Source organism: Dermacentor silvarum, chromosome 6 (genome assembly GCF_013339745.2).
Source record: "Dermacentor silvarum isolate Dsil-2018 chromosome 6, BIME_Dsil_1.4, whole genome shotgun sequence".
Classification (NCBI taxonomy): domain Eukaryota; kingdom Metazoa; phylum Arthropoda; class Arachnida; order Ixodida; family Ixodidae; genus Dermacentor; species Dermacentor silvarum.
In genome coordinates this window covers 98,168,865-98,457,222 of record NC_051159.1, presented here as the reverse complement: position 1 = coordinate 98,457,222, position 288,358 = coordinate 98,168,865, and the positions used below count along the sequence as shown (strand labels likewise).

General features: G+C 48.5%; 6 protein-coding genes and 1 long non-coding RNA gene across 9 annotated transcripts; 3 read left to right on the top strand and 4 right to left on the bottom strand.

Moving 5' to 3' along the window:
- Positions 1-25,050: 25,050 nt before the first annotated feature.
- LOC119456798 (rhomboid-related protein 4) lies at positions 25,051-26,344 on the top strand. The gene has a single exon (XM_037716595.2). The coding sequence runs from the start codon at positions 25,067-25,069 to the stop codon at positions 25,745-25,747; it is 681 nt and encodes a 226-aa protein (XP_037572523.1). The 5' UTR covers positions 25,051-25,066; the 3' UTR covers positions 25,748-26,344.
- Positions 25,837-26,400, top strand: LOC125939627 (uncharacterized). Its single transcript, XM_037718617.1, has one exon. It carries the CDS (start codon positions 25,837-25,839, stop codon positions 26,398-26,400), a length of 564 nt encoding a protein of 187 aa, XP_037574545.1.
- Positions 26,401-50,280: 23,880 nt separating this feature from the next.
- LOC119455741 (protein turtle homolog B-like) lies at positions 50,281-194,306 on the bottom strand. Its single transcript, XM_037717172.2, is given in 16 exon segments — positions 50,281-54,307; positions 54,851-55,075; positions 56,896-57,059; positions 58,386-58,419; positions 59,343-59,501; positions 60,715-60,987; positions 62,479-62,586; positions 63,288-63,473; positions 63,990-64,286; positions 64,818-64,854; positions 64,856-65,142; positions 65,568-65,834; positions 66,403-66,684; positions 67,377-67,631; positions 68,316-68,975; positions 193,952-194,306. Coding segments are annotated over 16 exon segments (3,450 nt in total). The 5' UTR covers positions 194,004-194,306; the 3' UTR covers positions 50,281-54,143.
- On the top strand, positions 138,867-141,920 carry LOC125946379 (uncharacterized). The gene is made up of 3 exons (XR_007467528.1): positions 138,867-139,859; positions 140,820-140,929; positions 141,462-141,920. It is a non-coding gene; the product is annotated as an uncharacterized LOC125946379 (long non-coding RNA).
- A 13,634-nt stretch (positions 194,307-207,940) lies between the features above and the next one.
- Positions 207,941-251,911, bottom strand: LOC119455740 (homeobox protein PKNOX2-like). 3 transcript variants are annotated; one of them, XM_037717169.2, is made up of 11 exons: positions 251,382-251,911; positions 250,359-250,488; positions 246,147-246,409; positions 242,558-242,729; positions 238,495-238,773; positions 231,163-231,270; positions 227,871-227,985; positions 225,729-225,862; positions 222,623-222,699; positions 219,774-219,985; positions 207,941-213,420 (listed from the first exon to the last, which is right to left on the bottom strand). In XM_037717169.2, the coding sequence occupies exons 3-11, from the start codon at positions 246,368-246,370 to the stop codon at positions 213,305-213,307; spliced, it is 1,437 nt and encodes a 478-aa protein (XP_037573097.1). In that variant the 5' UTR covers positions 246,371-246,409; positions 250,359-250,488; positions 251,382-251,911; the 3' UTR covers positions 207,941-213,304. The 3 variants fall into 3 exon arrangements, with proteins under 3 accessions (XP_037573097.1, XP_049525188.1, XP_037573099.1); XM_049669231.1 differs by lacking the exon at positions 251,382-251,911 and adding an exon at positions 250,858-251,303; XM_037717171.2 differs by lacking the exons at positions 231,163-231,270; positions 251,382-251,911 and having other exon boundaries at positions 250,359-251,301.
- A 4,858-nt stretch (positions 251,912-256,769) lies between these two features.
- LOC119455738 (nucleoporin SEH1-like) lies at positions 256,770-272,930 on the bottom strand. Its single transcript, XM_037717167.2, has 8 exons — positions 272,591-272,930; positions 271,224-271,274; positions 270,986-271,091; positions 270,201-270,483; positions 265,286-265,522; positions 263,665-263,755; positions 260,190-260,268; positions 256,770-257,057 (listed from the first exon to the last, which is right to left on the bottom strand). The coding sequence occupies exons 1-8, from the start codon at positions 272,699-272,701 to the stop codon at positions 256,882-256,884; spliced, it is 1,134 nt and encodes a 377-aa protein (XP_037573095.1). The 5' UTR covers positions 272,702-272,930; the 3' UTR covers positions 256,770-256,881.
- On the bottom strand, positions 271,594-272,592 carry LOC119455739 (U6 snRNA phosphodiesterase 1-like). The gene has a single exon (XM_037717168.2). It carries the CDS (start codon positions 272,521-272,523, stop codon positions 271,684-271,686), a length of 840 nt encoding a protein of 279 aa, XP_037573096.1. The 5' UTR covers positions 272,524-272,592; the 3' UTR covers positions 271,594-271,683.
- Positions 272,931-288,358: the final 15,428 nt, after the last annotated feature.

Here is a 288,358-nt window from a genome sequence, read left to right as displayed (position 1 = left end):
AAATATTGTGTCTTCTCTGTGAACCTGCATTCCCGTAAAAGCGAGAACCTGCTGAAACACCGTTAGTGCTTGCTGGAGTTCGCGGACGCCTTGATAGTTGGTGCGGTGGTCTTTCGCTTCTATACCCAGATTGATACGTACATACGGGGTCGACCACATCTAAGGTGAACACTTCATTAGTATTCAAGGACATCATAGAAGCTGATGTTCAGTACGATTCGAAAAATCATTGTGTTTATCGACACCATGATTACACATCGTATAACGAACATTTCACTCGTGAAGTAGAATAAACGCCGTAGTTTTACCGGCTTGAATACTAATGAGGTGTTCACCTTAGATGTGGTCGACCCTGTACATCGTCGGCGTATAGGTGTGAAATGGATGCTTCTAACGACTGGTCCTAATCTTATTTAGCAACCGAGGGTCTGCCTCGGTGCCAGGAAGAAACAAAACCAACTGAAACTAAACACCCACAAGAACCACACTTTATATTAACAAAAATCAAACAGTACTGAGTAGTATGACTGCTGTAAGTGGGCATTTCAATGGCGTTAAAAGTGTAACAAACTCAAGTGCGAACAGAGTGCGCGCCACAAACTATGAACTCAAAGCGCCAATGACAACGTCGGAATCGTTTTCAACAAAACTTGGGGAGAAGTCCCCTGGTCTTAGGTTTTTCTCCGGATGCGAGGTCCGTATACGGTGAAAGCAGAACAGTGGCGTTCGCAGACGCTCTAGAATGGCCAAGCCCCGCAGTGATGTGGTCGTTGGGACGTTGCGTCTGTGTGGAGGACCATGTTAGTCCGGGCCCAGGCACCCGTCAATCCAGCACCTCCGCTCCCAACAGCCTTCCTCGAACAGTTCCTGATGATGATGATGATGATGATGATGATGATGATGATGATGATGATGATGATGATGATGATGATGATGATGATGATGATGATGATTCCTTGTTTCATGGCGCAAAGCCACGGTAGGGGAGAGGCCACGAAACGGGTGGTAACATAATAAAAAAAAACAAGGGAAAATAAATAAATAATCGGAGATTAGAAAGAAACCGATCATAAATGAAATAATTTAGTATTGCGTAATAAGCCTTGCATAAACAGCCAGGGTAACATGAATCTAATATTAAAAATACCTAGTGTAAAGGGTGACGTGAATAATAAGTTAAATTTCTGAATAATAATAATATTATTATTATTACTGTGAATTTGCCTTTTTGCGACTTGAATATTCTATTTTGATAATTTATTGAAGGAGAAATAAATCAATTATGGAAAATGAGGAATATTAATAAGGTAAGATTTTTGTGTCGCAATGGCTCGGCAAACGCTGTATTCTAATACCGTTGCTCCAACTGAGAGTAGAACAGTATTGCATAAAGGGGACCCTAGATTACTAAGCGGACTTTCCAAACATCGTTTTCGTTGAGTAGAAAACCGCCGGCACAATAGTAAAAAGTGATCGATGGATTCCGGCTCATTGCAGAGGCAGCATAAAGGGAATACTGCCAAACCACATCGGTTCAAGTAACAATTAAGTGCTGGAATACGGCAACGCAGCCTTGTAAATTATACTTCGAATTGTCGGTTAGGACACCATTGTCAGCTCCAAGAATAATTTAGGTGCATGAAGTCCGTAGACTTTTCTAATGAGATGCTTTTTCTGTCTTCGGTCAAAGGCCACGTATCGCCGTACCACTTAAAGAAGCTCGTACTAGATAATCGGCTATTTCAATAAGATGAATGTCTCGGTAGCCAGGAACCCATACTAAATAAACTGCCGTTGTTGTTGGTGTATCCTATCAAGTGTGTCTCCTACCCACTATGGGAGATTGGCCAAGAAATTGATGGATTATTCCAATTTATAATGCGGAATAAATTTCCGAATATTATGGACATAGCGCTGTAGAACGTAAAATTATCTGTTAAAATAAAATCACTAAAGCCAGATCTCATAATAATAATTAATTTAAAATGCATAAAAAAAGAAAAGATAGAATTTAGCTGTTGTTGTTGGTGTCGTCGTCGTCCTCGTTGTCTTTCGAACATATGGTTCCTACCAACTATGCGGGATTGGCCATGAAATGGTTGGTTCATTCCAAGTTATAATGAAAAATAAAATTTCAGAATTGCTATGGACGAAGTGCTGTATAAGGTGAAATTAACTGTTAAAATAAAAGCAGTAATTGCAGGAAGAATTAATAATCATTATACGAACACTACACAACAAACAAAATATAATATACAACTTCAACAGGTCACTTGGCTAGATTCTACGCGAAATTCTTGGACAGCGGAGCAAACAATCCCTGTTGCTGAATCCCAGAGTGGAGGCCCCAAACGAAAGAATAGTGCAGGTTCTGGTAAGTCCAGGACAAGTCCTCGAAGAGGTATAGCCTAGATTACGTGAGACGACAGCTGACGCGGCCCTGTGGCTCGCTAAACCCGAAAACGTGGTGGTCGGTATTCCTGTAAGGTACCAGACCCCCGCAAGCTCCAAATACTCTTTTTCTTGCCGCAGTAAAGCGGCGACAAGACAGAAGGAAGCAGAGCGGCGGAATGAAGCCCTCCACTCTATTCTATTTTCACTCCATTCTGGAGAGTGGAGTTTCCCCGTAATTCCACTTTGAACTCCTCAGAATGGCGAGAGTTGGACCATTCCCACTCCAGGAGTAGCTAAACTGATGCCATCAATCCTTCCAATTCTGTTAAATTAAACGCTTTCTCCATAATGTTTTAGTGCTTGTGCTTGCGTGCCTAGTGACAACAAAAACATTTCCAAGTCTTAACAACATAAAAAATATTGTTTTACATAGTATTTTTCGTGAATACTACTGTTACAAGCCATTCCCGTATATTGGAGAAGGCGCCAGCAACGGGATTAAGACGACGATCGGAGAAACGCTCATGTGGTTGTTGTTCCGCCATCTCGGCTTCTCTCTGTATATATTACGTAAATACACTTTCCCTTTTGTTTTGTGTGCTCTTATCCTCGTCACATTTTTTGTGTAGGTGCGGGGTACCAACTCGACCCAACGGAGCACTGCATCGGCCGACACCTGACTCTTTCCACAAAGACAGAAGAGACGGTTTCCACCACAACAGTGGCAACGTCAACGGTTGTCGTTGCCCATGCAGCCAAGAGACCCACGCACGTTTCGTGGGACTGATGATGTCGACATCGAAGAGTGGTTGGCGATCTACGAGCACGCAAGATCAACCGATGGGATGATACGGTCATGTTGGCCAACATTCCATTTTATCTTCAAGGGACAGCAAGGGTGCGGTTCCAGAATCACGAAGAGGAAATGGGAAGCTGGGATACCTGCAAGGAAAATGTGCGTGCTCTGTTTGGCAAGTCTCTTTGTCGAAAGATCGCGGCGAAAAAGAAGCTAGCACCACGTGTCCAAACATGGACGGAATCCTACCTCTCTTACATACAGGATGTGCATGCTGACCCTGTGCCGCAAGCGGATGATGGTATGGCCGAGTCTGAAAAACTAAAAGAGATATCAGATGATGCGTTCAATGTGCTCATCTGCAAGGACTGCGACACACTGGATGCTATGATTCAGGATTGCAAGCGTTTTGAAAACGCCAAACGTCGTCGTATTGCCCATCAGTTCGCTCGACTTCTCCACAGGGCAGCAACATCGTCGTGCGAAGATTGACCTGCACCACAGCTGCCTCGAACAGCGGAACGCGTGATGAAGATTATACGGCGTGAACTCGAGGCTATGTCTCCTATTGCTTCCCCGTGATACTGTGCCTTGTGAGTCCAGCTATACCATGATGCAACTTGTCCAAGTCATCGTTCGTCAGGAGCTATCCAATTCTGGCCAGGACTCTTTGTGCGCCATCGCTCCCACCCACCAGACTAACCGTTTCCCACGTTCGTATATATTGCCAAGGCCAGAGGCTACATCCCCGCAATCGAACGGAGTGGAGGACTGCTGACGACCGGCCCATCTGCTTTAATAGCCGTCGGATTGGTCATGTCGCCCGCTATTGCAGTAACCGGTGGTCTTGGCCGCGTGCGCCTTATGCTCATAACCGCCGTCCCGAGACCGATCCTGGCCGCTCAAAGCCTTACCGCGAGTCACATAAGCTCAACGGTGATGACGCTCCTGCCATGTCATACCGTCGTTCACCATCTCCGAGTGGTCACCAGTTCCGTTCGCCGTTGTCTCGTCACCCATCATCTTGCTCCCCAAAATTCGGCCACCCTCCATCGCCGATTGGACGTCTACCTCCGGAAAACTAGATGATGCAGCTCCCGGAGGTGAAGTTTGTGGGGTTTCGGACTGCTCGCAGGGGTTGTGCGACGCCGTTCTATTGCGTTGCGTTTCCGAGGATTCCATGTCCCTCGCCTCTTTGCCTGGACGGTGTGGCAGCGGGTCATAAAACACTGTCACTCGGCTGTCTTCCCGCCCACGGCAAGGTCAACGGGCTTCCCCCATTGGCCGACTCTTTGGTGGGTTTTGGGCCCTGCTTGCGTGCAGGCCTTCAGTTTAACTCATCAAAATGCAGTGTTGGCCATCGGGAGATCATTGTACTTATAGCCACCTTGTCAGTGCTCGTGGTGTACAGCCTGATCCTGACAAACTTGTGTCGTGAAACATTTTTCAGTACCACGTTCGGCCAAAGGCATCCGGAGCTTAATCGGCCGGTGTTCTTATTTTCGACGCTTCGTCAAGAATTTCGCCGACATTGCCCGTCCCCTAACGCAATTTCCTGAAGAAGGACGTATCATTTTCGTGGGGTCCTGAACAAGCTATAATGCCTTTCACACAATTACTAGATTACTTATCACCCCACCCATCTTGGCCCATTTTGAGTCATCCACGGCCACTGAAGTTTGCACTGACGCCAGCGGACACGGCATCAGCGCTGTCCTCGCCCAGCAGCAACAAGAACAAGACCGCGTCATCGCCTATGCCAGCCGACTCCTGACCCCTTCAGTGCGCAAGTTTTCGTTCACTGAACGGAAATGCATCGATCTAGTTTGGGCGGTCGCAAACTTTCAACCATACTTATTTGGCCCCACGTTTTCTGTCATCACAGACCACCATGCCCTATGCTGGTTGTCCTCCCTTAAAGACCCTACTGAACGACTTGGTCGCAGGGCATTGAACCTTCAGGAGTATACCTTTCATGTAATTTACAAGTCCGCCCGAATGCACCAGGATGCAGACTGCCTCTCCCGTCATCCCGTGAATCCTCCCGACTCCGCTGGCCATGATGCCGACGCGTGCGTCCTCGCCATCTCTCTATTTAGCGATATCCAGGAGGTACAGCTCAATGGTGCAGACTTGCGCTCCATAATCCACTGTCTACGCTCTCACCACTCCGACCCATCTCTCCACCTGTTTGTGCTCCGTGATGGCATTCTCTACCGTCGCAATACCGATGGCTCCGACGTTCTGCTTGTACTTCCTACAACTCTCCGTTCCAGTGTTCTCCAAAAGCTACCCGACGCCCCAACCGCTGGACATCTCGGAGTGTCCCGCACATACGACCGGGTGCGGCGTCGGTTTTTCTGGCCATGCTTTTACCGTTCTGTACGTCGGTATGTTGCTGCTTGTGAGTCCTGCCAGTGCCGCAAGCGCCCGTCCTTGTTGCCCGCCGGTCCGCTTCAGCCTATCGAGATCCGAACTGTCCAGTTCTACCGCGTGGGCCTCGATCTGGTTGGACTATTTCCGACTTCTTTTATGGGGAACAAGTGGACTGCCGTAGCTATATACTGACTACACAACACGCTTTGCCATCATCCGGGCACTGCCGACAAGCTGTGCCACTGACGTCGCGCACTTTCTGCTTCATGATGTCATTCTCCACCATGGCGCGCCCAGACAGTTGCCGACCGGTTGACGACATCCTTCGCACACGTTCCACACGTCACAAGCTAACCACAGCCTACCATTCGCAAGCAAATGGATTTACCGAGCGTCTTAAATGCAAGCTGACCATGCTGCTCTCCTTGTACGTTTCCGCAGATCATCGTGATCGGGACAACACTTTGCCTTTTGTGACATTCGTGTACAACTCGTCCCGCCACGACACCGCCGGCTTTCTTTCCCTTCTACCCGTTGTTTGGCCACCACCCAACGCTGCCTTTTGAGACTATCTTGCCCGTAGCTACCTATACGTTTCTACAGAGTACGCCCGCGATGCTCCTGCTCGGACTCAAACAGCTCGCCAGATTGCACGGGATCGACTCTCTGCCTCGCAGATATCCCAGAAGGCCCGCTATGGCAGCCACCACAGCAGACCCGGTCACTTCTCTCCAGGCTCTTTGATCCTTCCTTGGACGCCGTCCCGCCACGTGGGCCTGTCTTCGAAGGTTCTGTCTCGCTACTCGGGCCGCTATAAGGTTCTCCGCCAGCTCAATGAAGGCACATACGAGATCGCCCGGGTGGACGGTAGCTCGTCATCGTCCGTACCACCTAGTGATGTCGTACACGCCGCCCTTCCCTTCCCTAAGTGCCGAGACAGCGCTCCCACCGGCGGGGATTACATGTTACAAGCCGTTCCCGTATATTGGAGAAGGTGCCAGCAACGGGATGGGGATGACGATGGGAGAAGCGCTTGTGTGGTCGTTGTTCCACCATCTCGGCTTCTCTCTGTATATATACGTAAATACATTTTCCCTTTTGTTTTTGCCTTTTTTATCCCAGTCACACTATTATTGTCACGTATACTGTTTGTTCGCCTCTTATCTCTTGACGGCGTTGTTGCCAGTAATCCCTCTAACATTATTTGAGTAAATCAAAGTACAAAATAATCTTACATTGTGCCCCCGGTAGAGAGTGAGCGCCTTTATTTGAAGAAAGAGCAGGCAAGCAACATCGAGATGCTAGTCTTCCCTGTAGGAGAATACATCTATAGATATATACTGCTGTCGAAATGAGTTCAAAGCCGAAGGAATCGCTGAAGTCAGTAGCGTCCTTTTTTTTCACATTTAGTAGTATATTAACGTGCACCATATCTCAGCCCACCTCTGGGACATCATGCTATCGTGTCTTTTGGATACTCGTCAATGTACGAAAAGAACGAGGCATGCGTTCCAAATCGCTGTAGATTCGCACAGGGTGTACCCGTTCGCGACGTCGCTGTTTTTCGACCTGCTTCCTTTGTTGTAGGTCAAGCATGACCTTGCTAAATAAATATTTGTTCACAACCTAAACACTCACATAAATGTTAACGAGTTAACTAAACCTGAAGAGTTAACTTATCCCCTTATCAATATTAAAGGAGTTATCTTTTGCTAAAAATTGCTGTCTTTAAGTACACTTCAACATTGTAACCAGGAAGGTTTCCGGGTCTTCAGAAGTGTAAAATGTGTGGAACACCCTGTTGTTTATAATTACCATGGCAGAGGTAGTCATTTATATGTGCATATTGAAAGAGCCGTATCGAGTAAAATTTGAGAAATGTAATAAATTGGCTAGGTATAATATAGTCTAATCAACAATTTTACCGGTTCTGCAGTCTCGCTTAAAATCAATATTTAGCGCTCCGAGACTATGTGGTCATTCTATTTCAACTCCATTCCAGAACGAGACGTCGAACCACTCGGGCCATCACGACTTGCTTAGCAGCGGTGAGAGTACCACCACGTCAGGGCACTTATATTCGATTGTGATATAGATCCTCGAGTTCAGACGTCCCCAACGGATCTGAAAGGCGCACCAGAAAGCTTCCGAGGAATATCACAAAGCCGTTTTCCGGGTACGCCTCTTGTACGCCTCGATGTGAGCTTGGTGACACACTGTTGTTAAAGGCGTTTCTTTAGGTCAATGACAACTTGGCGTGTCTTGGCTTCAGCATTCGTCTCAACGTCTCGACAAACTGTCACGAGTACCTGCAGGCTGGGAAGGAATACCGGCTGTCGGATGAGGATAGAAAAGTGCGTTCTCGCGTCCTCTATATAGGTGGTGCATGGAGACGAGTGGCTGGCATTTAATTGCTCGATCAATTTACACACTGTCAGGTATATCGGCCGAAGGTTTGGCGTCACGCTAGGTCGCCAGGTCTTGCAGGCTTCAGGGTGGGCACTATACGACGACATACTTCAGTTCCTCTGGCACCACACGAAATTTTGTTCACATAGGTGGGAAGTTCCTCCCTCTGCAGTTGTGCAAGGTGACACAGCATGACCCAGTTATATATAGGTGACACCATCCTTCCCTGGGCCATCGGCGGCTCGGATTTGTTCCTATGCGGCTTTCATATTTGTCACAGTGAAGGGTGTCTCGATATAAGCGTAGGCTGGCTTGCCCTGGTAGATGTTTGTATACTTGTAGATGGATCTTGTTGCAGATGAGGGGAAGAAGGCCCTGACGGCCTCGATTTCAAACCCCTCACGAGTGAGGCCTTGTTTCAGGGGGGATTTATACCGTGCCACGAAGCTAGTGCTGCCCTTTCAGGACTTGGAAGGTCCTGCAGAGTTTGTGAAGGCCTGTGTTATTTGAAAAATAGGCGTGATGCTCGTCCGAGCGCTGTCATGTAGGGAGTTTGGCGGGCCACCTAATATGGCCGTCTTGTTCAGGACACGTATATACGAGGTCAGCGTACATGCCCCCCCCCCCCCCCCCCTGTAATGTAACGGGCTTGCCACCTCTCACGGGTCGTCCACATGTAGGTTGATCAGGTGGCGGTAGGGCGGGCGCACGCGCGCCTCTACCTTCCGCCGCACCGGTCGCTTTTGTGAACGCGCCGCCGTGATAGGATCGGGATTGACGCTGCCACATCCTACGTGTGTCGGGAGCAGCTCCCGGAAGCCCGCTTCTAGTCGATAAATAAAAACACACGCAGAGCCAACGCAATGTTGTAATAGATGACGCGAACCGTGATTGAATTAGCGAGGTATAGCAGCCGCATCAGATGGCACTAGCACAGCCTCGTCGCCAGCATACGGGATGATCACGTTTAGGTTTTACGGAATTTCTAAAAATCACCCGTTGCAGATAACATAATTCTAGTCCTCGAGCTGAATTACGCAGAGCGGCCGACATTACTTGCACGAGAAATCGAAACACATATTCAACTAATTAACAAAATTCACTAATTAACCTGGTTATTCCTTTAGGGCACAAATGGCAACTTACGGATTGTATGCGGTGCGTTTGGAAGGCGCATCCACTTGGAATGAATTTCCAGAATGATACCAGTTTGGAGATATGCACCATAAAACACGCCGTAAAATTGCCCCGTTGTTCCACTTACTTTAACAAAACGCTCTTTTATGCATTGAAGCACAAAAGTAACTGGAACGCCCACGTATTTCGTCCCACACTTTGGGAAATATTATTTCGGAACTGGTATCATCCTGGGAATTCATTTCAAGTGTACGTCTTGCAAGCTCACCGCCTACAATGAATTACAATATGTGCCGTAAACTAATTATAGGAATTTAATTAGTGAATATTGTTCATTAGTTGAATTATGTGTCTCAATTGTGCTAGCAATGTCCGCCTCTTCCAATAATACAGCTCAAGGACAAGAATTATGACATCTGCCACCAGCGACCTTTAAAAATTCCGTAAAACTTAAAAATGATCACCCCGTATGCAGATGTTAGGTGCCTAGCTGCACCCAGAGGACGAAGGCGACGTATGATGCTTGTCGAGAAAAGAAGGTTGGTGAGAGGTGTATGCACGTAGAAGTACACTTACGCATATCTAAATACATTAAAAAATGTTATACCCCTGCTGTCACAGTATATACACATCGATTCTGGGTGATTGACCAAAGATGGGGGGCGCACACCAAGTGGCACATACCCATGCAGTGACCCAGGTCGCCAACTAGGCCAGACAGTATCCAGCAGCAAGTTGTCTATTCGGGCACATCCCCAGTGGCTCAAGTTATCCACTCGACAAGACAGCAGCCAGCACATACTCATTGACCTAAGTTGTCTACCAATACTTTATTTGCATTCGTATTTAGGTGGGTTTGTTCCAGGCACACAGAGGCACAAAAGGCAACAAATACTGTCCGTGCCACAGGGGCTTACGGTCCCAACCTGGGTTCCAGGGTTACACATAGGAAGGAATAGGAACAGAGAGAGAGGCACACGGAGGTTAGCCAGTCACGTGATATGCCCTTGAGGTGTATCCGAATGGAATGGTCGCTGCCCCATTGGTTGTGCCCTCGCGTTGCATGCACTTGCCGATTGTGCTCTCTGTGGCACATGCGAGGTCCGAGGATGCTCCGTGGTGTCCGTTCGCGCAGCCCAAGCCTCGTCAACTGAGAGACATCATTGGCCGAGAGAAAGGTCTACGTGCTGTGTGCTTCTTCCGCGAGGTGTCTGTTGCTGTCTGTCAGTGCGGGGGTATCACCGCATCATGTTAACGCATTGAATCATCCACACATTACCATTTCGTCGGGTGGTTGTAATGCTCGTACGTGGCGTATCGGCGGAAAATTAGCTCCTCGTCTTCGTGTCACCTGGAGTTGCACTTATACCGACGCCGAAATTATTGTTCACAAGTTGTTGAGACGCATCCGTATACACTGCCACAGCATCTTGTGTTCTATCTACAAAATATTTTGTTGGTGTTTGACAATACGATGTTCTGCGGAGAATGTAGATCGGTGCATGTGCTTGGATTGCAGTGATTTTATCGGGCCCATTCGTGTGGAATGCTTGGAAATAAGTATCCCTATAGCAGCTTCGCAACCCGGGGCCTGCAGTGCCGTGCGAACCCTGAAGAAGGATCGCAATGGGCTTGCGGTCCAGCCCCTCGAGACTCGTTGAGCTTGACTAAGGTGTCTTCGAGGCTCTTCGACAATTTCTTTATAAAGTGGTTAATTGGATTTTTAAATTTTTCAATCCTTAGACATAGTATAAGAGGAGTCCGATAGAAAAGGCGAGCTCGCAATGTCTGACGGGGTCTCGGCCCCCCTTTACATAAATGCACAACAATTTGGCAATAATTATTTGGGCAGACAGGCTTGGAAACAAATGTAAGTACATAGCTTGGTACAGCTAGTTAACAACTGTTCAGTTCCAACCAACAAGTAAAACTGTGAGAGCAAGATTAAGAAAATGCAAATGATTTATTTATTTCATTTATTTTTTATACTCTCAGGGCCCGAAGTCATTACAGAGAGGATTGGAGGTATTCGGTGACAGCTTTGAATTTAGTGGCGTCGGAGATGGCTAGTGGCTGTCGCTTGGCACATTTTACAAAAAAGGTAATAATAATAATAATAATAATAATAATAATAATAATAATAATAATAATAATAATAATAATAATAATAATAATAATAATAATAATAATAATAATAATACACAGCTAGTGGAATGAAATTTATATATATTCGTAGATACATATTTGTTGCAATAAACTCAGTAGAACACAAGCAAAATTGATGCATAAACATAGGGTCACGCTGTTACGCGAGGAACACTATACAGGTCACGAATACGGCAAAATGATTGTGATGTTCGAGAACATTAGAAAAGTGAAAATGCCAACATATCTGTTACCAAGTAGCTCCTACATTCACTTTTGAATGAAATGAAGTATTTTGCATAATCAAACTTTGCAAGCATTATGCTTAATTTTTTTGTTGTGTTATAAGAGGTATTCGGTGACATTCTGACTATGGCGGCCATAGTCCGTTCTGATAGCAGGCATCTTACGCTTAGGATTGCGAATTACATATAAAGCCGGTGTATTAGTTGTTTGAGAAAACACAATCATGGACAATTGAAATACGAACGAGCTAGGGCTAGCTAGAGTGCGTTCTTTTTTTTTTTTTTTGGAAGTATGCGTAATATCACGATTACAGTTTCTACGCCTATTCTGGGGAGTGTACGATCTTTGGCAACCGTATAAGTAGCGGTGTGAAATCACGCTCTCGAGTTAATACCTGCGAAAGGTGTTCTACTTTGAAATTTCTTGGTTCGGTTTCATTTGTCCATGACTGTACCTGCTTTTTATATATGTACTGCAGTACATATATAAAGCTGGTCAGCTTTTAGCAAGTTGTACTTTATAAATAATTGCTGTGTCCTTAAATATCGTCTATTTTCACGGTAACGTTCAAATATGCGTAAGTTCTTTTTTTATGCAAGATGTTGTACTTTGTCAGAGTTGTCGTACCTCAGACAAGTATGCAGTAACTTTGTTTAGAGTATACAAGAGTGCAATATAGGTTCTTTTTTAACCCTGTTGAAATGATCTCTTGTAACGCATTAGAATCAGCAGCCATGTTAGGGTGGCTTAGCCATGTCTGAATCGGCAGATTGGTGTTTTATAACCCGATTCTGGTGTTTCTCTATTTTCTACCATTAAAAGTTCGTTTGACTTGTGTCTCTTGCGGTTCAGCTGAGCGGCGAATTCTGGCACCCTGCTCTTTTTAAGAGCCTCGCAACCATATCTTCAATAAGGACTCCAGTAACTCAGGTCGCAAGACGCCACCTCACGGAGTTTCAACGCCAGGACAAAACCAGTCCTTATGGGAAAAGAAGGACTGAAGATGTCTGGGTAACCATGCACTCTTACTCTTCTGACCATTTAAAAGTTTTTCATTCATTCATATCCCGCAGAGTTTATTGGGGGTGCTGTTAATTATGGTCTCAGCAATCTTGACCTCGGCCGTGGTGAACTCGAGGTCACGAGTTCGATCCTGGACGCGGCGGGCGAATTCCGATGGAGGAGTATATGGAAAAACGGTCGTGTACCGTGCGTTGTGCGCACTTCATAAAGAACCCCAGGTGGTCTACATTTTCCCGGAGCCCCGCTACGTCGGACCTCAATCTGATCGGGATTTTGGCATGTAAAGCTCCTCAAATAATTTAATTTTGACCTCGGCCATGCATGTATGCATCGCTTGGTTAATGCCGACAGTGTGTATATCTCCAATTATGTTATTCATTTGTCGCCTGCCGTAGGCGTCAAGGTTTTTTTTTCTAAGCGACGCTGTAACGCAGCGACTCAGCCATTTGGTACTGCAGGTCTGTCATCTGAGATGGGAGATCTTCTGGAAAGTGCGCCTTTGACTCGGCGCTGCAAAGTATCTTCTTCGGGGGTGATGGAGTGTTGTGCTTTGGCGCTGCCGGTCTGGACCGCACATATAGAGCGGAGGTGTCTTCTCTTTTTGCTCACGCACGCACGCACACGCGCACGCACGCACTCACGCACGCACGCAGGTAAGCAGTAGATAGTTGCTCACATGTCGTTCGCGCACGATTCTGCCCCAAACACGCCACTACTACGTTCCTGTATCTTTCTTTGCCAATCTACAGGCCAGTTACGACGCGTTAACATCGTACGTGTCATATGTGTACTGCTATTGTGACTGCCAAGCTTGACTCAATCAGAGAGGTGAAAACCTCAGCAGGTATTTGAACGAGTTGCCACCTTCAAAGCACATGCAGCTGTGTCGACGTTCTATAGTGCCCTGTGTGGATCGCCATGCAGGATACCCCCCTCGTTTTCCGCAAGAAAGCAGACGCAGCCACTCACGATCCTATATTCACTTGTTCTATTCTGTTCCCACAACACCAAGCACCTCACGTGGCTTTCAAAAAAAGGGGATCCTTCGTCGCTCCACACGCGAATCGACAATTCCATGTGGATCAAACCTGTTACTGGACTCTCCCGCGTGCGATGAGTTGTATTTGCATACAACTCATAGTGTCACTGAAACTGCCGGCTACTCACCTTTCTATCTTATCTTTGGACGCCATCCCTCCTTACCCTTTGACACCTTACTCCCTTCTGATCCGGCCTCCGCGTCCACGACTTCCTATACGCAAGATGCCATCACGCGTGCGCTCGTCGCGCGCACAGTAGTCCGCGCTCCGCTCTCGTCATCGCAGACCACACAGATGTCCATTTACGATCGTCGACACCGGGTACTGATTTTCCACAGGGCTATCTCGTCCTTGTCTGGCTCCCATCTCGTCGTGTCTGCCTCTGTGAAAAGTTAATGTCGCGGTACGTCGGGCCCTACCGCGTGCTGCGCCAGGTGACTCTTGTCACCCATGAGATAACTCCCATGGCATCCACCTCATCGACTGCCACACCACGAAGTGACATCGTACATGTTTCCCGCCTTAAGTGTTACAACTGTGATAACCCATTTTGACCACAACAAGCACCGGGACGGTGCTTCACCGGCCGGGGATAATATCACGAGCAATGACGTAAGCAAAGACGTTGTAGTGGGGCTGGGTCAGAGGCTCTCCTGTCGGAGTGAAAACCTGCTGAAACTTGTGCGCCCTGCGCAGTCCTGACTAGACAAGTGCTAGCCGTTTACTGTTGAGTAAATACTCCCCCTAACAATATGCACACTCCAGGCGCATTTCTGTCGTCGCCTCCGGTGTCGCCGTCGGCATCGCCGTGAGGTTCCGTTATAAAGTCCAAGGGCGATAAAATCGTCGCCGCGCGCTGTATGCTGTATGGGCGAGTAAAAGCGAGTGAGGGTGAGCCGGCGATCGCGGCTGTATCTCGCGCACGCAAGCGGAGAGAAAGCGCGCCGTCTTCCGTCGCAGGCAAGGCTCCGGGGCCGATCGGGCTGCTGTATCTTGAAAGCCATCTGCGACAGGGACAGAGTCCGCCGCACGCTGTGCTTTCGTGGCCTTAGTTCGCGTTGATGCGAGCGGCAGCCCGAAGGTCAATTGCGCTCGCTGCTGCTGCCTCGCTAGCTCACTACAGCGTTTTGACAGCGAGTTTCCGCGGTCATCGAGTGAGATGCGTTCATGTTTGCTTGTGCGCGCGTGACACCGTGATTGTTAATTTACTTAGTATGCCTATGTTTACCAGTTTATACGGCCGATAAAACTGAAATCCTTACTTGTATTGCTGTCCCCTAATCTGTTATCGCAATCGATGCTTCGCCTTTCTGGCGAAACTGCGTCTTTCTTACGAAAACGCTGTTTTATGCATTGAAGCACAATAGTAACTGGAACGCCAATACATTTCGTCGAACACTTTGAAAATTAATATCTCGAAACTGGTGCAGTCCCGAGAATTCATTCTAAGTGGGTACGCCCAAGTTTTTTTAAACATCCTTGGGTACGCCTTGCGAACTCACCGGCTATAATTTGTAGGTTTAAATATGTGCCGTAATGTAATTAATTAAAATTAGTGTAATTATGTTCTATACTCAATTAATCATTTTGATTTCTCGTAGATCGAGGTAAAGGCCGCCTCATCGTTAAATGTAGTTAAAGGGTTAGAATTGTGCTATCTGCCACAGGCAACTTTTTAAAATTTGGTGCAGCTTAAAAAAAATGTCCGACGATTACCATACTCCCTAATGCGAAATTTGAGCGAAGCTGTATACGTGTTTTCATTTCGCGATATATTGAGGCAAAAAAATCAACGGGCACTTAGTTATCCCTACGTAGATGAATGCGAAAGCAATGCGGCCACTTCAGCAGAAGCGCGGCGACGTCACGTGACCAACGGTGTTCGTCACAAGATGCGCACAAGGCAAGGTCGTGGGTTCGACTACCATCAAAGGTCGAGCTATAGTTCGACTCCGAACAAAGGCCATGGGTTCCAGTGCCTTAATTAACTCTACCTATAATTAACTGTGTTTTAATTACCTTAACCTCAATTAAGAACAAAAGTCATGGGTTAGACTCCCAAAGGTCGAGGGTTCGTAGACTTTTTGTACCATCGTGTAGTCATGCCAACGCCGGATTTCCCACCTCATGAGCCATATGGATGGATAGAAACAACTAAAGAGAGGCTTAAAATGTTATATTTAATTCATCAGGAGCATGTAAAACTAGATAAAAAAGTCGCCGTTTCGCCCGAAAGGCGAAGCACCAATTGCGATAGCAAATTGGTAGAGAGCTATTCGGAGTAGGGATAGTACTTTTATCGGCTGCATAAACTTGGACACATTCGCTTTCTAACTGAATTGACAAGCGTGGTGTGATCGCGCACAAGCAAACATGAATAGATCACACTGAATGGCCGCAGACAACGACTGTCAAAACGCTGGCGCAGCCGATGCAGCGGGCGAAGAATCGTGCGGTCTACCGCTTCAACGGAAACTGAGCGGCGAATGCACAGCGCTTACAAAGGTCAGAGCCGTGTGGAGATAAGAGACGGTGCGGGCCACCGTCACCACAGCCAATGCAAGCGTATTTGTTGGCAGAGTAGAAGCTGCTCCACCCCCCCCCCTCCCTGCCGCGCTGCCTACCGCTTTTTTTTTTTTTTTTGCTTTTGCGTGAGAGATTGCGTCGCCACTTCCCCTTGCGCTCGGTTGCAAGATACGCATTTGGTGCCCTAGCACAGCGTCGCCCCCCCCCCCCCCCCCCCCCCCCCCCCCCCATAACCCCAGGGTATTTCGCGCGACGGTCGTGTTTGCTGTTCGCCGTGCGTTGGCTCTCCGTGATAGCGCGCGGGACTCGCGCATACGGCGCGCGGCGACGATTTTATCGCCCTTGGAATCTATACGGAACCTCACGGCGACGGCGACGCCGACGGCAGAAATCCGGTTGAAGTGTCCATATAATTGCTATCGCAATAAAATGTATATTAAGCCTTGTACACGTCGTCCAACGCGTTCATCACGTTCATTCAGGTTAGACGAGTAGCCGCACCATACCAGTTTATTTCGTTTTTCCCCGAATCATTCATGATAGCAACGCCCTGCCTGAAAACGTTCTTCAAAGCTCAACCTTATCATCTTTTGTGCACGCTCTTGTCAATCTATGACCCGAAAACGCTTCCCAAGATCTCTGTTGTTAAGAGTGCCCTTAACATATAATGTTAAGGGCAGTCTTATTTTTGTCTGTATAAGCTCCATTGTGTAAACATGTCCTGTATTGCAGAATCCCTTGACGTCTTTCCTTCTTTCTTTCCTTCTTTCTTTCCTTCCTTCTTTCTTTCCTTCCTTCTTTCTTTCCTTCCTTCTTTCTTTCCTTCCTTCTTTCCTTCCTTCCTTCTTTCCTTCCTTCCTTCCTTCTTTCCTTCCTTCCTTCTTTCCTTCCTTCCTTCTTTCCTTCCTTCCTTCTTTCTTTCCTTCTTTCTTTCCTTCTTTCCTTCTTTCTTTCCTTCTTTCCTTCTTTCTTTCCTTCTTTCCTTCTTTCTTTCCTTCTTTCCTTCCTTCTTTCCTTCTTTCCTTCCTTCTTTCCTTCTTTCCTTCCTTCTTTCCTTCTTTCCTTCTTTCCTTCTTTCCTTCCTTCCTTCTTTCCTTCCTTCCTTCTTTCCTTCCTTCCTTCCTTCTTTCCTTCTTTCCTTCCTTCCTTCTTTCCTTCCTTCTTTCTTTCTTTCTTTCTTTCTTTCTTTCTTTATTGTTGCATCTTCCTCTTCTTTTCTGCAATGTAATGAGATGACGCTTTGATTGTTTCCACCTTTGAGGTGCATTACGACGACGCTTATGCCTAAGTGTTGTTTTACAGTGTAAGCTGTTATGGGCTCATTCCAGTAGCCGTTTCGGTTCGCGTCGTTGTTCGCCGTGGCCGCCGCCCCCGCGCCGTTGGACGACCCGACCCTCCGCCAGTATGGTGGCGCCATCTAGTTGGTATGCTGGCGCCAATGCAGCGTGCGCGCAGACGACGAGATGCGATTCAGACGAGGCGCCTCTTTCATCTTTACCTCCTACTCCCCCTCCCCCCTACGACGCTGCGCCGTGTTCCCTGATAAGCGTCTCTTTCCTCCTTCATAATCACTTTATATAATCAACGCGCTTCCGATGTGAGATGTGCGCCACGTATTCTGGATACCTCTTCCAGCGGCCGTGCCTCTTCGGCACACGTTATCGCGTCTTCTCGCAAGGTACGAACCGCTGCTGAGGAAGCAAATCGTGGAGCTACGTGCGCGGCTACAACCAGGCATCATCGGGCTCAGCAGACTGCTGTACAGAGAGCATTAAAGCCGCAGCTTGCCGTCGACGCCGGGCGGACAGTTCAGATCGTTCTCGTCAAAACGAGGCGAAGAGACTTTGTCGCGAAGACCCTGGTGTGCGTGGTGCCGAAATTGGAGCTACTCTTGAGCCGCTCCACCAGCTTACGCTATGACTGTGCTGCGTGTGCTGCGCATGCCTGCGACTTTTTGCGTACGCTGTGACTTGTACGCTGTGACTTGTGCTGCGTGTGCTGCGCATGCCTGTGAGCCGCTGCGCTTCTGACTGGCGTTTGCCAGTGTGGTGAACTGCCAAACGTAGCGGTGCCTAAGGGTGAAGCCTGTGCCGTTCAGCTTGACAAAAGTGGTGTGATAATCGAAGCCGTGTATGTGCCACCGAACAATTCCGTTAAAGACACTATAGACGTAGTGGCTACGTGTATACCTAGTCGGGCGGCAAGTGAACTGTGTGTGGTGGCTGGTGACTTCAATCGTGCTCCAGACTCTCTTTGTGTTCCTTTGAAGGGCAAGTTTAACCTCGACTTAGCCAGTCTTCCAACTGCACAGACGACCCAATGGGGAAGCACCATTGATCTTGTCTATCAGAGACAGACAGACAACTCCAAATACTGTGTTGGGGCCATAAAGACGGCAGCGTGTTACTTCACTGATCACCGAGCCGTCTTTGTGGCAATAGAGAAGCAACGTGACGTTGAGCAAAAATAAATATACATGTGCCACATAATACGTATACCGCGTGTGTGTCATTGGAGCAGCAGTAAGCATGACAATCAAGCTAATCCTTGACAATCTAGACAACCAGGAACGCTAAGAATAATCAGCTGAACCTTTGCTAACGCTACGTCACAACATGCTCAGACGACCTGGCATAGCCGAGCTAAGCCACTGCAACTTTTTTCTTTTCTGATTACTGTTGTTATTAATCCTTTATTCACCAAGTCCTTTATTCGCCAAGAAATGCTTCGCATTTCTTGGCGAACATTTGCTACTTTGACAGTATCTATCTATCTATCTATCTATCTATCTATCTATCTATCTATCTATCTATCTATCTATCTATCTATCTATCTATCTATCTATCTGCCTACGTCTTTGTGCTCTCATGGTCGTTTCGTTAACTTGGTATGGACCAAAATTAGCATACTATGACAAGAGCATATGACGAACATAAATGATATGTCATGACATGCGTGTCATGTAGGTCATGAAACATCCGCCGACGTCTTGGTGCTCTCATGGTCGTTTCGTTAGTTTGGTAGGTACACAAATTGGCATAGTATGACAGGAGTGTATGACGAACATAAGTGATAGGTCATGACATAAATGTCATAACATGCGTGTCATGTAGGCCATGACAATGGCCCAGCGAAAAAGATTAACACTCAAAAATCACTGAAATGGGTTCGGACGTGGGTACTAAGTGAAGGAAACACTAATGGATGCTGATAGAAGTCATAGTCATGACCATGACTGAGCAAAAATGACAATGACTCAGCGAAAAAATATTAACTCTGAAAAACCACTGAAATGCACGTGAGCACTAAGTGAAGGAAACACTAAAGGATGCGGGTAGAACTCATAGTCATGAGCATGACTCAGCAAAAATGACAATAACTCAGCGAAAAAAGATTAACCCTCAAAAACCAATGGAATGGGTTCGGATGTGGTACTAAGTGACGGAAAACGCTAAAGGTTGATGGTCGAAGTCATAGTCATGGGAATGGCTAAGACTTTCGCCTTAAGGTCTCTTAGGTGTAGCTAAAGGGACTCCTGAGGACTCATGACATGAATGCCATGACATGCGTGTCATGTAGGTCATGAAAGAGCCGCCTACGTCTTAGTGCTCTCATGGTCGTTTCGTTAACCTGATAGGCACTGCTTCGCATAACATCGATTCCCATAGGGCGTGGGATCTGCCGCCTTTTTTTGTTTTTGTGATTTTTGTATTTCACAGTCAATACCTTTTCTTACAGTATTCGTTTTTTTTGTTTTTGTTTTTTTTTTTTTGGGGGGGGGGGGGGTAACATTCTTTTTTTGTGTGTGTTTCATATGTTGTCAAACCTTTTACGTACATCTCACTCCTGCCTAGGGCCTGTATAACAGGCTGGCAGTACAAAATAAATAAATAAATAAATAAATAAATAAATAAATAAATAAATAAATAAATAAATAAATAAATAAATAAATAAATAAATAAATAAATAAATAAATAATGCTTTCGCGTTAATGATTTTAGACCGAAATCACCGCACGAACTGGCAATGGGCCAGTGCCGTCAGCGCCTTCGCAGAGGGAGGTGCAATATGGGAACGCTGGTGTGATGAGCGGCATCGGAGCCAGTTGTGGAACACGACGACGACGAACAGGCCAGCCGTGGCACGAGCACGTTCGCGCGGTTACGCCGAGGGACGCCAAGGGACGCCGGAAGCTGGCTTTGTAAATGGCCTCCGAGCTCGCTCACATTGGGCGTCGTGCCGTCTCGGAGACCATAGTTTGTTTGCCTCTTGCGTCTACCGCCACTTCCGCCGTCGGCGCTGCAGTCTGGCATGCTCGGTCTTGCGGCGCCGAGCGAGCGTGAAACCGTGGCGCATTGTTCTCCATGCCGCCGGCCGCCGCCGTGTGCCGCCGGTTGGCGCCGACGCCTAAAATCCGTCGAAGATTTCTCCCTTGTGGTTGCGCCTTAAGAGCTGCGCCGAATCTCCGGCAGAAAGCGCCATATTGAAGCATGCAGTCGGTGACGCAAGCTTGCTAGTTTTTACGAAGTTATGCAGTCGATAAGGCGGATTTTAAAGCAATACACTTCATATACCATTATTTTCACCGCTCGTTATGGGTTCGGACGCCGACGCCCCACAATTATCGCATGACGGATAAAAAAAAGAAAGATTGGTAAATGAAATGAATTGTTGCAAAATATAGTCACAGAGTCGCCAAAGGCTCAAACAAGCGCTCAATATATAATTTCCTGGCCCACAGTACCCACTATAACTAGATATAAGACCACGGAGATAAGAGAAGACGCAAGAAGATGCTGTACGCTTGGATGTACAGTCGGCGTCAAAAGATGTACGGAACACGGGATCTGAGAAAACAATAAATTTCTGAGCATGTTGTGACCGTATAGCCAGTAACACTATACAACACTATGCCGTTCGCATGCGCTAATTAGTGCAGGTTGTAAATTTGGATAACAGGCTTCAAATATTCAACTTTCTCTCAGACCTCGTGGTCAGTAGACTTATCCCGCCGATTATATGCACGGTTCTGTTCCTTATAAGCACCCTGGGATTAATTTTTCACTGTTAAGCGACTAGGGGTATCGCAAGCGAGACTGAAAGCCTTATTTGCTCGCGATAGCCATTTCCTGCTGTAAATAGTCTCCTCTAAAGCAGGCTCCTCTTACAGGCAAATACTAGGCTTTATTGTTCTGTGGGCGTGCATAAACCTCTTTGTGGCGCATTTGCACATCACGCTTTCAGCGCTTTCTAAGCACCGAGATATGAACAACAGCTGCCGGTTAATTTTTTTAGATAACTGTGTCGGTTCAAGAATTGTAAGCGGGCCCTTATACATAAAAAAGCATCGTCGTATCAATGTTCCCTCAGCGCATGGATTTCATGGCCGTGCCCACACTGGATGATTATTTGCCAGTGCACGCGAATGCTGCACGCAAATTAAAGAATAAAAACCAACATTTATAAGATAATATAGCAAGAAACATCGACAACCAGTTTTCGCATCTATCAAAAAAAAATGTGGTTGATCCCTCTTATATAGGAATCGGTATAGAACACGAAAGTGAAACGTGTCTTCACAGAAGTAGTGTAATGTTTATTGCACATTGATATATAATGTCTATTGGTGTTTTGTGGCTAAAGCGCCCTTAGGCGTTGATGCACCCACGCTGACGCCTGGTGGCACGTCTCCTCCATCACGACTACCAACGTCGATGACCATGAGCAACCGTCGTGCATATGGAAGCTGCACTACGCTGCACACGCTAGCACAACGCGAAAGACGAAGCACGTAACTGACACACTAATACAACGCGCAAGACAAAGCACGTAACTGAATCGTCACCGAGTCAAATCAGCGCGTACAGCGCGTCGTAATTGCAGCCTCCGCGATCAACTTCAGAAACATTTTCAGAGCTAATTGCGGAGGCCACGCTCCGCTGTGCTGAGTACGGTGAACGCCACCTAGGTGGCGTTGGTAGTGCTTCTTGATGCCAGCGTCCCTTCGAATGCTGGCATCGAGGCGTCGTAGTACTGAGACCACCGAAGCGTTCACTGTCGGTGCGCGTTAAGGCCGGAATACATGGAGCGAATAACCGGCGTCCGAGCGAAGAACTTCGTCGGGCGGCGAACGTCCGACGGCCGGCGTCAAGAAATTTGCCGTCCGCAGCCGATCTGCCTGTCCAAACATTTTCGTCGGGCGAACGCCGCCGCCGGAAGCGTCTAGCGCGCAGCGGTGGACGACAGCCAATCAGGAGGCACTAGTTCCGGTCGCAATGCATGCTGGTGTTTCGCGCGCGCGCGCCTTTTCGCGTCGTCTGCAATCGCGTTGGTGTTGCCGTGTCTGCATGTCTCTGCACCGATTGAGTAGTTCCTAGTATGATCTCTCAGGAATCGCGTTGTATTTGTACATCCCATATCCGCTGATCTGCGAGGAAACAGACAAGCAGTGCAAGCTCTCTACAACAACCTTCAACAGAAATCTTCTGATCTCAGAGGCCACATGCTGTCGTCATGCCTATCTCCCGACTTCCCCGATAGATGGCGTTGGCATCGGATATTTCTTTCGCTAGGCTTAGACGCGTTCGAAACGAGAAGCGATCTCGAAAACTACTCAAGGTTATCCATAATACTCTGTCGTCGAAGCGGCCTGAGACTAAGCGAAAGCCGTTTACGCAGTCATTTGCTTCCAACTAAGTGAATTCTACAAGGACAACGCCAAATTCAGTTCGAAGCGGGCGGCCGGGACCGCCGCCAACACGGCGGCCAACGCGCGGCGGCGTTCGCCGCATGTATTGCAACACAGCAAACATCCTGCGTCGTGTCGCCGCGTCGTTACTTGACGCGTGAAGTTCGTCGAGAAAGTTCGCTCCATGTATCCCGGCCTTTAGTGTCATAATGCAGTACTTCTCTTTTCTACTCATAGGCGGCGGCACCGCCCCGAGCAAGAGCGCGGGTACACGGAGGAGTGTTAGATATATAAGGCGCGTCTGTGTAGCTCCCTGCGAATGCGTTTGTGGCGCAATGGGTTAAACGCTCGGCGATCTATCGTCGCGGACCGATAGGTCGTGGGTTCGATTCCCAAATTTTGCATGTTTGTGGAACTTTTTCTTCTGGTTTCTTTCTTTGTATTATGTTCTATGACGTATTTCCGTGACGGAAATACGTCAGTGAAGTCTTGGTGGACCCCGGAATAAAACACTTTCGTGTTAAAAAAAAAAAACGTGGGCAGCTTGCACTAGTGGTGCAAGACTGGAGTAAACAGCGGAGCTTGTGATAGACCTAGCTTTTCTTCCAGGTTTTACTAGGCTTGGCTAAGTTTTGCTAGGAAAAGCTAAGTGCTGCTAGGCACATTATTCCGAATCGGCTCGCCGCCGACGCGTAGATTATCGCTTGGCCGCGCGGCGCGCTTCAAGATGAGCGCGGCTTCCTCTTCGAGTGTCCGGATCTTTTTTGGTCGTCCCATGTCAAGGGTACACGTACTCGCCACATAGTCAACGAGAGTTCTGCCGCCCTCGCGGCGGCTCCGAGCTTTATCTCCCCAGTGACCTCACGGCCAAGCTGCGCCTCCTCACTTGCCGGGGCGTGGCTGGTCGAAACTTGCCGGGCCGCCGCCAGAGGCGCCAGCGGCAGTCACGGACGCGCGATCGGAGCGAACGCGGGGAAACGCGGACGGCGTCAGCAGCAGCGCTGCGCGTTGCCTCGTTGGTGTTGCTGCAATTTCTTTCTCTCTCGCTCTAATTTTCTATTTCTCTCTCCCGAGCATAGCGCGCGCCGCGCACATGCTCTTCTTCTCTTTGCTTAACGTCCCATGTCAAGGCAACATGTGCATGGCACGGAGATAAGGCGAAGCACACGCCGCTCCGCGAGGGGGTTGCTAGGCAACCCAGGTGACTCTTCGTTCGGCGAGCTTTCTTTTATTGCGATAGCAATTATATGGACACTCCAAAGCAGATTTCTGCCGTCGGCGTCGCCGTCGTCGTCGCCGTCGCCGTGAGGTTCCGTATGACGTCAATGGAGATGAAATCGTCGCCGCGCGCCGCCGAACGCTGTATGTGCGAGTGAAAAGGCGCGAGGGACGCGCGCTTTCACGGGGAGTGAACCCACGTTGGAGAACAAACGCGCGTTCTGCGCCGTAGTAGTAGTGATTTTATTGAAGAAGAAAGTGACGCTTCTTAAGGGCTGCAGAAGTAGACGTCTCTTTCCTCCTTTACAATCACCATATATGTAGAGCAAACGCGCCTTCTTCTGACGCACGAAAGGCCGTGAGGGGGGGGGGGGGGAGGGAAGAGAGGGGACGTTTAGCTGCGGCACCAAGTGCCTATTTATATCAGAGGCTCCGGCAACAGTCACCAACGCCGCACGCATTTTGTGCGAACGCGGGCAAAACGCCGACGGCGTCGACAACACTTCTGCGTGTTGCCGGTGCTGCTGCATGTCCAAGTTTATACAGCTGATAAAGCTACTATCATTACTCCGTATAGCTCTCTACAAATTTGCTATCGCAATTGATGCTTCGCCTTTCAGGTGAAACTGCGACAACTTTTTCACCAGGCACATTACACCCGGCTTAAACGGCTCCGCTGTTAACATGTGTATGTGCACAACAAGCGCTCGCAATCGTCAATAGGACGGGCAAAGCACTCACAAGGTCGCCGATAGTTGCACACTCAACACGTACACTCCTATACAGCACGAGACGGGGAAAAACATGAATAAAATACGGAATTAGTTAGTGTCACCCTGTTTAGAGCGCCCTTAACGTCTTCCGACCTCGATTTGCCGCGCTGCGTACAGGTGGCGCAGCGGTCGCGAATTTCCCGCATATTGGGAAGAAGGAGACGAAGAAGAAGAAGGAGCTGTCATAGGCACAACAGGCATTTATTTATCAAGGGCTCATCAACAGCAGCAGCGACAGTAAATCTACAGTGCATGGTGGGCACCATATTTCGAAGAATCCCTTAAACTTGCTGGGATGCAACAGAAGCGTACCAGGGAGGCGTCCGGAGCGTTCCTGCTTCTATTTCATGCACTGGTCAGCGTGGGCCTAGATGCCATACCACCTGCTACGTTCTTGATCACCTTCTCGCAGGTGTGCGTGTATCTGCGGCTCTTCAGCCTGCCCTGGTCCGATGTTGAAGACGTCTGCATCGGTGTCGATGGCGTCCTGTTCAAGGGGGAATGGTGGCGCATCTTCTACGGCGCGATTGAGCACATGGACAGCATGCACCTCTACTACAACATGGTGAGCTTCGTCTGGAAGGGCATGATTCTCGAAGACATCGTCGGCACTGTGCAGTTCGTCTGGATCATCTTCCAGCTGACCACACTCACTGGCGTCCTCATCGTCGGCCTCTATTATCTGCTGGGCATCTATGCCGACCCCATATTTTACAAGCACTGTGGCATCGGATTCTCTGGTGTCATTTTCGCGCTCAAGGTACTCAACAACGTCAAGTATCCGGGACAGAGTCGAAATATCTTGGGCGTCCAGGTCACCCTGCCTTCAGGATTTATCGTCTGGTTCGAGCCCCTCCTAGTCCAGCTTATCACGGGCAACGGCTCGTTCGTCGGCCACTTCGCAGGGGTCCTTGCGGGCTTGGTTTACGTCGGCTTGATCAGACCAATATTCGACCTGCTGTGGCTAGTCTGGTAGTGGCACCCAAGAGCGCGATCAAATACCTCTGTCCTTGTTTGAGGCTGGTGCCGTACGGTGCCGTCCTGCTCTCAGTCGCGTCACTAGCCATGCATGCGGACTTCGTGCTGACGTCGGAGTTGAAGCCGCAGGCTACAGATAGCCCTAGTTGGACCTCATCTCTCGTGATCGACAAGGGGCAGTGGCATCTCTTGCTCCTGCCGGTGCTTCGCTGTTCGGGACACCTGCATCTTGCCTATACGATGGCTACCCTGCTTGGTCTCGGCTACCGACTGGAGCGAAAAGTGGGAACTATTCGCTTCCTGCTCGACGCGGCGATTTTGGCGATCGCCACGAACGTCGCCTTCTGTCTGACCACCCACTACGTGCTGCCCAACTACGACGAGATCGCTGGTGTGCGGCCAGCCGAGATGCAGCACAAGTGTTTCGCAGGGCCGACGGCGATCCTGCTCGCCCTGAAGGCGCTCTACGGCGAAGGCCACTGGCTGAAAAAGTACCCGTTGCTGCTTTTCTCCTTGCCGCTGCCGAGCCTCGTGGGCGCCATACTCGAAGTCGATCTTCTCTACTTCCTGCTCCCTGACTTGTGGATAGTGTGCCACGCGCTAGGCTTTCTTGTCGGATTGTTCATGTCCCTTGTGCTACCAGAGCCATAATTACGAGCACTCTGTGCTTCGACGTATGTTCTGCGTGAAACTCCTATTCGCGACACGCACATAACTGCATATAGATCTTCGCAATGGCCAAACTGCTTTTTCTTTTATATATTTCGATGACACTGAATGTTTCCTCTTTCGATGCACCAATTAAGATTATTGTGAAACGTTATGTCAATATTTCGCCGCCTGAACATTCGAATCTATTACTTGTGCCGGTTGTCGCACCCCTGTTTGAAACGGAAGTTCCTTTGTGCATATATGCACAGTAGACACGTCATTTTCTCTGCCATGTTGCGCTCGTACACGTAACGGGCCTAGTGATTTGATAACGGTAACGGAACGGTTTCCTCGCAATTTCTGTCCCCGCTGTAGCTAGGTAACGTGCCCGGTGTGCCATGCGGTTTAATCGCCAGTGAAATAAAAATAATTCCCAGAAGCGGGCTTCTCTGCGCACTTTGTCTTATTGTGGAGAAGCGAGATTTGACGAAAAGTGTCTCGGTAACGGAAATTGAATCAAGCCAGTGCTAGCGAAATGGAAATGGAAGTGCAGTGGAATCTAGTTCAAATGCTGGATCTAGGATGCTAGACAATGAAGTTAGAGATGAATGGGGCAAGTTTATTTGCGTTGTTATTTGAAATGTAGACATATTAAGGTAAAGGGAAATGAAAGTGCACGAAAACATAACTTGGTGTGGACCAAACACACATTTTCCACAATACGCGTGCGGGTTTAGATTTAACAACAGGTGCAGTTTACAGAGTTCTGATACTATTATTTATTACTGAGTTACAGAGAACAATTTTATACTCGTTATTTTCTCTTTCTTTTTTCTCTTAGCTTTCAATTTCCAACCATTTCTGTCAGAAACTAGGCGGCTCAAATGAAAAACCTGCTCCCTGCAGTAACTAGGTTTGAACGTTTTTTTTTATTATTCTTTTTTATTTATTTTTTTAGTGCAACGAACCTGATCAAAATCAATGCAGTGGTCGATCCTCCGCCGGGGAGCTAGCTTTCAGTGTTTTGATAAATATTCACAGGGTCGCGATCTCTTATATATGTATGCATGTATGTGTGTATTTATTTATTTATTACAGAATACCTGAATCGCTTCGAAGGCATTATGGCAGGGGGGACAGTTAAGGAAAGATGTGTTAAATCATTCACAGAAATAAACAATAAATACACAAAGCAAAATAACATCAAGGTGGAACATACAATGAGTTAACATTTTCAAGCGTAATGTAAAATTGAAACAAAAAAAATAAGACAGTAATGCATTGTCACGAACACAGGTGGGAAAAAAAATCGTGATTTTCAGACACTGAAACCACATTCTTCCGGCAACAACTTCCAGTCTTTCACGGTTTGTGGAAAGAAGCATTCAGCAAAACGGTTCGTAACGCACCTTCTCTTAGTGGTCGAGTCGACTCGAGACATACGTTGGCTCCGATAGGTAGTTGCGGCTATCAATGCCTGCTTGATTATAGAAGGTAAGGTGGAAGAACTTGAGTCTCAATTTTTTTTTCTTCTGGTGATTAACGTTTCCCAGCCCACCAATGCTTTTATTTCAGTCACACTTTCGAACGGGTTGTAACTATTGGAGACGAAGCGTGCAGCCTGATTTTGAAGTTTTTCTATTACGTTAATCAAATAGTCCTGATATGGGTCCCAAATCATTGAGGCGTATTCGAGGATAGATCTTACATGCAAAAAATAGTCTTAAATAATTTAACATCTTTGGACACTGATTTGAAATTTCTACAAATAAATAACAACATTTTACTTCCCTTATAGATATTGAATGCTGAATGTGTACGTTCCATTTAAGTTTCGGCGTTAAGTAAACGCCAAGGTACTTGCACTCTGAGACGCTTTTTATTGTGTTTTCAACATTGTACTGTGTTTGAGGTTCGAATTCTTATTTGAAAAACGGACGTGATTATATTGATTAATATTCAGACTCTTTTGCCAGTGTAGACACAAATTCGCTGTTTTATCAAGGTCAATCTGCAAGATTGTTACATCTCATGGTGAATTTATTTCTCTGTAAAGAACACACTCATCTGCAGAGAGTTTCATGGGGGACTGTATGTCATCTACAATGTCATTAATATATGCAGGGTGCTTTTTTTTTTTTTAGCTGCACCAAATCTTTAAAATTAGAAAAATATAAATCTTGGTCACGTTATATGTTTAGCATTCGAGTGTACGGATTGGCGGCCTCTAGATACAGAGCAACTTCCGCACTTACGTGCGTAATTAGCGAAGTTACGGTAATTAGCTTTCGAATTATCAACAATAGGTGGCTACAGCAAATGAGTACTCTGAGGCCCGTCCTCGACACTACCTATCTCAACGAACAAATTTTGAATAGCGGAGCTCATGTGGGAGCTACGCGAACAATTAGTTGCCCTTGGCAGGCTCCTTGAAACCGAAACTGGTCGCAATGATCCGCCGAGCTCAGTGCTCTCTTAGCCTCTGGAGCACCTCGCGATGCGCTTGAACATTACTTCTTGAAACAGTCTTAAACAGCGCAAAGGACAAGACCAGAAACAAACACACTACAGCGCTGTTTCTCGTCCTGGTCTTTGCGCTTTTTAATACCGTTATAATGCACCAGCTATCCCGAGCAACACTCTTAGTGCTTCTTAATGTGGCACTAACCAGGGTATAAAACCAGAACTGAACCCTTCCAGCCGAAATAAGAAGAAATAAAAACGTAATTTATGCACGAATCGCAACTGAACCGGAGCGTTGCTGTTTTTTTTTTTCTGTTTTCTTTTTTCACTCCGGAACCAAACTTATAAAAGAAAATGTACCACTTAAAAAAAAATGACAGTGGGACATCAACCCTAATCCGCCGCGTCACCGCGCCGGACACTCAACTGTGGTCGATCAGCTGGGCTATAGGTTGCAGCCGAGCCGCACTCGGATTTTGCTTGCAAGCACGTCTGGCCAACGACAGCGCACCTGGATCTCGGTCACTCATGAGGCCGAGGACGCACACCGTCATCCCACCGGGTAGCGGATTGAAATTCAAGCCACGGCCTTGTGGGTGCGCTGATATCACACACCCCCTACACCCTAATCTAGCTCTATAATTCAGACCCACCACCTAGCCAGAGCCGAGCACAGTGCTTCGAGTCACAAGGTCGCGGCTCTGGTTGTTCTGTACGAAGAGTTTAGACTATAAATTTATGTGGAACCCGCGAGCTGTGGGAATCGGTTTAAACAAAGAATTCGATCATCTGTTTTTTTTTTTTTTTTTTTCGATGAATGCGGTTTTTGGTTAGCGACCATTTGTAAGTATAGAGGGCACACGGCCAAGTTGGACACATTTTTATATGGAAACGCGTCGCTCAACGAAAACCTGTCGCTTTCGAACATGCGAATTCCAACGCATGACGACGATGACGGACCGACGCCGGGCGGACAGTCAGTGTGCTGAACTAACTCGTAAATTAATGTTGGCTGACAGCCAAAAGCGTTCGTTTCAGGAACACTAAAAAAATACTTTATCGATTTTATAGGTATTTAGAAGAGCTGTGTTTGCGCTCCCCTGTGTCACTTCATGCCCGCTTAATATCCAGCGTTCATTTCGTCCCTGTTGCGTCCTACAGTACTTGGCTCAAGAAAAATGAATGGATTTTATAGGTGTAAAATATACTGACTTCTAAACTCTTACACTTATTCGCTTAGCGGGCAAATGCTGATTATTAGTTGAGAAAGTGTCGCCTCGATCGTTGTCCCGTGACAGTTTTCGAAGTGTCTTCCCGTATTAGAGTGGTTGTGGCGTCTCGAAGCTCGCTAAGTTTTTCTCGGCAATCGCTACACCGAACTTTTTGAGGTTTGTTGCATTTAAAAGGAAGATTTAAAATCTAGTGACTGTTGGAAGCGGGACTTTGATTTAGACCAGTCAACTTTCTTTATAAATATTGTTGAAGATCACAATATTTTAAAAACTGAAGCTATCACCTTTGTAAAGCTAACTCAGTAACGAAAAAGGATATCACAATTCTATAAACTGCACCTAATAATAAAACTGAAACTGCCAAAATTTATTTATTACACCGCTATGAAATATACCAATATTATGTGAATTGAACTTTTGCGAAACGCCAGTAAACATTGTAATAAATTCACGTATACTGTAAATGTATGTATAAAATGTGTCCAATTGAGGCGTCCTAACAAATGCAGTTTACAGAACAGTGGTATCTTATTTTTTAGGCAGGTTGTAAACGTTGTGCTGTTATTTTTTTAAACATACCTATTTGGGGCAATCTTTCTAAAAGCTTTCGGGCCCCAAATTGTTGCATCGCCAGCTACTGAGCCGCGGGCAAGCAGATGCAGACACGGCTGGCGAGGAATGCAAGTCTTATTCTGGCAGCTCAGGCCAAATGTATAGCTTAAGGTGGGGAGAGGGTAGAGGGGGAAGAGGACCAGAAACGGCTATCGCCTGAGCCATCAACAGAAACAAGAAGGGGGAAATGGAGAATCATCTAAGTGGCAGATGCCCTGTTTGCAGCACAAATAAAAAAAAAGTCTGCCTCCAAAATTCGCTTGAATTCAGCATGCATATCTATGAAAGGCAACAAATTTCATTCAAATTGCCCCAGGGGTTGTTTCATAAAAGCGTTTCTGCGTACTTTGGACTCCGTGACGTAACACTGACGCCTGGCGCCGGTGTTTCGGCGCGAAATTAAAAAAAAATGATACCGATTTGAATTTTCTCTTTTGATAATAAATCTACTACCGCGAAATTCACAATACTGGAGTTTTGAAAGAGTAATTTTTTTTTTAGTTTAAGTAATACGTGTGTGGAAATATCCCGATATTAAAAGGATTCCTCCGTTCTTATGTATATATATAAGAACTCAAGAGGTAAAGCATCCCGCCCATTTATTTTCATTAACTGTGTCTTGGCTCGCCAGTTCATCTATTTATAATACTAAAACAATGAAAATCAATATCAAACTAAAAAGAAGAAGCACGGTGACAGACATAGCAACACAGGCAGCACATTATTGTGTACAGTAATTAAGAGACAGAATATATGTACAGCAAAGAGATAGATATGAAAAAAAAAGAAAATATATATTCACAGTTAGAACAAGTACAAATTTTAATCGCAACTCTTACAATTCATCGCGAAAGGCCGAGTTTGATGTCTGGGAAGCGGTGTCCACGGGCAAACCATTCCACTCATTGATGGTAAGGGAAAAAAAAGGAATACCTAAAGAAATTAGTTCTCGTTTTCATTTATCTTAATTTCAGCCTGTGTTCCCACCGATGTGATATGTGACGTGGAATAAGCAACTATTTCGACGTGTTAATGCCTGTGTTGTGATAAAAGACGTTATGAAAAACTTTTCAGACGCAAGCAACGCTAGCGTTCAGATAATGTCGGAAAGCGTCAAGTTTCTTTTCATTTCTGTCCCGCTAGAACACCTGCAATATAGGGGGTGATAATTCTTTAATTTTCCGTTTTTTTTTTATATCGCCTGTGGCATATAGCATAATTCTTGCCCTTGAGTTGGATTATTTGAAGAGGCGGACAATACTAGCACGAGAGACCAAACCCACATTCAACGTATTAACAAACAAAATCACTAATTAACTTATAATTTTATTACTTTACGGCACATATTGTTATTTACGAATTGTAGCCGGTGAGTTTGCAAGAAGCATCCACTTGATTTGAATTTCAGGATGACACCAGTTTCGAGGTATTATTTCCTAAAGTGTGGGACGAAATACATTTGCGTTCCATTTACTTTCGCGTTTCAATGCCTAAAAGAGCGTTTTGTTAAAAAAGGTAAGAGGGTACAGCAGTGCATTTTTACGGCGAGTTTGATGGCGCATATCTCCAAACTGGTGTCATCCTCGAAATTCATTCCAAGTGGAATGAATTCCTAACAAACACAGCGACAGATGTCCATGGTGTGACTCCACCCCGACACTAGAACACATCGCATGACGTAATAGTTCAGAGGAAATCCGCTAGGTGGAGATAAGTAATTAAAGGAAAACTGAGACATCCACCCAAATGTAGCAATTTGCTACAATGGAAACCCAACCGGGTTCTTCGAAAGAAAGCCTCGCAGTTGAAGAAAAATTCGTCCTGGTCCGGGACTCGAACCCGGGACCACCGCCTTTCCGGGGCAGTCGCTCTACCATCTGAGCTAACCAGGCGGCTAGCAGATGGCAGGGCGAAGTCGAATTTGTCGACAACTCGAAGCAAAGGCAAGTGTATGACGTAATAGTTCAGCGGAAATCCGCCAGATGGAGATAAGTAATTAAAGGAAAACTGAGACATCCACCCAAATGTAGCAATTTGCTACAATGAAAACCCAACCGGGTTCTTCGAAAGAAAGCCTCGCAGTTGAAGAAAAATTCGTCCTGGTCCGGGACTCGAACCCGGGACCACCGCCTTTCCGGGGCAGCCGCTCTACCATCTGAGCTAACCAGGTGGCTAGCAGATGGCAGGGCGAAGTCGAATTTGTCGACAACTCGAAGCAAAGGCAAGTGTATGACGTAATAGTTCAGCGGAAATCCGCTAGGTGGAGATAAGTAATTAAAGGAAAACTGAGACATCCACCCAAATGTAGCAATTTGCAACAATGGAAACCCAACCGGGTTCCTCGAAAGAAAGCCTCGCAGTTGAAGAAAAATTCGTCCTGGTCCGGGACTCGAACCCGGGACCACCGCCTTTCCGGGGCAGCCGCTCTACCATCTGAGCTAACCAGGCGGCTAGCAGATGGCAGGGCGAAGTCAATTTGTCTACAACAAATTGTCTACAACAGTCAATTTGTCTACAACAAATTGACTTCGCCCATCAATTGTGGCAATACTGGCACGCGTATAAATTGTTTGTGATTTGGGTGAACGTTTTTCACAAGCCAATCTGTGTTACAATGTCATCGCTCAGCGCAAGAAACGTCTTTCTGTATCTTAAGATTCCCGAACGTCATCGCTGGCTCTATCCGTTGTCTGTTGTCACTGCACCTGGGCCGGCATTTTGTAGCGATTTTTTGGAAACTTTTTTTTTAGAGTGCGCTCTAAAAAAGAAAAAAGAAAAAACGTTTACACCCTTTGGGTCGTATCTTGTCCCCAAAGAATAATCGTCATCTATCTTGTCCACATTTCCTTTCTTTAACGCTGCGATCCCGGTATTTCCTAGTCACAAAAGGCTTGCGCGTTATCAGCGTGAGCATTCTCAGCAGGAAAGTAGCGAGCGCAGAGTTTTCAAGAAAGGAAACGCAAGCAAGGCAGGTGACCATTATTGTTTGGGGACAAGATACGACCCAAAGGGTGTAAACTTTTTTTAGATAACGCTTTTGACAGTGTCTTATTCTAAGCCGTCATGACAGCGCGACAGTTTGATGCTGCTAACTGAGAGGGCTCGAAAAAGAAACACCAAGATAGCGTACCTTTGTTAGCAACGGAATAATCGTGTTGATGAGATTGAAGGCGTGGGAAGAATCAGTTCTTTTCCTAGAAAAATGTACACATAGTTGCACTCTGATTAACTTAACAGCATACACCAGGTGGCACACCATTCCGAAATCTTAAGGTCTTGTTGCAAAATGTCGCTGCCGTTCGGTTTGTTCATTGAGCGATAAACAACGCAGTCATCCGCATATAATCGCAGATTCTATTGTGCGTATTTAGTGACATTATTGATTAAAATAAGAAAAAACTAAAGCGCCTAAAACAAAGCCCTGTGGCACCCCATACGCAACTCCAGCGTCCCATAACCACAGTGACCTGCCTACAATTTGTCAAGTAGTGATTCAACCAGTTCATTAGGTTTTATGAGATATTTAGATACTGAAGTTTGTGCACTATACAATCATGAAGAACCTGTTAAAATGTATTTTTCTTTCTTTTTTAAATCTAAGAACAAGCAATCACCCTGACCTAATGCACAAAGTAAGTCAAAAATAAGTTCTGTTAGCTGAATGTCGAAAAAAAAAATCCCCCACGAAAATCACGCTGTTCCGAGTAAAAAACAAATATGCTGGTTTAAATGTTTTAATTAAGCTACTATGTACACTATGCGTTCCGTTATTTTCGAAGCACAACATACGCAACATACTGTTACAAGGTGTTTCGACGAACACTTTCAAAAATGTTTAATGGTTGCCTGGTCTACTCGAATAGGCGGACGTTATTGTGAATTGGTGGAAAAAAGCGGACCTGAAATAGTCATTTCAATGGCTTTAGACCGTGCAGCGGGAACTTCTGCTTAGTTTTGAAGGATGAAAACGCAACTACGACGCTTGTGTTCATTGTGACGTCCCACCCATGTGTGCACGTTTTATATCACTGCGACAGTGGGACTAATGTTCACGCCAAGTGCTTTCTTAATTACATTTACGGATGACATTCTTTTGCGGTTGGTCGAAAGTTTCTTTCTCTGTATCCGGTTGTCATGAAGTTCAACGTTACATCGCCTATACGTCAATTTCCTAAGCCATAATTTCTTTCTTTTTCGGACAAATCATGTACCTGTTTTGTAAGAAACTCAATCGTCAAATGAAAGTTGACAATTGTCTTCAGGTGTGCCATTGAGGCACGTGAGCTCTTTTTTTAAGTCAGATAACATTTGTTGCGAAAGAATCTAATTTCTCGACAAATTATCCGTTTGGTTTGCACCACTGGGACCTCCTTGTTTTGGAGCATTTGTTGGTTTTCGTGAGTTAAGTGGAACAGCTTCGATAGCCTTCATAAGCTTTGCAGTCTGATCTTCAGTCAGAGGCCCAGAGTTTAGCTCGACGTCTCCACACGGAAGTACTACAAGCAGATGCCCTAAATAAACTTTGAATGCCAAACAAAGTGAAAGACTCAACTCCGAAAATGCGAGCAGCAAGAAACAAGGGGCACGGTGCCGACAGCGAACGGCGGTTCCGAAATTTAGGAGTAGCATGATAGGTATCACCAACCTGCATTAGAACGGCGTACACAAGCGCACGTAATGCTTTCGTCGTCATCGGGCCCCGCCGTGACGGGGAGGGGCTGCTGCTTTACTAGTTGAGGAACAGTTCAAGGTCGGACAGTTCATGACACCCATTGTTCGTTGACGGTGATGCGTGCTGGAACAGTCGGTGAGACTGGTGAATCCAATCCGAGAGGTGGCTCCGGTGATGAGTCCATCGTTTGTACTAGAATATTAGTATAGGTGACGGGGATGGTACAGGGGATACAGCGGCTGCTGCGATCTGCATTAGAACGGCACGTAAGCGCACGGTGATGCTTTCGTTGACACCGCGCCTCTTTAATATTCCATGCCAAGAATGTGAAGAGCTTTTTCGTTGTCCGCCATTGAAGCGCGTTACTATAGCAATGCCGCGATATCGGTATTTTCAGGCACCGACATAACGAGAAATTGCAAGCGCTTTGAATATCGAATCAACCAGAATGCTGTTACTTATAGCAATAGCGAGATCGTCTACGGAACGAGACAGCAGGAATAGGAGCCGACGCAGACAGTTCGAAACTTACTCCGATGCGCATTCTTGAGTTGCAAGTCATGCTGCGAAAAGGCGCTTATCGAACACTGTAGACGCTTCTGGAACATTCCGAGCGCCGTGACTATAGGTTGTACGGGCCGCTTTTCGCTAACGATCTTTTTCATTCATGTTTCTTTTTTTGTTCATCCTGCCGCGCTGAACTCGGCGATGAGACAGCGGCGCGCGAGCCAGTTACTGAAAATCGCAGCAACGCATGCGCAAATATCAGCGCATGCATCGTGGTTAAGCGAACATCCGAGACACTCTAATCCGGGTGGCGGGACCGCCATTTTGCGTTTGTCGGCTTCGTTGCGCGCATTGTACGCAATCTGAAGTGCTCTGCGCAGGACCATGCGTCAGAAACAGCTCCCAAGGCCTGCCAGTACAGTTATTAGACGTTTCGGTGTCGGACCGCGCTTACTATGCCTGGTTGCGGTCTGATGTACAGGTCGCGCATTGTGAGCAAAACAAGGGCTTAAATCGCCAAAGCCACGTCTTATACAACTCCGAAGGCTTTCCAGCGCACTGATGTGTGTCTCGGTGCTCGTGCTGTGACCGGAGACGGCGCATGTGCGCATGTATTTATTTATTTCACAATACTGCCGGCTTCCATTTGGAAGCCCAGGCAGGAGTGGTACAAACATCGTGATTTCAAACTCTTTTTCCTCAAGGAAACAAGCAAAAAAAAAGGGAAAAAAAAGAAAAGAGAGCCCAATAGGCAAGGCAAACATATTCTAATACACAGTACAAAGCAATACGATGACGCCATCACATTTGTTGCCAATAGGAAAGGCGTAATAAAAGACACATCAGAATATCCAACACTTGCAAAAAAGAAACGATGAGCGCATGACATTACAAGTACGTCTGTACTGCAGATAAGAAGGAATCGGGAGTGGTTGAATTGACCACACTTTGTGGAAGGGCGTTCCATTCGCGAATTGTTTTGGGTAGGAAAGAAGAACTATATGCGTTTGTTCTAGCATGCGGCACTAAGATTGTTTGATTGTGCTTACCTCTGGTCAGGCGCGATGTATTAAATTTCATGTAGTTGTCAAACCTAATTTTAGTGTGGTTGTTAACTATGTTATACATTGTTTGTAGACGGTGCATTTTACGACGAGTTTCTAGTGTCTGGAGCCCAGATCGTAATCTTAAATCGGTGACTGAAATGCGCCAATCATAAGCATTGTATATAAATCGAAGAGCTTTTTTTTTAACGCTTTCGATAATGTCTATGCCAGTCTTTGTGTGAGGGTCCCAGACAATATCTGCATACTCGAGTATTGGCCTAATAACTGTCTTATATGCGGTTAGTTTGGTGGCACTGGTGCAGTTTTTTAAACGGTGCTTTAATAACCATAACTTTTTCGTTGCTGCCGAGGAAACATACCGAACATGAGCGTTATAGCTCATCTTAGAGTCAATTGTAATTCCAAGATATGTGAATTCCTCTACTTGTTTAATATCCATATGATTTATTTGGTAGGTGCACATTAGCGGATTTTTTTTACGTGTTATAACCATGTGCGCGCATTTCGAAATGTTTAGAGTCATGTGCCACTGGATACACCAGTCTTGTATTGATATTAAATAGTCAGTTAAGCGTGATTGGTCATCCACAGATTGGATGCTCGAGTAAACAATACAGTCGTCCGCAAAAAAGCGGCACCGTACGGCAAATTTGCAAGCCAGGTCATTTAGGTAAGTAAGAAAAAGAAGTGGCCCTAATACCGAGCCCTGTGGAACCCCCGAAAGTACAGAGGCAAGCGATGAATTCGAAGGACCTATGCTGACAAATTGTTTTCGATGCGTCAAGTACGAATCAAGCCAACGCAAAGTTTGTTCGCTGCGTATGATGCTTTTTAGCTGCATCATCATTTTTTTTGTGTGGGACTCGATCGAACGCTTTCTCGAAATCTAAAAAGATAATGTCTACCTGCCCACCTCGGTCCATGATTGCCAGTATTTCGTTAGTCATATGAAGTAACTGCGTAGTGGTCGAAAAGCCACGCCTGAATCCGTGCTGACTCTCACTAAAGAAGTCGTTATTTTCTAAAAAGGAACTAATGTGCTTAGAAATAAAATGTTCCATTACCTTAGAAGAGGTGCAGAGTAGAGAGATAGGTCTGTAATTTTCTACATTAAGCTTGTCTCCCTTTTTGTGGACTGGGACTACTTTGGCAACTTTCCAGTCGTTAGGTAGATCCCCTTCGTTTAAGCTTGCGTTAAATATTATGAACAGGTATTTCGCGGACCATTCGGCGAATCGATTAAGAAAAGCATTAGGTATGTCGTCGGGACCTGCAGATTTTTTTGGGTCTAAGTTTAGGAGTGAGGAAAATATGCCTTCCTCAGATATGACAAGATCTGGAAGCTCGAGACCAACGCAGTGAGCATCATCTTCCTGGGTGGGTTCACGTAAAAATACCGATGAAAAAAACGTGTTAAAAGCTTCCGCAATGCGCTGAGTGTCTGTAACTTCAACGTCATTCAATTTTATCTTGTCTACAAGGCTGTTCCGCTTCGATATATGCATCCAAAACTTCCTTGGGTTGTTTTTTATAAAACTGTGCATTCTGACATTAAAGAAATTGTATTTACTTGATTTTAACTCGGTTCTAAGATTTTCTCTGAGTGACGCCAGGACAGAATGGCTTGACCGATGGCATGATAATCGTTTTAATTCACGCTTTAAGTGCAAGATTTTACGAATAATCCACGGGCTTTTCCGGTTGATCTTTTTTCGCTTTTTAGGAACGCATTTTTTGATGCATTCGTGCACGGCGCTCTTAAAGTGCAGCCACAGCTCATTGACGCCTAGGAAACCTTGTCTTTGTTTTTGACAGAAAATGTCAAAATCTTGTTCTAAGTAGTCGAGAATGCTTTCGTCTTCGGCGTTATTGAAGTCTAAGAATTCTTTCATTGGTTCACGCGATCTTGCTATCGTAAAGTTGCATTTGAAGAGAATTATCTTGTGATCGGATATTCCCGGTAAAACATCCACAGAAGGGCCCGTTTCATGGATGGCTTGAGAAACAAAAGCAAGGTCAAGTGTGGTGCTGGAACTGGAAGTGACACGTGTTGGTATCTGCACAAGCTGTGTGAGATTAAAGCAGAACGCAATTTCAAGCAACATTTCAGACTGCGCACAAGGCGGTAGTGAGCAAAGTTGTTCCCAGTTTATTGTAGGTAGATTAAAGTCGCCGCACATGATAAGCTTGTTGTAGCGTTTGGTGTTTATTTGAAGAAATTCATGCAGTGACTGAAGCATCGAAACGTCAGCGCTGGGAGGCCTATAGACCACACCGACTAGTAGGCTGCAATCACACAAATGAACAAGAATCCAGACCATTTCGACACTCGTCTCGTGAGGAATAATAGTGAAGTCAATTCCCTTTTTTAAGATAATTGCTACACCACCCCCTCTTGAGCCACGATCCCTCCTGACCATTATGTGAGAGCTTGGTATACTATGTCTGCATCCGAGATGTTTTCGCTTAGCCACGTTTCAGTTAGGAGTGTTACATCCGGACGAAAGCCCAAGAGTAAACTTTCTAGTTCTACAGTTTTATTCGTTACACTCCTAGCATTAGCACATAGCATAGTGAGCTCTCGTGGAGGCAGGAGCATACCCGATGATTTCTTGTTCTGTTTTCGCTTTGATATGTTGCTCGTTGTGATTACGGCGCCTGGTCACTTGCCATTCAAGGGGACTGCCTTGTTGAGTGTGTCATCCCACCTGAGTAGCTTGCCGTTAATTTTTACCTTATCATAAGTTAACACCACTTTGTCGTGATTGTTCCTGTTTTGTTTTGTGTATTCCCACAACTTTTTTCTCAATGACTGGACACGAGGCGAAAAATCCTCAGAAATACTGAAAGGGGTCCCTTTCAGACTGCCGCAGTTACTGAGAATCTTTATCTTGTCCCTCCCATCAACTAATTTAAATATGACTGGGCGGCACTTGTTTTCGCATGGCCTCCCAAGCCTATGTATACGCTCTATATTAACATTTGGAACTTTTAGTACATCCTCAAGGATCTTCTTAGAAACTTCCTGTTCTAGAGCCTGGTGTTGTTCACCCTTCTTTTCTTGTAGCCCATAAAGAATTAAATTGTTCCGTCTGCTTCTGTTTTCTAATTCGTCCACTTTAAGACTCAGATGATCAAGGGTTGTTTGTAATTTATCAACTTTACACGTGTATTCGGCGACAGTGACTGCGATATCGTCCACTTTCTTATCAATAGAATTCAATTTATCTTCGAGCCGCTGGCTTGAAGAGCTCATGGTTACCTTGATCTCGCGTATTTCATGCATTATGTTCTTAAGCATTTCATCCGTAGACGGCCCCGGATTGGATTCAATATCCCCGCAACATGAGATAAGATCTACAAAACATAAATACACATTTGTCAACACTGCGAGCAGCGGCCGTGGGCACGGCAAAATTAACAGACATGGGTTGTTACTACGGTAGCTGTGAATCTGGCGATAGTCGCTCACCTGGATGAAAAATAAGAACGGATTGTCCAGATGCATTGTCCTGGTGCTTTCGCCATGCCCACTGAACGGTTGCCGCCTCTTGGCTGCTTTTATGTAGCCCAGCAGAGGTGATGTTGCCGATAGGGGCGCTTCCTGTCCTTCGAACCACGTCGTCGTTGTGCGCAGGCCCGAAGTGTCGATAGCCAGAGATTGTACCGAGATGTTGCGATGGTGCCCGTGCTGCAATGTCGTCCCTTGAAGAGCAGCAAGTTGATAGTAAGCCACGGACAATTCTTGACCGGCACTCATCAGAAGCACCGCCTGGATGAAAAATAAGAACGGATTGTTCAGATGCATTGTCCTGGTGCTTTCGCCATGCCCACATGAATAAATCTATTATTTCTAGGACGGCTATTGGCCTAATACGAGGAAGGGAAAAGTGTGTCGGGAGTGCATGGAAGGCGCGATGCGAGAAGCAGTATCTGTTGAGACATTTGTACTCACTGGTGTTCTTTTGTTGTGTTTGTATGGTTGTTTTGTTTGTATCATGAATTGAGATACTCCAGACGCTCTGCCGTAAGTACGGGACGGCGCTTCCCTCCGCCGACGGCTTCCCCGTACCCCGAGACTCTCCTCAAATTTACGACTTCGGTGGGGCTTGCCGGGAGGGACGTCTCGGGGTGGAGGCGGGGGCTGTGGGAAGCGGGGAGAACGGACGGAGGCAGAACGACTCGGAGGAGCTGGTGCGGAAGCATCTTATCACGACCGCTCTGACGAGATCTTAAGAAGTTTGAGGAAGTGTTTATTTGTATGACTGTAACTTGAAGAATAAACCACAGTATATACATCAAACGGCAGTGCCTTCCTCAACGATCATCAATGACAACAACGATTAAGTATTACTACAGTATCAATTTCCTGGCAAAAGCCAGGAGAAACTCCAAGTGTTCGCGACGGTCCTCTCGGCCGCCCACCGGTCATATCCACTCCTCGTAGCCTGGTATCTCTTCCTGGCGCATGTGTTTTCTACACACCTTTTCGTGTGCCAGACATTCCCGCATCAGGTGCTTGGCGGTGGGTCACACGGACTGTTTGCAGTCGCACAGGTGTCGTCTCAGTGGGAGGCTCCATGTGCGTCGCCGTCAGCGTAATCATCTAGCCGACTTGCCTCGGCCTGACGTCTTGCGTAAGCGTACCACTTTTATAGCATATATGTCCTGAATTCAAAGCGTGTATAATTAAAGAACGCGTAGTAGACCTTGACAGTGCCTCCATCCCATTCTTAGTACGCTTCACTGCAAGACAAATATGCTTCCCTGCATTACACTGTTATGTTCCATCGCATAACATAACTGTACTGCGGCGAAGCTAGAAAAGAAACTATAAAATACACATATAAGACCCTTGCCACCCTCACCAGCTGGACTCCACCTTATACATGGTGTTCAGCAGACTCACCACCCCCCAAAGGGTGTGGGCGACAGCGGCAGCCATTTTGAACTATTCACTTATTTTTGCGCGTGAGCCAAGCTCATCGCTGACATATCAAGGTATAAACATATTATATGTTTTATTGCTATGGCAATTATATGGACACTCCAGGTGCATTTCTGCCGTCGGCTTCGCCGCGAGGTTCCGTATAAAGTCCAGGGCGATAAAATCGTCGCCGCGCGCCATATGCTCTATTTGCGAGTGAAAGCTTACGAGGGTGAGCCGGCGATCGCGGCTCAATCTTGCCCACGTAAGGGCGGGAAGCGGGAAGGAAGCGCGCCGTCTTGCAGTCGCGCGCAACGCTCCGAAAAGAGGGTAGGGAAGGGGGGCGCGAGCGACCGCGGGCGCCCGCCTGGCTGCAAGGCTCCGCAAGGCTCTGAGGGGAGGTACTACGCGCTTCCGCCCGGGCGGTTGTATCTTGAAAGCCATCTGCGGCGGGGGCAGAGTCCTTCATCCCTGTGCTGTGTTTTCGCGGCTCCGCGTTGATGCGAGCGGCGGGACGAAGGTCAACTCGCTCGCTGCTGCTTACTCACTCCAGCGTTTTGACAGCGAGTTTCCGCGGTCATCAAGTGAGATGTGTTCATGTTTGCTTGGCGCGCATGACAGCATGCTTGTTAATTTAGTTAGTAAGCGAGTGTTTACAAGTTTCTACAGTCGTTAAAACTACTATCCTTACTTCGTCTACTAATTTGCTATGTTTGCTATCGCAATCGATGCTTCGCCGTACGGGCGAAATTGCGACTTTCTTTAAATCGTCCTTTTTTCTTTCGTTGAACAGCTTGGCAAAGTTAGCTGGGACACCCTACATATCCAAGTTGTGCTAAACAGTATATCACCACAGCAACACGTTCGGGTGGTGTCTACAACCCCATAACCCTCCTCCGCTCTGCTCACAACTAGCCATACCATCAGTGCGCCAAGTCCCGTCTGGTCGCTATTGCTCATAGTCAAAGGTAAAACGGACGCCAACCAAAAATATAAAAAAAGAAAAGGAAAAATTTGGAGGGCGCTTAAGTATTTAAGAGTGGAACGCGATAGCATTTAAAGATCCCCGACTGTTTGTCAGGCTTCCCGGGAACTGCAGCTTTCTTTTTTTCTCCAACTTCGCCTCCGCATGCGGCTGCCGAGGAGGCGAACGCTAACTTGATAATATTTTTTGCAAGGTACCGGGCCGGGCCGCTGTATGAGTGGTATAAATGAAGGAAAAGGGGTTTGTGTTTGATGTTCCGCCTAACAGAATTATGTTTTCTCGTATATTAAAATTACAATCCGACGCTATGATACCTGTAGGTTGTGGTTAAGTCGTACTTTACGATTTTTATGACGCATTTTACTTTGAGAAATTCTATTATTTCACCAGCGCCTCTGCGCCACACGGAGGACCTGTGTGGTTGGGGTGGTTCGGGATGATTTTTTTTTTTTTTTTGGCCGCGGACGCCGCACGCCGATGCCGACGCCGACGCCGGGTTTTCTGCGACACGGGGCCCTTCCACTACTGTGAAGATGGAAGCCAGCGAAGCTGTGACTATAGTGGGTTTGCTGTAGTGAATATTGCTGTAATAAATTTATACATCATCGTTTCATTATTGACTATATTGAGCAATGACACCGGCGTCTTGTTTTTTGCCCGGCGCGATGGTCAAGTAGTGCATTCGCTGCGCCAAGTCCGATCTTCTGCCGAGGCGTTGGCGCGACGCCGACGAGATCTCTCCCGCTCCTGGTGTCGGCGGCGCATACCCACATATCCGACGCGGGTATGAGCCACACGTGATTTCTTTCGTACCTTCTTTCTTTCTTTTTATTGCGATAGCAATTATATGGACACTCCAAAGCAGATTTCTGCCGTCGGCGTCGCCGTCGCCGTTGCCGTTGCCGTCGCCGTCGCCGTGAGGTTCCGTATGACGTCAATGGAGATGAAATCGTCGCCGCGCGCCGCCGAACGCTGTATGTGCGAGTGAAAGGGCGCGAGGGACGCGCGCTTTCACGGGGAGTGAACCCACGGCGGAGAACAAACGCGCGGTTTGCACCGTGCTCCCTTAAGGGCTGCCGAAGTAGGCGTCTCTTTCCTCCTTTACAATCACCATATATGTAGAGCAAACACGCCTTATTCCGACGCGCGAAGGGGCGCGGGGGGGGGGGGGGGAGGGGGAGGGAAGGGAGGCGACGTTTACCTGCAGAACCAAGTGCCTATTTATATCAGAGGCTCCGGCAACAGTCACCAACACCGCACGCGTTTCGTGCGAACGCGGGCAAAACGCCGACGGCGTCGACAACAGTTCTGCGTGTTGCCGGTGCTGCTGCATGTCCAAGTTTGCATGTACAGCTGATAAAGCTACTATCATTACTCCGTATAGATCTCTACAAATTTGCTATCGCAATTGATGCTTCGCCTTTCAGGTGAAACTGCGACAACTTTTTTCATTTCTTCCCTTCCTTCTTTCTCGTCCCTGGCTCATATCCGCGCATATCCAATGCGGGTATGCGCCACACGTGATTTTATTATCGTTAATCCTGACGTAAGACATCCATGTGATGTTATTGACGTTATGACCTATCAGTCATGTTAGTCATACATTCGTAATCTTCCATGCCAATTTTGCAATATACCAAGTGAACGAGACGCCACAAAATTGTTGCCTCCTTCCTGTGTACACGGACGCGATCTCCTGGAACCTAGACTATACAGCTTCGCTGTAAAAACAGGACGTTTCGGCTTCCATACGGGGGCCACGCTTCTCCGTACTGCGGAAGGCGACGCTGACATCGAGGCACCCTAGTGGCTTTGGCGTTGCGCTGCTATGCCCAAGGGCGCGGGATCAAATCTCGGCCGCGGCGGTCGCATTTCGATGCGGGCGAAATGTAATAACGCCATTGTACCGTGCGTTGGGGGCACGTTCAAGATCCCCAGGTGATTGAAATTAATCCGGAGTCCCCCCCTACGGCGTGCCTGAATAATCATATCGTGGTTTTAGCACGTAAAACCCCAGAATTAAAATCACTGCCATTCTGTCATAGTCATTTCATAAACGTCATCACAACGTCGTCGTCATATCGCCTTCACGCGCCGTTCCATCGACGTCATTTCATCGGACTGCGATCAGGTTGTTATCATTCAATCGTGATTATGGCACCGTTTTCCTGCCATTGACGTCATATATTGCGTCGTCGATCGTCAATACACTCGTCGTCATGCATTCGTTATCATACCGTCGTCGTGATGCTGTTGTTGTCATACATCGCCTTCCTTGATTCATCGAAGTCGTTCCTTCTTCGTCATACAGTCACCGTTATGCTGTCGTGGCGAGTGAGTGTCATAGCAAGGTGCGCATAAAGCCCCTCCACGCACGTCTTCGCCGAACATGGGGCGCGTGGATTGAGGGGCTTTAGGTGCGCCCATCCCATAGACTGTGTATGTCTATGATTTAATCCTACCAGGGGCGTAGCCAGAAATTTTTTTCGGGGGGGGGGGGGGGGGGGGTTCATCGGCCCGACCGGGGGGCGGGGGGGGGGGGGGGTAAGCGTCTGCTTTCCTCTACGTGACGTGATCGATAATAAATATCGGTAGTTTAAGCACACTCTCTGCATGTATACCCCCCCCCCCCCCCCTCGCGTGTGTGTGTGCCTGTGTGCTTGTGAAGAAATTAAGGAAAAAGTAATGTAAGCTCAGTAGAATACAGTAAGTACGACAGGTACAGTGGGCGTTTGGAGCAACCGTCTCTGATCGCGCCACTGAATGGACCAGTCTTCGAAAACGCATCATTGAGACGACCCGCCCGATCGGAGACGGCATCATTAATTGTTAATCTCCGTTAAGCGTAGATGGCGTCGTCCTCGTCGGGGCTAAGTGCGTTTCACAGGTCAAGGACGGCTATACATGTGAAAATGCACGTGTTACCAGGCTATACCTACTCCCATAGCAATAGCTTGTTCGCTGCGTCTTTGCGCTAGAAAACTTAAATACGCGCAAAAACGAGTAATGCTTTTTTTTACGAAGCTTTCGTCGCCTTGCATTTCCTGCGGCAAGTGCATGGGCCGCTGTGTCTTCCGCTGTGTGCGAGCGTGCAGCCGTCATTTGCCTTTACGTCAACAGATTCAGAATTGTACAGAATATTTCACCGCACTGCATAGTTACGGCATGTGTACGCATTTTAAGTAGTGCGTGCGAGTCATTTCTGCTTCACTTAGGCCGGTGCAAACAGGAAGCGGCCTTGTACCTCACAGAATCTCGACTCATTGGTGTACTAGTGATGCAGGAATGAACTCCGGTCTTGTTCAGTGCATAGTGCACATAATCAATTTCTCAGGACGCGTGAACTCCGACGAGAACTGTCAGCGCCTGCAACAAGAGTTTACTTACGCTGTACTGCGCACAGCAGTAATCCATGCTTGTCGGCTGTCTGTTTCGTGCATTCTGTTGCGAGTCGGTGGAATTTCACTGCTGGCATCAACCCTTTCGTGTGTACATTGCTGGTTTGGGATTCCACAACACAACAGCAACTACCAGCCTTTCGTAATTGCTGGTTTGGGATTCAGCAACACAACAGTAACTACCAGCCTTCCGTAGGGGCGCAATCGCAAACGAGAGACGTTTTGCGCTGCAGACTATGGCTACGTTCACACTTGGGAAGCGGCAAGCGGGTGGAGAGGCCAAAGCGGCCGGAAAATCTTTTCCGCGCATGTCCAAGTTCACATTTGTTTTGCTACCACCGCGGCCACCGCTGCCGCTTTCGTCCACATCCATCTATAGTCTGCGTACGTTTGTCGGCGGGGTGGCGCTCATTATCGCATTATTTCGAGCGGTATGTTCATTCACTGACCCACCCGGCCGTCATCAAAAGTGATCATCTTGCGCAATTTCGCGTGTCATCTGCGACCTTCAGTAAGTTCCTCGTTGGCGTTCTGTAATTCTCCTCAGACGGGCGCGGTAGCGCTGTGTCACAGGTTGCTGCATAGGCGTGATTATATTTCTTTAATAGCTTTTATTTACAAGTTGTAATAACATTTCATCATTTCGTATTATTTTCGGCGCCTCCAGGACACGAAAGCGGCAACGGGAACACCAAAGCTAAAACCCGGGCTGGCCCTTGTGTTGGGGCTCGCCGAAGCCTGCGCGTCCTACGTGAGACCTACGCTCCCAATCTATCGTCGCGACGAGAAAAGCACCCCGCGACTTCTGCAACATACCGTGCACGAGCGAGGAGAATTATGGAGCGCCAACGAGGAATCTGCCTAACTATTGTCTGTCATGGAAGTGGAAGAAGAAATGGCTTTTATACTTCTACCTACTTGTTTTCTAGAAATGGACAATGAATAAACGGAAGACAAGAAAACCTCGGAAACGGCAGTGGTGGGTTCGCCTGGCTTTGGTAAAGTGTAAGAAGTTGGGTCACGCCAAGGGTTCGTTGCCGCACCTCCGGTCGCGCGACGTTGAATACTATCGCGAGTATTGCTGACAGTACGTTTTAGTACTTCTCTTGTCGTAGAGCAAGGGGTGGTTCTTGATCGCGTCGATCAGCATTGCAGCCTACACTTTTGGTGCCATGTTCAATGTTACGACCGGAAGTTTACATGCTAGTGTAGCTTCCGGTCGAGCAGAACGACTTTCCGCCACGTTTCCGCTTCGCCATGGCGAAAAAATCGGTCCGAGACCAATTTGGCTCGCCGCCTGTTTTTCTGCCTGTTTTGCCGCCTAGGCGGGCGGATTTTTGCAAGATTTTGCCGCTTCCGCCAGCTTCGAGACCAAGTTCCTACGCGAACGCGGCCTAACCGGCACCTGAAGGGAAGCGGCGGAAATGTATACCGGAAATTTCGACCACCTGGGGACTTTAACGTGCACCTAAATCTAAGTAAACGGGCCTCGAGCATTTTCGCCTTCATCTAAAATGCGGCTGCCGCATTTGTTGCTTCATTTGTTGCGCATTGGTTGTTTCAGAATGCGGCCGCCACATTCGCGCCCAAAACCTCACAGAGTGTCAAGGCCTTGACAAACACCGTGACAGTTTTTTTTTTTTTTTTTCTCATATGCAGACATGATTCGCTGTAAATTACCAACCCAAACGGAAGCGCCCAGGAATGAAAGTGTGAAAGTAGCACCGGTTTCTTGAAATATGTCAGCGCGAAGCGACGAGAGCAAAGGGTGGGTTAGTGGGGGGGGGGGGGGGGCAAAAAATTTCGGGGGGGGTTTGAACCCCCCCAACCCCCCCCCCCCCCCTTGGCTACGCCACTGCATCCTACAGATTCTAAATAAACGTGTCTTCAGAAATACAGTGTGTCGTTGTAATGCTTCAATCCTAATCGCATTAACGACAACAGTCATCGTGAGATGGCCCTACTACCGGAATTTTTTTTCGAAATCCAGGCATATTTGTTTTGTTTGTTTTATGTACTCCTTAATTTTTTATCGATATGTGCTCTTCACTTTTCTGTTTCTTTTGGTTTTTGTGCCCTGTCATTACTATTCTGCAGTGCATGCCAACATAAACCGGTTACAACCAGTATGTGGCGTTATTTATGCTCAAGTTTACTGGGACTGCACAATTTTCCCTGAGCCAAGACGAAAAGTGGCACCTAGGGCTTAGAAGCATTTTCACGCCATAAGCATAATAAAATGTTAGTTGAGTACCCTTGTAAAACGGACACATTTAAATACTCTTTTTTCCCTACTGCTGTTAGGGAGTGGAACAACCTCGACTCAGCAACAGCTGACATAGAATTATCAATTTTTAGTAACATGATAGAAAAGATTAAGGAATAACTGCTAGGACAGCTTTCGTCTTATGCAATTTTTTTTTACAATGTTTAGATCAATCTCTTATGTTAGATTGTATTAAGTTACACACTGTTAGGTTGTAAATAGTTGTGTTGCATTTATACTTCATGAGATTGTATTGTATCACAATTTAAATAGTTGTGTTGCGTTTATGTTTCATGAGATTGTATTGTATCACAATTTATTGTATTTATCACATTTTCTTTCCTCTTAGCGTCAGAGTTGACTTCACTAATTAAATGCATGAAACGATGTCTTTTTTTTTCTGCATCTTTATTTTTCCAGACTGTACTGTGTAGCTACATGTAGCGTATTTAACTTTTTGTACTTTGTATACACGTGTCCTGTGAAAAAATGCTGTATTAACGCTTACATTGTAACAAATGCCCACCTGCTATGGTCTCGATAAAGAGACTGGCAGTATTGAAAATAAATTCTACTGATGAACAATTTAGTGCGACCGACATAAGTGCCATTGTGCCAACTGACTGTTTTTACTACGTCCTCAAGCACATAGCCTTCACTAATTTGCAGAGTAGCAAAGATTGGATTACCGCGCTTCATTTTCCGACTACATTTGTACTTGCATGAAGTATACACCTACCAGCACAGGGCCCATTTCACCCTGCCCCAACCCTTAAATAAATTGATAGCAATGCTCCAACAGTAAGTGCATGACTCAACGGATAATTATCTGAAAAGAATGCGGAATTCAATGTATTAAAAAATCTAGTTCATTCTGCAACAATCACCTATCGTGTACAAATGCACGCTGAAACCATCCAAACATGTTATTCTGCCCTGCACATGCATTCACATGTACACGTAATGGTCACTGCCCTGCCTTGTTCTCGGCATTCCACAAAGAAAATACTATGCGAAAACGCTGCGACCTGCTGCTGATTTGAGGCAACTCAAAATAAGGAGAACAATTAACCAGGGAAACGCGAAGGTTGACTGCATTTCCCCCTCCCCTCCTTAAAGTGAAAGGAAAATATATAAAAAAGAAAAAAAAGCATCAAAGAAGTGCTGAAATAAATTTTTGATTTTGTAGAAACTCTACGACTTCCTTTTTGCACTCAAAAGGATCACACTTAGGAAGTATGAAGGTTGGGAAACACTTCTGTTTTAATCTGATACTAAAGTTGTTATCGAAACACCGGACTTGGCTTCGTCGACATTATTGTGATGTCGTTACATGGGGCAAAATGTGCTGACGCCATGTAGCAATAAGGCTAGGTATGACTACACTGCTCACAAAATAAATTAGTTCTGTACCTGTTTCTTCTGGCTACGACTGCTGCAGCTGTCACATGCGAGCGCTGCCAGAATAAACGTATACAGCACTTGTCTTATGAGCAATGTCGCCATACCAAATGAGCCAGTGTATAGATGACATCCTGATGCATCAAGCTTCTGGTTACCGGAACCGAAACTGGTTGGTACAAACAGGTACTATTATTGTAATTTATTTAAGGAAGATGTCATGACAGTAGTTATAAGTGCCTGCCAAGCGATTGCCAGAATTCTTCTTCGGGTAAATTGAGCTACTGGATTTACAAGAAGAATTCTGGCGAGTCTGACGGCACTCTGTCAGTACAAGTGAACTGGCCCAGTTGAGCTTCACAAAGCATGACATGTTTATTTACAGTGAAATACATTGTGTTGTGGAAACTTCACAACTGCGGCGAGGAACAAAGGCACTCTAGTACAGACTGCTCCGCTTGTCCATGCATTCACAAAAACGGGAAGAGATGCACAGCTTAAATATTATAAGGCACTGCAGAGTCCCCACATTCGGGTTTGGAAGCAACAAGTTCGTGCACCTCATTTGGTGGCAAGAAATGCATTACATTACAAAATTATACATGAAAGATAATGGTTGAAAAGAGTGAAAACTTACTTTAGTTGTCCTGCTGCCACATGTATATGAAAGAGTATCTGTACTGCGAGCTTGAAAACTCAAAATATGAGCTTTTTCAAGATTTTTTATGGCTTCACAAGTCAATATATTCTAAATTTCAATCAAATGTCTGAGTATCTAGAGAATTACTGCAAGCCTTTCAGAAGTACACCATGAACAAGTTAGGTGTATCATTCACTGTGAAAGTGCTATAATCTATGCTTTAAGATAGACCTTAACACAATATCTTTCTGCATAAATCACATGGCAAAAAGTGTTCATTACTGCCGATATTTGGCACTAATTGGCAAGAATAAAACCAATGCAACACCATGCAGGGGCATAAACTGAATTCTTTCAGTGTACTCGTGACATAGATTTTCACAAATGTTCATGAAAGCTTTCTCAAATTTCTAAATGTATGCCCAGAGAACGCCTAGCAAATAAAGTATAACTGTGCAAATTGTATAAGGCAGGGAGGGACAAAGGGAACATGCCTCACTATGTAAGCCGTCTATAAAGTAAAACAGGTGGATATAATTATATCACCATTTCTCAAAGTCTCATTATGTCCTTTTTACAATGAACGGTACTGGTTCTGTTTAAGTAGTTCATCATGGTCTGTGGGTGGGGCAGATGATCACGAAAATACATGGCTTTGCACTTTTTTTTCAGGAAGTGCTTTTCTTCTGAAACGCTCCCCAATATACCCATTTTGTACCTTACACACGGGCAATGATGAGAGACAAGAGTAAAGATAAAAAATGTAAACGTTGACACACATAAAAACAGCGACGCTCCCCCCTCGAGTTGGTTAAAACGACCCCAAAAAATATTATTAATAATAAAAAAAGAATGATTATGTACAAAAGTACACACAGAAAAAGAAAAGGTCGAAGCAATAGCAGAGCCTTTCAAATGGCTAGTGCCATCGTGATGTACAGCTGACAAGGATTTGAACACTACCAAGAAACCGAATAGCACCAGAGAAAATGAGCATTACCACATTGCAACAGCATCAGAGCATGAAACATCGTAACAGTACTAGGTGTACTGCTGAAGCTCTGTACACCAATATTAGATGAGTACTGAAATACTCTGACAGCATTTGTTGAACATGCAACAGCTTTGAAATAAAGCCCACATTAGAATGAGATGAACAAGACTGTCACTGTTACCTTGGTGCTGTCCATATTGTGACCAGTAGTACCTATATGTGACTCAACGTTATTGAAGACAGGCCATCAAAAGGAACAAATTGAAATGAACACAGTCTTAATTGCAACAGGATGTTAAGTAGTTTACCATTTCTAGTGCATGTTTTCAATCAATATTGTGAGGAAATAACAAGAACACACTGATAAATTAGGTACCTAGAAGGGCCACAGAACAAGGTATAAACATTTTATATACTAATGATGCAATTTTATGTCAGTAACAGAGACAGCATGAGCAGGCATGTTTTGTCATGTGCAGTACGAAGGATCTTTCTTGTGCAAAACAAGGTGTTGGGCAAGATTTATAGGCAAGTCTGGCAAGTTCATAAAAATTCACTTAGAACCTTGTGCACTAGACAATCATGTGCACTTTGAGATCTTTTCCCCTGGAGTTTTGCTGCAGTCCTCTGCAACAGGTAATTAACTTGTACCAACCACTATGAGCTCAATATGCCTGCGTAGTCATTATGGTACTGCGAATTGCGATGCAATGCTTATGATAAAGGAGCAGCTGTTTGAATAAGGCAGAATGTGGCGTTATTTCATGCAGAAGGGTACTTGTGATGGCAAGCACAGATTTTTATCACCTAACATTTTCATCTCAGAGAAGAAAACTAACCAAGTCCAACTTGGCACACCATTTAGTACTAGAGACTAATGTCATTTGCAGTGAAAACAGTCGCCTCTGTCATCAGTAATTTATCACTTAAATTTGAGTAGTTAGTAAGTTAAGACCACATTGCTTACCAAATGATGCAGCTGGTGAAGGTGCAACTACTGAAAACTATTTATTGCTAATTAGACCCTCATAATTAAAGCTAGTTGGTTTCATAGGCAAGATGACATCATGCGTAGACAGTGTGCCGTGGTCGAGAATGACAATAAATGACAGCCCAACCTGTACACTGCACACACGCCATTCTGTTACTCATGATTTTTTAATAAATGTAAGCAATCTAGCCATGTGGCACACTTCGAAAGACTTGAAAACTGATGCTGGTATTAGTCCTCTGATGATGACCGAATAAATGAACCAGATGAAGCAAGATTCCAACTGCTTGCCTGCTATGAATGAACATGAACACAACAGACAAAAGCGTTCCAGTAGCAAGCAAGTGAGCACCACTTAAAGCTTTAATACTACTGTAAACAATCGTTCGTGGAGCAGTTCGGCAAGTATAATGAAGTAGCAGCCTTAACATCAGGCTCACTTCTTTTTACAATAGCAAACAATGGGTAAATATGTTTTTGCTGTATCGGTTAGAAAACAACTGCAGAATGAAGATGGCTAGAGTAAGCAAGATGATGCCAGATCATGGCCCTTCAGTGATTACTTTCAAGTTACAATAAAAAATGTTAACAGCTTGAGCTACTCAAGAGTTTCGCGTGCTTCCACTGAGCATGAGTGTAGTAACAATCTTTCTACCTTAGTTTAAAAAAAAGCATCCAGCACAAGCCAACAAGAGCCAAGTGGCAAGAAGTTTGGCCCCCATAAAAATGTCTTACACAAGCACTGTGGTGGCATATCTCTCCTAATGCAGCACCCTAAATATCATAATAAAAACCTGTCAATGAAGAGCAAGCAACTAGAAAACAAAATTGACACCCAAGGCACGAATAACACTCACTTTGAGCAAAAACACAAGGAGCAAAAGAGGCACTGCCAGAGCTTTAACATCAGTTTCTTGCAGCCACTGTGCGGTGCACATTGCCACTTGTGCCAAAAATGGGTTCGCGACAGCACAGATGTGGCTGTTCTGTCAGACTCAACAATTGCGAACATGCTGTGAATGGGCAAAGCCCATCACGAGTTGCCGCCAAATGTTCTTGCACTTGTGTTTCTGTCCCTAGCGCTACACATTTGAAGTGTTGAAGTATGATTCTCACGGGCCGATTTCTACATTCATCGAAGACGCTAGATGTGGCCGCTCTCTCAAACTCAACAATTGCGAACTTGCTGCGAGTGGGCAAAGCCCATCACGAGCCGCCGCCGATTGTTCTTGCACTTGTGTTTCCGTTGCTAGCACTGCACACTTGGAGGCGTTGAAGCTTGAAGGCTGATCCTTAGGAGCTGGTTTCTAGATGTACTGAAGACGCTAACACCACTAGGTTGCCTCAGCACAGTTGGCTCCATTCTTTCTGCTTTGACTCTCGAAGCACACCTGCTGCCGACGGCCAGTTTCTTTCATCGTGCAGCAACATGCACACACACACACGCACACACACTGTATTGTTTTCCAGGCACATTGTGGTCAGAGTCTGTCAGATGCTAACAGCCACACAGCCAACTCTGCAGGCACTCCTGTGTGTCCACAGCTGTTCAAATGCAACAGAACAATCCTCCAAGTTGCGTGGATGCTCACACGATTATTTCCCGCACAATGCGTCGGTTCCTAGAGTTCGGAGTGGAGTAGCCGGATTCGAGGCTTTCATCAAAGGACAATGAGATCTGTGGGTTCTTGTCTTCGTCGCCCATGGTGGCATAGGGATCTGGAAGTCCGCTAACGTCATAGTAGGGGGAGTCTGAAAGGTGAAGCCAACAGGTAGGCGGAAATTAGAAGCAGCTTCCATAATCTTTGTCCGACCACAACCAGAAGTTTTGTATACCTCTGTTTGTAACAATTCCAGACTGTACTATCAGCACCATTCACTATTTTATTCCAACAGATTCCCACTGCTCCCAAAAATAATTCTTCAAAAGTCAAAATGTGTTTGCTGAGCAGTGCAATCTTCTTGCACCAACATTTAAAAGTCCCACGAAGATCTTCACCATAACTGTTACAGACTAGCTGTATCAGGGTTGACAGTGTGCATGTTGAATATATCATCTAGTAGAGAAAACCTTTTGACAACTATTAATGACAACCATTTGTCATTAAAGCAGACAGCACTGCATCTGATAGGTGACAGATATTCACATTGTTACACATATATATTTTCTGCAAAGGTAGTGCGAAAGTCAGTAGCACTAGACTGTCTCTTAAATAGAGCAACATATTTTGGTACTACGCCATTAATTTCACACATGGCTATGAAAGAGATGTCTGAGAGAATCTGGACACTCACGCAAATGTTCCCTGTTCTTGAGGTTCATGACGTCCTCGTTAAGGCCTTGGTAATCATCTGGGTAGTAGTACCCAGATGGCATGCGGGCATCGTAGGGCTGGTACGATGTTTCCGGAGGAGTAGACATCTCTCCCTGGCCTCCCTTTACCCAGAGATCGCCGGCACCATCACTACCATTGCCACTGTGCACTCCATCCAACATGTCTGCTGATCCGTAAAGCATACCTGCGATGCACAAACATGCTTATTAAATAATAACGAATTTAGAGCCAAAAACACAAACACAGAAAGGGAAGGACATAAAGACAGGAGGGGCGATTTAAGCACAAGGCTTCATAAGGCTGAAGTAGAGGGGCAAGACAGTGAGCAGCACTAAAGTAGGAGCCACATGGTACGACCTGGCGTGCAATGTAGCATTTGGTGTGCCTAACTGGAAGCCAATTTTGAAGCATTTTGTTGTCCTCTAGAGCTGGATAAGATGCTCTCCATGTGACAAACTTGGCATATTTTCGTCATTCGAGTCGTCCGGCAACCGCACTGTCATTTGGCCACAGCCAATGACGGCACGACTGACACTAGTTTGCTGTACCACCGCTCATGTCATCACAAAAATCGGGTGCAATTTGATTTTGGCATGAAATAGTTACTATTTGAATAAAGTTATCTCGAAAGTGCGCCTGTTCTGCAAAGCAGTGCCTTGTACTGAGCCACTGGCAAGATCGGGAGCCCTGATGCGAGGGCATTTCACAAGTGGACAGCACACACCAACCATATCAGCGAGGCTGCTCTCTTGACTTCCATGTGTGCTCTTCACATCGATGGCATCAAGAAAACCACTTGTATTTAACTACGTGCAACATGAGTCTACAAATTTTAATCGTGTTGGCAAAAATAATTACTCTTTGACAAGCTCGGGCTGGATAGCAAGGGCCGTTGGCTACGGTGTCCGGCGAGCTAGGCCTACCAGCCCTATGAATGGCTGTCAGCAGAACCGTCAGTGGACAGCGCACCGTTGTGTAGCGTTTTTCGCTTTCGCAATGATGCTTGTATTGACAATGTACACGTAAAACAAAGCAGCATGGTGCAAAGTTGATTGTCTTGCACTTCTTAATGAGGATATGAAATCTTCCGAGCGTATGTCTTCCGAGCCGGGGCATTAGATCTGGGCTGAGCCTACACACCGCTTGCTCGTTTGGACGCTCGTCCCATGTGTCTTGAATTGTCGTATGCCACACGCCCAGAAGCATACAGAGCAGCATGTCGGATTGAAAACCGAATCATACCATGTATTCAGTGCTTAAGACAGCAACTACGGCTTTATTTCATTCATTTCGTATCTGTTCACTATATTTCCAAAAAGTGGCACTCATTTTCACGGTTTCAATTAGCATTACGCAAGCAGTCCTCCTAAAATCCAAAAATGTTGTCTTCTTGCAGACCCATTGGTTGCCTTCTTCATTAATAGCCCATGTAGATTTCAACAGCCCATACATTTGCTAATGCTAATCTTGCATTCACAAGTCTCAGCTGCTAAAGGCTTGTGTTCCTGCAATACCAGGTTATGCTACAGATATCCCATCCCTTGGTTCTGCACCGCTATGCCAATTTCGACATCAATATACAGTAGCACATTGTGTCGCAAAGTACACAAATCACATCCCTGTTAACGGGATGTGTACAGATACTCCCTGATGCCGAAAACAATGCCTCAGGCAGTCACTCAAGGCAGCTGTCACTAATATAGTATAGTACAGTATAGCAAACCCAAGCTGATGCAACTGGCATGCAAATTAGAAGGTGCATGTATTATACAATAATGCTTAGGTAAAGTAGCAAAATAACCATTCACAGGTCAAATGTTGAGGAAACATTGAGATAATAGGAAATTGCGAAATTTTCCCGTTTCACAAGGACAATTAAGTAAGTGAACTAGCAGCTTCAAAGCCAAACAAAGGTTCTGAACCAATTGCCACACTGTGAACTACAAGAATGTGACGGACAATTCGAAAGAACGAAAACGTGCAAGCTTTTGTGTGCTCTCTTACCATTGGACGTTATCTGGTTTCCAGCATGTCCATTGGTCATGTGTGGGGAGCTACCAATGCTGCCAGCATAGATGGTGTGCTTGCTCATGTCGTCAACATTGGTGTCCAGCCCCTTGCCCGCATCTTCATGATAATAAGGTCCGCTGATAACCTTTGGTCTCGCACTGTAATGCATCAAAGACAACTCGTATGAACAAAAGCAACTCCCTGGCAACTAGAATTAACAGTGACACAGGCAAAGTTTTTCAAATGACACCTGCTAGCTTGAGTGACTTTTCATCCTATTTCGATAATTGCCATAAGCAGTTGGGACTGCTACAACTCAGCAAAAAGTCATCTGCAAGCCATTAGAAATGGGCTATAATCTTTATTAATAGTAATAATGACCAGCTATCTTTGCTAACCATACTGCTCCGGTGGCAATTAAGACAGTCTCAAAAATAAAAAAATAATAAAAAAATTGCAGGCCTGCATTAAAACAAAAATAATATCCAATAAGCATATAAAATAAGACTAAAATATGAAAATGCCATATTTCCCAGTGTATAAGACATGCTTTTTTCAAAAATGTTTGGCAGTGTGTCATATATATAAAATGTTTGTCTTCGACAGCACGTCAGAAGATGGCTTCTCCTAGACAACATTCACTCCACGTAAATAAAGCACTTTCATTTTTATCATACAGAAAATGGTGTGACATCTTTTTCTTGGGTTGCCTAAATCTCTGGTAATCAGCGGCGCGTAGGAGGTGAGTGCGTCAGAATCGGGTAAGTATGGCTTCTTGCAACAAAGTTACATGCACGCGAACCCGTTAGTATCTCATTGCATAGTATGTACCTTTGTATAAGATGTGCATGTTATATATCAACTTGTTCGTAAAAATGGCAGTTTAGTGGGCGGGAGGGTAGTGCGTCTGATACAAGGGTGTGACTTATACACTAGAAAATATGGCACATCAAGGCATATTTCACCAAGTACGTAACATGCCAGTTTGACTGCTGATAAAATCATGCTCTCATTTTAAAATACAAAGTATTATGTATTAGCCACCTATCAGATGGGGACATCAAAATGAGAATGCCACACAATTTTGGGAAATATTGCACCATCAAAGGTCATCACAATGAGTTCATGCTGATGTTTACATCACAATGGCCAAAATGCAAAAACCCCCGTGTACTTAGATTTAGGTGCACCCCAGGTGGTCCAAATTTCCGGAGTCCCCCACTACGGCGTGCCTCATAATCAGATCGTGGTTTTGGCACGTAAAACCCCAGAATTTAATTTTTTTTAACATCACAATGGCATGTCAGAGTTCCACAGAAGGCCAGGAAAATCAATGATTTAATATGTGTATGGAAGCATATCAAAGTACTATAATAAAATAACAAAGAGAACAAATTACAGTATTTTGCATAGCCGTTATAAAATTGTGACCATTTTGGAACCACCATGAATAAGAAAGCATGCAAAGTAAATAGCAAACTTACTTTTGGACTTCTGATTCATAATCCTTCTTGTTTACTGCAATGTAACAAAGGAAACGACATTAATGAACTGCGATATATACAGTACAAACAAACTAAAAGGAAATTTGCCCACATCAGAAGCTGGTCACCTTTCGAGTGCCTTAAAAAAAGTTTCGTAACAGCTACACAGCAAAGTGCACCATATTTGTTATTTTTTTCAGTTTATTCCTAATCATAATGAACTACCAATTCGCTATTGTTCACAAAACGTATTTCAATGCTTATCTCTATGGTACTGATTAAATATATGCCCAGCATGCAGTCAGTTAAGGTGGGTCATACCAGTACTATTGCCCAAATCCACCTCCCTTTCCTCTTATCCACCAACACACTGTAACAGATCAGAGATGCATCGTTCACCAAATTACGCTAGCTTTCACGTGTTGAAGATGTTCATGGTGTCATAGGTAACTAGAGGCTCATTACAAGTAATTCTGCATGTGGCATAAAATGGGCAACCATTTGGGGTGACCAAATAGAAACCTCCAAATAGATAGAAATGGGGTGACCGAAGCGTGAACACAAAGAAATACGAGATGTCTAGTTGATCGATTTTCATATAAAGTTGTAATTATTCTCCTTCTGTGATGAATAGTAAATGGATATTTTAAAGTTTTGATTAACCATGATTTTCAATTTTGTTCTCATTTCACTTTCTTTTTCAGATTCCAAATGTCCATGACAATGCAGGTCTTTCCTGTAGAGTGGAAGCTATATCATTTTGCAAAGTTAACAGGCCCGCAAACATTATTGTACAATATATTTGCAACAGACACGAGGAATGTCTTTCGGTGTACTGCAGACCACTAGTAACACTCCAGGGAGTCAATGGAGCATATTTGAAGAAAGAGCTCCTATGGTGAACATGTTATGAGCTTTCCCCCTCTCTCTCTCATGTAATACACATCATTGACTCACCTTTGCTGGCTTTTCTCTTCCAGCAGCAGCACACAAACACAACCACAAGGAGGAAGAACAGTCCCGCAGCCACAGCAACGATGATAACAACATTCATGGTCTTTATGGTCACAGGGGCACCCACTGGATGTAGACTGCCCTCCGTAGTCATGGAAAACTCTGCAAGGGCCGAAAAACAAAGTGAATTTGCAACAGCGTGTTTGGTTCAAACAAATCAGTTCATTCCACCATTCATTATCAGCAACACGTTTTTGTCTACAATATGGAACAGTCAAAGTGCAGGGTGAGAAAGTCAAGTGCAAATATGACAAACACGTGCAATGTGTTCATTGATTAAACAGTGCTATGTTCAATCAGTTCATTCCACCACTCATTATCAGCAATACATTTTGATGCACAATATGGGATACTCAAAATACAGGGTGAAAGAAAGCCAAGTGCAAGTATGAGCAATTGCAAATCCAGATTTAGTGTGCCTGTCATGAAATTATGTGAAAATGCGTATTTCGAGTGTTTGAAATGTTAAAATGGAGGCCTCTGAAGGGTGCCACGATCAAGCCACATGGGACAGCTCTTGAGGATAAGCGTGCACAGATTTATAGTGACTTTGCACCTAAACTAGCACCAGCCCCGTTTTTCGTACTCACATTACAATTACATTCACAATGATTCTGCCTTCACATTCTGCATGGTTTCTTGAACTGATCGGATCTGCTAATGATAACACTACAAAACACATTTCTTATCCTTTGTGTCTGTTTTCTGGGCAATGTGCATAAGCAATATACAGACTGAACCTTGATATAACAAACTAAATGTAATATAATTTATATAAATGTTTCTCGCCAATATTGGTATGCCATGAATATATACTTATAACAAATATTGGATATATATTAAATGTATTTTCATGTTAGATGTGACTTCATTATAGCAATGTTCAACTGTACCAATATCCGTGCCAAAAGCTTACGATAGTGTGGTCACCACAACAATCTGGAATTGTTGCCTAATCTGGCCGTGCAACCTCTTGCTGTGCTTGCTCTAAAACGTTTCTTGCCGATATTGGCATGTAACAAATATATGCTTAAAACAAATGTTGGATATCTAATGAAGGCATTTTTGTGTGTCAGATATGACTTCACTATAACAGATTGCAGCAACAGTACCAAATATAATCAGTGGCAAAAGTTCACAGGGGTGTGGCCACTGCAAAAATGTGGGATTGTTGCCCCAGTCTGGCCACACAACTTCTCAGAGAGAAGGTTCTGCTCTGCTTGCTTCGCCCAGAAATACAGTTTACGACTCTGAATTCGAGGTTGTAAGGCCAAGCTTTATGGATATATAAACTTTATCGCAAGCTCCCACTCACCGTCAAATGGTTCAGCCAGACGCTCATCTCCACACCATGAAGCATTGCTCTGAAGGCAGAGCAGCACACGGATGTCCACGAGGGCGGCGGCATTGGCAACTTCCAGAGAAATCTGGGGACGGTCTACTTCCACCTCAGCCAGGGGCATCCACTGCTCCTGGCCACGGGCGCGACCTTCGACCCTCGCCAAAAGCCGCTCTGTGTTGAGTTCGACGGTGAAGTACACGCGGCCCGTCTCTTGGTCGTATTGGGCAGACATTGGTCGCGGCATGTCTGAAAAAGCGTGGGAAAATTTACATGATTAGCCCAAGCAGGGACACAGAAAGAGTGACCAAATGACTCAACTCAATATGACACACAAAACAGTTTTAATGAGACAAACGTGTCTTGAATTGTAAAATATGCATATGAATTGTAAATCTGCAACACCAATAGATCCTTTTCTCAGTAGAAGTGGAAAGAATTTCGACAGTGAGCTGAACTGCACTGGCAGTCATGGAAACTAAATAAATACTATGGAAATGAATTGTGCTGTGAACAAGACGCATCACAGTGCGAGTTTTTCCGAGCTTCAGCTTTTCTGTTACACGAAGTTTCAAGATAATGACCATGCATGAGTGCAGCTACATGTTTGTTTTTTTTTCATGTTTTTTTAAAATAAGAAACTGCATAAAAAGTAGTACAGTAGATTTCTGTTAATTCGACACCAGTTAACTCGGTTTTTTGGTTAATCCGATCTCGGCCGAAGATCCTTGCCTGCGCCCATGCATTTCTATGAGCTCAAACTTTAATTATTTCGATCCTAAATTTAACTTTTGCCAGATGATTCTAAGTTTACAAGTCAGCACACACGCACCTGACCCCGACAGCGACCCCTTTAGTGGCAGTGTCTGTTTCGGCAAAGCTTAGAGGGCAGTGAATGCTTTGAACACACTTCATCGATCATCGAAAACGCCCATTTTCGGAAGGATTTCAAGAAAGGATTTTCCCTACGAAGATTTTCAAGCAATAACCGTAGCTCACAATGTCTTATTACGGTACTTACCCGATTTTAACACATCCATTTCTTTTTTTAAAGAAAATTTGGGCCGGAAATTGATAATGCAATGCAATCAGACAAGAACGCAAAACCGCCTTCGCAACGTTCGTACGCTTTACCTCACAACATGCACGTATTGCGGCAAAGCTAACTGAAACAGTGTGGCAAAGCTGACTTTAGAAAACCGGTCGCTATCGTGCAACAATATATCTTGCTAAAAAATGGGTGCACATTAGACTTCTACTTTGTTTAGGAGCCTTAATGTCATTTCTGCGTTAGGGTTCTACTTTGGACACATGTAAAGTAGGTGCGCGTTTGATGCGGGGGCGTGTTAGAATCGGGCAACTACTGCCAAATGAATCAGCGGTGTGTTTTGGCATCTTTTCTGCATCGTGCTCAATTCGACCCGCCGGTCCCTTCAGGGTCAAATTAACGGAAATCAACTGTAGCGGGTAAAGAACACCAATGTGGCTAGTTATAACTCGGTCTTGTCAGTCTATCTTCAGATTTCAGATTGTACAAGCTAAACATGGCAACAAGACACAAGTTCCCATCAGCATACACAAGCACAACTTGTCTATTTAATAAGTTGCAGAAAAGAAGCACCTGCAACAAACACTCACTAAACTAACACACAAAACATGAACAGTACAAACTGTTTAGTCAGTGAATGACCTTGCAATGTGCAAGTACAGTGAGAGATGACAAATGCCTCTGACACTTACCCTTGAGGTTAACCTTTGTTTGCACTGTAATCTCTTCAGAGTATGAGCTGAATCCCCTTGCATTAACAGCCACAACCTTCATTACATACTCTGACTTGGGCTCCAAACCTGGAAGACATAATGCAATTACAAAATTAGAAAAATTTACAGCATATATGGAAGATTTCAAGTGTACTACAAGATAGGTATTGTTGTAAGAGAGACACAATACAGGGAAGAAATATAGTAAATGCGCAAAATTAAACATGGATAATTTATAACTCCAACTGGATATCCAAGCAAATCTTAAAATTTAACCGACCAGCTAGGTTTTATAATGCATTGCAAAACTGCTTCGTTCATGCTACACTTTCTGTTTATTCAAACTTGGTGCCTCCTCAGGCAAAAAAGCACTCAAGTGATATGGAATCCACAGCCAAAGATATCCAATGTAAATACATCCATAAAGTAATGAGAAATAGAACTATGGCTCAAATAGAGGATTTCATACTGTAATCTTGTGCACTCACTGGGCAATCAGCCAGAGATCACTTTATAGCAGGATGTGCTGACTTCAGAATGACAAACTTGCTTGAAAAAATTTTTGTTAGCTTTGTGCATGTGTACTCGAGGTGACTAAACTTCTGTAGAAAAAAGCTTAAATGTACTTCACTTGTAAATTTGACTTGACATTATAAATTGCTGCGCTGTTCTGGACATAATTTTCTGCTTCAACTTTCTACCACTCAAACGTGAAATAATTCAAGCAAAAATTAGAGTTTGACATATTATAAACTTAACTATACAAGTGTGAAACTTTTCTTCCTCACCAGTTATAGTGCAAGGGTTGTGAGATCGGCAGGACTCATTCTTTGTCTGTCCACTGGCAACATTGGAGTAAGTGACGACAAATTCTGTGTTGCTGAAACCACCATTGAACCCTTCAGTCCACTGCAATGTGACCTTGTCAGAATCGCTGCTCACAGCCACAAGACGTCCCGGTTGGTCAGGTGCACCTGCAACAGGCAGAATACGCACACTGCATCAGAACAAGAGCTATCTGTATACACTATGCAAAGAAAAATTGAGGGACAAGTTAAGTGCAAAATACCATTCCACGGTGAACTATATTGTGTATGAGAGAACACAAATTATCATTTAATGAAGAGTAGCACAAATATCACGAAATTACTCAAAGTAGTCTTTCTTTGCATATGATGCATATGATTCACATGCAAAACTGCCTATTTCAGCAAAAGCTAGCGCAATGTTGCACACATTTAAATAGTAACAGATAGTGACTGGTTCAATGAGTTGTCAGCCACCAGCCACAAGGCAGACCAGAGAGGAGTCATGTGTGGTTTGCAAGGAACAGTTTACCCTCCCTGGCTGCAGAGTACATTCCTCGCAGAATCACACGTGCTTGCACGCAAAAATCTAAGCAGCGCAATGCACGTATTCAAACTTTTGGGATGCAATGTAGCTCATCGAATCTATCGAACGCCAACTGAAAGCCAACACAATCTACTCACTCTTCTTGACGAGCTTGAGTATTGTTCGCTGAACATCCCCGACCTGGTTCCAGGCACGGCAGGTGTAGTCGCCGTAGTCACTTTCTTTGACGTCTGCCACTGACAAGGCACCGGTGTAGAGGTCATCTCCATCATCAGTCACGTTAGTGGCATAGTTGGCGTAGCGTTCGAGGATGCGACCCTTGAAGACCCATTCAAAAGTTGGCTCGGGGTAGGCCTGCATCTGGCAACGCAGCACAGCCATGTCGCCGGGGTCGAAGGCTACTCGATTGTAGGTGTGCCTCACTTGAGGAGGGTCTGCGGGACACAAAATCCGTGAGTCTTTCATGCGCAATGGTAAAAAAATGCTTTCTGTTATCTTAGAATAACACCTCTACATTTTAAATCCCTTGCACAAAAATACCACAGGCCTGCGCGACACATGTAGCACAGTCACAGTGCAAGTTGGAGGAGTGTCTCGATAGGAGTCCCTAAATATGAGTGAAGATGGTAACTAAGTATATGAATAGTAGTAATTTAATTATTTAAATGTTGTACATAGTTATCAAAAAACGCTCAGGTGTTGTTTATGATCGGAGAAGTAGGTCGCGAACGACATGCAGTGGGCCAGTACGCATACATTGTTGTTAGTGAATACAAAGTCCAAACATGACCCGGTTCGAGATGAGCTGCGTTGTGTGTTTGCAGCATGTATTAAATGAGAGTTAACCATGTTATAAGCAAAACCAACAAGAACTGAATTATCATACTAATCAAGTGGGCTGACCGGTAATGCTAATTACACATGACCACTAACATAGAACACCACTAGTCAAGAGAAGAACTCACGTTCAATCCTAAGCATCATCTCTGATTTGGCAGCAGCCACCAAAGCCATTGTCGAATAGGCAGGCATATTTTCCTCGGTCTTCGGGGGTGAGAGGTCGCTGAAATGTCAGTGTGCTTTGAACTGAGAAGACCTCATTGTCCTCAATGTTCTCGATAGTCTTGATTTCAAAGCCAGACTCGGGGCTCATCTGTAGTTCCTTGTCTCGGTGAGTCCAATGCACTTGCGGCTTGGGCTTTCCACGGGCACGGCAAGTGACTGACTGGCTCTGGTCTCCCGCTTTGCGGATGATTTGGGGCCTCAGAGGCACCACAATAGTAGCCGCTTCTGCAAATTTTCAAAAGAGAGGAAAAATGTCAGTTTGCATACTGTTCGTTTCAACAAAGCCAATTGAAATTTAAAAATGCCTCTAATCAGTGATGCCAATTTAGTACATACTTCAATTACAGCCATCACAGCAACCAGAATTTCGAGACAATATGATACAACGAAAATCTTCATAACTGTTACTATTACGCACTGCAACGATAAAGTGCTACCTTGAAACTTGACAGTGATGAGGTTAACAGAAAGACATCTTATGTATCATAAAATGCACTAAACATAAAAGCCTGTATATCTGCTGATGCTAAAAGGGCTAGTTTAACAGTTTGGGAAAAAGAAAAGAAACCCACATCCATCTCTACCCAGCTAGCTGGAAGAGCGGAAATACAGCCTAAAGAAAGAAGAAAGGCCTGAAAAGTAGTTCTCACCATTGACTGCCAAGTAGACTGACGCAATGGATCCCTTTCCCAGTGCATTGTGTGGCTGGCAAAAGTACCGTCCCTCATGGCTGCTATGCACTGAGAGGAAGCTGTGGTTGGACCGGTGGCCGAGGTCAATGTGCTCCTGTCCCTCACGCCACCAGCGGTACTCCGGACGTGGCCAGCCGGGAGGGCGGGCACCACACGTTAGCACAAAAGGGCGGCCGGCCACAGCTGTGGGGCCCTGAGGAGTGATCTCTGCCTCTCCAGGTTTGTCTGCAAAGTAAACAATACAACACATCTGAGTGATTTGTTTTTATATTTTACTTGAACAGACAAAAGCACAGTGATTTAGAAATCCTGCAGTTTGTTCAAGCTTTATATGCTAGTCTCAAATTGATGCCACATGGAGGCGGTGCTAAGGTTACCTAAAAGGGGGATTAGTTTGCGACACTTCTGAATGTTTGTGCAGTGTGTCACCTGTGTTGACAACGGCATTTCACTGTCCAGCAGCAATGTATATAGTGTATTGGTGAGATGAAAATCAAGCTTGCCACCAACGTATGCCTGAAAAAAACTTTGCTTTCTAGAAAGCAAAGCATAGAGCATATCAATAGGGACATCGCTGCTAATCTCGCAAATGTCCTGCGAGATAACTTTTTAAAATTACGGCTTAATATTAAAATGTCAACCAGGCAACCTGAGAAATAAAAAAGGGTGATTTAAAATATTTTCTCTTTATGACATTACGTGTCAGAATGAGAACTGTATTCTTCAATATACTCAAAATGAGAACTGCATTCATGATTTCAAAATGAAAAATCTGTTGTTAGTTTTCACTTACGTCGCACGTGCAACACAACCGAGTCGTTGCCGACCACCTCTGTATGGATGGCAGTAGCAGAAGGTCGCATGATGACCGTGGCCTGGCATATGTAGGTGCCGGCGTCCTCAGCAGTGACTCGGTCCAAACGTAGTGTGTCTCCCTGGAGTGCGAACTGGCCATCTCCTTGCTTGGTCCACAAGATGGAGTGTGGTTCGGGGTTAGAGGCAACATTACACTTGATGGCCACGTTTTCTCCTTGTGCAGCTTCCTGCTCCGGTAGCACATTCACGCGGGGTCCATCTGTGGGAATAAAGAAAAGAGGCAGTGTATCAAAGACATGTCGTACAACAAGGTAATGGAATGCAGGAGTGCGTAAAGTATGACAAATTCCGGTAAAAAAGAATTGTCACACAGCTATTCAGTTGAACAACTGACCATAATGAACTTTACCACTACCAGGCCCAACTAAATCAAAGAAGTGAAATACAAAGAACAGTCACATTTCTTCTCAATGTACGCAAAGGCTCCGCACTTTTGCTGAAGTTCGACACCTTCATGAATAATCTATCAGCTCCTACATTAACATCTGTAAATATTGGATGAAGATGATAGAAAATCTATGCAATAAACAGATACTACTCGAAGGTCACAAGGATGTATCCAAACAATCTACATAAGAAAATAGACTAAAATGTTACAAAGAGGAATCAGGTGTATTTAAAATGCATTTATGGTGGCAGATGCTACAGACAAGGTGAGAAATAGCTAGCACATGAATCAGCAGCAATTTCTTCAAATATTATTACCTTGCTCCTGTATATTTATTGATCACAACAACATGTCTGAAACTGACTATACAGTAACAACTGCAGGGGTACACAGTGCAGCATCCTTATTCACGACCTAGTGCCAGGTAGTTTTCCATACATAAGAAACTTCCTCTGTGCCATGTTTCTGCATAAATATGCTGAGAAAGTGGCACAAATACTCACACAGCACACTAAGATGCAACTCTGCTTGTGAAGGTTGCAGGATTCCATTGTCAGCGACACAGGCATAGTCACCACTGTCTTCAGGAGTCACAGATGGAATTGTGTGATTGTACGTATTTGACAGCAGCTGGCCTCGCTTCATCCACCGCACAGACCGCACAGGAGGATTGGCCAGCACAGAGCAAGTCAACGTGGCATCAGAGCCCACCATGACGTTCAATGGGTTGTAAGGGCCAACCGTGATCTTGGGTGCATCTGTGCAAAAGAAGACAATTTTTATTATTATAATGTGCAAATGCATAAAAGCACCTAACAAGTACAACAGTGCCAAGTGAACAAAAAACAGGTGGGCATTCTTTCTACACATTTGAATGTGCATTAACTAAATAAAGTCTGACATGCTAAGTACTTCCTGTGTTGCAGTGTAATCTGATTTACTTGGGGTAATCACTGCAACTGTCTGTGAAACCACTGTTACAGACGTTATAAGAATGTCCTGTGCTTGGTGATTTACATACATGTGGCACATGGTGCAATTGTGCAGGTGTGTGCATACAGATAACAGCATGAAAGGATCAAAAACGAACTTGATTAAATGAAGGTAATAACGCACACTGCCTTCAATAAAAAGAGACAGCCTGATTTGTAAACCGTTTTTTTTTTTTCTTTTTTTAGTGTTTACGGACTCAGTGCAGTATGTTCACTCTGCTTGTGCCCAAGTACAGCTAAACCCAACCCCATCCGCGAGTACGCAAAATGGACTAGAAAGGAGTTGACTACTGGACGAGCACGTATACTCCCACAAAGGGAGTTTGCAGGGTGTTCTCAGCGCCTGCAAATGTTGGGGCATTTCTTGCATGCAGTCCCCAAGAAAGAGAGAGAGAGAGGGGGGGGGAAGACTTTCGTGCAGAGCAGAGTAGCCAGCGACCAGCGACTCACAGTGGACGCGGATGGTGGTGCGCGCCTCGTAGGCGCTTCCCTGCGGCATGGCGCGGTTGGTGACGCGGCAGCGGAACTCGGCGCCGTCGTCCTCGCGTCCGGGAGTCAGCGTCAGCACCGCGGCCGTCGGCCGGTCCCGGGCGCCGCCCCGGGTCAGCGCCGATGGCAGCCGTTCGTCGCCGCGGAACCACTCGACATCGGGGTCCGGGCTGCCACCCTCGCTCGCGCACGTCAGCGCCAGGGGCTCGGCCTCACGCGCCGTCGGGCTCGACGGCGTGATGCGCGGCTCGCCCGGCGCGATGAGCACGGTCACCTCGTACGCAGCGTTGTGCACGTCGGCGCCGCTGCCGCCTTCCTTGAGCTTGCACTCGAAGTGGCCGTTGTCCTTGTCGTACTGGGCGCGCGAGATGAGCAGGTCGTAGCGGCCCTCGGCCGGGTAGTACTCGACGCTGTAATGCGAGTCCAGCGCGCTACCGCTGATGGCCGCGTTGTCCTTGCCATGCCGGTTGGTGCGGAACCAGTAGTAGAGCAGGTTGCGGCTCGCCAGCGCCGGGTTGAAGTGGCACGAGAGCCGCAGGCTCTCACCCTCGACTACGTCCCGCCCTTCGGGTTCCAGGGGCGTGCTCCTGCTCGACCGCGCCGCCAGCAGCACGGCCAGAACTGCGAGAGAGACAGAACATACGAGCGGTGAGCAGAACATACGGGCGGTGAGGCTAGAGGCAAATGTGATGTACGCACAGTTCGCGGCGGTGTTCAAGACGGTCAGGTCAGTACATGTCCATTTAAAAGCAAACGTGAGTCTATCACTAGTTTTCCCTCCCCAAAATCACCGACGAAGTGCATTGCTGTTCTCCACAGATTTTCCCAGCCGACCTTAAGATAGGCTTTTGTGAGAAAATGTTGCACGGAACGTCAATGCATTTCGCCTCAAGCACGTGCGACGCAATCAGGCATTCTCTGTTATATCTTCCTGCCGCTAAAGATCTCGCTCTCTGTCCCTCGATGACTTCGTAAGAACGTTGGACAGCCACAGCGTGAAATCGAAGGCTTGTCCGTGGTTCAAATTACAAAATAGTGCCAGACTGGCGGTGTATCACAAGAGAAGCTTGTTGACGGTATGACACGCCCTGCTGGCATTTGCATATTCCAACTCGCTCCAGGAAATAGATGAATAGAAAAAAAAAGGCACAGCGGACGGCATAATGGCGCACTTAAGTATGGCATCACCTTGATTGCCAGCTTGGCTATAATAAAGGAAACGTTCTCCTGTATAAACACTCGTGCACTCGGCAGACCCGGTGGGTGGTCCTGGCTTCGAGGGTCACAGACGCCGCGGGCTGAATAAGAAGCCAGCCTGAGACGACAAGCAGACCTGCTCGGCAAGACACCTCGGCGAGTTCATGTCGTACCGACACCAATCCCAGTGTGCGCCTTTTCAATCAGAAGACGTGTCAAAACGCAATTCCCGGTCGCTACTCGGGCGCGCACTGAGACGGAGAAGACAAAAGCGGCGCGCGTCGAATTATAAATGGCGGGAACGGTAGAAACGCGCGAAAATAAGACAAAAAAACGCGCCTGCCCGCGATGAGGGATGCACCTGCCAGGACGCCGATCAACACCCTCGAGCCGAGCATTTAATTTCGCCCCAAGGGTATAGGAGAGGAGGAAGAATTCGCAGCCAAGCCGGTAGGCATTGTTTCAGGCAACGGCTGTGCCCCTTGGAGGTGGGGAAGGGGAGAGTGAAGCACCTTCACTACCTCCGAGATCACAGCAGCCAAGTAGAGGGGGTGGGGGGGCAACGTGCTTCATCAAGGTCGCTCCTGGAAGCCCGCAGCACACCGAGAGTGGGGGTCCGAGAAAGCCCGCGCTCGTGAGGTGGGTAAAAAGTAATCACGGTGGAACACGGCGGGATCCGCCCGTTCCACCACCACCGGGGGAGCGCGCGGGCATCAGGAGAGCGACGACGTCTCTTCGACTAGTCTAGAGCGCGCCCGCAGCCAGCTGCCGCCGCCTCAAGATCGGTGGTGCCTGTCCCCTCCTCCCCTCAGCAGCGGGGTAGATCGCGGGGCATGTGCGCGGGGGGTAGGCCGGGGCAGGGTAGGCCGAGGCCTCCTCCCGACGCTGACTATACCCCCACCACCACCACTAAATTCTGCCAGCTTTCTTGCGCGCAGGTCGCCCTCTAATGACATACGCTCCGGGAAAAAAAGCACGAGATTGAAGCCCATGCATGGGAGGTGCGGTGATGTTGGGGAGGGAGGGAGGAGGGGGGTGGCAGAATCCATTTGGATGAGAGGGGGAAATGTAAGGGCAAGGCCGAACGGCCGTCGTTAGAGGAGAAGAAGAAGGAGCGCTGCTGCCATCGTCTCGAATGAGACGTCTCTATCAGCGAGGTCCTCCAACATCTGCCCCAGAGAAGGACGCCCCCTCCTGAACGCACCTCCACCACCGAGTGCCAATTTCGGGGGCACGCAGCGGCGCTTCTGCTTGCTCCCTTGCTTCTCTTTCCTTTTCCCGAGTTGCCCTCCAGTTTACTGTTATTATTGTTTCTTATCATTTTTTCTGACGTTTATGCCCTCAATGTCGAGGGCACACGCGTCACAGCCTCAGGCCACGTTCCAGAGGGAAACAGGGCAAGATTCTGTTTACCATTTCTTTGTTTAGTTCCCTCAATACGCCAGCTCTTACACAGGATAGCAAATTTAGGAACCCGTGCAGGGAGCCAGGTATGTTCGGACAATTATATGTTGCGCATAAGAACTAATTAATCAGTTGAGTACCAACAAGCCCAATCCTCTACACTTTGCGCCCGTGGTGTCCGGCCTACAGCGGGGGGAGATGGGGTATTCTGTAAATGCCCATCTAGCGGACATGTCCAATTCGTCTGCTGCTGAAGTTCTGCTTGACTGGGCTGGGGTAGGCGTCAGAAGGAGACAGGAGCCTTCAGCCAATTAGCACTTGAGCAGCAGAGGAAAAGAAAATGTCGACTAGGTGGACACTTACAGAATAGCCCCCTCCGCTCTCTTATCTACACGCTGTAGCTATTAGCAAACGTTGGGAAAAAACATTGGTGTTTCTCTAAAATTGGTTGCAAAACATCTTGAAACAGGAGCTCCGGTGAGCTATCGGCGGTAACGAGCGCGGATATTTGGAAAGACGGAAATATTTCCACTGAAAAGTGTTGAGGAAGGACAAGTGCATGGCCACTCTGTCTGTTAATTGCCGATTACTGCGTATACGCGCTGAAGATGGCTTCTAGCGAAGCGCAGTGGCGGACAGGTGCACGTACATGTACTCTGCTGAACAGTATTAACCGCTGTAGCCTATACACATGGTATAAGCATTTTATTCTTGCTACAACGTCGGCCTGTTGTCGTGTCGTGTTGCGAAGTCGCGCAAAGTTGATGCAGAAACTTCGCGATGTCATGCATAACACAAGCCTTTTGTTCACCCAAGTAGAGTCAGGTTTCTGCCGTGACCCCAGCCCCCGTGGAAACGCTTTTAAAAGACAAACTGGCGAATTTACTCATTTACATTTGGCTTCGGAAAGCCCTACAAGAGGTCATTATGCATTTCGAAATTAAGACTACAAATTCCTCAGTCATTCGAGTGCTGTTGCATACCAGCCGATTCCAGGTCCACTGTGCTCCTTCCGCAAGTAGTCATCATTCAACGCGAGCTAAGAGAAACGCTTAAATAAAACTCCGTTTAAGGTTGTTGTGATTCCGCTTGCGAACTACACACGCAAACAATGATTACGCATCCCATGCAAAGCGTACAGTATGTTGACAGTGGTGAAGTTTCAAAGGAATAAACCAGCGCAGGAGGCGCAGACAATTGTCCACTGCATGGCAAATCAGTTGGTAGAGCGAACGCCCCGGAAAGTAGTAGGTCCGGGGTTCGATCCCTGGACCGGCACACATTTTTCGTCAAATGCGAAGCTTTCTTTCAGAGAAACCCGCATGGGTTCCGTTCCCTTTTAGGCTTCGTGCTACTCTCGTGATTATGATTTTTCCTTTCACGCAGTGTTCACTGCGTTTGTCCCTGTATCGAGCCGTATTTATGTATTTGCTTATTTCGCAGTTTTATTTTGCCATACCGTACGTAGGTTTACACTACGGAAACACCGCTGAACCAGAGGCACAGGGCAAGATGGACACTGGCATCGTCGTCAGTACCACTGCTGACATACGAGTGCAGGCTACGGCCAGCAGACGGCACTGCCTTCCCGACAAGTTCCGAAGCCCCCTTGCGTTCACCGCCTGGCGCAATCGCGGCCCTCGCTGTCGCACTGCATCGGCGTCAGCTCCTCCTCCTCCTCCCTCGATCGGCCGGTGCAGCAGCAGCAACCAGCCTCCCCTCCTGTGTCCCCATTGCGCATGCAGAGCACGGCCGCGTCCCTCGTTCGCTTGCTCGCGCCCGGTCGCTCGCGCGCGCGCACTGCTTGCTGCTGCAGTGACGCGCTACGCCGCCCTCGGAAAGGAGAAGAGAACCGGAAAATGGAACCCGTCGGACAGGTGCCCCGGCGAGGTCGACCGCGCGCCTCGGGGCTGACGGCGCCCCCTTCGGCTTGCTCCAAGCGCGAGGCACACCTCCTCCTATACCTACCTACCGGGGGGCTGCTCAGCACGTGCTGCTGCTACTTCACAGACACAAACTGCGTCATGTTTCTCCATCTTCTTGATCTCTCTCTCTCTCTCTTTATCTCTAACCGGCAGCGATACGTTCTGCACTGACTGCCTCCTCTTCTTGCTGTTTTGCATAGCGCCCTCACACTTGTTGCATTGCAGCTGCATTATGCAGGCTTCGCCTTCTTGGTCTGTTCCAGCAGCTATATATATGGCGCTCCGTTCACTTCAGTCGCTTCTTCTTCTTCGTTCGCCGCGCCTTCAGCATGGCGCTTCAGACAGTTTCACTGTACAGGCGCGTGCCTTTTACGTTTAATTTTTCTTCCGTCTATAACTCGACGACTGCAGAAGCAGTCGCGTTTTAGCCCCGGTCAATTACGGCGCGTGCGCCCGTCTGGTTAAGCATACGGTTACGTTAATGCGGATACCTTTTCAGTATGCAAGTGCTAGCCATTACTGGGTTCTCGCAAAACGCGCCGGCTCGGTGTGCAGAGAAGCCACCACGTTTTTGGTATTCCTTTAATTCCTCGGAAACGGCCGCGGTGCGTGCCCGCCGATTTCGCAACCTATGTTGCTTTGGTTAAAACGCGAAAATCGGTTTGGTATGCGAGTACGTGTTTTGCTATTTCTCATCTACGCGGAAGCGCCGCGCGCGACAACAGAAGGCTTCTGCTTGGCGAGAATAAAAATCTATCTATCTATCTATCTATCTATCTATCTATCTATCTATCTATCTATCTATCTATCTATCTATCTATCTACAAAAACAATCCAAAACAGAAAATTAGCTCCGCTGAAAAAGAAAAAAAAAAGCTGAGGAAATTAACCATGGATTACATTTCACCGGAGTCCGCAGCTGAAACCGGACCAAACAACCCCTGAAACTTGCATCGCAGCCGCTTTCAACCTGGTACGGTATGATGCATCTTGTTATGCTGATATTTTAATGCAAAACAAACAAGTTTAATCAGTGCAAGAGAGAATATTGTCCGCCTATAATCACAGAATGGTAATGAGGTCAATTACAGCTTCACCAAAATCAATTTCCTTCGACTAGAAATACTTCTCCAGGTGCAGAAAGTAAACCGAAGCAAGTTTACTGATGCGACTCGGATGAGAAGTGATGTAATGATGATCAGCGCAATAATGCCAGGTATACTAGATTTTGCCAGTTTACGAAAGCTCAAGACGCCTGCCCGAAGAAACGTCATTTTCTGGCACGAAAATGTTTCGACCAGATCTTCATGAATAATACAGCCGCCCACTAATATCAAGGTTTCATATCCGAAGTAAGAGACGCGAACAAGTGATTATCACACTGTCACGTCGTGTGTAATGAATGCGCTGTACCTTTTAAAAGCACTTTCCGCGTTCTCCTCCGCCAGTTAGGTGGCAGCTTTCGTGTATTTACGGCGTCGGTCCGTGCATCGTGGCCGAAGTGCCAGCTTTCAAGTCTGACGTCAGCTGTAGGACAGGAAGGACGGGCAGGTCTGAAATTCCGGGTTGGAGGATACCACTCGTCTAAAGCGAAGACTGGTTTGCGTCAACAACTGAGCCTACGCGTGCACCAACGGACCACCGAATATGGACAAAGAGGGGTGGAATGAGGAGGGCGAATAGGAAAGAGCGCGAGCTTACTACAGGGAGAATCAAACTACGCATTTCGATAGAGGGCTTCGGTGTCGCATCGCATGTACATGATGCAGCAAGCGCATGAAACAGGCCGAAGCGAAGCCACGTCGCTGAGTTGTACTGCCGTGACATCACCGCCAAAGGCTGACATCAGCGCTGACTACTGCGTTGCCTATACCATTACAATCAACAAGTTTACACCGAGTCACGTTTGAAGTCGCTCGCGGACTGCTTCCAGACGAATGGGTCTCCTGTTTCGGCGGCAGAATCGTCAGTTGCACAACTCGGAGGCAAGCGGACGCCTGACTATACGCAGTCATCTGAGATCGGAATAGAAGACGCTACTATACGCTACACTAACCCGATTTACAAAAGAAAAAAAAAAAGTCTAACGACGACGCCACGCATTCCGGCTCGAAGGAGAAGAGCCAGAATGCAAATCGGAGCGAGCGAACTCGGAGAAAGAAGGAAGGAAGTCGGGCAAACGAAATAAATAGGCGATAAAAAGACCGATGAGTGAAAAAACACAGCCACGCGTTGCCGCTGTCCTTGAAGCGCCGGAAGCGCATACAGAAACTCGTGGGCGCTCGTGGTATTTCTCGGCGACTTCGGCGACGTGCAGCGTGGCGGACAGGCGCGAGCCAAAAATGCAGACGCGCGAGCCAAGACCAACGCCATATGGCGAAGGAGGCACGCAGAGGAATGTAATGTTCTATACATACACGAGCCAAGCAGCGTTGAATCAGACGCGCGTTCGCTGCGCGAGGAGCTCGCTTGTCCGTTGTATACGCGCCGCGTTTGCCGTAAGCGATAAGCACCTACGCGTCCATTCGCTTTAATTGCACTCGCGCACACGTTGCCAGAGGCACGTCTCCTGCCAGTCATCTCTCGTTGCTCGCGGCTTCAGAGAAGATTTGTATTATTATTTTCCCTTTCCTCGTATACGTCTACGAGCATAATGACAGCAACTTGGCAGCAATATAACACCGCAGCCCCTCTAACGCCTTAACCCCCCTCCCATCATGCAGCGTAGGATAAACGCGAGCGCTGCGACAAAGAAGATAGCCGTTTGAGTTATCACAACCATGAACACTATAACAACTATAGTTCGTAATAGTAAGACGAGCTCAAGGCGAAGACTACACGTTCAGATCCAGGCGTGGTATGTATAGGTACCGTGGAACTTCGGCAAGTGAGCCATATACCTCCTCCCCATTCAGGCAGGCCAAGTTGAATATATTCTCCCTCACTCCATCTGTGCCAATACGAAGGCAAAAAGGTTGCACCAACCATAACAGAAACTCATCCGCATTTACCCTTTTATATTGCTCCGTTTTCTAAGCTCAAGCTATGTTTTTTTTTTTTTTTTAATGAGCTTTGCCACAACGTTTGTTGGTTTGCGGCGAAGCATCTCACGTATCCTCAGTTGCCCGCAATAATGTAAATATCGCCAGGTACTCGATCTTCGCCGATCCAAATGTCATTTTCGTAGGGCTCAGCAACAATTTCTTACAACGTCGGTGACGCTCACGCGTCTATTAAACCAGAAAAACAACAATTAGCTCGAAGGTCAAGAAGCATACTGGTGAGGCTAGGCGGTGCACGGCGATTTTGTAAACCTATAATGGAGTTCCTTTTTGCCAGTGTCCGTCCGTGTTGCAGTTACAGGTTTCCAAAAGCGTCTCGGACGCTGCATGCCTTTCGAACGTGCCTCCGAGATCAGGGGATGTGCTCAGGCCCGTGCGCGCTGCCCGATCTCGGAGACCAAGCTTCTACATAAATGCGGAGAAGAGGACGGAGTGAAATAAAGCGGAACAAACCTCGACTAAATCAAGATAAACGACAGGAAAAGACAGTAGGACCGCTTGTGCGAGGTCTTTGCAAACCATTTAGTATTTAAGTTAGTTAGCATGACGAACTAACAAAACCAGCAAAGCGCGTTACCACTGAAAGAACGCATAGAGTAGAACTGGGAGCTCTGCATTTAACCCGGAAAACAATCAGTCATCTAAAAAAAGAAAAAAAAAAGAAGACGCGCTAAATGTCACCCAACACGTTTCAGCACAGCTTCCGCCGACGAAGCAAAGGCTGAGCGTCTGGGACAAGTCTCGACGGACGGCCGGACGGCCGGAAGGCAGTGAGCCAAACTGAACGCCTTTTCTTTCCGCCAAACAGCTCGTCCGCCAGGGTCGAGCTCAACCACCATTTCGGCCGCTGTTTCATGGCAGCGAGAATCCGAAACGCGTGGGTGACCATCAGCTACGTCGCGGGCCGTACGATCGAGAGAGAGAGAGAGACCGACGCATATGTGTCCGATCGCCGCTGCACCTTTCTCGCTCGCTGGCCTCCTTCGGCCACACCGCAAGACGGACGGGCGCCGATTCGCGCACGGCCCCCGTCCTTGGCTCGGCTACGCACTACACACAGCGTCGGCCACGCCAGAACGCGCGCAGCTCGCAATAGCAGCTCTGACCGCTTCCAGGAGGCCGGGCAGTGGGGGAAAGGAATAAATATACCGCTGACACCAACGGGCCGACGCGCGACTGGATATACATAACTGGAGAAGCTGAGGAACAGCACAGACGCCCGGCTGCGCGTGCGGTACATATCGAGGGCAGCAGTCCGCATCCTTATGCAGGCTGTGGCCGCCGCGCGAACGCCGATCTACACTTCGAGTGCCTGAGGCGGCAGCGGCGTATACCATGCTGGCGCGTATAGTACGTATATAGGCGCTGCGCGAGTATACACGGGCAAGCGCCTTGAGGGAACGAGGTTTAGAAGCCGCAAATGGGGTCGGGGAGAGCTGCGGTGTCTACAAGCGGCGTGTTCGTCGGCGATAAAGACACAGCCCCGTGCCTTATGGTGGTCCGCTCGGCGAAGACGACGGTCGCTGAGAAAGGTATACGGGTGGGCTTCGCCGATGAAAAGTAAAAGCGCCCCCTACAGCGTCCTTTCATCTGATTACAATCGCCGCTCTGTATTCGAAGACGAGACTGCTTCACTCGCGGTGTAATACGACGACCTAGAAGTAGAGAATGATAAAGGCTACAGACACGATTTTGTTCGAATCCATGGTATATATAAATAGTCGCAGCCAGTAGTCGCCTGCTGCGAAGCGCGAAGTTACGGATTCCTATAGTTTCTGCATTCCTGACGGCGACGGACTGCAAGGACGTTCCTGTCACTGAGATTCCTGGCCCTCCAGTAAAACGTGCGGATTTCGGGCGTTAAGCGCCACAATTTCTTTCATACACAATTGATTGATTGATTGATTGATTGATTGATTGATTGATTTCTTTTTCAATAGAATATCAAGTTTGTCTGACGCGTGGCTATCCACGGTATACCTGAAATCTCACCGCGAGGAAGTACTCAGTTTCACCAACACCGGCCGATGGAGACGGAGGTACGTTCGCGACAGAACGTTTACCTTCAAACGCGAAGAAATCGCGCATACCTATGTTTCTATGTTTCTTTTCCGGCCCCTATTCACTGAAATGAGCGTCACGGGCGGACTTTGAAGCATGCGTAATGCGGCCTTGGCCGATGTCCCAAGGCATCAATAAACAGTGGACCGTGCGAGACGAAACGCTTTGTAGTATACGCGCGTCAGACGCACGGACCGGCAACCACGTGCACATCGGTGCCGGCCCAATGCCGACGAAACAAGCAAGCAGCGAACGAGGCCCAAGGAAACATCAAGGCACGTACGACATTCGAGGCGAACCGCAGGCCTTTTACGCACACAAGTGGCCGACAATGGAGCACCGCCCATCCCAAGCCGAGAGACGACGGGTCCACGGGAAGAGAACAGAGAGCGCCCCCAATTGACGGCTCGCGCCCGCCTTGCGGTCCGTGTTAACTTCTCCGTCACGCCCCGTTGCTGCAGTAAAAGGAGGCGGCGGGCTCACACAACAAGCCATATGCGCGTGTATAATAGCGCCTTTATTGAGGCCGGCCCGTGTTAACCGCCGTTTTTTTTCTCGGCGCTTTCCGCCATTTTGTTCGCTGCGTCGAACACTCCCGTGGGGTTCCTTGCCAGGCCGCTCGGACACTAACATCGTGCGCTTACGGTGTCTTATACAAGAGCCAATACAATTTGCGCGTTGCTGCAGCGGCAAACGCCTACTGACATTACAGCTGTTTACGAAGTTCCGAAAATTGTGATCTCGAACTGACTTTCGTTGCATAAGTCCTAATATGTATCGCGCGTAATGATACGATAAAACAGTGCATGGCAATGACACTGTATAGGTAATCGGGGCATAAGGAACGCAATGCCCCATGCACATAGGGTTTGTCGGGATAATGCAACGCTTCTATTCCAAACCTGTTCCTTTACTCGCTTCGTCAGGGGTCCTATAGCGGCGCTTCGTTATCGCGAGGATATTTGTCAGTCGTGAGGAAGTGAGTCAAGCGAAAGGAATCGCTACATTGTACCGGCTCTGTGACGTAGAGGAAAGCGACGCTTTGAATTCAAAAGGAAGGGCACGAACCAACCGACTATAAAGCCCGGGGTGCGATAACTTGCAGCGACCGTATGCGTACAAACATATAGACAGCAAAGCGTCATTGGGACACAATTGAGACGGCGCCAGCGTGAGGAAGAACTGAGGGAACGAAGAACGCGCGCCTTTCCGCCAACGTCACGACAGAAAGCGGCGATGTACGCTATAGCAGTATCACTACACACACACGAACTGATCGCGAACGCTCGATAGTTGTTGTTATTAATGCTCCGCACGTAAGAGGTCACGCGTGCAAACTTAAGAAAGAAAGGAAACATGTCTCGCTGCCGGCGTTTCTCCGATATTCGAGAGGATGGAAAGAGATGCGCGCGACATTAGCGAGGATGCCCTGATATAAAGATTTTCGAGGGGACGCAAGCATTATATATAATACAAAGGGAACTTAAGAGACAGGGAGAGGGAGAAAATTCACAAGCAAAGAAAAAAAGCATGGCGCTTCAATTAAACACCGGGTTGTAGGGAAAGGAGGAGAATGCGATCGTTAAGAGGGCACGAGGTGGACACAAGAGCAAAAAAGGGAGAGATACGGGGGAGAGGGTGTGGTAGTTTAGGCTTAGAGGCCTCTGGGGTTGGTGGTCCACGCCCCGCGAAACTGCTCCCGGGCGATCCGCGGCCGGAGTGGCACGGCGACCTCGCCGCTGCTGCAGTCGACCGCACAGGGCGGCCGGACGAATCAGGGTCTCTGCAACCCCCCCCCCCCCCTCCCCCCCTCGGGCCCACCCGTCCGCTGCCGCGTTAATTTTCTTGCCTCCTTCATCAACCCACGTGCGCAGAGAAGAGGCCTCCGCTTTTGCATTCAGCTGCGGGCACACACTCCTAGTGACCCTTATCAAGATTACGACACGAGATGCGCGCACCGTCACGTGCACGTGTGTGTTCCGTCCTCGTCCATCCGCGGTCAACTCGCGCCGACTAGCGTTTTATGGTAACCGATTACAGCAAAATTGGCTCTGATGTGCGCAACGGAACGAGATTCTCGTTTCTCCTCGCCAGCTCTCGTTACACTTATCGACTCGATTAGGCCGAATTTCGTGCAAGTGCTTGCTGAAACAAGATATGCGTGTGTCTGTGGTATACTTAGACATGTACTATGTGCTATAAAAGGTACGCACGTTCCACGGTCCGTCCTCCACTTTTTCCCCTTATCCTTTTTAGAACAGATGTATAACGATAATGAATAACAAAATCCGCAAAACGAATGCTACCTTGTACCCACCACTAGTAAAACATTACTGCAACTAAGGAAAAACTATATATATTGTGGGCTTTATTGTGCACTTCATCGTCTGTACATAATCATCCTCATGCGTGTGCCCCTCATCTTCATCGCGCGTGCAGGCGCATCATCAGCGTGGACTGTGCCGAAGGCTGTTCATGCCGGTTGTGGACGCCGCCCTCCTTCGCTGTGTCGTCTCTCGGGCTCACTAAAGGTCAGCCATTACTGAGACGTCACAAGTGGTGGAGGTGCTGGGTATATATATATATATATATATATATATATATATATATATATATATATATATATATATATAGAGAGAGAGAGAGAGAGAGAGAGAGAGAGCACGCTTGCGCCGTCCTTTAATTTCTTAAGCGTGCAACGATTGTCACATGTTTGCCTTTCGTAGCTACACATTTCCCTTGTCTCAGCAATCAAGCACCTCGTTATAGATCAAAGAGCGCCGCCTTCGTATTTTCCATGAGTGTGTGTCGGTCGCGCTTGCCCTATAGTTTCAGGAAAATAAATTTCCGCTACAATACCCCCGATTCCTTCGCACTTCCTTGCAGCACCCACGGCGCCTTATATACGCATATGCGTCACCACATAATCGGACCCATGCACAGTGCGACCTCCGTTATACCCTATACAAATACGCACAAAACCACCAGCTCGGAAGAGAGAGGTCACGGGGGCGAACGGCGCAGGCGTGCGAAGACGGGTAACAGGTCTCGCACGCGCGGGGCCACATCTTCGACGACCGCCAAAAATGACGCTCGCGCCGGCGAAGAAACGTTCGTGCATCTCTCGCGCGCGCGCGTGCGCACAAAGACACAGTGACACACCACCACGTCTGCGTGGCGCCCCCGGGGTCTCTGGGTGCTCTGCCCCGCACGACGACCACATCGTTGCGCCCCCCTCGAAATGGCTTCTTCGTCTCTCGTAACACTATAGCCTGTAGCGGGGAGGTCAACGCGTGTGTATATGTGTGTATGTAAGGATTATGAAGGCTGTATGTAAGGCCAGCAGTGTGCGTCCGTTAAGGGGACCTGCAGCGATGACGTGCGGTCTCTGTGCTCTCGAAGCCAGCTGGCGCGTTTGTTGCGCTCGGCGCGCGATGTTGACGGAACGCAGGCGTTCAGGGTCAGTTCCAGATGAATGGTGAGCGGAAGACGAAGATGACGGCTCTTTCCACCACCGCCGTCCGGTTATGGGAAGCGAAGTGCGGAGTAAGGGCTAGAGGAGTTGCCTCTGCTCGCAGGGAAAGGACACTGACGCTGGGAACTTGCCCGGCAGTGTGTTCAGAGATAAGGTTACATATATGAGAAGGGTGCCAAGACTTCGTGGAAAAACTTGCAGAACTGGAAAGTTGCCCTGTCTGAATTTTCCTATCCCGTCCCTTCCACTTAAGAGGAATCATATACTATCTAGCTCGCGAGAGTCTGCAAGGTTATAAGAATAGCAAGTGTCTGGTCAGCAGTTCCTAAGTAGCTGTAACGGAATATATGAGCAAGGGAAATGTTGGCATATCTTACTGCATTCCCAGCCTAACCAACGGCACTCGATTGAAGTCGACACTGCGGATCAAAACAAAGTGACCTGTCTTCATGCCCTTTCATTGGTTCTTCAAGGTTGTCAAAAAAAATAATAGGATAGAATAAAGAGCACCCTGATCAGTAATTTCTAGTCAACAAGAAAAAAAAAAGTGGATGAGCTGCGGATTCAAATTTATAAGGGAAGCCAACAGTTAGCGAATTACGATACGTGGCACACAGTGTCACAATGTGAGCTCTCAGCCGACAGTCAGAGCAGGAGTGGGCGCCCCAGACAAGCCTTCGGAAACGCAGTCTCCACCAAGAGAATAATGCGCTCCGTCTGTTCCCGCCAGAGACCCATGGAGCAGTTATCGGTAACTGAGAAGGCCGGCAGTGGCCTTTCCGTAGTGTGCGGACGCCTCTGTTTCAAACATCCATGACCAGCGCTTCCGGCACCGAGTCGGTTACAAAACAGACGCTTTTTTGCCCCCCCCCCCCCCCCTTTCCCCTCTCCTTTCGAACCCATCTCGGCATGAGCTGGTCTGTTGGCGGGATCTGTGTTTCGTCCTCACACGATGGCCAGCCGTAGAGAACCATGGTGGACAAGAGAGACAGAGAGAGAGGAGGGGAGGGGAGGGGGGGGGGGGCACATTGCGGCGACCCGGTGGCCCCGAGCGAGCCATTCGGTCAGCAGCCTCCTCGCAATGGCAGGAATATTACACGACTGAGGCATGCATCAGAGTTGCGCTGACGAGGCGCTCGGAAAAGAGCAAAGCCCGCTGGCCGCCCACAGATCTGCCGAATTTGACAGCTGCTCTCCCCGCGCCGGAACGAGCCAGCGCCGTCGCCCACTTAAAAAACTCGCGCGGCGGCGGCGCACTTTGTTCGCGTCGCTGCAATCGACGCGGAAAGCCTCGACGCTGAAGCGCTCCACGCCGTTGTCTGTAGTGAACAATCGTAACCTGCAAGGCTGCTCTGCGCTGTCGCTTGACTGAGCGGAACGTTTTTCATCAGAATGTTGCGTAATTTGCCGTCCATATCACCATCATCATCATGATTCCCTGGCAGAAGTTTTAATCGCCGGGAAAGAAATGGTTCAATTTCGGGCACGTAACATTTAAATTAGCCGTCTTGCCAACGTCGTCGTCGTCGATGTATAAGGCCAGCTACGCTGTCTTAAGTGGCACTCGAGTCCTTTCCTTTAAGTGACTCTTTATTATGTATTAGTACTTTCTTTTGCGTAACACACATTCGTCAACTGCGCATTGCACCATTCCACGTGTACTGCTCGAGGTATCGTTTTGTTGCATGCCCGCCATCAGCAAGTAAAACGGGACCCGGTGAAAGTGAGCGCGCCATAAGGAGGGCGGAGCGGATGCGTGGGCGGATGAAGCGGCACCAGCTGCTAGACTCTTGCCATCTTTGTCGCCCTCACTTTCCTAAAAACACACGATCACTCTTTCGAACAGTTAGAAGCAGAAGTGCGAGGACATCAACTTGTAATAATACAGAACCTGAGATTTAAAAAAAAGAAAAATAGAAGAAAAAGAAGGAGAAATGGTCTGCAGAGGTGAACTGGAAGAAGACCGACTGCAAGTCTCACAGGCGGGGAGGCGTGCCTGCATACGGGACACGAAACAAAGGACGCGTACAAGTCGTTTAGTACGTCGTACTACGACACAAAACGATTCCTAACGTCTCCGAAAGGACGTCCCCCCTCCCTCCCGGGACGAAAACGAAAGCAAGCCTTTGGGAGCGCTTCAGGAAATCGACAGCTGCGGCGCGGTTCACACACAACTACCACGTATACCGCTTCTCACGTCAACTCAACCGCACACACATACATGCGCAAACGTACGTCTACGAGACACGTACACGCACCGAGCGGGAGAACGATGAACCGAACAAAACGCGGGCAGGCTGGAAGTCAAGTCTCTCTTCTTTTTTCAGAGACAATAGGTCGCCAAAGGAGGAGCGGGGTGGGGGTAGACGCGGCGGTAATGGCCCTCGAGACCAACGGGGACGAGCTGCTTCTACTATACCACTACTATAAAGGCGCCCCCGACGACAAAAGAGCGTCCAGCGGTCGAGCTTATAATTGCGCCGTCATTCGCCACGCTTGGCTGACCGACGGACCTCAGCGGAGAGCGCACAGGTGTATGCGACGCGCAGGAGGACCTCTCTCACATATGCGGAGAGAGTCTGCACACAAAACGCGCTGTACAAGTGCACGACGAGGCGTTTTGGCTCTTCGTGTTCGTACTTACGAGCGTGGGAAACAAAGAAACTGAGGCTGGCTTCGAGCGCTCGTCGGGCGCGCAAGAAGATGGCCGCGTCTCGCGAGGGGGGGGGGGGGGGGGGGGGCGAAAATTTTGAATCTACGCTAAACGGCCGTTAAGAAGCACCGATGAAATATAAAAGGCGCGGGGACCGGCGTGAACGTCCTTGTAACCTTCGGTGTCAGTGGCACTTTCAGGCTTTTAGATGGCACACAACACACGCACCGCCGTTTATATGCTCGGGCGCGATTCGCGAGTCTCGGCGTAGACTGAGGCGTTATACTTGGGGAGCCGCGTACAGTCCCACGCCGTGACCCTTCTTGAACGTGCGCACAGAATCACGCTGAAAGAATGGCCCCGATGAAAGGCTTGTTTGAAAACCACTCCACAATTAATGCTTTCGAGCTCACTAAGGCAGAGCAGGCGACCAGAATTGTGATTGTGCCCACGGCGACCGTGGGTGTACATGTCAATAAGTATTATGTGTAGCCAGTCACGGAGGCTTTCGGAACACAGGAAACATAATTAAGCGAAAAAATAGACATAAAGAAGAGGACATTTGCGGGCAATGATTCACGAAGCTTTTTTGTTCTTACAGATCGAAACTGCCTGCCACCGATTCTGCACAACACTGGCGTCAAATATCTGTCATTAACCCGACCTCAAATCTGCGTCAAGCGCGCTGATGGTGCCAACCTATAGATGGAACAGAAAATAAAGCTCGGAGGGACACTTAAAAGAAAGAAACAGCGGAATTTGCCCCCACAAGCGACAACAGTGACAACAGCGACAGCTCACACGAAGCGGACCCTATGTACAACGTCGACTGCAAAACGACGGTCCACGTGCCACAGGCGCATGATCGAATCCCGGATGGGGGACAAATTATTTTTTCCGGTGACTTTTTTTTCTGCCTTGACAGGACAATGATATATTTTTTTTTTTTGACAGGTCATGAGCGAACGCCATCCGACAGTCAAAAGAATCCGTAAACAGCTAGCTACCGCTGCCAAAAGGCTAAACGGGCCCTTAGTTGCCTCTCGTTAAATACGATCTCTTGGAAGCCGCCTAAGTGCGCGCTCTCGACCGTCCCGGGACGTCCGGGCATTCGCCGCCCAATCGTCATCCAGGGCACGGACACAAACGCCGGGGCGCGATATCGACGCCCCCGAGCCATACGGCAGCAGCGGTGGTTGGTGGCGGCAGCGCTTTTCTTCGTCGCCGTCAAAAGCGAGCGCGACACAGCGGCGCGACTCATTGTCAAAAAGCTCGGGGCTGCTTTTTCAACAAAGCGACGTCGCGACGGGCGGAATAAAGAAGCCAAACGTCGGCGTTAAAAGGGAAGTCGCCCCGATCCACCCGTCTGTTTGCTGGCAGCAGCGGCGCCTATCGCCCACTTCCTATTTCTTCTTCGACTATTTTCTTTTTCTCTTTGTTTTTCGTTCTCTTTTCATGCGTGCTTTCTCCCGCTGTCCTCCGGGACCTCTTTAAAATTTCACGTCCCCTGCATCGCCACAATAGGGCTCGAATGGCGACAGATTCGGGCCACCCAAACGGCAAGCCCGCGCGGAGATAAAGCGAATTTCTTAAGAGAGCGAAAGAGACAAATAAACGGCGGAGCTCCGCGCCACCGAAGCTCACTTTTCGAAGAAGACAGAAGCGCAAAAGGCCGTTTAGACACAGGCCGCGCGAGCGGGTCATGCCCGCCGGGAGTGCACGGCATACGTTGTTTTTGTCGTTGAAACGTGAAACGCCGAGCGTATGAGGAAACGGTGAAAAGGAACGATCTTGAAGACAAGAAACGGCCACACGCCACGTATAGGTCCTGGCCAGGAAGCATCTACAGCGGTGCATACAGTAAATAAACTTTACGTAAACTCGCCGCCCCTTAATGCTTCATTTCCGGCGTCGCACGGCGTATATGGAATACACGGCAGCGTGACCCCCCCCACCCCCTTTCGGACCACGAGGCCTGTTGGGTGCGTGGCGCGGGGGGCGTGAGAGATGAAGAAAACGTGCGCAAACACAAGAGCAGCGTAGTCGCCACGGGTCTTGCCGCCACCTTCGCGAGCCAGCGAGCGCTCGTGTGTGTATGTTTGTTTTACGTCTGCGACGTACCGGGCCAGGAAGGGCAACGCGCGAATCAAAAGCCAACGGAAGCGGCGACGCGCCCTCCGACGTAACGGGCAACAACGCACTCGTGGCCGCTCAGGGAAGAGAATCACGGCTGCATTCCACTGGGCCGCCCCACGCCGAGGTAGGAAGGAAAGTGTATGTGTGTTTGTGTTCTCAGGGCGAGTGCTTATGGAGCTCTCACATTTTGCGTAATCGCTCTCCGGCTAAAAGAAGAGTGGGGAAAACGTAGACTGAAAGAAAAATGCCGAGGAGCGTCGTGGGAGCACGCTGAAATTCCTCCGCCTCTTTCCGCGCGGCGGGCCTCTGTTAGTACACGCTCTCTCGCTCTTGATTGCCGAGTTCCCTTGTTTTCGCCCTTGTTCCACGCGCTTCGACGGTGGAGAGGGCGAGGGGCACATGCGTTCGCAAGGGTACTGCATTTGAACGGCGCAATCCAAGCGCGGCCAATCACGAAGAAATTCCGGAACAACATTGTTTGACGCGCCGAACGTTCACGTCGCCTAAGCGCGTAGACGGGCTAAGAGAGAAAGCAAAACGCTGGTTCCCTTTCTAAGCGCGAAGTTGTTCGTGGGCTTATTAAAACAGTTAAAGCATTTCGAGCTGAAGATGGATTAGTGGGCGGGGAGTGGCGAGGTGACGTAAGCTCGAGGCAAGCCTGACCATCCCAACGCGGTGTGGCTCGCTTCTCGGAACGGCTCCAGGAGCACGCCGTCATCCTTGCCAAATCCCCACGCCTCCCCTCGCCCTCTTCTATACCGCGAGTAGCACAACTTGTTCATCGAGGAATGCCGATTCCCGGTAGCACGACCGCCAATCTAGGCTAATCCACGACGGCCCCTTGTCCCCTCCGACGTTGCATCCCCGTGAGACACGCGCTGGGGCCGGACCGGACATATGTAAGACAGGAAGCGACGTTCCCCTTCTTTCGTTTCTTCTCTTAGCTATTCCTTTCTCTCTTTCTTTCTTTTTTCTTTCGCAGCACCGTTGGGAAGTCTTCACCGATGCCACGATCCGGGTCCTTCGGCCGAATGCTGTTACGCAACGGCGTCCAGCCTGTTTCCGCTTCGCGCCCTGTATCCTGTTGCATGCACGCACGCCGCCTATACCGTACGCGCCCTGCAGTTCTGGTTTGCGGAACTCCGGCCTCGCACGCGAACGGGCACTTTGACCATTCAACGTTTCCGAATAGCTGCGCTCTCTGACTGTTTTCTAACCAGTACCGCACACTATATAGTATATACTTAACGTCCAAAAACGCCCGTGTGCTTGCGTTGTAGTGCACGTTAAAGAACCCCAGGTGGTCAAAATGAATCCGGAGCTCTCCACTACGGCGTGTCTCATAATCAGAACTGGTTTTAGCACGTAAAACCCCAGAAAAAAAAAAAGAAGATATACTTAACGTACCCGGACGCAACGCGATATACTATTACAGGCGCCGTAACAAATGAGTATACTGTACGCTCCAAGGTGTCAATTTCTTCCCGACTCTCTTCCAAAGAGCGCCATGCACGCGAGGATACCGAAATTCTCGCCGTTCAATTCAGTATTCACAGACAATTTGCGAACAAACTTGACTAACGCGCGCACGCAAATGCGCGATTTAAAGCGAAGCGGCAATATAGAAACACTGATAAGAGAGAGAGAGTAAGAATCTAGAGTCCCGAGACGAAAGCAGACACGCACTCCTGGTGACAAAGATATATATGCTATATACCACGTTGGCACGCTCATTCGGCACGCAAGGCACGAAACGCCCTTTCTGCTCGACTGATCGCGCTAACTCTCGGCCTCCCGGGTTTAGAGACACAACCCTCGTTTCGGCCACAGGACGAGCTGAGCTGAGCGCAGTGGACAACGCGATATGCCGTCGTGGGCGCCGGCGCCCGCCCACAACAGCCGGCCAACGGCCGGCATTGCTTCCGCCGGAGACCCGCCATTTTCGGCGTCACGGTCACGCCATACAGTTTCGACGGCGCAACCAAATCCTACGAGCCCAGCTGTGTGCCACCCCTCCCTCTTCTTCCGAGCTTATTTCGCCCTCTTCCTACGTACAGTGCACGGGACAGTCAGTCCATAGCGGTCAACGGCAGCGCAAGACTCCAGGCTTGACAATCCGCCTGGAATCGTGCGCGGCACGCACTCGGTCACGGTTCTCTGTCTCTTGCTCCCTCCGAACTGGATAGGCGGACCGCTGACAAGATAACCATGGGGCAACGCTCCAATTTGTCAGCGGAAGACGCGTAATACACTCGTGGAGGGCCATATACGTATACGCTTATATATTATAAGCGTGTATAAGGTATACCTCGAGCCCGGGCGAGATATATCGGACACTCGAGAACTCCACGTGCATTAAGTGTGAGTTTCAGGTTCGAGACAGAATGAACGCGTGGCTTCGCGAAAGGGGAGGACACCACAATGGAACACAAAAGAAATGAACCGAACAAAAAAAGGAATGACCTTATCGGCGTCTGCAGTGTCATTCAAGAGGACGAGGTGCACGGGAAGGTCAGTGGGTCGCATGGGGCTTCCGTGTTTGCGATAGCGCTGCGCTGCACGGACGGTAATTGCACCCGACCGGGGAGCTCTTCAATCTTCTTCGATGACGCTAGACCGCGTAATGATGGAAATAGCAGATTTCAAGAAAGGGCAATCCGCATGGAAATTCAGCAGTTCATGGACGACGGACGGATCGAGGTTGAAGCCGCGACATTCGGAACAAACAAGAAAGCAAGCCTCGTGCGCCAGACGGGCACTAATTTTGAAGAAAAAAAAAAAAAAAAAAACGTCTTTTCTAAGCGTAAGAGAATCGCGCAACGTGAACTTGGTGAGACCCCTTTGTTTCTTGCACGACAACGGTTCCGGGAAAAAGAAAAGTAGCTAAACGTATGTGCAACATCTCGATGTAACATTGATTGATTTCCCTTACTGAAACAGATGGCACTATAGCCACGGTGTGTAAATCAAATTTTAAATGCTTAAGAGAGAGAGAGAGAGATAGCAACGACGCATCCCGTGCATTTCAATTCAATCACTGTGTATCTAACGGCGACGACTAAAAAGGAACAATACAATTCCGCAGGTCAGCCAATATTCCGAACCGTATTCATCGGTCACTTGCGTGCAGTGTTTACGAGGGCAAGCTACTAATTCAGCTGACCGGTGCAAAACAGTGTAGACGGTATATGTATACACTACACCGCTTTCAATACAAAGAGCACTGAGACGATCAAGGTTCGTGCCGAGTTGCTCGAGTGTCAGCGATAGGCTACATTTACGCTACATTTAATATTACGAATGGACAGGCTGTAGAAGATTCTGGTCTTCCTTCAGACTGGGCACAATTTCACTTCGTAAGGACATTCGCGCTTAATTCTCGCCTCTCTGGGTTACGAGCGCTGAGTCATATGCGCTCGCAACCCATAATCTATTGCTGCCATGGCCACTATAACACCGAGACAACCAAGAACGAGAACCAGTGAAAATCCCAAACAAGCACACGAAGCTACAAATGCTACCTGTTAACCAGGCCACGCGCATATCCAACGTATTATTACAGATAGCGAGTAACTATTACCTGTAGCCATGTAATTATACCTGGTGATAACCTAAGAATTAAGCACAAGCTCCGCCCACAAAACCGCACTGTCAACTGTGCTTCCGCGCTCGAACAAATAGCTCATATTGAGTGAAGTTCGGCTCATCCGCGAGGTCATAGAAATGAGCGAACGCAATTGGCTGGCGCTTCTATACAAATACTCCTTTGAGTTGGACAGCGGTGTACTTGCCACTGCACTATTTAGTTGTTACCGGCAGAGTAACCCCGTTAGGACGTACCAGCTTAAGCTGCACCGAGGCTTTGTACACGTATCCTGAGAACGCACCCATGTGAACCCCAATACGAACTGACACGGTTCATCTGTTTCGAGCACGACAGAAGGCGCTCCAACCGCGAGCGCAGAGTCCTTGCACCTGCCTGGGTGGCGCACCCCTTCCCGAGGCGACCAAGCGTGCGGCATCCGATAAGGTGCACGGCGCAGCCGGAGTCGACGACCAATCGTGAGAAAGGGTGCACAGATGGCGAGCCCATAGCCAAACGACGGAAGCCCAGAAATGGTAGACACGCACTTTGCTCTCTTTGGTACAATCGCTCGGCACCTGTAAAGTCGGTCTCCCCTACTGTTAGGGCGCGCGCTCCACCCCTTCTCCCCACGATACAGGTTACTCTATACGCCGCTTCGTTCTCAAAAGACGTCCCGTAACCCCCCCCCTCCCCCTCCCCTCCTCCATATTCACCCTTCCCACCAAGAAATGAACAAAGTGGAAAGTCGAGCTTCAATGGAACCGTCAATAAACAAAATGTTATCCATCTCTGTGGTGGAGCTAAGAGGAGAGGGATGGTGAACATTTTGTTTATTGACGGTTCCATTAAAGCTCGACTTTCCACTTTGTACATCTCATGGTGCTCGATGCTGCCCGTTTCACAAAGTTTTTGTACGAGTGGGTGGGTCCGCGTTCTTTCTTTTTTTCTCTGGCACTTTGATCTAGTGTTATATATTAAACCTGCAGCAGCATACGAAACCGTTTGCTCGTCTAACCTCCTCACCCATCATTACAATTTCTCTCATCAGCGCGCACATATTTTCGCTACTGGTTCATACGTGTGTGCGTGTGCACAACTGCACGCACACGCACACACTCGGATGCCACAGACAAATGAAGGAAAGGCGCCCTATTTTGAGAGTATTACTCCTTGCCCATGAGCACCGTTGCGTTTTCGCCTTCGACCGTCGCACGCATGGCGTGCGCATCCTAAAGAAGTAAACAAACGAATTGATGCACAGCGCATCCACAATATGTACAGGGCTGGCTCTAGAAGGGCGGCCCATTCAATCGACGCAATTTCAAATGTATTCACAGAAATGCCACTCGGTTGCGTGCACACTGACGGCAGGAAGCACGCGAGAAGTAACCAAAAGCGAGGCAAGTAAAACCCCAAGGGTTCAGCGTCCGGATGCATGCGCGGTTTGATAAACAGCGCTGTTTCTTTTCTTTTTTTCCTCGTCTTCCTCCATATGCGCATCAAGACGCAAGAAACGACGGGGTTGAGCCAAAGGCTTGTTCCCCCTTCGCCCCCCCCCCCCCCCACCTTTTTTTTTTTTTTTTTTTGTATATACGAGTGTACGTCTCGGAATAAGAATAAAGGCACAAAGAACGCGCCCTCTCGTTTTCAACGGAAACAAGGCTCTACCTCTCTCTCCCTCTGCTATGAATGCATTAAACAGTTCTTAGGACAGGAAGAAAGAAAAAAAAGCGAACGCACGCAGGGGGGCAGCAACCCGTAACAGTAGCGGGGACAGACCAGGTGCTGCCAATGAGAAGCGAAGAAAGCTTAAAGGAACGAGTGCATTTTCTTGGTCCCCGAATTTTCTTTTCCCCTTATTACTTATCTCTATCTTTTCAGCTCCTCCATATATTTTTTTTCTCCCCCTCCTTACACCACACGCAAGTTGCGTAAGCCAAACAAACGTGCAAACAAGAAAATAAGGATTTAATAAGAAAAAGGAAGAAGCAGACCGGAGGAAAAGCTGGGGGGGGGGGGGGGGGGGGGGTGACGCGACCGTGAGCGGATGTGCTTCTTCCTCCTCTCCTTTCCGGCCATGCCTGTAGCCAAGCCGATCCAAGTGCAGCGCGCGGCGGCGCCATCGACACGGTGGTTCCCAGGCGTGGCGGCGAAGCCTACCTCTCCCTCCCTGCGCGGACGACGGGCCAGCAGGGGCTCCAAGAAGCAGCGGTAGCAGTGAAGCCCGCCTGCCTTTCCCTTCCCAGCGGACACGCTCCCTCGCAGTCAGCGAGTCGCGCCGTGGGGGTTGCAGTCTCACTGGCCCAGTGAGCACAGACCGCTGGTCGACTCTCGGCTGGCCCCCGGCGCGCGCGCCGGTCGACGGAGCTGCCGGAGAAAGCGAGCGCGCCGCGCCACTGAACTTGGGCCGGTGTACGCGCGTGTTTGTGTGCCGTCGTTGGCGAAGCGCTTGAGGGACGCGCTCAGGCAGCGGAACAGAACAGCCCTCCTCCTCCGTCTTTCATCTTGCCCCTCAAACGTCGAGTCTTTTGCGGAGTCAGCGAAGCGGTCACGATGAGTCTCGAAATTGCGTGAAGCACGGAGAAAGATGCAACCGAAAGAGAAGCGCAGAAAGAAGCAGAAGAAAGGAAACGGCAGTAAAAGTAGAAGAGAAGAACAGTGGAAGGCAAGGAGGCAGGTAGAGAAAGGGGCGAACAGCCTCTTGAGGAGAAAGTGCAATTACGCCGAGGAAGGCTTTGCGCGAGTGACGTTGATTGTCGTCGAGTGGTTTCGAAAGGAAACGAGAGCTGAGGAAAAGAATATATACGCACTTGAAGCACTGCACGCATGCTGATGTGGGAGGGGGGGACACAACCACCGCGCCACGCTCCCCTCGTTTTCTATTTCGTGGTGGGCAGCCAGGCGCCAAACGAAGGCGGCTCGGACGCCGCCAGGTCAAAGACACCGCCGCTACGAGCGGACGCGGCTGCTGCTGGATCCGTATTGCGACGAGAGAGACAAGACGAGACGAACGGCGCGCGACGCGCAGCCGACGAGGCTCCCCTATTCACGGTTGACAATGAGCCCCCCGAGGCTACAAAACGGGACGGGCGTTTAAGTGATGGCAGTCTCTTGTCGCGGTGACAAAACGTGGCTCTTTTATCTCCTCGTGCTTGGCGGGAGGAAAACGACACATCAGTGCGTCAACATTCGCCCGCGGGCCTGAGGCGGGCATTGAGTCGCTCTCGTTTATTCTCCTTTAATTGTATTTTGTAGCTATTCGAAAATTTTACCCCCCCCCCCCCCCCCCCCCCCGTCTGTCGGAAGGCTGAACGCACTATAAGGTGGGAGACGACGATAGCACACGACGAGTGTCCGCAAAAAGTATACCGCGCGGAACGACGTGAAACGCAGGCCTGACACGCTAAATAGTGTAATTTATGCCGTACGCCAGGTCTCAATACACGCCAGCGCTAGACGCAATAAGGTTAGTACTGATGGAGCTTACAGCAACGAGAAGAGTACGCAGTTATCAGCCAAGCAAGGCTCACACGAACGCTGGTTGCATCCGCTTCGTGAGGGGATGGAGAACTCCTTGACTATATATCGGCGAGTCAAATCTCGTTTAGTCTCGTCCGCCAACAGGCCGGGTCCTGGTGTTACAGGTAACAGAGGTCCTGACGCCTTATAGTTAACTAAACGCTCGATCAAACGCTATCGCTGTCAGAAATATCTACGATCTACCGTACAGTACAGAGGCCTCTGACGCCCCTAACTATACACGTGTCCCACATCAAACTCGCCCATTCTTCGTCCCAACCAACCAATTTAGTGCTCGCATTTAAGAAGCAAACGTTGACAGGGTTGCCGCCCAGATGCACGATTGCCATTTACAGAAGGACACAGAACAATGGACCGAGTGTGGCGACGGGACTCAACTCCCAAAAAGTTCGGTCCTAAATCGTCGGCGCCCTGGACAAAGAAGCGGGGGAAAAAAACGAACAGCTTCGGTGTATAGCTAATGCCACTGCCTCCATTTCAGCACGCGCGGCTCGTACGTATTTTGGTCAACGCCCGCCAACCGGCCGCCAGAAGATGCGGCGCTAACGGCTTTTCTGTTGAACTAGTCCTTTCAAGACGTCGTACGCTCCCGTATAGGTTCGCGAGCAATAACCGTTGATTTACGCAGCCACCGCGACCGAGTAGCGGGAAGGTAGAAGGAAAAACTGCAATACAATGCGAATAGAGTGCCATCCACAAATCGAATGGGCCTGGCCCATCGGTCGACGAACGAGAGAGAGCTTGCTTGCATACACACAGTAGCACGTGAAGAGGAAGAAAAATAAGCACAAGGAAAATGCGCTAAAAGAGAGGGGAAAAAATAATAAGAAACTGAAAAAGTCGCGGTGGTGCGCATGCGAAGAGTGGAGCGGCCGATCAACCCCATTGCCTAGAGACCCAGTTTGGAGAGCGCGGCTCGCGGAGAAAACGCCAGGGCGGAGACACAGAACAGCGACGTTTCGGCATGCTGCCGTCCCTTTCCTCCTTGGAATGGGGTTGGCTCATTCGATCCGAAATATTGTTCTACACTCACCCGAGCTGTTGACAACTGAAAGGGACGAGCATACCTTGTAGCGAAACTTTTGAAAAAAAAAAAAAAATCTTGGCCATGCAAGCAGCGGCGAAGCCCGCGTTTCTGGGTGTGAACAATGCCATGACATGGCGAACAGCGCAGACGAAGGAACAAGTGCTACGAACAGGATACATGTGCTGATTGTAGAGGACACAGGAAAAGAAAGGTGGGGGGGGGGGGGGGGGGAGAGGACCTGATGTAGAAGACGTTCGTCCACACACACACACACACACACACACACACACACACACACACACACACACACACACACACACACACACATATATATATATATATATGAGCTAAATGCAGGGTTTGCCATGTTGAACGTAAAGCAACAATTACTCGATCGCTCGTTCACTTAGACAGGCCCAGAGCCGATGTGCTGACGAGCGTATTCATGTAATATTCGTTTTCGCGCTTCGTCACTGGTCAACTGCATGGTGTGCACTACGCCGGCGTGATAACCATGATCAGTCATGACAAGCACATGTCAGAGGAGGAGGCCAGGACTTAGGGACATGATTGCGCTGCTCAGGGGCCGCATTAACGAAGGTTTACGTTCTTAAGTGATGTCTCCTATTGGGGGGCGACCGCCTTCACTAATGATATGTCCGTCATCCCGATTGGTCAGCAGCTGCTATTATACGAACAGTTCTGGTGTAAGTACTTATTGGCAAATGCGGGACCAGGCTCACGCACGCACTTGGTGACCGAATTCAGGCAGAAGTACGGACGTTGTCCGAATATAAATGCAGAGACCAAATACAGGGAGAGAAAGCTACAACATAACTAGAATAGCTTGTTCCCTAACACAAATAATCTACACAAAGGGTGCCGAGAAAGTAACGCGAGCGAACAGCACAAAAACTACGATGGCGGTATAACGTTCTCTAAAAGCCGATGCTTTCAAACGTTTTCGGTGTTCCACGAGCTCGCTTTGATCGAGCGGTATGTATACATGCCGGTCACACTTGCTCATGATGACGCAAGCTTAGCGAAACATCAGTTATGTCAAGTGGCCATGCCAAACGTCAGTTAGAGCACATACGACGCACACGTCGTCGTACGTTTGCCTCTGGTCTCGTGAACTCGCTGAACGCTACCAGCGAACGCCAAGTGGCGCGGAATCAAACCTAACGACGACGCCCGTTTAGCCTATAACAACGCCTGCATCCGCCCCTGCACAACGTATACAGCACACGAATCATTGAGATGGAGAACGAGCAGGAAGGCCGTTGTTTATGCGAGACTCCAAGACTCTCCTCGTGACAGCCGTCACACGATCAAGCGACATCCTGCTCTCGCGAGCAAAAAATCAGGCCGTGTGCGCGCGGCGACTGCACCATGCCTGCCACCGAGTCCGTTGAGCAAGAATCGACGGCACGCACTCCGCAGCCAATTGTATCCATCCTCGATTTCGGGAGCAGACAGACACACGCTGCGCTGCTGCGTGCCTCTACATATTATGCTATGCTTCGCAACGAGTCTCGCCTTCAGCTCGTGTAATCGCAATGATCCATGACTGGATTGGGTTGGTGGGAGAGAAGAAGAAGAGAAAGAGAGAGAGGGGGGGTGCAAATCGGCGCCGACAGTTCAAGGCCTGCCTTGTGCTTTCGCTGATGGCAGTCGGTCGGCGTGCGGCGCCATCGCGCTAAAAAGTTTCGCGCGTGCTGGGGCGAGCAGCGAAAAGGCGAGCGGATCGAGGTGACAGAGCGCGGTTGACCCGGGCGCGTATGCGCGCGACGACCTTGCAAGCCCGGACCTGGCAGGGCGTTTCGTGGGCACGCCCCGTTTCGAACACACCGCCACACCTGGAGCACTTCGCGGGAAGCCGCGCCTAGGGGGCTCGATCTTTCCGGTCACAGTGCCCCAGTGCGGTATGCCGTCGCTATATAAGAGCACTACACCCACCCTCAGAGGCTCTCAAACGCCGTCAGATGGCCTCAAACGCCGTCAGATGGCCTCAAACGCCTCCAAAAAAACGAGAAGCCCGTAACTGCAGGAACGGGTTTCTAGTTCTGCTTAGAGTGTTTAAGTGTATTCTAATGGTGATTTTAGCATGTAATACTTGTTGCACGAACAAATGACAGAGGTTCCCAAAAATATGGATGCTTGAAACAGTGGTCGAACAAGAGATGTCGTTGGAGCCAACGCTTGAGTTGCTACCCCCGACGAAGCCATGAGTCGCCCAAATGAGTGAGCAGAAGTGAGTCCGCGCGTGGCACACGTCACATGCACGTGCAGCGAGCGAAGCAAAGACGACGAAGAATCAAAACTGCTTCGAGATGCATAAAGCAAAATGATGTTCTGCCAAAAATGGCAGCGAGCTTGCTATTGCTAGTAGTTAATACTACTGGAAAAGTCCGCGCTCTCGTTTCTTCCAACGAGCATATCAACTTATCTCTTTCCAACTCGTCTCATGCAAGTTTATAGGGCGCGCGACGAAGCAGCAACTGAGCTAACTTAAGCCGACACTCCATTCAACGAAGGCTTGATCGCGAGCAGCAATCGCGAACGAGCCTCGCAGTAGCAATCGCGAACAAGCTCGGCGACCCGTTCACACCGAGGCGTGTAATACGCGTGCGAAGCACACAGAGGAGCCGTGAGCTATGCGTTCTATTTCCGGTTGCTCGCCACCGGTATCGCTGTAATGACCACTGACCGGAAGAACGGGCGGCGGCCCAAGGTAGCAAGCAGCAACAGTAGCAGCTCGTATAAAAGGGTCGAACCTCGCGGGGGCTTGTGCGCAGCACGCAGTACGTTGCGGCCTCTCTTGGGAAAGCGTCTCCATATGTACGCAACCACGCTAATAGCGTGCAGTGTAGTGAAAACCTGAACAGCTGGTGGCAGCCTTTTAGAGCGGCAATAAATGCCTGCCCAAACAGGGCTCGCAAGGAGCTTAATAGAAAGTGTGACAGATTTCAGCAAATCGTGCTGCATCACCCGGCTTCCCCTATAAAGTCCAGTGTGGACAGCGCGCAGTATTGCAGACAGTTCTGAGCTTTAGTCACACCCTACTCCTCATTTGCCTATATACTTTCGGAGAGAATCGCCCTGTAATCGACTGCCACGACAGCCGGAGATATAACGCCAGCGAAAACGCTGAAGAAATCAAGAACCGCGAATAAAGCAACGGCTCGAAAACAACTCAAGGACCAGGACGAGGTGACGCCACCTCTCACGCTGCTGCACGGTATTAATGAGAGCAGGGGCAGGCTGACGGCGTCCTGCGAGACCCTCCTCCACTCGTCCTACACTTATAATGGTTCGGCCGCTCGGCTACACGGCGGTAACAGCAAGCTCGCGCTCGAAAGCCGGGCCAATTGCTACCGAGCCTTATTTTCGAAACTGTATACTAAACGGTCCCGGCAGAGTGCAGCGCGAGAGAATCGAAAGGAGAGGAACCTGCTGCAGCCGGCCTCGCAAGCTATCGGGGTATGGGCGTATAATTACGTCGTGGCTAAGCGATTGGGTCGTGCAGTAATTGGCCTCGCTCGCTGATTGGCGCGCTAGAGTGCCGAAATGTGAAAAAGGGCGTTTGCAAAAGAACAGCGGTTGTTTCTTTGTTCTTTCTATTTTGCTTCTTCGGTATCTCGGCCCAGCAAGCTCGAGTACAAGTGTTAAGTATACATCTATGCAGCTCTCGGAAGTATGTGGCCGCGTACTTGTCTTTGACACGCTGCACGCCGAGCTGCGAACAGCCAGTGAATTCGCAAACTCAAGGAAATAAATCGTGAAGCACGTCCCCGCAAGCTAAACGCCTGCGGAAAGCTACAGGTCGAACCGGCCCGTCAGAGTCAGAACGCCTCAATTTCACTCTATTTCGAGGTATACACAAAGATGAGAGAGGGTGATGTTGCTGCCGCGTGCACAGTCGAATTTGCTGCACAGAATTTGCTGCCGCACAGTCGTGCTTCGTATACACGTCACTGTCATTGCTTCGTAGTAGCGCTAATACTCTGAAGGGGTGCCATCACGAACACCTCCACCGCGAATTCGATACATGGTGCCCGCGGGCTTCAAGCTCCGAGACCGTCCACGCTCTCACACACACGTTCTGCCATCAAATCGCGCTAAACGAGAAACATCGATACCGAAAAAGGGCATGCAGGAAACGACGCCAGTGGAAACGAACCCGCGTAGGAACATCGCGGTGGGTCGACGGGGTTCAGCCATCAGCTCCTCGTCACGGGGGCGCCCAGCTCCGTTCGGGGCGCGCTATATCTGAGGGTCGTATACAGGGCCTAGCTGTCTCTCGGACAGCAACGGTCGGCTGGCTGCCGAAGACAGCCGGGGTGGACGATGCTCTCGTTGGAGGAGCGAGGAGGCAAGATGGAGGCTGGATACGGAGCCCCGATCCATCCGCGCCTTGACGTCTTGGGAAGCATGGCGGCGGTCGAATCCCACTTTGTCCGCGCGTAACGTCTCTCTCGCCGCAGCGGTGACAGCGCGCGGGCCATTTTTCTTCGCCGCCATCCGTCACGCGGCCGCAAGGGCTACGGCAGGCTCCTTGTTTCCGCTGGCTATGCTTCGACGGGCGTGTAGCTACACCGGCGCTGCTCACGCCTTCCCTGTTATATCGGGTGCCACGAAACCTCGGTGCACGGGTTGACGTCGCGAGCCGCCGCCTGCCCTCCGCTGATCAACGCGGTGCCCGATGGGGCGATGCCCCTCCCAGAAAAGGACGGCGACCGTGACGGCGAGAGTATAGTTCTTATTTTGGCTCCTTTTGTCGCGTTTTGGCATTGGCAAAGAGTATGGCGAAGCGCATTTGTGTCGACGGCTCTTCGTTACATGGCCGAGGCAAGCGGGCTGCAACGAAAAGCAAGAGGGGACAGGGAAATTAAATATGGGGTTTTACGTGCCAAAACCACGATCTGATTATCAAGCACGCCATAGTGGAGGACTCCAGAATAATTTGGACCACCTGGGGTTCTTTAACGTCCACCTAAATCTAAGTAAACCGCTGTTTTCGCATGGGTGTTACGAATTTCACGCGCTTGGTATCCAGGCAGGGTCGATGAGGTAGCATGGCATATTAAGGAACACGAAGGAACTGCGTTCAACGCACATGCTGTAAGCGCCAGTGGATATGCGCACTCTGCTCACACACTGGTGATATTTACTTCCTGTACACTCTTGAAATATATATATATATATATATATATATATATATATAATTGGCGCAAGGGGAGATATATTCGAGAGAAATAACGCTTACATATGTGGGAAATTGATAGGGAGTGAGAGAATTGCCATCTTGAAACAGCGGTCGCCAAGATGCGTCGATGCCCCGGTTTCTCTTGTCCGGAAAAATCAATCCGTCACAACGATGAAACGGTATACATGCCAGTGTGGCACTGTGGTTTCACTTTTAAAAGTGCAAACAATGGCAATCAAATATACGGGTATAGCCGAATAACGGTTAGACATTATAAACCACTGCAATTTGGTTCACCATAACCTATCTGACACCAAAACACGTTTACGGGACAGTGCAAGTCGCTTTCAAGAGACCCAGCATGAAATGAGCCGCGTATCAGATGAAAGAGTCTTTAAAGGAAAATAAGAAAAACGACGGATATACAGATACTTGCCACCGTTGACGGGGCCGAGTTTGGATAGAAAACCTGCAGCGTTCTAAAATCCAGCGCCAGTTGCAAAAACAACGCCCTTTCAAGGCGACTATCAGCAGATTTATCTATTACGCGAGCAGAACCACAGTCACGACGCTGGACAAGAACATAAACAAAAATTAACTGCCTCTATATAACCGCCCCGCACCTGCAGAGCGACACCCAAGCGTCGACCTTAATTCTGCCACTGCCCGCCAAGGTCGAAGTCCGCTTCTGTCCCCGCCTTGCAGCAAACAGGGACAGCTAGCTAGTCCTCTCGGTATAGGGACTACTAACCGACCTCTGGCCGGTCTCGACGCGATCCGTACACCAACAGAGAGACGCCTTTTTTTCTCGGCACTCCTGCAACTCCTATAGGCGGCCGCCGTGGCTCAATGTCAACAGAGTGAGCGCCGACACACAGCGCTTGCGAAGCCGTTGGCAAATAGCGAACGGCCGGCAATCCTTTCGAGGTTTATTTGCAAGCAGACTGAACCTCGTTAAGAGGGAGGCAAACAGAACGGTAAGAGAACAGAGACTGCTATATAGCGCGCCGCGGTCGACTCGCAGGCTGTGAATACACCGACGGTCGCGCAGCCAGACAGCGCAAACGGACTGTCGCTGTCGGTTGCGCCAGAGGCCCGACCCCTTCGCCAAAGGCAGCCTGTCATCATGAGGCAACTAAGCGATCCCCCTCCCCCCCTCCACTTCCTCCGACTGCCCTCCACTATTCCGACGCCCAGGCTCTCGGCTGCAGCCAGCGCTCCATGGCAACTGCATCCAAGGCGAGAACAATGACTCGATCCGCGGCCACTTCCTAGCCGCAAAGTGTCCCATGCGGAGACCACAATGGGTTCTGCGCCCGCACTGAGAACCGCGTGCAGCAGACACCGCACCGCGCCGCCGTTGCCAATGCTTCCGATAGCAGCAAGTGAGTGGGTGGGAGGTTACGTATCGAGGTAGGGAGAAAGAAATGCGGCGCACGGTCGTCCACCCACCTTTGTCACGTCTTACTCAACCCTACACAGTATACATCTTTCGCTTTCGCAGAATCTGGACCGCGCAGCGCGGGGCGAAAGGAGCGCGGGCCTCCTTCCTGTGTGTTTGTCTCCCAGTAGCGCCTACGGTGCTCCACGCAACGCGGCTACGGATGGAAAGCCACGTGGCTTTTCTTTCATCACACGCGCGGCCAGTAGATCGGAGCCTGCTCGAAGATTACAGGGGACACCCGGCCCTGACAGCACCCGCGGGACACACTGTTCTACACACGGGGTCGCCCAATCCACGTGAGAACGGGGCGCGCCACGGTGTTCTGCGGCGAACGCGTTTCGCTACGCTGGTTGGACGGAGGTGCGCGCGCTGCTATACCCGCAGGGCGTCTCGCTCATCCACGAAAGACATGTGCGACAAGAACGTGCTTGGCAAATTTCCGCATGAGCGAAAGCGACGTCTGAAATGAAAGGGCCCGACAGGGCGACACATGCATATCGAGGTGTCTGCATATAGCACATATATAGTTCGGGATCGAAACGAGAGAGCTAGAGAGCAAAATTCGAAGGGCGTCGCCCGGAACACAACGCCTGCGGTCACAGCGTAAAGAAGAAGAAAACGATGCAACAGATGTATAGTTCTCGGAAGCCGTCGTGTGTGCACGACGGCAGCCGGTGTCGTGAGAATCGACGACGTTATACAGACACGCCGTGAGCGCTAATTTCCGGTCGAGTGCGCTCTGCGCATTTTCATTGCTCTAAGCGAATCAGGGGATGCGGTAATGAGGCAAACGCGGGGCCTCCGATTGCGTCAACCTATGAAACAATAGAATATGGGCGCCAATAAAGAAGAGGAAGGAGAATCAGGATACGACGGCAACGCGACAGAGTCTGTACACAGAAAGCTTCGTGTGAGCACCCGCGGGCCCTTCACCTCACCGCGATATGAACGTCGCTGACTACGGGACGCTGGGAGTTCGCCTCCGGCAATGCCTCGATCCAGGAAACCGACCACAAACCGAGCGGGTTACTCCCACCTTTCCCTTCGCCTATTCGTGAACTCTTTTGTATATTATACGCCAGCAGCGAGTACGCTCGCATGACGGAACTGCATGCGGTCCCATTTCTCGAAGCCCCGTTCCTGCTAATTGCTGTATACCTCGGCCGTTCGCCTCTCGACGAGTGGCGTAACGAAGCGGTTGAACACGCAAACGCAGAGGGCTATAACGTGAGTGTTTATTTACGCTGATAACGCCGTCACAGCCAGTGGCTAAACGCATTACCAGGTAGTTTAGGGGCTATTTGGCAGATGAGTAAAGGAAGGGACTTTCTGCAAATATGGTTCGCGGTCGATTACGCGGGCTCAAATCGACAAGCGGGTAAAGCCCGGCAGTCGGGAGTGCGTACGCGTCGGCCAGTTCGCGACCGCGATCTGATTTGAGCGTGTGTGCGCGCCGAAGAAGGGAGCGTGAGAAAAGCTAGCACTGTTCTTTCGCTTGTGAGCCGCCTGAGGACTTTGTGCGTGTGTCAAACGTTTCTACCGCGGTACGTTGATCTGCCTCGAGCGGGAAAAACGCAGAGCGGTCACGGCGTTGTCCGTGTGCTTGTACATATCGTCGCGTGCATGAATCGGCGCGACTATATAGCGTGTCTTTTCCTGGCCGGCACACAAAGCGCCGCCGATCGACCCACTTCACTTATACGTACTGCTATACAGAGCTTCTGGCGAATGCGTGCCGCGCCTATAGTATACGACTGACCTAAGGACCAATACCAGGCGATTAAGAACAGAGGAGGAAGACAATCTGTCACTCTACGGCGGCTGAAGCATGAGTTCCTAATGATTTACGTGTTTCAGAGGTACAAGAGCCGTTCGCTGTTGTGTCTTAGAGCGCACGAGCGGTCTGCTCCGACGTAACGAAGGCGCTGATCAAGCGTCGCCGATTGCAGAGAGCAACGCGCGCAGCCGCCGCCAGGTGTCCACCGGAGCTGGCTTCTCGTAGCTTCTTGTACAAGCGTTCTAAAGACACAGAAGTGAATGGGCCCGTACGCAATGTCTAAAGCAGGACCGCTGAAATTATGGCGCTCCAGCGGAGTCCTTGAAACCACAGAAAGACTAACGTGTCTATGCGCTACCGACTTTGCAGACAGCAGACTTATTGGGACAGCCGATTTATTAGCCAACCTGCGACGTCAAGAGCTTCGATGATCAGATATAATGCACCTGTAGCAGCGCGCACATCGGGGGAGTGACGTGCTTCCGTTCGGCAAGTTCTTCGCTAATCCTGAAACTGGTCGTGATGCACGTATACGCTGGCCATCAGCAGATACGAACACTGGATAATAACGGTAATCTTCGTAACCGGCGCACGCTTCAAGCGACGCGGCTTCCGGACGTGCACTTAACCGTACACCACTTGGTTTCAATCACAGCCATCTCTAATAGCGTCGCAAATACCCTCGCGCTCTCGTCAAACTGCGCATGCGCCCGCGTGCTTATACAGACTCGAGTGCTCGCTAATCACAGTGGCGTTCGGCACGTAACCATGCAGGTTCGGTATTCTGTAAGAGTCTACCTAGTGGACTGTCCATTTCGGCTGTCGCTGATTGGCTGGTGCTTGATGTGCAGGAAGGTGACTGGCACCTTCCTGCACATCAAGCGCCAGCCAATCAGCGACTGGCACCTTCCTGCACATCAAGCACCAGCCAATCAGCGACAGCCGAAATGGACAGTCCACTAGGTAGACTCTTACAGAATACCGCCCCAGCTTTCAAAGTGGCTTCTCAACCAACGCTACACACAGACAGCGTGTGTTGCAAAGCGGCGCGTTTCGCAATGCGGCAAAACCGAGCCGACGTCGTTGCGAAACGCACTGGCGCCTATGCGAGCGCGGCAGGTATTAATGGACGTAGCTAAGCAATCCCACAGAGCCGTTGGTGTAGACGGGACAAGCCTGCTTGAATATACGCGCTCAAGGACACCGACACGTCCCAGTCGGCTGTGCTTTGCAACATGTACGCGCAGCAGCACAAATGCAGCGGCGAAAACAGGTCCCTTTCATACACAAGTGCGAGCGAGTGCTTTTCAAAGAGCCCTTCGCGGCTCCGCAGAGCGTGTTATGTATGCAGAAGCGTGGGCGTACAGAGGTGGAAAGGTTACGGCTGCTCTTTCGGCTATACGCGCGTTTACCGAAACAGGCTGGTTAGAAGGTGCAGCTCGATTAACACACTGTCTTCGTTAATTAATGTAAGCAGAACCACGTTCCGAGTAACGTACCATGCAAATGGAATAATTATATGTGCTGTTAGCTCGGCGCAGAACTATAGGACGTGCGACTAGCAGTCACACCTACTTTGTAAAAAGACGGGGAAATGTGTTTTTTCAGTCATTAATTTTTTTTCCCCACACACAAACGCATCTCCATATCCTGAAAATGATGTGGATAGGCAATATTTTGGTATACACTACCGTTTCAAAATCGTTCCTCAAACGGTGGACATGCGATGACATTCAGAAACGTGAATAACCTTGCAAGTTCATCGGGAAAGTTGCACTTGTAACTTAATGGTTACCATCATAATAGTGCGACGCAGCCCGAATTCGGGGGGTGCTAACTTTAAGCCAGTGCTTTTAATTTGCGGCGGTGTGCCGCGGTCGTCATGGCAACGTTCAGCAGCAGACGATCGTGACGCAGCGCTCGCGGTGTAGGACCATCTAATGATATGCACTTAATTACCTGTAAAAAGAACGAAAAAAAAAATAGAGACACAACAACAAGAAACGCAACGTATTCGCCGGACATTAATCAAGTATATCGCGCGGGTACGGGTTATTTAAATATGAAGATAGTCCTTCGATCGTACAGGGCGATTTAACGGTTATGTCGTGTTTATTTTTTACAGCTCCGTCGCTATTCACCTTCGTTTCGGCAGGCCGCCCCAGCAGGTTAGACGGTTGTTATATACAGGTTTTAGGACTTTATTATCGTCTTCTTTTTACGGGCACTCTCGGCACGTTTCGGACACCTCTAACTAACCGCTCTTGGCCGACCGAAAAGGCGGAAGCCGACGGCGTCCGGCGAACGTTACCAGCGATACCCCGTGATTACGCGTTCAAGGTAGCCAAACCCGCGACCAGCCACGCGACCGGTCGCTCTAACCTGTTACACCACCGCTCGGGATCCGGTCCAGCGGCGTTATCGCGCCGAGACGGTGATCGTTAAAAAGAAAAGAAAATGTAGACAAACACTGGAGAGACGGACAGACAGGAGGAATCACTGCACGCGCCCCGAGTGAAGCAAGACGCGTGTTCCTCGGACAAAATTACGCGCGCGCTCGTCGGAAAACTTGTTTCGCCGAGAGAGCGCGCAACGCGCAGCAGACGCGGGATGAAAGGTGTCTCCCCTGTATCAGTTCCGCCGTATAACTTCATTCGCGCCGAACATAAAGTTAAAGGTCTTGCGCGACAAGCGCGGTCGGGGAGAGCACGAGAGAAGCCGAAACGTCGCCTCCGAGGGCCGTCCGATTTCCGCGTCGCCCGCCGTCTTATCAACCCGTTTTTCACGGGCCTCGGGCAAAAGCCGGCTCAGAGAAGTAACCCTCTGGATAAGAAGTAAGACGGGCGACACACGCTAGCACGCACACACACACACACACACACGCACGCACGCACACAGCGATGGGGCACGCTAACCTCGAGCGTCTTTCTTATTCCGCGATATAAAGTGCGGGTCGCCGTCGAGCGAGTGTTCTGACCTCGGCCGCGCCACTCCGATACCGAAAACGGCCGCGGCGGAACACCATTCGAGGGCGCGCTCGCCGGATCGCTATTTAAAATTCGAATCAGAGCGCCGAGCCCCGCACGCAGCAGACAAGCTTCGTCCACCACTCTCGCCTTCTTTCATCTCGATCTTCCGCACCAGCTTTCTGCTGTTTGTTGTAGCTGCTGCCGCTGTTGGTCTCTCTACAGCGCCCGCGCAGGTTTCGGTGTATCGTCGACAGTTGGAGAAGAGAGAGAGCTGCTTCTGCAACAGGCGAGCGAGGCACATAAACAAAGCAAGGAAGCGGGGCAGAACCCTCCTCTCGGAGACGGGGCATCTATCAGCCTGCCGCCGCGGCTGTTGAGAAGGCAGAGATGAGGGGGCAAGAGGAGCGAGGAGAGGGGGGGGGGGGCACTCTCCAAGGAGGCGTAGCCGGTGGGGGCTCGCGCCCGGAGCACTGCTTTCGAACGGAGTGGACGTATGGCGCCTGGGGGCAATCGAGCGCTTCTGCAAAGCCGATTCGCTTCTCCACAGTCGCGAGGTCATCGCTCACAAAGCAGTTATAAGGAATAACTCTAGCCTGTCATGAATAGTGACCGAGAGAAGACGGGAGAGGAGCGAGACTGTATGAGAAACATCGAGAAAAGGCAGTCCGGTGTCTCGAACTAAGAGCTCTGCAATCCACTAAAAAACACGTGGTGGCACGTTATGTCAGTAGCGTACTTTTTTGCTGCATGCAAAGAGTACCACTTCGTCCTACTGTTCACGGCCACACAGGTTCCACTATGTCGTTAATCAGGAAGCACACTGTCCTGGCCTCTAGCTACCTTATTATCGTGCCACAGCCAAGTAGAGGGAAGCCACGCGTACTACTTGAAGGCACAACTTCAGCCCAAAGCAGTGCTGCCAACCTTGGAAGCTAGGTTTCCCCTAAATCAAATAATGAAATTCTCGAGATTTTTGGGGGTAAAACTGTTCACTTTGTCAATATGGCTTTTGTATAATAAAGCTGTGTATAATCACCGAAATCAAAACTCGCCGTCACATCAGTATTTCCACGTATCAGTCACCACGGCATCGCAGAAGTGGTTTCTCACGTTTTCGTTCCTCCATAAATTTTCCCTGATTAATATTTATTTTCCCGAGCAAGGCATGGAATCCCTAGATACAGGAATATTTTTCTAGAGTTGCAGGAATGGCCCAATGTCACATCCATTCTGCAATCTACGTTTATATGCAAATTGCACAGGTTGAACAGACGCGACAGACAGGGACAGCACGCGTATCCGGCCACGCAAGCTGGAAACAACTTGATACGACGTCGCGTACCGACACGACGTGCCGTGCGCCGAACACAAGCTGCTTGCCGTGGGCAGGCTGCTAATAGTATCACCATTAACACGATTGGCTGAAACTTGTTCTTACAAACATTTCTAGCGAAATAATGTGTTTGTGAATAGGGGCACTGCTTCCGTATCCTTAACTACGGCTAGTCATCTCTTACGGGAACATTTACCATATAGGCGGCTGCGGACTCCCAAGTCAATAAGGAATCATACACACTACACACCAGCAGCGCCGGAGGTTAGGGCCATACGCCCGCACCTCGCAAGCGCTTGCATCCCGCGCGCGATCGTCGTCGCCAGGCAGCGGACGTCCGCGAGTTTCTTGAACCGAAGTGGCCACAAACAGGTTTCCGTAGCGCCGGAGAACGACCGGTACCCCTGCGCCTTCCCCCCCCCCCCCCCCTTTCCTCCTCGGCGACGTTGCCGCTTCGGCTGCTTGCTCACAGCGGAGGGAGAGGAGGAGGAAGATGCGGCGTCCCGCCCAGCTCGCTCCCCCGAAGCACAGCACGGCTGCGGCGGCCGAAGAAGCGGTGACGACGGCCACTGTACCGAGGGTCGCTCGACGTCAAAAGGCTACGCAGAGGGAGGCACTGCGCGACCACGGTCTCTGTGCCGTTTACGAGGGAATAGTTCTCCATTCACGTCAGCCCGTGCAAGGAAGTCAACCGAGTTTTGAGATCTAAAGAAAGTGCGCGGAAGAAGAAGGGGGCAACGAGGCACAGATGCGACGCGAACGCATGTCGCTGTTCCTTGGTGGCCAGTCCTCTCTGCGCTGATGCTTTTAATCAGAAGTCAATATCAACAGCCCCGATGTATACCTTTCGATAGTTCGAGAGATCTGCGCATGCTATTTTTCTTTTTCGACACGGTACCGCTGGTGTGCAGATTTTTGGAGGTGCATATGGCGTCGGACAAGCGACAACCCGTCGTTAATTGACGAGACTAGACAAAATCGTTACGTGAAAAGAAGGTTCGAAATGTTTGCAGTGCACACACGAGCCATATCGATCACTAACTAATACAGTTAAGTATGGGTCACGGAATTTTCGCGTAGATACAACAGTGACCTCCTTTTAAGAAAAGAACAGAAAAACAAAAAAGAGATGAAAAAGGAACCTCGTCATTCTTTCTCGACTGATTAATGCACGCTTCACGTAAGTGCACTTTCTTCGGAGCAGTTAAAGCGTTTCATCCGACGCCCTTCTCGGCGGGGATTCCCCACACCCCCAGTATTCAGGGCGACCTCGCTTATCCTCGTCCCACGCAGGGAGAGCTCCTCTAAAGCCAGTTAAAACTCACTGCGTTCCCGAACCAAATGCCTATGGAGTCCACCTTTCCGTCTCTTTCCTTCTCTCTCGTTGCACTTGGCACTGCAATGCGGCCACCAGACTAAGCAATGCAAAGCACGCCACTCGCTGTATATAGGGACCGGAAGGGCGAGCAGGGAATCGGAGAAGACGGTCCCGATAGCGCCCACCCGTGCGGTGCCGGTTGCAATGCACGAAGTGTGGGTGGGCCTAAAGATCGCCGCCTAGGAAAAGAAGGGGTTTCTCGCCCACTCTAAAATGACTCGCTCATATCTCTTTTACGGTCTCCGTAAGTACCATAAGCTTTAAAAGAGCGTGGCGCACAAACACGAGCGCATCCTACGCTCCGCGAATACGTTATCAAGAGACGAGTGAGACGACCTGCGTGTGGTATGACCCGAGGCTGCTTCGGGGTGCCTATCGATGTATAGGCGAAGCTACGGAGAAACGTTACGGGAAACGAATGAATAAAGAGCTTACGCACGGTATGCGTCGAAACGAAACGAATATAGTTTTTCTTTCATTTTGCTATCCAGGAACTTGCGCCAATCTACGAGAGAGCCGGTAAGTGATGAGTTTATTGCAAGCTTCGACGACGATAATCGGGTGCTGACAGGACGTCATGGATAGCGGACGGAATATAGGGGACGTGGGGAGGGGTAATTGTCGAGCGATGTGCGCTGTTTCACGACCCAGTCTTCTTTTACCTCTGTTCATCACACGTGATGAAGAAATCGAAGAAAAAGAAAAAAGATGGAGATAAATAAGTGCGACGGATGGTGCTTAGTATACAGCAACACTCGATGTGGAAAACCACGTGGGAAGGAAAAACAGAAAAAGAAAAAGAAAGAAAGCGAGTGGAGCACAAGCGGAGATGCATATATGAAGCCCTGATCACACGGTGAGCCCTCAATCCCCTCCCATTCACCGTCCTGTGCGGGCCCATTTAAACGGAAAGTAAAAACGGAAGCTTCAGTTTCATTACAGGCGCAGCTCAGACAGCAACGGCAGCGCCGAGAGGCGCTATCAAATATAGCTTCGCGGCCACCAACCAAGTCGCCTATATTACCTTCGCTACTACGAGACAGGCAGGACGCGGCTTCTTGCTTTCATTCTTTTTTTTTTTTTTTCGAGTTTCGGGAGAGCCTGGACTGCTCGTCATCATCATTATCGTCATCGCGTCAGGTAAGAACAGCAGCAGCAGTAATAGAGGAGCAATATAGCAAACATCCACAAAACAAATCGCTCAGAACTCGCGCGATCGGGCGCGTCCGAATCAAGCAAGACGGAGCGCCGCGATTAGGGTCATCCGGACGGGTGGAGTCGCGCCGCATCCACCGCGAATAGCCTGTCCGTATATATGCAGTGGGCAATTTATTTCTACCTTGATCATAGTATTCCGCTGGCGTATACGAACCCCCGATTTCAACGGCAGTCAGTGGCCAGCCGGACAAAAAGAAGATAACGATAATAACAAAAAAAGTAAAGAGAAATAAAACACCGGTGCAAGTATGCCGTCGTGCGTAAACCACGAAAGCGCGGTCGTTTTCACGTCTTGAAGAGAAGGTCGCACACTCCGACGCGAGGACATGTGGAGAAATATAACCAGGATATTATCACTATATATAACGTACTATCTCTTGATTTTCGCTGCAGCACCAATTAAATGATGCATCTTAATACAAGGCGCAGCCTCTTTTATAAAACGGCCCATCGATCTGCAAGGTTTTTTTTAAAAAAGCACATACAGGCTAGCGGTATTCATGGTACTTTATTCTTGTTGCCTTCTTTGGTGGTTTTCATACCGTCACAACGGCTGCAGAGATCACAGGGAGAAATGTTAGCTATAGACGTGAGCCTGGTCACGACGTTAATTGAGCGGTCAATTTGTGCAACGCTCAGTTTGCACGGCCGCCTGTGCAATAAGGCTACGTTGCATAACTTTATAATACGGAGTTTCCGAAATAGCCGGCGTGCACGACTAACGTACGTCAAGAAATATATATATATATATATATATATATATATATATATATATATATATACTTTAGCGGCACTGTGGCACTGTGCATGCGTTATTGTGAGCCTGTTATGTCTAAATCTCCCTAATGTCGCATGAGGAAATCAATCCCATATTGAGGCAGCCTATAGATATTGGGACAGCCTATCAAGACACCCCCCCATCCGATTTGCCGATCACACCGTACCGACCGAGAGGGGTTTCATTTCAAGAAAATACATCCACCTCCGCACTTTAAAACTGCAGCTGACAAATAGAAAGAGAAGAGAGATCCCTGCTCTGGCTCTCCCCACAATTTCAGAAAAACGCGGCGATAAAGCATACACTATATAGCGTATATGCGTACAGCCGTGAGTCGCTCGTCCCAGTTGCCTCAAACCGCGAATATTATTTGCTCTTCCATTGTGCCTCCCTCTCCCCCCCCTGTGTCTGAGATGCGACGTACGCTCGGCGCGCTCACGCCCGTCTGCGAGAGCGGGCGAGCTTTTTCCCGGAACCGCGTGTCTTCTTCCTTTGTTGTGCTGCTGCTCGTGCCGCCAGCACGATCTCGTTTTTCTTTTTTTTTTTCCCTCCCCTGTCTTTTCGTACTGTTTTCTTTTAGCTTTCCGTCCATTATTGCGCCTGCGCGGCCCATTCCGCGCGCACGATTGGACGGTCCCTCCGGCGCGAGCTCGTGATGTGCCGTCGCCCTATCCAGTCCGTGTAGCGGAACCAGAGGCTACCGCCTCTATCGTCTCAATACTGCGGCGGTTGCTCGCATGCCTGCACAAAGCGCGTCGGCGCGCGTTCAATGCGATTGGCGTCGCCCGTGTACAACTACGTCGGCGAGCGGGGGAAGCGAAGCGCACTAGAGGAAGGCTCGGATCCTGAGAAAAAGGGAAAGAAAAACGAAATAAAGTGCACCGAAACTGGGCCAGTGGGGTTGCGACGGCGGCAAAATCGAAAAGCGTGCATTCTATGCCCGAAGATCGATTAGTATACAAACGCCGAGCGAGCAATTTGTTGATTTCCGCTGTCCTCCGCTGCGGGGTCCCCTGCGGAGCGACCGCGCACTGCTTCGTTACGTATAGTTAAAACTCGGAGGACGGAAGAAAAGATATAAATCTCTATAGCCTTATCCCATCTTTCAAGAAACCTGCGATGACGCGAATATGAAACCGCGCATTCTGCGAAGCCGTATTGACAGATTCGGTGCCCAATCAGGAATAGATGACCGTAGAGCTTTCCTATTTTTTGTTTTATTATAATCATTTTTGTACACCTCGCGTGAACTGCAGCACCGTGCCTCGAATCCGCAAATACAATCGCCCACGTAGCTGACATTTCGCGTGGATGAAAAGAGCGAGTCTGCACCAAACTCACAGAGAGGATTTAGAGATACTCAACATAATAAAAGAAGACGAAGCAGAAAGGAATATAACAGCCACATGGAAGAAATGTAAAGAAGACACTAGCACACGACTGCAAACACACGACAGACGTCTTTTCGAAATACCTAAGAAACAGAGAAACCGAAAAAAAAAAATACCGAGTTGTGTAAAGCAAGATCGGGGGAGAACGAAACGTTTCTCGGCCAAACAGCGCGTGCATGCGGCTGCAAAACGGTGAGGCGCGCGAGTCACGGAATTTCGGTAGCTGCTGTGGCGAGATGACCCCGTTGTGCAACGGCCATCTCACCACCACGACTTAGTAGCGTCGCCAATGCTTGGGGGAGGAACGAAAAAAAAAAAAAAAGAACCATGCAAAGGAGCGAGCGAGAGAGAGAGAATAACTTAAGAAACACACAGAAACCGAAACGCACGCCGCAGCCGACCGCGCACCGCCCACATTTCACGCCGCGCGTGATCGCGATCCCCAATTCCAACTGCGCGCCACACGCACAATGAAGTTTCGCCGGCAGAACGGATAACACCAGCCAACCAACCAACTCCGCGCGCCACCACATTCGCATCTTCTCGCGTCTCCGCCTACTCCTATACTATGCTTATACCCTGATACTGACAACAGTCGTCGTACAGATTCCGTTGTCTTTCTGTTGACTTTTCCTCGTTTCATACAACGGACTTGTTTTGTCGAGATGCACCTGAATATCATGTACGAATTCTTGCGATGGATGCATACACACACACACACTGTGATTTTCCTTGCCAAGGAATCGATTCGTAGGACTTGGCTCGCCCGCGGCCGCATTGCAAGCTGTACCCGACGTGTATATGTTAGAGAGGATACCCGCCCGAAAACAGCACCAGCGCGAATTGGGGACCTGACTGCACGACGACCCCGTTGCTGTCTCCTGTCGTTTCGCCGGCTTATTTCATCGCTCGAGTGACCCCGTAGCGCTCTGGTGCAGAACGAGTGCGGCCGATGCCGGTGGCGGCTCATAACGACCACGCGTGTATATTACGATCGCGACCACCACAGCCAATACGTGTGTACCAAGTCTCGGGAGTGTACATATACGAGTATATACCTCGATGGTTGTTCCGCCCCATTTTGTTTTGCTTATTGTTTTCTGAGCTCGTATGCAGAGAGTCGTTAGCCGGCGACGAGGCCGCAGGGCGAAGAGCAGCCGCTTATATATATATTATACACACGGTTAATGGCTTCATCTTCGCTGTGTACTACATCGCGTGCAATTAGGGAGGGCTGTATATATACTTCGGTTCCCACGTTAGCGCACACGTGCCGGACGATCAGTCAGACGTGCACCCTTTGTCAAAAGTCCAGAGGCCACACCGCGTGCGACCGCGCTGATGTTGCGCGCTGCTGGGTCATGACGGCGAGGGGGGTATACGTATATATATACACACGAGAGCATCGGAGGGTTAACGGTAGGGAATTCTTCACGCGCTTCAGAAAGAAGATAGCCACTGAACGTCAACAATGTCCCAAGGTTTCTCCGCTTGTGTGTGCATTTTTTTTTTTTTTTTATGCCACAATGCAGCAGACCAGGCGGAGACGCGGGGTGAGCTCCGGATTAAAGAGAGAAACGAAGAGGGAAAGGTAGGGAGGTTAACCAAGGGCGTGCCCGGTTGGCTACCCGGATTAAATTTGAACATATACCTGGGGGGTTCGTTAACGTGCACTTAAAACCTAAGTGCGCGAGCGCTCTTGCATTCGGTCTCCGGAAGAATGGCAGTCGGGAATCGAACCCGCGAACCTATAGTGCTCGGTAGCATAGCGGCACTCGTCCGCCAGGCCACTGCGGCGGGTCATACAAGGCACAGCATGCAGCATGCACGAGATGTGCAATAGGAGCGCGCCATATTTTTTTTAATATGATCAAGTAACAGATAAATAACGTTTTGGTTACACGCAATAAGGCCAGCATATATATTTTCTGGCAATGTTGTGCGCGTAGAAATGATGCTTCTTCCAGCCCTCTGGTAGAAAAGGAGCGGTCGTTAAACGGCATCTTCGCGGTACAAAGGCGACGCTTCAAAGAATGCGGGTCAACCGAGTTAAACAGTAAACAAAAAGCCCAGCTGAACGTCAAATTTCGGCGGCGATCGCAAGGAAACTTCCGTTTTCAACGTACAATATACGTACACATTATCAGAGTGATCACTTCTTTTACACTGCACACACATGCATAAGCCAAGCCTGAATAGCCGCAGGAAACGCGACGGGGGGACACAGCGGAGACCGCGATGAGGATCCAAATAAAAAAAAAAAAAAGAAGGAAGGTATATATATTTAAGCAAGCACTTCCGGCCGGCGCAGTGCGACTCCCGATGGGTAAAGGCGCCGGTTAAATACACCCCGAGAGCCCGGTTCGCGCAGGTCAGGGCGGAAGTTGACACTCTCGAACCCACAAAAGGCATATATACTATAAGCTGAAAGCAGTCACGTTGCGGCGAGGCTGGCACAGGGCACAATGAACGGCACGAAAGAGTGACAAAGAAGAAGGTTTAAAAAGAAAAAGAAAAAGGACGATGCCTCCCTCCCCGTAGAGATCTCCAGAAGCAAACGGGGAAAGAATAACAATTAACGTCTGAAACTGCTAAGCGCCGCCTATATGTATGCTAATGTCACAACGAGCACCGCCAGTGACAGAGGTTTGGTGGCCGTATCGAACGTGGTAGACACGAAGCAAGTGCGTGGCAAGGTAAAAGAAAAAAAAAAAAAAAACACAGCGAGAAGGCAAGTGCAGAAGGCTCAGTGAGGTATAAAATCGTGACAGATGCTACACAGAATTAGATGTATACGTTCCCGGCACACCTTAGAAGACACTCAGTCAAGCCGTTTCCGTCAGCCTTACGTGCGCTTCCGCAGTCGTACATCCTCGACAAACCGCACGCATCCTTATTCGATACATCATTAGCTAATCGATGCCCTAGACGTGAGAGCTACGCCCAGTAAGGCCGCACGCACTCCCTCACACACACACACACACACACACACACACACACACACACACACACACACACACACACACACACACACACACACACACACACACACACACACACACACACACACACACACACACACACACACACACACACACACACACACACACACACACACACACACACACACACACACACACACACACACACTATACTGGAGGCCAAGGCTCGAGCGACGGAGGCGCACGGAAGGTCCCTGTCGCCGGTCGCTGCAACAGAGAGGCAGCCAGACGAACGCCTCTGCACAAGCAAGGCTAGGCCACAGCTATGGCTATGCTACAGCTACAAGAGCCGAGCCAAGCCGACGCACGGCGGCGACGTGACTCGCGCGCAACCAGCAGCCGTTTCATAAATATGCATCGACGGCGCCGGTAAAACGCCCCGGCCAGAAGAAGGGGTGGTGGCGGCCGTCGTCCACACCGGCCGAGCCAGCCTGACGCTGCAGCGGTGGGCAGGCGGGTTTGGCCGCCGGAAAAGCAAAGGCCAAAAGCAAACAGCGGCCGACCGGCGCGCGCGGAAGTCAATGCGCGTAATGACCGATGGCGACTGGCGGCGCGAGCTCGCAGCATCTGAACGCACGCTTGCGTAACGCGCCGTATTATTCCGCCATCCCTTCTTCTTCTTTCTCCTATCCTTATATGCCTCCTTCCTCCCTCCACCCCTCATCAGCAATCTTCGCAACTTCGCCGGACACGGAATATACGTGTAGCCATTCCCGAACTCCTCGTCTCTGCATACGATCTTCTTTTCCCCGTGACGCGTGCATGAACCAGCCGAGGAACAAGTTTTCTTCGTCTACCCTTCCGCTGCATATATTTCTCGTTTGCTATATAGCCCCCGCTCCTCCCTTCGTGGGTCGCCTACGTCAGCCGCCCGAATAATACACGTATCCCCTTACCCAAACTCCTCGCAGCTGCGCATATTACACGTATATATACATTTTCATCGACTTTCTTAGTCTACATTCGTCAGTCTATATGCTGCTGCCCTGATTCGAGACACCCTAACAACTTCGCCAACGGAAAAAGCCCGACACGTGATGAAGAAGGACACTGTCCCGAGCAAGAGCAAGACAATGTCCCAACTGCCAACAATACTTTCGATCTGTACAAACGCGGCTAGCTCGCGGGTCGGCTTTATAGCCCGCAACCGTCCGGAGACAACAACGCAAGACAAAACCGCGCATCACGCGACGGCTTGCATGCTCTTGTTGCGGTATTATTAACCAGCAGGACGTCCGATAGGACAAGGCCGACGAAACGAAGGCTCGAATAACCAGTTGCCGGCCGACGATTCAGACGGGCTGCGCCGCATACATGTACATGCAGAGAATGCATGATGGGCCCCCCTGAGTATGTAATGCAGTATATATAAAATGCTGCGCGAGCGCGCGTCTACCAACAATGGCGCCATTCAGGGATCCAGTTCCTACAGATCAATTCTTCTCCTTTTAGGCGAACGATTACGGCGCGATTACAGGGGGATGGGGGGGCAAGCCAAACACGGCGCAGCGGACAGGAAGTGAAGGAAAGCCAATCGCCCATGAAGAGACGCGGAGCGCGCGGCTATGCAAAGCGTTCTAAAACTGATGCAATGATGATGATCGCGGAGGATGCACGTCGAGGCGGCATCGAGTGGTCAGGCCGGCGGCCGTGGTTGTTCCGTCTTTCTCTCGGCGGGATGCAATTTCAGAGAAGAGGGGCTTACGTCACTCCCCTCTTGTAGAGCGTTCGATAGAACAACCCACAAAGCACGATCAGTGATTTTCTTTTTCTCTACTATAGATCCGTGGATCAATTTAAATGTATACTATAATAGCAGTGCATCGCCTCCGACGAGTTCATGCTCTTGAAATGATACCCGTCGCCGAAATCAAGGGTCGATGAGGTCGGCCTGTCAAGCCGCTTTCGGTCGCCACAGTAACACAAAACGAGCTTTGCAAGTGGCATTTCAGATGAAATGCTGCTATAGTGACATCCTTTACTTTAAGTCCCTTAGACATTTACTTTCTGCGCCTCAATCCCTGTGTTGTGTTTTCATGGGGGCGAGATGGGGCTCGTGAGTACAAAGCGCACATGTTGCCACGCTGTTATAGTGCTTATGAGCAGATGATCACGTAGGGCTCACAACAGTACATGGGCTTTGTGGCAACGCCCAGTGAGCTCTCGTCGGAAAGGCGCCCAAACACCTCGAGGGAACTCAATCAAACTCCCGTCTCCCACCTATTCGAGTTTTTGCAACCACCTTCGTTATAGCTTTCAGTTGCTTTCTCGCAATTCGCCGATGTCACTCAATAATTACATGCCCCCTGATTGGCTTTTTCGCGTAAGTAAAGAACACAACGGAGGGAAGATGGTTCCCTTCGCGACCATGGACCGGCGTGTCCTTGATTTCACTATTGAGACGCCGCAGGCATGCAGCGTCGAAACAACTCGCCGCTTCGCGCGGTCGCCCTCGAAGGAGGCCGCCCGTGACCCGCGATGCTTCAGAACTTCGTGGACTGAAGTCCGTTCCTCGAGTGAACAGCACGCGAAAGCGTTTGCGTCACGGCGTGCGGTGGCGTAGCCACGCACGGTGACGGTGTTGTGGTCGCAGGAGGGGGTCTCGCCTGCAGTCGTCCACAGACCAGACACACACGGCCCTGTCTTCTTCCGGACGGCGCTCCCGATCGGCCCCGAGGCGTGTCGGTCTCGGCGCCGCGGGCACAATGGCACCACCACCCCGACACGGGACGACGCCTCCGACCCCTCAACCTCCACTGCCACCCCCCCCCCCTCCGAATCCCGCGGCCTCCTCGCTAATGGGCCACCTAATTAATTCCGAAGATGTCGTCGCGAGCGCACCAGCCTTCCTCTTTTCTGTCCACCGCTTCCTCCAATGGTTCGCGAAGCCAACAGCGTAGGTATTAACGACAAAAAATCCTCCTCTCCCCCCAAGCATTCACTCGACCTCGACATATCGCTCAATATACCGTCAATCTTCTCCGGAGCCGAAGATGAGCACGTCCGTTATTATACATACACGCGAGGTGGCGGCGGCGCAGCGCCATCAATCAAGCGCTGCTCTCTGCCGCCAAATGATGTTTTTGATGTTTCATTCTTTTTTTCTACTTCGGTCTTTCCTGTTCGAAACAGGCCCTTCTTCCTCGCGTCCCGGATTTATGGCCGCTCACAGACTGCTTCGGCACAGGCAGCACTCGTTGTGTGTGTGCGTGTGTGTGTTCTCAGAGCTGCAGCTGCTGGTTAAGTTGCGAAACGGCGGGTGGTCGACGTCCAACTAAACCACACTGCACTCCATCACTATGCGACTCGAAGGCTCAAGGAATCGCACGCGCTATGCACGTCCAGAGCTATACCGAGTATGCGTACCACTTGTACGAGCTTTGCGATGTGTCTGTCTCCTTGCGCAGCATACAGCTTTGCCGGGGCCTGAGAGACGACGATTAAAAACGTTCTTGTGTCTCGGGAGGTGAAATGTTCTACAGGACGAATAAATCATTGCAAAAACGACGAACTGCTTACACTCTGCACCTCGCTCTGCATGCATATCTCCCCCCTTCTCCCCCTATCCCCTCTAGGCAATGTCACGGAATTATACCGCTGACAAGTTTACAACATCTCCAATGACCTACCTTCCTCGCAATAACGTTCACCGCTATATACTAGCGCTAATAGGTGAGGCGTTTTCAGTAGAACTGTCCGGTTCTTCTCGCATTCGAACTTCGCTTTAGAAACCGCTATTCCGATACTCCTGGGGGAAGTTTGGGGGGGGGGGGGGGGGGCGAATTCGTTTAGCTGGACTGGCATCACTAGAGGCTGGGGACGTTGACCGCAGCTGCCGACAACGAGAGAAAACGCAGGATTGAGAAGGGGGGAGGGGGAGGCAGTGTGCGGCGCCCTTTCGCCGCATCATTGGACGCCGAGGAGGAGGGGACGCGTAGTTCAATCGGGAGTCCTCCTCTCCAGTCGCTATTGTGAAGACCGTGCGGGGAGCAGCGCGCCACTGATTCGGAGACAATCGGAGTTCCCCGGCAGCTCATCAACGCCGCCGAACTCTCCCACCATCACACGCCAGCGCTGGCGCCGCGTGCGACAGATTGCAGCACGCGCTCTCCGACGGCGACCCAGAGAAGCGGGAAGAGAGGACTCCGCCGTACGACACGCGGAAGTGCCGCAATGAAAGTGGCTGCCACCCTCCCATGAGGACACTCCTCTCTCTCAATCCCTCCTTGATGCGGCGGTGATCTGCACCGGATGCGAGAGACAACGGTCCATTCCGAGTGGACATGTTATATAACGTCGCACGGGTCATAGCGGCAAAGTAACGACGTCCTCTGTACCCGCTGTGTACGTGCCCCGTGTCTTGCAGGAAAGAACGAGCGCATGGTCAATAGCGGGGCGAGGCGAAATGCAAGCGACGGAGGGGGGGCTCGTTGCACGCTCGTCCGCACGGGGCCGTGCGACTGTCGGCAAACTAACACGCAACGGCGAATTCTGTAGCGATCTCTAACCTGACCGCAGTCGCGTTCGCACGGTTCGAAATTACAGCTTGTTACAACTGCACTCGGAAACAGCGCCAAACTGTCCATTTAGCCTTTCTTTACGATCTTTTTTCTTAAGTCTGCGGTTTGCATGCCACTCTGTGTTGCGAATGACGACGAAGAACGGGATATTTGCATTCACACATTCTGTAACGCGAACTGTATGTGTATACATATGTCAAGTTGCTAGGAGCGCTGCTCGTGCGACGTAATTGGATTGGGAATCGGCGCACGGATCTACGGCTGCTCTGCTTCCTAAGGCGAGCGGAGTCTCCCCCATTAGTGTCCTCCGCTCGCTTCTCGGGGCTTCAATGGGTCGCGGCACGCAACACCTATGCGCTGAGCGGGTCCCTCGAGCAACACCGTCACGCACCGCTGCGTGCGAGTGAACTAAGCCAGCGACAGACTAGTCTGGAGCGCGCGACAACGCCATTCACACCAGTTACCTGCTTGTATCGCCCGTTAAGATGACGTAAGAGCCGGCCAGCTCTACAATGCGAAGACAACCGAGAGACACGGCGGCGAGTCGGTGTATACGGGCGAAACAAAAGGAGCAGCGCGAGCAATGCAAGTTGCGAAGCCGAGCCGGTCGGACAACGCACGCGGCATAACTATAGCGGTACAGTTTCGCAACGGCGCGCCGGACCGGCGTTGGTTGGAACGACGAATTCGTAATCAAGCGAGGATGCTCCGCGGAGAAGTGCTCCCCGCGCTTACGGGGAAAGGCGTTAGCACGCGATGGACAACGCCGAGGAGAAGAGCGGTCGGCTAGCCGGACTGCTCACAGTACTGCTACAGCAACATAAAAGAGCAGGCCGCGAACGGTGGTGTCAAGATAGAACAAAGAAGGAACTCGCGACAGTGGCAACGATGTCTTAGGCAGGCTTGCCGCGACGTATAGAGTGCATCTGTATAGGCGTGTCGACTGCATGTCGGTCAGACTGGTCACGTTCGAAGCAGCCCCCTGCGCGGGACAGATCAGAAACGAGCTCGGCCGGCGGACGAGGAAGAAAATAATAAAGCCGGCTGCTCCTCTTCACGCCGCAGGAAACAAAGCGCATCCGGTGAGTATGACGTACAGCACACACACACACGCACGCTGTCGTGGTGCCCTCTCCCCCACACATCGAAGCCGTCCCTCTCACACTATACACGCCTACAACGAACTGTACCGCTAGCACAGACGACGACGAAAACCGCGTGGCGCTGGTGCTGCCAGCGTTGTTGATGATCGCGACAACTCAGGCGAGACCAACGGCGGCGCGGGCGGTTGTTGCGAGGTCATCAGCGAGACGGCGGAGTGAAGGGGGAAAGAGTGGCTCAAAAGGTGCTCGCTACGAGATACGCGTATGCTTCGTTTCTCTGAGCCCCTCTCGAGAAGACCTGCCTGAAAAATGGCTTCGAAGACGAATATGAAAGCTCGGATAACGAATGGACGTGCGTATACGGCGCGAGCGGCGCCCCCCCCCCCCCCCCCTCCCCCCTGCGCGCTCGAAACTGTGTAGGTCCTGCGGCGGGTTCGTGTGACTCGCAAGCTCGGTCTCAGTGTGCGCATAATGAAAGTCGGCGCTAAACGAGGGACGAGCGTACTCTGTAGACACAAAGAGAGAAAATCATTAGGGGAACGGTCGACGCGAAAGGAACAAAAAAAAAGAGCGCGAGTCGTTTGTATGCGCACGCAAAACAATCGCGGTGCCGGTTGTCTTGAAAGTCCAATCACGCGCTTGCAGCAGCAGAGGCAGCAGCTCTCGGCGCGCGCTCGCACACTTCGCTGCCGCAGGCGCGCCACGAGCATCGCTACATCAATTCACTGCACTGGTGACAACGTTCACTGAAGATTGCACGGAGACAGCAAAATTCACGACAGCAACCATATACCGCCTAATGAAGTCGACGCTTAATATAGGGAAGATTGGTACCTTTCCGGTACCTGTCCAGAAGGGACGCCTCTTCAGTACGACAGGAGCAGGCGAGAGTGCCCCTCTGCAATTTTGTGGAGAGCGAGATTCTCAAGTACCGGTCGAACGCTCTGAGGAAGCAGGCAGGTATCACGGCCATGATTGACATTTATGAACGATGCGAGCTTACTTTCTTACTTAGAGCCTGCCTCATACTTGGGACGTATACGGGCAGAGCGATGCCGGCGTAAAGTCAGTTTGAGTAACACGACAGGCAAGGATGGGTGTAAAAAACAAGTCGACTCCACGACCGCTGGCAGTGTTTTCGTTGTCCGCTTGTGGTTTCGTTTCTTCCGTCCTTGTCGCGTCATCCTTCAGCATGCCAGCACACGTTTCGTAATAATTTCATTCAATCACTCAGTTACGCAACAAAATATAGCGCCATGACATAAAGAAGGAGGGGATGGGACGGGACAGCGCCTTCATCCACGACTCCGCTACTTTTCGCAACTTTGTCAACGGGACGCCTTCGCAAGAATGCGGCGGCGTGCCAGATTCGCTGCGACAAAACGCGTCATCCTCAGTTGTCACCGCCGCGTGTCCGCAGTGATGCCAAGCGAGAGCTCACGGCTTTCGTTCCATCCCCATCCGCGGAAACAGCACCTCGGGCGTACTTTCGCTGTCCCGCTTTCCTTCGCCCTTCAGACTTCGTGAAAGGAAGTCCCGTCGCACGCCTGCCTCTCTCTCTCTCTTTCTTTCTTTTTGCAAGCGAAAGCGGTAATTTACGCCGGAATGAAAGAATCCCAAGAGGATAAGCTTCGTAAAAGGAGGGGGAGGGGAGGTCTTTTTTGTACGCATTGCGAGAAAAACACACGCTGACTCGAAAGGAGCTGTACGTCCTTTTGTTCGCGAGGCACAAAATAAGCGCGTCGCTTCGCGCGAGTCGCACGTGAAGGTCGCGTTTGCGACAACGACGTCGAGGAGGAACCGAGGCCTTCGCCGGCACGACGCGCGACACGGCAAGAAAAAAGCGCGGTGTAATCGTGCCGTGGAGTTGGAACACACACGGACTCCGCCCATCACACCTTTCTCTTTCATAACACGCACGTATGTATGCACTGAATCGACGGATCTGTCTGCGTGTTTCCGGCGACATGTTGCCGTAAGCTTAAAGGAAATCCTTGGAACGTAATCGCTCTGATAATCTACACGATTTTGTGACCGCATAATTAAGACAGCAGAAGAAAGCGATAGATATTTCGGTAATGGGTCAAACAGAGCTTTATCATTTTTTTTTCTCTCTAAAGCATACCCTTGTCGTTTCGTCATGACTTTTGTTTCGCTAGTACTATTATTTCGTCTCTCGCGCGCGTTCTTTTTTCCACTTTGACTTCCTGTCGTGCTTCGACAGTGGTTAAAGCAGCGGGCTCGTGAATACGATATTGTATAGCACGCAATCTCAAAGCGTGCAGTTGTAGGGTGACTACGCAGGCTGCAGACGACGCTGACCATAAAGGAAAGGTGTACCAAACAAGCCTTAAGCTCGTACTTTAATGGCTCTCTTTTTGACGCCCAAGGAGTATACGAGTCCAGACCGTAAAATCAATGCTCCCAGCAGCTAGGCCTGCAAAACAACTCGTGCAGTAGAACAAAACGTACTATCTCTCGACAAAGCGTATTCTGGACAAAACGTACTGTCGGATCAGAGGATTTTTTTTTTTTTTTTTTTTGTCATGGCCCACAGACGCCGCTGCAAGCAACACTCGCAAGCAAGACGAAGCGATAAGGCGCCTTTCTCAGCCCTGCCTACGTTGATTCCCTCATCACTACATGTTGCAAACCGGACAAACCGAACAAGGTACACCTCGCTTTTAACGCATGTTCGAGGGACGCCGTGGATATATAGCTGTACGCTTTCCACACGACCTCCCACATCGGTGAGTCATGACATCCGAGCAAATGTATTAAAGCCTCGTTCGGTCTCTTCAAAGATGGAACAATAAATTACGAACGCTTAGAAAAGTCCCGTTTGCTGCGAGTCCCACATCTCCGCCGCTTGGAAAAGAAACGGTACACACGCGCTGTGCCCCTCTGGCCAACACGCACGAGCGCACCTCGATGACCCCGCGAGATACACAGCACGAAAAACGCCGCTGCTGGTTTGGTCGTGGGGAGGGAGCAAAGCACCGCTGGCCAGTATCAACCCCCTTGGCGGCGGTGGCGCCACCTTTCTGCGCTGGCGAGCATTATGCAGATATATAGGGGGGGGGGGGGGGGGGGAGGAGCCTCCCACGCAGGTCACGGCTTGCGCCCCCCCACCACACCGTTGGACAATGGAAAAAAAAAAAAAAAAAAAAAACAGCAGCGCGGACCCGACTGACGGGCGCGGTGCGAAAACGTAAAGAGAAAAGAAGCGAGTCCGTCCGAGACAAAGGGTGCCTCCTTAGCGGCTCAGCCCTAATGACTTCCTGCACATCCCCAATTGACAAAGGGTGTAATTAACCACTCGCTTACAGCACCGCCGCACTGGCTACATGATGCCGGCCGGTATATACGGCGTACGAAGCGTATTTTTAGGCTTACGCGTGCGTATGTTGCCCCGTTGACCGCGTTGATGGTTGATACGTGCTCCCACGTGCAGCAGCGCACCTGTCGTCGCTGCATTTGTTCGCGGCAGTAAAGTTTGGAGGCCGCAGACGCCGCAGCCTATGGCGTGTACAATTTACGCAATCGATACAGCGCGCGTGTGCGCGTTCGACCAATGCAGTGCATCGACATAATTGCACATTGGACGGATGTGCTAGAAGAAATCTCATTTTTTCTGATGTCAATTACCTTTAATCTTTAGCTGCCGAGGGTACATACAGTGACAATCTAATCGCACGACGCACTGCCTTTTCGTCAAGTTTGACGTACAGGTCATTACTGCAGTGACCACAGCCGTTGATGGATTGTGCAATGGGGATTTTGGTTCGGTGTCACTTCTGGCTATGAAATCAATCTTTTGGGGATGAAAGTAAAACAGCTTTCCTTTTGCCTCGAGCATAAAGGCACTCCAAGATGCAACAAAATCAACAGTGCACAGCTAGGATTCACACAATTCTCCCGCCCGAAACAGTGGCCCTTCTACTTTTTATCGAGGGTTCACCTTAGATTAGATTAGACTATGGGGTTTTACGTGCGAAAACCACGATCTGATTATGAGGCACGCCGTAGCCCCATGGGGGACTCCGGGACATTTGGACCACCTGGGGTTCTTTAACGTGCACCTATATCTAAGCACACGGGTGTTTTCGCATTCCGCCCCCATCGAAATGCGGCCGCCGTGGCCGGGATTCGATCCCGCGACCTTTTGCTCAGCAGCCCAACACCTGTCTCGAATGTATACGACTGGAGGAACTTGTACAGAGGTAAAATGTAGAAAAGGCTGGAGAGAGAGAGAGACAAGCTCTCGTGGTATGTTTTTTCTTGCTTGCGCCTGTGTCAGGCTCACTACCCTTCTCCATGAAATTGTCATCGTGAGGAAGACGCGCATGAAAAGAGATTAAAAAAAAAAGATTTTGATGTTCGCAAGAAGAAAAGCCAAGAAAGGTAAAAGAAAAAGAAACTTCCAATTTTCGGTCCCGAGATTGAGAACCGAGAGAGAGAGAGAGAACCGAGAAGCAGGCGACTACGCCGTGGCGGGCGTGACGTAACCTTGAAATGATGTATACTCGACTGTTTGAATAAAGAAACAAGCATTCAACGCTCGCTGTTGCAACACTTTCGCACGACACGGTGACCTGGGGTCGTAAACTTCGACAGGGTCGGACCATGTGTGTATACCCTTCGAAATGCAAACAGAACTTTCCTACACTCGTAAACAATTGCGAAGCGCGGACAGCTCGCGGATAACATGCCGCATCACTTCTCCCTCTCCGCTACTTTGCTTCAGGCTAGCTGCGCGCCATGCTCCGTGATCATTAACGGCCGTCTGTTTATAACGACGTCGCTGACCGCTGGAGCGCGCATACATTACGCATTCGCTGGCGTGTGTACCAACATCGCGAAGCGCAGCAAATGTTTAAAGCCAAAGCCGAGAGAGGCGCGAACCAACAATGGAGATACGCACGGATGACGAGACCGTGCGCCAGCCCCCGCCCAGGAACGAGAAAAAAAAAAGAAAAAAAAAAACCTAGAGATGAAGAAAGAAACCGCACAGCCCAGCACGACGCCGGACCGTATATATAGGAGACCTGCAGGTCTTGCCACGCGATAGCCCGCGGAGTGAAGTCTCTGACCCGCACGGCCTCAGCTAACAGGCGGGCAACCATGAGCCACGACGTCACGAAGACGCAGAAAGAAGGCTCAAACGAGCGCTAGGCACGCAACACCTCGCCAGGATCACATGCTCTCGACGAGCGTGCATCATGCCCTTCGCACGCGACATCTTTCCGGACCGCGGCGCAACGGGCCCCAATCAAATTACGCAGCAAAAACCAAGACAGCTCGCCGAGATCGCACCGAATGATAGGTGCAAGCGGGCCACGCGAGCGCTCCGAGGCGTGAAAAAGATGGTGCACCGGCTCGCCCACCCCTACGAACTCAGTCCCGAGTCCAAAGTTCATCGTGGAGCTTGCCCTTCGACGCGCCTTTGTTTTGGGGCCTTATCCATCGTCGGTCGCCGAGTCCAAGCTGTCTGGCTTCGTGAAACACACAGAGGAAATGTATCATAAAGAACGAGCCAAGAAATGCGCAGCGCCGTCGCTTAGGCAGATCCCTTCGTTCGTGAGCGCAGTACAGGCGATAAAGTGCAAAGTAGAGAATACAGAGAAAAAGGACCGCTTGAGAGCGGACAGCGTATGAGAAAAGACGGGTCACTCGGCAAGAACGACGTCCCACGAACACGACAGATGAAGTCAGCGGAACGAAACGGGCGGCAGAGCGACGTGCTATGTTGTATTCGGGTTATGGAGGTTAGTCACGCTATATATGCTCTCGCAACCAATAGGGAGAGCACAAGTGCAGCGAACGAAAGAAAGCAACAAATAGGAGGTTGAGGCAAAGAACGCAATTGAGTCATGAGATCGACAATTGATGGCGATAACATCTGGCTCGACGTTTACGGCTCTATACAAGAAAGAACCGTCGCCGTTATATCCGGATTTCATCTCCCCACGCAAACTTCCTCCATGCCAACGAAGACCACACCGAGGCAGACTTCTCGATTTTCTCCATAAGTTGCTCGCGCAGCAACGTCGAACAGAAAACGAAAGTCACGGCGATCAAACAGCCAGGTCCGGGAAAAAGGAAGTTAGCACGAAAGTAGAGTTCGGCAACTGGCCGGGCAGACTTCACACGGAACGGAGGGGGCGGGCCATCGCCGAGTCATCGGTCAGTCGCCTCGGTCAGCGCTCAACCCGGCGAAAACGACCAGCGAACTTGTTCTTCTTCTTCTGTCTCTCACTAACGAAGTGCTTCGCACTGCCTAGCAAAAAGACGAGGCGCCAAGTCGCATATACACACTCAAGAGAGAGCGCGCGCGCGCGCGAAAAACGCCTGCGCGGAATGACGGTTCTTCTTCATATTCTCCTCGCTCCTCCTTCCTGCCTTTGTTTCCGCGCGCCGCGTCGCGACCCGCGCGGGGGTAGGGTCAGGAGACAAAGGTCTCGGCTGTGCGCGTCGGCCGGTGGCGCGGCGGGACAATCACCCCTCGGAGAGGTCTTCTCCACCAGCCTTCCTTCCGCAGGGAGGCTGCAAGGGGCCCCGGCCGGGCACAGCGAGCAGTAGTGGCTCGGCGGCCACTGGAAGAGTGGCGACCGTGTTCTCGGGCAATTAGCAACGGCTCTCGGGACGCCGGTTGTCGAATTACGCTGCCCGCCGAGCCACCTCCACGCTGCCGCTGTTGCCGCTGCTGGGCCGCGTTGTTCATGGGAAAAGAACTCGCGGCTTTTGCACGGACAGGAGGGAGGCTCTAGCCTGAGACGGGGCTGTGCGCGGCCTGAAGGCTTGCGCCTGTACTTCGCTCGCGCCACATATAAGGACGTATACATATATATACATATACATGCGCACAAGGCGGCGCGTAGTAATCGGGGCGCCGCATGCGCCTAATTTGTTATATCAGATTGCCTCCGTCGCGTTATGTGCGTGCGCGCGCTTTAAACGGAAACCCTCCCGAAAGGGGCCACGGTTCATAATTGGCCGCCGAATACATGCAGCAGGGCTGCATGCGCACGGGTCGAGCGGCGCCCCCTGATTACAGCGTTTCACTGGCGGCGGCCCCGTTTCTCATCAGACGCGACAGCTGTCCCTGCCCTGCCTTCGAGGCAAGTCACCAAAGATGTCCTCAGAAACTGGAGCACGCTCACGAGTCATTATTTCGCTCCGAATGTCAAGAACAGTGCTGGAAAATGTATTTCAGAAAGCCGTATACTATAGAACTCGGCCTCCGGACCTAGCCCCGACGCACACAGAGGCATAATTTATCAGAAAGGCAGAGAGGTCAGAAAAATGGACGCCCAATCGCAGAGATTCCACGTGGAATAGTGGGTGACGGGAGTTTTAGAGGGATCGCAGTTTCGAGTCACGTTCCACACTTTAATGCGTGCATGCAGCGTGTTCGGAAGAGGCAGTGTAATCCAGTTTGCCGCCAGACCACCTCTACAAGGCGTTGCTTGCCTGCAACCCACCGCCACCCAGCCAGGCTTCCTCGTCCCACTTCCTCGATCCGCGCCCGCGAGTTCCGCAAGACTGGCGTCTAGCTGTCCGGAAGGTATATACATCGTGGTCGTGCCGCGGCGCGAAACAGGTGGGAAAGTTGCGAGCGCGCGCGCACTTGCAGCTCGTTAATTAGCGGCTGCCCGACGCGCACAATTAGGCGCTCGACTTGGGAGAGGGAGAACGAGATCCTCCGGCATTTCCTCCGCGCCCGTGCTCCGAATAACGCAGGAGAGCGCGCCTCTTTGTTCGACGATTTCCAGTCACTTATCGACCCCGGCGAGAGTCACACTCGGGAAACTTAACTGGAGCAATCTTCGCCTGCGTTGCCCTCCTACTGTCTTTCTGCTATACCGCTGAACCCCGCCCAGGGGCCCCGACGTAATGCGCTACGAAGTTCTAACGATTTCATGCTGAAGGATTGCCCAACGCGCGCGTCGTGATCGCCATTATAAGAGCGGTTGCATATAACGCTAGAGGCCGCTGTGTATGTAGTTGAGAATTCAAAAATATAGCGCGTACGTGGACGGAAAGCGATAACCGAACCGGAAGTTGGTTTCCGACTAGGAAACGCTGCCGGTATGTGAACACACCCCGACGTTCCGCATATTCAGTTCTGGAGAAACATGACCGCTGCTTTGTACAAAACGCCAGGCAAAATTATAGATGCCGACGGTCGTGAAACTTCCCCACCTCCCCAAGGCGGGCCCCATGCGGCGAGCCACACACCAGAGACAGACGTCGCCGTTCCGAGTTTCGACTCTTTCGCGGGCCTCGCACGTGTCTGGCGCGATTGTGCGAGGTCCAGGAATGCTCCACAAAAGATAGCCAGTCTCGGCGGCAACGCTCGCTCCTTGCCACTTCCGCCGATTCTGCGCAACTAAAGGTTCAAAACATCCTGCAGCAACTCTGCGGTGGTCATAGGAGAGACATCACCCACGTAGAAGGTGATATGCCCTGCGCCGCTAGCTCAACACCGGAGGCCGCCCAACGCTTCGACGCCCGCGGCCGACGTCGACACCGCGGAGTCCTCCGGGTGGTCTAGCCGCGGTGTCCGCGGCACCGCTCGAGGGGGCTCGCACGAGCCCACCTACCGCCGAGCTCAAATCGTGTCGTCGGCCCGCGTGCAACCACCGCCAGGGAAGCTTCGGCCGGCGGTGTGCAGCGGCTACAAGCTAGAGCGACTACAGCGAGGCAGTGAGCCCGAGGGCTCTCATTAGACCGTCATCCGAAATCCTCGCCCCGGTAGGACAGTCACGGCTAGTCGTAGACGCCGGCGGGAAAAATCGCCGCGCCACACACGAGCCCACGGTGCCCCCCACCCCATCTTTCTCTCTCGCGCGCGTACACGCGTACACACACACACACACACACACACACACACACACACACACACACACACACACACACACACACACACACACACACACACACACACACACACACACACACACACACCTCTCTCACTGGTCTCCGCGAGGAGGAAAGAAAAAGAGAGTAAGTGTGTGTATACAGGGCTTGGTACAGGGAGTGTACGCTAGACGACGAGGTATAGCATCATAGTAATCATGGCGTTCCACGGAGATCGCAGCTCACCACCACGGCAGCAGCGGGGCGCGCGCGGACTAGGCTGTGCTCTTCTGCAAACATGTACGGTTAAAAAATAAAGAGAGAGGGAGTAAAAATGCGGGGAATGAGAAAGGGGAGGGATTGCAGGAAGACGGGGAGAGAAGCAACGGAGCCGCCAAAGCAATTTGCCCTTCGACTTTTTTCTTTTTTTCTCCTGCCTGCCAAGCGTTCGGTGCCACTATTTTCTTTGCTTTCGCCTCTTCCTGGCACAGAGATGGGTTGGGCTCGGCCTCGCGGCAGCCACCTCGCGAGCCGCGGATCCAAGAAAAGCGGCGATCAGGCGGCGGAAGAGGAGGTGGTCGAGCGAGGGGAGAGGATGCTCTAGGGGATCTCGGAGGAGCAACCATGAGAGATTTGGACATAAAGAAAAAAAAAAGAAGAACAGAGACCGAGCAAAAGAAAGAGGTGAAACAAAAGAGGGCAATCAAGAAGAAGCGTGATACACGACTAGCTATAGGGGAGAGAGAGAAAGGGGGGGGGGTGCAGCACGTCTTACACGGGAGAGAGGAATGGTGGAGAAGAGGAGAGGCGACGACGCCCCGGCGCACTTAGATATTAAAGGACGCAAAACGATCGGGGGAGGAGGCAGGCAGAGACGAGAGCGAGAGGGCCGCTGGTATGAAGAAGCAATAAAACGGGGACGGAATTCGCAAATGAAAATGACGAGGAGGAGAGAAGGAAGGGCGAGGAAGAACGGATGAGGCAGGCGAATCCTCAGGAAGAAGTCCTCAAAAAAAGAAGAAAGAAAGAAAGAAAGAAAGAGAAAAGAACATAAACGTATGTATAAAAGGACGGAAGAAAACAACTGGAAGGGAGCGATGAAGCCGTCCGATCGGAACGAGGCTCCGCGTAATACCATACGAGGGACACATCGAAGCATTTTGGGAGAACCTTGACCACGGCAACGCGCGTTTCTGCTCTCACCTCCCTCCTTTTTCGGTTCCCCTCTCACCTCTTATCTATTCTTCGGTCTGAGCGGGGGGGCTTTGTTTTCTGCGCGGTTCCCCGGCTCCTCCACCTCCCTTCTTTTTCCTTTACATGTTATCTCTAATCTCGGCGCCATACGAGAGAGAGAGAGAGAGAGAATCAGCTGCTGCATACACCCTCCTCACAAGACCTCTGATCAGACGCACGATAAAGAAAAAAATATATATGAGATGCACGCACCGTGGCGCGTTCATAAATGCGTGATGCGCAATCCCGATGCGGCTGTCAAGCACGAGAGAAAGCTTCCGAGCGAGTTGCGGCGGCGCGCCTGTGTATAGCTCCGCTCCACGGGAAAGCCGCAAAAACAGCATTAGCGCGAACGAAGGAAGCAGAAGCAACAACAAAAGCTACGCGACGAGCGGCACTGATGCTAATGCATCAAAGAAACAAGAAACGAACGAAACAGCAGTAGCTTCATAAACGCCGCTCACCGTATATGGTCGATGCACGGGCCTGCGTGGTGTGTACGACACAGGGGCTGTGAAACCGGTAGGTCGTGAACGCACTTTCGCCGATGCATTATGGCGTTCGAAGAGCCCGATAAGATCTCTTATTGCGTCAGACACGAGATAAACGTGCGAGAGAAGATGCGCCCTTTATAAGTACATAAAACGTGTAGTGTTAGAAAGCCATATGATCGCGCGCATGACCTAAATAAACGAGGCAAAGATGACGCCAAGATAAAGAAGTTCGCAGTAAATTTTAATGCACGAGAATGTACTAGAGATTTTGTCGTACATTCACAGCATGATGCAGTAATAACGTTGACTCGGGCGGATATTCTAGGCTATTATGTCCATACAAAACTGCGCCCGGCGACAAATATCGCATACTCTCCCTTAAGGCTTTATACGTCGTATAGAGCGTTTCGTCATGAGTCCCTTTAAACTGCAACCACTTGCGCCACGTTGCATGCATATGCACCAATGTCCACTTTATCAACTGCAACAAGCTGCTCACGCAGACGTCACGATAAAAAAGAAAAACAATGAAGTGCGTGCACAATCGTAACTCTTGGGAGTCGCAACGCCCATAACCGTACGCAATTGCGTTCAAACCACCGCAGGAACATAATCCAATTATATGGCCCGCATATTCTTTACTAAATGTCGGCGCGGCTCACACGATTGGATTAAGCGAGCGCCTGGCCTGCCGCGCCACGTGCATTTTCCTACTTTCCTTTTCGAGACTGCATGATCGTACTTAATCTCGCGCATGCGTGCCAGATGCTATGCGGGCGCGCTGTCCGGCTGTTCCCATGCAAGCCCGCGTGCCTCTTCCTCGGCCGCCGGCCACTCCGCTGCCCCCGCCCACCGGTTCGCATCGTATAAAAAAAACAAAGGTACAAATAAAAACAGAGCGAAGGCAAGGAACGTCATCGTTAATTGAAGCCTGCCGCCTCGCCGAGCGCCTGTGTATACGAACGAAGCGTGTTTCCCCTATACACGGCACAGATCGATTGCGGCAGCCGTTGGGGAAGTCGACCGTATGTCGTGCTCTAAAGCGCGCGTGTTAAGAACACTTCCCTAGTGCAAAAGTCTTATTCGAGGAAAGCTAATAGAGGTATACAGTCGAACCCGGAAATAACGAATTATCGTGTATAACGAACAACTGTAAAATCCCCTTGAAAATGTATATTTTTTATTTTACATCTCGAATTATTGATATATAGAACTATTTCGCTTTCCCCTTCGAGTTCGATATAACCGGGCTCGACTGTATCCGGTTGAAACATTGTGTATAGTGAGGAGGGACTGTGATTCGTGCAACGATTCTTTTCGGCCTGTTCTTTTCGTTTCTCATGGGTGGCCGCGATCTCAGCAATGTAGCGGGGGCGAGGTTTCGTGCGAGATTTTCTTTCTTGTTTCCGCCGATAGGGTTTATAGCTGGAGCTCAGGCACAATTGGCAGTACAGGGTTATGTGCTCGGAACTACACGGTACACGAGTTCATACGCCACACATTTGGGCCCCCACAACGCAAGACCCCCTTAGTGGGGGTGGTCGTCGATATCACGAGCGCGCACGGTCACGCGGTCGAAATGGCGGGCGCTGGGACGCCACCACGTTCGTTTGCCGCCGCCGCCGCCGGCTTCGTCGCGACGATGAGAAGGCAGAGCCGCGTCTTGTGCACGACAGCGCGCGGGCGCTGGCGTGAGAACGGTGCGGCCCTTGCGCGCAGGTTGGTTAGACGGCCGCGCGCGGTTTAATGACGACTGTTTGTCTTGTGAGCGACCCGCGCTCGCGGTGCCATATAGCGTGCGTGACACGAACTGGGCAGTCTAAACAGAGAGACTGAGATCGCATTTTATTTAATAATCATGCTGCGTTGGCCTGCGAACGCGCGATCGAAGGTTTAACAGCCGCCATTGTGTGATCGGAACACAACGAAGAACAATCCAGAAAAAAAAAACAATTACAATAAAGAATTCCGATTGTAGACTAGCTCATTACTGTAACTACAGTTTGAGAGACGTACTTGGGAAGCACATACAGTCCGCCTAGTACTTATTACTCGGCAACAATTACTGTGCGGCAGCTTACAGTCGCTTCGATTGTTGCTTTAAAAAAAATGGTCAAATTAAGCCACGGGTAAAGCGCTTCATTCGAGCGGTTCCGTTACAGACGTCTACCGGGTTTAAGAAGATATGTACGCATATCAACTTACGGGATTTAACGTCACAAAGTAAATAAATCACAGGCTAATGAGAGATGCTGTGACGGGAGGCTTCGGAATAACCTCGACCCCCTGGTGCTTCTTTAACGTAACTAATAACAGCGCTAGACACGGCCTGGTTGTAGAACGCGTGTTGTTCGCGCAAAAGATCACACGTGTGCCTCTCCCCCCCCCCCCCCCTTTTTCTTTTTGTTTTTCCTTCTCTTCGCGACAGTCACTGCAGGCGGACAGACTTCTTGTGACGCGAATCATGCTTGAAAGGCGGACAGTTTACCTTGGAGCTGCAAAGGAACACGCCTCGCCGAAGCGGGAAGCCTTGATAGTGCTTACCTGCAAAGACAGAAACGAAAGAAAAAAAAAAAACAAGGTAAGCAAACCGTTAATACCGGGCAACGGCAGCGAAGCAGCAGTAGACGTTCGTACGAACGCGATACATAATTACGCCGCCGCCGTCTTGCAAACACGGCGCAAAGAGCTGCTATACAGCTGCGACAAGCGTGTCAGCACTGAACCTACAATTAGCGCCTTCCCATTTCCCCCGTGCGCGTCAAAAGCACGAAGGGGCACGCGGGCATGTAGAACGAGACTGCTTCACGGAGGGTGGGAAACAAGGGGTTACACGCAGTACTTACGAATACACTGATTGCCGCCTCGCGAAAAAGCGCCACCGTGAAAAGCGTTTCTCGGAACAAATGGGAAGGCAAACAAGAAACACACAACGTCGAATCATCGCGCCCGTATTGCAGTTCGCTGGTTAGACAACCGTTCCAAGTTGGCCCCCCGCTTTCCAGTACTCGAGAAAGACTGAGAAAAGGCCGTCTAATTCAACTGGCACAGTCGGCGTGACAAGTTCGCGGGGTTCCAGTTCAGCGAAAAAAGCCTAATTTCAGCCTAGTTTTAGCTAACATGCCTCCAGTAAAACAGTACAACAATATGCTTAATCACGTACACTATAAGGAACAGGTAGAAAAACTGCAACCCGTGGCTAAGAAAACGTTCAGCCTTTTCTCAGATCCCGCATATAGAGCAAACTTTTGACGCTTGCTTTTTGAAGCAGGAACACCTTCAAGAAGTCGTAGTGGCTAAACACAGATTGCCCGCACAAGAGTGTTGAACGACGCTACATGTTCAGAATTAAAGCTAATTGATCATTGCTTGAACACGAGCTCGGTGTTCCCTCTCATATTTCTCACAACTGTAAGTATGCTGCTGTGGCAGTGCGTATCTTATAAGGATTCTGTTCCCCGGATTCATTTGTTATCGTCCGTCTCGCCGAGTGGCCGATATCGGCGACAAGATCCTAGCTTCTTGGTAACCAACGACAAAGGGCAAAAAGAATGTAAAATGAAAGCAACGGTGGCAAAATACGGCCATCGCACACAGTATTTGTTCTTATCGTGTGCTTATCAAAACAAGTGCTCGCTGTATAATTTGAGAACACGTGCACAGAGAGAAAGAACACGCGCTGTTATCAACTTTGAGCTGCCCATCAGGCGTTCACGGTAGCGTTTCATTACGCACCGAACAGTTCTAAGAAGCATGCACACGGCATATAGCTATACAAGCATCAGGGAGTGGCGATGTTATCCGATGTTTACATGTCATCGTCCCACAATAACAAACTCTATCAGACACCGCGGACACGTCCGAAGTCATCCGAGCTCACTGGTTTTCCATATACAATCGCATCCAGTGGCAGAATATATACGCTCCTTATCACGGTTATCTGGCTGTATAACGCTTGCGCCCAGCATGTACAAACGGCCATCGCCGTCGACAGACATATCCAGGCCGCTTGGCCTAATAATTACAAGTGACGCCCGCTACGTGGCGCTCCTGATCTCCCCCACCCCTCTTCCTCTGCTCCTACCTAACACCGAGCAACTCTCCCCACCAGCAACTCACCACTCCGCAACACGGTACAAGCAGCACATGACAGGAGACGCGAGTTCATGCTGGCATCCCGCTGGCAGGAATAAAGAAAAGGAAGAATACGAATGCAGCCGCTCCCTGAGGCCGTCGCAAAAAAAAGGTAAGACAGGCCCATCCCAAATTATGCCCCCCACCCTCCCCGATACAGGCGTCTCAGTTGCGCAAAGGAAAACGCGCAAAGGAAAACCCGCGAGAGAGATCATCAGACTGGGAGAGAACGCATCAAAGAACAAAGAAAGCAGGGCGCTGGGCGGGGAACCCTCCGATCGGTGTTCGGCAAGGCCACGCTTCGACCCTGCATGCATCGACCAAGCCATGGCATACGCTCTCTCCTTCCTCCATTCGAAAGCAGCCGAGATGGTCAAGTGCATAGGGGACGAGCAGATCATGGCGCGCGTTTGCGGGCCAGCAGATATACCAGCAGAAGCGAGGCGCGCACTAGAGAGGAGCCCCTCCGGAGAAAGCGCCGCCTCGGCCGCCTCCATGAAAGGCCGAGGACGAACGGCGCAGACATGCATGATGAGCTTCGCGGGTAGGTGAGGACCGGGAGCCGGCGCTCATACATTAGGGCGACTTGATCTATCTATAGGAGTTCGTACGCGAAGCATCCGCGTCGACTACACACATCGACGCGGCTCCACCGTGTGCGTCAGTCAATTAGTACGCGCCTTCTCCCGCTAGGGCACTTGGATATGGGACGCCGCGCATATGGACGGACCAAGGAAGAAAAAGCAGATAAGGGCCGAAACCTTATGGGCATATTATGTACCACGCTGGCCATCCTTCAGGCAGCGATAAGCCGCTCGAAGTCGGCCAAGTTCGACAGCGCCGCGGGAGCGCTGACCTAATGCAGGACTCGGGGGAGAAAAAAAAAAAAAGCAGTTCTTTGGGAGTACTAAGTTATTCGCGGAATAACTCAGAAATGGAAAGAACAAAAAAAAAAAGGGGGGGGGGGGTTACTCGTGGAGGCGATAGCCAAGCCAGTCATATTCCTCACTGTTAGTGCTGAAAGCAGCTGACCAAGCAGCTTAAGGAACCTTGCACTAGAACACACCAGATGAAGCACATCAACGCAGTGTCACCAGGGGATTCCGGTTAGCTGGTCTTGAGCGGTAACCACATGGCACGCATTGCCGACGTATTGTCCCCGCGTGGCGTTGCCCAGCGTTTCCGCGTTTATTTTAGCACCAGCCGATATCGCCGCTCCCTCAACCGAAACAGGTTTGAAAGCCGGTATACATGCAATAGTATGGATTTCAGTCATTATAACAGCGCAGTCACCTCAATACGCGAGACGAACGCGCAGACGCGGGACGGTGAGACGTCTAAAATACGTCGTAAATACGCGCCATGTGGGTACCGCTCTAGGAGCGAGCTTCCAGGCGAAGTCTCTCTCTCTCCATAAGGTATAAGCAACTGCGTCAATGTCGTCAAGCAAGTCAACATTTCGGAATAAATTTCGAAAAATGGCGTCCGGGTTAAAAAACAGCAACTGGTTGGAAAGAGGAAAGACACAGAAAGCAAAACCAGACCAAGCACAAGGATGTGCGGCAGATGCTCAACGGCACGGACCGTGACCTCCGCCGCGCCAGAGCCCGTTCGGCAGAAACCGCTAATCCTGAAATCGGGCAACCGGCTTTGCCAGGTCTCTCCTTCTTCGGGTATACGACGAAAGAAACAGCAGAACAAAGAAGAAAGACAACTTGCCAGGCGCGGTACATCTACAGCCCGCACTGCGAAGCGAAAAGCTTGCGCCTCCGACAGAAAGAACAAACAGCAAATTCACATATACTGACTTAGAAAAAAAAAAAAAGAAGAAAGAACGAGTGTATAGAAAACAGCGCGACTCGATTAGAATGCAAAGCGCGTTCCCGGCACCAAGAAGTGGACGAAGCTCAAAGCAAGGCGGAGGATAGAGCGAGCGAGAGATCATGAATAAAAGAAGCGGACTATGGGAGATAGAAAGAAGAGAGAGGTGCGCTGCATGTTTGCCGGCCGTGTGCGCGAGATTTGCGAGCCCCTGGAAGAAGCAAGAGAGGGGCTGGCAGCGCTAAAGCGGAGAGATAGCACGAAGGCAACCCGAACGAAGCAGCTAGAAGCGGCGCCCCTACCGCGCCCGATATTTCCGGTTCTGCTCGGAATTGAATCGCAACCTCGACGGCGACCGGATTCGGTCGTTTCTGCGTCGTTTTCAGCGCAGTTGTTGCTGCTGGCGGCGAGCGCAAGCCGCCATGCCGCGATGAAGGATCGCGCGCGCCATATGCAAGATGCACAGAAGAGGGGGAAAAGGGCGTGGGAGGAGGGGGGGTGCTCTCGATTAAAGGCCGGGATAAAGGCACACCAGGAAACGACGCTGATTAAACGGCGCCGCTGTGGAATATTAACGAATGCAAATTCAGGTTTAGTTAAAAACAATCGAGCCAACAAAAATAAAAAGGAAGCAACGTTTCGTCGAGCTTGGACCGCGATACTCGCCAAGAGAGAAAACGTCAGAGCAGTATCAGAGCGCCATCCCTCGTTGGTGCGCGCCGTCATTAGTAGCGATGCTTCAAAAACTGTAATAATAATAATAAATATATAAAATAAAAATGGTATCAGACGACCACAGGGCTTGGCGTACATGTAAATGCGGATGTGAACAGCTTTCGCGTGTCCATAGCGCGATTCCGGCAGCTCTCCGCGCTGGTTGTAGATATGTGTCAGACGGCCTGCAAGATGATAACAGGGGTAACGGAGATAACAGAGAAATTAGTGGACGGAGGTAGCCTATAGCGTACCGGGAATAACAGCGTCAGCGGCAATGTGGACGTACAGAATCCAAGTTCTGCTGATCGAGGTTCTTTTATAAACGCTGAGTCGATATCGTCCGCTAACTTTAGAGTTCGCTAATTCTAGAAGTCCTTAACGCAATGCTAGCTTAGCGACAGGTATTCGCTTCATCCGCTCCACCAGGTCGAGGCAGCGGATTTCACAGTCACTTTAATGATCTTATTGTAGGCCGTACGTGAGGCAATGATTGTCTTCTTTTCTGCACTCGATGAAATGATAAGCACGATTTTAACGACGGCGACAACAACGATACGCATTCACACCAGTGGTTTCAAGAAGCCTGTATCCGCACCGTGCAACGGCCTGCAGTCACAAAAAGCTCTTACGGTATAGTTTGTGAAAGCGAACTCCAGCCACTCCGGATCATGGACATATACGTCTGTGTATAATATGCATATAATAAGCAAACGGGAAAGCTCACTTACGCACGAAAAGAAAATTGTGAATTCGACCCCTGAATTACGAGGCGCTGTAGAAGCGGCCATACTGAGGAAACCAACCTCACCCGCTGCGGGCCCGCAGGCATTGCTCAGGTCAGTGCCCGCGACATTCACTGTCAGTGCAGGCGAAGCGAAACACTGCACAGCCCAGCACTTTGCTCACATTCCGGAGCAGTGCATGAAATCCAACCGAGTCAGATACGAAATACGAAGCGAAACTTGGGGAGCGATAAAAGTAAACTCTCTGCGTCGAACGCCGTCTCAGCGCACTATATATACACTGGTTTGTTTTCCGAGCGGGCGGTATTATCGACGCAGCACCCTTACAAAAATGGGTTTGACCTTTCAGTCACCCGCGAGTCACCAACCAGTCACCCCAGTCACCTCCCTGTGGACTCGTCCTTCCTGTATACCTAGTCTGCAGATTTTCTGCAGACTCCGTGTAGACAGCCTGCGGACTTGTCTGTGTAATGTGCGTGCACGCCCAGTGCGCGCGCGTGTGTGTATACGTATACGAATATATATATTCTGAACCATGAAAGGTTTTATCATTAAAAAAACGGTTAGTTTTGCCATTCTTACATTACGAAAACTTTGCCACTGATTGCTATAAGCACAGTCTGACAATGGCAGTAACCTAAGGCAATTAATTAATATTAATTGAAATGAGGTAATGGCTACATAACCTGCATTAAATACAGCAGTGGAACTATGGGTCGATTCACAGCATGGATGTGCGCATACATATATACAGGGTGCCACACAACGCCATGCGATCACCGTAAACATGGTCGCTTCTGTTGCCGGCCAACAGATGGCGCCACCGGGAGCGCGGGAGTGCCGGCAAAATATACAGGTGCTACTATTTTCCCGTCTTCAGCTGTCGGCATGTCGGTACATGTGCGTGCGCGCTGCATTCACGCCGGCCGATGTGTAGTTTATTGGTGTGTACGCCGTGCCGACAGAAAGTGTGGTGCTTTTTCTGTGTATTAATGATCCAAAACGCCTGGGACCGCGTAATGTAGCGTGCAGTATCTTTCGTGTGCTACGCCGATGATTATCGTAGTTAGGCCCGTTCGCACTTTCTTTGTTCCTGGCTCGTAAAAAGCCTCAGGTACTCTCGCCGCGCTCGCACCGGATCACAGCGCACGGAAGAACTTGTTGAAAGTGGTGCTATCACGTGCTATTAGTTCATCTACAATTGTACAGTGCTTACGCTGGATGGGCCGTGCACCGACGGTTCTTGCCGCGGTACCTGTACGATGCCGCGGAACCTGTGACACGAAGGAGTGGTTGCCGAGTACGCCTAACAGGTAAGTCCGGCGCTTGCGCGAATTCTTGTAGTCTGTGAAGTGTACATTGTTGTATAGATCGCAAGATGACTAGTAAAGCGACAGAGATGATAGATGTGCTTTCCGAATCTTCGTTGTTTTGTGGCAGTGCAGATATTGCATACAGTTTCATGAAAATTGCCCTGAAACGTGTTGATGTTGGCTGAAGCTTTATCGATTAATTGATTTCTTCCATGAAGTGTCCTAGCGCCGGGGATTATTTGATCTGAATGGGCACAAAAATTCAAGCAGGAAAAGTTACCGTTTGGGTCCGTAATTTCTCAGCGAGAAATATCGTATACATATTTCTAGAAGTACGTCGATGTGTTGTCTTCACGGCTAACGACTGCGTGAGATGGCACCCGATTGCTGTGTCTGACGCATTGCCAAATTTTAGCTTATATACAAATTGTTCTATTTATAGAATGTCGTCAGACAGCCTGCATTTCTTGTGTTGGATGTCCTGTGTGTTCTCGTGTATTTGTAAAGGTTTCTGATTTTACTAAGATGCCGAGATTTCGACAGCAATGTTTCTTTTTAAACGAAATATCTTTTTTGTTCTCTCTCCTGAAAAGGGGGGGAGGGGGTCTGTTCTTTTTCCGCGCATCGTCCTTTGGGACAGTGCTTTGTTGCGCCGCATAAAGAAATTAGGTTTTCGAACGCTTTTCATGTGCTAAAGGATTTTCTTCATAGTACAATTCACATTTCACTTACTACAGATCTGCGTTTGAGTGAAGCTTTTGATAGTAGATTCATGTTTGCTGCAGTGCCATTGTCATCTTAAATAACCGCCTGTGATGAAATAATCGGACATTTGTACAGCCAGATGCAGCTTCCTGGAGCTGGTTGTACGAGACTTTTCATAATATAACATGATCTTGTTAAATCGCAAGTTTGCAGTTAAAACAGAGATTACAGTAAACTGAATTTTTTATTGTTTAGGAAAGTCACGATTTTGGTGAGCCAGAGGCATCTCTACACCCCATACGAACCTCCGGCACTTCTGCAACCTGACAACACGGCAAAGTGTCTGATCTGCATGCTGCGACAAGGTGTGTACAAAATGGTCACTGCCACTTACACGAGCTCTAGGTTTTGTTGGTGTAATTCATACCTGGCAACTTTCCTGATTGCCCGACAAAAGCAGGAGGGATTTGGTTACCTTTATTGTTACAATCTTTTGTAGACTTCTAACATCCGTGCCTGCACAGATTCTGTGTTCTTAATCATATTTCCCTAAGTAGTCAAAATTGTGTATTACATTTTTTTGGTGGTGCGGTGGGTATTGATTCCTATAATACTACAGAGAAAGGGACCTCAGAACAAAAAGCCACAAAAGGTGGTTTAAAAGTGTTCGAAGCCCGGAATTCAACATTCCGTAATACAGCACTCTGGATTCCAATTCATCTCTATTCCGCGTCGTCATTGTTGACTTACCAAAATTCAGGAAATTGTTCAAGCTGCGTAACCATTGTATTTTGCCAATATACGGCAAGACATTGTTCCTGATATTGTTTCAGGGTTGTACTTCCCAAGATATGTCCCTAAATTATGTCTCTAAAATTCACTCTCCTTCTTTTACAGAATATACATGCAGCAAGTTCAAGTGCGCAGACCTCAAATTGAAGAGGGCATAGGCTCCATGCTGCAGAAAATGGGGTCCAAGAGCGACTCCTCTTCCAAGGAATCAAGTGGCGAGTAGATATTCTGACTCACTACTTCATCGTTCGTTGTGCTGGGGCATGCACTGTGACACACAAAGGTAGTGGAGACAAAAACACATGACAAGTGAAGCGCAAACTGTCAACTGAGTTTGGTGAACAAGAAGGAAGAACCTATACCCGAAGCCACTATCATCAGCTGGCTGCGGGTTATATGTGCTAAAAAGGTGGAGATAAGATAATCAGAATGAATCAGAACTTACAAGGCGACCCACTTGAATCATATCGAGCCGATAATATGTTGGAAATTGAGTGACTATAAGTCAGAGCCACAGACGGCTCGCTCACGCAGGCTTCAGCACCAGCCACAACTGTGCAAAATGATTCCATATCTCTCGTCACTTTGCGCTTGCTTCTGACGAGGATTTCCGCACTGTGAAAAAATGGTGTGCAACCGCATCTCGTGCAGTACACAGCCAAGTTGCCTGTGCATTTACTAGGCTGGGAGCATATCTGTGATCCCAGTGCTTCAGATTCCAGCACCAGTGCACAACGTAAGCGCAGTTGCATGTGAGCGGTACTTTGTAAATGACTCCCGCTTCGCACGCAACATGTCCCCAATTTTTCATGTGCGAAGAGGCAGTTGTTTATAAGATACCGCTCACATGCAACCATGCTTACGTAGGATAAAAGTGCTGGTGCTTGAATCAGTGTCTCGGGGAGCACAGATATACTTTCAGCCTAGTAAATGCCCCAGTCAACTTAGCTGCGCACTGCACGAGATGCGGTTACACACCGTTTTTTGAAAGTACGAAAATCCTCCTCAGAAGCAAGCGCGCAAAGTGATGAGTGAGGTAGGAGAAGCATTTTGCATGGTTGCGGCTGCTGCTACAGCCTGCGTGAGTGAGCCATCTGTGTCTCTATCTCATCACCTAACTCAATTTCTAACTTATCACCTCTACATAATTCGAGTGGGTCACCTGGTCGGTTCTGATTCGTTGTTAATATCTTTTTCTGCCAGTGTGCATGTAACATCCAGCTGAAACTAGCGGCTATGAGTATAAATCCTTATTCACTAAACTAGGCTGACAGTTTGCACTTTACTTGTGTGTTTTAGCTTCCACTAACTTTGTGTGTCACAGCACAACAAACGATGAAGCTAAACTAGAGCCTTTTTAAGCATTGCTTACCTTACTCACTACTTCATTCCTTGGATGACATATTTTTGGTTCGAACCTGGCAGCCATGAAGAAATTACAGACGAATAAAGAGTGCAAAAAATACTATTGCGTCTGTTATTTCATTGCATGTGTGCATGCATGCCAGTTCCCGATAGGTGGGCTACAGAGGTTCTGACAAATGTCTGCTCATTTTCTGCATCCTGTGACCACAGTCTCGACAGACTTTCTGCAGACATTCTGCATCCTGCGGCTACACAGGCTCTGCAGACTTTCTGCAGAAAGGGTGTACCAATTGCCCGCTGGGAGGTGACAGGAAGTGACAGAAAGTCTGTCACCTGTCTGCACGTATTCTGCATCCCGGGTGACTCAGAGTCTGTAAGATTTCTGCAGCAATACTGCAACTTTTTTTGTAAGGGCAACCAGGAAACTTCTCGCATATACTTCGAGGCAGGCGGTAGCTTCAGGTCATCCCGCACTCCACCTGACGACGAATCGTCTCGCACACTTCGGCTCATACGGCGCCCGGAACGCGGTCAGCACGCACGTCAAGCGTTGGCATGCAACGGTTCCCCAAGGCGACGACGAACGGTGCGCATCCATCGACACACATACCGGCTACCTCGCGCTACCGTTAGCGCGTAACTCGCACCCTTTCTGACGAGCTCGCTAAAAAACTCATCGCGTATTTCACTCTTTCCCGCGCTCAACCTTCCTGGAGGAAAAGTTTTCAGGCACGAGGTTCGGCGAGCCGTTTCTCCGCTCCGGTCGTCGTCCCGTTTGCTTTCTTTCTTTCTTACTTTCTCGTTGCTTTTGTTTTTTCTCTAACCACTCTCGAGCAACAGTGCAGAACAGAGCCGTAAAGCTGCGGGTGAGTGATGGCGAATTTACGGTTTTAGGCGGGAAGCGCGAAATGCTTGCAGTTAGCTTCGCCAGCTAGCGCTCGGAGAAGAAGTGTGACGCGCGAAGTGGACCTGCGCAATAGCAGAGCATCGGCGAGACGGCCGCCACGCTAGTCTGCCCGCGCTAAGCGGCCACAAACTGGCCAGAAGCCACGCGCCAGAGAAAATCGTCCAGCGCAGAAGATGTGCGTGTAACGCTTCGCACGCGCGCATAGTAAGGCAACAGTAGCACGCGAAGCGTCGTTCTTATAAACGCACCGATTGGTATAACCACATTAGACGACGCGTAACCGCACCCAGCCTTTTTCCACGCGCTAACGTAACACCACGTCTTTGGCGTCACTATACTTTCGGTGGCCACTCTATTTCCTTTGATATGTTGACTTAATGTATATTCGAGTGGCCGTTTAGGGAGCAGCACCCTGGCAGTGCTATACACAGTTGGCCCAAGGCAGCAGCTTTTGTGACGCGTGTATAATAGAGCCCGATCATCCTCATCTACGAAATGCATAATTGAATACTGTCCTGTATACAAACGTGAAGCATTGCCGCAGCGCTCTGGAAGGACCAGTCGATTACACCTTGAGTGAACACAGCTTTATGGACAAGCTGCCTCTGCAGCGCGCAACGAAAGGCCGGACGACGTGACATCGCAGCAAAGCGCGAAACAGAAAAGCAAGCGCATAATACGCGGTCTCTAACTCTAGCAGCACGCACAAATTTCAACACTAAAATGCCGCTTAAAGAGGCGGCAAATCTGCTCAGCTTGTACTAACCTGTGTACGCTTTCGTCAACAATGCTCTCTATAATTTATTTTTCTTTAAATAAAGTTTATTTCCCTCTTACAGACATACGCTACGGCAGCCCCATGCAGCTGGTAACAGTTTGCGGGACAGTTTGCGGGGAAAAAACACGAACGTACGCCCTCGGGCACTTAACGCAAGCTACAAGGCCGTAAACATCCAGAATTTATGCGCAGACGGGTCGCCGCGCACATCGCGACACTGCACGAAAGCCAGACGGCGGCATGCAGGGCAACATTACACGAGCAACGCGAGACATCTCTTTCATTTGTTCACGTTTCTCGTTCGGCTGCGGCAGAAGATGGGGCGGAGCGAGGAAGGCACGACTCTTTACGAGATGCAGAAACAAAAACACAAGCCCGCGTGATGTAAGAGATGTGGACACTTTTTTTTGCAAGACCCACGCGCACGTCCCAGCATGGCACGAGCGAGAAGGGGGCCGCCGGCGAGGAATTGCGAATGCAACCCGTATTCCTCCTACGCGTTGTCGCTGACGCGCGGATGGTGATGGCCGCCGGAATGCATATTCGGTGCCGGTGCTGCCACTCGTCGCGACGACAGCAGGTTGCGTATGCGTCGTCGCCGTCGTTGCTACCGCGACACCGACACGTTGACAAAGTGCAGGGGCGCGGGAGGGCGAAGAGACGAGACTGCGCGAAGCGAGGGAAGGGAGACGGTGGAGGAACGCGTCGTGTTTGTACGCTCCGCGCATGCTTTCGTTTCATGCATCTTCTTGTATTTTCTTTCCACGCCGGGAGGTGCACGCGGCGGGCGCGGTTAAATTACGAGGCGTCGCAAGGCTCGCGACGCGGCACCGGAGAGTGAGCCATCTGCTGTGCGGCGGCGAGGTGGGGTGAGATGTAAGCGTCGCACCGTGGCCATGTCGCGTATATGTATACCCGGTCTTGCCGTAACCGTGCAGCGTCTGCGTAAGCCGGAGCTCGCGTCAGCTAATCGGGGGCTGAGTCTCAAAACGCTAGTCGCTCGTAAGAGCGGTCCGCTTATATACCATCGTGATTGGCTACTCACGATGGTTTGGCCCACCACGACTCGCTAGCGCTCGCGTGTTGGCCAATTACGTGCGAAGAGCGCGTCGCGAACTCGGCCGATGATAATGTGGTGCAAGCTGCGTGGCCTCCACCATGCTGCACTGATTTTAAATGCGACAGTGTGTGGTATACGAGGACGTTCCTGTAAGAGACCCGGGATCACGAAGAGGTGGTGTGGGGGCTGCAGCAGAGACGCGGTTGACAGGAACGGGTGCGCGATGTACGGATGGTGCGTGTGGGTTGGAAAGGGGGGGGGGGGGGGGGGGGGGCAGGACGAGCGAAGGGTGGCGAGGTCGCAGGTTGACGCGGCGCCCTGCGGCGACGCATATTACGCCCGGGGGACGTCCCGGACCCGGCTCGCGACGGAGCGCGCGCCACCTAACTCAGTGCGGCGAATTTGCGCCCAAGGGGTCCGTCCTTCGCGATGTACCGCTGCCTGTCATCGAGCGGTCGCCCCTGTAAAAGCAGCCATCATTTTCTCGGAGACATCTCCTCCTTTCTGTATACTCTGCAGTTCCCGCTACGGGTCACTAAGCGGCTTCGCAAACGCTGACGTCTCTACTACGTGGCTCACCTATAGAAGCAAGACGCAAAACACGCATGTGTCAAAACGCTTCGCGCGACGTTCCAAAACAAGCAGGGCGCAAAGTGCCCACATCACGTTGAAATGGGCGCGGGGGGTCGATGACCACGCTCAGGGCATTACCAGCTCGGCACGACGACGATGCCCATCAAGCGCCATAGCTCGAGCGAGTGGCACGGTCAGTGCGTAGACAATATCGAACGCAGCAGGTGGACAACGCGACAGCGACAGCCGGCGCTGTCGCAAGAGCGCCACAGCTCGAACTAGAGGAACGCTAGAGGAAAGAAACAAAAATAGTAGCAAGATGCAGAAAGTCTTCATCGCAGTGTCAGTTACCACGCGTCTCGCTCGTTGTTATCACAGATGTCAAAGAATGGACAGTCCTTCGCGAAATTTCATAAGCGGCTGTGTCGCTTACGCGCAGCTGGGCGCTAGGAGCTTCCGAGGCCAGCGACCCCCGCGTGGAGGATATTTTCGCGGATGTTTGTGATTCCTAGGCATGCCTGGAGTAGGGAGTGCGAGCTCAAGTCCAACGCGCTTCCAATATATCAGCTCGCGCGACGCGCACGCTCGAACGAGTGCGCCCAGAAGTTAAAATTGTTCATGGATATTCGGAAGCTGCGCTTCGATAAGAGAAGGCCGCATTTTAAACGACCCGTCAAAAGGTCGCGTGGTGGCGTGCCATCTTCGCCTGGGTGACGAACGATTCTAGGTATTCGGGCGACAGGATACTTTTCGGGACATGCGCGCGGCGATACGCGTGAGATCCCGTCGAGGAGGAAGGAACGTCGAAGGAAGGGACGATGCGTACATCGCGTATATATGCAAACATATTCGTCAGGCTAGCATGTAGTATATACTACGTGCCGGCGGGGGGAAAAAAATCGCCGCGATATGCGAGCTTCTGGGCGGCTCCTCGCAGAAAAACACGCACACGGGGTTGTGCAACGCCCAGGGCTTTGGTGGCACACCTTCTCGGAAAAGCGTGCCGGCCATGGAGGGTATGCTGCTGCAAGCAGAGCGCGCGCGGCCGGGAGCGGCGGAAGGCAGGCAACCCGGAATCGCATTCCGCCCGCCCATGTTTCCGCCAGGCTCGGTTAAAAAGCAGCGATCCCGCCGCTGACGCCTCTCCTTCGCGGACATGCCGCGCATGCAGGCCGCTCTCTTTTCGTCCTGGCTACTTTAATTTGCATCGTACTTACGGTAAGGCCACTGTGATCGTCCCGGCGCACATTGCACGCCATCACGGGACACTCGCATAATACATGCATGCTAGTCCTGGTTGTGCCCAGGCCATCCCAGTTAACTGGCCGCACGGACAAAACGCACCTGCGTCCAAGACGTATAAATCATATACAGCCGTGAACAAGGTGAGGGGGGACATCCAATTCGTTTTTAAGCAACGACGGTTTCGTGACGTGCACGTTCATCTGAATTGCATCATAGCGAGCGTACAAATTCTTACTAGATCTGCCGAGACTGTATAGACGTACACTGTTTTAGTATAAATAAAGAGAGAGAGAGAGAGAAATTTTCCCGCTACCACTAGATTACAAGCCTCGCCTATACGAAGGCCGCAATAAATGCTGCACGTGTGGAAACAGTAGACCAACTTGACAACGGGGCTTACATCTTTAGCTCCGAGTTGTAGCGGGGTTTTAAGCGAGTAGGAGTTTCTTGCTCTCTTTCTTTCTTCTTGCCGCTGTTCTTCCAGCCCGACGAACGTTCCTTGGTCCTAAGCGAGGTCGGGGTGACATAACATGCACGTGTCCGGAAAAGAAAATGCGCTCTCAGCAAACAACGAAGTCCGTACAATGAGCATTGGAAAACAGAAAAAAAAAAAAAAAAAGGCAGAGCGCAGAATCAGCGCGTAATCTTGAGAGAAAAAGAATTTAAAAAAAAAAAAAAAACAGAATGCCACTCTTGGGTTTCAAACTGCGCAGGAGAAAAACGAGCCGAGCAAACCAAGAAATCACCGCGTAAAAAAGCAAGCTGCCCGAAGGAGAGACGGGGCCGACAAAGGGGGTGTTCCTGCCCCCTCTCCTCCTCCCCCCTAACCTCTTTCACCGATCGCGAGAGGGGTCTGCCAAGAAGAAGAAAGCCGCCCCGATTCCTCTAAAATGCCGGCACAAAGCGGCCCGCCGCTGAGCACGTCTCTTCCGGGACCCAGGACGAATACAGTGACACTCGGCTGCTTCTTTACCGTTTCCCCTGCTTTTTTCTTTTCTTTAGTTTCTTACTTCTCCAGGACACTCGCGAAGAAAGCTTCGAGCTCCAGACCCGTCCCTTTATGGAAGCGGAATACAAACACGGACAGAAAGCAATAGCAAAGAAGAAAAGAAAGAGGCCTTAGGTAACGGATCGCTCTCGGGGGTTCCGATATACTAAGGTAGGGGAAAGATTCGGGAAAGAAGGTCCAGCACACCGGAGGCAACGAACGACAGGGTAGTGAGTGAGTGAGCGACCTGCGCGCGGACACCGACATATGCGCGAGCACGCGCGGTACGAGGGGAGTTGTTCGAACCCCAACATAAGGCGGGGACGAGGAAAAGAAGGGTCCGCGGGGGAAGTTCCTTTCCTCTTCCCCATACGTTTCGCCCCGATCCTTTATAATGCGAAGGAACGACGGCCTTGAGCCTCACCTTCGCTCTGGCGAGTGTGTCTACACTTTTTTTGTTCGTTACTTCCCCCCGTCTCTGCAGGAGACTCTTGGAGCCGTAACCCCGGGTTCGAAGGACACGCGGAGGGCAGACATATGGAAGGGCGCAGCTTCCACCTGGCCCGTGGTCAACACCCCATATACTGCTTTCTTCCCATCCCCTTCCCCCCCCTCTTGTTCCTACACATAATCGCCTGTTCGCGTGCGACTCTATACAAGGGTAGCGTAGGTCATGGGGACCCCACTCATCTCATGGCAGAACGCCGTTACTATATATTGCAGTAGAACTTGACACGGTAACATCTGCAGCATCTCATTAAAGCATGTTTCTCTCTCTCTCTCTCTCTTGACACAGTATACGGCTACCGGTGATATAGAAGGATTTACAATGTAATGGACCGCGGAAATGTGAGAGTAAACCTGCCTCGTTCCAATAAGAATTATAGGTGCCCCCACCAGATGTCGCGTTTTCCCTCGTGTTCCCGCTATCGAGCCCTGAAGCAGTGACTGCTATCGAGCCCTCTACGGCTGTGTCTTACAACGTACGTATCTCCGTGCGGGAAGGAGTTTTAGAAATAACGAAACTAAAGTTTGCAGACGCTTTCGGTCCAGCCTACAATAGGCCAGGCCGAATTTAGGTTCTGCGCTAGCGCAGTGCCGCCGGTGCTATCACATGTATACGGTAAGGTCCCTTTAGCTACACGCAAGCCGCTCGCATCCGTTGCCTACGAAACTCTGTAATAAAGGCCTATTCCGGCTATAGGTTCCTAGAGATCCAGCAGAGATTGTCACGTGCGCTGCACATGAGAGTCCTCCGCACCCCCGTGGTCAGGTACCTCGAAGTGACATTCCTGAAGTGCCGCCCGTTTGCGTGCCCGGGAGCGACGGGAATAGATGGCGGAAGTTGAAAAGACCCGACAAAGTCGTTTAAACCTGGCAGCCTTGTTCTTCTATCGCGTTCGGGACGTAAGTGCCCGCGCACAAAGGGCAGCCGCCGATTCTTACGCACCAGGACGACCCGGGCCAAGACAAACGGACCTCCTCTCCGTCGGGGTTTCTTCCATGACAAAAACATCTCCACGGTCGGTATACCGCCAGGTAAGGCGCGTACGAAGAAAAGCCTCAACCGAGCTAAACTTTAACCGAGGCACGCTAGAAGCGCCACCGTAATTTCGAATCGGCTCCCCGTGTCAGCATCCCTAATTTTGGCTGCGATTGGCTTCGTCTACGAGTGTAGGTCGGCTGCAGAGGTTGCTGAAAAAGCAACACGAGTGGTCAACGAAACAAGTCTTCTATATGGTGTTGAAAACAGCGAGTTGGTACGGGCATTACGAACAAAGCGCTCTTTCCTTCTTTTCCGATCCCTTGGCCGTTCTTCTGATTCTCATGCCACTCACTATATATCAAGTTCGTAAGACGAAACAAGACAGGAAACGGAAGTGCGTAATGTCCGTGTTGTTTTACAATAACTTCAATTAGCTTACTGCTCACTTCGATTCGTGTCTCGTTAAGTCTACTATTCGTGTTGTTTTGCAGTAGCTCTGTAGCAACTTACTCAGATGTGGAAGGCCTAATACCTCTACATGCTTCATTCGACCACTCCATTTCATCGGATGAGTGATGCATCTTTATTTAAGCATGTATGCCATCATAGATTGCTTCCTGAAATGGCTTGTCATCCATTGACTGCTCTGGTTAGTTTATCTGCCTGATCATTACGCGGTATTCATTTTTATAGCAATAGTCTTTCTGAGAGTTCATGTACCTTACCCCTGCTACACGTCCTTACGGCACTATAGCAAGCAAATAACAATAAACACACAAATTTCTTCTTCAGCTTTCACTGCAGACTGACTCTGCGCTGGCTGCTGCCGAACAAGCGAAGATAAAATTATCTGCATTCTTTCGCTGATGCAAAGGGTGCCTGAAGACCTTTCCTGTGTCGAGAAGACCTCTCGCAAGTAAGCGCACGAAAATATTTTTAATAAAAACAAACGAAGGAACACGAATGATGCCTGGGAGAAATGAAAGCAACTTAAACATCTACACGCGTCATTCCGCCTTCCCTTTCGCCGAACAACATGCCATCTACTCGTAATTTCCGTGAGAAACATCGCCGTGTCTTCCGGGGCCGACTGCATCGCTGTTCAGCACATCACCAGGAGCTCGCACGGGGACAGGGCTCCTGACAAAGCAACAAAATAGATTGAGAGAAAGGAAGCTTAGAATATGCGCGAAGAAACAGTAGTACTGTTTTTCCGTGTTCTCTGGCAAGCTCTCGTGGCCACCCAACCGTTGAAAAATGAAAGAAAAGAACGGGGGGAGGAGGCTGTCGCAAATGTGCAGAAGGCCGCGAAGGGCACACGCTATACCTGTCCTGGGCACTCGCTGACTCGCGGCGCAGCCGCGCAATGTGGGATTGTTACAAGCGCATATTTTTAAAACAACGACACCGGCCAGCGCGTCAGAAACACGCTTCTCTTTCTCTCTTGACGTACGCCGCCACCTCAGTGCGCGCTTTTCTTTCTTAACTGCAAGACAGCGTCAGCATATATTCTTCAGCGCGTGCAACGTCAGTCCGAGTGAAGCCGAGCACATGTCAAGCCGGGGCCAGTAACCCGCTCTGCGCCGCTGCTCCCTCCAATCGGTGACTCGCGGCAAAGCCGTCGCCTTCCTTTTACAGGCGTGAAAGAGTTCACCGCTTTTTCCGCGCGATCTCTTGTTGTTATTATCCTCGTTCGTTTTCTCACGGTCACTTCTTCAGTACAGTAGCTGAGAAAGCGAGCGAACAATCAACGACGACGTTTCGGCAGCCGCGCCGCTCTCCGTGCTGCCCTGATATCGTTATTTCGGGGGGGTTGATATAGCCGCGAGCATGCGCAGTGACGTTTTCTCCGTTCCCGCAGCTGCCACTGCCGCTATACTGATATAGCTGGAAGGCGCTCGCTCGGATTCGGCGCCGAAGGAATGGACTTGAAACAAAGGAACCAAAAGGCGCTGCTGGCGACGGCATTGTTTGCCATTCTGCCGGAGGAGACAATGCGTCTTCCTCGATTGCTCCGCAAACACGGGGAGAAAGTAGCCCGTGAGCGACAGAGGAAGATAAAAAATATAAAGGGAGCAGCTCGGTGAGCTAAGATCGTCTTCTCAAACGGGCGGCGCGTCCTTTGCGCGAGCACGATGTCGGCGTCTGGGAAGCCAAAGCCGAAGAGCTTCTCCGGGTCGCGAACGGCAGCCTGTGCAATGGTATGGCGGCGAAAGAAACGACGACTCCGAACTGGGCCACGCGAGGCGATCGTGCGTGATCGATGAGAGGCACGCGGAGATCGTGGCGTTATGGGACGTGCGCCCTTGGCGCAGGGTGATTGAAAACTCCCGTGTGTGTAGAGAGGAAGAAATCGAGTGAGCTCACGCGAAGAAGTGGAGGCCGCTACGCGTCGGCTGTTTTCCTCTCTCATATCCTGGCGGTGCAGCAGAAAAAGAATAACGCGTGCTCTCCATGCAAATGCAACTCGAAATTCGAGAAATGCGCGCAGGAAAAAAAAAAAGAACGCTTCGGGCTACGCAGGTAAGGCAAACGAACTGTGCCGTATGCCAGGAAGACGTATGCGCCAGTAAGAGTTCGTCCACCGCAAAACTGGCTAAGAAAAACAAATAATAAGGAAATAAAGTAAGCGGTAGCGGCTAGAGGAAATGAACAAAGAGAGAAAGGAAACCGCTGCAAAGCTCGTAAAGAATCGAAACCTCGTCAGCGGAAACACCCACCGCGCTCATAAAAAAGAATGAGCAGCCTTTTTTTGAAGGAAAGAAAAGGTCCGGCCACCCTGCAGGAAGTCGAAGCGCTCTATGGCACTGCGGCGCATTTTCAACGAGAGAATGCTTAAAGACCGTTGCTAACCGATGGGAAGAAGCAACAATAACACCGAAGACGGTCGAATAGTCACGAACGGTCACAGCGGCGCACCGATTGAAAGGTGCACGACGCGCGGACTTAGTGGAAGCCTTCCTAACTTTTTTTTTTGCCTTTGACGAAAGCGCTATCCAGTATATGGGGCTGAGGGCGTATTTAGGCAGGTGGCAACCGCCAACAGAGTTCCTCTTCGTTTAGTCTTTCTTGCAGAGCGCAGTGGGCGCTTGGTACCGCGGCCGGGTCAGCTAGCTCTCTCGCGGATTAGTAAGCACAGCGCCTCCTCTTCTAAAAGGAAAATGCAAGCGAGACGCGCCGCAAAGTGCGGAGGCGTCAGAAGTGGGCAATAAAACCGCGTTAAGAAGGGCGGATGAGGAGTAATAACGCCCGGCTTTTCTTTTACGCCGCCGCCGACCCTTCTTAAAAGACATTTGACCCTCGCGGGTCTCGAATGAAATTATCAGCTTATCGCGCAATATAGGAGACGCCGAGCGTCGTCGTCTTTCAAGCTTTCACGCTATTTGTCGCCTTCTGCTTTGCCCATTTTGCGTTTCGGCCGCTTCCTTACCTCTGTACGTGTTGACGCTATAGCGCTTCCAGATACAATCCGCGATTCCAGGCGGCCGCACCTTTTAACCTTTCTTTCGCATTACGTTTTCTCTTAAACTTCTGGGCCAATAAACAAACGAAGAAGGGCCAGGTAGGCTCTCAAGCCACAGGAAACGTGCCTACGCGCGACTGTACTTTCTTTGCATCCGACTCTGCAAGAAGCGGTTATATAAAATACGGCCCACCGGCGGACGGTGCTGCGAGGCGCTTCGACTCTTTAAGCCGGTAGACTTGAAGCGTCCAGAAACCAGCCGGTCACCTTGACGGCACTCTTCTCTCCTTGCGCCGGTAAAGTCGTAAAGAAAGCTGAGGCACAACCCGCCCACCACACGACGAAACGAAACCTTTGGCCCACTGTCGATGCTCGTGTATAGAGGTGACGCCCTGCGCAAACCACTCAGCCGCCGACCGAAGAAGTGCAACATTTTTTTTTCTTCCCGCCTTTATTTATCGCCCCGCGGACCGGCCGCAGTCGTGGCGTGTTTGCCTACGGTTCTTCAGAAGTGCTCTCGAGAGGGCGCCACAAGACGACTCTATATATAAACTCTACACGCAGGCAGGACACTCGTCCGCGGAACTGAAGAAATGCGCGTGCATTCGGTGGACTCGTTTGTGGCGATGGCGAGAAGTATAGTCGGCGCCGCCTAAAGACGCGTAGGTCTCCTTTTAAATTCGCATAATTAAAAAATAATAACAATAAACGCGAAGCGCTGTGGGGGTCGCTCCTCTCAAGCAGGAAAAACTCGCGAAGCAATGTTCGAGAACAATGGAGAGAGCTCAAAAGTTCGGCACGTCCTGGCGCGCGCGCGGCTATTAGTCACAGCGGTGGGTCGTCCTCACCCGCCGCCCTTTGTGGTCAGTGCCCTTGCGACCAACAAAAGCGGGATGAAAAAAAAAATCATTCCCTCGTGATCAAACCGAGGCAGTCGACTGAGGTCTTCGAATAAAAGAACGCCAATTTCGCTCCCTTCTTTCTAGTGCGAGCTGGAGCGCGAATCGGGACGGTAGACAGAGAGATAGGCAAAGAAAAACTCGGGATGACGTGACCGTGCGAGCCTCCCAGAGGGGAGGACAAGAGCACACGTGTTTCTTAGGAGTCGGGCAGGCTATCCTGCCTATCTCAAGTATATTCATGCCATTAGTATATATATATATATATATATATATATATATATATATATATATATATATATATATATATTCTAGTTCACTATACCATTGGAAAGCCACGAAGAAAAGAACAGTAATAAGAAGTGACGCGTCTTATATACATAAATACGCCGAGAGAACGAGAGCTCGTCCCAAGACCCGTCAATAATCGCTGCTCTTTCGAGCAGAAGGCAAGCGGAGGACAGAGAAGAAAGAAGACGACACATCCGATACAAGCCACTGATAACGAGTCGAAGACGAAAATTGAAGACAGAGGGAATGCGGAGGCTGGATGGCGGCGGACTGACAGGCGCGCACGAACAGAAGGGCATAAAAACGCATTTAGGGGGTTTTTAAGGGCGAGTTGCGAAAAGCAGGTCGCGCGTATCGAAAAGATGAGGAGAGCTCCGGGAAAATCCGATTGCCAAGACGGATGGAGAGTCGCTGCGGTCGTGAAGCGCTGTGGTTGTCTCTCTCTCTCTCTCCCTCCGTTTCCTCCTCTCCTAATACCTCTACACACAGATTACTGGTAACTCTCTTTTCGCCGGTCTCCTCATTCCTCGAGCTCGCACGATCTTGCTCGAAGCCTTCCAGAAGAGCTATAGGAAGAGGAGGAACAGCAAAAGTGAGGGGGGCGTCGGCCGCCGAAGAGACGCGAGGGATTACGGCCGGCGTCATCGTCTTGGTCGAGCGCGCGAACCCCCAAGACCGAGTCCTCGGCACACACCGAGGATTACACGCCGGATTCACCACGCGTGCGACTAGTCAAGCGTTTCTCTCGAACTCGCTCGCTGCGAGCGCCGCCACGCGAGCAGCGGCGCCTTTTAATGCGCGCCAAGCGGAACGAACCGGGCAGCGTCCTGCTCCTCTCCCTCTTTCGTAGCTCGATGCATGTACCGCGCCCCAAACAAATGCACGAGCCAGAGAAAGGCCATAGCCACAGTCAAAGCCGCTGCAGCCGCCACCACAAAAAGCATCAACGCGTGCCGCGTGCAAAGGACAGTAAGGGCGACCGTTTTCAGGCAGTGCGAGCGTATATATGAGGTCGGCCTGGCGCCCAGAAAGATGTTTTCAGGACCGCACCTTGAGAGCAGCTCTTTTTCTCCCTCTCTCTCTTTCACCCAAACGCTTTTGTTGTGATGCGCGCGTGCGGGTTGCAGCGGACGCGAGAGAACAAAGCGCGAACAGGTCGGGCCGGCGAGCATAAGTCGACAGGCGTGTCCGCGATTCCGGGCTAGGGGTTGGCAGAAATAAATAGCAAAGCGGCACAGTCGTTCTGCTGCGCCACGCCCTCCCAACAGAGCCGGATAGGATGAGGCACGCGAGGGGTCGGTCGCTCTTCCGTCACCGAGGCTCGAGTAGTAGCCGCCGGAAAGATCCTGAAACTCGCAGCGGCGCCCAAAATGACACTCACGCGAACCAACTCCTGTGCCAGGCAGTGTAAGGCAAGGAAGACAGGGTGCAAAGGCACATCGTCACGGTCGATCCGGCATCCAGCAGCACGCGAAAGCATTAGTGTGCAAGTATGCAGTGTAGATGGCATGCGTCTAGCGCTATAGGGTGTGTCTATAACAGAACTTGAGCCTAAGGTTAATCTCGCGCTCGAGATTTCGGGTTTTCGGGACTGATTTGAAACACGCTGTGCCGAAAGGCCGGCCTGTCGTCACGTGCGAAAACAGATCGAGGAGCCTTCTAAAAAGTCAGTCACGCGAAAAACTTAAACTTCAAAGCGCGAACACAGCATGTCCAGAGCTCCGCAGGTGACGACGAGATTGCCGCGAATTCACGAAACAGGAGGACTCCTCGAGCGGAAAATCGCGGCGCATGGTTCGAGTCACTGAAACAGAAAACAAACCCAATGAACGCCCAGCTGGCATCGAAGCTACGCTCTATGCATACAAGCGCGCAGGGCGCGCTTAGATGTAGCTGTCGCAACGTGGATTCAGCAGCGCGGATAAGGAATCCAAGCCTGGTCAGCCAAGGCAGCAGGGCAGCCGAAATACGGACAGCAGAGGCTCACCGAGCCACACCCACGCATACGCATGAGCAAATCGCGTTAGTCACGCTACGGCGTTTCTCTCCTCTCTCTCTCTCTCTCTTCATCTGTGAGCGAGACTAGCTGGACGCGGCCGAGGGCAAAGAAGGCCGGCAGGCACAACGTGCGGACGTCGGACTAGCCTTCGGCGAGTGACCTAACGCTTCTCCGAAGTCGCGGGATATCCCCGAAAGACTTGCGGCCCCGCCCGAGACAGCGACGACGACCCGCGCGCGTGAACAACAATCACGCGGAGATGCAAGCAGCGTTTCTTAAACCCGTCGCCGCGGGGTGGGAAGCCGAGACCCGCGCGACCGACCACCGCGCCGCACAACGGCGTCAACATGATACTGCAACAACAGACTCCTTGCTACCTTCAATAATCCTCTTCCAGGTGAATGCGGCCGTCCAGAGCTTGCTGCTAATCCCCGCTGGAAAAAGAGCCCCCGGTCCGTGACAGTTCGAAAAAAAGGAAATAATAATGGCCGAAGGTGGGCAAGGGTAGGGCGAGGAGGTTGAGCAGATTGAAAGCATCGCGTGCCGATGTGCGCGCTTTGAGCACAAAGTCGCCAATGTGAGCGAGTGCTTGCGCGCCTCGTACGTCTTCTCCAAGGCGTGGCTAGATTAGCCGGACTGCATCTGCTCCTCGAAGGCGTGTTTCGACGTTTCTAAAGAGGGTGGTTCAGCAAAGGAAGAAGAAAGAGGTCGAGAATGACGTAAATGGCCAGGAGTAGCAGCAGCACCGTCTTAGCACTCTCTTAGGATGAACACAGTGCCCGCGAACACAGCCACGGCTGCCAGATGTTATCCGCTGCGATGCACGCGATGTCAGGGATTTGTAAGGAGAGAGGCTTCGAAACGCGTGGCAACGACCGTCTTGCATTGGCCGATACGTCTGCAGACTACTCTTCGTGTGTCAACTTATGTGCCGATGAAGCAGCGTCTGCAACAAAACTAGAGGGGCCAAACCAGAGTCACGTGTGCTTCCCGAGAGAAAGAACAGACTTTTCGCCTTGTATCCGTTCGTCCAAGAATACTGCGACCTAAACGAAAGCACTACCGAGGCTAATGAAAAAGGCGGTTTGTTTTCGTGTTAGGTGCCTTATGTGCGAATCCCAGCTGCGTCGAAAAACAGGGCAGCAGAAAAACGGCGCTTCACTGTTCAGGGGCCTGAGAGCGACGATAAACAAAATCCATTGGCACTCCAATTTCGAGCGCGTACTACACATACGGTAAAACGCGAACGACGAAGCCGCGTCGAGAGACGAGTGCTTCCGCTCCTCCCGCTGTTTGGTTGATGCGATCTCGTCCTTTTTTTTTTTTTTTCCTTTCTTCTCCCCCTTGTTCGCCCTTGAAGAAGCCCTGCCACACCTCGGCAAGAGGAAGAAGAAGAAACGTATAAGAAAGACGGCGAGGCGTCTCCAGCATCAGCAGAACCACTGGCACCGCGCGACAGCTGCAAGGTCGACGGTGGCCAAACACAAACACCCGCCGCGACAGGGGCGACAGGTGGCGGTGCGCTGCCTGGCGGCCCCCACCAGCATCTCCCTCGCTTCTTCCCTGTGGCTGCGGACGCTGCACAAACAGGCGGCCGACGACACGACGCCGCGGGCCACGAGGCAAGCTACGCTTGTACACAATGGAGCGGCAGTGCGCTAGGTTAGCCATGCCCATTCGCGTGAGCCGCAGTTTCGGTTCATTGATATTCATCATCGTTACAGTAATCATCAACTCAACGAGGGAAACGTTTGCGGTCTTGCGGCGGCACGCGAGGTCACGACCAGTCAACACATATCAAAGGCAACAGACACATGCTCAACTCTAGAAGAGTACCGACCATCTAAATACCTTAGTGCAGCTCATTATGGAAGGCACACGGACATTTCTATCCAGCGGCCGTGCGAGTACTACAGTGCTTACGACGGCCTCGGCAAACGCTATCATTCCGCTATCAGTAAAAACAGCCGATCCAGTCCACTGCGAGGTGGAGGCCTTCGCAGTTCATCACTGCACCTGAATTAGCACTTTCGAAGGCGTTTCCCTCCTCCTGACGCGCATTCTGTTATATATATATATATACTAACTAACTGACAATCGATTACGCGTTCTAGACATTACGTGACCTACCCAACTCGACTTCTTAATGTCAACTAAAAACATCTGCCTACGATTGGTACAACCGGTGAGATAAGAGGCTCACTTCAAAAGGTGTACCCGAGTTGCTTGTCCAATCCAGCTGTATACTCGCGCGATCAAAAGCGCAGGACAGCCGCTCCACGCCGACGGATCGAGAACCCAGCCTCGTGTCGCGTCTTCCGCTCTTCAGACAGCGCCAGTAACTTGCGGAGCTCCCGGGGGTTCCGGGGCAAGAAGCCAGATACCCTCTCGGAAACCACCTGGCGTTTGTGAGCCAAGATGCGGCGGCGAAGCCGCGTAGCGTAACTTAGCACTGCAGCCAGCGCCTCCTTTTGGTTGCCCGTAAAACGTATGGTTCACCGGTCCATCCGTACACTGGCGCAAGCTAAGGTGCGCTATGAGACTGTCGTGGAAACGTAGGCGACGGCGAGTTGCGAGGATATGAGCATATATCAGCGATGGCTGAGATGAGGTTTTATAGCCCCAACCACATTGATAACGTCTGCATCGCAACAACTGTGTGCGCAACTCCCGCTCAAGATGTCTTCCACTAAGAACAAAGCAAAACTGCACTTTCAACAAAGCAGAAGCCAAATGGAAATGCAAATCAACTAATGCGCCATCTCGCTGCTCTAATTCGTCGATCACTTCTGCCTCGCAATTTCATCAATAGAGATAAATATTTGGAGCTATCTGTTAATCACGAACCAAGCAACTGCGCGCGTAGCCAGAACAAAGTGAAGTAAACGAGCAGTGTTCTATAAGTGTACAGCGAAGGGGCAGACGACGTGCGCGTGCCGCCACGTAAGACGACAGCTGCGCTTTTTCAAACTCGACAGACGAGCCTTCCCGCTGCGACAGAACCCACATTCCTTTTCCTCCAAGGACTCCAAGACGAGATCAGCCGGGCGCGGCATACACAATCAGGGACGCTAACCCGTTCGGAGTCGAAGCGACAGGGTCTTCTTTGTTTCGAGACTCTCCGTGCTCACAGCATGGTTGGTCTCTTCAATGCGGAATCGCATTCATCGCTGTTGCGATCGAGCATTTAAAAACCCTAAGAGCCATCGAAAGCAAACGGCCGCCCGGCCCAGCGCGCCTCCTCTCTCACTCGAAGGCGATATCAGTGCTGCGATGCGGGCTTTAGGAAACTCACTCAAGTGGCGATTCTCATTCAGATATCAAACCGCCCCTCGCTTCGAAGGCAGCTGGCGACTCCATCAGGCCTTTTTCCCCGCCACAGGTCTTTCCCGCGTAGCTATTTAAATAATTTATGACCGTCTGGCGCTTATCGCCCAGACACACGACGACGAAGCTCATCCACTTAATATATAGGAACTTGAATATATACCAAAAAGAAAGGGAGTTAGCGCGCGCGCACGCACACACACACACACACACACACACACACACACACACACACACACACACACACACACACACACACACACACACACACACACACACACACACACACACACACACACACACACACACACACACACACACACACACACACACACACACACACACACACACACACACACACACACACACTAGGAACGCATGATGTACGCAGGTACAATGCAGTCTTGACACTTCGCCCATTCGACCTTTCCTCCGCAACTGGAGACACCTGTCGCGGCGGGGAGCGATGTTACTACCGGCGGCGCGACCGTGGCACCTGGTGTACGTGGACGCGAGGTTGCGGAACCGACAGACGGGCGAATAAGGAATAAAACAATTTAGACACAAGCAAAGAAAAGAAGACGCGATCCGGAAGCAGCAAAATGAAAAGAGCAGTGCAGTCGCTGGACTGCAGAAGCCGAACTTGATGGCAAAGACGAGTCACGTCGGCGACGCGCGGCGGCGGCTGAGAACAATGGCAGCAGCAGTCCGAGTGCATGTCGTCTAGAGACAAAGGACTGATGACCACCTTACACGACGCCGGCGGAAAGAAGGCGGCGAGGAGAGGGTTCAGGATACCAGGCGAGTTGGGGGAAAGAGGAGGGAGGGAGCAGAGCTGCTTGTAACAGCTACGGGTGGATGGTGCGCGGTTCGCGGCGACCGTGCATCAATCGCGCCGAGAAACACGCGGCTACGAGGAGGTGTAGAAAGTGGACGGAGAGACGCGCGTCTATAGGCGATGGGCCACCGGCGGCAACTGGGCTGCTGCGGCTAATATTGCATAGGCGAGACTTGGCAGCCAAAAACTCAGGGGAAACGAAATCCGACCGCCGCAGCAACAGTCACGGCAAGGTATGCGTGCACGGCTGGTCGGGGCCCTCACTCCTTCGTTGTGCCGCCATTGTTCCTCGCACTCGCGATTCGCCCTGAAGGTGGACGGGTAGAGGTTTGGGAGACGAAAGGGCGCCGGGCAAAAGGACCTCCACGTTTCCTGTCGTGGCGCGGAGGAGGGAGAACTGTGGTAAACTGCGGAGTTAGCATGCGTGTTAATCCCTTTGTTCGTCAGTTCACCGTTTTCGCAGCTGCGAAGCAGGACAACTGGCAGTTTCACGTAGCTCACCACGTTGATGAAGCCCGCAAACAGTGCGTAAGAATAAACGGCGGTAGGTAAATATTTCCAACCTATGCGGTGCAATCAGCAAGACAATGCCTATCGCACCGCCAAATGCGACCGCGAGTCGCAGCCGGTTTCGGATGGGCACATATACACTCCCACCCCCACCCTCTTTCTAAAGGCTCTCGACAACAAAAAACTGTCCAGGCTAAGCGAGGTTCACAGAAGCCGCACCAGCGTCACAATGTCCGTGATACCCTTTCAGAATTCTTCGAAGGTAACCTACAGCCGGGTTACGAGGCGAACACCAACCTCTACGCCACGAGAAACGTACTTGGCCCGGTCAGCTTCAACATTTAAGTTTCCTACTAAAATATTTTTGCACGAGACTCTATGGGCTCCAAGGCTTCACAACTACAATCTAAACAGAGGGAAGCAGGCATCTTGATCCATCCGCCCTCCCTGAAGTAATGAAGCCGAGCCCGGCGTTCCAACAAGCTCTCGGCTGCGCAGCAACGCGCGGTGCGGGCGTCTCCGGTATGCGCGCGCGAGATGGCGCCGAAAAGCCAAGCGACGACGCCTGCATAATAATGGTCCCGCTGCCAGCTCAAACTCGACGACGCGAGGGCGCAACCCTTCTTGCACTGGAGGCCTCAGGCCGGGACGCCGGAGAACGACAAACAAAAGAGCCGCACCAAGTCTGAGACGCTTCTGCGAGAGCGCGTGCGTGTGTGTATACGCTCGCGGGGGCGTCACGTCGTATAGCGGCGGTCCCCGTGGGCGGAAAAGAAAATACCGGCTTCTCACTCTTTTCGTTGAAGATGCAAGGCGGCGACGTCCGCATTAGGTCGGACGCGCCCTGCGCGGCTCGACTTTGCTTGCGCTGTGCCGACGCCCGAGGGCCTAAGTGATCCCCGCCCGAGGACTCATTATTCGTCGACTACTTCACTGCGGTTTGGAATACCTTAGACGACAAGAGAATGTAGAAAGAACTGTCTCAGTCCACTTAAAGATCCATGAGATGAGAAAGGAGAACGAAAATTCCAGACATCCGCATGAGGAAAATACGCCGAGTGCTTGCAGAAAGTTGTCCTTGCTAAATATTTTTTTTGTTACTTAATCGATATTATAGCCTTAACAACGCTATTGACACATTGTAGGAAGTGATTTCCTTGCGAAAGCACACAGTTCACAGTAAACTTTTGTACGTTGCATATTACACGCAGTCATATGTCCTCACGGCAGGGCCTATATAAGGAAAGCTAGGGGGAAAGGAGAGTCTCAACGCTGCCACTGGATGAAGCACAACGCCCGCCTTCTCTCCAAGGAGCGAACTTAGATAAGTCCTCCCGAAAAAAAAAAAAAGCGAATTCCACGTCCTATTAGAGTAAAACGAAACTATGCTCTCGCTCTCACACAAAACGCATTTCCCCCGGCAGTTGGCGGGAGGAAATGCAACCCCGATCTGTTGCCACTCTATAATCGTCGCTTAATAACCCTTGAGCACCGTATGCGGTAGAAAACTTCAGCAATGCGCTAGTCGGCACGGCCTGCATTCTACACAGTTGGACGGTTCGTGTATGCAGGGCGCGCAAATATCCTGCTCGCGGGTGCGAACGACGCAAATAAAGGTGAGAGAGAGCGCGAAACAATAATGCACTTCGCATTTTTCGCCGACTTCTTTTCCGAGAGCTGATGTCACCGCGCCTCGAATTGAAAGGCCGCGCTGCGCTATTCCGGAGAGCTATCGCAGAGAAAGGGTCGGCAGGCGCTTTGCGGATGGGCGCCACGTGACCCCAATGCAAGCGGCTCTCGCTCACGACGCGGCCGTCAAGGCGGCCGATATCACGGGAAGAGCTTTCTTGCTCACCTCTCACCTCGCGTCTTCGTTTGACCCCCCCTCCGTGCACGTCCGACGGCGAGATGCCTGCATACGCGGCGATCGAGGCGCGCGCATAATCCACGGCGTGAAGGATATATGAGCGCGCGCCTCATTAAAGGCTCCCGTCAGTCAGTGACACCGTGTTCAATGCGCAGCGACTGAAAGAGCGCGCGCGATGCGTCGGAACGCATTACATGCGGATGACCTCTCCAATGACATCCGGGGCTGTGTCACACAGGATCGCCTGGAACGTGAGCGAGGATTAGTGAGGTCACCTGGCAGTAGCAAACCAATGGCCGGCGTCGCTAACGCTTTAGTTCGGACGAATTGTTCGTAACTGACCAGCCCCACTTTCTCAAGTATTCCAATCGCTAGCATGATTGACCGTCACCTATTATACGAAATGCTTTTTCGCAACAGCTGATTTGTGAATAAGCTGTGTGTGAATTTGTGTGTGACTCTGAAGTCGGCGACTTCGAGGAGGCCCAGAAAAGACACACAGATGCGCGAGCACGGTCCTGTGCAACAGATCCGTAGATGGCCTTTTCGAACATCAAATTGGAAGCAGTAGTGTTCTTTGTAAGGTACATGTTACCGCTTAAATATAGCGCGAAATACGCGATATCGTGCCAGCAGTTTTACACGAGTGGTCACCTACTACCAAGGAGAAGCATCTTCAACCTTCTGTGACGGGAAAATAATACTTTTTCTTGACATTTACTCTTACTTTCTGTCGCCTTCCACAAACATACTGCGAAGGCTCTATTCACGTTTCGGTGCAAGTCACAGCGAGCGCGAACGTTGCCTACATAGCAAAACGAGTCGTGACGTCCAATCTCTCCGAGGAGCACGATTCGCCATCGACCACTTCCATACTGAAAAGCCACGTCACGAAGGACGAAGAGAAAAAGTGTCAACCGATGCATTCGCGAACAACCCGTGACGCTCGCGCGCAGCCGCTATACAAGCAAGCGAGCGAGCAACAAGGGGGCACGAAACAGCAGCAGTCGAACGGGGACGACACGACGTTCTCGTCATCTCTCCGAGTGACAGACCAGCTTTCTCGAGCCGCTGCTGCTGCTGCTACTGCAGCAGCATCGAAGGAGGCCACGGCGCTTGCGATGCACGACAGAGACGTCAGCCCCAATCAAAGGGGGTGGCTGGCAGCGTGCGCACTGACAATGACCGGCCAGCCACCACGGTGTCACGACGCGAGCGGCGCTTGCTCACTCACTCTCTCTCTCTCTCTCCAGAGCGTGGGACAGCTGTGCAAAGAGCCAGCCCACTTGACAGCAGGAGATTTCAGTGCGCGTGATTGCGCACTCCGCTCCACTAGTGAGTTAGTACAGCCGACTCGGGAGGACGCGGGCACGACGTGTTCCAATAACCTGCGCGTCTCTCTTCATTACTTCGTTAAGCGGGCCTTCTTAACACAGACGGGCCCGCAAGTTCGATTGTTTATTTGTTTCTTCGCTACGCTTTCACAGCGGGTGGGTGGGTGTAAGAGTGGCTGTTCCCGCTGCTCGTGATGAAGAAGTCATCGGGTCGTTTCGAGCCAGAAAGTTGAACATCTGGAAGCATTCCGGGAACAGGGAAAGGAAGAAGAGGCTCGCCTTTCCAAAAAACGCACGACAGGAACTGTTTCCATTTGGCGCACCGGAATCACCTCTGCCCCCGGCGCCACGTGCCCGGCAGTCATCTGTCGTCGTCTGACCGTCTGCCACCCGGCCCGTCCTCTCATTTTTGTTATACTACATACTTCGGCAGTGGCCACGAACGCTACGTATATATAGTAAAAGCGCACGCGCACGTCCGAAAAGTACACAAGAGCTAGAACGTACCGGAATAGGGCACGCTTCTTCGCGAGGTTAAGAACAAAAAACAGAAACAGTGCAGGCGGAAAAAGTGTGCGAGGCGTCTGCTCTGTTTTCTTTTTTTCGGCATTTTGCTGTTTCCTTGTGCACCGGGCACAGAAAAAAAAAAAAAAGAAGCATTTTAGCTTTCCCCCCTCCCCCCTAACCTACACAGCAAAGCATCAGGCGGGCCTGTAGGCAACCACCACACGCGGGCGGCTCGGGAAAGCCCCTTCCGAAGATAAGCGCCGAGAGATGAAAATTGAGTGCGTCCAGACACCTAACAAGAGGATGCACGCACGGGGTCCCGGCTTCTCCCGTGGCAGCCAGCCACGCCGAGGGCGGCAGATGGTCTCGCGAGCATCTAAGTCTGAAAAGGAGGAGGAGGAATGCGGCGAGCTCGAGTCTCTTGCGCGCTATGGTCGGTCGGCCGGTCAGAAAAGGCGAGCGCGGGGACGGAGAAATCCGAGCAAAGCGCTCAGCACGCATCCGTACCCCTCCCCCTCCGCCTCGTGCGGCATCTTCGCTCGCACCACCGGCTGCTTCTCCTTCTAGGCAACAGGACGGCGGGCGTAGTTCCTCCTTCACTTCCCCGGCTTGTCTTTCTTGCGCCCTTTTTGCTTCGTTCTGCTCGATATTTTAAAAGGAGGAAAGGTGGCGAAAGCGAGAAGAAAGACCCCTCCGAGAACGCGAGCGCGCGCGGCGCTTCAGAGCAGCTGCCTCTTCGACTACGCCGTCCCAGGAAGAGAAGAAAAAAGAGAGGAAGAGGAGGAGGTGCGCCGGGGAAGGGGCGCGCCAACTGTTGCTCGGCAGCACCGGCGCATGCTGCAGAGGCTGCAGAGTTCCACCAGCATATGCTCTCCCTCCGCACGGAACAGAGAGAACACTATACCACGCGCGGGGACACCGGAACACCGCGTACAGGAACATTATCCAGAAGAAGCCCCGCCGAGCTCGCCCCGTGGAACCGGGAAGAACCCCGGGCTCCCCGCTCTCACAAGAGCCGCATTGTGCGTGGCCCGCGTCTCAAGAGGAGGTATACGCGAAAGGAAGGGCAGGGCTCTTTCGCTCAACGGTTGTTTGTTGGATGCTCCGAGCCTTCGGGGGAGCGGAAGGTGTGGGGGGTACTGGGCCAGGGAAGAGCGCGTGCCATCATCGGCAGGGAAGATAGACGGACAGCCGGCCGGTGTGGCCGGCACGGGGATATCGGCCGCCGCCGCCTTCGCTCGCAGCCCCGGTCGCGCGTGCCAGCTGGTGCCTCGAGGCTTCAAAAGGGACAGCCGCCTCCGCACTCCGGCGTGTGCTACTACTATGCAGGAGGGCTGTGTCGCCGAAATGGCGGACCCTGAGCCGGAAGCCCATGGCACGGTGGCGGCTATTGCGACTGCACCTTCTTCGAGGTGATAGCGCGTCAGCGTTTCCAGGGTCCGTATATATAGAACATGGTGCATGCGTGGCTCGGTGCTAATTGGTCATTGTAGCGTTCGTAGAGAGCCGGGCAGACGCCGAGCTTGCTGCTTATACGAGAAGTGAACTAGAGAAGTACTTGTGGCCACAAGCCTGGCATGCTATTGCAAATGTAGGGGTAAACAATAATACAACACGAATAGGAACACACGCACGGTCGGCGCTAACATGCACAATGAAATCTGTTTACACAGTCTAACTGCCGCGACATTCGCGTTAAAAAAAAAAAAAACTATGTCGAAAGACGTTAAGCTTAAGCATCTCAAAGATTTGCTAAGCTAGAGGTTAGAACGAAACGTTCCGTTAGCTACCCTTCAGATTTGAAGGAGGGCCTGAAGGATAAAGGAAATAGGCAAGGGAACGGACGATATCTAAACGCATGGTGGAAGATACCACCATGCGTTTATAAGTAATATAAGATAAGATAACATAAGCCTATGAGCGTCCGCTCAGATCTGCCAAAACTGAACACTCGCGAAGCATATTGTACTGATTGAAGTCCAGGGGCAGGTCGGATTCAGAAAGCTTTGCGTTCGTAAATGCTGTTTGCCATTGGCCAGCATCCTTCGCTATATAACGTGTCCAACTCACGGATTATCATTTGGAGATGTGTATTTATTACGCTCCTTACATGAACGGCATGTTGCGCGTGCATCGAGGCATTTACCAGGCGCCTTCTTTTTTCTTCTTCCAGCTCTTTACAGACGCAGAGCACGGACGACTCAAGCCTCTCCGAGACAAACAGCGTACAACAATAATTGCAGCAGCGTTTGTAAGACAGGGGAAATTAAGACGGCTAACATCGACGGCCAACGACGTGAACGTCGGAGTGGCCTTGCCGTTTCTCTTCCGTAAACCGCGCAGCGCAAGAGAAACAAAGGAAGGTCACTCTCCTCGTTCTGACAACATCGTAGCCGCGAGCATGCTATCTCTGCACCATGGTAGCTAATGCAGCCGTCTCAGATGAGCGGCGCACAGACTGGACTGTTATACGCCAGGAACTAAAAGATGCAAGCGAAGAAGCAAAACGACGTCTACGCAAGGCAAGCCACGTGAGGAATATTTCCCGTGCTATGGTTTATTTTAATATTTTAAAGCAGAAACACGGAAGGAATTCGCTAAGTTCTCATGCCTCCACCGAACTTGCCTCCGGAATGTTCTCTCCACCGCTGCGCAGCACGTCATCCGATATCGCTACGAAACATTCTTCGCTGATAACGACAGCATTGTCTTTTAACCCTCTCGTGTCGTCCGATGAAGAATTGGAAGCGGGAACAGCAGAAAAATAAACGATGAAAAAAAAAAAAAAAAAAAGAAGGGTCAACCACAACAGAGGGGCACCAGCGACGTTACGTTCCACTCAAATGAGAGCGGGCCAGGACCAAGCAAGCACGCGAGCGCACGCCGTCCACGAAGGAATCCGTCCTCGCAAGAAGGACGACCCAGTGTGAGTCGCTGCAGCTGCTAAGAGCTGGAGCGCTCAGCGACACGTGGCTGTCGTTTCGCGGGGCTAATGACGCTGTCGAGAAGCATTCCGTGAACAGCTTCGCTATGTCCCCCAGCGCCCCTCCTCAACGCCGAGGACGATGCACAAGGCGAGCGCCTTGTGCCACCCGTGGACCGCCCAGGGGCTCATCTTTCAAAGCGGACAGCCGCGCACCGACCGGCCCGTCGCCACAGGAAGAAAGTCCTCGTGAAGTGAAGCCAAAGCCTAAGTTTGACGACTGTCGCAGGCAGTGTTGCCAGCACTGTGGGTGCACCCCTAGAGCTAGAGGAGGGACGGCATCGTTGAGACCCTTTAGGGACCCTTATAGTACGGCTCTCGAGATCTTCAAAACCCAGCGTTTACATCTGCATATGTATTGTCCAACAGCACCACGACCCGTATTCACAAAATGTTATCCCGCTAGAATTGTTTGTAAGAGTAAATTCCAACCAATCCTGATGCTCAACATACTATTAGCGAAAACGGCCGGCCAATGGCAAACAGCTATAACGAACGGAAAGCTTTATGAATTCCGCCCCAGATCATTGCAATGCACGCAGAGGTTTTGTCGTTCGGCGGATCCGGAAATAAAAAGAGACCTTCAACAATCATTAATGGCTCCATACAAAAAGATAATAATAATAATAATAATAATAATAATAATAATAATAATAATAATAATAATAATAATAATAATAATAATAATAAATTATGAAAGAAAGAGAAGGAAAGCACTGCGAAAGTCCGTAACGACTGAAGGTGCGCTGTTGAGCGTGTAATCTAGCTGATCAGCGCACTCCGTAACGTTGAATGCCCACATCTCCAACGAAATATTTGAAGGTTAACTAAACCCTGACAAACATACCAGTTCCATGGCAAACATCGTCTCATAAATGCGGTGCGATAACAAAGGTACTTACATCACGCATGCTTCAAGCGGCATTCGATAGGCTATACGCGACATTAAGAGGTTGGGAAACACCGGCCGGCGAACAAGGGCTGTTGGTAGACGCTGTGGAACCGGAAGGAAAATTTGAGCTGTGTGCGCCCTTCATGGCATATCTGCTCTCGCGTTCTGCGAAGGAATGCTCGGAGAAGATACGGCAGCGGGTTCGCTTGCGATGCTTCCCCGCTTCTTTCGCTGTCGCAGCATCGCTCCGGAGGGAAAGCGACACGACACGACCACGCTGCAACCACCGAAGAACTCGGTGCTCCCGATAAAAAGAAAGTGCGGCAGATGACGAGTACGACGACCCCAGACTGAGGAGCGATAAGCGACGTGTGGGTTCGCCTGCATGCGCTACGCGGTCATGACCGTTTAGACAATGGGAGCGCGTTGAACGAGAGTGATATGCTTGATATGAGTGATTGAACGAGAGTGGACGGTGGATGAAACGCGGGCTAGTGGATACATACACGTGAGCATCCAAACCCTGACAGATTATGCACACGCGAAATGTTTTCAGAATGAATGAAAAGCGGGTTTGACTCCATTCGTAACTGACGCAGATAAGGAAAAGGATTTACGAGTTCGTTCGTGTTACGCAAGAACTTAAAAAAAAAATTCAGGAACAGGAACACGCTATAGCGTCTTTCTTTCTTTTCATTTTTTTATATGCTTTTAGAAATCCGACACGGTACTGTTGCAAGCGCCTCGCGAAAGCTGCAAGTGAAGGGTGGCCGAACGCGTGTACGAGATATGTAGGCTGTTAAAAATCAAGCTCAGGACGCACTACATCACCATCAGTTCACCGAACCATACCTGCACCAAAGACGTGCTTTGGTTGTTTGTTTTCTTTCTCCTCCCTCCTCCCCCCTCCCTCCCTCTGTCTCACACACACACACCCGTTTAAGATTTCGTTTCAATGTATCAAAGAGGGCACACAGTCAATCCTCCGTCCTCATTTAACAAACATCACCTGTTCGTAAACGCTCCGCTGCGTTCCGAGTCCAACAGCGCGCGATGTCAAAACGAAAGAGCCAACGACAACACACAGTCAGTCACCGAAACAAGGCCACCGTGGGGCGTCGTGCTGTGCCAGGAAGCAAGCACTCTGCCGCTACACAAGAAGCCAAAACCGCGGTGGCACCGCATAGCTCCGGTCGATGTAGCTTTCCCATTGGCAACCGCAGCATGCAGCACTCGACTCGAGGTGCAAGCAAACGCGAAGACAAGAGCAACAAGAGACGAAACGGCTGAAAGCCCGCCGAGGAACGACAAATCCCCGCTCACAGCGTTCTTGGCAGCCATGCAGCGGGAGCAGCGGTGGAGCCGGAAGAGAAGCGCGGCGTCGGCAGACGCTGAACAGAGACCGCGCGCGAAAGCGTGCTGTTTGTGTTACTACAAGCGGGCACATATTCGCGCAGCTTGTGGGATGCTCGGGAGCATGGACGACGGCCTATCCAAACATCGCGGCCAAAAACCGCCCGACGAACGGTGACGACGTGACGCGAAGCAGAGCACTTTTGGGCAGGAAGAGGCGTATGTATATATATATATATATATATATATATATATATATATATGTGTGTGTGTGTGTGTGTGTGTGTGTGTGTGTGTGTGTGTGTGTGTGTGTGTGTGTGTGTGTGTGTGTGTGTGTGTGTGCTAGCATACGCACAAGTGCATACAAACACACCCTGCTCATCTCTCCGTATACACAGGCGCTGGCCTCGGCGATGGACGAAGGCGGCGCGCTCGCCCAAAGTAGAGGGGCTGACCTCGAATGTGCGTGCGTATAGTAACACCGCTGAGGCCACCACGCGTGCACACACACACACGACGGCCGCGCCTCGGCGGCGTTGACTTTGGCCTCGGCATGCTCAGCGGCTTTCCAATTGAGGCGGCGCGCGCACCGCTCCTTTTGTTTCCGGTGCGTGCTTGCCACCGCAGCTGACCGCATTTTCAGGAGCGCTCCGAGAGACGCTCGTGAGGTGCCAGAGCGGGGGGACGACACCACTCCCTGTTGCGCGCCTTTCATTTGACTTTCAAGTACGCATATACACACACAGTTTGGCACCGCGCGTTGAGCACCGGACGGGGGGCCCGGAAACAATGTAGCGAGATTAAGAACGCATAGCGAGGCAAAAAAAAAAAAAGAAGAAGAAGAAGAAGAAGTGAGAATATTGAGAGCACGGGCAAGAAGCGCTAATGCGGAAGAAACGGCTGACACGCGCGCACCGCTGTGCTATTCTTCGCCAGCGCGCGCAACATCGTGCGTCTTGAACGAAGACGCCCGTCGCACCGACCACGGCGACCCGACGCATGTGGTAGCATCTCGACTTTTGAACCGAACTACAAGGCAGAGAGAGAAAGAGAAAGACGTATTCAAGCGGAGCACTGTTCAGAACCTCGCTGAGGCGCTGAGCCGTGCTCCCTTAAATGCTGCAGAACACAGTGCCAACCTTTCCCTTCCCCATACGTTAGAACCACTCCTGTTCAGAACGCGTTCGATAGACGCGGCGAACACGCAAGAGAAGCTCCGCCAGCGTGTGTGTGCGCGCGCGGGAGGCGTGCCCCTGTGCCGTCGCGTCACTGTGGATGTTGCTGCAGTATACGCATTCCCGCCGTGCAACCGCTGATGGCGGTGGCCCCATCGATCGAGGGGAGGATCCTTCCCGCTGCTCCCCGCAAAGTTTGGCTGCACGCTATCCCGCCGCTGCTCGGGCCATTGGGCGATGAACGAAGACCCCAGTCGGGCCGCGGCCACGCCCCCCTCGCCCGGGTCGCCCATACATATCGCCGGTGGTCTCGGGCAATAACAATGGCAGCTCTGCGTGGCCGCGCTCGGCGAAGATGAGGTGCGTACGACAGTGTAGCGGGTTCCGACCGGCTCCCTGCACTTACACGAGACCCATACAGTAGCTGGAGGCGCAGCACACAGGTCAGGACGGGAGCCATGCTTGTGGTCGGAGCGGCCATCTTCTCCAGTAGACGATGCCAGGCTGCGAACTACACCATCACCGTCGCGTACGTGACTTGTGCGAAGCGAAAGAACAGTTTCCGACCGCGAGTGTTCTGAATCCGTGGCACAAAGCCGTACTTTTCTGACGGCATGGAATGACATACCACAAGCTGAAGTCAAACAAAGTGTGAAATTGAAGGAGCCGCTGTATTCGACAAGCTTGTAAACCGCCGGTGTACGTGGCTTCTTTGCTGCGCAGAGCGGCGGATGTATAGCACTTGCGGAAAGCACTGCTTCTACGAAAAACCGAGCTACGAAAAAGGTTTCTAGAATACAGGCGACTGCATCCGAAACGCACGACCGACTCGACACGCGTGACGACCCGAAACGACGCCGCCAGTTCGAATTATGCGACCGCATCTCGCTCTCTCCTCTGGCTCGTCCAAAGGTGAACCACCTTGACCATTTCTCCCCCGCCGCCAGTGCATCGTGCATAATGCCGCGCGGCCTTTTTGCCCATGGCATACGAGATGGAACCGGGGTTCCCCGTAAATACCGTATACACACCGGGTTCTCTCGGAGCAAAGCGCATGGAAAACGATTCGTGTATACGACACAGACCTGCTTGCTGCGCGCTCATGAGGCACCGTGTGCACGCTAGAAGTCTATGCACTTCCACGTGCCCGGTCAAGCATTAGCATACGTAATGCGCGGAACCACCACCGCCGCCGCCGACGATATAGGTCGCTCGGCGCGCCTAGCGGGCGCAGCGCCGACGCTGTGGCCGCGGACCGTTTAACCGCTTTGCGGCGCCCTTGAGAAAGCTGCGCGGAGAAAAGAAAACGTGCTCGCTGTGCTCGGGCTCTGTTGCCTGTGTGCGCGGCGCACTAGGCAGCGGCGCGCCCACGCCCCGTTCGCTCATTGGTGGACGCCGCGCGCTGACCTCTGCGCGAGCGAAAGAAACCTCTGGCGCTGCGCGGGTACGTGTGTGTACTAACAGCAAGTCGGCCGCTTTGCTTCTAGAGCCTGTCTGCAGCGAGACCTCGGGGGACAAGAGCCGATATCGCGCCCTGCTCGGTGTCGCTTTAAACGGTGCAGCGCCTTGACAGTCACTACTGATGACGTCGGATAGTAAGAAGCAACGACCAGCGCTCACGTGACCGGTCGTACGCTATATCGAGTGGTTCGTAAGAAAGGGCGAAGGTCAATCGCGATAGCGAACACGGTATCCTCATCACTGGGTGACCAGACCGTCCTCTCCCATGCCTTCCCTTACAATCATTTGCTGCAACGTCCGCGAGGTTTGACACGTCATCGAGTGTAGTCGAGCAAACACTAACTTAACCATCCTCGTCTCAGCCATTTAGATCTTTCGAATGCACGTATTCTTACTAACGGCATTGACAACTCGCTCCCTGAATGACCGACGCCAACTCTAGCTTTGATAGCGCTGCACACTTTCGTCGCGGCCGAATTAGCCGGAGGCAATTAGAGAGAGAGAGAGCCATGAGGTGTCTGGGTAGAGACACCGCAACTCAAGGGCCGGGCACAAACACAACGCCAGCCACGCGACGCTATATTGTGCCCGCGGTGACAAGTGCACATAAACACTGCGGCCAGGCGTCGAGTTTCGCGGCGTGCGTGATGCCTATCGGGGCCGCGAAGGAATCAAGAGCGCGAAGGTGGGCGCGGTTATTAGATACGCCGTGTACGCGGTGGCGCTTGCATGTGGCCCCTCTTATCCCACGTTTCCCACACAGATTGCGGTTTATTTCACTCGACAGTCGCGATGTGCCAGGGCTAGCCAAGCCACCTGAGCTCTTGCAAGCGTCCGCGCAAGCGGGAAGCGGCCAAGGTAACGCGAACAGCGCGATGTGAACGCCGCCGTGAGGGCTATATAGTTTCCTTCACAAACGGGGGCGACACGGTTATGCCTTCGAATGCCCTGTAGCATTTTGTGCGGTGAACGCTCAGCCGTTACACGCAACCGAAGCGTAAGAATATTTGTCAACACGCGAACGCAACTGTTTCGTCTTTCTTGGAGAGAGAAGGCAGGGGAGGGGGTAATAATTATTCCACTGAGAAACTATCAGTAATGAAGTACGCAAATTAAATCATTAATGGAGCTAAGCGAACGAAGCATGCTCACCCTCCCCGCTCTCCCCAAGAAAAAACTTCACTTATTTTTAATTGTATATTCTAACTAATTTTTCATAAACACAAACGAGAACAGCCCGAACAGTATTGGTCCCGTGAACTGCGCGTTGCTGCGAAGACACGCAAATACACAAGTCGCATAGATGTTAAGTTAGCTTCTCCGCAAAGACGCAGTCGAAGCGCGGTCGGAGACTGCAGTGCATTAAGCGATTTGCGGAAGTCTGTGTGGCCCTTGTCAGGTGCGTTGAAGCACCTATATGACCTCAAAAAGGGCGGGGCACCGCGCCTACGCGACCAAATTCAATATTTCCCTACCGCGCACTCAAAACCAATCTCCGGGATAGCCACTGTAAGATCGACTGCTCGCTGAAGCGTCTGTCAACCAGTGAGTGTGTCTGTTACAACTGTCATTTCCCAGACAGTAGCTCTTCCATCAAACCGACGAACAACGTCGACGGCCGAGCGAGGTACCAGACCGAAGCGCACGCACGAACCGATGCCCGCGGACTGGAAGCTACTATATTCGGACTCAAAAACGTGCTTGAACTTGGGAAGAAGAACCCGTTTCTTCCATCAAAATCTCGGTTGAAGACGCTAATACGAGCTACGCTGCTCCCCCGCGCCACCATTCGGTATATTCGCGAAGAAGAAGATGAAGGGAAAAAGGGCTGCAGGCACGACCGGGAGCAAACAAAGCGTGCCCAGGGCAGTCCACATACGCGCAGGAAATGGCCCACGCGTGCGGTACGCATTACAAAGAAAGCGAAACGCTGCCGCCGTCGCGCACCGCGAAAAAGAAGGAAGAACAGGGCCTGAGTAAACATGCGCGAGCCATCGAGAGACGGGCGACCCCCGTCCAGTCGAGGGAGAGCATGATCGGAGTAACCGAAACGTCTCGCTCTAGCAGCCTGCCGTGAATAATGAGGCTGCGCGTCCAGAGACGACGTTAAGGAGGAGAAGAGCGAGCAGTGAGAATGGTTTGATGTTCAAAATGTGTGGGTATACCGTCGTTCCAATTCACTGCGCCGGTTGTCGGCTCGCGAAATCACACTGACGGCATGGTCCTTATTGCGAAGATGAGGGTCGGTATATGCAGGCTTGTTCCATACCATCGCCATACACGATTTTCAAGTGGCATTTGTAGGCGCGTTAGCTCGATACGCTTGACGTATCGTGAAGCGCTATTGAGGTGACTGCCGCAGAAGGCAGGCAAGTTGCGATCGAGGCGATACTTAGGAAAGTTATGGAGCAGCCAAAATTGTTCGTTTCACAGAAAAAAAAAAAAAAGACAGGAATATGGTACACCACTCCCACGCAAATAAAGCGCGTACGAGAGAAGAGAAACTCGAATGAGATAGAATGATAGTTGTTGCGGCGCCGATTGAATAACGACAAGATTCGTATTTACCTTCTAAGGAGCGGTCATGGCCCCGTCGGAAGTCTAGCTCGCTATAACAGCCCAACAACAATGCCGTCATTTCGGATTTCACGTTTATATTTCACTGTTCGCGCTACGATTCTTTCTTGCCCTGGGATTGAATTCGCAAAGACAATCATTCGTAAGAACTTCTCGTCAGTGGCCGTCAGTATAAACGGGGTAATATGTCTACGGTCACGATTTGCTGGTGTCTGTTCTTACGGACAGGTCACAGCGCAACGAGCTTCATGATCTGTGCGAACAGGTCCGAAAGATGACTTTCACAAGCCTGTCGAGATGTAACCAGGTCGTCGTCATCCACACCACGATCACCTTTTCCTCCTTCCCGGAATAGTTGGGCGGCCAACAAGAGACAGCCGACGAAGAAAACACTTCACACATCAAAGCGTATACGTCTTCGTTGCTGCTGGTTGTCAAATGCGCCTCGAACCGTCGCCGTTTCGAAATAACAGCGACGGAGGACTGCACTAACTGAACGCGCCCGCAAGGCTGGTGCCCGCGATAAGCACACCTGCGTGCGAAGCGTGCACCAAGGAGCCCGAGACGGCTGCAAAACGGCCCGCGCATTAGCGAGCCTGCACGTGCGAGCTGCGTCTAATAAAAGAGGCTGCACAGAGTGCAAAAAAAAAAAAAAATACATATCGCGTCCGCATCTCCGCTGAAGACCTGCTCAACCTGCCCGCAAGGCCTAGCAATCTCCGCAGGCGCTACGAAGAAGCATAAAGAGATGGCAGAAGCAAAGTAATCAGGCTTCGGCGCGCCAGCCAGCGTCGGACGAGGGCAAACGAAACGCATCACTGAGCTTCGCGGGGTCGTCGTCGCGATTTAATCTCCAAAGCTCACACCTCGCTGCTCGCGCACGCGCGAACTTCGTCTGCAGTGGGGAGAGATAAAAAAAAAAGGAACAACTAAAATAACAGACCGCAAACTAACCGCAGAACCGCTCACAAGAAGGGGCACAGCGGCGCGCGGCCTCCCGTCTCCGCCACGAGAGGTTTGTACGACAAACACTTCTCGAGAGCGTGCCCGTCGTGTCATCCCTGCGCACTTGGGTCGATCAGCCTTGCGGTTTCGCACGTGGTCCACCGATGGCGCTAAGGATTTCGTTATCACGGGGGAAAAAGTATACGGTACGGTGGTGAGAGAGGAGGAGGGGGTCGGTGGGGGGGAACAAATTCAGATGGTCGGGGGTACACACACAGACGCTGCACATTCCCTGCTCCACCGTTCCTTCTTCTTTGACTTTCTTCCTGCAGAGAAACGTTTGCTCTGCGTTCATTTTCTTGCTTCCTTTCGTTCTTTCGAAAGACCAGCAGAAGCGCAGACCTGCAGCGCGGAAGAAGGCCGCAGCGCTTGGGCAAACAAGGCCGAGCGCAAACTAAAAAGCCGTCGCCGAAAAACGCCGGACCGAGGGAAAAAATAGTCGTCCCCGAGGTTAGGGGAGTGCACGAACCGCGCTGTAAACAAACAAAACGAGCGGCCGGCCGCTCGCGACGAGCGATGGCCCGCAGGCAGCAGTAGAAGCACCCCGTTCGTTTCTGTCGACTTCGGGCACCAACCTCACCTCGCATTTGGTGCTGTCGCTATGCTTGTTTCTCCTTCGCCCCGCGTTCCTTCTCCCTCGAACCATGTCACCTGCGCTACAGATGGGCGACGAGATCTGAGAAACCGAAGGCTTTTTTTTTTTTTTTTTTTTTTTTTCAGTTTACCTCGCAACGCCGCTTTTACAGAGGTCGTAAACAGGCTCCCTCCCTCGCAATCCGCCAGCCCTCCGGACGACGAGCAAATACACGTGCAAGGGAAAAGAAAGAGAAAAGAAAAGAAGATGCCCCTGAAACAGGAGTTTTTGTTGATTTCCTTGTTTAACCAGGTGCGCGGAGATACCGGGCGGCATACCAGAAGAGCCTGCGAACTTGCTGTACGGTAACACTCACAAATAAATTATGTCGCATCATCGTACATGCGCACGCAGAACCCTCCTATTCAACCATTCTTTTTGTTGTTGTTGTTATCGCACAGTGATGACAACCATCCGCATGAAAATACCGAATGCTTGTCCCAGCGTTCTACCTTTCCTGTCGTCCTTTTGTCTCTACACCTCTTTTCATTTTTCTTACGCGCTGAACATGTATTTATCTCAATTCCAATTGCCCTCTGCCTCAAATACTACCAGCCTTTACGCAGAAGTTATTTTACTCAAGCTTATCGCATCTGACCGCGTAGATCCTTCCGAGAAACTGCCCCGAAGTACTCATGCACTGCCTTTCGACAAACTACAGTCCGGGTAGTCCTCGTCGGCCACAAGCTCGTACTCGCAGATCCTTAAGTGAGCCTTGAGGTCCTTCAGCATATAGTCGCAGTTGTACGGCAGTGCGCCGGGGCATATTCGTGACCAGTTTGTGACGTAACGTTTAAAGGCGCTGATATCACTGCCCTCGCGAACTGCGAAGAGTTTTCTGAATTCGGGCGCCTCATTGATAGACGTCTCAGACGCGATAGAATCTGCCCGAAGTACCGACATAATTCGCAGTTTCACTTTCGTTATAAGAGTTCGTCACTGACCGCGGCCGCTTTCTCCAAATATTATGTTCGCCAGGACAAATTTGTAGGCGCTCGTTCTTACGAACGGCACTACTGTCAATCTTAGCCGGCCAATCAATAGTGACCGCAATGGTAGCGAAGGCGCCCACGACCTGTGACCAACGAAAAGTTATCTGTATTTTGTTCTTGTTCATGTACCTTGAACAGCAAGGAGCTCGCAAATTTGCGCCAGAGATGAAGCTGAATAGATTCCTGCCCTGATCCAATCAGCAGTGAAGAACTGCACAGCGTGGTGACGTCACAGAAGACGGAGGGAAGGCAAGAAAGCTTACTGCTGCGTAAACACATGTACATCGCTAATTATTCCCACGCGTAATTGTGTGTCAGCACTGTCCTGTGTTGCTAGTGCGTCGTGTGTCTCGCGTCTTATACGAACTTCCTCTACTGGGAAGCCTTGCCCAGCTTGCCAGATTTGCAGTTCATGACGTTTCTCTCACCATCGGCTCTTCCACACGAGCAGTCCTCAGCTGCGTCAGCAAACGTACGTAATCGCACGCGCCCAAGAGTTTGTCCAGAAAATAAACGAGCATCAAATTTGAAGGAGAGGAATAGGGCAGAAGAACGCACAATTGGAGCTCGTCTCCACGAGTGCAGCAAGGGGAGACTGCGGCCCCTTATCACATCCGTACTCAAAACACTTTTTTTACTGTTTCGGCAGTGCCACGCGCTGCGGCGCGCGCAGCTACGAGACGGCTCGACCGGCCGAGCTAACGCTGCAGCAGTGCCACCATCAGCAGCATGCAAGCAGCTCGAGGTACCAGGCCTTCCTCTTCTTCCGGCACGGCCGTCGCCCGACCGGTCTTCTCCTCATCGGCTGTTGCCACGACGGCGCTTGCGGCTTTGCACAAGCAAGGAGGGAAGCGCTCCAATTCGACGCACCGCGCCGGCCCCCGATGATCGCGGCGCGGCCAGTGACCGCCGCCGCCGCTGCTCGGAGAGCACCGCTTCGCCCCCCCCCCCCCCCCCCCCCCCCAGCACACACACACACACACCGCCAACCTCTCTGCATCCCCGCTATCGAACAGGCCTCGTCGCGCAACCGATGAAAACCAGTTCCAGGGGCGGCGGCGGCGGCGGCGGCGGCGGCAGCAGCAGCAACAGCAGCAGCCGCCATAGACATGGAAGGAGACGCCGCCCTGCTTCAGGCCTCGGCTCGGGAGGGCTCCGTGTGCCCCCTCTCTCTCTCAAAATCCACAGAGGGGATGATGCGGCGGCCGCGTCTTAGCACACACCGCAGCATCTCCAATGCACGTGCTCATGCCTCAACGTCTTCTGCGCGGGCTCTGCATGCAGCAGCAGCCTTCCTCCTCACCCGCTCCATCTCCTTCTCTCCATTCATCTCCTTTGGGGCTTTAATCGTCATCGGATCCGCGCTACCAAGGCAGAATAGACGGGGCATAAAGGAGGAGATTGGACAAGGCGGAGCGCGCTCTCGTATTTATACGAGAACGTGACGCATGCGCGCGAGCGGCGGAATGAACAAAAGGCGATGGAGATTGGGCTACCGCGCGCGGAACCGCGACAGCGGAAGAGGAGAGATAAGATGCACACAGATTCGGAGCCCGCGACTCGAAGACGCTCGCCAGAGTGACCGCCGAGATTTCCCCCCGCTCTCTCCCACCCACGTGTCCACTTAAGCTCTCGCCCCTCACCTTCGGTCATCTCTCGAAGTAAGCGCGCAAACGCGAGTTCTCGGGGAATCGATGCACAAGCAAGATTGAGAGATCGGAGGCGGAGACGGCCGCCTAATCGCGGTCAGAGGCCGGATAAAATGTTCGTGTTTTCCCCAACCCCTCTCTCTCTCTCTTTTCTTTCCGCCCTATTCAACGCAAAGCGAATCAAGCATTCAGGCGCCAAGCGTGCACTCACCAACAAGCTTTGTGTTTGAGGCAAAAAAACAAAAACAGCCTTGTTGGAAGGTGACTACCAACAGCATGACTTGAAACAAAGGATCACGAACGTGCATTGACAGAACGAAGCAAGCGGTCACCGTGATAAACAGTGCTAACAGAGAGCGAATGAAAAGGGGGAGGGAAGAAAAGAGTTGCAGGGAAGGAAAAAAAGAGCTTCTCGCACGAACAGTGCGAGGTTATGAAGAGGGAAGTCGGAATTGGCGACCCACGAGCAACTAATACTGACGAGCGTGAGTTCTTAGATGCGCGAATGCGCTTCGCACATTTGTCTGTACAGCGTGTACGATGAGACACATGCTGCTTGATTTCCCCCGTGTGTCTGCTTTCTTCTCCATAACCTTATCCGGGCGCAGGAAGTATATATCTTCGGGGTATTCGTACTGGAGCGGCTCTTTCAACATCGGTCACCTGTGCTTGGGGATCGACACAAGACCAAGGAACGTACCCCAAGTGCTTGGCTCCTGCCAGAACGTCTTTTATTATTTATGCCTTGCGGCAAATCATCCCGAATAAATTTTTCTTTCCTTCTTTCTTTCTTTCCTTATATATATATACTGTATAGAAAAACGAAACACGAAATCGTCTGCAAGAAGTTGCCACAAGTACAGAAAGTACGTTGTTGTTGGATCCCTTTTCTTTCTTTTTCGTTTTCTTTTTTTTTTCTATGCAATAACTTACCGCTTTGTGAACTAAGAACGATTGACATCTACAAGCGAGCCTCGTTCCCGTGTTTTTCTACGACAAATCTGTCATCCAGTACACACCGAAGAACCACGCTCTTGCTGTATATATACGTTCTCACCTCGGTAACGCCGACAACGTCACCTTTTTTTGACAGATCGCACGGCAGGCGGCAGCATATACGTCACGTTCCCGAGTTTCGGCGCCAACAACGTTCGAATTCGAGACAAAGCGGAGGAAAATCCGGTATGGCAAGGGCTGGAAACGTTTGGTCTTTTTTCAACTTCGATCCAGCACGGGTTCCGCTTCTTCGACAACCCATCAAACAGGAATTAGAAGCCACGCGCGCCGCCCACATGTATAGACATATATACACTGGCCACTAAATCCGGCGTCACCTTGAGTTACGGTCGCTCACGAGGAAAGAAGGGAAAACGTGTCGCCGGCTCTGCAGAACGAAGAGAGGCACAGGGCCCTCCGTTATTATTAAGATCAAAGGCGGCGCGCGCGCTTGGTCTCGAAGCAACAGGAAGAACGTCGATCCTGATGTACGGTACGACTCACGCGGACACCAGAACCTGCGGCGCCACGTTCCGACTCCGAGAGCGGCGTCGGAACCGCAACGAATCCCATCGTCCACGGCGATAAGCTCAGGCAACCGGACACCGCGCGTCGTAGCAAGGACTAGGGGGCCACAGAGGCGCTAATCCTGCGTAAGCCGCGCCGGTGGTACCGGCTGGCTAGGGGGGCCGGGGGATTAACCAAGACTGTCTTTCCTAAAAAATGACATATACCGCGCTCGTTAGCTCCACCCACGCAATAATACCAATAATAATACAGCTGGGTGGATTCCCGAGTGTATAGGCGCGGTTTCCTGCAGCACTCCGAACACCGATCTCTCTCTATCTCCTCCCGAGTTTCGTGTCAAAAAGGAGCCGCGTGTCGTTAAAAATAATAATAAGAAGAAAGCAATCGCGACTTCTTAGACGTGTATATGTATTCGAGGTATGCTGTTGCGTCCGTCACCTGATCCGCCGCTGAGCCGCACCTTCTGGACAACAAGACGCTGAAATCCGAGAGGAGGACAATTCCACGCACGTGGCGGCAGCGTATTATTTCCAAGCAAACGCGGAGGTTTGCAGTGATCGGCTCTGTTGGCTATTCTTCGAAACCCCAGATATACGATCGGCAGCATGTGGAGCTTTGCTGCTCGCGATTTCTTTATTTTTTTAAAGCATTGCAAGATATTTCTGATTACGAATATAATTATCAAGCAATATGTACTGCTCAGTATTGATCGTACTCGGCCCCAATAGACAACCTCCGCTGCGACGAGAAAATATATATATAAGTATCCTGAGACCGTCGAACCGTTTCCAATGACAGAAAAATCGTCCTTAAAATTTGAAGGAGACTGCCCGCCACCAACCAAGGCTCCCTAAGGAAGATTCTGGCATGCATTTAATGATTATTCGCTAGAATTGTGCACTTCTCAAAACGAACATTAGATACCAAAATTTTCAATCGAACACGTTGCAGCATATTCTACGTGACCAACCAACCGATGAAACAGAAAAAAGAAAGAACAAAAAGAAGGCCAGTCTATTGTTTACTTCGAAAAAATCCGCAGAAAACTTTATAGCATGTAGGAACATGGTCGTAACATGCATATAGCCTCTGATGTACGTAATAACTGCGTTATCATTGGCGAGTCACCGCCAGCAATATATTCGCGTACTGGCTGTCGCGATTGGTTCGCTCCGGAGGAATATGGACCCTGCTTCGGTTCAGCTATCGTAACGAGTCCTGCATCCGCTAATCCCCGCCGTTTCTGGTCGCATGGCAAGAAATAGTGTCAAGCTCGGTGTTGCCGCAGAACACACATCCGCAGGGGTGAGCGGTGAAGGTAGTGGCTGGCAATGAGACGCGTGGCAATCCGAGAAAAGGGGTGCTGTCGCGAGACGGCGCGGTGCTTTTTGAAAAAAAGAAAAGAAATCGCACTGCTGCCCGTCCGACGATTCCCGCAAAAGAAAGTTGACATCCGCGCGCAATCGGTTACGGGCTTTCTGCGGATTTGGCACACGACAACCGGCCCCGGACGAAAATCTCTCTCGACACGAAGTGACAAAAAAGAAAGAGAGAGAGAGAGAGGTGGCTGCAACGGCGCCATCATTCAAGGCGCGCCACTTACAAATCCCTGCTTCAAAGGACGGCATGCGGCTGGTATTGTATACACCATCCGCGGCTTTACGAAGGAGACGCGCCTGCTTCGACATGCATGAGTCCACGACCGCCGCCTCATCTTCCAAGTATTCACGTCCTCACACAAACGTTAAGTCTGAGGAAGGGCCGCCGCGATTGCCGCGGCTCGCGGAAACGCTCTGACGAAGCTCAGCAAGCCAGAGAGTCGCGCTGCGCATGCCAATGTGTCCACCCTTCCCCACACTCTCTCCAAGTTGCTTCACTCCCAAGATAGCTCCGATGACCAGGCGACCCCCCCCTCCAGACCGGACTGCACCTGCCGTCCTTGAAGTTGCATGAGTCTTCTTTAGAGAGCGCGCCTCGAAACTGGGAACGCCAGGTGCAACACGATTTGCCAAGTTTCTGTATCATACGCGAGGCCGCCTAAGTGGGGTGGTTTCAGAAATTGCCTCGTTTTTTTCTCAGCCGTCCCGCCGTAATCTGTGTACGAAGGACAATATGCTATAATGACTTCGCTAAAGCGATCGCTAAACTTCCAGGCACGCGTATAAGGGCACCGAAATCACAACAGCGACGTCCAGGCCGTCGCTGACATATTCGCGGAGCGATCGAGAACCGTTGCAGAAACTTTGTCCATTCTCTCGCGATGGCGCTCGATGACCTCAGCCGCTCGAAACTCAATTACGTGACGAAACGCCCCCTACACCTCCGAGCGACCGGCTGGCCAACTCACTAGCTTCCAACGTCCATTTTCACTCCGTAAAGCGACTAACTTAAGGGGTTCGCATTAGCGGGGACCTCCGAAAGAGCCGTTAATTTTAAAAGAGTTCGCGCGCGCGCGCGCGCTGATCGTCGAGAAACGATACGCAGCAGCTCGGCAAGCATTATACAAACGTGGAGCGCGCGCGGTGCACTGACCTTGCCCTCAATGCTCGTGCGCGTGCCACGCTTGGCACAGACGGCGAGCCATTGTCGCGCCGAACTCCTTTTGTCTAAAGGCGAACGGCGGGCGCGCACACACAACACGACCGCGGTATGCGCTGCCCGCTCGAAGAGCCGCACACGCAGTCATATCACACGCCCGCGCGCTAACTCGCGATGCGAGAGCCGCGATCACGACGTCTTGGATGTGGAACGCTGAAACCAGTAGCCGCACGCCTAGACTAAGTTGTGTGTGTGAACGGCAGTTTGAGACGGCAGTGGACATTACTTCACTCTCGATGCTGTCTAAAAAAGCTCCGCGTGAGGATCCGTTGTATGCGCCAAGGCGGCCTCCGTAAAACGGTCATTTCATCGTCTTCACCCCGACACTTTGACATCATCATTATTATTATTTTTATCTCCTTCACGACATACGCCCACTGGTCCGCTGCTCGACAACATACATTCCACTAACACAAGCACCTATAGAGTAGCATGTGAGGCGAACAGGAAGGCTAGCATCTCCAGCATGTCATTAAATCTTGTATATATATATATATATATATATATATATATATATATATATATATATATATATCCACTAAAGGTGCTTTAAAACACGGGAAACTGGGCCCGTACTAAAAAAAGAATTGCTACGCTAGAACTGCTGCTTAAGAACAGATGTAATCCAATCGTGATGTTGACATATTATCCGACGCAGCACTTATGAACGAGGAATTTTAATTCGGTCCCTGAACCGGGGGTAACCCCCTGCTTAACAATGTTACGCATCGTCGATTGTACGGCCGCCTCTGCTAAATCTTACGCTAAATCTTACGTCAGACTGCAATCGGCGCTGACTCACACTCCTTCTCTTGAAGTAACAACGTTCTCCACAAAGCAAATCACGTCTCCAGGAAGCTGCGGAACTTAGCTCGCAAAACGCGAGACTTGCGGACCTTCCGTTGAGTTGGCAGCATGCAGCCGAAAGCGATTTAAAGCGAGCTGGCAACGACCGAGCCGAGCCGCTTGACCTTCTCAGAGGATGCGCTGGCGTTTGCAGGCCTGTCATTATACACGTGACGTATCCTCTCGTGTCTCTCCTCGCGAGAAGCGTGGCTTTCCTCTTATACCGACGTGGCATGCGGTGGTACACGCAGCCATGCATGGGTCGAGTGACGCGCCAAGAAATGTTCCAAGTTAAACAACATACTATACACACACGGCCTCCCGATAAGAGTCATTAGAGAGTTTTAGCACAGCGAAAATGTACTATCGCGGAGGAGGTATACCGGAAAGACTTATCCGCGAATAGCAGCGCGTGCGAATACGTCTTGCGACGCTGTGCTCAGCCATAACACGTTAGAATAGTTGTTTTTTTTTTTTTTTCTTTCTTTGGTTGCAGGACTTCCTCTTCGAAAAACAATGGAGATGACATACGCCAATGCCGCTGAATTTACGCCACAAGTGAAACACGCGTGTAATACAGCACACAGTGTAACACCACAGTTCTGCGCGCTCTGGTTAAACAAAGTACCACAAGATGTCTCCACCAACACTATTGTTCACGTGCATTTATTGCACTATATACATACGTCTGCGCTATATATATATATATATATATATATATATATATATATATATATATATATATATAGTACGCCTGTACTGCTTGTGTACACGTCGGGCGAAGGCGAGGCTTATACACCGGCACGTACTGAAGGGTGCTCCACTTTCACCAGTGGATACTGGGAGATTTAGCACAGCTGTCGCTCTGCTGTTACCGTTACCGCTGCGGCCACTTGAAACAGCCTCCTTGCACCGCGCCATGGTGTATGCGCGGCGCGGCTTAGATAACTTGCGCAAAGCTAGCATGTGACCGAAGCAGAAGCAGTAACCGTAGACAGAGAGTGGCGCGCTAAAACTCCCTATTGTGAGGGAACAGCGAAGGTTAGCTTTCATAAATTTATAACCTAAACGAGGAGATAGAGATAATCACAAGGCCGCGAACGCAAGCCAGAGCTGTGCTTGGCGATGATGTTGCACCGCAAGGCAAGAGGCGGCAATGGGAAAGAATCAGAAAAAGAAGAAAAGGAACAACCGCGACCGTGAGGGAACGCGCCCCAGCGCCTGTTTTCTCGCGCCAAGCTACACGGAAAAAGAGTCGCCAGCGGCAGCTGTCGCACGGTCGCGCTAACGATCTTCCTCGCCTCGAGGCAGAACTGGCGCTAGTTCGTAAACGGGCAACATCGGTACGTGCGGTAATGCTGCGAGCACTTAACGCCAAGAATCGGGATAAGATCGCGGCAGATGACGAAAAGAAATCCTCCCGTATAAGGGCATACCATATTCGCCAAGCTGCGGAAAGAAGTAAAATGAACGAATGTTAACTATTCTTGCTTTGAGGCTAATACAGTGTCCGGTTACGCACATCAATATTTTAGGTTAAGTTTGACTGGTCGTTTCAGAGCACTCCAAAGTCGCGTAAGACCGCATCTAAGCTTTACTGACTGCGAGCGTAAGAGGGTTCCAAAGCGATAATGAAGCCCGCTTATCGCTGTCATATCCGCTAATTCAAGCAACACAGCTTTAAAATTGCCTGGTGCGATCAGAGTAGAACTGCCAGGGCCCAGAGAGCTCTGAGCCGGCCATTCGGATATCTATGTTACCGCTTCTTGACAAATCCCCCCCGTGCAGTGCAAGTGCAGCTACTAGGGAACATGTGCAGTCAGCTCCCTTGTTAAAGGGAACACGAGTGCAGAGCAGGCGCGAATTTTCCCCTCTGCAAGTGCCTGAATTTGCTGCGGGTGACTTGTTACTGGTTGCGCTGACAGGCACACCTTTCGAAACACCGACACTTGCAGCTAGAGCCCCAGCCAAGTGAGAGCCGCACAAACTAGAGTGCTCCCTTTAACAGTGGACCGTAGTGTGCACGCGATTATAGCACCACGACGCGCACGCGGGTGTCAAAGAACGAGGGAGAGGAGGAGGCGCAGATCTCTCAGCGCGGAACCGGCGGCGCTGGAATCCCGTCTGGCTTCGGGGGAATCGATTGCTCGCGATGGCCTGACCTCGGCAAAAGGTGCCAGCCGCCACCACCGACCGAGCGATGCAGCGAGAGGCAGCAGCAGGTCGCAGCGGCTGCGCCCCCAGGCGAAAAATAGCGGAGAGAAGAAACAGCTCCCGGGAGGCACACACACCGCAAGGCAGCGAGCGCGGCCGGGCCAAAAGTCTGTGCCGCGAGAGGTGTTTTCTAGAGCGCACCGTCCATCGGGGCGGCAGCGTGCGGACTGCTAAGTGCGTGCCAACGTCGTCGCGTCGATTCACCGTCAATTCCGCACGTGTAGCAGCAGCGAGCACGACAACCACACGGCTCGAGGAAACCACTTGACGCGAACCATTGTCCAACACGCGTGGTGGACTCTGCATATCGCGCTTTCCACTCGTATTCGGAAACGGGCCTCGTTTCAAAAGTGCTCCGGACTCCACTGAGTGGAGCACAGCGCCAACTTTCGACAGATGATACCGCGCTTCAATAAATGCTTCTCTGTGATCGTTATGACGAAGGGATGCTTGAGAGGCACACCTTCGCTCAAGTGCATACGAAAGTATAGCGCAGTGTTCTACGGAAATTTGCGGAACTCGAACGTTAGAAGCCGGCCGCTAACGCTTCTTTAACCCGGCGTTAGCGTCACTGTTCGGTGGTATGGGTGACTCTGGCGTTGACACATTCTCCTCCGTTCTTCCATATTTCGAAGGTATCGCGGAGGATGGTGTAAAAAATCTTCATATAAGCATAAAGGTTTGCTGACCGTGGTAATCGGAATGTCTGGCGTAAAAACGACACTTACGGTATTCGTTAAATTTAAATCACTTTGCCATGTTGTTCGCTCGTAAATACGTACACAAAACTTCCTTCGTGACGTGACAAACAAGGATGTGGCACCTCCCGCAATCGCGACGGTACGAACGCACTCTGGAAGTGAAACAAGATTCGATACCCACCATCGGGCATCAAAGAAGCGACGAGTGTCAAAGAAGCTACGGGTTCGTCCACCCCGCACAGCCTCCCACTGGAAACCGGCGCCCCCTTTGGCTATCTAAATCAGCTAAGCCAGCAGGCAACCTGAACCGCAAAGCGAGCGACGTAAAGAGAGAGAAAGCACTAAAAAACAGCCCACGGCCATAACCACACATTTCGAATGTCACCGCGCGAGCTTCTCTTCCTTTGTCGCCGCGCCGAAAGTGCTTTCACCCGTGGAAGCGAGGACCCCGTCGTCCATACCTGGCGTCCCGTCGTCCATACCTGGCGTCAAGAAAACCCACGCGCCCCTTCGCACAGGACTGCCGAGGCTGGTCGCTACAGTACCCGGCTATCTCTCGACAGGAGATTGCTCGAGCAGCCAGTCCTATGCGTGGGCTTCAAGACCGGACTTCAAGGAGTGACAGAGCGAGGAGACGACGGGGGGGGGGGGGGGGGGCAGCGCCAGATGGACGAGGGGGGGGGGGGGGGGGACACTCGACGTGACCCCGACGCGGAGCCAGGTGTACCACGATAAGGGGACAGGTGGCGCCGGGACAAACACGGCGTGCGCCGCCTTGCTCGTGTCTCCGCGGCTGTACAGCCTCGCCTTGCAAGGCAGTGTCCCGCGTGTCTATGTGCAGTGCGAAACCCGGCTTCCGGCACGCGGCTAGAAGAAGAGCGCCGAGCGGCATGTCTTGCGTCGCGAGCTAAGATTTACTGTTGATCTCGCAGGAAGCTGTAGCTAAACGGTCGTTCTGGTGAACGATGTTTCGATCGATGCGATTCACTAGAATTAACGAAGCAGTGTTCCGTTCCGAATGCTGCCGGAGTATACGCTTCAAATCAACGCCGTCAGTATACACGCCAATCAAAAACTGTCCCGCTGACGAGCGTACATTTCGATTAACCTATTTAGGCGAAGTGACATCTCACTTTCGCTTCTGTGACAGGGTTGTGATAAAGTGAATATTAAAACGACATGAGAACCGCAAACAGAGTTTCACGTTTGAATGAGTTCTTCCTTATGGAAAATTGTACTCGCAATCAAGAGACTCAACAAAGTGACCATTGAAGTATTTCGAAATGACCACAGAAGTTTACGCGACACTGGATTTGCGACAATGTTGAATTCCTGTGAAGCTTGAAAACATAACATAGAATTCAGTTTCAATTTGTAGCTTTCCGCGACCTAACGCGATGATCCATTACAAGAGCCAGGCCGTAACAGAGTAAAGAAATTCACATTTGTAGCAATACCAGTATTCCGTAAACCTCCGTGGGCGACTGTACGCACAAATAACATCAGCGACATTTCTTGTTTATATAAGTGCACTCACTCAACGCCACCTAGACTACTCATTCCACGTTCGAGCAACGTCGTGCAGTCCGGGCCCATGATGTCGTGAAACCGCGAGTTCAAGTCGTCAGTCTATTGAGTACTGTTTATAATAAATATATCTACGCCTCTTGACAGTAAAAGCCGCACAGAAAACATAACGTACACCGCCGTCGAGGATGTCTGTTAGAAAACGAATCTACAACGTATAGCTTTGAATGTGTTCGCTCTGCCGGGCAACGATTGCGTATACAGACAACTCAGTGCAATCGTACATGGGTTTGTGCAAGGAATGCCACGAGCCTTTTCACCAAACAGCACATTGACTTTCTTGCACCTTAACCTCGATGTTATCCGAAACCACAACTATGAGCGTTAGAACAAATCTGGGAGAATGCGTACTGAAATCTACTGCGAGAAACGCTCCCAGGTATACGTTAAATGTAAATATTCGGAACGCCTGCTTTTTTCCTGACGCTGTTGGAGAAATTTAGGCGTAACGTGACGGGCAAATTAACAGTATACTAGAGAAAAAAAGAGACAATATTTTTACACGCAATATGCATCTCAGACACCAACCTAATGTGGAAGCTGGACCTCTCTAAAGGTGGAACGATGAAGTTCACAAAGTGGTATACGTATAGACTGACTCGGTCATTGTACAAAGCGCTCGAGTATGTTGGCAGTGATTCAAAAGTTGAGTGGGCTTTTCTGTGACTCATTCGACAACCCGAGGGCAAACTGAGGCTCAGATAGCCACGAGAAGAAGAAAAAGAAAGGAAGGAATGCAGGGAAACAAGAATGGCGCCGGGAAACGAAGCCCGAAAGATTTCCCGGTTTCGTTTCCGTCGCTGCTCCGCGCCTCGAGGCAGCACGCTTAGAAAATGCTTTCGCGAAAACTACTCCAAGATGCCTGTGATGCGGCGTGTTACTCTTAATCCGCACTGCGCGTATACCGATGCTGTGACGTGTAGCGTACACAACGTTCCGCGAGGCCCAAAACTTACACGAGGACGAGACACTGCAAATCGAATGATCGGTATGTCGCGCGCTCACAGCCCCACCTGCTCGTCAGCGCACGTTCTCCGTGGGAAAGCACCAGGACAACCGATTTAACCGAAAAGTCACGGAAGATCGTAATTCATGGAACGTGGTCGTTATGGAACGAAAAAGAAGCATCGTACAGTGTGCTAGCGCCATGAAAGGGGAGAGGACGAACGACGTCCTCGCATCGCTTGCGATACAAGCGAACACTGTTTCTATGACGAAACATATAGTAGACAGGTATTTAGTGTACTTCTGTGCAGCACGGTGTATGTGGATATGTGTCGCGAGTGAACAACCGTCAGGTGAGCGAGAGGTCGGGGATCGCCTCTCGTGCAAACGCCGCAGGAAGCGAAACGCAGGGATCCTAAAGGAAAGCGGGAGACCACCGCTGGTGGGGTTTCGGACGTGCGTTCCCCCAAGAACGCGCCGGCCACCCATTTACAAGCGCCGTCGGGGGATACAACCAGTCAACCACCAAGGTGGAATGGGCCCACGCGGCGCTCTGAAGCCGTGCTGCGTAGTGCTTGCAGTGCGGCTTTACTAGTGCGCAGCAGTCCGCTTCGCCAAAGGGCAGCAGCTGCTTCTGCTGACCCCCTCCTTTCATTGTCACTTCTTTTCGGGAGACATCCCCCCCCCCCTCCTTTTTTCCTAAGACGGAAGACGAGGAGGGGATCCTGAGGCAAACTAAAGCCAAGGTAGGCAGACGACGAGGCGACGCCATTTGCGTCTCCCCCGCCCGGCGGGCGACCAGGCAAAAGCGACAGAAAACATTCCAAAGAGAAACCGCGATAACAAAGAGGTAGGAAGGGGAGAAAAGGGCACGGGAGACAGGCGCATCGCCTTAACGAGGGATACGGCGCCGGGACCCGGCAGGTAATCCGCCCAAGCAGCGGGAGTTCAAGGAAGCTTGTCGACGCCGTCCTAACACAACACGCCTCTGGAACTACGTTAGGCCTAACGACCACGTGAGTTTCCTTGTGAAATGATGAATATGGTCGCTGCCCCCTTCCACAAGCGGCTCGCGGCGATGTTCTCTCGGTATAACGCTGACATCTATACTCGTCTCGTCAGATACGCCTTCCTGAACTCGGGGCCAAGCAACTCCCAAGTATTCCGTTTCGCTCACTCTCTCGTTCTGATACCGAGACACATTAGAATATACATTTTTTGGGGGGTAAGTCACACTATCCGTCGTGCGGCATTATTTTGTCCGAGCTCTTTCCCCCCAAAATATGACAGCCTCGGTTCTATATTTAGACTACAACAACAAACAGTAGGAGCAATGAGTGAAGTTCGCGTTTGTTCCACGCCCATAATTTGTTCACGCAGCAACTCGAGTGTGTGAACAGCTCAAACATGGCAGCTCCCCTTTAAGTGCACGCGCTGTAGGCTCTCAGAGGGCGTTGTTTTCTCGCAATAAGCGAGAACGTTGTTTGAAGCCAGGACGGGAGTATTGCGGACTAAGATGTACCGAGTCAAGTACCAAGGTATAGATACGTTGTGCTATGCGTGTGGAGAAGAGGAAACGGCTGAACACCTCATACTTTTCTGTAAATGGCTTAACCCTACAGTGCAAAGCAACGGGGCTGATTTTTTTCAAAGCATTGGGGTTTAGGGAAAGTGAAGGCAAAATAGACTTTAAGCGGGTAGAAATAACCAAACAGAGGTTATCTGATTGGTGGATAAAGTCAAGGCAGGGGTGAAATTTCACCCACCACAAAGTACAAAACATGTTAATAGTCATGGCTAGGTGGCGGATGCCACCGCCCGGTTTAAAGGGTTCAGCCCCATCCATCCATCCATCCATCCATCCATCCATCCATCCATCCAAGCGCAGTGCTTACTGAATGCGCTCAGCGACGGCAATCGCAACTGTATCGATTTCTAAGTCGAGTCGCTCCATACGCAGCCCGCTTCCGTCAGTGATTAGCACGAAAATGTGCGACCGGAAATTGCTATTTCGTGAAAACCGTGGCCGGCTCTCACGTGTACCACGCCGGTCTCGTGTGCTCTCCAACTTCTGTCAGTATGCATAGGGATCTTAGTGCCAGCAACTCGGGATCGTGCTCTTAGAGCCCGCAACTGATCTCGCTGGTATGTTTCTGCGATTGGCGAGACGTATAGGCCATCAAAACACAACGAAAAAAGGTCCCCGCATGCTCCGGGAATTCCGAGAACAAGCGTGTGGAATCTCTTGGGCATCCCTTGCTTCGACCGCAAGATCTTGCGCAGGAAGAAAATTCAATCCTTTCCGGAACAAGCTGCTCAGAAGACTCTTCCTTGAGCAGAGACGAGACATCAACGATAAGGCGGCGCAGTGACGGCAGCTGCTTGAAAGCGTGATTGGCGCAATGGCCGCGTAGCGTTGTCTTGCATCGCTTCCTGCTTATGAATGCGTGTTTTGACGAGAACTAAGAGCCGAGAGTAGAAACACCGCGTCGGAATACAGCATGGTATATACGGACGACTGGTTGGCGCGATGCACAGACACCATCCGTTCGTTCGCCTTCTGTGAGGATGTTTGCGACTTTGCGCTGTCATCTCGACATTTAGCGCGAGCATCTTCCTTTCGTGCGTAATGTGGCAACACTTGCGTTCTGGGTGAAGTTAGGGGATATGCGCTGTTCGCACCGTCTTTTTATTTCAGCTGACTTCAGGCTGGAGCTTGTTTCCGAAGGTAGTGCTCTGCAGCCTGCGTGGCTGTGTCCTTCCTTTTCCTAAAACCCTTACGCGTTGCTCTTTAAACTACCCGTATATGTTGCATACAACACTCAGAATTCGTAGCCCGTGCATTCGGTTTGAATGTGTGAGCAGTCAGCGCACAGTGGTGACATTTATTTGGGGAAAGGCCAGAGGTCTTCGCAGTTCCCACTAATCTAAAAAGCTACTCGAAAGACTCTGGTCATCTGTGCACAGCATCGCAGCCACCTTCCAAACACTTCAACGTAGACGCGCAATTCGCTCGCCGGCGCTCGCGTGGGTTCGATAAATGCGTCTCCGTTTACATATTTCCCGTAGCACAACAAAGAAATGGGGTGGGGAGGGGACTGAGAGAACGCTCGCAAAAGGCAACTTGCCAGGCCGTCTGGCCATCCCGGAAGCTAATGAAGCAAGGCAGCAGCTACGCAGGTAACACGATGGAGACACTCAAGGCTTCTTTCTGTCGGAGTATTTGCAGCTCGCCCGACACGAGGCAAGCAAGCATTGGTTTTCGTCGACTCTCTATGTTCTAAGCCGCGCACAGACCCTCGATGGAACGATTGACAGCATTCTGGCGCATCAGAGCCTAGACAGCTTCGGTCTAACCGGACATGAGAGGGCTTGCTGTCTAACTTTAAATAAGCCTGATTTTGCGCTGCATGATAGCGCAGTTTTGAACAAAACGATTTTCTAGCTAATGTAGCGGGGAACAACGTTGGCGCCTGCAACTTACAGACTAGAAACCAGCGAAATCCACGGAATTTCAAGCTCTCCCAAACAGATCACAGCGCTCGGTTTCGCACATATACCACACGTGAAGGCACGCACTTTGGGTAGCAGGCACAAACTAGCAAAAGAGGCGCTGCGAACAGAAGCGCGAGAAATACGTTTGTTTGAAAAGCGCTGCAGCGAGCAGTTGCATCCATGAGCGGCGCGCAGTACACCATGCGGAACGGTCCCGGCGCCTCTTTTGAAAGTGTTCCCAACGGCCGTTACGGCAGGAAACCAGCTACAGCTCTCTGCTAGTAGGGAAGCTTTTTTAAAGCACGGTTTAATGCCGCAGCACAAGTAAGCTTTGACCATCCATGATCGTAGGAAAGCGGTTGCGCGGCGGCTATGCCATGCACTTGGCTTTACTCAGTCTCACACATACGTACTACGACCACCTGCCGGGGAGAACTGTTTCAGCAAGCTGACGAAATGGAATTCCTACATGCTCCCGTAACGTATCCTTGCATTTTCCCTCCCGATTGTCTGGCGCTAGGCCTCACCTGTGAAGAGGTGCCACCGGGAGAACAGTCCACCGTCCTTGACTTGATGCATGGTGTCGTAGGTGTCGGCGGAGTGCGCACTTGCCAAAACACGCACCGACGCACACGAGTGCAATCCTCCGGCAGTGTCAATGCACGCGTATTCCTCGAGGGGCTGTCACAGGCGCGCGCGCGCTGGGAGTCACGACGCGTAGGCTGCCATCGCCGAAGCAGCAACCACCACCAACACACACGCACCGTCGGCCAGGGCGCGCCGAGCCGACTGGTTCTTCGGTCGCCGTCTCCCCTCGCACCGTAGCCACGCGCGCAGGGAACAGCAGCAAGAGCAGGCGAGCAAGCACGAGCGACTACCCGTCGAAGGCCGAAGCACACAACGCCGCTACCGCCACCACTCGTCGCCCTCCGCAATCGCACGCCGCTGGCGCAAGGAGACAAGTCGCCCTCTCACCTCGTCCAGTTTGAAGTGGCGAGGCGGCAAAGAGTTCTCAAAAGAACGAAAAAAAAAAAACTGTCTACCTATGCAGATATAGTTAACTTAACACATATACAATATATCTTGCGTATATTTATACATCTGTATAATAAATTATTTCCAATTCAAAACTGCTTTCAAATGCGAAATCGAGAGCCATGAAGCGGGCTACTTGAACTCAGCCGTGGACTCACGTCGCGGCGAGTTCCAGTAGGCGTAATCAAGAAGTTATTTTGAGTCCGTAATTGCAATACGGCAACATGTGCTTACACTGTGTCCACACGTGCTATAGAAATGCTATCGAAGTAGCGGACAGCTTGTTCAGGCGATCTTTTAGTGCAATGTAGCGCACGCTTGAGTACGGACTATCGTGGAACATAGAAGCAAATATGTAGTGCTGATTTTCAAGTACAAACTGGTGAATTTTAAGTAATCTGTAGGTCATTGAAAAATTAGCAACAGTCCTATGCCTACGATGAAGCACATCGCCACGTATTCCGCATCTCAACCCAGAATAAATGTCATCCACAATTGACGACGTTATGTCTAAGGCACGGTTCTTAACGTTCAGCGGCCGAAGTATTGAGTCAGCATTTCCTTTTAGACATTTTATATACTTATCTGCCTACCACGGATTTATCTGCAGCCATAAGCTTTTTGTACACGTAGAAGATATGAAGAGAAAATGCCAAAATTGCTCGGTGGATTGCCGTACAACTTGTCTGGCTTGAACTTTACGCGAGGTTTAATACGAGGAGATGAATGTTGTATCCACGATAACTCAGCCTGCAGAATGGTCATTGAATGAATGTGTGTTGTTTAGGGGCGCAAGGGCCAAAGAGCGTCATGCTAGTGTTCATGAGTGCGCAGTGGAGCGATGAATTCTGAGAAGTACATGAGACGTGGCTGTAAAGGGGCCTAAAAATAGTCGCTGTAAAGTGCGTAAAAGCTACATTTAATATGATTATGGTAATGGCTAATGAGGTGCACTATGAACATGAAAATTCATTGCGAAAGAATGACACATGTACAAAATATGTGAGATGCAAGGATTAGCAAGAAGCACTATAGTGCCTAAACAAAGCTCTTGAAACACAAGCGCTTGCACGCATGTGCTATACAAAACTACTATCACAGCGGCATCCTCCGGAGAGAGGATGCGCTACGAATTTATTGGGCCAATAACATGTAGAACAAACACGGTTCAAGAAACCGAGGACTGCTTTGGTATTAAAAAGCGCTTCTTCACCAAGAAACATAATGGGATGGAGATGGACATGATAGCGGTATGCTAAAGGAAAATGTTTCTCTCTCTCTCTCTCTCTCTCTCTCTCTCTCTGTTTCGGCTTCCCGACACTCCAGGAGGACGTGAATGACGGTCAGCCTCTCACCACATCAACCACAAGTTGGTGGTTCATCGCCAGTCAGCAAGAAACTGTGGGTGCCATATATGTGCATATTCTATTCTGAGACGACAGAATACGACATCAGTTCACCGTGTTTTCGTCGCGGAGGGCAGGAAACCTAACTGCGGCTTAATCAAGTGAAGCTTATTATTTGTGAAGTGAATCACTATGGTCAATCTAGCCTTTAAATAACAACCGTCTATACGATATTTCTCACTGTGTGACATACCATGGGAGCAACGAAGTTAATTGCCTGTGTATAAACACTCTTCAGAACAGGGTAGTCAGGCTCGAACTCAGAAGTAAGTACTATAGAGCTCCTGTATGACACGCTCAGGCCAGTAGCTCATACAGTGACATTATTGTTTTCAGCTGAACATGTGCACAGTGCAGAAGGTATATGTCACGGTTCAATCAGTCATCACTACAGACCACAACAACCCTTTCTTTCTCTCTCTCTCTCTCTATGTGGAGATTTATTTATTTAAATTTCGGTCACTTTGCATTCCAGCGCGTGATAGCTGTCTGACCAAGCGTTCTGCTGAGAGGAAACTTCGCTCGCTATAGTCAGAGCGAGCAAGAAGTATACTTTGCCTCGTCAACTCTGTGCAGTGCATCGAAAACTATGGGCCGTACGTGTGTCAGCCGGCCAGAAAAGAGAACCCTGTATTTGCACGCCCTGCGGCGGTTGTCCGCTTGACAAATTTGCATGGTGTTTTTTTTTTTTTTTTTTTTCAGAAATAGCAGAAGCGTAACGTACCTTATCTTCAATTTGTCCGCAACCGCTGTTTCCTTGCCTCCTCACGTCATCTTTTCCCTCTCCCGCCCTCTCCTCCTCTATGGGAACTGCGAGAGTGGAAAAGTAAGCCTTGCAGTTTCTGCAATGCCTATGGGGGGGGTCACGGATAATTACAGCTGTCAAAGGGCTAACGTGGCGACACCCAGGGAGCTCCAGAGGGCATTGTGCACATGCGACGCAATGGAAAGGTCCAAACGAGTTTCTCGGGTAGATTCATCTTGAAACTGCAGCGCGCACACAAGAAACTCGCCCAACTTTCAGTATTCTTACAATTAATCTCGAGTAGACTGTCCTCTCAGCGACGCTCCTCCCTCTGAAGCACCCCCCCGAAGCCGCGTGCAGAGAAGCAAAGAAAGCCTCGCTGTAATAATAATGTTATTCGCATCCCAGTGTGCGTTCTAACGACAAATTTCTTTCATAAACAAGAATCGCTGGTATTCGAGCATACCGCTTTGCTTCTGTGCTGGCCGCACAAATTTAAGAGGAGGGAGGGGGGTCAGGACATAAGGCCATGTCCCCCCCCCCCCCCCTTCCCTGAATCTGCGCATGCTCCCCCATTGTCAGCCTCTGATCGCCTTCCGCGCAGCGCCGGTTGAATTGAAGCTTCGTGACAACGCACGCTGCTTGCGGCCCTGAGGGCGTGTTCTCCTCCTTTATTCTCTGAAACATGCAACTCTAGCTGACACAAGCCATAGCCTTCGCTGCGCCGCACGGGGTTGGTGACTGGTTAATGCAGTGTTCAATCAACAGTCGCTCTCATGAAAACTTTTCTGACTCTACATGTCTATAGCGTTGAACAGAGTGCATTTTATTTAAATACCTACTGTGTTTCGGCAAGTGATTAACTCAGATTTGGTGGGCTGCTAATGTCGCGGCTTTGCCGTAATTAGTTTTTGAGGCTGATGCTGCCGAAGGCGTTCGGGAGTTCGTGAGATGTCCTGTGCGATATATTTCAGCTAGAATTTCACACGGGAAACGTTTCCGCTCAATTTACTGTAGAAAACTAACGAGACGCGAAGAAACCAGACAGAGCTGCTCATCGTTCCAACTTCTCTTCGCAATGCCCGCCTGCGCACGTTTATTCGTCTTTTTCTACATACTCCCGCCCTCCAGTAGCGTTGTGCACTGGCCTTCTTATAAACTTGCCATCTTGAGCTTTCACACGGCAGGCTCGGAATATTCCATCTTCACCAGGGTAGGCGTCCACGACTTGCCCCAGTGGCCAAATACCTCTAGAGATGTTAGGCTCCTCGATGAGTACTACATTATCTACTTGTAGACAGCTACTAGGATGCGATGGGTAGAGGTGAAGTGCCCGCAGCTCGAGGAGGTACTCTTTCTTCCATCGGATCCACAGGTGGTCCGTGAGCTTCTGGCGGTATCGCAACTTCTTGCTGAGGTCACGTCGCGTAGCCGGAGCACTTCGAGCTTCGTCGTCACTGTTGGTTCGCTCTGGAGAGGCAAGAAATGACCAGAAAACGAGCAGGACATAGTGGAGAGGGCTCTCTAGCGTCCGTATACGTCTTGAATTGATAACCGCTTCTACTTCCAGCAGTACAGTCTCAGTTTGTCCGCTGTTGAGTTTGCTCTTTCCCAGCACTTTGCGTAAAGATGACTTGACTGATTGGATAAGTCTCTCCCACCAGCCGCCCCACCAAGGCGCACCTGGTATAATGAATTTCCATTCTATGCGATGCGTCAAGAGCAAAGATGCAAATGGAGAGCCTTTCATGGTGTTCCAAATGCCCCATAGGTCTCGCGATGCTCTCTTAAATGCGGGAGCATTATCGGAGTACAGTGTTTCGGGCACTCCTCTACGAGCCAAAAACCTACGGAAAGCTAGCAAGAAGGAGCTTGTAGAGATTCCACTCGTCAATTCAAGGTGTACAGCTCTCGTGGTCGCACATGTGAACAATGTCGTCCATGTCGCACAGCTAGAACGTTACCACGCTCTTCCTGACGGTCCCATTTGACGCACCGAGACGGGGCTTTTTCTGCCGGGGGTAGTGTTATACGAGGAGGCGAAGAAGAAAAGGACGACGGTCCTGAAGACGACAAAAAGTGGACACAGCCTGACTGGGCGCTCCTCCGCATCCGCGTGTTATTTGTAAATACATATTGTAAATAGTTTTACACGCGTTAAAGTATTCACCAAATGTATTCGTCTTTGTTCACTGGTGACCGAACGTGTGTCGTGAAAGTGGTGCTCCCAGTCAGCGCCTCCTCTATAGAGCGCCTCCCTATACAGGAGGCGCTGTCCCAATTTATACGCTCAGGAAAGAAACTTGTGGCCCGCTCTACCACTTTCAAGCGTAGACGGCCGCATATGCATACTTCCAGTATATAGCACGGAAGTGCCGAATGTCGATGTACCTTAAGTAGGCAATCTACCTTCAGGAATTAAATTCTTACGAACTTCTGGTGATCCGGGCTTTTATTCCTTTCCGCACACACCACTGTCTGCACCACTCTGGTTTGTATTTCCCGCCAGTATGCTATGAGGTGAAGTCGAAGCGAGAACCAAAATATTGCAATGGTGAGACTCAAGTTCAAAAACTTTTAATGCGTAAGCATAATTTCTATGGTTACCTAACGAGAAAACTGTCAGTGCGCCCGTCCTTCGCGTAAGACGATCACTATCAAGATAGAGCCAGTAGCAATGTTTTCGCCAGCTTTGTAGAAGACGATGACGAACGCGCGAGCAGTGGCACGAGCGCGAGGTGCAATATGGGAACGTTCCGCTGGCATGATCAGAGGCATCGGGGCCAGCTGTGGAAGACGACGACAAACGCGCGAGCAGTGGCACGAGCGCGAGGTGCAATATGGGAACGTTCCGCTGGCATGATCAGAGGCATCGGGGCCAGCTGTGGAAGACGACGACAAACGCGCGAGCAGTGGCGCGAGCGCGAGGTGCAATATGGGAACGTTCCGCTGGCATGATCAGAGGCATGGGGCCAGCTGTGGAAGACGACGACAAACGCGCGAGCAGTGGCACGAGCGCGAGGTGCAATATGGGAACGTTCCGCTGGCATGATCAGAGGCATCGGGGCCAGCTGTGGAAGACGACGACAAACGCGCGAGCAGTGGCACGAGCGCGAGGTGCAATATGGGAACGTTCCGCTGGCATGATCAGAGGCATCGGGGCCAGCTGTGGAAGACGACGACAAACGCGCGAGCAGTGGCACGAGCGCGAGGTGCAATATGGGAACGTTCCGCTGGCATGATCAGAGGCATCGGGGCCAGCTGTGGAAGACGACGACGAACGCGCGAGCAGTGGCGCGAGCGCGAGGTGCAGTATGGGAACGTTCCGCTGGCATGATCAGAGGCATCGGGGCCAGCTGTGGAAGACGACGACGAACGCGCGAGCAGTGGCGCGAGCGCGAGGTGCAGTATGGAACGTTCCGCTGGCATGATCAGAGGCATCGGGCCAGCTGTGGAAGACGACGACGAACGCGCGAGCGCGTCTCCGTGACGTGTTCAATCAGGCACGCACTAGGCACACCTTTGGTAACTGTGGAGCAGCCGTGGCTTCGGATCGGAACGTCATGCGCGCACCTGGCGCCGCAAGCTGCAGTAGTTTGCTTGCCTCAGCAGTTCGCGTTGCGCTGCCTTCCGCAGCAGATCGTGTCGCCACAGCGCAGTCGCATTTACCGTAATCGCGCCAAGACGACCGCAGCCGCTGAGCAGTGCTAGGATTACCAGCAGTGTTGAGTATGAGCACTCGACACCACGTCGTTACTACGAAATGTTTGCGCATCATTCAGATAACTCCCAGAGGAGATTCTACATATTTTTTTTTCTTGGTGAGAACGCAAATTACTTGGATTAAAATTTCCGTGGCGAAAGTTATGCTTCTCAATTATATCCGCTTTTCTGCGTATTTTTCCATGCATCACCTATAAGTGTGTTACGAATGCCTAAACATAGTCCAAAATAGCATTTGTGCCAAATTCAGGCTTTCATTTTAGATCGTGTGTGCAGCACAGAGGCCAAAATAAAATTGTAGAAGAGAGTAAGTTTTAGGGATAGTCCTATGAAAATAATTCCACGTTTTCTTCCGAGACCAATTTTTTGTGAGAAATTTCCCAGCAACGCTTTAATTTGCGCATTCTTACCTCGGTGTTAAGGCTTAAAGAACAAAAGTATTTTGTGAAACTGTTTTCTAATGAAAGAAAATGTTCAGACAGCGTAGAAATGCAAATTTTGAAAGAATACGCGAGACGGTCGATATTATTGTAGATTTTGTTTCGCACCTGGTTTTCCACCGTTTCGTGATGTTCAAACGGCCCTGCATGACGTGCCCAAAAAGCTTTTTGTTCCCCCTCAAAATATATTGGGAGAATACTGTGCAACTATACTTATGTATGCAGATTTCTTATATATATATATATATATATATATATATATATATATATATATATATATATATATATATATATATATTATTTTAGAGAAATATATATTGGTCGAGCGCCACGGTTGGGACAGGTGGAGTGGCACCCGTCAAGACTCGGGAATTCGATTGTCTGCTTCCGTCAATGATCCTGGTAGCAGGGTGCCTCGATGAGCATTGAGCACAGAGCGCACGCATCAAGGCACCCTAGAGCCTGGACGCCTGCGCTGGCGCCTAGTGGACAACACCCGCAATCGCTTTCAGGAGAGCGTGCAACGCCGCAAAACGGGGAAAGCGCCCAGCACTGCACAGGTGAAGAAAGGGAATTCGTCCATCCCTGTCTCTCACACCCGTGACGCGTCCCGAGAATGAAGAAAATGCGCGGAATTCCGTTAACACGTCTGAAAAAGTAGCACTGACATGGGGGGAAGAAGGATTAGCAGACGGACACACGTGACAAGCTTGATGTTTGGCAAAAAAAAAGAAAGAAAGAAAGAAAGAAAGAAAGAAAGAAAGAAAGAAAGAAAGAAAGAAAGAAAGAAAGAAAGAAAGAAAGACTCGCCAACCCGGCCCTGCGAAAGTGGATGTCCGGCAAAGCTGTGGAAAACCGCCCTACAACTACTGAGGGGGGCAATCTTTTAAGTACGAACTCATTATATGGCCCATGAAGCGAAAAATATGGCGTTAACATCCAATGGCATCAAAAACAATGCGACCAAGCGGTGACGTCACGTTTGACATGATGACGAAACGTGATTACGTCATCACACCAAAGGTGGCGTGATGGCATCATCACGTCAAACGCTACCGTACGTGATAGCGGCTTCGTCACGTCACGATATCGCCTGATGACGTCATCATGTCAAACGCGATGACGTCATTGTCAAGTGATGGTGTCATCTGATGACGTCATGTGATGCCTCTTGGAGAAGCGGCACACTGTGCACTTCCCACTGTCTGCGGGATCGGCCCATGATGACGAAACGTGATTACGCAACACGTCAAACGTCACGTGATGACGTGACCACACCAAAGGTCGCGTGATAACATCCCCGTCAACCGTTATAACAGCATCGTCACGTGTCGATATCGCCAGATGAATCATGTAATCTGATCACATCATCAGTGAAACGTAACGTCACGCGATGACGTCTTCTTCAAGTGAGATATTACCTGATGACGTCATGTGATGCCTCTTGGAGAAGCAGCACACTGTGCGCTTCCCGCTTCGTTGCACTGTCTCCGGGATAGGTCCACATTATTGAGTGAGCAAAGGTCGCGCACGCGGACACGAAAAATCCCGACCAACTACAGGGTAACAGCGTCGCTGTAAGAAGTATGTAAACGAAAGGAGTAGCAACGCGCCCATGGGACAGAACGGCGTCAGATGAGGTTAGCTCACAAAGGCTGGTGGTTTGGCGTGGTACCCTCGCCTAGTTTTTCCGAGGGGAGCCACGACCTTCCCTTGTGTGCACGCAAACGTTCCATTCTGATAAACCTCCCCCCCCCCCCCCCAAAAAAAAAAATGGTACCACAGAGCACCTACAAGAAACTTATTTCGTACAATATTGTGCCTCAACTTGTCACTTGAACATTCAAACGACGGTTAACACATCGTGACACGTAGGAGGGAGCAGGAAAGAAAGATAAAATAGACTTTAAAAAAGCAAGTTTGATATAAGCAAGACGCATTTGCCGTCATCGATCCAGGGCATCAATCATCTTAATGCAATTAGCATTCTTCCGGTACCTTTTTTTCTTTATATATTTGTATCTAACCTCTTTCCCGCCCACTTGGGTCACCACTGGGCAGTCCATGGTCTAACATCGGGATGCCGGGCAGCAAACCAACCGTTGGTCCAATTTGGGTGACTGAGTATGTGACACGTGCAGTGAACCTCTTTGACGCCAACTTGGGTCTCTGGGTATGTGCCATAGGTGACGCCCCACTTCAATGACAAAAAAAAAAAAAAAATAGAATCCTCGAAACTTTCTTGGTGCTGGGTGGAATCGAACCCGCATCATATATATTCAGATAACCTTATCTGACTATATCGTAGGTTTCTGTCCTTGTCCCAGTGTGCGCTGTAATTCACAGTAACATGGAACACCAACTAACCCAGTCTCAAACCTTGAATAACCACGCGCGGACTTCGATGCGGCGCCGCTAGATGGAGCAACGTGCTCCGAGGGATGCGCGAGGAGCCCGGCTGCATACGCGCCTCATACATGACACGTTTCGGCGGTGGCAGTACGGTGTCACTACATTGTTTCAATCATGGAGGAAATAAACAAAACAGGAGAGACCCTGGCATCACGTTTTTGAAGCCGGAAGTGCAGCCATGTTGGTGTGCCATCTGCCTCTGCGCCTCCAATCGGGGGTTTTGCAGCTCGCCGGAGCAGATGGGCGCGAATTAACTTGCCTTAATACGAGCCGCCGGAAGTGTGTGCTGCCGACGCGTGTCAGAACAAAGCCTACGAATCTTCTGCAGGAGTTTTAGTGAAGCAGACGTGCTCCTGTGTTTTCCCGTGGTACGTTGAAGAAGACGACGAAGACCCACGCCGTGATTGCTTGAGTGTATCTGTTGCTGGCTGACACACTCACAGACCCAAAACACAACTTTCAAGCTTACACGCCACACTCCAAAGTGAGTTTTTCTCGCGAACAAAAGGTGCTGCGCGAAAGACACCGGCGGAAAAATCTTATCTCACTTTTCAGAGACCGAGAAGCAGCAGCGAAAGCTTCAGGAGCGCGGTTGCTATGGTAACGTTGACATTTGGGGTACCCGTCCTTTGCGAAAAACAGCGCGTGATCTTCCGCCACACTTTCTCCAATACGTCCGTGTTGGCCGGGGCCTCTCACGGGTTTCCTTCCTCCATGGTTTAAATGCTAATCGCAATAACGTCGACGTGTCTGCTGAAGAATTTGAGGTAACGTCTTCAGCAAGAACGTTCCACAGCTTCAAGCTTAGCATGATAGCATCAAACTCGCTATTGACAGACACGGCTAAACTGTCTCAGCATATCGCTTCGCGCAATTCGTCCATTTGTTCAGCATAGATGGTATGCGAGAAGAGGTCTTGGCTACGAAACCTTTGTCAAACACTTCGCGCAATTCGTAACATTGGGAACGCGCACGCGTTAAACGTGGCTCGTAATGCTATAGAGTATCACGAGTGCCAGAATTGTGGTTATAGCGATTCAAATCACTGAAATTCGCAACCAAGAAGTTTTTATAGCCTGATCCGTTAGACAATATTCAGAAGAGCCAATTACGGAGCACAAAATCAGGAAGACGACATACATTTCCGGTTGTTTGTCGCGGTGTCTGCTGCCTTGCATTTATGTTCCGGCGCCGCTCAACGTCCCCGTTCCTGCCCGCCGTCTCAATTTCGGATTGAGACGGCGGGCTTCTCCCTACAACGTCGCTCCTTGTGGAGAAGCCAGCTTTTTACGCATGGGTTAATTTTCAGGCGTGTCTCAAAATTGCCACCTGTAAACTTGATAAAGGATCACAGCGGTGTTGCGCATGTCTATAGCTTCCTAAATTGTGGGATTCAACGTCACGGGACTGCATAGCGCGTTATGAAGGCCGCCGTAGTGCACGGCGCCGAATTAATTCAGACCTGAATCGGAGCACACGGGCGTTCTAGCATTTCGGCCCCATCGAAATGTGGCCGCCGCGGCCGGAAGTCGTAGCATATCTCTTTCCCTACCATGGGGAAAATAGGTGTTTTTTCTATCTTACGGCAGATTTTTTTTTTCTGAGGGAACTACTGCACTCAATATTTAATGTAATACATAAACAGAAAGCAAAATGAATGCACTTTTCACGCATTAAAGTTTGATTAACGAGATGTATGTCATAAAAAAGATATAAATTGTTACAATCCAGATTGTGCGATAAAATTGAACAAAGATTGTAAAGACACGCTTGTATCTACTAAAAAAAAATCACAGCATATCCACGAAGTGAATGATGATGAGTGGGCGAAGCACCGGGGGATCATTCGGGTAAACCACAGCTACGGACGAGAGATAAAGAGAGCGCGCGTCGGGAACGAGAGAGAAAATTACACCATCTTCCCGGAGGGGAACCCTGAGTAGTATGCGAAGCAGCCATGGGGTTGACTCAAGGTAGTTTTATCAGCTGTATAAACTTGGACATGCAGCAGCACCAGCAACGCGCAGAACTGTTGTCGACGCCGTCGGCGTTTTTCCCGCGTTCGCACCGAACGCGCGCAAAGTGGAACCGAAACCGGAAGTGGAACGCCATCTAGTGAACACTTCATAAAACGACATGTGGCTACATACTACTACTACTACTACTACTACTACTACTACTACTACTACTACTACTACTACTACTACAGAGGAGGGAACGACCCACACCCTAAGGAGCTTCGCCCCTAAAAAAATCTTACGAAAATTATGAGATATACAAAATGTATTGCCGTCTCACTATCTCCGAAAAAATTAAAAATTTTTATTAAACAGGTATTCCGCTACCAAAATTTTACTGCAAGCACTAAGTTGGGCGTGCCGGGCTGCGGCTGCCGATGTTCCGGGCTGGTTTGCGTCGTCGTCGCTTTCAGACTCAAAGTCCGACGAAAAGTCAGCGTCCTCTGACTCGCTATTCGATGTATCGATACGATCAGCCGCAGAGACAGCGGAATCACGATATCTGCGATCTCCCGAAGCGCGCGCGCCGTTTACGGAGCCGGACATTTTTGCGTTCTGCTATAGTGATCTAGATAGAGGGGGGAAATGCGAACTGCTTAGAAAACAAAAATATAGTTTCTCCTCTTTCACGTCCGATGGCGCAGTGTGTCCGTGAGCGGTAGGGTTCCTCGATGCGTGCGCCCCCCTCCGCCGCCGTACGGCGGAGGGGGGCGCACGCATCGAGGCACCCTAGTGAGCGGCGCGGAAGGTCTCGAAAGCGGTGTTTCTAGTTGTACGTATGGGTGTTCTGTGGTTGTACCATAGAATAAAGAACCAACTTGTTGTACTCTAGAGTGTACTCTAGTTTCAAACCATCCATAGAGAGTTAACGATGCCCAATGGGCGCGGTACGGAAAGAGATATAGATGTAACTCTAGTGCTCAGCAGCGCAGAACGCCACTGAGCCACCTCGGTACGGGTAGGGCGAACTTTCAAGCGTTGCCACAGGAAGAGCTAGGTTTGAGTGTACTAGACAATATCCTAGTACACTCTAAGCTAGGTTATCGCTTCGTGGACAGCGTTGCCGCGGCGGTGTTGGACGCGGACGCCGGAAGAGCGACGGTCAACCGTTGTGGCTCAGCGGTTATGGCGTACTGCTGCCGAGCACGGGGTCGCGGGCTGGATTCCCGGCCGAGGATGCCGCATTCTGACGGGAATGGAATGCAAGAACATTCATGTGACGGCGCTTTCCGAGCACGTTTAAGAAGTCGCGGTGGTAAAAAAAAACAACTGATGCGGAGCGCTCCACTACGCGGTCGATAATAGCCTACAATTTGCTCTGGGACGTTAAGGCAAATCACTTCAACAGAAATTAATAATTCATAAATTAAACAAATTTAATTAATAAATCGAACTCCTCTTCCATACCTTCGTGTTTCTCTGAGGACCTCTAAGGATCGGCGCTGAACCCGGGAAGTGCAGCGGAGCTCGGGCGTTCTCGCACCGTTCGAAAGTTCTGGAAAGAAATGCTTCTCTCTTGGTCGCGCGTTCCGATTCATAGCCGTGGCAGCCGCATTCCGATGGGGACGGAGTGCAGAAAGCGATCGTGCACTGAGCTTTGGCTGAATGTCAAAGAAGCCCAGATAGTCAAAATTAATCCGGCGCCCTCCACAGGCTCCACTATGGCGTCTCTCATAAACCCTGCGTTTCTTTGACGTGAAAACACCATAAATCCACCATCTATAGTTTTGTATAGTGCTAGAATTGCCACAGGAGGCCCATTGACATACCGCAGAAAGATGGTGTCGTTTCACTGTCACTACGAGAACACCTCCCAAGGAAACAAGGTCTTCGCTACAATGATGCATACCACATGTCCGCTGGCACACGTAAATTAACAAATATTGCACACATTCATATTTTTTTTTTCAGTTGAAGTTGACATGAGAAGATTAGTGCATATAATTAATCTTTACGTGTTTAACTGGTCCGTTAGCACACATTTGTGATCTGGACTCCACTGATACTTGCCACTATGCTAACAGTGTGTCGCATGCAGTCAGCATGCCTGTTGCACGAAGTTATAGTTGAAAGAAATTATGCAAAAGGGAGATGTAGTAGTTTACATAATTGCATAATCGGTCAAGTTTTGAAGGCAGTGCAACAAACTTAGGCAGGCTAGAACGAAATACAATGGTAAAAAGCAAAGTGGAACACCCTTATGTGATATTACTTTACATTGTGATGCGGTAGTATCTTATTCAGGTGTGCTAGCCCCAAAACTCAATGCTGTGAATGAACCACGCCATAGATTGCAGATGCTTGCCAATCTGCGGCTGAAAATATGCAGCGTATACTAGTTTGTTTTATTCGTAGCAATTTATTCTGCACCCCCCCCCCCCCCCCCCCGCTTGTAATATCAGCATAACTTCAAACATGAACGAGCAAAAAATGACTCAAATGTATTGCTACGTTTCTAGTTTAACCTCAATTTGTAGCGGTGGCTTAATTTAGATGCGAAAACATACATTTCTGACTATCCCATGCTCAGAAAGCAGCTTTAGAACAATTCAATGTTACACCTGCACGTAATTAAAAAATTTCATTCTGGGGTTTTACATGCCAATGCATGTAATTATGTGGAACAGGCATTCTGACCAGCTATTTTCTGTTCGTGTTTCAATTTATGCTGACAGTACAGCTGTCAGCAAACAATTGGAATGATGACTATGTAGTTCACTCCAGACGACCACAAGTATATTAATAATGTCTTTTATTATCATCTATATTAAATAGAAACCTACAACTTGCTGTTGGTAATCTCCCGACACTGCTAGGCTATATCATATAGTTTGCTATTTGGCAGACCCTTTATAAAAATGTGGCATAAGAAAAAAAAAAACATAAAAGATGGCATCGAGGCAAACAGACGCAGAAGAGACCCTGAAGAAATGGTAACAATAACAGTGCAAGGTATTAAGAGTGCCTGCTATGAACAACATAACTTGAACATTTGCACACGCAACACAACATCTAGAACCAGCACAAACGTGCCAATGTAGCACAAATGAATGGTTGGAAGATAAATAAGTGATAATTCGGTCACAAAAGGTAAAACATCAAAAATATATTGGCAACTCAATAAGTAAAGCAACAGCTTGCCGCCAATGAGAAACAGCAACTGCAAGCTAGGTGGTTAGCTTCAGGAGACACAGCAGCCCTGCACCTTGTCGATTACTGGTTTCTTCTTAAAGGGCCCCTCACCAGGTTTGGGCATTGCAAACAAACAAGTGCAGTGCCCAGACCATGCTGTGGTGAAAACAGATGAAATTTCAAACAGAAGGCCGCAAACCCTTCCTCTTGAGAGAGCCGCGCTTCGAGCGAGAGAGTCAACGTCACACTCACAAATGCCTCTTCGCAAGACACAATGCTTGCAATGCCACCGACCACGGCACGCAATGTCGGTTAATTAGCCAATGCAGAATGCGCAAGGAAATGTGCCACGCAGCAAAGAAGGTAGAGAAAGAAGAATGAGGTGGAGCTTATCACATGAACGTGGTGCAGTTCCTTGGCTCCAGTATACGAGAATGCAGGGAAGGAACGCTGCTTGTGAAAACTAGTCGAAGCAAAGGGTGAGAGTGTCTTCCTTGACCGTGATACTAGCCTCCTGGTGGAATACTAACAGCACAGTTGATTTCGTCCATCTCCTCCAATAATGAACTGATTTGAGAAATTATTTCGCTACAATGCTTCCTAGACGGCACCTTGCAACTTCCAGTGTATCACCAAAACTTGCAATGAGGCCTGGTAAGGGGCCCTTTAACAATTACTTCTTTGAGCGTACACTGTATCAAGTAAGGTTTGTTAACTGCGAGCAAATTCACAGCGTACAGCATGACACAATATCTAAAAAATACTAGTGTATCGACCCAGACTCAAAAAATAAAAAAAAAGCCACACCACCACAAAGATGTCTAATAAGCTTTGAACACAACAGAGAACACAATGACTTTTCCACTTTCCTTCATGAAGCACATGTTCATAAACCAAGAATCAAACACAAAAACTTGTGGCCAAAACAACTTGTCATGTAGCTTCAGAACAATCTTTCATGGCATCAGAACTATTGTGCCCCTGTCCGCACGCGTTAACTATACCTAGCAGTTGCACTGGCTTCCATTACGCAGAGGCCTTTCTCTCTCGCTACATGAACCCTTGCAATTGAAACAGTGGAACACGAGAAAATGTGGCGCACGGCCATGCGATTACAAAGAGATTGCATAAGAGACTGGCAACACCATGCTGGTTTGCTGCGCACTTGGGTTCTTCAGAATGCCTAGTTATTGCATTCGGGGGGCTTTACAAAATTCGTACCATAAAACCTGTACAAGAATCACTACGCACTTATAACAATCGAGAGACAAGTAACCAAGAGGCTACCCCTGAGCTTCAGATAAGTCTACCCTGGTACTAACACGGGGCAAACTGCATCTCAGAGCTCTTATTACCTACAGGCTGATCGAGGAAAATTCCTGCGCACATTTGTCACCTGCTTTGTACAATTGGAAATAACACGGCAATGTACAACTGCTTCAGATACTGGCTCTGTATTGTGCAAGTCATAGTCAAGTTTTCTTGTTGCTGTTTGATGTCCCTGGCACTACAGAGAGAAGCAAAACATCAACAACTGTGCGACGAAATGCATATTGGATTGAAACAAGTGTTTTGCTACTGCCCATATAGCTCAGGTCATCAGCAAAAAAAGAAAAACAAAAAACACAAAAAAATATGAACAAAAACATCACGCAGAAGGGAAAGACACAGATCACATTGTGCACTCTGTTATGATACACAATTCACTTGCACGCTGTTGAGCACTGTGCAGCCTGATTCTCAACTGCACTAAAAATAATGAGAAAATATAACAAAAAAGAGGTTCAACATGACTTTCAACTGACTGACACAAGTGACGCAACATCAAAAGATAAAGAAAAACTTAACAAAGCTCGACTGTTAAAAAGGATACCACCACAGCGTGTAGGTATAATCAAAATCAAAACTGTGCGACAGTGCAGATGCTTAAAACACATGTGCGCTTGAAAAGAACACTTAGACCGGGAAGCCTTGAGCAATTACTATCGGGCTCATCAGAGAACCCAAGTTATAAACATGCTCCCAACACAAGACAAAACACGTTACGAGAGTGTCAAAAGAATGGTGCCTGTACAAAATGAAAAAGTGACACAGCAGAAATACGTTTGTGCAGTGTTGTACACCAAAGTCCCTGTCAGTGCTTCCAGAGTGAAATGTCAAAGATGTTGAATATATTACACAATCTATGCACAATAAAAAAGGGAGGGGGAACAAGGTCATTGTGAACAGAAGACATAGAATGTCTAATAATGCCAATTGAAGGTTCCCCACTGACATAACTGCTGTTACTCACAAAAAGTCAGAACATTTTGAACACAATATTTCCGGCGCCAAGAAGCTTCTTTACAGTGAGAATGAAATGAAAGAGGTGAAAAAAAAAATTATTGACATTTTATGCAGCGCTCAGCATGTTCATAGGCATCATACTTCAGCTGCTACATATTTCAGGCACTATGCTTTAGACTGCAATGATTTATTAGCAAAGGGCGCGATGCACGTGTGTACTTGCTCACACTAAAATGCCAGAGCTGGGAACTGAGCTTCACACATGAATCCTGTGAAATTCCCACTCACTTGGCTGTTGCGTGCCTTGAGAAATGATTGATAGCAAGAAGATTACATTTCTGAATTTTACAGAATATAATGCTACAGGAAGACTGTTCATGCCAGGTTCTCAATGGAGAACATTTTCCACAGAAAAAAAAGTGTGGTTTCATTAAGATGTCCGCACTAAAGGGGAAAACTGCAAGAGATGCCTCCCATTTGCTATGTTTCATTCTCATACAAGTGTGTGAGACTACAGCCAATAAAATGCCCTTTTTTTCTCATGTGCCTACATTGAGCAATGCTTAAATAGAGTGAATGATTGCATCTTGTCACATCACAATGAGAAGCAGGAATGTTTCAACTGCAGAGGATTCAGAAGTCTATAATACAGTAAGTGGCAGAAAGCCTATGTTTAAAGAGCCCTACAATGCTTGTGTTCCTAAAAAATGGTTGATGGAAACAGGGCCTACTACCGTTAAAAACACATTAAAAGAGCAACTTAGATTGAATGCACGTTTATTACACTTTCCTGGAATCTTCTGCCTTAAGTGAGACAAATGACATTGTTACTTTAACTCTTTAACTATTAGTTCAGTGCAATCCATGACTAGTAACTATTTGTGCCGTAAAAGCAATGTAACTGCAGCTGAAGGCTAAGTGAAATTGACAATGTTTGTTGATTTTGTGGCAATCTTTAAGAACCTTCCTGAAAAGTATGGGCACAGCTGCACTGTTTGATGGCTCATGTTGAATGAAGAAATACAGCAGCCGACAGATTTTTGTACCCATTTGATTCTTTAAGAGTTATAACCACCATATATTCCCCGGTGTTCTAACCGTTATCCCGCACCTTGCCAATCGCCTGAATGGACACAGATTCAATTAAGTTGACCAATGCCAGCCATGTGTCAATGCTCCAGTTACACACATGATGCTCTCCACAAGGTGAAAAGTGTATGTGTTGATGCTAGAATGAAGCTTATGTCTGTGTCAATGAGTTCTGCTGTTGCTGCAGAGAAGAGATTGCAAACCAGCATGTGAACAGTGTAGTCATCGATATAACATACCATAAGTCATGCATCCGTTGAATCCCCCTAGTAAGTCCGAGATGAGAAACATGAATAGAGAACTGCAGTGGAGAACTGCAGTGCAACATTGTGAGTGCCTCCAGACTGTCTTTAGAAATTCTAAGTAGAGGGCGTCTAAAAAGATGATTTCGCTGCCTTACAAGCTGAAACATTTTGTGGGCCTGCCTGGCAATAATTTTCAACTGCACCAATGTGTAACACCGAGCAAAAATTGAGATGTTGCGCATCGTCAATATCGGCATTGTAAACGATGAAACTGGCTGAAAATTTTGGGCCACTCGTGTTTTCATGAGCTGTTTGATGAGCAATTTGATTGAAATCACACCAAAAAGCACCTATACATTTCAGCCCATGGTAGCAAGTATAGAAAAATCTTACAGATCAATGTGAGCCAAAAATTATATAACAGAAAGCATGCCGGTTGTCATTCCCCTCATCCACCGAGATCAAGGTTACGCACATACATCTGTCTGTTGGTGGCAGACCAGAAGTGGTTTTGCGACAGTTTCATGGCCAGCTTCAAGTCCAAAGGATCAGTCAGTGACTGTGTTCCCATTACTATTTAATGTGCACGAATGCTTGAGCAATGCGGCTGACAGTTTATGTCCTTATACTGTATTAAACTAAGCAAAAGCACGGAAAAGCACGTTCATCACTTAACTGCAGCACCAGACAAGCTTTCAGCATGACTGAGTGTCTGTTTGTGCAGATCTTTGCTTTTATTATGATGATGACACATCGACAAGCAGCTTTCATGCCTGCTCGTATAAAGGAATGGCATGCATTCACCTGGAAATGACATGTTCTGCACTGCAGATCTACGTAACCGAGCACCTGGCCAAGAAGTGCATCACGAATGCCTTTGCGATATGGCACAAAACTAAAGCTTGCCTCGAATGACACCAATGAGGAAAAGAAAGCTGTGCAGAAAAGATTCTTCCCTCTCCCTATGTATCACTCATTCCTTGGGATAAAGAAGGCTCGCACGCACTGAGAGGCACCTCTAAGGCAATCTCAAAGGGGGTAAGCGCACACACATGAGCCGTGCCTCAACCGAGCAGAAGCCCACCTTTTTCACCGACAAGTGCGATCAGTAGTGCTACATCACATGATGTAAAATGATATAAGCTAGTCTAGAAGACTGAAGTGAGAACTCGGGGGAAAGAAAAAAAAAAAAAAAGGGAGCACACACTACCGGAATGCACAGAAGACGTAGCAGAAACGAACAATGAGAAGATCAGATTCCTAGAAGAGATGTAGAGGATGCAGCACTGTTGCCCTTGTCTAGTGCTGGGCATGGCTCATTGTTATTTAGAAGCAGGGCTGTTGTGCTGTTAGGCTTTGCTGCTACTGCCATGGTCCCTGCTCTCGTCTTCGGCTGCCGAGTGACCAGTGTCCCCTCCACAGGCACTGTCATCAGATGCTTCGGAGCAGAGGCTTGTACCACTGGCTGTTTCAATGCAGAAAAAAACCCACGGTGAGGACATAAAGAAAGGAACTACTGAGGGAAAAGAAAATGGGCATTCAACAACTATGTGATGAGGAAATAATGCAGATAGATACTTTACCCATAAATTTGTTTTTTAGCACCTGTTTTCATTGATTTGGCTAAAGCATGTACAGTGCAGTACACTGTTAAAAGGAACACCCCTATCTGTGGCTCTTGCTTTGCTAGATACTCCAGCTGGATCTATGTCAGAATTAGGCACTGGGAGGCACGCGAAGACCACCTGCGCAAATAAGTTATGTGGCCAGGGGGGCACAAAGTGAGGTGATAATTACGCTGTGAGCAGCCCAATTAACTAAAATTGAACAATTAAGTTTTGTCGACTGCAGTAAGTGGGTATGTTTGTATTGAAAACTTAGAGGCAGTCGTGTATCAGTATCAGTCGGAAGAATTATTCTAGCGTGTTCGTGCTCCGAGATATCTGACTCCAAATTTCGATTGTACTGCGCACAGTTATCGACTCGACGCGAGAGCGGTTTATGATTTGCGTTGCTGCGGAAGGGAGGCATTTTGAACATTTTTAGGGCATTCACATCTTTATGGGTGAAGTGTTGTCATGACATTTGTGCATGACAACAGCGAAGTTGATGCGGCAGTATGAAATATTCGTTAGAATAGCTAAAAAGGTTTCTGCTGTTGATGGTGCAGGTGTTGCTTTTGATTTCAATAAAACTTACAATACTTGGAAATCAGCAGTCACTTTATTTGCGTAGCCCAAACAAGGACCATGCCCGGTCGTCTAGTCACCCTTACGCACGCGCACTGCCCTCCGGCTTCTCCGCTCGTGCCATTATCTCGGCATGGCAGCTGCCGCCATCTTTACAGGCTGCGCGGTCGCGTGTTACGACAGCGGTTACGGGTTCTTCGATTTTTTTTATTTCGCCAGCCGTGAGGGGAAGGAGGGCAGTTATTATTTTTGCCAATGCCTCCGCCGCGTTGTCAGACTAAACGCCGCACCCAACAGCCGCTCACATCAGGGAGGAGCTTTGCGCCGATCCTCACTCTCTTGCATGCTTAATCATGCGAACGACAATTAAAATTTGGAGTTGTATATCTCGGAGCATAGACATGCTAGAATAATTCTTCCAAGTGAAACTGTGTAGAAACACGACTGCCTCTAACTTTTGAATACAAACATACACACTTACTGCAGTTAATAAAAAGTTAATTATTCAATTTTAGTTAATTCGGCTGCTGACAGCGATAATTATCTCACTTTGTGTCCCCCTGGCCACAAAACTAATTTGCATAGGTGGTCTTCACCTGCCTCCCAGTGCCTAATTTTAAGAAAACCGTAAAGCTTAATTTTGAACACCCGGTATATCTAGCCTGTTTTGTTTCTTAAAATAAAATTTGGGATGATATGTCGCAGGTTCGTTATAAATGCGTAAGCACGTCTTTGGAGTTCTGTTGGGACACCTTGATTTCCTTAAGAAGATTATTTGTGTTCGGCTGAGACACCTTCGTTTGCTTTGGAGGACTAATTCTCAAACAGCCCTCGACCCGAAGCTCTTCCTCCACTCCACCTTGTTGAGCACAGCGCCGCCTCTCGAGTGATAAAGACGTGACAATTCTCAAGAATTCCCATGAGTGATCACGAAGCTCAGTGACCACTTCTTTGGAGGGATGGCGGTGCTATCTTTCCTCTTGAGTCGAGGTGTTGGGTTGACTAGAGGAACGTTCTTGAATACGTGCGTAACGCTCCGCTCCAACGCTGCAACCACTACGCTGGTTGTTTACGATATGCGAATCACCGCGTATGAAGACTCACGACGCCACCTACAATAAGAACGATGTGGCGTAGTAGCCGAGAGCGCGAGCCAGCGTCTTCATGTTTTGTTTCTCACGCGACGTCATCCTTTTACACAAGGCGCGCATCTGCTCCCGTTTCTCTAACCACGCGACGCCATCCTAGGCCCGTGCGCTGGCGTTGGCCGCTGACGTCACGCTCCCCCACATCCAGCCGCTGCTCGAGGCTTCGCCCCGCTCCGCGAGAACGCCCACTCAGATAAACGGATCCGGCGGCTTTGAGCTTCCTATGCTTAATGTACGACAATAAAAGTGCGAAGTTACAATGAAAAACTTGTAGCGTACGAACGGTACTGTGCTCGTACTGGTTATTGTCAACGTGTAACTGTGATCACAATGAGTGCTGCAGTTAAAAAAAAGGTTGCCTATGCGTAGTTCTTAGTTTAGCTGTTAGTTGTTATTATTTATATATGAACACTTCAGCGAGAGATCTCTTTCATTAAGCAGGTTGGTCGCAGGACCGATGACAGCAAATGAGGCAACCGATGACACCCCAATGCGGAACTAAGTTGATCAGGCCCGAAGGCGTTCGCGCGGACATCGGCGTGCTTAGCAAAAGGGACGTCCCCTCGTTCATTCGACGCCACCGACGGGACGAGTAAGGCACGGCCGGCGCCAGGAGGTCCAAGGTGTTCATGAGAAAAATTAACTACGGCAACTTCGCGACACCACACCCCTACAGAGTACAACTAAGGTTGTGAGCGAGCTAACTTTACTTCTACATGGCTATTACCACTGGTACTCACGAAAAATAATTTTGAAGAATGCTGGTGGCCATATTTTTTTTGTGACAGGGCCATCCCCCTATCAGCGAGGGGGCGATACAGAAATCTGAGGGGGGGGTCAGGACATCCGGACATCCCCCCTGGATCCGCGCCTGATGTCAGTGAACTTCACAGGTGTGTCTAGAAAGAGGCCAGCACCGTCAACCACAAGTTGTCTGCTGCAAAGACGGCCAATTGTACATTTGCGAGAGAAAAATTAGCACATGCTCTTACACTCGTGTGTTCCCTTTAACAGTAAACTGCACTGTATACTACAAAAGTGAAACACTAGAATGTGATCATTCCAAGCATATGAACCTTTCCTGCTGTTATCATGTAACCAAGCACTTGCAGTACCTACATAAGCTACACTTTTTCATCTGTACTATTTGGCCAGGTAGACAAAACATTTAGATGCAATGTTTGTGAAAGTACACTTAATAAACAAATAATGATACTAAACTTCACCTATTATGTTGTAGAGTTCCCCAAGAGAGCATGAGCTTTGAGTTATCGGGTGGGTGATATGCAAGTCGGCAAATTGCATGGAAATCACAGGATCTTTAATGAAGTTCTTGCAGATGCGCTTTTGATTGTACCACCATTGTTACAAAAATAGCACAAGCTTCCTCTTCCTAGGAATATCTAAGCATACCTTGATATTTTTCACTGGGCCAGTAGTACTGTTAAATCTCTGTTGTCTAACTAAAACCTGATATACAAATAAAATGGGCCATCTGGTGATACCATAAACATGCTAAGCTTTTCATGAATCTGTTTACGTTTTTCCAAAACCCAGCGCTGTTCTAGCTAGTCGATTCAGTTAAGCTATTTACCTCATGGCTCTTGCAGTTGCCTATTTATCAACGCCAACATGACTGTTCAGTCATAAGGCTGCCAGGTCTGAAGGCCTACAAAATGCTTGTGTGTCACGAATAAACCATAGAATGTTTTGTAAGGGTTGCAAATATTGAGAACAAAATACTAAAAAGGGGGGGGGCGGGCATCAACCGAGGGTAACCGCAAGTGCATTTGTTTACCTGTTCAAATTCTAATTTACAGTAAAACCTCATTAACTAGAAGTTAAAAGAAGAACAAAACATTTATTTTCCACGTAGCAATACTTCTCACAGTAATCGGTAATGTGGGATTGCTTGGTACAGTAGTCCGCTGCATTAAGGGTCATGAAGCAATTGCAGTAGCCGGAAACATGTCATAGCCACCCTATTTCTGATCCTGCTTCCGAGATATGCAAAGCCGGGCGCATTGCGGCATACAATTTTCATTTGTCTCGTCGTCTGGTGTTTGTGTTATGCTGCAACGCTTCTGGCTTCCCATATCTCGAAGGCCACAACCGGAAACTACGAATAATTGGGATAGATGCGCGCAGGCTTTTCAAATTATTCGTTATAATTTGCATAATACAACAGTACAGTCCACTTATAACAATATTAAGAAGAATGAAAAATCCTATCGTTATAACCAATCATGGCTATATCTGCGCTGCCGTAAGAAAAAAACGGCCAAATATATTGTTGTAGTCCCAAAACCAAACGAAATTTGCCACTTGCAATAAGATATTGACGTTGTAGAAAGTAGGCTGTGAAATAAACATTTATTTATACCTCTAAATAGCGCCTCAATCGTTCGGCACACTGAAATAGAAATCTGCACTTGCTTTCGCAGAAGTTTCGGATTCACAACGCCGTGTGCGCCTCCAGCTGCTGTGCAAACACTGGCAGCTATAATTTAGTGTGCATTAAATCAATGAGCGACTCGATCAATGAAATTGCACTTCGGTTGAACATCGGGGTCGGTGTCACAGACAGGCCATTGTCAATCTCGTCGTCACTGCTGCTGCTGACGCTGCCTCCGTCGTACAACGCCACCGTCTGTCACGAGAAAGATCGCCCCGCCGTAGATCACTTCGCAGAACGAGGTAGCACTATCTGCACTCAGAAACGCTTCCATTAAAGCACCACCTATTTCATGGTCAGTAGCGACACGCTCTGGGAGTTCGGTAATGTCAGCGGCTCCCACCGTGTTGGTTTCGCCCATGGGGGTTTTGTCTTGGTGCACAAATCCCCCCTTTTCCATTGATCGGCATGGCCACTGCTTCTAGCCTTCATTATTGTGGTGCTCCCTGTTTTCGTAATCGTCGATATCATCGAATGCGCGAGCTCGTACTGCTTCTAATCTTGCAAAATTTGCAGTTTCGTCTCGAGAGACTCAGCTTTCCACTTTGTCGGTGCACGGGGCGCACCTCCCGCTGCGCATTTCCGCACTCACTGAGAGAGAGAGACAGTTTTTTTTTTTCTCCCCCTCCCCCCTTCTATGGACGCTCGCATGACCGCCGGTGACGCGAAGCAGCTGGTGCCATCTTGTGCACGATGCACCAACTTGTGATGATCTCCGTGGCTTTCGCAATTGGCATGCGCGCGGGATGCACCGCGCGGTATTGGCGGCAGATACGAACTCACGCAGGCAACCTTTTCGCCCCGTATCGGTTAAGAGCAACACTGGAATGCAAATTTCAGAATTATTCTGCATGATAAACGCTGCCCAGAAGCAAAATTTTGATCGTTACATGCGATATGCTGTGAATAACGGATCGTTATATATACTTCTTTTTTCTCATAGCCCTAATGCACAAGTTGATACTGTTAAGTCGACTCATCGTTATAACCGATATATCGTTATATGTGGTATCGTTATAAGTGGACTGCACTCTAAATAACAGCACTGCACACTGCACATACATGTTGTTTATTTACAGGCAAACAGGAAGAGATAAAACCTCAAATTCAAGAAAAACACTGAAGCTACCTCTATTTGTGTCTACAAGATAAAATCACAGAATAACATCCAAGTCCACCAGCCACAATGGTCAGAACCCCCCCCCCCCCCCCCCCTGAGGCCATGGAGGAAAAAGACAAAGGAGTACCATGTGAGAATTTTGAAGCCTAGTCATCAAAATACCATGAAGGAAAGGCTCATGGGAAATAAGCTCTCACCACGTGATAGACAAGTGGTAATTTCTAGCCACTGAGCGCATGAAGAGAATGGGGGAGAGTAGAGGGGAGAGCGGATGACGAAGGCCAATCATGACGAAAGTGTCACTAACAGCCACCTCAAACTAAACAATGCCTTGAAAGGTCAAGCAGCTACGCTCGCGGACAACTTTCGGTGGCAATGAAGGGAAAGCTGTGGAGGCAAATCGTGCACACGTAAGACCCCTCCTGCAAAAGGTCCCACATTATCATCTGTGTTAGTTTAAGCTAAACATAAGCATCTTATTTACAAAAGACAAATAAGACAAAATACAACACTGAGTGGTAAATCTGACTTCTATTTCCGCTTTTCTCTCCCGCTATTGGGCAAATGCTGAACCATCACGTATAGACGCTACAGTTTCAGTATCGGCTCCGACAAACTGAGAGCATTGTCAAGCTCTGCCGGACCACTTGGCAGAGTAACCCATGTGCAGAAGCTTTGCCCCCATAGCTTCCCCTTCATTGCAAGAGAGTTGTCTGCGAGTATAAGAGCCACCATGAACCGAACAATGCCTCGAAAGGCCCAGCAGCCATCTAGAACCTAAGAGTCAATGTGCAGATGGGCCCTGAAGGAAAGGAGGAGCAGCGCTAGAGGAGGTTGGCTTGGCATCAGACTCCCCCCTAGTTTATTCTTCCCTCCATGCCTGAGAACATGAGCGTGAGCACTCACTGGAAGGCCTGCCATGGGCGCTGGGAGAAGAAACTGGAGCCATGCCATTGTGACTCGATGCTCGAGGCTGCAGGGATGCGATGGCATCGGGCCAAAAGCGCTCAACCGGCCGCACCGTCTGCACTTTGGCCTTCTTGGCTTTCTGCTGGCTGTTCTCGGGGTTACTGGCATCCAGCATTGGCTGCAGAATCCTCCGACGGGCATTGATGAACCTGGGCATGTGAAGTCAAGCGACCTATTTGGAGCAGTTTCTCAAGTGTGCAGATATATAAGGTGAACATAGAAGCCAAGGCACACTTCCATCAGTTTCACAAGAGACACATAATCAGTGCCAGCTCTTTCTCTCCGAAAATGTTTCTCCCTCACTCAACTCATCCGCAAAAAATTAAATATTCACACCATGACAGTGTACTTTTTCCCACACTAATTTTTGTTTTCCCATTCGCCTCATCCATTTTTACAGTCATATGCTGGATAAGTTAGTCATACATATTGAAGCCTTAAGTCTTTGTCATAAGTATTAATATCAACCCAAATGACTTCACATGTTTCAACCTTTCTAGTTTCTGTGAGGCTAGCGTTTCAGAAGTGACAAGGTGGAAGATGCCATCTTTGGCACGCTAAGGGTGTGTCATGAGTAAGAGGCCGGCGGCGAAATAAAAGAAGAAAAGGATGACGTGAACGGAGCGTTCAGAACGGCGCGAGCGCGCGAGGCGCGTGAACCGCGCCATAATCGAGGCAGAAGCGAGGCTGAGCTGGGATTATCGACGTGGCTCCGGGCCAGGAAGGTCGCATCGCCAGCTCCGCTCTGGCGACGGGAGACTTGGGGGTCTGGCCGAGTCCGTGACGTTGGCCGTCCAAGGTGTGGCCGTCGACCTCGGCAAGTTCGCGTGAGGCTCCTGGACCGGCTGCAGCCTCTCATGGCAGGGCCGGGCACCCCAGAAAGGACCCCTCTTCCACGGCAGACCGGCACGTTCGATGATCCCCGGAACGCCACGTCGGCACTCGGGAAAGGACGGAGACGGAAGCGGCGGCCGAGCACGTCGCTAGGCCTAAGCCGTCGCGCCTCCCTGCCACGTCAGCAGCGACCGGGTTATCCAGGCTCCCGAGAAGAGCGAGTTGAAGGACCGACCGCAAGGCAGCAACGACTATACGACAGTCGGCAGAGGCACCGACATTAAGAAAGGTCCAACGAGATCCCCGCCGGGAGAAGACGAGCAACAAGGCCGAACTCCGTAAGAACGACTTTCTTGCATCGCCACAACAGTAGGCCAGTGATGCCAGACTTTGGTGTAGGAAACGCCCAGGACTAGCGTAGGCAAAGTTAAGGGCATGAACGTGGATAGATTTATTAGGTTGTATATTCTTGTTAACATTTATTTATGCATTGTGTTCTAGTTCAGGGTGTGTTTGAGTTTTTGGTCTGAGGTTTTTGGTTTCGAGTGTGATTAAATATCTGCTTGCTGTGTTGCCATGCGTCTTCCCTCTCCATCTCTCATAACACCTGCACGCCCCCGAGATCAGTGACAACAAAAAAACACATCACAGGGTGCAGTCACAATGCCAAAATCCAGAGGTCTCGTGACTGACACCATTGGCAATTAAGGAGGGACTCGCACCGATTGATGTTCCCTGCAGCAATCGCAACCTGCCCATCATCGTAGCAAAATGTCTCGAGACTGGTGTCATTTACATCTGCCTTTGCACCGAACAAGTTTGAGTATTCATGATTAAGCAGCATGAAAGAAAGGACAGCATGAGAGTCGTCTCATTCCCAACTCAAGTAGAAAAAAATTCCTGCCAACCAGACTCGATGGGGTGTTCTGAGTCTCTCATCGAGCATACATTTGCCTCTTGCTGTTTTTCACTTAGTTTATTCTAGGGCTCTCACTGCCTACCCTGATAACAAGCTTACTACAAGTGCCTTGAAATGTACAGAGGCACCATCACCTGCGGTTTCGCGATTCCTGCCACAACGAAAAAAGAGAAAGTGGCAGTGGCACGCAAATCTGCTCAAACTTGCTATTGTCAAGAAAAGAAAAGTGTCAGTGGATTTCTGCAACTGACCCGAAAGGGTCACTTTTCTAGCATTTGAGACCGTTACTTTGCAACCAACTTGCTCGCACTAACTCCACGATTAGGCGGTGTGGATGCACCTAATGTTTTTCTACGCTGCTGGTGCTCGAGAGGTGCCAAGACTCTGAGATAACGGTGTCCGTGCCATGAGATCACATCAAGAAATGAGATCTGATCTAGGTACTTATCCTTTATTATATTTAATAAAGTCTGGGAATCTGAAAGACTGTTGTATGTGCACAGCTGTTTCAACCATTTTGCATAATGTCTCATTTCCTTTACACAAGGACAAAAGCAGAATAAAATGCAGCTGTGAAAACTCAAACATAATGGGTGCCTTTCCATGCAACATCTGATCCAAAAATTTTCAAGAAAGGGCTCCATAAGAACATTTCAGTTTATTACAAGCATGAGATGAAAAACACCACCACTTTCAACTGCACTATCCTTGCTAACATGACAAATCATTAAATAGTGAGCACTGGTAACTGGTTCTATTATCTCATAATCCAAACTTCCCACTTTTCTGCTCAAGCAATGTTTGGTTCCTAATGAATCAGAAAGGCAACAAAAAATTTGCATTCTTTAAAGGTTCCATTCGAGCATAATTGCAAGCTCCTTAGGATTTCAGTCACAGCACAGACAATAAAAGAAGCAGGCATCAATGTAGAGGTAAATCTCATGCACATTACCAATAGTGAGGATAGACATGGATACCAAACATTTAAAATGTTTACAGTAGTTCTAAACAAAAGCTTTACACAAAGACTCACCAGTTGTTGACTTGGAGAAGGGTCAAGTTGGTTTGAGCTGCTATTTGCCTCTTTTCATCTTCAGTGGGATAGGGGTGCTGAACCAATAAGCAAAGAAAGAGGAAGAAGAAAATATTGTCAGCTGTGCTGCAAAAGTTTAAGAGAAATGCTGACGAAGCTGACTGTATTAATATTGTGTATTTATTATAAAACTCCACTTAATTAAAATCCAACTTGACACTCTGACAAGAATTATTAATGCTTGTACAGCTGTATGACAAATAGCCACCCACCAGCCTATTCAATATGCTGAACACTACTGCCACTAGTATATTGACTGGTTTTTCATTCCCAGAGAATGGCCTTTACTGTGCTACCCCGAGTGGGTTCAGCAGCAGCCCTAAAAGCTCCACAGCCAGCAAAAAACACAAGCATCATGAACTAACCACCAGAAAACAAACTCCTGAATCACAATAAAGGCACAGCATTGCAAAACTTCATAGCAGAGCCTTTCACGCAGGGATTTCCCTACTACACACAGGCAAAACAAGTGATGTCACATCCAACTAAACAGAAGCAACTGTGGATTCCGTTTCTCCTAAGCATGGAGTCTCTTGCAACACTACCAAGAGAAATACCTCTTACCAATGTTTATGCAAGTTCCTGAACGCAAGGGTATGGAAGCTTCAGCTTGTCTTGAATGTGGCTTAGACCAAAGCCCCTTCATACATGTTTACGCCAAACAGGTTAACTACCACCAACATAACCTCAGCTTCCAGTGTGAAGCAAAACTTAAGTCATCTCAATTTCTGCTTTCGAGTGGAAATGACAGCATCTGCCATCTGCTACTGCTGTGCAGAGTTTAGAGCATGCAACAACACTGAAAGCGGAAACTCAGGAAGGGGAAATCCCGAAAGCAGAACTACTGGAACTGGAAATCCCAGAATTGGAAATTGCAGAGGAGTAACCGGTGTGACTGACGAATCACAAAATGGCGGCGCATATTAAGGGTTGGCACAAAAGCAGCAGTGGCGCCTGGATGGAGGGGCTTTAGCCTGCCCTAAAGCATGGCCTAAAGCATGGCCTAAAGCATGGCCAGAGCATGCTGACGACAGTGCAACTGAAGCTTTTTCGGAAATGAATCGTTATAACATGTTTTAATTCCCCCATACTACTTCTTGCATTAACATTTCTTCACATATAACGAGCAAACAAAACAACTTATGATTGTAAGTGGAGCACAGACCTTCTCTTCCTTCCCATGACATGCTGGTGATCTTGTCCACATTCAATATACAGCTGTATGCCATAGCGCGACTGGTTACTTTATAATACAGTAGAACTCCACTGTTATATTCCCGGGTGTTGCGTTTTCCTGGTTGTTACATTGTTTTCGGCTGGTACCGGCATAGCTCCCTTAATTGTTGCGTGACAACTGCGGGACCATTCCCGCATCATGCGTTGCGAACTGCCACCCCTCACCGGCCCGAGCGGCCATGTTGACTTTTCATGTCGCTTGGCTTGGTGGCTTGACAATGGGATTGGCCGCTCAAAGTGCCAGGGGCGACACCTATGACGTATTTTCGGTTTCCGCCAGCAAAAGCATGGCCTTTGAGATCTGTATTTGGTATCTAAAGATGACGTCTATCACGTGTTGGCACCCTAAAAACGTCGTCGCCGCGCACCATATGCTGTATGTGCGAGTGAAAGCATGCGAGGGGAGCCGACGACCGCGGCTAGATCTCGCGGGTGCAACAAAGAAAAGCGGCGAGGAAGCGCGCCTTTTTCAGTCGCGCTCAAGGCACCGGGCCGGGGGGGGGGGGGGGGCATTGTACTCAGGCATCAACTGCGTACTGCACAGCTGCGTGTGGTAAAACAAGCCGTATCTTGAAAGCTATCTGAGTTGAGGGCAGAGTCGAGGCAGTGTAGGTGCATCGGCGGCGCATAGCTTTGTGCGTGCTGTGTGTTCTCGGCGCTCAGTTTGCGTTGAAGCGACAGACAGCACGAAGATCACATCGCTCGCTGCTGCTGCCGCGCTTCCTCACACCAGCGTTTCAACAGCGAGTGCCTGCACTCATGGAGTTTGATGTGTTCATGTTTGCCTGTGTGCACTGACACCACGTTTGTTAATACAGTGAATAAGTGAATGTTTGCAAGTTTATACGGATGATAGAACTACTATCCTTACTTTGTATAGCTGTCTACTAATTTGCTATCGCAATCGATGCTTCGGCTTTCGGGCGAAACTACGACTTTTTTTCAAACGTAAGAATTGAGATAAAATTGTGCGCAGTTCACCCATTACTCACTTCTCACTTTTTCCTGTTTCTCAGTTCTTGCGTTTCCAAGCTCTTACATTCTTTTTTTTATGGTCCCGTGAAAAACGTATCAGCGGGGTTCTACTGAACAAGATCTTGCGCAATAAGATAGAACAAGCAAACCTTTTGCACACTGTTTCAGTAAAGAGTGAACCTTGCGAGAGGCGGAATGGTGATTGCCAGGTGCATCTTCAAGGTGTCCTGGCTCCCTGACAGAGATGTCAATCTGAAATCTCTACTTCCTGGTTCCCGATGCATGCAACAGCCACAGCAGCACTGCTTTCTTCCTCTAGTTATTTGCAAGAAACTCTAAGCCTTCAAAGGCAAGTAAACATGCACATTCATGCATGCACACACAAGAAAAAAAAGTTGGAAGGCTATTCAACCTGTGGTCGATGTTGATCAAGAAAATGTCTTCCTGAGCAAGTTGGGGGTAAGAATGGGGTGCACAAACCAAAGAATTTATCCGAAGGCATGCAGCGTCTCAAATGACAGCATCTCAAAACCCTAGCTGTCATGAAGGAAGAATGCGAGAACACTCCCCTGACCACCGGTACGGATACCACTGGGAACCCTGGTACTAACTATATATTCGGAATAGGCGCACATGTTCAGACTGCACTATATCCGGAATTAACCCATGAAAGAGGATAGAAATATACCATATACGGAAAAGTAGAGGTAACTCACCAAGACAGACATTGTCTTTAAAAATGCTACCCAGTGATCTATCGAAAAGACAAATTACACAGTGAAAAGAGAGTGAAAGAAGTCAGCAGTATGCAAGAAGCAAGACACATGATACTGACCACGATGTGCTGGAACAGCCAAGAGCGCATGATGCTCGTCGCCTGCTTCGGCAGCACTCCGCGCTTCTGTTTCTTCTTCGAGCCCAGGAGGTCCTCCTCTTCATCATCACCACTCACTGAGAGAGCCCTTGGAGCTGCATGAAATTGGGGGATGAGCATAGCACCTTCACAATTCTGAGCAGATGTTAGCACTTCATCACACGCAACCTGAACATGCTTCTGGCATGGTCGCTGACTTGGAAAAAAAATTTTTATAGCATGGCTTTATAGGGCATGTTGTGAGAATTAAGAGTGTTCTTAGTTGCATTTAAGCAAGAGATGATTTCACTTAACGACTGAGATCTGAAATAATTTGAGCACTACAGCAAGGGATACAACCTTTAGGATAAATGCATTACACAATAAAAAACCTACAACATGATGTAAAGCTTTAAACATGCCAACTACAACACTGGAATGCATATTGCACTAGTTTACCATAGGACAATATAAATAGAATTCAGTGGAGCTGTGCTTCCTCTATTACAAATGGCACACTATTATAAGAATCTCTAATTCATTCATAAGCTCTCCGAACATTTTCTATTGAATGATACTTTACGACCTTAAACTGCAGTATGAACATTCCTCACACTTTAACAAACCATCTTTTTACAATATTCAGCAATCTAGCACTTCAATAAATCATAAAAAAGCCTAAATTGCAGCTGCAAGCTAACAGCTGATAACTCAAATTTAACTGTAGTTTTTATCTGCTTTTAGATTTGATGAGAAAATGACGACGAAAACATCAGTGCATTTGCTACATCTCTTTGCAAAAAATGAACAATATTGTAAGAAATGGTCTCGGGTGTGTCAATTTTCAAGTATTTTCAATAGCAAGTACACTATAATATGTAGTGTCCCTGAATAATATAGCAGCAATTCAAAATTTCAAGTGATCCTTCATATAGTGTTCAAATAATTTGCACTAATTTTAGGATGACTGAGAGGCAAATTTGAAACAAATGGTCATTCTTTTCTAGCTTAATTGTTAATCACTAGACTAAGAATATGGAGCCAGCTTGCAAAATTATTAAGCTATTCAAGAAATTTGCATCATATTGTTCCTGAAACTATCTGATTCAGCGCCATCACGTTTCGAGTGACATTCAACTCTAGAAAATTGCTATTTGCCACATCCTTATCACATCCCAATTCTCCGGACACCACAGACGTTTCAAATACTATAACACATACCAATGGCCATTTTCTTGGTCGATAACTTTTGAAAATACCTTCAATTTTGTGCAACATAATGTGCAATGCAAAACCAGAGATGGGTATCCTGTCAATGCACTCCAGAACTATGCAACATGAAGGTAATGCTGACAACAGGTGAGCCATGCCTTCCATTGCATTGGGCACTTCCACTGGCTTAGTTTTTACTGGTGCCAAGTGACAGCGATACCCCAAAAGTGACCGATCAAGAATATGACCCGTGATCTCACATTGTTTAGAAACAGCAAAGGCAAAAACAGGTCAGAAATATCACTCTAGAATCATGCCTGACCAAGCAAACTGGCAACAGCCCACTCAAAGCAATGCGCATGGCAATCACTTCTGTCTACCATGCGAGCAAGATTCATCATAGAAGTCTTCTGACATGCAGCAATGATTTACACAAATCAGTACAATCATAAAGGCAATAACGCACACAAAAGCCAACAATAAGAAATACAGGCAACTATTTCACAGAATGTTAACCACAAATAAATGAGAGCACCGAGGTTCCTGGGTGGATGCCAAAACTTGTGTACCATGTCTTCCACTGCTACCCGTTCAGTAACACTATTACAAAAGAATCTCAACACATCTCTGCACTCACAAATCCCACAACATGAACTAGTAACACGAAGGTGAAGCATCTGTAGTTATAACCTAACACAGGGCTACACCATAAGCATATCCATTTAGCTACAAGGAAAGAGTATTGTAAACAGTTCAATGAAAAAAAGTATGAGCAATACACTGTTGCTTCAGTAGTTTTATTTTAACATGTGTCAACTGGCTCAAAACTTCACAGGTTGGATGCATGCACAGAAACATCTCAGTATATGACGTTTTTTTTCCTAGATGCAGGTTGAGATCTCCGAAACTAACCGAGGTTAGAGACTCGATGGTCTTGGTTAGAAGCGGAGAGGTTTGCACCAATCTGAGACAATGGTGTCCCACCATGGATTGATGCTATCACAGGCAGAGTTGCACTTGTTTGGATCTGAAATAAAGACAAACTTTGAGGCATGGACTTCAACAGCAATGCCATGCAGGCATAAAATGGAAGTTTGCTACAACAACTTCAATATATTCAGGTTATAATGCAAACATGTGGTATGCTACTGACCACAATATATAAACCAGCACTGTAAATTTACAATTTCAATTTTGAGCACTACATTGCAGTAGCACAGATGTTACAATATTGTGTGCAATACAACATCCACAATTCATAATAATAATTTTTTTTAAGTATTGCAGTTGGCTTTGCAGCATACTTCAGTGCAGCTTACCACCAGGCATAGATTGCCACATTTTTGTAGTGCAAAATTGGAAAAAGAAAACCGAGTGTTATATTCGTAACATGGTAAATGTATCCTTTCCAAATATACTATATACAGTGTAGACCACTTATAACGTAAGTCAGCGGAGTCGCGAATATCTGCACTATAAGCGGTACTGCACTATAACGAAAATAACGATTTTCAAGCCCTGCACGTATGTAAAACATGTAGACCAAGCATGTAGACACGCTTTGTAGTATCGCGATGTAGCCGGTGCTTTTCAAGCTCGACAGCTTTGCACCGAGTCAAAACGAAACAACTGTTTGCCGCAACCGCTGCGGAAAACGTGACCGCTATTGACGCGATTATAAATGGCGACTTTGCGGTGCTGAAGGCACGACGCACGCACTGAGTCTGGACGAATTAACTACTATTCACTGCAACAACTGCAGTTGAAACCGCGGTCGCAATCTATGCGATCATCGATGGCAACTACGCAGTTCTTTTAGGCCCGCAGCAGACGCGCGTACAGAGTAAGAACGAAACTACTGTTCGCCGCAACCGCTGCGGAGAAAACTGCGGCCGCTATCGACGTGATCGTGGATGACGACTATGCAGTTACGATAGCCCGCAGCCAACGCAATGTTATGCGCGGCGGTAAATGCAAGAATACAGGCTTTAAAGACACAAATAGGCTCGAAGCGTTCCGGTGTTGCTGCCATTCACGTACGATTTCAACTGATGGCTATGGCGATGCGGACTCCGCTGCTTCGTTTCGGTTGGACGCTAGCGCTGCTCTTGTTCTTTTGCGTCGCACATTTGCGGTGCTATTCACTCACCGAGCCCCGAAAGTAGTCCGAGTTAACCATTGCGCGGCCAAATAAGTCCGAATTAACGAGTTTGATTGCATTGAATAATGCATACGCCGGCCGGGAGCACGCACCTTGTCGAGAAGCGTGCTCGCTGCCGCCCTTTCCGGCGAGATTTTACCACGGAAGCTGCATTAAAACCGGTATTTCGTCTCACGCGGCTGCACTGTAAGCGGTATGCGTATACATGAAGTTCTATGGGAGGGTAAACAGGAGTCGGAAAAGGCCGCGTTACAGCCAGTTCTGCACTATAAACGGTTACGTTATAAGTGATCTATACTGTACGTCCATGTAAGCACGAACATGCAAGCTGAAATTCTGACATCTATACTCTTTAGAATTTGTCATACCTAAAGGTAAAGCACTTTATGAGACACTATGAGATCCTTGCAGTGAAGCACATAAGGTTAGCAGTTCAGTAAAGCACACATAGACAGCAGAGTAGCTTGACTGCTGCAGTGCTAATGGTTAGAACAGCTTAAGTGAGCTTTGCCCATGCTACAGTACAATCTTGAGGTTAATTGGAACTTCCACTTCACTCAGCCTGATGCCAGCATACAAATGGAAATTCATATTTGGAAGATGGTGCAATTAAGATTATATGTGCAATTGTGAATGGCATGAAACATGCAAGGCAAGCAATGGCTGCACATATAGAGGGCCCAGCCAATGCACAATGTGAAGTGGGACATGGAAACATAATTGGAAGATAGCAACCAGGATGACATCCACGGCTGAGCGGCAAGTGATTTTATTCTTGAAAGCTGGAGATACACACATTTCCTTTGAGTAAAGAACATCTGCTTTGTTGCACTGTTGCAAGCAGATTCCGAGGGTAGGTGCTCTTGTTTTCCTTGTGTTCTCACTAAAGCAAATGCACACAGCAACCCAGGTGGATTATGGCACAGCACAGGAACTAGGATGACAGATGTCCTATTTCTTTTGTGAGGAATGCAATTGACAACGTACTCCCAACTCAGTACCGCCTTGTATATGACAAAAACACCAAATATTCCCTTTCTGTGCCAACTTTGGTAGTGCTTCCTGATCGCCACCTCACTTCAGGATGGATTCCAGTCATTCTAGTTACTGTTCACTGATGCTATGTGTGGCTTTTATGTGTCGTATTCATACACTTGCCTTTTAATGTTCCCTATTAAGTTTATTTTTTACTTTCAATGCTAATTGAAGTTAGATGTACATTTGCCAATTTCATTAATAAAATCAGCCATTAGTGCTGTGTGCCATTTCAGTGCCACCTTCCACAATGTTTCTGCCCTGTTCACACTTCAAAATGCTGATCCAACTCCGACGTTTATGCTCCGCATGCATGGAACCCTTTGTTGGTCGTGTAAATTATTGAACACAAGCGTTTCCCATTTATGAAGCATGGAGAATTCACTGGTACGATTAATATTAAGAAAGCTGCAGTACAGCAACAGGCTATTAAATAACACAATGCAATTTCAGACTAGCAGACACATTTAGTACACTGGCTGAGATGGCTGTAGGGAGCACCCATTAATCGGTTGCCAGCTTCTCAATTGCCGCCTGAGGGCACACAATGTGCAGGTTATGAAAATGGATAATGTAAATCCCAGCCTAACTACACTCACATGCTACTATCTTTTCAATTATCACCTGTCAGCCCCCATTTTACATATAACAACAGACAGCTCACTTACGCTTACTATTACTCCCAATAAGTCTCAAACTATTAGCAGCTGTGTACATTGCTTTCTACTTGAAATTAATGAGGCTCCATCACAATTCAAGTGCTGTGATAAGAGAAAATGAGTGTTTTTGTAAGTTCCCTGAGCACTGGTGCGGTGTAAAAAAAACTTTGCTTTCATTCTACGAGACTGTTGTGCACCCAATAAAAGCCCATAGAGTACAGAGTGAAACTGATGCTAGCTCAAGTAAATGATGGATATCCGCTACTCCATCTAGCTGGCAACTCAGCAATGTTTTGGATGGGGGCAATCTAGCTACCTAGACCCCTGCCTTGGCCCTTGTGTCCCCTACCTGAATGGGCTGTGCCACGAACCCAGCCGTGGTCTGTACAACTTGGAACACTGTTCCCCCCGAGACCACCTGACCAGAGCTCAGTGCAGAAGATGAGAGGCAGTTGCCCTGCACCACCACCACAGGCAGAAAAAAAAAAAACAGCAGAGACGCATGAGTTGGCAACACGCAGCAGCTGCACTGAAAAAGAGGACCACCTCCCCTTCTTCATGACGCTGTTAACATCAAGCACTCCCACCACTCGTGGAACAAGCCCAGAGACCAAAAAGTGCTTGGCTTGTTTCATAAACTTCTAGAAAGAGGCTAACACCAGGAGCACAATATTGTTGTTCGAAACGCATGTTTGGGTTGCTTCCAGTTTGGTTTCACGCAACTGGCCTAGGCCGCGCGATGCTGTCAGACACACCCGGCGTCTGACAGTGTCGCATGGACTAGGCGAATTGCATGAGGCCAAACTGGACACAAACTGAATGTGCATTTCAAACAACGATCTTCGATCGCGCTGCTGAATTATTACGGCCAAGTTTCAGAGGTGAAACATATGTTATATGTAGTGTATTATCGCCAAGGCTAATCACCTTCACCAAAAGGTCAAGGCTAATGACATCAAGTGTCCCAAAAGGGTTCCATATTTACCACTAGTGTTCAAGTTGTTAGCGCATGTGCGGAACTTGCACCAAGTGTTTTGACTAGATATTGCAAGTTGATTTAGTATCATGTCCGACATAAAAATGTCCATTCATATTTTATCAACACGACCTATTTAATTAAGCTGTAATGTTGTGGTTGCTTTATACTAAATGGTGCAATTTATACTTGAGCTAACAAATCTTGTGTGCCTTAAAAGCAAATAAGCTCCCATTTACTTCCCCGATCAGCCATGTTGATGAAGCTAGTGCCATAACACCTGTGTGAAATGCAACTTGGCATTCAAAGGAAAAAACACCTTAACGAACCAATGTATATATCTAAAAGATCAGTGATCAGTGATCACAGATCAAAAATAAAAGAAATTCCTTCTAAGGGTGATGTACTACAGCTAAACCTTCATATAACAAACTTCAATATAACGAAGTATTTAACTTCTTTAACTTCTTGTCCATAGAACACCATGTATTTTAAACCTCCATAGAGTTGAACCTTGATATAACGAAGTCGGTAAAATTGGCAATTTGCTTCGCATACCGAAATTTTCTTGTATTGAAATTTGACCTTTTATGCAAATAAGTAGTCGCCGATCAATTTTTCTCACACGGAAAGGGGCCGCAGAATTTTCCGAATTATCGGGCAGTCGAAAAAAGTAAATTTGAATGAGAAAACAATTCATTTTGATGAATTTGGGAGTCGGCAACAAATGATACGGTTTCATGCCACGTCAACAATATTTTCACATCGGCGGTACGAATTAAGTGGAGCCAGCCACGCTTTTGAGTGCACTCCACCCCCGTGGCTGATAGCATCGCCCACACTGGGACGATGCTATCATGAAAACCACCGGTAGCGGGGAGCAAATGCTTCGTCTGCCTCTCACTCCAACGGGTCACCAAAATTCGAGATTACCGAACCTCCAATACTAAACAAGCGGGAAGACAGCTTACATGATGCCACGCTACGTCGGCACGCCCACTCTTTAGAGATGACCTTAAAGCAGGGTGCATGGCTGCGTATGCGCTCAGGTCCCCTTAGTGTCACACTACAGTATATACTAAGCAAAAACACACTACAAACTACTAAAATTCACTGTTTATTCTTGACTCACATGGACCCTACACAAACGTGAGACATTTAGGCAAATTATTTACGCCATGCAAGCGTATTTTATAGGGTTCCAAGTTAGCTAAAATTTACTTGTAAGATTAAGCGACAATTTTAGCGACATTGCAGCAACATTTAGCGTAAGTATTCGCAATGCACACGGACTATAGGTGGCGCCCTAGGTGATTCATGATGGCGGACAGAGAGAGTATCAGAATTCTCGACTGCGCGTCCGCGTCGTAGCCCCCCAGGCTTTTTTCTAATCCTGCTCGTAACACACCGAACGTATTATTTTTTTTAGAGTTTATTCTCATCGGCTGAGGAAATGCCGCCGCCTTTTACAAAGCAGCTATCGCTCTAAGACATTATGGGACACCTTGAACCGTACGAAAAAAGGATCTAGTGTCTAATCGAAGGCGAAGAGATTTCAACGCTGGGCATCTAATTTGTTGTGACGTCAAGGCATGCAGTGCTCACGCTGTTACAATTCAAGGACTGTGTGTGCAGAAGTCGCACGTTCGAGGGACGTCTCACGTCCCACCTTTTTGTTGTGTGTTGCAGCCGCAGTGGCCGCACATGTTGCCACAGCGTGCGCGCCCCGTAAATATAAATGAGTCTTGAATGTAATAATTAACGCCCCGCGTAAATATAGATGACTAGCGTGCATAACCAGAATTACGTGCGTGCTTGTTATTTTGTGGCAAATGACGCCCTTGACCTTACACATGTATGCGACGCGAAGCGAATCTATAACAAATGCTTAGGCTAGAGTGCAACGATATCGGTTTAAACCAGGAAAAGTACGCCAATCTTGTTTTCAAATTCGTTTTGAATTCAAAATGTGAAGTGCAAGCAGCAAATATGCCAGAGACCTAGTGATTGGCACGCAGTTGCGAACCTATAGTTACGCTCCGATGCAACGAACCTGGCGAAGTCGAGGACGCGCTTCAGCGTGCCGCCCAAATTTATTGTTTGCTGTCGTTTTGCCTGCCACTCAGTCAAAAGCGAAGATTGGTGTGTATGTGAGAGGGGGGGAGAGGCATGGAACGATTTTCAGCGCACACTACGGCGACAAAACATGCGCTGCAAATCTTCACTGGCGGCGCCTCAGGCTTGCCGATTCGGAACTTCACCGCCCACTCCTTTTTAAGACACGTGTCCAGCGGACACGCATCAACCTTATCTCATCCTTCGCCGTTCGGTTGATGCACTGAGGCATGCAACACATCCTGTGTCTTTTAATATTTTTTTTCCATGGCGTAAATAGAAGCTGCTAACAAAACAGAAACGCGTCTGCGGATACTGAGTCACACGGTAACGCTGTGTGGATACTCTTTGAAATATTTCTCTCGCTGGCCACTACGCGGCGCGACAGTCTGTGTGCATTGCGAAGAACACCTTTTTTATCTCACTTTAGCAACATGCATAAAAAATTACGGCAACACTACTCACCCCTGCCAGCGCTTTTCATGATAGTGTCGTTCCACCGTGGGTGACACTATCAGCCGCGGAGGCGGAGTGGACACAAAAGCCTGGCAGGCTTCACTTTGTACCGCCGATGTGAAGATATCAGCATGGCATCCTACTCTCAAATTCATTAAAGTGAACTTTTTTTTTTTTTACATTCAAATTTGCTTTATCCGATTGCCCGATAACTCTGAATATTTTGCGGCCTCTTCTGCAAAAGAAAAATCTATCAGCAACTGTACTTATTTGTATAAAATATCAACATAACGAAATTTTAAAATAATGAAGCAAATTGCTGATTTTACCAATTATGTTATATTGAGGTTTAACTGTATTTCATCCTTTTTTTTTTTGTATGCATGATCAATGAGTGGAATAGCCTTCCCTCCGAAGCTATTTCATATTCATTAAATGATTCTTTTTATGATGCGGTATGTGCTTAATACTTACTTAGTATTTCGTTGCTATATCCTCCCTGCTTTAATGCCTGTATAGGCAATGGAGGTGCATAAATAAAGAAAAAAGAATTCAAGAAAGGGAAAGTATGGCCTTCATTTTTTCCACTAATAACCAACCCTTTTCCACCAAATTAATGAAAACAAGCTTTGAGAGAATATTTTGACAGCTCATACTAATCTGGTGTTCTCTTTAGTGTCCCTTGGCATAGGCTTGAGGCAACACGTCAATTCGCAGTCAAACCCTTATGCCCATACCACTGTTGGCTACACCAAAAACTTCCAGATAGTAAATGTGTGCGTTGAAAGATATAGATAAACATTTATTACTGCTTTTACAATGCAGAAAGTATCCACTATTTGATTTTATATTCAAAGCCAGTATGTATTGAATGCATGAGTCAATGTGAAAATTTCACTATTCAACCAGTCCTAGCTACTATATACAGTCAAACTTCGTTAATACGTACCCGCTTAATGTGTAATTGCGGTTTAAACGTAGTCGGTTAGTGCGTACTATTTTTCTTGTTCTATACACACAGGCAGAAAATCGGCAAAATATCATGTGCGCAGACGTTCAATTCTCGAGTTGCGACGCCCGGACAAGAGTTGCCAGCGATAGTGAACTTAAAACATAGCCACCATGATGTGTTTTTTGCTCATACAGCTGTTGCCGATTGCCGCATATAAAAGTATGGCCTTCGAGATTAGCTCGCTATAATGCGCATTTCTGCCGTCACAGTGGACGTCGCTTTGAGGTTCCGTGTAAAGTCCGAACACGGCAACATCGGCGTCGCGCGCCGTGCGCTGCGTGTGCGAGTAAAAGCTTGCGAGAGTGGGGTGGCTAGCGAGGGTCAGCCGATTCAACCTTACGCGCTCGAGGGAGAGAGGTGGGACGGAAGTGCGCTTCTGCGCGAGGCACGGCGGTGGAGGCGAGAAAGAGAGGAGTTGCTTCGGTGGCGGCCGCTGTGTGTTGAAAGCGATCTGCGACGTAGAAAAAGTGCGCACCCGTGCGGGCTTATCTTCAAAGCGATCTGCCGACAAAGTGCAACTAGTGCCGGTAGCTTCGTATGCGCTGTGCTTTCTACGTCTAATTCGCGGTGAAGCGAGAGACGGCACGCTTGCTGCTGCGCCTCCTCACTCCAGCGTTTTGAGAGCGAATTTCCGAGGTCATCGAGCAAGTCGGGTTTGTGTTTACCTGTGCGTACGTTATGCCGTGCTTGGTAGTTTAGTTAGTAAGCGGGGCCTCATGGACTAACTGGCTCGTGTCGCGGCCTTATCGAGTTCGAAGATGCCGTCGTCACGGCGGCAAGTGAAGATTACCGATATTTACCGCCTACCCGCAAATAAAGCCTGTCTGAGTGCTTGTATTTGAGAGCATCGTGACGTAGTTCTTTTCCGGTCAGTAAGTAGCCACTAAACTGGCATCGGTGGCTAATTCGTACATCGTTTAGTGTGTACCTAAACGTCGTTCGCGGCCGACTACGTATTAACGAGGTTTGACTGTAGCAGCAAACTGTATACACAGCACACCATTTGGTGCACAATATGTGACTGCAGGATGTATGGATACTTGTCACTCTACAGCACAAGTATTAAGCATATAGTTACACCTCTTTATAATGACATGGGATAATATAACAGAATAGTACACACAAAATAAAACTCCCCTTCAAAGCCCTGTACAAATACATGCATGTGGAGGTTGCTCTATATCTACACTACCTTTAAGCTCTTGATGTACAGTGGAATCTCGATGATACGAATCTCACGAGGTCACGAAAAATATTCGTATTAGCCGAAATTTGTATCATCGAAACACAATTAAAACTAGCTAAATTATGGGGGGATGAGAGCATCAGATCGCGACAATCGCGAGAGAGAGAGAGAAATAAACTTTTATTTTCCGAAACGGCAATCCGAGTCAGGACCCGGTTCACCCTAGGTGGGAGGATTCCTTATTCCAGGAACCCTCTGGCTTGGGCTGCCTCCTTGGCACAATCGCGAGAAAAATTTATTTTTGAAAACCATGCGTTTCGGTATCTGCAACGCCTAATCTACGCTGTATCAAAATGGTTTGGCTGAAAACGGGCTAAAAGTGGCGAAAAAGATTTATTCGTCAGAGTGCAGGTCGAGAAAACAGTTTTAAATCGCGAAAAATCACCGCAATTCCCGGAGACATATCGTATTTCCCGCCAGCGAGTGCCGCGCCGCCATCTTGGTATCGTTCGAAAGCTCAAAGTTTCGCCGTACCGCTTCTCAATTCGTCCGTCGTCGCCATCTTGTAACAAACGCGCAAGCTCAAAAGAAGCGCGGGTCTGTGATAGGTAGTCACACGGACCCTCCGATGAAAGCGGCCTCCGATTGGCTGCCGTGCTGAAAGGCGTCTCTCCATTGGTTGCTGCTGTGGCAGAGGCAAGATGGCAACCGCAGTTGTCTGCTTCGTAAACCATGCCAGCGTCTTCACTTCACGCAGAATTTGGATTACTGAGAGCTCCCAGGTTAGTGATGGATCGTCGCTCGTTGGAGAAAAAATTTTGGACGAAGCACGCCTTCGGAATACGGAAGCGCAAGCCTCCTACGGCAAGAAAAATACAACGATTAGCGGGAGAAGCGGAGGAGCACCCGACTGAACGTGCCGCGCTACCTCGCACCGTGGATTACGTGCCGCGCTATCTTGCACCGTGTGACTCCGGCAGCGAAACCGACAATCGTCCTGTGCCATCGGCACCGATAACGCAGTCGACGGAAGACGCGCCAACGGAGGCTCCCGCGCCTCGGCGTACAGCCACGCGAATCAGCCGAGATCATATCTCGGTAGACATAGCTCGCTGCGACTAGGTAAAATGGCGCAAACACAAAGAGCGCGGCCCGAAGCACAGCAGCCACTCCGTCCGATGGGCGGCCCCCGAAAAGGAGGAAAAGCACGAAAGCAAGAAAAGCGCCACCGCTTCAAATTCTTCGCTCCCAGTTGCGGCCTATTCGCTGTCCGGCGCCGAGTCCGCGCCTCCGCACCAAAAGAGAAAAGGGAGAAAGCGCATGACTGCACGCTGTTCTCTTTCTCGGCCGTCGGTGGGGCGGCGTTTATTCGTATCAACCAACGCGGGTCGAAAATCGATTCGTAACAACCGTACTCTAGCACGTTGCTAAGTAATGGGGCTTGGCCGGGACCACAGAAAAATTTGTATCATCCGGAAATTCGTATTAGCCGTGATCGTATCATCGAGATTCCACTGTAGTTAGAAATCTCATCACAGTTGGTATTTAATGAAGCAAAACCTCCAAACCAGTAAATGTAACGAAAAAAATTGTTCCCAAAGCAAAAAGCAAGCATATTTTGCGCCATGCATTCTATATAAAACAACCCACCAAGAGCCATTCATTATGCAAGACAGTGTTTGAAGCTGTTTGCTTGTATGGAGAGGCAGCTGTACGAGATACGGAAACAAGAAGAATGACAAAGACAGCACAAACACCGGTCCTCCTTGTCCTGGTGTTGTATGCCTGGCTTTTGCGTACCACGAATCCCTACCAATTTGTTCAGCTATCTGTCATTCTAAGCATTAATTGGTAAAACATTGCTTAATGTAGTCGCAGCTAAATCGCACAATGAGGCATTTAAGGTTTGCCCCCGTGGAACCATTCCGAAGCCCACCTGTGTGGCAGTGACAAGGGAGTGGGCGGGAGGGGGAGACGGGTTGCTGGCTGCTGGCGGCGGGGGCGAAGAGCACGAAGACGAGGAAGCCGTGTCGCTCATGCTGCCACCTTCGCAGTGGGACCCCGAGCCTGGAAAGTCAGCGGACCGGAGCAGGTTCTCGCTCTGCATTTTGCTCTTGAGGCAGGCGATGTAGCGGTTGCAGAAGTCCTTGCACAGCTCCTGCACCTTCTCCAGCTCCAGCAGGTGGATGCGAAGCACCTGGATTGCCTTGACCATCTGCACACAAACAGGAGGATGGGTGGGTAGCACATAATGATAAGTTCGCTGGAGTTACGTGATGGACTCGACTGTGGACAGATCAACCACATGACACATGACATACATTGGACGACTTCACAGCTTGCACTCACACAACAGAGAAAAACAGATGACAATGCAGATGAACTGACCCTATTTTCGGTCCACAAACAATCAACAACAACGCTAAGCCATCGAGAGACTGCAGTATTTCACTTCGCAGCCATCCAGCTAAGAGCATCAGCTACATCTTTTTGTTGCCCGCATTTCAATTCCATGAGACTGGAATTGGAGTGGAGATGGTTGCTCACAGACTAAGGTGTTTAATTGGCAGCAATTTTCTATTTTCCAGGAAAAAAAATAATACTAACGGTGATTTGGCTTTCAGCTGTATCTTGAATCGCCTTCACATGGACCAAATGAGTGCCGTGGAAAAGTGTGATGTATGATCCAGTGATATGCAATCCACAAACCCCAAATTGCAATTCAGTCCCACCATATGAATCTAGCTTTAAAGGCAACCTTCCTGTTAGTCTTCAACTTCAAAGACAATATCGCAATTACTAAATACAAACCATGAGACTAGGTTTTCAGACTGTGAAGAAAGCAGAATGTACTAAGGTACACACAGTTGTGGTAGTCAAGGTGGTTCTCTTTGTCCATGCACAATCTTCAGTGTACTAGCAGTTGATTCAAATGCCAAGACTGCTTTTGAAGCCATTCACTAAGTAAATGCAGAGTTATGCAGCAACAGATTACTTGACAATCTCAACGCAACGTCACTGAAATGCTGTCTCAATGTTATATTTTTATTGAGGCACATCAGAACAGTCTCAACATGTAATTTGCACTGCACAATCCACTATGAGCTTTGTTTTATACCACGCACTGTAACCAAATTAAATAACTTACCTCGTCACACTGCCACTGAAGATGATGCAACCAATTACAAAGACTTGTATGCATATATCTTGTGTTCTATTGCTATTGATCTGCGGGCAGATTTTTTAAATTTCAGGCCTCAGAACAAACCTCATGTTATGTTTGGGTTCATGACGCGAATATAACGCTTTTTTTTTATTAATTTTTTTCTGGAGCTTCAAACTTCTATGAGCTAAGCTAACCACTAGACACTACAGCGATCTCTACCACATACAGAACCATGTTCAAACACACACAATCGGACATGGCAAAGCAGCACTTCACAAGTGCTGCCTGTCCAATAACCTTCGTGGCATGGAAGACGACGCCGTTCTCACTAACAGTGACAAAGACGTCAGCAGTGACAACGAGTAAATTGCACATGCACTCGTTCTTACACTGTATTTTGGGATGGCAGTTCACAATAATGATGAATAAAGCACCCTGAAGGCATCCGCTTTTATGCTTCATTTTCTGTTTATTTACAACATCCCATCGCATTATAAATATATATATTTTTTCTCATTCTGAGAAACATCAGTCCACCCTCACATAATATTTATGGTCGCGTTATTCCATTTATACATACTCGTTGCACTCGATACCACTACCTAGGCGCCTTAATTACTACAAAACTAACCTGGGCAGAACAAATAACAAAGGTTGTAGCAGATGTGTCGAGCTCGCTGGGATTCATCAGAAGGAATCTATCTTTGTCACCACCCTCTGTTAGACAACTGGCCTACGAAACATACATACGCACAAAGCTTGAATATGCTGCATGTATTTGGAATCCCCATCAAATTTACCTCATTAACACCACTGAAGCAGTCCAAAACCGGCAGCACGATTTATATGTTCTAATTATGAATACAAGCACAGCATCCTAAAATAAAAAACTCCCTCAGCCTCTCTTCCCTAGCACACCGACGTCGAATTGCCCTACTCTGTTTATTTCACAGGTTATACTACACATTTCCGCATTTACATGGATCACTCCTTCTCCCGCTGATCTGCACTTCTCGACGTCTTCTCAATTCACTGAGCGTTCAGCGTCTTCACGGTTCTACTAACACCTTTAACAACTCGTTTTTGCCTGTTGCGATAGCGGAATGGAATAAACTACCCGAATCGGTCGTCCTTGAACGTGATCACGTAAAATTCCGTGATTTATTATCTACACAACCTATGTAATCCTTGTATTAACTACAGCTCACCTTTCTTTCTGTTTGTTTGTTTCAATCATGCTTCTTTAAATTTTGATCCTCTGTACCAACTGTTCTTGGTATGTATTTCGCTCCGCCGTGTTTATACTGTGTATAATATGCTTTTTCTAGTAAGTCTTAGTGATCCTTGTTAAACCATGTCTACCCTGTCCTTTTTTTTTAACTGCTTTTTATTAATTTAATGACTTCTCGTGTGTTTTCCCCGCTTTGACATTTTGATCACTGACCAGCTTTAGTGTATTTTGTATGTGTACTCCCCCCCCCCCCCCCTTATGCAATACTCCAAGCAGGGGCCTTTAAGGGAACAATAAATGATGATGATGACATGCAAATATAGAAATTCAACTCCAATTGATTCGATTTTTCAGTTAATTCGATCTAGAACAAAGGTAATAACAATGATATGCGAGGTATTCTCAGTATCTGCAGAATAGGACATGCCTGCATGTTAACAGCATCCTATATATGATGCAAAAGAGGACACAATACCAGTTGGTACAGTTTAGCATGCAGGGCAAAATTTACAACTAGGGCCAACATTATATTTTTCAAATTCTTTAGGGGTAGCGAAGACGTCCTAAAAATCAGGCAGTCCGAAAAAATGAATGCATGCCTTTTGGTACCCCCAAGGGCTCAAATCGCCATGGGCACATTCAAAATAACTGATTCATTTAAAGTACTCTGCCCCCGCCTCAGATGGCTTTCAAGATACAGCTGCCTGGGCAGGAGCGCGCCGGTGTAGTACGCGGCCCTCCCCCCGGAGCCTTGCGGCCCGGCGTGCGTGCGCGATAGCTGGGGGTGGCGCAGAGTAGAACGCACCCCCCCCCCCCCTCTAAATCCAAAGCATTACGTGTGATTGGAAGACAGCACGCTTCATTCCTGCTTAGCTCTCTTGCGTGCACGAGATTGAGCCATGATCGCAGGCTCACCCTCGCATGCTTTGATTTGCACATACAGAATAAGGCGCGTGGCGACGATTTTATGGCCCTTGGACTTTATACGGAACCTCACGACAACAACGGCGACGGCAGAAATTCGTTTGGAATGTCCATATAATTGCTATCGCAATAAAATCTTAAACCAAGGTGAAAGGAAAGTGTACAATTATTGCACTCAAATAGTACTAAGCTATGGGAAAAAACTGGGAGGATAACGAGGAAGCTTGAGAAGAAAATATGGATCTTGCAATGAGCGATGAAATGAAGAATGATAAGTCTAATGTTAAAGAGACGGGAAGACAGAAGCATGGGTTAGATAGCAAGTGGGGGCAGTGAACATTACAGTTGAGACTAAGGGTAACAAATGAAGCTGGGCACCACGTGATGCATAGAACAGGTCACCTATTAATGTAGCAGAATTGGTGCCAACGAAATGGAAGTACAGTTGAGAATGGCCGAGGTGGTGCAATGAAACTAGGAAATTTGCAGACATAGGATGGAGTCAAAAAATGCAAAGCAGGGGGTAATTGGAGATAGCGGGGAGAGGCCTTCGTCCTGCAGTAAACATAAACTAGGCTGACTACGACAATGATGATGGCAAACACCAGAAAAGCTGCTCCATCTGTACTTATCACAGGAGCTGACAACATTTAATGGAAAACGTAGTGAAAGCCTCACCAGGCCGTCCACTTCGGGATCATCGCTGAAAAAAGGCTTGCGGTCCTGCTCTTGGTGCTGCACAAACGCCTGGATGTCAGAGCTGAAGCTTTCAGAGCAGGGGGCCTCGGCACTTTGAGTGGCTCGCTCACATTTCTCAAAGAGGAGGGCCAGTAGGGGAAACAGAGGATGCCTGAAAGTGCGCAGACACACATTTCAATAGGTTCCACTCTGGCAAGAATGTGGCTGTGCAAAGCATTATTTGCTTCAATCCTGCGCTCTCCTGTAGGTAGGTACATTTATCTGACATCATACTGCCTTCAGTGTATTTCCCGCGGCTAAACAGGTTGTAACATTTCTTTGTCAACAGAGTACAATAAACCAGCTGAGTACATAAATTTGTATAGGGTACAGTTCATGAAGAGTGTTGCAGAAGATAACCCGAAATTTTAAAGATATGTATCCCACTTTTGATGACGCCATTCCTTGCTCGTAGTCATGGACCCTGAAACATCTATGGAGCGCCATACTTTTGAAACTAAATGTGACAAAATTTAATAACAACAGCGGTCAAAACAAAAACATGTACAAACGTCAACATGCGCCTAAACAAAGTTATAACACTATGTAATTGTGCGTGCTGAGATTAAAATGCTACTGCACTAGCACACATACTCATTGTAATAAGTTCTGCATAATTTGCACAGTTCATGCATTAAAATGCTTTGCATAACATTTATTTCCAGAGTGCCTTAGAATCCGTATAATTTTTTTTTATATATATTGAAACGTGTTCCACATTCAACAACAAACACTTATTTAGTGGAATAGAGTAGCTTTGGCACTGCTGTGAAAAAACATGCACAGCTGCCATCATTAAAGTTCTCCAGGTAGAGAATTCTAGCTAGAGACATTGGCACCCAAAAAATTCAGGGGATCTATGCTTTTATATTTTTAATTGAAAAGCTGATAAAATAAACAGCTTGTTATTCTAGAGCACTTGATAAGGCCCAAGAAAGAAAAAAAAAAAAAGACAGGAGGGTGAATCTGGCAAAATAACTTGTTATTCCTGCAGAGAGTGTTGAACAAACTTGGCTGCACTTACTCCACTGGAGCTATTTGAACTATTGATGCAAGTCCAGCCAACACCGCCCATTCTTTTGCTCTAATGTAAACAGTTCATGGAATATTTCAGCTGGGCCAAATATCAACTTTTTCAAATGTAAATCAAATACGAAAAGCAAGTATTGAATATCAAGTAGTGCAATGCAGATGCATATATTCACAGCAGGAATATCTATTTTGGTATAATATGGTGCCACACCTGTACTGACTAGTGCAAGAATTACAGCTATCGGACAGTTTTAAACACAAGACCCCCAATCTTCATTAGAAAAGCTGCATGGATAGCCTCTATATAATATTACAGCCTGGTTGCAAGAAAGTTGTCTCCAAGAAAGAATGGCTGCTGTATGATTAGCTTTCCAAAAGTGCTAAATAAATGGTGGCCAAAAAAAGGCCAAAAGCTGGCGGCAAAAGAAAAATCTGTTGAAGGACTTGTGTACCATGGGCACATGTAATATGACCTGTTGCTAGGAAAATGTCACATTGTCATAGCCTAAAAGATAAAACTGCAACATAGCCATACCAACATAAACACTAAATGACAGACTACAAGTGCAAATCACAGGTTGTCATGCAGGCTTTCGCCGCGAAACCAAAAGCAAAGCTTGCATTACCCATTTTGTTTCTGAATTGCTTTGAAAAATTTTGTCATCACACTTCTGATAATCAGTGATACTCTTTTATTAGACTGAGGACATTAACCAGACCTAAACAGTCAGTTGCACTATTATTTAGTTGGTTTAGATATTAGAAAATATGGAATAGCTCTTTTTCGAATATGAATCAAATATAACTGACTAACCATTCGTATTCGAAACTTTTAATATTTGCCCACCCCTATAGAATATATCTTTCATCCCTCAGCTTTCTATTAATTTTGCTAATACAGTGTAGACCGCTTATAACGTAAGTCGCCGGAGTCGTGAATATCTGCACTATAAGTGGTACCGCACTATAACCAAAACAACGATTTTCAAGCCCTGCACGTACGCAAAACATGTAGACCAAGCAGCCGCACGTATCCGAGAATCGAAGCGTGCGACTGGGAGTTTTGCAGCCGTCTAAATTTACTAACGTTGAAAGGTTAATGTCCAAGTACCCACGATCTTCGCATGAAGCAGACAAAGTAATCATTAAAAAAATGTCTCAGTTTCGCCCGAAAGGCGAAGCATCAATTACGATAGCGAATTAGTAGAGAGCTATAAGGAGTAGGGATAGTAGTGTTATCGGCTGCATAAACTTGACACATTCGCTTACTAACTGAATTAACAAGCGTGGCGTCAACGCGCACAAGCAAACACATGAATAGACTCGATGACCGCAGACAACCACTGTCAAAATGCGGGCGTGGGGAAACGCGGCCACCGCAGCGAGCGAAGGTTCGTGCGGTTAAATGGAAACAACTGAGCGGCGTAAGCACAGCGCATACAAAGGTCAGAGCCGTGTGGAGATCGCTTTCAAGATACGGTGCGCGCGACAACACCGACAGCCGGCATAGGCGCGAACGCATTTGTTGGCAAAGTAGAAGCCCCCCCCCCATCCCTCCCCGTGCTGCCTTCCTGCTTTGCTCCTTTCGCATGGGAGATTGCGTCGCCAGTTCCCCTTGCTCCGGTTGCAAGATACACATTTGGTGCCGCAGCACAGCGTTGCCCCCCCCCCCCCCCTCCTTCCCATACGCCACCCCGGCCTTACGCGTGATGGAAGTCGCGTTTGCTCTCCGCTGTGTGTTCGCTCTCCGTGAAGGCGCGCGTCCCCCGCGCGCTTTTACCCGGACATACGGCGCGGCGATGATTTTATCACCCTTGGACTCATGCTCCACATCTCATGCTCCACGTCTCATGCTCCTCCTCCGCATCGCCCTCGTTGGTCTCCTCTCCCATCGGTGGGCGCACCTCGTTGAGAAGCATGCTCGTTACCGCCCTTGTCGGCGAGATTTTCCCGCGAAAGCCGCATTATAACCGGTATTTCATCTCACGCGGCTGCACTGTAAGCGGCATGCGTATACATGGAGGGCTATGGGAAAATTAACGGGAGTCTGAAAAGACCGTACTATATCCGGTCCTGCACTATAAACGGTTACGTTATAAGTGGTCTATACTGTATCTTGTTCTCTGGAAATTGAGTGTGGCACTTCGATGAAAAAGAAAACCTGAAATAAGGCTGTCCTTATGTTGAAGTGGCAAACAAAAAGTAAAAGTATTTAGGTCACACTGCGCGATCACACAGCAGCAAAACAGCTACGACGGCTGCTATGAACAATCAGTAGAGCGCCGGACTGGAGTCGACACTTTAAGGAAACCACTGTGTTACGTGGCTACTGCATATATGCATCCATTCTTCTTGTCATCACTGTATCTTTTATCACTTTTTCGGCTACTTTCCTCCATCGCCAGTTCAAAGTAATGTAGTGGGCCAGAGCATACTAAGTATGCTCAGGCCATCCTCTCTGCCTTTCCCGAGTCAGAAGACTTTGGTTTTCACTCACTTGTAGACTGCCCTCTTATCAGCTTCGAGTTGGGCTTGTGTATGGGTGTCAGTTGGTGTAAGGGGAGATGGTGAAGGAGACGTAGGCGCAGCAGGGGCTGGTGAGGATTCTCTTGACGGCGTGGAGTCCTGATCTGAGCAGTGGCCACTGCCACCACCACTGAGGGGCTGCTGCAGACTGGGCATGCTGACCACTGTGTCCCCTCGACTTGACGCCTCCTGCATCACGCTGTGGCAGCCAACCGAGGCCTCCTCAGCAGCCAACTGCGCAATGCAAAGTAACAGCAACTGCTAAATTAGCTTCTTTAACATTCTCATTACAGAAATTCAATATCAATTAGGTGACCAAAATGGTGGTAAGCCACTGTAATTAGCCTTGGCACAGGGTGGCACTGACTTGAAGTGACTTGACAGGGGGGGGGGGGGGGGGGATATTATTGGACGATCACTTTCACTAGATTTCGCATGACTTGGCATCCGATGCGTCGGCGTCTAAGGCGACAGCATTCCTGACACCATACCAAGACAGCGTGTGTGTCACTGTGCAAGGAATGCTCTTAGACATGGGCACCAACGCCCACTTCCAAGTCAAGCGAAATCTCACAAAAGTGATTGTATTCTCAAAAGTGACCATACAAGAATACCGCCCTTGTACTTGAGACTCGAAGCATGTTTTATATGGTGAGACATGCCCTAACTGACTCCTTGATATAGCATTTATCAATCTTGTCACCGACCAGTCAAATGACAAATTTGATGTTTCAGTGCCCGTACGGGTACCTTGTTTACCGTTTTTGTGAACAAGGTACCCGTACGGCCACCGAAGCCTCAATTTAGTCATTCTACTGGTCGGTGACAAGATTTAGAACTGCTATACTATGACTTTAACTGGCCAGACGGTTTTCCGTCAAACCCTTGACTATAACTGACTCCTTCCAGCAAGTAAGGCAGATGCTTGCTAGGGTTACCAACTTTTTCAGATTCTCACTAACCCAATTTTGAACTGAGGAATCACTGCACAAGCTTTATTTTTGTCAAGACAGCTGTCTCTCCTGGACTGAGGTCTGAAGAGGCTTGCAGACAAATATTTCATCATAACACAAGTGCACTTTACACACATCTTGAATTAGAAGACAGGCAGGCATACCTGCTCAAACCTGCTTCCAAAGACATCCCTTATTTTTCATTGTAAAATCTGCTCTGAGGAACAACATATTTTTATGTGGACCTCCACAGTTTGTAATGTCAAGTGGATTTCTGTATGAATTGTGTTAGAACTTCTTTAATTACAGGAATTGCATCATACAAGAAGTGCTAAGCAGCCAAGACAAATTTCACTTTCAGGTCTGTAGACATATGGTGTACAGGGATGAGAACCTGCAGATCTCAACAGCTCAATTTTACTCTTTTCATGCCATCTCAATGCAAGGTACACAACCTACCTCCTGTCACCAGTCCCAACTTCTGGAGAGAACTGTTAGCAACCTAATGCTCGCCACATAATATGGACTTTCCCAGCATTACAACAGCATCATAGCAAAATATTGGAATTTCCTAATCAAATTGAGTACACATTTTTCGAAAAACATGGCTTCAAATATTTGATTGTATACTGAATACTTTCTAAAAAAGAAAGAACGAACCCACCACTTCATTCTAAGGTGTTGAAGTTCTCTAAGAAAGATTCCGCCGAAATGAATGTAATCAATCTGGAAAAAGCCTAAGGAAGAAATATCTTCGAACAGGGGGGGCATTCTGTAAGAGTCCACCTAGTGGACTGTCCATTTCGGCCACTGCTGATTGGCTGCAGCTGCAGGAGTGAGGAGGAGACAGCTGCCCCCAGCCAGTCTCCTTCTCGCTCGTATAACTGAAGCCAATCAGCGAAAGCCGAAATGGACAGTCCACTAGGTGGACTCTTACAGAATAATACCCGTGCCACACGGGCACAGGAAATGGCACTCCGTAGTTAAGGCCTTAAGTTCCTGAATGACATTTTTTTTTTTTTTTGGCAGAGCTGCCACACGTCCAAATTTAATGACATTTAACCCGATAATGTCAATACCAGTGTCTTCTGCAGTGCGCAATTTTAGGGTAATAATAAAAATATAAACATGCATTTACAAGTATAATCTGCCTTCAAGGCTAGTGAAATGTAGAAATAAGCCTAGTATGGTGCCGCTAGCTTTAGTTTGTTGCTGTCTTTTACAACGTTGCAACCGACAATAGCAACGTAAGCCATTGCAAGTCAAATCCGAAGCCCAAAATCAAAATGGCGCTTGGCCCGTCGAAACCCGTTCCAATGCTGACCTGAGGAAGTTCATCAAGTACAACTCCTTGCAGGAGCGTTGTATATGAAAGTCATGTATAAATTATTTTTTACATTGCAGAGATGGTTTCAAATACTTCAATTATACTGCACTGAGCAAGATATAGCGTCGAGAGTACGCATTTCTCAGTTGAATGAGTTCTGGCGGACGCCTTCGGTCACGAATGGCATTAAGGCGAATGCAATTTGATTTGCACGTGTGGCACCACATGAATGACATTAAATCTGAAGGCATTAGGAAGTGAACGCCATTTTCGGTGCTCGTGTAGCACGGGTATAACCCCCCCTGGTTACTGGCTACAATCTGTTAGGGAAAAAAAAAGAAGAAAAAAAGAAGTGCTGCTCTGCCTGCTACAACTAAAGCCCAAACAAAGATAGATTAACAACACACTTAGAAGCACCATTTCTTTTTTTTCTTGCACCCGATGGTCACTGTCAACCATTATCTCGTACTATTTGGTCATAGGCAAATATTAAAACATTTTCAAAATCAAATTCTCAGATCATATACGACTTGGAGAGCACAGACATTTCAATTTGTACCTGAAATTTCAAATATTCACACATCCTCAGCAAAGCCTTTCTTCGCTATAGTGCAGCAGCCGTATTTCGTAACAGTCCATTTCATTTTCCATTCTTTTCAGGTTTCGTCATTCGCTTGAACACCATAAGCTATTTCACCATAACCTGCCACTTTGCATGAAAGATAATAAGAAAAAATGTAAAATGACGGCTTATTGTGATTATGGCCCCTGCATCCAACTGCCTGATGCTTCTTACACGACAAAGTAGCCACAAAAGCATAATTAATCAACACAGAGAATGCTATGCACTTTGCAAGAGTGACATATGCATAGCAATTCATAAAAACAAAACAACACGAGACTTCGATTCTCGCAGACCATGACAATCCCAAAGTGCGTATGTTTAAATTGTGACTGGGTGTTCAGACTTGCATTATTCAGACTTGCATGAGATGTCAAAATAAAGGAACTCTTGTGTTTTTCATTTCACTGATCAGAACAGATTTCTCACTTCTACTGCCTACAGATATATTACCGACGACAGATGCTTCAATAAATGTTCAGGTAAAAATACGACAGAAGAAAAAAAAAAAGGCAGGATAGGTTAAGTTTTCTCTTCCCTCGTGCAAAAAAAAAAAAAAAATTAAGTAAGAATGAATGCTGACAGACAGACGGGTAACCACACTTTCTGGCACACACACATTTTATGTGTGAAAGAGCACATTCTTCTACAGAAATCAGCCTTAACTGTCAGATGAATCACAGGGCATTAGACAAAAGATGACCACAAACAAAATAAACAGAGAAAATTCTGTGTCTCTTGTTCCTGCGGTCATTGCTTGGCTAATGTGCTGCGTTTCACATGTCATGCAAGACCAACTATCTCAAGTTTACATTTTAGCGAAGCCTTAACACATGATGATGTGGTGAATATATGTGGCACCTATCGCACCTCAACTCATTGAACCAGGCTGTTAGGCAAAGAAAAGCAGAATCCACACTAAAATATGCGGCCTGGTAAATTTGGCTTTGGCTCACTTGAATTGTACGAATTCCACAACATATATGAAACCACCGAACGTTCAGTACATCATCTTACTCATAGATCTCGGGAGCACTGCTGCAATAAGGCACAGCATGAATGTTTGATGATGTGATCAGAATTTTGATGATGTGATCAGAATAGCTGCGTCATAAGCACATGATGGATTTCATGATGTAAATACGCGAGGGCTGCAAATTATGAGGAAATTAAAACTGGCAATTGTGCAGAAAACTAATTCAAGCTAGTTGCTGTTCCCACGAAACAACAGTAAGAGGTGTGAGGGCTGTGATATGCACTTAATAATTTTTGAAAGCTCACCAGAAAGAGGCGATGCGCGGTGTATCACTCTTCCGGCGTCGACGCATTGGCGGCTGCGAACATCACTGAGTGAGCCAATGATCCATTCGCTGCGCAGGTGAACGCGCCACTGGCCGCTGCGCGAAGTTCGCTGCAGGAAATGAAAACAGGCCAGATACACGAGAAGATGAGGCGCCGATCTCGCCCACACGTCGCGCTCGATGAATAACGCCGTTCAGCAGGCGTCCTTGGACGCTGCTACCGTCGACAACAATAGTTCAAAAAGAAAAGGCCGTGATAGCACCAACCAACGCACTTGTGACCTGTCTTAACAAACGTGAATAAACGGGTCCAAACCTTCACGACTGGGAACCGTAAATCAACTGTCCCTGCGATCCTTGAAACAAATGTTTCAGGAAAAACTCCACGCTGCGCACATCGCGAGGCCGCTTAAAACTGATTAGAATCTTGAAACAGGTTTCCTGTGAAATCCTGTTTTAAATAAGCAACCTGTCTGTACCAAGGCGTCGCGTTTGCGACATCCGGCCGCGTTGTAACGGCGGAAAGTTGCTCGTGCAGACACCTGCCATGAAACGCATGCTTTATCGCATTTGCCCGCTTTATCGCGTTGAAAGCCCAAATTGTTGCGAGTTTGCAGGCCGGCGTGAATACGGCACAGAGCTGCCCGTGCGCGATCACGCTCCTGCTCACACGCGAAGCGCACAATTGAAGACACAACCATTGCGTCCCGTTACAGCTTTCGCACAGGAGCAAAATCCACACTCGCGTCAAAATAAAAGACCAGTGGCGCTGAAACAGCGCGGCAGCGCGGCGGGGAACCCGCACCTGTCAATTTACTCGCGCAAACTCCTCCTTTCGTCAAGAAGCGGCATGCTTCGCAGCGCATTCGCGCATTTGCGTAACGTCCGCACACATCGCGAGCCTCCCTATTCGCTGCTCGCGATCGTGACAACGGTATTTAGGAGCGCGCATGTCGTGCTTTCAAGCGTGAGCGGTAATTCGACGGTTTGAGTGGCAGCTTACCAAGGTGTCAGTCTTCGTCAGAAATGGCGGCGTCAATTACAGAAAACTACAGCCCACCTCAGATTGACGCTTCTGACGTCACAAGGGGGTCCGACAGGGATGCCGGATTTAGAAGACTGTCGCAAACTTTTGTACGCCCTCCGTTTTTTTAGCAACGAAACGGGAAAACTTTGAAACGATATGCCTCCATTGAAACACATTAGCGCTTTTTGTACAATCGCGTTTGCTTACGTTGCTTGCAAGGTTTATGTCGAAGTACGACATCCCTCTGAATTTTTCCACCCATCCTAAGCACGTCCTCCGGGCAAAATTTGTTTCTTGACATGCAAAGAGGCTTCTAGTTTGCACAAATTTCTAGCGAAACCACGAAAAGAATGCTTGCAAGACCTTCAACAGGCAAATCTATATCAAAAGAGCAATCTTCGGAGCCAGTAGTAACGTCAGAGGTATTACAATTCTTCGCATAATCACGTCCGCAATGCACGAGGGATAGCGAAGGGGGCGTAGCATCTCTCCGCAGTGGGCCGGGTAACAATTTGAGTTTGACAGAAATTAATTCTTGGCCTTGCCTTCGTGGAGGCGCGAGAGGAGGTCCGCGCGTTCCCGCGCATAGGGCGAATGGAGGATGTTTCGTGCGTTGCGAACGATCTCACTCGCCAACTGCTTTTTTGCAGCTGCTTTAGCAGGTGTTATATCGCAACGTTGGCGTTCTGCTGCGCGGCAGTGGCCGCATGTCGCGCCGTGCAGGGAAAACACCTGTGCACTTCACGGTGCATGAAAGAACGCATTTGCGCGTTACTGACTGCTTATGACGAATCGCGTGGCCGAGACTTCAAACAAAAAAGAACAGCCGCAATTATCTCTTTTTGTTACTTTTCTTGCGTTTGATAAATACGTCCCCTTGCTTTGCGATTCGTTCTGTCGTGTAGGTAGTGCGTGTGTAATTTTATTATCTCCGTCTTTTTTATCCCTTAATAAAGCTGTTTGCAATAAGTGATCTGTGTAAGTGGTTCGTGTGGAAAGGGAAAGGTTGACGCTATCTTCTGCAGCCCTTGAGGGAGCACGGCTCAGCGCAAAATGTCATCTACGTCAGTTCAACAAACGCGTGTATTAAAATTTGAAGACTTGGTGCTAAAAGCTCTCAAAATTAAGTAACTGTGTCATGTTCTCGACAGACCGACAAACAACCTGACCTTCTGCGGATGAACTTATTAGTATTGTAGTTGAGTTGACAATCGGGAAGTTCGGCTCCGCATAGGTGCATATTGCAAGGCGCCAGTAGCGCACCTAGGATCTCTGCCAGGGGGAGGGGGGGGGGGGGGGGGGGTTGACAGTTTGCCAATACTATCTAAACAGCACTAATTTCGATTTCCTCACTGGAAATTGTCAAAAAATGCGCTTTTTGCGAGTGTGCAACAGTCTCGCTTTCGGGGATCTTCGCGATGTGTAGCGCGGCCTTAATATCCTTGCCGTTATCAACCGGTTTTTATTACTGTGTTCACTCAAGCTTTCATTTGAATTTTGCAGCAATAAACTTATGTATCTGTTCCATGCATGATACCTGTTTTGTAGACACGCGAAATGTAGAACACGTGTTTAATTACCACTCGGGAGTTACCAGTGCTTCTACAGAATACCTGTACGTCTATTACAAGCGCAACTGTTCTGCCTTTTATTTGTGGCTCTATTGGTGCTGTGCAACTAATTGGCAATGTAGAATGCTATCCATGGTGATGTGGAAAGTCAACTTAATCGTGCATGTTTGTAGCACACGCTTTATCTACATGCGTTGAAGGCAACCAGAAACCTACGACATTACACAACTCATCAACATGCTGTGTAAATTATTGAACCATAGTAAATGTATCAATTTGATGCTTGCTTGTGCACTTCTGTGCCATACACCGATTTCAGTACTCTACATCCGCAAATTGTACATTTTGTTTGCACTACTTCGTGAAGCCTCCAAGTGTGTATATGTGCCACCAAGATGTGAAAGCATGCAAAATTTCACTTGCAATGGAAACTTGGTGTTGCCACAGGTTCGCGTCAACTTATCTCAAGCTTCTCGTACATGTCATATGAGTAATCACAGACAAAAGGAAAAAAAAAGTGTAAAAAAATACAACAGTGTGTACCAAAATTTTGGAGGCAGAGGCTTTATTGAAAAGGGGTTGCGGTAAAATATTACGAGCTCGATGGGTGGGGCCACAAGTCCAGGGCTCCACTGGCTTCTGCCGCTTGCCTGACGTGACCCAGAAGCACTAGCTGCACCTCCGGGTCAGAGCTAGCGAGTTGTGCCTCCCATTGCTCCAAAGTGTAGAGAATTCTGTATATGTGCCTTAATTACTAGTGCAACTTCGTCAACATGCACCTGAAGCAGTGTTTGATGAGCAAGAGCAAATATATGTCAACAGCACTGTGTGCAGGAGAGACCTGAGCTTGCTGATGCAATTTCCTTCAATCAGTTTTATGTAAAGAACATTTGATACACAACACTGTGCATTATACAGCTTCAAGGCTAGCTATCATTTCTGTGGTATTTGTCATTTTCAGACCGGCGTTTAGCATGTGTAATACTCTGCAAAATGTTCAAAAGCATGTCATGCTCTTCAGCCACTTCGGTTGCAGGTTTTCTAATGAGAGCAGCAATGAACACTTGGTGGATTGTGTTAGGTCACCAAACTTTCAGCACCACGGCTACACTTCGTTACGATTGCTTAAATTTTGAGTAACCTTACATAGCATATACAGTAACTCTACTTAATGTTAACTTGCTCAGGTGCAGCAGACATATAGCCTTTATAAGCACGGATATAGTGTACACATGTCCTTAATACTTTGCTATTTATCTTGTTTCAGAAACTCGACTGCATTACTGCTTGTAGAATATATGCCATCGCACAGACTTTTTCAGTAAAATCCAGGTGTCCACCTTGGCTCACGCAGCACTTTACAAACTTTTTCATTTTGAGACAAACTGGACACATGAAGAAGCCCCTGAGCTAGCTCAAGGTTCCAGGCATGACCAGCTTGCTTTCGAAGAAAAGCTGACATGAAAGGTTGTGCGTGTTTTCGTTATTGTCATTGCATCGTGAGGCTAAAGGAATGTTCCATGGAATTCTGAAGATGACAGTGCCGTCAAAGCACCAGCAAAAGAAATTGTCCTCGTGGAGCGAGTGTTCTTTTGCATGGCACAGGCATCACCAAAACGAGCTATAGATGAGTGGCTGTCCTTTCTACAACAGATGTTGCAAGTATCCTGTCCTTAGTTGTCACCCTTCAATAGCCCCTCGTATTTTCTTTCTCAGGTACAGTGCAGTGGGCTAAACTTCCCTGCGTCTCACCGTTCAAACAAAATTCTTTCAGATCATTTGTGACACAATGGAAACTGCCACTAGGCCACTAAAACGTCCTCACAATAGCCAGGGGTTGTGGTCTTTAACATTTGTGTCTAGTGGCAATTATTGCTTTGCTAGAATGTTTCGTTGCAGTGAATCGTATTCCTTTTAGTGTAATGGCTATGCTGTGCATTCTGTCAATGCACTTGGCAACAAAGCAACTTGAATACATACAATCCACTTTAAATCATACTTTTAGAAATCACGGGCTTTTGTTTGAATTATCAGAAGGTTAAATTACCTGAATATAAATAATGTATGGTCCAAAACAGAACTGCAGGTTATTGTGCAGATATGTGGACCTCGTCATTATCAAACAAGCTTGCAAGAGCAGTTATCCAAACAGATGTTCATAATTCCCAGTCACATTCCTGGCAACCAGATCAGTGGTGCTATATTTTAGCGGCAAATATGCCAATAGCCTGCAAACCGAATGCAGGGTTCATACAGATCTAGGAGACAAACATCCAAAGATATTGAAGCACTTTCAAGGCCCCGTCAAAGCTTTTTCATGGGTGCACAGCAGCATCCCATGTAGCAATTTTTTACTATAACAACTTTTCCAATACACTATAGTTATATTTATCTAAACGAAGTCAGTAAAAAGGGCACATTACTTCGTCACATTAAACTTTGTTATACTGAAGTTGTACCTTTTATGTAAATAAGTAGAGTCACTGACATATTTTTCTTACATGGAAGCAGCCATAAAACTTTTCGCATTATTGAGCAATCTGAAAAAAAAAAAAAGAACAAATTTCACCAAAGAAAAAAATCGTTTCGTTGAATTTGAGAGTCCGTGACCAAAGATATGGTTTTATGCCGTGTCGATGATATCTTTACATCGACGGTACGAAACAAAGCCTGCGAAGCTTTTGCGTCCACTCCGCCACCGCAGCTGATAGCGTCACCCACAATTAGACGACACTGGGCCTCTTTGATTATCTGTCTCTGACAGTCCCGGAATGTCCGAAGGACTGCATATGCAATGCTCATTGGCTGAAAGCACCGTCTCGGGCAGTCCGGGACTGTCAGGAATGGATAATTGAAGAGGCTCACTATTGGCCATTCTGACTCGCCCAATTTTTGCACCCACCACAGATAACCTCCACGATAAGGCGTGAGGGCCACGTGAAGAAAAAAATGCTAGCCGCCGCACCCGCTTTTGTGCCGCGCACCCGATGCGGCATGATTTCGCCGCATCGCCAGCCTCGTGCACCTTTATCCTGTCTCCCTTCCACCTCTCTAAACACGAGCCTGACAGCGCCGATGGGGAAGGGGTGGAAGGGAGGCAGGAGAGAAGCGCAAGAGGGTGTGACTGCGACTAAGGCGCGCCATACAGGGCATGCGGATCAAAGGCGTGTGTGTGGCACGCAGGCGGTTGCGATGGCTCACATTTTTCTTTCTTTTTTTTTTACTGCACCATTGTTTCTAAAATAGGAAGTTTGCTGGATCAATGCTGATCCGCCATAAAAAACAGGTCACGAAATTGACCTTAGACTGCATCACTCAAGAAATTCAAGAGTTTTCAAGGGGAAAAAAGGAATCCCAGGACATTCAAGGGTGTCAAGGACCTGTGCGCACCCTGTAAATGAGGACACATTTTGACTGATTATCCCCTGTGATAGTCTGTTTTCTGCAATTTGCCATCCTTGAAGCTTGAAGTTTGAATTAACTGAAATCTGCAATTGACCTAGACCTGGCAAACAAAACTGAAGGTTTGTTTGAATTAACTGAAATCCGCAATTGACCTAGACCTGGCAAACAAAACTGAAGGTTTGTTTGAACAAGCTGCAATTTGAAATTGTGAGACTCAATTATTGTAAGTCTCTCTATAATGGTGAGAGAAGGAGCACCTGCCGCAGTCATCCTTTATTGCAACTACTTCCTGTGACACAACCAAAAGGCATGCTACATACGAAAGTGAAATGCCTGAAAGGGATTGTTCCAGGACATGGCCCTAAAAGTCCAGTACAGTAGGCATGAGTACAAAAACAAAGCGCACATTTATTCACATAATCGTTGCCCTGCAAGCATTTCAGGTTTGGTCATTTCCTGCCGTGAGAAAAATGTGGAAGGCAGTAAAGGGCCACGTGCGTTCAATGCCACCTCCTAGGAGCACCTTGGGCTGAGTTTTGGTATGGGGTTGTAATGGCACCCGAGCTTCCTGTTTGCCCCGAAAAAGAGGTCATGTCGGTCGACTGCTTGTCTCCTTGGACCACGCCGCCGTCACCTTGCAATGTGGCTATGCACTTCCAGATGCCCATGTAGTTGGCTGTTGGAAAGACATGCCATTCATAAGCCGTACAATTAGCAATAATACAATTAACATGTGCCTACTCATTGTGTGAACAGCGAAGCTACCAAAGGTGTAGTCTCTTTCTTAGTGTTATGTAGAAAAAGGTCCCACGCAATTATGAAGTCGAAGACTCTACTTAATGTCAAAAATAATTGAACTTGCTTGGCCTGCAATTGTGTGAGCTTTATCTTTTGTATACAGTTGGATCTCATTCTAACTAAGTCACGTCCAACACGAAAATATTTTCATTATATCTTAAATTCGTTATACTATTTGTATTTGCCAAATTAATTCTGCGGGAGTTCACAAGGTGGAGGAAGATTCATGAAAGGGAAAATTGTCATCCGCCTAACTGGTACGAAGGAAAGCTTTATGCATTTCCTTTGTAAGCTTTGTGCTACAATCGGGTAGATGACAATTTTTCTTTTCACGCATGTATTTGTTACACGCTGGTATCGCTGAGAAACACTTTGGATTAACTTCGTTATATGGTGACGGATAAACAACACACAGGATGTGAACTTGAAAAGTGGATGTAACAAGTGCCCGTTGAGACCTCTATACTATAAATTAAACTGAGAAGTGTGGCTAGTTGGGTGGGTTTTAAAGTTGCAAGGTGACGGATAAACAGCGCAAACATGGATGTGGACTTGGATAGAAATGAACATAAGTCCACATCCTTTTCTGGCACTGCTTAACCTTCACCATGTGACTTTGCCAACCAGCCCAACTTGCCCCATTTGTCATTTAAATTTTTTGCTTTATTATATCCATGTTCTATATAAAAAGGTTTGACTGTATAAATACATTTTAAAAAATCCTTGCTTTCTATTAAAGTTTCATAACAAAGATGTTAATTTTGTTGTCATTTATGTGGAGCACCATTTTCCTCATTTATCACCACGAAATGGAGACCAGGAAACACAAAGGTTAATGTTGATGAGCCAGAATTTCAAATTGGAGTGCTTTAATGCAATCAATCCTGCGACAGGCTTCGCCATGTCACCACTGCCACAAAGGATGCCGGCGGTGCCCTTAGCAGACTGAATGAGGACTATGATTAGAAGTGCATATAGTCATAGATTTATTTTTTAAGTCTCTTTGCTAGGAAAAACTGGCTTAATAACACTGGCAATGATGGGGCAATGGTTGAGGGTGAAAATATCAGAAAAAATACTAAGATCACACATTAGGCGCAGGATTGCAGAGAAGAAATCCTGCCCAAAATATTTTCCAAGGAAACCACCGGCAAAACCAAGAATACAGCTGGTCTTAGCACTCGGCTCAATGTTGCCATAAGTATAAGGACCGAGGAAATGTGGCAGGTACTGTGTCAAAGAGGTACGTACACACTGACTGTGTTGAGATCGGTCTCAGATGCAGGTGACATGTAAGACACACTGAATGGAATCCCAGCAACTCAAAATGTGATGCACTTCTAATAAAGATGTTAGATTTTGCAAAGCCTGAAGTGACTCTTATTAGGTGGTCTTATACATCATTCAATTTACTCTCCGAGACTCCTATTTGCAACACTGCTTCTGTTCTTCTGCTAAGCTCCAGACAAGCATGGAAATTGGGCAGATCTTTATTCTTGCATCCTGTTTGTCCAAACAAAGATTGGACCCCCTTTTTAAATATCATTTCACACTACAGTGCACAGTAATGTCCAATTAACTGACAGTTCTCCTTTCCAAGAATTTGTCCATTGGTCCGGAATTTGGCAGTACTCTTTCCCATGAGTTGTTCATTGGTCTCCAACTTGGCAGCAATCTCACCCATAGCACAACCATAACAATCATTGGTCCTGGTAGGTGACTGATTGTTGCTGCCTTCGTTGGCCCCCGCATACATTGATCAGCATGTGAACAATAACTGCCATGCCGGTGTTGTTCGTGGCCGCACACAGGGTCTTCGGGTTCAGACTTGGGATCCCTTGGGTATAAACAGTCAAACACCGCTGTAGGGCACATTTCTGGGAATCTGCTTCTTTCACATCGCATTAACGTAAATGCCATCGCTTGGAGGTTATGACCCCCGCAGAAGTATACTCTGCAAACTTCCGCATGGTGAACACCTTTCCTATGGCTAGGCATGCTCTGCCCCTTTGAATCCATGCATCAAGCTGAAGAAGTGCACAAGTACAGTGTGTAGCAAGTGGTCTGGCTTTTCTGCAAGTTGAGCCGCCGACTCTCGTTGCAGCAGCCCCGCCGTCACCAGCCTGCTCGTTCTCCAGTCCATCGAGCACTGTTTAAATAGGCTGCATTGTTTACGCCTGTTCTTTTGGTTTCAGCTCGTTCGGCGTGTTACGTTGGGCTTGAACACACCCTTCCAAGGTGTGTGATACAATGTCCAAAATGTGACACTAAGCGGCAATAAAAAGCACAACAGAATACAACAACGGAGCCAGCAGTACGACCCGGATTTCAGCTAATGCACACCATGCCAAAGCCTTTCTATTAACTGCAAACATGAACTGCTTTTCCTCCTTCCCTTTATTTTTTTCATGAAATTCTGTAGTTTGGAGTTTCCCCTTTTTTGTGCTCTATGGTAAGGTAATACCTCTTCAGCGCCAGATTCCATCGAGTCAGCTTCGTGCTATGCAGAGTGGTCAAAAGATCTGCTTCTTCCACATTGCATTAACGTAAACCCTGTCGCTTGGAGGTGATGACCACCGCAGAAGTATGCTCTGAAAACTGCCAGATGATGAATGCTTTCCCATGGCCAGGCACCTTCTGCCCCTTTGAATTCATGCATCAAGCCGAAGGAACGGGCAAGTACAGTATGAGGCAAGTGGTCTGGCTGTTCCGCAAGTTGAGCACCCGACTCTTGCCGCAGCAGCCCCGCCGTAGCCAGCCAGCTCGTTCTCCAATCAGCCGAGCACTGTTTACACTTGCTTGTTTGGTGCCAGCTCGTTCAGTGTGTTGCATTGGCTTGACAAAATGTATTTTAGAAAGCCAGGAATTCCTCGCAATTCCCTGATTACTAGTCAAGGTCTCCATGCTTTATACGCAAGATTACTGCATAAGAAGGGCTTACTTTGGTAAGCAGTGTGACAACTCTGAATATTGCTAAGACAAATTCATAACTAAAAGCAGCGGCACCTACCTTTCCACAATCTCACACAGCCATCATCTCCAGAAGATGCGAGGATAGTGCCAATGATGTTCCAGCTTACCCTCCAAGCCTGTTGCAATACAGGAAAAACGAAATAAGACGAGCCTTTAATATAGTGATTAAGCCTTTAAGACGGCACATATAAATACCCTAAAAAATGTTTATTTTCTATCTAAATGTGCAAGACACATTAAGAATAAGCATAATCAAATAAATTTTTTTAATATTTCACGAATACATTTTTGGCAATAGGGGGGGAACTCCAGGCAGAAAACTGGAAGTGGGCTCCACTCCAAGCCACTTATGGCTTCATTTGAAATTTGTACTGACAGCTCTCATCATATGTGACCCATAGGTGTACATTTCACTCGCTTTACATCACATGTGTGACACCACTGCAGCCGGAGATCTTGCATCGGTCTGTATCCTGTGACCGTGCTTTCAAAAGAAAACGAGTCCTATGATCCTCCTCTAAACCAACAAATGCCACTTGCTGTCTGTTATTCAGTGTTGGCTGAAGACAATTAGCCAGAAACTTCATACTAAATATAAATACCAAAACTCAGTAAGAAAAAAAAAAATTTGGGGGGTATGTTGCCTGTGGGCAAAACTCTTCAATAAAGGGTTAAACCTGCTATGAACAGCACAATGGTTCATGAAGCTAAACTGTCTAGCCCAGTGACTGTGAAATCAGTGGTAAACAGCAATCACTTTGTTTTGTCCACATTCTTTCTAGGTGTGTGCATTTGATAAAGACACAAATAGTCATCATAAGAAAATACTACAAAGACGAATAGGCAGGTCGTAAAGGAACAAAAAGTGCAAGGTCACCATAGTTCTTATTGACCGGAAAACTAAGCACAAATAAATTAATTAGACAAACACACATGGAACAAACAAGGACAATGCATCTTTGTCTAATTTATTCGGGCTTAGTTTCCAGTCAGCATGTCAGACCACCTAACCCAACACTTCCTTCTGCACCATAGATATTGAAACCGAGTGCTTGGCAGCATTTTCACATGACACAGGCGGGCGAGCTGCCATTGCAGGCGCCTGCCACTCACGATCGCACATGCGTCTTGTTGTTCACATGGATCTAGGGGCCAGGAAACGTACCATACGATTGCAGTTTGTTGATATTACTGAACTTTGGTGCCGAAAGATTGTGTTTTCCGGGAACGAATTAACAGGTAAAAAAGAATCATTACTTTTTTTTTTGCATTCTCCATCACAAACATTGGCACCTGGAAATTGTACGAAACTGGATCGTATCAACGAGGTTCTACTGTGTTTTCTTGTAATGTGTTCATGCATTTTTTCTGAAAAAAAAAAAAAAAGACAAGAAATTCGCAGAGTTTTAAGGCTTGTTGAGTGGAGTTTTCTCATTGCTCTCATTTCTCGCTCACCCTATAACCGCACAAACAGTTTTACCTGCACTGCCGATAGTGGAACCAAATTGCATTGACAGGAGTGGGACAGCCCAAAGACATTTTGGAGCAATTTTTGGAGCAAGTAAAATTGCGTTTTGGAGCAGTTTGGAGCAGACAAAATTTCATTTTGGAGCAATTTGGAGCAGATAAAATTTCATTTTTAAGCAGTTTGGAGCAGGCCAATCTGAATTTTGGTGGAATGATTGAATATGGAAGCGCACTTAGAAACCACGATGAAACACAGAATAAACCAACACAAAGCGCGTAGCAGAAGCGCACTTTGTAGCTATAGCGTACTAGAATATGCGTTGAGTGGCGGCACGGCACATGCTTTCCTGTAAAGCCGAAAACATTGGTGGCACTATGATATAACTATATATTCTCGCGCCAACACTCATGGTGATAGCGGAAAATTTTCTCAAATTATGTGGTCTAATCGACGCGGTAACATAATTTCTGGGTCACCATGTGTCAGCGCAGACCCAGAGAGCCGCAATCAACCCTGGGCTGGTATAACGTAAAACTATTTCAATCTTTTTTTATTGTGATGGCCATTATATGGACACTCCAGAGGCATTCTTGCCGTCGTCGTCGCCGCGCGCCGTATGCTGTATGTGCAAGTGAAAGCGTGCAAGGGTGAGCGGGCGTTCGCGGTTCTACTCCGGCGACTGCTGCATAAGCGCGGCCGCACGGACCCTATCTTGAAAGCGGTCTGCGATGGGGACAGAGTGCGAGTGCTGATAGCTTCATGTACGCTGTTTTCGCCGTTTAGTTCACGCTGAAGCGAGAGGCAGCAGGAAGGTCAATTCGCTCGCTGATGCTACCACGCTTCCTCACTGTAGCGTTCTAACAGCGTGTTTCCGTGGTTATGAAGTGAAATGTGTGCCTGTTTGCATGTGCGCGCGCACGTGACACCGTGCTTTTAATTTAATTACCAAACAAATGCTTACAGGCTTATACGGCCGATAAAACTACTATCCTTACTTCGTATAGCTGTCTACTAATTTGCTATCGCAATCGATGCTTCTTTGCCTTTCAGCTACCCGCTGAGCCCGCTGCAGCGCGCCTCCCTAATATCTAGTTCGCTCGCAGCGCCCTCAGCCTACTTGTTGTTTTGCACTTCAGTGACTCAGCGCCGCACCACTCGGCGCACTTAACCGTATTCTATTACAATCTAAATACAGCTGCCCTAGCCGTTCCAACTAAAGCCCCTCTATCAGCTCACGCTCATGGCAGTAGTACTATAGTCGGATACAACTTAAGTATGCAGTGAAGCCCCGCCCATGCCCTCCTAACCGCCAGCCACTGTTCCTCCGCGAGGCTGCAACTAGTTCGTACTTCAAAATTTCCCTGTTACCTAAATAAATAAAATAAAAACCACAAAAATAAAATTAGAACCGCATAATTTTATACGTTTTCACTCGTCTATTATAGTGGAACGTACAAGTACGACAAGTACAGTTGCATCAAGTACGACGCAATTTTGAAAAGGTCGCATGACGATTTTGTTTGCTTTTGTAATTGGCTGGTGGAGTGACATAACCCCGCGCAGTCCGTGTGCCTTCGTTGCTAACTGCTGTTTTTTTAAGTTGTATCCTACTATATGGAGGGGCTTTAGTACCGACAGCAGCGACAACAGCCGGGAGTGGCAGTGCGCACGCTGGCCACTTGCCGGAAGCGCCGAAAAGTTATAAGCGCAAAAATTAGGAGAAAATGTGTGGGAGACGCTGTCGTGCGGTGTGCGGAATGTGAACGGCTGTCACTCTTTTTTCGAGAATGAATCTTCTCGCTGTTCACGGCCACTGCCCGAGCACACATGCCGAAGCCGTTCTGGTGCAGCGTGGCGCAATTTCGGTCAATTTCCCGTGTTTGGCGCAGGAATTTGCATTTATATCATAATTGTGCAATTGGTGCAGGAGTCCCACCCCTGCATTGAGTGTGCATAAATGAAATTGGAAACTTAAATCGCCATTACATCCAGTATTTTACTCTAAATGATCCTGTAACAAGTTGGACAGATTGTTCAATCTCACCTGTGAGTTATGATCGTCAAACTGAGCGACAACTTTGGTTTCAAACTTGGCGGCGCCTCCATCTTGCATCTGAGATGTCATCAACTCCGGCCTGCAGAGTTTGAGTCAACAACAAAAAGACATCAAACTCAACACAGCAAAATCAACTCTCATGTAGAATCAGCGATGGTAAGGAGGAGTTGGCAATTTGCAAGCATTTAAACAGCCCTGATTCAATAATTTACAAAAGTATGCATGCCTAATACCAGTAAAAAAAGTCTTCTTTACAGGTTTCCTGCACTAATTTACAAAGGACTGCCATTCCACTTTGCGCTGAACAGTAAAAAATGTCAGGACACCACAAGCCGAAGATCTGCATTTATTTTAGTACCTAGTGGGGAGCACAACCCATCATGCTTGCTTAGGTTTGGTTTCAATGACCAAACTTTTTTAGCGCACAGAAACCAGGGTCACAAAAGACATATCCCCCTTTTGTATCCATGGTTTCTCGATGCTAAAAAAGTTTGATCACGGAATACCAAAAAGCTAGATCTCTCATTCTGTTCACTTTCAAGCTTCACTTGCATCCTCACCTGAGTGCCAAATAGCTAGGAACACTCAGCCTCTAATAGGAAATGCTCACTGCCCAGCTTGCCAAAAGCCTACTCCATGAAAGGTGATTAGAAATGACATTTTCCGTTTCCTATAATGATCAGCTCTGAGCAGCCCTGAATCCTTAAACACAACACAGGTGAGTGTAGCTGTGTTCAGCCGGCGGTCACAAAAAGAAACAGAAACTGTCACTTTTCCTGCGTCAAACGTCTGCACTGCTTCATATCCTGATTAAACCAGTTTGCACTATTTTTTTTAGAGTAACTACTCAATCGAAATTCATTCCATGTTATACTGTTGCTAGTAACTTCACCACAACTGCAATAGCGCATTTTCTCAAATATAATGTGTGCGTGCTTTCCCCCTCTGTATTTGCCAGTCTAAAAGCATATTTACTGTGCTATACTTCCAACTATACTACAATTAACCACAACATTCACCTTTTTTTCACCTAGTTGGGCTTGTCAATTCAACACACTTGATGTGAAAGTTTCTTAAACCATGTCTACCCAGTTTCTTTTTTTAAACTGCTTTTTATTCATTGAATGACTTATGTGTTTTCCCCACTTTTTATTTTGATCACTGACCAGCTTTGGCGTATTTTGTACATGTACTCCCCCCCTTATGTAACACCCCAAACAGGGGCCTTTAAGGGAATAAATGATGATGATGATGAAAGAAGACAATTCCTCCTGCTAAATAAGGCTATATTTTAAATAGCCTTATTTTCTTCCAAGGCTATATTTTCATCTGCCAGGCTAAAACTGCCTGTACCGTCATCACCACCACCACAATCACCACCACAACCACCACCACCATCACCATCACCACCACCACCTGGAGTGCTGAAGTGCCTGCATGTCTCGAGAAGGGGAGAGGAGGGGGGCCACTCTCAATCCACCAGTGGTTAAAATGCACTTGATACCCATTGCTACCTTCAGCAAGAACATTGTTTCTCGACAAAGCAGCCCAACTGCTTCTTTCCCCTTAGTACACTGGCAGCAGGTCAGCAGCAAATGCAAGCACTCACAGCGGCTTAAAAGAGATGATGCGCACATCTCTCGAGGCAATCCCCAGGAGGTAGTAGGAGCGGCCTACGCTAGGAGCGAAGGCCAGATCGTGCACAGGATCCACAACTGTGATGACGGTTTCAACCCGTGTCCAACGACGGCTTCCTTCACAGTACTCGTACACGTGGACTTTGCCAGTGTTGGATGGCCCCGGGTCATCACTGCCAACTGCCAGCATAGGTGGGTGGTTCCGGTTGCTGGGAAAAGCAGAGTACAAGCAGCACTGAACTCCAAGCCTGTATCTGCGTTGGAAAACAGTGTCCACAACAAGTCCAGAGAAGGAAAGGTGGATAATTGAGATGGTTGGGAAACTAGAGCGCAGGGATGAGGAAGCACAAAGAAGAAAGCGGAGACATGCAAGCACTTGTATGTGTTTTCTTCTTTGTGTTTCGCCATCCCAGCCATGTAGTTTCTTAATGAAGAGGTCAAGGGCTTCGATGCCTTCGTGCTTCAAACTAATGAGCAACATGATCCAAATCAACAAATGTAACTGTACATCACAACCAGCCGCTATCATTTGGTTCATCTATATGACAAACCAGAGTATATTATGTCTATTTGAGCAAATTTTACACATTAGCTCTTTATTCCTAAAGTGTTAAGCAGCAATACAAAGCCACGGGACTTTCTTCCATGTAATTTTGGCAATGCAACCAGAACAGCTACACATGAAAAACTGTAATGCTCAGTATTACTGCCCACTGAAATTTCTTTCATGAAAGTTCTATGTTATACAGTCATTTAGGCTTCTGTGCTTGTTCTTGTGATGATTTGGTAAGCATTTAGTATGTCCAGTACCATGGTCAAGTAAATTGATAGGCCATATTACACCATGCATCCACAAAAGTGATTTTGCAAACAGGAAGATGTCACATCTGTCCTTTCTTCCCCAGAGAATACCAGCAGGTAACCCCATCTCCCTTTGTACCAGAGAAGTCTATTAAATATTACTGTCACAGCCCCTAGAGAGTTACACGTTTAACCACGGAATGCTGAAACACCATTCCACATCAAGGAATATTAGAATAACTTAGTCACATTTATTTCTGGCCATGGAAAGCACATTTGTAAAAAAAAATTATATATTATTGGAGGTAAAATTAGTTATTTTGGCAACTGATTAATTAGCCATTGTTTTTCTGATCTATCGACAACTGAAACACTGCTTCTGTGTATCAAAACAGCTGCTACAGGCATTAAGTAATGTTTCCCGAGCTTAAATAAAAAATCTGAGGTATCAAACTCAGCGTATCAAAAATGATACGTTGGGCTTTGTGGCTATTGAGTGATTAACATCACTCATTAACTTTGCTGTACATGCTGGGCAGTACACAAAAAGCTGAATAATTCTTAGAGGTTGGAGCAATATTTTGCTAACGTTCTTCTCCTTAGGTGCTCAAACTAAGATGTAAATGGTAAATCATAATAGAGCTGTGCACAGGCTGCATTTCTGAGCCCGGGACCGGCCCCGCTGATTGCGTCGAAAGTCCACCCGAGCCTGACGCTGAAGAACAATGAGCCCACCCGGCCCGGCCCGGTGTCAAATATACCAGAGGCTCAGACCCAGCCCAGCATTATCAGGGCTATATTACGGGGACAAAATATTTTCTTCCTATGAAATTAAATTTTATTGAACATGCTAAAATAAAACATAAGTAAGCATGCAGAGCGTAGGACAACCGCAAAACACATGCACATCACAAGTTATCATGTAAAAACAAGTTGTCCAATGATTCGGGCTTCAACAAGTACGGCGCTCCTTCATCACAAATCCTGCCGAACTGAAGTTCCACTAGCTGCTAGCACTGGTAGCCGAGATTGCCAAGATCTTCTTGGCAAGTTGAGCAAGCTTTGGGTACTTTGACTGCATGGTGTTCCAAAACTTGAGTACGTCAGATGCAGAGCAAGGCGATGATTCCATAGACGAATATTCACAAAGCTCATCTTGCATGGCAGACATGGTCTTGTCATTGTCACTTCACTCACTAAACAATTCTAAGCATTGCTTTTTCGTGACAAGCTGCTCTGGAACAGTTTCCGCACACACTTACGAAAACAAAGAAACAAGTTGCCTTACGTGTACGTGTAGTTCATTGCGTTCTTCAGATGTCAGCATTCGAAGATGCCAAAACGGAGGGCAGAGAATGTGGCTGTTTTGAGCTCAAGGTTGGGACTAGCTTTTGTTTTCAAGAAGTGCAGCGTGCATTCTTGGATCTTTTTTTTCTTTTTCTGTAGCTTTTAACGAACACCAGAGATATGTATCAAGGTCTTTTTGAAGCCTAGCAAAATGCAGGACAACCAAATGCAACATTGGTCGTTTGTCTTCTTGTGTGCTCGCAGCTTCAGATAATGGCTGGAGAAGTGCAATGAGGTCTTCCAAGGTGTCTTAATCTATGTTGTTTGCAATTTCAGTATTTCTAGATTCAAGCAATGTTTCAATGTCATCAAGCAGACAAAATACTGACTTTATCATAGAAAGTACTGAATTACATCTTGTTGGGACCTCTTCACAAACGCTTCTGTTCAGTTGGCTGGCTTGTCCGCTTTGCTTTAGAAATTTCACAACAGACTTTACGTTCTGTAGCGTCTCAGAGATTTACAGCGCTTCAGTTGTAATGAACTGTTTGCAAAATCTGTTGCAAAGAACCATATTGGGTGCAACAGTTCAGCCTATTGAAGGGCTGCAGAGTAGACATTGTACTCAAACCCTGGTCGGTAATAAAGGTCACTCCATGCAAAACAACACTCCCAATACCGATTTTAGCAAAACGCCGCTATAACTCTTCTTGAATGCTCTCCCCAGTTTTGCGTTCATTCGGGAAGTCACATGTGAAAAGAATATGAAAGTGCAAGCACCAATCACTGTCAATATAATGTGCTGTAGCAGTTGTGTACGTAGTTTTTCTGCAGTCATCTGTCCACATATCTGTGGTGAATGCACAGTGGTGTTCATTAATGGCTGCCGAAACTTCTGGGATTAAAACCTTACAAACCTGCTCAGCTAGTTCCGTTACTTTTTCTTGACACAATTGTGCGATAGGGAAGAATAGATTGTATATGAATATTGTCGTGACGAGCACCAATGTGAATTAGCTCTTGAGCTGCTTTAGCAAATCCGCTGCCGCTGACTATATCATAAAGTCACATATCCTTGGCACAAAAATGTGCAAGAGATACAGTCAGTTTTTCCTGCACAGCTGCCAGCAGTTGCGTACTTGTCGGCTTCAAGAAAGGGATCATACTTGCATTTGCAGGGCTTGTCTTGCATCGGTGTCTTTGCAGATTCAATGTTCCCATTTTTGAAGACTCGCATGCGAGAAGGGAATTGCATGATTTACACTGCACTTGTCCTAAAGGCGACAACGTTTTGCTGTCTACCATCATAAGAAACTTATCCCACAACAGACTTTTTGCAACCGTTTTTGGTAGCAGCTTGTAGCAGCCAGTCAAAATACCCCTTCTAATGGAATCAGCACTGTTGGTTGCCATGTTGAATGCCATTCTATTTGATCTCGAAGACGGTCGGGGATCCGAGGCATGCGAGCAGCTTGATGTCAGACCACAGTCTACGGAGGCAGCGCAAAAAGTAAGGACATATGTCAAGTTCAGCAATCTTCCCTTGTGCTCTGCAAAAACATTTGCATAAGTTTGCAGGCCACAAGAGTATGCACACTGTTGGCTAGAACACTCACAGGCAGTATCGGAGGTTGACACACCAATGGTCCTGTTTACCCCCCATGTGTAATGTTTGAACCATACAACTGCTGCAGACGCTTTTAACTCTTACACAGAATACGATGCAGGCCAACCCGCCACCCGCTGTATAACAACAACACTGCCATTGTGCCGTAATTGCCACCACATGGATGTTGTTAAGCTCCCCGTGAAGCACTGTCTTTGCCCCGCAGTGTCAAGGAAACTGGACAAAGGGTACAAAGGCAGCGCTGCCAGCGATCCTGTCGAAGCATGGGAGAGCACTGCTAAGGCAAAGGCTGTCCTTGTCACATAGGATAAGTGAGCCATCCACATTCAAGCAATTACACGGCACGTCTTGGTACGTGCCGGTTGCTTGAGAGTGCACGAAACTGGGTAAGGTGCTGATTCCAGCAAAGAAAGGGAAATGCGGCTTTTGCTTGCTTGTATTTGTGTATTTTGTTGTTGTGGTTTGTTTGTTGGTTTGTTTTGCTTTTCTCGAACTGAGGCCACAACATGAGAAGTGGCCAAAAGAAAGGAGAACTGAATAGAGCGGACCATTAGAGGGGTGGAAGAGAGAAACGCGTTCATCAACATGTATCAAATTGCCCAAACCGCTACATTGGCTTCAGCTGGACAGGCGTTTCAATTCCGGATGTTGTGCTCAAGAACCATTCCGCCATAGCGCCCATGTTTTGGCTTCGAGTCGGGCTCTGCAGATGGCCCGCTCAACAGTTGGGCCATCCGAGCCCGGCCTGTGAGCCGGGCTAGGCACAGGTTTTCGGGTCACCCTGAGCCTGGAAAACCTCCAATTCATAAATTGGACAATCATGTCTCCCCTCATATAAGCACTTGATATATATCATTTAGATTTTCCATGTCATGTTTTGTGCTCTGATGTCCAGAAGAGTCCAGAAAAATCAGAAGCTCAAAGTTCTCCCACTAATTTTTTACTAGGAGCATAATGCAAGAAGAAAATTTTTCTTGTTTGCCAAAGTACTCAGCATGCCATATTCCGAATCTCCCCACTAAACCTGCACAAGGTAGAGTTACATATTTTACAAGGTAGAGTTGCAACATCTTTCTTAGCCTTCGTACGTCGATAAGATGATGGTAAATCTCGTATGGCATAAATTTGCTCCGAGGTGCACACATGCCCACCTTAGAAAACACAATACTTACAAGGAGTGGTTCCAGGAAATGCAGCTGAGTGGCATCCGGCAGTTGATGTCACTTTGCAGGGACCACTGACTCAAGTTCATGACGTCGGGTGCTTCATAGACGCGCACCATCCCATCAGCTGAACACGTGGCCAGCTGCAGACCCAGCTGCTTTGGTGCAAACTTGACATCTGTCACCGATGTTCGACTGTCCACCAAGCTGGTGCGCTTGACCCAGTGGGAGTGACCTCGCTCACTCCCGCTGCTAGTGCCACTGCCACCAAGTACGCCGCTCTTGCCAGCCACTGTAGAAAAAAGCACCAGAGGACTGTTTTGTTAGTCAATTTATAGATAGAAACACCTCATACTATAAAACAATGGTAACAAGACTGGCATGTCAACAGTGGATATGCACTTTTCCCAATTGTTGCTTTTACAACTACTGATTCACCTTCACCATAAACTTTTGGTAATCAAGACAATCTGCTCGCATTCCTAAAGCAGTCTGGCTGTTTTCATGCATGTAAAAGTTTATTAAATATATTACTCAGTCCTAGACACACACATTGCTTTTACAAGTTACAAGCATTGGTTCATCATCACTGCCTTAACTGTGAAGTTCCAGTTGTCAAAGCATTATCTGCTAATTTTCTTAAAATCAATCAGCTCGTTCTCACAGAATACAGGATTAAGCAGATATGAATACCAAAACACATAGATGTACAATGCAACAGCCAGTTTGAACCAATAGGTGTCTGCATGGAGTACATATTATGCAACTACAGAAACTAGAATGATGCAACTCACCTAGTTCTTCCCACACAGTGGCCATGCGATCATAAGAGCAAGTCGCCAGGACCTGTCCGAACTCTGGGTGTGCCCATGTGACCTTCCACACAGACCCACTGTGTGTCTGCGCATGGAGAGCACAATAGAAGTGACCACCTTTGGTTTTAAAATCTTGCTTTGGAACGAACTCTGAACAGTTTAGTAGTAGCATTTCAGTGAGAAATACCTTGTGAAACACACCAAAGAAAGAACTAACCTTCCAGTTTGCTGTGCAACGCCACTCTCCATCTTCTCCAAGGTCCCATACCTTTAATGAAGAATCAACACACAAGGAGTTACCTGCTTTCAAGATTAAGACTTCACACTACTTTAAGCTTTAGGAACTAGTGCTATTCACAAGATGATAGTTTACTTGCACTTATCGATGCAAACTACAATTCTATTTCATCTTATATCCGACTTCACTGCAAATCATTATTTATAACAGTGCCACACAAATTTTGAATTTACATGCTAACATAAATATTTTTGCTCAGCAAATTCTTTTTTAATATCCTCTTTTATGCAAAACAGAAAAACACAAAAATCAACAGCTCTCGAGTGAGACAGGCGTTCTTTCTTGCAATGCACTCTGTTTATTGAGAAAAATCAAGAAACAGCACCACGGGTGCTTCACTGAGAGAATTTGCCGCCTACATTGAAACACGCGTGTCAATTCACTCCTGTAGCAGCGGCAACTCAAACAGCTTGTTTCCAGAACGAAACCACACCGACGAAACGTCAACGACCAGGGCTGACGGATGCCCAATTGAAAACTGTTCAAGCTTAATTTGAAGCTCGTGCAAACACTGCAGAAGCCGGTCTTCCTCGCTGGCTTCACACCACGCTATGCTCATGTGGAAAGACGGTTCCTCGTAGAAGATAGGTAGGTCGTATTCCTTCAAGCAGCTGTCAACTTCGGCTACAATTCTTACGAGGTGTTCGACACCTTTGTGCACTTTTAGGCTCAGAAATGTCCTCGTTTTCTCCGCATTTGTGTAGACATCGATAGAGCCAAAGCGAATGACAAATCTGCAATACGGTGCTGTCACGGCCTTCAGGGATTCCACCATGGGCTGTATCCAATGGTGCCGCAACTTCACAGTGCGAGACAGGCTGACGTGACACGTGCTGGGCTGCTGAGGCTTTAGAAAGTCCAAGTCTTGACACAAAAGTGATATCAAACTCTGAGTTTCACTTTGTTTGGCGCCAGAAACGAAGACATAGGACGCCCAGACGCCAGGTTCGTGAGCAAACGTGCGCACTCTACCATCGTGCCGGCTCTTGTCGTCTTCCCACGCAAAAGGATCGGTGCGATCACGAAACAGGCCTAGTACTTCGACGGGCAACTCTAGTTTAGGCTTTTCGAGGTGCCGACGTACTGCTGTAACATCCGGCTGACGGTCATGAGCACGCGGGGAGTCGGACTTGGCCGGCGCGCTCTCGTTTTCAGAATCGTCGCATTCATCTGAGGAGGCGTACTGAGACAACAAAGATAAGCTGTGACTAGAATTCATAACTGCAACAGTCCCGTACAGCCCAACACGCAGAGGAAGTACGAGTCCTGCGCAAAGCTTTACACACCTTCACAGTTTGGTCACTGGAGCATGTGGCGAGACGCTTGCCGTAGAAGTCGTAGGCGACGTCATGAATTAGGTCGTTGTGATCAGCGGCAATGCTCCGGGCGACGAACATGCCTGATCCGAGACGCTCGCAGCAGCAGTATAAGCAGTTTCCAAGTTAGCTTTCAAAGCAATGAGTGAAAGTTGCGAACACAGCGTTTCAAATAACGCTTGCGCGCAGCGCCATTTTGCATAACTATCCCCGAATCCAGTCAACTTTGAACCGCGGGGGCCGTTCAAGTAGAGAACGGCGCTGCTTTTATTATTTGTTGGTTAATGTGGTGGCCTACTTTAACTTTATTGGCAAATTCCTTTCATATTATTTTATAAAATTGGGTTCCTCGTCAAGTTATTGAGAGTACAAGACAAGCTGACAGGACCACTAATCTCCACTAGGGTTCTGGAGATCAGTGGACAGGACCACTCGCGAGGCCGGCGACTGGTTCCGCCGATCAAGGTGGTTTTCAAAGCTGCTTTGGCACATAACGACATTCGGTGTGGGCGATCATATGCATCGTTATCTCTGAGAAAATCTACACTTTTCTTTCAGAGGCTACGCTATGTAGCTATAGCCAGGCGGCGCTGCGGAAACGCTGGGCAACAGCGCCCTCCATGCCGCGTTTATCTGTTTTTGGTAGTGAAAAATGCGAGGCCCTGCTGGTGAATGCAAGGCGCCGCGGTATATTGCTCGTCTGAGCTCAGCTGTGGGGGGAATTTTGGAGAATTTCGTGCGTATGAGGCTCTGTAATATGCCTTCTGTGCAGAAGGAAGCAAACCCAGTAAAAAAAAAAAAAAAGTTGCAAATTTTCAATTGGAACAAATTGGATATTTCCAATTATGTTTTGGGACACCCATTGTAAAAATCCAACAGGTTTAATTGGGCTAATTGGTTTTTTGTAGGGGTGTGCGAATGGTGAAATTTCAGCTCGAATCGAATTCGAATTGAATAGTGCCGAATAGTGGCCAAAAATATTGAATACAAAAGATTTTATTGAATATTTACAGAAAGAACAAAGAAATGATGTCTGCTCATGTCCTCGAGCACACAAAGCGGTGAGTGACTGTTATCGCAAGGCTACAAAATGTCATGCAGAAACACAAGCTGTTCCGTATGGCTTCAGGCTCTCTTGCCGCAATGTTACGGTGTTTCCTGCAGTTGAAAACATGTGCTCACTGGGCACCTCTGTAGCAGGGATAGGTAGTATACCGCAAAGCAATTTTGGAGATTCCTGGGTACAGTGAAGCTCCATGCTCTTTCCAATATTTCAAAGGATCATCCTTTCTTGGGATCAGCTGCTAACTCCTGTGCAATGTCTGGAAAGATCCAGAAATCGATGCGGCACCACGGACGCGTCCGCCGCGGCCAGACAAATGTGCGAGGAGGAACTCGCCCTTTCCGCAAGCCTTCGCTGTGCTGTGAGCGGATGAGTCATGTTGATTCCTGATCCCGGGTGCAACCCACTATATGCGTGCAGCGACGGTCGTTAAGACAGGATATGAAGGAAGATCCTTGTGTAAAAGTGTTTTACGGCGCTTGCGGCATATGTGACCGAACTAGCAAAAGTCCGTGCCTTCGTTTCGGAAGCGAAGTTGTGAAGGGCTTGACAGTTTTCTCATATGAGCTTTTTCTTTTTTTAACACAATTGGTCTCCGAATTAGACTCAGAAATAACATGAAAAACAGAGGAAAGGGAAAAAAAAGCCTAGATGGTCCCTATGCTTAATGGGCCACGGATATACTTGAAACTCATTTCGATCGAGAAGCATACTCATGCATGAATGCTGTACGGCAATTCTCTTCTTTGGCATACACAACATTCACTATGAGAGATACATGTCAGGTGCTATTTATGTAAGCAAAATTTGGTTGACCAAGTGTGGTTCATTAGAAATTGGCAAAATTTTGAAGAGAGATTTTTAACCGGACAAAAAGCTAAATGTTTCTCTCTATTGATCACACCAAAATACAAGGATCTTTTACTTGAAAACTGACATTATAATTGTGGTATTATTATTATCAACTATGTTGTTTCACGAGATACTCGTCCAGTGATTTCCACTTGGGTACAGTTCGGACCAGTTGGCATACCAAGCTCCAGTGATGTCCAAATGAAACCAACTGGACTTCTCATCATGCTCAATTGTAACTTTGTCCTCCGATGATGTCCACTTGGAACCAGTTGGACCAGTTGGAAAAATCCAACTGGACTCAATGGTTTATTTCGACTGGGTAAAGTGCTGTGCCAAATGCTTGTACTGTGCACTAAATGTCGTAGATGCAGTTAAGCACGCTGCGCTGCTGCTTTCAAGTAGGTACTGCTGAAGTCGCACAATGTCAAGATGCAATGACAGACTGCAGTAATATGTTGTAATGTGTAAATCGCTAATAAAGTCGCTTATAAACTAATACAATAATGAATAAGCTGTGACTGAGTCTGTTCGGTTCTAGCGCATGTTGACCAGAGTTGCGAAGTGCATTTCTATCCCACTGCACTCCACTGCATTTCCTGTACTTCCTGCACTGCACTATCCCACTGCACTTCCTATCGAAGTGCATTCCTATCCCACTGCATTCCAGAGAGTGAAAATCTCCTTTAATTCCACTCTTTTTAACTCCTCGTGATGGTGAGAGTTGGACCATTCCCACTCTTGGAGTCAACGAGCTGAACCATTCCATTCCTCCAATTCCAGTAAATGAAACACTTTATAATTGTTTACTACCTACGCTTGCATGCCTCATAACTAGTAATATCTTTTTGAAGTGGTAACAATGTTACAGATAATGTAACATACAATTTTTTCGCAGAAGGGACGCGTTTGTAGCCTGTTATCTCCGCAGCGCATTGTTGCCTGTGATCTCTATAATATCTACTGCTTTAAAGCGACGCTTTTTATGCAAGCACTCCCAAACATTCCCGGCCATGGCTGGGAGCTGCTGTCTTGCCGAATAGCTCATGCTTAAAAAAAAAAAGAAAAAGCCTGAATAACTGCCCAATGGTGGGATAGAACTTCAGTCCTCCAGCACAGCAGCTCGACGCTCCAACCAGTAACCACGATCACTTCTTTTTTTCTTTCATAGTATTTAATACGAATATAAAACAAAACATATGCAAATAAGTTATATAGATAGCTGCCAAAACAGCCATAGCTGCATCTACAAGCACAAAATAAACACTTCACAGTGCAATTAATAGAGTAAACATTTTTCAAAAAGGGAGGCAAAAGGATCACATAGACTTCTACTGTGCCAACACCAACTAGCTCTTTTGAAATGATTGCAGTGTGTTTCACACTGCGTTGCACGGGTGCATGAGAGCATGTGTGCATGCACTAATTTCCTTTAGACCGAAATTACAGGAATGGAATGGGCAAATTTATAGCATTTGATTAACTGCTTCATGAAGGCTTCGCTTCACGTAGATTCCAGGATGTGTGTTGAATCTGCATTTTTTTTAAAAGAAGCATTTTTGTTAAGTTTGGTTTCTGCAAAAATTTCTCTGCCTACAAGCTGTGAAAAGGATCAATAGTACTCAAAAGAAGCATTGCGCAGACACACAGATGGCAACACAGTACCTATACATAAGGATATACAAGATGTATACTCAAGGCAATTATACATGTAATAGACCAGAAAAAAAAATACATGTTGCATTATTGCATAAATTTTATTGTCTTGCTTGTCAAATAGCGTCACAAAACATACTGTAATGTTAGTCAGAAAGAAAGACAACACACTACGCTTCTGTGTGAATTACAGAAAGTTGAACCGTGTCACCAAGCGCGATGTTTATCCATTGCCATGCATCGACGAAGCATTGGATCGTCTACAACATGCCAAATTTTTTTCTTCATTGGATCTTAAATCCGAGTATTGGCAAATCGAAGTTGATGAACAGGATCGTGAAAAAACAGCGTTTGTGACACCAGACAGGCTATATGAATTCAAAGTTCTCCCCTTCAGTCTCCGTTCCGCACCTGCCACCTTTCAGCAAATGATAGATACCGTGCTTGCTGAACTCAAATGGCAAACCTGCCTCGTATACCTGGACGACGTCGTCGTGTTCTCGAGCACGTTTGACGAACATCTCGCATGACTCGAGAGCGTCCTCGCTGCAATTCGTGCTGCCGACCTCACCATTAAGCCAAAAAACATGGCGTGCATTTCAAATCACTGTAGACTTGTGCAGAGTGCAGCAGTTTGCGACAGTTTTTTACCGCTATCCTTGTGTCATAGGCCGCGAGCTCCTGCTAAACTAAATAATATTTCTTGACAACTAGAAGTTGCTGTCTATAAATCCATTTCATTCTTGTAATGCAGAAAGGCCTCCATGTCTTCAGAAGTGTAAAATGTGTAGAATACAGTGCTGCTTATAACTACCACAGCAGAGGTAGTCACCTATTGGTAGATATCTAGAAATTATGGGGTTTTATGTTCCAAAACCACCATCTGATTATGAGGCATGCCGTAGTAGGGGAACTCCGTAATAATTTGGAGATAGAGAGAGAGAGAGAGAATAAACTTTAATCCAAAGAGCACGCGAGTGTAGGTAGCTCCTCCGCTCTGCCGTGGGTGGTTCCCTCAGTCCAGGAGTCCAGCGGCCTTAGCTTCCCTTCTCGCTCGATTGACCAGGTTGAGCTGGTCCGTCGAGTCGGAGCTGGACAGCGCTGCCTCCCATTGCTGTGTGGTGGGGTGTGTAATGGGTGTGAGCTGTGGTGTGTTTGCGCAAGCCCATACCATGTGGTAAAGTGTTGCACATTGATCACAGTGTGGACATTTATAGGAATACAGCACAGGGTGTATGGCGTGGTAAAGGCTAAAATGTGGATATGTGTTTGTTTGGAGTTTTCACCATATTACGGCTTCCTCTCGCGTCAGGGCATTATGCGGTGGGGGTAGTGTTCTTCGTGAAAGGCGATAGTGTTGTAGGATGTGAGTGTAGGTTAATGGTATGGGCTCTGGTTGTAACTGCTCGGCGTGGTCATCTCGCGGCTCCCGGTGTGCATACGCTCGGGCGTAGGCATGTGCCTGCTGATTGCCGCGTAAGGACTCATGCCCCGGAGTCCACACGATTTGTATGTATGATGGCAGCTGGTGCGCTCCATTCAGAATGCGATGTGCAGCCCTGGAAATTTTGGCCCTGGAATAATTTCTGCATGCCGTCTGAGAGTCCGTCAGAACTATGACGCAATCCCAGTGCGGTCTCGTCGTGATGGCTAACGCTATTGCTAGTTCCTCTGCCTCCGCAGCGCTCACTCTGGAAACCGACGACGCATTTATTTCGGCCCCATGATTGTCGACTACACTGGTGACGAATGCGGTGCTTCTTGCGGTGCTGGCCGTGTCTACGTACAACACATTGGGGTGGTTTCCATACTTTCTCGCGAGCGCCTGCGCTCGGGCTTGTCTCCGTTTGATGTGGAAGTTTGGGTGCATGTTTCTGGGAATCGGTGAGACGTTCATAGTTTCTTGTATTCGTGTTGGGATTTCGGTCAGTGCGCTGGTCTTCCGTACGGAATATCCAAGACGTTCCAAGACGCAGCGTCCCGCTATTGTGCGTAGTAGTCTTTCCTTCTGGCTTACCAGGTGGGCCTCTATGATTTCCCGTGCATTGTTGTACACCCCTGTCTCCTCGAGGCGATAAGTAGCCGTTCCGGGTGGGAGTCCGGGTGCTTGCTTATACGCCTTGCGTATCAGCCGGTTGAGTAGCTCCACTTCCGCGTTACTGAAATATAAATATGGTGCCGAGTATGCAATGCGGCTCACAATCAGAGCCAGCACTAATCGGATAAGGTCCTGTTCCTTGAGTCCCCTCTTCCTGCTGGTAACTCGTTGAATCATGCGCAAGATCTGCGTGGTCATGTGTTGTAGCTTCTGTATGGCATATCCTCCGCCCCCGTCCTTTTGTAAGTGTAAGCCGAGGATCCGAAGTCTGTCTACCTTGGTAATTTCTCTAGGACCTATTCACAGGTGGATGGTTGGTGCCAGGGCTGTTGATCGTCCTCGTGAGCCCTTCTCGATTATGAGGAGCTCTGACTTCTCCGGCGCGCATTGCAGTCTGCATGTCTCCGCATAGCTCGCTACGACGTCTACTGCCTCCTGTAATGCCTCTTGTTGTTCTCCTATGGACCCTCCGACCGTCCATATCGTGATGTCGTCTGCATACAAGGCATGTCTGATCCCCGGTATTTTCTCGAGTTGGGCTGGGAGTTTCATCATGGCCACATTGAAAAGTGTCGGCGACAGCACTGCTCCTTGTGGCGTTCCTCTGTTAGGTGTGTCTATTCACTGTGACCTCACATTTCCCAGCCCTATTGTGGCTGTGCGATCAGTGAGAAAAGCCCTCACGTAGGTGTACGTTTGTTGGCCGCAATTCGTGTCACTGAGATTGGTTAGTATGGCTTCGTGCCCCACGTTGTCAAAGGCTCCCTTTAGGTCTAGTGCGAGAATTGCTTTTGGGCAGCACGGTGTTGCTGCAGTCAGTACTTCCTCTTTGAGCTGCAGAAGCACGTCTTGCGTTGACAAGTTGGGCTGAAAACCAAACATTGTGTTCGGCATCAGTTGACGCTCTTCAAGATGCGTCTGTAGCCTGTCTAAGATAACACGTTCCATCAATTTACCGAGGCAAGACATAAGCGAAATGGGTCTTAGGTTCTCCAGGCAGGGTGTTTTTCCTGGCTTTGGTATCAGTGTAATCTCCGCATGCTTGAATTCCGGGGGTAAGGTCCCTCTGCTCCAGTGTGCATTTAAGAGTTCTACTATTGCCTGCATGGTTGAATCGTCCAGGTTACGTAGCAACTTGTTGGTGATTCCGTCCTTGTCAGGAGTGGTGTTGCGAGTGAGTTTTGCAATCGCTCATGTCAGCTCGGAACACGTTATGTCCCGGTCAAGCTCGCTGTTTTCCAGTCCGGCGTAGTGAGCCGCTGGCTTTGCACCAAGTATCGGCTGGCCAATATATCTACTTTGTAAGGCACACAATAGCTGACCGTCTGTGTCTCCGAAGTTGTGTAGTACTCGGCTCATCGTGTGCTTGCTTTCTCTCTTGCTCTGGGTCGGATCTAGGAGATGTCTGAGTATGGTCCACGTCTTAGCAGTGCCCAGCGTTCCTTGGAGGGAGTTACAGAACTGGTCCCAGTTCTGTCGTGCAAGTTGCTCTGCGTAGCGCTCTGCCTCGTCCGTTAGTTTCGCGATGCGTATTTTTAGCTTACGGTTGTGCCGCTGCCTTCGCCATCTTCTAAGCAGACTGTGGCGTGCTTCCCACATGTGTAAGAGGCGCGGATCCACTGCCGGATTGTCCGTGGTGAGTGCAACCTCCTTGGAGTGTTTGGCTACCGATTCCTGCAGTTCTCTAATCCAGGCCTCTAGATCGCTTATCACTTGGGCTTCTTGAGTTTCTCTTTCGCTCCGGAAGTTTGCCCAGTCCGTGATTTTGGTGGAGCGTATCTTTCTTCTTGGGAAGTTTCCCACATGTACCGAGATGTCGAGTATGAAGTGGTCGCTCCCTAGCGTCTCGTTTGTGTTTTCACACTCGACATTTCGAAGTCTGGACGTGAGCGCAAGATCAGGACAGGTGTCGCGGGCCGTGCTGTTGCCTACTCTCGTTGGATATGCCGGATCCGTCACTATCGTAAGTCGGTGGTATTGTATGACGTACAAGGTTGTTCCCTTTTGGGTATGTCTGATGTACCCCCACGCGTCGTGCGCCGCGTTGAAGTCGCCTAATATGAGGAGGCCATTTTGTCCAGCTAGCTGCCTCGCTTGCTGCACCAAGTTGTCTAGGGGTCCCAGCATTTCCTTCGGTGAACTGTATATATTAAGTATAAAACACTTGTGTTTCCCCTGCGCTGTGGCACTATTTCCGTGAAAACGTGATCGATTCCCGTGTCCGCATAAGTGTGGTCTATTGCAGTGAGGTGTTTGCTCGTGAGTGTGGCCATACGTGCTTCTGCTGTCGCATGAGTGTGATATCCGGTGATTCTTGGTAATTTTCCTGTTTCCTAATTTGGACCACCTGGGGTTCTTTAACGTGCACCTAAATCTAAGTACACGAGTGTTTTTGCATTTCGCCCCCAACAAAATGAGGCCGCCGTGGCCGCGATTCAATCCCGTGACCTCGTGCTTAGCAGCCCAACACTATATACCAGTAAGCAACCATGGCAGGTAGGTAGATAGTGAAAGAACTGGTAAGAGAAATACAATATATTGGCCAAGTCTAGTTTAGTCCAAATGGCAAATTTAGTGGTTTGATTGCCTTGCTCACAATCAACATTCAAGGTTCCAGGACTATGTGCCCATTCCATTTCAACTCCATTCTGGAATCTCGGGCTCTCATTCCATTCCCATTCTGTCTGTCCAACTGGTGTCATCATTCTGTTCCCATTCCATTCTGGCTGTTTAAAAATGTGGAATGATTCCAGAATCAATTCAACTTCGGAGTTGCCACTGCGCAACTCTGGTGTCGATGCTGGGGACGTATTCTGCGACAATCACTTTCGGCGATAGTATCGCTGAGGTGATCGTCGCAGAATGCATCCCCTGGCTGCCAGCAAATGCACATTTCCTGGCAGTGACTATGGAAAAATTGTGCGATTGTCTCTCTCTAGCTTATGCATTCACATTCAGGAATTGTGCTCATAGATAACAATGCGGCCGCAATTATGTCGTCTGTCGATCATTCATTTAACAGTAACATATAATCTGACAACAGATCTCTTAACACAAATTTTTATCTACGTTACCCTAACTTCATGCTTTAACTCACTGTCTATACCACGTCAGTCTATTTTGTTTTGCTTGCCCTCTCAGCCATAGAGTTTCTCACTGTAATATAGTGAGAAACTCTATGCTCTCAGCGATGTGTTCTGCAGCAGTTTCTACTTATCTATGAGTTTCCTTTAATTACCCGTGTGCTTTTAAAATTCTAAACCATCTAAAATTCTCTTGCGTCTTGTGAATTCCTGTGCATGGCAGTTCCTAAATAAAAAAAGACATCACCACCCGTGGTTTTAGACTTGACAGTATTCTTAATTAATTCTCTAACTTCGCAGAGAACAGCATTGGCGTGCCAGTCACTTTCTTAACAAAACGTCGTTTTATGCATCGAAGCTTTCGTACAAAAGTATCAATAGATATATAAATTTTAATAAATGTGACAAAACCACGATCTGATTATGAGGCACGCCGTAGTGGAGGACTCTGGAATAATTTAGACCATCTGGGGTTCTTTAACGTGCACCTAAATCTAAGTATATGGGTGTGCTAGCATTTTGCCCACATCGGAATGCAGCCGCCGTGGCCGTGATTTGATCCTGCGACCTCATGCTTAGCAGTCCAACACCATAGCCACTAAGCAACCACGGTTGTTTAGCACAAAAGTAGCTGGAACGCCAATGCATGTCTCCGCAATGTTCAGGAATTAATATCTCGAAACTGGTGCCATCCTGAGAATTAATTCCTAGTGCATCCGCCTTGCGAACTCCATAGCTAGAATTTGTAAATTGCAACATGGGCCATAAGTTAATATGCTAAAAAACTAATTGGTGAATTTTTGTTAATTAGTCAATTATGCATTTCAATTTTTTGTGCAAGTAATGTCTGCCTCTTCGAGTAGACCAGCTCATGACCTAGAATTGTGCTACCTGCTACACGCAACCTTTAAAAATTTTTTGACTGTGTTTGCTGAAACACCGCGTATTTATGGCCTCTGCATGCAAGAGGCGATGTTTCCATCCCGAATGCGTAAATGTTGTAAATAATTAGAAGAGCTTTTTTTTTTGTTGTCAGTCGTTAGCATTGCCTACTGGAAATAGAGACAAATATCACTCACATGCTTTTCACACGCCATTGATAGAAAACTCTGCCAAAGGGGTCACTGAAGTCTGCAGGTTTTTGTTAGGGTCAAAAAAGCACAGAAAGTAATTTGAAGTGAGGTGAACATACATCAACGTATTCATTCTCTAGGCATAGGCTATCCATTTAGTTGGCTACCTCCTTCTCTTTAAAAACTATAATAAACTTTGTCCTGTGTATATATTTAAATATATTGTGTCTGTTCATGGTGTTCTCAACGGAAATTAAAAAAAAAAAATGTTGTAGTGAGGAAACAAGGATGAGGTAGCCACCGCTGGTGCTTCTAATGTGCTTGTCCTCCTATTGTCAGTATTTGCCGAAATAAAGGGAAAGTATAAATTGAAAGCCGTACATGTCCACGCTAACAATGATGCCGTAAGCTTTTAGCCATCCTCTTTTAGCCATCCTTTTAGAATCCTCAAATTAGATGGGGAACAGAACTCCGGGTTTACATGACACTTTAGGTGCGGGGGGGGGGGGGGGCTCTGCCCCCCCGGGAGAAATCCGGAGGGGGCTCGAGCCCCCTCCGGAGTTCTCCCGCAAATTCGGCGCCTATGAGATATACTGTGGCCATTTTCTTTTGAAACCTCTGCTGCAAAGTGCATTTTTTTGATCCTGCACTCACAGGCCAGTGCTGCAACATAGCCCATCATGTTTGACAGACTGCTGTGCACGGTGTATGTGGAATGCCAGGACAATATGTCAATGTATAATAAACAGACTGTCTTTTTTTTAATGTTACCACTGTCATTAAAAATCAGCTATAGCAAATACTAGCACAAATCTACTCAATCTACTTGAAGGGGTGGACGTTCTTACATTGCAAATTAAAGTTCATATTTGACTCACGAAAAAATTTACTACCTAATAAGCTTTTTAACTAATTACTTTAGCACACATATTGTAACATATCAATTGAAGCCAGTGATTTCTCAAGACACGTCCACTTGAAACCATTTTGAATCTAGCACCAGTTTTTGAGATAAGCGCCGTCAAACTTGCGGTAAGAACGCACTGTTGTTCCACTTACTTTTTTAACAAGACGTCTTCTTACTGGAACACCAACGCATTTTGTCGTTAACTTTAGAAACGCATATCTTGAAACTGGCGTCATCCTCAGAATTCGTTCTAAATGAATGTGAATTTTGAAGTCACCAGCTACAATTTGTAAATTACAATATGTGCCATAACGCAATTAGTTTAAAAGATAATTATGCAGAACTGTTTATTCAAATATTCATTTTGATTTTTCCGTGCGACTGGCCGATCGAGGTACTTTGCGTGTGCATATATTCGCAGGCTTCCTACACGCTCGGTAAAACACGTTTATGTCGCACGTATTGAGCAATAAACTGAAAGCTGTCTGTTGCTCTACAATTTTCTCATTGTCACTTTTTATCTAATTATAATATTTGGGAAGTTGATTAATTAATAAAGACTAATTATGTATTTAGGCGGAATGCAAAAAATAATCTGAGTATCTCCAAGCGACAGCAAACACCATTACCTTGGCTCTCCAGCTACATGGCATTTGCACATTTTAAAATCTTGGTGCATGATAGTTGGGACACCCTGTATATATACCTCGTACCCGACAAAACCCTACACTCTTAAGAATGTTTGCACCCTTTGGGGCTTATCTTGTCCCACAACAATAATCGCCATCTGCATGCCTAGCTTGGGTTTCCTTTCTTGAAAACTCTGCGCTCGCTACTTTCCTATCGAGGATGCTATGTCACACTGATAATGCACATGCCATTCGTGACCTGGAATTACCAGGCTTGCAGCCTTAAAGAAAGGAAATGCAGGCAAGATAGATGAAGATTATTTTTGTGGGACAAGATAAGCTCCAAAGGGTGTAATCTTTAAAGGGGCCCTGAACCACTTTTTATCGAAGTGGAGAAAGGCATTTTAAGTGAAAATAGGCTATTTCAGAAATACTTTCCACAAAAAGTACTTCAATGCGTTCAGCAGAAGCGCAGTTATTGGCAATCAAACACAGCCTGTGTTGCACTCCCATTTCTCCTTCAATGCCTCGCACTGCAAAGGCCGGAGTGGGGCGGGGCCACAATGCTCTGCCTTGTAAGTGTGACCGTGGCGCGCAGTTGAAATTTAATTTTAGATATTAATGTAGACGCCACGACTTCCGATTTTGGTGCCTACAACATGCTAAACGTAAGCCTAACGCGGTTGTCCTCAGCGAGCCGCAGTGCGCTTAGCTAGTGAACTTGTGGCGGCACGCCACGGCGGCTGCGGTATAGCTGACCGCAGCGACCAATAGCAGCCGCATATGGAAATGTGCTTTCTTACATAATAAAGCACACAGAAAAGAGCGACGATCATGGCTTCTGTTGAAACGAGAGCGTTTGAAAGAAAGGCGACTTTGCAATTCGCTTGTGAGCTCCATGCACCGCGTACAGCAGCAAAACTTGGCAGAGATGTTCGCAGCAGCATATGCTACCTGCTGACTATGTTATTTCACCAAGCCCGAGGGGTGGTTCAGGGCCCCTTGAAGAGTGTAGTGACACACCATTTCAAGTCAGTTCTTACTGCGAACTGGTTTGTTAGAATGCATGGGCATATCTCACATCAATGCCGCCATATATATGGATGGTCAGTTTCTCAAGTTAATTCAGATAAAAGCGTCTTTTGTTTTCCTAAACACATAGATACAGGTTTAACATTACACGACGGTTCCTCGCCCTCACTTTTCATGCTAGACTGCCGCGTCATTTAGTGGCATTTGAATTGCACAACACATTCATTTTTCGTCGTCTGTGACGATTATGAAATTATGAAAGCTGCTGTTCACGGGGGGGGGGTGATGCAGGGTCTGAAGAGGATATATATACCGGGTGCGCGAGTTATTTGAGAACACTATTCCTTATCGCCATAGACACCAGCAGGCTCATCATATCTATCTAGGCGTGCGGCTTCTTGTTGGTTGAGCCCTTATCATTCATACTGCGTAGTGTATTCATAGATGGAAGCGTACAGATTGACGCAGGAAATTAAATGCCGTGCAGTCCTTGTCGCCCTGGCCGCACACCACAGCGACTTGGAAATTGCCACCTTTCTGAACGTAGCGAAGTCCTTCATTTACAAAGTGTGGACAGAACTGATGTGTTCTGGCGGTGACGTGGCATCTCTGGAGAAAAGGAAAAAGCCCAGTCAGCAGTTGGACGTCGTCAGAACTCCCGATTTTCTCCGGCAGCTGCAAGTCACCGTGAGTGACGACCCAGGGAAGTCAATGTGGGCCATTGCAAAGGAGCTCCAAGTAGCAGAGTCGACTGTCAGGCTTGCTGTGCACGAAGACTTGAGGTAGCATTCCTGTCATGAGGAGGCGGCAATTCATGTCCGATAAAACGCGGGAGAATCATCTGCTCCGGTCCAAGCGCTTGCTAAGCAAGCTGAAGAGACCTGAGGAGCCTGGAATGTTTTTTTTTTTTTTTTCAGATGAAAAGAACTTTGACCAAGACCAAAAAGTTAACTACCGTAACGACAGGTGGCTTTACACAAGCGCTGATGAGGTGCCTACAGTGATGCACACAGGAACGAGGGTGACGTCATGCCGCCACACTTTTTTGCAGAAGGACTCCGCATTAATGATGCTGCGTATGTGGAGGTGCTTGCCACCATTATGAAGCCCTGGATAGAGACTGTTTCGAAAGGACGACCTTATGTCTTTCAGCAAGATTTGGCTCCTGCCCGCACCGCCTGCGTCACTCAGGAGTGGTAGGCTGACGACTTCTACGACCCCATCACTCCCAACTTGTGGCCTCCTAGTTCTTCAGATTTAAATCCGCTCGACTACTATGTCTGGGGCATTGTTGAGAGAGAGGCCAACAAACAGCCACATAATACAAAAGACTCATTGAAGGCTGCCATTACTGACTCAATGGCCAACATCTCTAAGGAGCACGTGATCCGTGCATGCAGCAGTTTCCGAAGTCGAATTGAATCGGTTATTGCTGCGGATGGTGGATTCATTGAGTAATCGTGGAAATAAACCTAAGAGAAGTATTTCCCAAAGTTTGGTGAAAGTATGTCAGTTTTAGCTGAAGATATTCTTCACTGCCCGAAGCCAACATTGTGTTTTCAAATACCGCGCACACCCGGTATATGTACATATATTGTCACACCAAAGTAGGAGCGGCAATGCGACGTCATCGTCGTCCGTTTTTCTACCAATGCGTTACTTCAGCATCATCTTTATGGCCTGGCACATGCATGCGGGATGGGATGTGGCAAAATATATATATCCAGGACATAATCCTGCAAGTGTGGCTGGAGTGCTGATATAAAAAAATACAGAAGTTAGGTACTTAATTTGCTGCGTACAAGCTTGCTAAGTAGTACAGACGTTTAATATAGGCACCGGGCGTGGGATGAGTTTACACCGGTGGCGCCTTCATGCGACGGCGCCTCGAATGTAATGGCATGTGACGGCCAGACCGGGCGCAGTAGGCGCTGCCGCCAGCTACGTCGATTTAGTATGTTCCTTGTTTTCTTTTTTTTCTGTTTTGCGTTACTGAAATACTACGTGAAACCGAATCTGATCAAACATGCGGTGTTTTTGGGTGCACAATCAGTTACTGAAACATGACTGAAGATGGTTAGGCCACTCAATTCAATCGTTTTTCATCACAACATAACATTTTTCAGGCGGAAAGACTGTATATGGGTGGTATGTACGCAACAGCACGTACAGTGCTCAGCAAATGAAACGCGATACGCGAAGCGCATGGTTGCCGGCGCTTTTTGCACCGACTGTAAGCGCTGGGGACATCGAACTGATGCATCGCGCTGTACAGTGAAAGCGAGAACCTTTGTGCCGCATTGTGACTGCACTTGGTCCCACGGCGATCACCTAGCAATCACCTGTGGCGCGAAAAAAGAAAACGCGGGCAGCCGCACGCTCCGACTGTCGCGCTTCAATCGCTGAGCACTGTACTTACGGTCAACCACAAAATTTTACCGAACACAAGATCTGAGAAAACGCTGAATATTTGCACAGCCTAGTATTCGCATTTACAACCTCTACCAGTATAAGTGAACAACATTGTGAGGCTCGGTTTTACTGACTACTGTTATATGCTTGCTTGGAAATTGAACGTTTTCCGAGATCCCATGGTCCGTGAACATTTGTGGATGACTGTACGTTTCCGATGCTGCTTTGCTATGGTCTAGTTGTTCTCACATTAATAAAAGAGCTGTTCGTACGCAAGAGCGTTGTGTCTCAAGTGAAATGCCTGTCTTCGCTTCCTTGTGTGTAGTGGCTCCGGAGCTTGGGCACCCAAGGCGAACACTATGATTTGTAGTCGTCAGCTTGTCTTCTTATCAGTGTATCAGTCTTTCCTTTATAGAGTATATTTTCCTTCCTCACGCTTTCCAACTCTGGTTGCGTCCGGTACATGACTGCTTGCTGTGCCTCGACAGTGAACGCTAACACAGCCGCATGTTCACAATCGCCGCCACCGACGGCTCTCGTCGTGCTAAGCTGTGTGGAATGGACCGTGACTGAAGATTGGGCTAGCTTATAAGACATTAAGAATGGCGAATCCTTGCAACGATAAAAACAATTACAACGAACAGAGGATGGGAACTTATTGACACATTCCATTTTTGTGTTATTCGCCTATTTCCATGATTAAATAAGCGACAATGTTAACGCACAAAGCAAAATAACATCAGGAATATAACTAGTACTGGAGTTCCACGTCGTTGCTTGCTGCGGTGAGCTCTGTTCGCGTGGTGCATTTGCATCGCAATTTGCGCTCATTTTCTGCTTTATATACTATACCTGGTGCAACGAATGTGAACTGCCTTTTGCAAGTGACGACCTTTCTCAAAAGTAAACACACGAAAATGCGTTTTCCAGTAC

Excerpts from the sequence above, each read along its gene's own strand:
- LOC119456798 (XM_037716595.2), top strand. The coding sequence starts at position 25,067 with ATGCAACAGAAGCGTACCAGGGAGGCGTCCGGAGCGTTCCTGCTTCTA.
- LOC125939627 (XM_037718617.1), top strand. The coding sequence starts at position 25,837 with ATGCATGCGGACTTCGTGCTGACGTCGGAGTTGAAGCCGCAGGCTACA.
- LOC119455740 (XM_037717169.2), bottom strand. The coding sequence starts at position 246,370 with ATGCAGGAGGCGTCAAGTCGAGGGGACACAGTGGTCAGCATGCCCAGT. Across the intron at positions 225,863-227,870 it reads CCATCGAGTCTCTAACCTCG|CTCCAAGGGCTCTCTCAGTG; the intron begins GTTAGTTTCGGA and ends AATTTCATGCAG. Across the intron at positions 222,700-225,728 it reads GGCTGTTCCAGCACATCGTG|CACCCCTATCCCACTGAAGA; the intron begins GTCAGTATCATG and ends TTATTGGTTCAG.
- LOC119455739 (XM_037717168.2), bottom strand. The coding sequence starts at position 272,523 with ATGAATTCTAGTCACAGCTTATCTTTGTTGTCTCAGTACGCCTCCTCA.
- LOC119455738 (XM_037717167.2), bottom strand. The coding sequence starts at position 272,701 with ATGTTCGTCGCCCGGAGCATTGCCGCTGATCACAACGACCTAATTCAT. Across the intron at positions 265,523-270,200 it reads ATTTCCTGGAACCACTCCTT|CAACCGGAACCACCCACCTA; the intron begins GTAAGTATTGTG and ends TGCTTTTCCCAG. Across the intron at positions 263,756-265,285 it reads ATCATCTCTTTTAAGCCGCT|GCCGGAGTTGATGACATCTC; the intron begins GTGAGTGCTTGC and ends CAAACTCTGCAG.